Genomic DNA, 288,358 nt, shown 5'->3' with positions numbered 1-288,358 from the left:
ACCACCACCACTAATACCACCACCAGCAATACCACCACCGCCAGTACCACCACTACCACCAATACCATCACCACCAATACTAATACCACCACCTCAGCACCTCTAGCTCACTAGTAATAGCAGGGGCACTGTACGAGGCTGGAGCTGCAGCCAAGACCATCCCTCCCTCTCTCCATGCCTGCCATAAAGCACAGCCCTACTACAGCTGGAGTGTTTTATATTAGGCCAAAGATAGCAATGACATGACGCAATGCCACACTGCACACACAAATCATGAAGAGGGCAGGAAATAGCCTGCCCTCCCGCTCTTCCTTCTGAGCCGCGACAGTGTAATCACAGAGCAAAAGGTGTAGGAACGCTTTGTTAATGTTTATAGCTCGGATCATATGTAACTCTCACTTCACACTTTGTATCTGTGTAATTTACAACACTTAAACATCTTCACGGCACTATTTATCACTACTTTGAAGATGCCGCAGGCCGGTCTCTTCCTCTGATATTTACAATCTAACAGGCGGTCGAGAAGGCCCTTTATTGCAATGCAATAGATCTTGCATTTGCGAGAGTTTAAGCTATTAGTATTGTAAATGACAATTCCTTTTATTTGTTTTAAAACCCAAAACATAAATAAAAGACATTGTCATTTACAATGCCAATAGCTCAAAACTCGCGTGAATGGGAGACCTATTGCATTGCAAATGCTTGTTTTATATGGGGCCTCGAAACGGGTCGCTATTGGGCTCTGTTTTGTGCCCTGGCACAGGCAGACAGTAGTGACAGAAGGCACATCGATGTGCGCTGCTCACACTGCTCACTTCTTACTAGTGGAGAAGTTACGGCCTGACGTCCTGCCAGGGGAGGGATGTAGGGGAAGGGAAATCCTTTAAAGAGAGTCATTGACATTTTCTCTCTGGATTTCCCTTCTCTTTTTGAAACTCAGGAGCAGCAACATTGTCATGGTGTCACCAGGGCTTTAACTGGAAGCTTTTTCAATATTATATACAAGCCATAGTTGCTTCTTATTTGTCTTATGCAACTAACAACCATTGACAAAGCCAATAGTCCTGACTTTGGTGAGGGTATGATGTTACTTGTTGTATCATATATCTGGATGCAATGACAGAAACAGCAAAATACAATTCGTGCAGCACACTATGATAGGCACAGATTTTTAGCTTATGTGTTTTAAGTCACGCCCTGAATTACATTGGCCACACCCTTTTAGAGACCCCCAGTTTTTTTTCCCCGGGTACCTAGGGCTTCTGTAGTTCTGTAGTGCATCACCTACAACATACTTCCAGCCTGAAGGCCGTTCATCTCTAGGGGTCATCAGCACACCTCAGCATGTGTGCACAGGCGCACCACCTACGTCACACTGGGTGTCCAGTGTATCCTACGTCCAGCCTGGGTGCCTAGTACATCTGTAGGGCACACAAGGACACCTTATTATGTTTGCACACGTGCACCACCTACATCCAGCCTTGGTGCCCAGTTCATCTGTAGGGCTCATCAGCTCAGCATGGCCCCAGACTGCCTGCTGCCAACCCACGCACAGCATGAGTGCTCAGACCACGTCACTGTGTGCGCTCAGCCACCAGCCAGAGCCAGTTTAAGTAGCACGCCCACCTTTACAGAGGTGACTCATCAACTCTTCCCTGCATGGGAGCAGCATTGTCCTGATAGATACAGGGGTTTTGTTCCAGATCCTGGGTGCATAGATAGAAAACTGTGTTTCTCCTTTTACACTTCTTAATCTTCTGTTTCATGGCTGACGGTGACTCGGCTGAGGCGGTGAGGACAGCACCCAAATCTTGTCCACAAGATAAGTCAGTGTGCTGGTCAGGATGGCCAGTAGTACTTCACAAATTGACAAGGATGCCCACACACAGCCTATGCTTCCTGTAGAGCTCTTCAGATCAGTATGGATGCCCACATATGCCAACTAAGGCTCCCAGTCCATGTAACTCACAGCTAGGCACTGCTACCCACACACATCCTGCTCCTAGGCCACATGTAGGCATGGCTGCCCACACACATCCTGCTCCAAGGCCACAGGTAGGCACTGCTACCCACACACATCCTGCTCCTAGGCCACAGGTAGACATGGCTACCCACACACATCCCACTCCTAGACCACACCTAGCCACGACTACCCAAACACATCCTTCTCCTAGGCCACAGATAGGCATGGCTACCCACACACATCCTGCTCCTAGACCATGGCTAGGCATGGCTACCCACACACATCCTGCTCCTAGACCACAGCTAGGCATGGCTTCACATGCATATCCTGCTCCTAGACCACAACTAGGCATGGCTACTCACACATATCCTGCTCCTAGACCTTGGCTAGGCATGGCTACTCAAACACATCCTGCTGCTAGACCATGGCTAGGCATGGCTACCCACACACATCCTGCTCTTAGACCACAGCTAGGCATGGCTGCCCACACATATCCCGCTCCTAGACCACAGCTAGGCATGGCTACCCACACACATCCTGCTCCTAGACCACAGCTAGACATGGCTACCCACGCAAATCCTGCTCCTAGACCACGGGCTAGGCATGGCTACCCACATACATCCTGCTCCTAGACCACAGCTAGGCATGGCTACCCAAACACATCCTGCTCCTAGAACACAGCTAGGAATGCCTGCCCACACACAACTCACAATCAGTCTAGGTAACTGGTCCACATAGAGTACTTCACAGCTTGGCATGACTATCCACACACATCCTGCTTCTAGACCACAGATTGGTATGCTACCCACATACATCCTGCTTCAAGACCACAGCTAGGCATGCCTGTCCACACACATTCGTCCTGCTCCTAGACCACCAGCTAGACATGGCTACCCACTCACGTCCTGCTCTTAGACCACAGCTAGGCATAGCTACCACACACATCCTGCTCCTAGACCATGGGTAGGCATGGCTACCCACACATATCCTGCTCCTAGACCACAACTAAGCATGGCTGCCCACACATATCCTGCTCCTAGACCGCAGCTAGACATGGCTAACTACACACATCCTGCTTCTAGACCACAGCCTGGCATGCCTTTCCACACACATCCTGCTGCTTAGATCACAGCTAGGCATGGCTATCCACACACATCCTGCTCCTAGACCACAGCTAGGCATGGGCATGGCTACCCACCCACATCCTAATCCTAGACCACAGCCAGGCATGCCTATCCACACACATCCTACCGCCTAGACCACAGCTAGGCATGGCTACCTACACACATCCTCCTGCTCCTAGACCACAGCTAGACACAGCTACCCGCACACATCCTGCTCCTAGACCATAGCTAGACATGCCTACCCACACACATGCTGCTCCTAGACCACAGCTAGGCATGCCTGAGTACACACCACTCACACCCTACATAGGGAACCGGTCCACATAAAGTACATCACACCCTGGCAAGGCTGTCCACACCCAACCCACTCACAGCCTGTGCCAGGCCTTCTGTAGAGCTCCACCCATCAGTACGGAGCCCACATACACACCCATCAGTAGAGAGCCCACTTACCCACCCATCAGTACGCATGCCCACATACCCAGCGTGGGCGCCTCTTCCCTTTGCAGGGGCCATACCCAGGACACCTACCAACCCATCAGCACAGAGCCCACATACCCAACCACCAGTACGGAGCCAACATACCCACCCATCAGTATGGAGGTCCACATACCCCCACATTAGCACCGATGCCCACATATCCACCTATCAGTACGGAGCCCACATACCCACCTATCAGTACGGATGTCCACATACCCACACATTAGCATGGATGCCCACCCACCCACCCATCAGTACGGATGCCCACATACCCACCCATCAGTACGGAGCCCACATGCCCACCCATCAGTACGTATGCCCACATACCCACCCATCAGTACGGATGCCCACATACCCACCCATCAGTACGGATGCCCACTTACCCACACATTAGCATGGATGCCCACATGCCCACCCATCAGTACAGATGACCACATACCCATCCATCAGTACAGATGCCCACAGACCCACCCATCAGTACGGAGCCCACATGCCCACCCATCAGTACGTATGCCCACATACCCACCCATCAGTACAGAGCCCACATGGCCACCCATCAGTACGGTTGCCCACTTACCCACACATTAGCATGGATGCCCACATGCCCACCCATCAGTAAAGATGACCACATACCCACACATCAGTGCAGATCCACACATACCCACCCATCAGTACGGATGCCCACAGACCCACCCATATCCACCCATCAGTACGGATGCCCACATACCCACCATCAGTACGAAGCCCACATACCCACACATCTGTAAGGATGCCCAAATACCAACACATCAGTACAGACTAGAGCCCACATACCCAGCCTGTGGCCTCTTCCTTCGGCAGGGGCCACACCCAGCACACATTCCACAGGACCCAGGAGGCTTCCAATGGCACTTGTCAATCACGGGTCGAGCTCCGACCGCCCCATCCATCACCCAGTGACAGCCAGTGCGGCCCAGTCTGCCCATGTAAATGGCGGGGGCTGCCGCGGAATATTCAGAGCTGGTGGGGTGGGGGTGGGAGGGGGGCGCCGTCTGTGCTCCTGACAGGTCTGCACGTGTGGAGCTCTCCAAAGAGACAGCCTTGGACAGGGAGCAGGCCTCGGACAGCAGGGCTCTGATGGGCGGCCCGAACCGCAGGACTCTGACGGAAAGCAGGCCTCGGATATCAATGCTCTGAAAACATGGCTCTGACCACATGGCTCGGACAGCAGGGCTCTGTCAGAAAGCAGGCCACGGATATCAATGCTCTGACCACAGGGCTCTGACGGGGTTCGGGCCTCGGACAGCAGAGCTCTGACCACAGGGTTCAGACAGCAGGGCTCGGGCAGCAGGGCTCTGACGGGGTTCGGGCCACATGGCTCGGACAGCAGGGCTCGGGCAGCAGGGCTCTGGTCGCAGGGCTCGGGCAGCAGGGCTCGGGCAGCAGGGCTCTGACGGGGTTCGGGCCACATGGCTCGGACAGCAGGGCTCGGGCAGCAGGGCTCTGGTCGCAGGGCTCGGGCAGCAGGGCTCGGGCAGCAGGGTTCTGACGGGGTTCGGGCCTCAGGGCAGCAGGGCTCGGGCAGCAGGGCTCTGACGGGGTTCAGGCCCCTGAAGAGAATAATAGTCGCTGCAATGTGTTGACTAAAAATAATAATAATTAAAAAAATCAGGTGTAGGTCAAAGACCGCGAGGACGGAAAAGAGGAATAGAGTTCACGAAGATGGAGACAAGGGGCAGAGAGCAGGAGGACAGCGACTACAGACAAGGACTGGTGGCTAGGAACAGGGAACCCGAGGAAAGAAAACCTGCACAGACTCCAGGGACAGAGAGAAGGGACGAGAGAAGGGACAGAGAAGAGGAACAGAAGCCTGCTACAGGGAGCAGGGAGAGGCCAAAAGGACAGAGGGCAGGGACAGAGGGTAGAGACAGATCACAGGGACAGAGAGCAGAGACAGGCCCCGGGACAGAGAGCAGGGACAGACCCCAGGGACAGATGGGAGGGACAGGCTCCAGGGACAGAGGGCAGAGACATGCCCCAGGGACAGAGAACAGGTACAGAAGCCTGATACAGAGAGCAGAGACATGCGAATGGGACAGGCCCAAGGGACAGAGGGCAGAGACAGGTCCCATAGACAGAGAGCAGGGATAGAAACCTGCTATAGAGAGCAGGGACAGGCCAAACGGACAGAGACAGGCCCCGGGGACAGAGGGCAGAGACGGGTCCTAGGGACAGAGAGCAGGGACAGAAGCCTGATACAGAGAGCAGGGACAGACCCCAGGGACAGAGGACAGGGACAGGCTGCAGGGACAGAGGGCAGAGACAGGCCCCAGGGACAGAGAACCGGTACAGAAGCCTGCTACAGAGAGCTGGGACAGGCCAAATGGACAGAGTACAAGGATAGGCCCTGGGGACAGAGGCCAGGGACAGAAGCATGCTACATGGGGCAGTGGAAGGCCCAAGGGACAGAAGGCAGAGGCAGGCCTCAGGGACTGAAGTTTGATACAGAGGGAAGAGACATCCCCCAGGGACAGAGAACAGATACAGAAGCCTGCTACAGAGAGCAGTCACAGGGCTGGGAAAGGCCCCGGGAGAGAGGTCAGGGAAGGACTCCAGAGACAGAGAGCAGGGACTGAAGCCTGCTCCAAAGGAAAGGAGCAGAGGGCTGGGACAGAGACCAGCGACAGAAGGCAGGGAGAGAACCCTTGGATAGACCCCAGGGACAGCCGGCAGGGACAGAAGCCTGCTACAGAGGGCAGGGGCAGACCAAAGGGACAGAGGGCTGGGACAGAGGCCAGGGACAGAAGGCAGGGAGAGAACCCTTGGATAGACCCCAGGGACAGCCGGCAGGGACAGAAGCCTGCTACAGAGGGCAGGGGCAGACCAAAGGGACAGAGGGCTGGGACATGCCCCAGGGACAGAGGGCAGGGGCAGACCTCAGGGACAGAAGCCTGGCACAGAGAGCAGGGAGAAACCCAATGGACAGGGAGCAGGAACAGAAAGCAGGGACAGAAGATTGCTGCAGAGAAAAGGGACAGAGGGAAGAGATAGGGCACAAGTACAGTAGACAGGGACAGAGGACAGGGGCAGATCCCAGAGACAGACAGGTATAGGCAAGCGAGACCAGAGACAGAGAGGAGGGACAGAGACTGTGGTATCCTGTTCATGTTAATACCCAGCCATTATATCCCGCCTGCTCAGCCAGTGTGAATGTGCCGTGTGCTGCACGGAATGTTGGAGTGATGGTGTGTAATGGAATGTTGGGGGCCTGGGAGGCGGAGTCTGACAGCTGGACCATGGGCTGAGCAGCAGGCAGGCCGCTCCTGCTGGGGCTGCTACACAGGAACCTATCAACCTGCTAGACTGGAACTTATCTACATGTCTCTGGACTTAATAAATCTACATCAAACCTCATCTTGCCTTCTGGAGTCAGTTACTACAGAGACCTAAGACCGGTATCACGGAGCGAGATCAGAGAGAGAGCCAAGAGACAGGTGAGAGAGAGATCAGAGACAGAGATCAGGGAGAGTGGCCAGAGACAGAGGTGAGAGAGATATCAGAGTCAGAGATCAAGGAGAGAGACCAGAGACAGAGAGAGATCAAAGACAGAGATCAGAGAGAGACACACCAGAGACAGAGATCAGGAAGAGAAGCCAGAAACTGCTATCAGAGAGAGGTCAGGGAGAGAGACCAGAGACAGAGATCAGAGAGAGATCAAAGACAGAGATCAGAGAGAGACACACCAGAGACAGAGATCAGGAAGAGAAGCCAGAAACTGCTATCAGAGAGAGGTCAGGGAGAGAGACCAGAGACAGAGATCGGAGAGAGATCAGAGACAGAGATCAGAGAAAGACACTAGAGACAGAGACCAAGGTGAGATCAGAGACAGGGATCAGGGAGAGAGGCCAGAAACTACTATCAGAGAGAGGTCAAGGAGAGAGATCAGAGACAGGGATCAGGGAGTCATCAGGAGAGAGACCACAAATAGAGATCGGAGAGAGATTGGGGACAGTGATCAGGGATAGAGACCAGAGACAGAGATCGGGGAGAGATGTGCAGTGCAGCTACCAAGACTATGTGCAGTGCAACTGCTGAGACAATGTGCAGTGCAGCTACTGAAACTATGTGCAGTGCAGCTACCCACACTACGTGCAGTGCAGCTACTGAGACTATGTGCAGTGCAACTCCCCAGAAAATGTGCAGTGCAGCCACTAAGAGACTATGTACAGTGCAGCTAACCAGACTATATACAATGCAGCTACCGAGACTATGTGCAGTGCAGCTACCCAGACTATGTGCAGTGCAGCGACCCTGATTATAAGCAGTGCGGCTGCCGAGACTATGTGTAGTGCAGTTAACGAGTTATTATGACTAGTGCTGCTACCCAGACTATGTGCAGTGCAGCTACCCAGACTATGTGCAGTGCAACTACCCAGGGTATGTGCAGTGCAGCTTCCCAGACTATGTGCAGTGCAGCTACCAAGACAATATGCAGTGCAGCTACCCAGACTATGTGCAGTGCAGCCACCAATAGACTTTGTGCAGCGAACTAACCAGACTATGTGCAGTTCAGCTACCCAAACTATGTGCAGTGCAGCTACCCTGATTATGTGCAGTGTGCCTGCTGAGACTATGTGCAGTGCAGCTACCCAGACTATGTGCAGTGCAGCTACCCTGCTTATGTGCAATGTGGCTGCTGAGAGTATGTGCAGTGCAGCTACTGAGAGACTATGTGCAGTGCTGATACCCAGATTATGTGCTGTGAAGCTACCCAGGCTCTGTGCAGTGGAGCTACCCAAACTATGTGCACTGCAGGTACCGAGAGAATATGTGCAGTGCAGGTACCAAGACTATGTGCAGTGCAGCTTCCCAGACTATGCGCAGTGCAGCTACCAAGACTATATGCAGTGCAGCTACCTATACTATGTGCAGTGCAGCTACCCAGACTATGTGTAGTTCCGGGTCTGGTGGCCCAGTGGACTAATGCATCCACTGCAGGGGCCTGTGTTCAACCTCATGGTCACAGGTTCAAATCCCGGCGGATCCACTCAGCCTTTCATTCATCTGAGGTCGATAAAATGAGTACCATTAAGTTGGGTAACAAGAAACATCTGTTATCCAGCGCCAAGATACCTACGGGTGAATGTGCGCTTTACAAATACACATGTTATGTTATGCAGCTACCCAGACTATGTGCAGTGCAGCTACCCAGACTATATGCAGTGTAGCTACAGAGACTATGTGCAGTGCAACTACCCAGAATATGTGCAGTGCAGCTACCGAGACTATATACAGTGCAGCTAAAGAGACTATGTGAAGTGCAGCTACAGAAACTATGTGCAGTGCAGCTACCAAGAGACTATGAGAAGTGCAGCTACAGAGGCTATGTGCAGTGCAGCTACCAAGAGACTATGTGTAGCACAACTACCCAGACTATGTGCAGTGCAGCTACCCAGACTATGTGCAGTGCAGCTACCAAAAGACTATGTGCAGTGCAGCTACCCAGACTATGCACACTGCAGCTACCCAGACTATGTGCAGTGCAGCTACAGAGACTATGTGCAGTGCAGCCACCGAGAGACTACTTGCAGTGCAGCTAGCAGGACTGCCCTACATCATAAAGGCCCAGAGCTCAGCTACCGAGATTATGTGCAGTGCAGCTACCAAGAGACTATGTGCAGCGCAGCTACCCAGACTATGTGCAGTGCAGCTACCCAGACTATGTGCAGTGCAGCTACCAAGACTATGTGCAGTGCAGCTACCCAGACCATGTACACTGCTGCTACCCAGACTGTGTGCAGTGCAGCTACAGAGACTATGGGCAGTGTAGCTACCCAGACTGTGTGCAGTGCAGCTACAGAGACTATGTGCAGTGCAGCTACCCAGACTGTGTGCAGTGCAGCTACAGAGACTATGTGCAGTGCAGCTACCCAGACTATGTGCAGTGCAGCTACTGAGACTATATGTAGTGCAGCTACCCAGACTATGTGCAGTGTAGCTACCCAGACTATATGCAGTGCAGCTACAGATACTATGTGCAGTGCAGCTAACCAGACTATGTGCAGTGCAACTACAGAGGCTATGTGCAGTGCAGCTTCCCAGATTATGCGCAGTGCAGCTACCAAGATTATATGCAGTGCAGCTACCTATACTATGTGCAGTGCAGCTACCCAGACTATGTGTAGTGCCGGGTCTGGTGGCCCAGTGGACTAATGCATCCACTGCAGGGGCCTGTGTTCAACTTCATGGTCACAGGTTCAAATCCCGGCGGGTCCACTCAGCCTTTCTTCCATCTGAGGTCGATAAAATGAGTACCATTAAGTTGGGTAGCAAGAAACATCTGTTATTCAGCGCCAAGATACCTACGGGTGAATGTGCGCTTTACAAATACACATGTTATGTTATGTTATGTTATGCAGCTACCCAGACTATCTGCAGTGCAGCTACCCAGACTATATGCAGTGTAGCTACAGAGACTATGTGCAGTACAGCTACCCAGACTATGTGCAGTGCAGCTACCAAGACTATATACAGTGCAGCTAAAGAGACTATGTGCAGTGCAGCTACAGAGACTATTTGCAGTGCAGCTACCAAGAGACTATGTGTAGCACAACTACCCAGACTATGTGCAGTGCAGCTACCCAGACTATGTGCAGTGCAGCTACCAAAAGACTATGTGCAGTGCAGCTACCAAGACTATGTGCAGTGCAGCTACCCAGACTATGACACTGCAGCTACCCAGACTATGTGCAGTGCAGCTACAGAGACTATGTGCAGTGCAGCCACCGAGAGACTACTTGCAGTGCAGCTAACAGGACAGCCCGATATCATAAAGGCCCAGAGCTCAGCTACCGAGATTATGTGCAGTGCAGCTACCAAGAGACTATGTGCAGCACAGCTACCCAGACTATGTGCCGTGCAGCTAACCAGACTATGTGCAGTGCAGCTACCGAGAGACTATGTGCAGTGCAGCTACCAAGACTATGTGCAGTGCAGCTACCCAGACCATGTACACTGCTGCTACCCAGACTGTGTGCAGTGCAGCTACAGAGACTATGTGCAGTGCAACTACAGAGACTATGTGCAGTGCAGCTACCCAGACTATGTGCAGTGCAGCTACAGAGACTATGTGCAGTGCAGCTACTGAGACCATACGCAGTGCAGCTACCCAGACTATGTGCAGTGCAGCTACCCAGGCTATATGCAGTGCAGCTATCCAAACTATGTGCAGTGCAGCCACCTAGAGACTATTTGCAGTGCAGTTACCCGGACTATGTGCAGTGCAGCCACCGAGATACTATTTGCAGTGCAGCTAGCAGGACTGCCCAATATCATAAAGGCCCAGAGCTCAGCACAGGGGGTGGGAGGGACTAAGAACTCACCTGTGCCCTGGAGATGGGCTCCAGGGGGTGGTATCCTGTGCCAACAGTGGTCACTGGGATGCCAGCACTAAACGCCCCTGGCAGGGAAGTAGTGTTTAAACTGGAATACATTAAGTGCCAGGGCCCAAAGTTGTCCTCTAGGGCCTATGGCTGGCGCTATTGAGGTCGTGGTGCCGAAGTCTTTATTCCGCCTCCTGCCTTTTCTGCCACCACCAAGCCCCCCTTTCCCCCCTGCCCCTTTAGCTCATTATTTCTGATTCCTTTTCCCCCTGTTGTCTTTATTTATCACCGTTTCCCGTCTTTCTCTTCCTCCTTGTGTGTTGTTCTCTATCTTGCGCTGGTGAGAGCCAGTGGGCACCACCTGCATCCACCGCCTCAAATTAAGCTTTGGGGGCTGGGGGCTTCATCGGAGGAACAGGGGTGGGAGGGGCTGTTTTCAGTGTCCGGATTTGTGCACGTGCTGCCATTTAGTAATCAGTAAGTTTGGTAAAGTGTCCTGGTGCTGAGAAAGCAGAGAGGGGGTACAATGGGGGCGTGGCCTGTAGAACAAAGGGGGGCTTTGAGGATCCAGCCCCCTGTGTAACTCACTGAGGGTGTCATTTGTTGCCGCTGTGTGCACAGTGGTTAGTGCATAAAGCCCCCTCCGCAGATACCCCCTGGCTCCTGAACCCAGCCCCCCCCGGGGGTTCCTCTCCCAGCCCCCAGTGCACTGAGCCCCGGAGCTCATTACATCTGACTGAAGTCCGGAGGAGGCTTGTTGAAACAGGTGCCGAGTGGGCGGCCTGGCCCCCGAGTGTGGGTCTGCGGGGGCGTGGGGTGGGGGGGGGAGGGCTCCCTCCACGGGTCACTCGAGACTCTCCCTTCTGGGGTCAGCGAGTGGGTCGGAGGAGAGGACGCGTCTGGCCTCACCCGTGGCAACCCCAGTGCAGCGAGGCAAAGGCGAGGGTGCCGGGGTGTATCTCAAACTCGTGCCCCCCTCTACCCCCCCTTAAAGAAATAAGCGGGGGTCGTAAGAATTACATATTTACCTATATTCGTAGATTTAGGCAAAGTTTCGCTACCCTCCAGAGCTGCAGGTGGCACGTAGAGCAGTGCACGTGCGCGTGCACTGCGTAACAAGGCCGTAAGGCCACCTTACCATATTCCACCTGGTGCTTCTCATCCCAACTTGGGGGCGAGTTCACAATAAAGTGGTGAAGCGTGTCCTTAGACCAAGGAGGCCAACAACGCGCTTCCACACGCTTCCTCGCTTTAGAATCGCAGGGCTGCATCATATTTACTAGAATACGGTGCAGCCCTGCGTTTCCCCTGCGCTGGCGCTAACTTTAGCTGCCTAGCGCCGACGCAGACACCCTTGCATCATAGCGCAAGGGTGTCTGTGGGAGCCTGTGTTGGCGGGAAGATTGTTGATGTGCAGGAAAGTCCCCCTTCCGCTACATAAGCTATCTTTCAATGGCGTTTTGTAACGTCTCTAGGGAATATTTACAATGGAATGGAGAAGCGTGGTGTTAAGCAAACATTGTTAAAGTCACTCTACTCCATTCTAAAAATGCAGGGATTTGCTGTATTCACAAGACTGCGGCGCACCCCTGCGTTTCCCCTAGCGCTGGCGCTGAGTTCAGCTGCCTAGCGCCAACGCAGGCCCCCTTGCCTGCTGCAAGGGTGTTTGCGATGGGGGGAGATAGTTTATGTGCAGGAAGGTCCCCCTTCCTGTGCACCCTTTTAGCGCCACGAGTTTTAGTTTCTTAACATAAGTACAGCTATAAGTATAACCCCAGCTGCTGGATCGCTATGGTTTGTGTGGGTAAAACCGTCACCCTAACTATGACCTCCCTGTAACCTCTGGTTTTGTCAGTGAATATATATGTATGCCTACTGGCGTTCGCCCGTGGGTAGTTATTGCTAGGACCTAACTTCTATTAACAAGCATTGGCATAGCCAATAGGTCTCACCTTTGGGACCTTATAGGTATTTAGTTATGCAGCACAATATCCTTACTGCAACAACATTAACTGTTGCATGGCTAAACACTTATAAGGTCCCAAAGGTGAGACCTATTGGCTATGCCAATGCTTGTTATATCAGTTACTTGCATTTTCTCTCATCATGCAAAGGTTTTAATTAACTGAATATAAGATTACTAAATTAACTCCAGTAAAAAATAACTCGGAGCAGTTTACCTACCAATTAATAGGCTTACTCAAAAAGAAGAAATCCCGCAGCTGATTTGGCAAATCATAATGCAGCAAAATCCCAATTACATAAATTACCAAATTCTGACAGGAAAAAGTACAAGCCTGACTCAGCGATGAGAAAACCCTGTGGAACGAGCCACAATTAAGCAACCTTAAGTCAGTTTCCCCAAACCAATCTTAGGCAAAGATTCAAAGAGGCTGCGCTCAACAAGGGAGAGAATCAGTAACGACTATATCAAAAGTATGCATTCACGTAGCATGCGAACATAGAAATGGCATATAGTACACTGCAGGGAGCAGTGGAGTCTGCCCACTACTTTCAACAGCTACGAAGCGAAACAAAAGAATACGTCATTGAGCAAAGAGAACTGCCGCCATGTTTGTGCAGCTATTGGGACAGAGAACAGCCTGCATGGATCCAAGAGACAACAATATTACAGCATCCGTAATTAGACCTTCATTCTCAAGTAAGAAAACAAGATGAAGTTGCACAGAGAGGTTGAGTCAAACCTCCTACAATACTTATCTGTATTTCTGGTGCATCGCTACTCTGTTTTGTATCTATGTAAATGTACATTGTTTTGATTTTGGAGAAGATCGTTTTGAGATGAGGCCTTTATAGCAACGACACAACTTGAAGTTTCTTTAACAATAAAGATTCGTTCTTACCAATCACAATTAAATATGCCAATGCATCCCATGGTGTTTTGACGAACCTTTCAAGAGCCACGCAGCTCTGTGGTGCTCCAAAACAAGCTTACGGCGAAGAAACGGCGTGTTGTGTTGGCTTTAAAGTTATAAACGAATTGCTTAAGTAGCTTCGGAGGTGGCTTGGACTTAACAACCTATTGTTATCTTTGCGTGCGTGCTCCCAGTGTTGCCCAGGTTGGTAGAATTTAATCAGTAGGATCGGATCGGATTGCTAAGTGGTTTGCACACTAGTACAGATGCTTTAACTGTAACCTTAAAGTCAAGGGTTCAAATCCCCACAGGAAAATCCATGGGTTTTGCGAGATCGATAAAAATAGGGACAACTGAACAGATATGCTTCTTCTGTCGAAATCTGTAGATTAAGTGTTCACACATTAAGAAAAGTCTCTGAACTGTGACGCCTACGGTCATGTGGTGTTTGTCGCGAGAGCATGTGCTGAAAATACCAAGCCCGCGAGTGGTGCGCGCGTGAGAAAGAGGGGGAGCAGGAGGTGAGCCTGGGAGTGGTGCGGGCGTGCACGCGCAGTCTGTTCTTTTTGGAAGCACACACTTGTGCTTGTGGCGCACCCCTGCACGCTCCCGCAAGGTGGGTGCCGCCACAAGCACGAGTGTGTGCGCTTCCAAAAAGAGCAGCGTGACGTCTAAAGGTCCTCCTCGCAGCGCATGAGCACTGTGTAGGCGAGACCTAAAAAGCTGTGTTTCAGGTGCTTATATCCTAGGCGCTGATTGACAAATCTTCACAAAATTTCCCCCCAAAATTTGACACTCACTTCAATTTGTGTCCGGAAAGTTTCGGGGTGGGCTGTGAAGCAGAAATCGAGAAAAAGGGGGGGGGGCGCCAAAACACGTTATTCCCATATTAATTCCCAAAGGAGTTTTGAACATGACTACAGCTCAAACCACTGGAAAGAATTACACTAAATTTGACAGAAAGGTTGATTTTGTTCCGCAGCTCACGCTTTTTGGCATTTGAAGTAAATTCATTCAGTAGTTTTAGAGATATTAACCAAAATCCAAATTTGTACATATAGGGATGCGGATTCGGCAATTTATGTACTGTAATCTGAGTGGCTGCCAACACTTCAACCAGGGAGTGTTGGCAGCCACCTTGGGACTCGGCTTGAGCCGAGTCCTGCAAAAAACATTTTTTTTTAAATGGGGGCAGTGTAGGAATACTCTGACCTCCTGGATGTGCTGGTGGGGTCACAGAGGGACCTCGCTGGGTATTAAAAACATGTTTTCCAATGTTGCTGCAACTTTGTGGGTGGATCCACAGATTCACAGCAAAATTGGGAAAAAAACAAGCACGATTTCCTGTGCTTGTTTTGAAATGAGCCCCTGGGTGGACCAGGTCCTGGGGGCATGAGGAATTTTAAAAAGTATGACTCACTCCTAGAAATAATCCCCCAAACAGTAGTGCACCAAGAAGAACCTTTGCAGAGTGGTTGAGAAAGGGGACGGGCCTCAGATGAGAACTTTAGCCCCCAACCAGTAGTGTGCCAGGAGCCCCCCTTGCAGAGTGTTTGAGAAAGGGGGGACCTCTGACAAGGTCTGAGAAATTTGTCTGTGGATGACTCACTTGTGGAAATAATAGGGTTCTTGGCCCCCAAGCGCCCTCAGCAGCCAAGGGGACACACTCACTCACAAACCCACTGAGACACTCATGGACTCACTCACACACTCACTCTCAAAGGTTACATGTTATCCTTAGGAAATAAAATTAAAAAACATTGGAAATTCACTTAAAATAACAAAGGTTACAGGGATGTTATAGTTAGGGTGTAGAATTTTTAAAAAACACAGAAATTCACTGAAAAAAGATAGGTTACACGGTCATTATAGTTAAGAAATATAATTAAAAATACCTTAGAAGTTCAGTGAAAAAACAAAGGGACTAATTTATTAGGTTTTGAGGTAGGGCAGGGTTGGAAGGGCTTCCTGCTGTGCTGCCCTACGGCAAAAGAAAAAGGCAGGAATGCACCGTATCTATCAGCTACAGCACATTCCTGTCCTTTTCCCTTGTGCCGGCGCACAATGGGAGGCTGCGTGCCAATGCAGTACCATGGATATTGCCCTCAGCCATACCCATTGTACGTCCCTTTAACACAGAAAACTGTGTTAAATGGGACAATACTTATGAGGCAGCATTAGGCCATAAAAAGTGGTTTACTGCTGCCTCGTAAATATGGTGCAGGCTCTTGCGGCACAAAAAATGATGTTATGGCAGCACAAGGGGCCTCATAAATGAGGCCCAAAGGTTACAGGGACGTTATAGTTAGGACCATATTTCACTCATACAAAACCAGTTAAAGTTACCTAAGCTAAGTACAACTTATGTCCCCGCAATGTACTGCTTATGACCTCACATATTACATCACTCATGACATGGTCAGTGATATCAATGATGACATCACTGATGATATCTCAAATAACATTACTGATGACATCAATACTAATGCAGGGTTTTAGGTTTTACGGTATGCGATGGCGCCCACAATGTATACGTAGAAGTTTGGAGCTGAAGAGTAAAACGGTGCAAATAGGACGAGGGGAAAACAAACCCTAAACCCCTCCAGTAGACCGGAGTCTAAAATAGGAAACAACATAGAATGCCCATGCACACGTTACGAGTAAGTACTGTATCAATACAGAAAGTAATGGTAAGAGCAGCAGTATAGACACAAATTACAGAAATCCAACACGTTTCTTTTTTCTTGGTTTAATATGATTCCGTTGCCCAGCCAACACGTGTTTCGTCCGGGTGTAAGACCCACGACTTCTTCAGGGCATCAGGCGCAACGTGAACAGTAAATGGATCTCTCCGCCGGTTATAATTCCGTCCCGGCTGTGCGGGAAAAAACATGCAATGGTCACTAGTTGGTTGAGTTACACAGGGGTGAGTAGCCCAAGTGAATCAGGACCTGTAAGACGAGTGCGTCAGGGAGTGTAGTTGGCGTCCGGTTTGTAAGCCTTACTGATGACATCATCCACTGAACCACTCACAACTCTATACAACCTCACATACACCCACTCCCACACAACCACTCACAAACCTATTCACAGACCCATACAAGAACTCACACACCCACCCACTCAATGACTCATAGAGCTACTCACACATCCAGTTACTCATACACCCACTCACACAACCACAAACTCACCCATACAGCCACTCATGCACCCACTCACTCACTAATACAGCCTCTCACACATCCCCTCAAACAGACATACAGCTACTTACACACTGAGTCAGTCAGACATACAGCTCCTCACACACCTACTCACTCATCCTCACAGTCAAACATGCAGCCATTCACTCATCCATACAGTTACTCACACATCCACTCACTTGCTCATTGTAGGAACCTGGCTCTCTGTGCAGTATACTAAAATGAAACTCATTATGTAGAGAGTCCGGGGAATCCTCAATGGGTATACAGAGTTATTAGTAGATAATACTAACTCTCTTTTTGTGGTAGCATGGGCGAGCAGTTAGGCTTATCAGGGGGTAGTGCTAAGCTCACAGAGGCAATAAATGAGACACACTCAAAAATAAATCAGAGACCAATTTGTAAAAATAATATCGGTTTCTATAGACTTTTTAGGACCAAGAACACAGTTCTAAGTTAAGTACTTTCAGAGATACGATTTTGCAAAGTTCGATAAATATATCACTTCTGTGCACAATTGCATGCTATAGGAAACAATGGGAAAAAGTAGAAAAATGCATTAAAATTCAGGCAATGCTTTCAGGAAGTTCACCTACTAGTTTTAGGTTGATGTTGGTACCAGGTCCAAAGTTTTAGCATGAGAAGTTCGGGAGCGTCCTGGATCGGCCAGGAGCAGAGTGCTGAGGTCCAGGAAGCTAGTGCACAAAGACGAAGGGGGCCACTTGAAAATGCACTGCACAGGGGGACTACGAGTTAGTCCGGTGGGTCTCCTTAGAGGGAGAAGTTTGCAGGGCCTGGGGATCACAGGAGCAGGGTTGGTTGGTCAGTGCTGGGGCTGGTGGGGCCGGGTGTAGAGCAAACAGGTCAACTGGGTGTTGTGAGTTTTGAGGTCCTCGCAGTCAGGAGCAGGCAATTTGGAGAGGCGATCTCGGTACAGCAGAGCCACTCAGGAGGTGGGTCTTTGGTGTATCAACATCCATCAGTGGGTGCTTGCTTCTGGTTCATTGGGAGTCCGGAGTGGACACTACTTCTTGGTGTTTGTTGTTGGGGGTACAGTACCCTGGGTGTTGGTACACCGCGGCTACGGTAGGTCCTGGTGTCTCCAAACTTGGTGGGGCGACAGATCTTACCCTTTGGAGTTGAGGTGTCTTCTGTTCCTTTGGTGATGCGTCAAGGTCATTGGGGAGCAGCAAGTCAACAAGCCTGACTTCACGGGGTCGGTGCTTGCGGTGTGCAGGGGAGTGATACCTTCACTCCAAGGGAGCTTCTCTGCAATTTGTTGAAGTCCAGAGGTGCCCCAGGGTTTTTGGAGTCCTTTCAGGTTTCAGGAAAACACAGCAGCAGCGATTGTCAAGTACTGGGAGCAACAGGCAGCGGTTGGCTCTTTTTTCTTCTGCAGCAGGGCTTCAGTTCTCAAGCAGCGGGTCTTCTTTGTCCTGGTTTTCTCTTTTCTGTTGAATCTGATGTTTAGGTCTCGGGGTACCACCTAAAAACTGAATTTAGGGGCGTTACAAGGGGAGACAGGTAGTAGCCAATGGGCTACCTATCTTTAGGTTGTCTAAACCCTCTAGTGACCACTCCCTGTGGGAAGAGGCACTGCCCTAGCGAGATGGTGGAATTTCAGGAGAGGGGTTCACATCGCCTCCCCCACCCTAGGGATGGTGTAGAATAAGTGGGGGCCATCCTCCTAATCTAACTAATGTTCTCGCCTTTCCTCTCCCCAAAAGTGGAGCAGGAAAGAGGGTTTGGCTTCCCCCACTATCTGGAAGTTCCTGGGTTTGATTCCCTCGCAGGAATGCCATCCTGTCCTGGAGGAGGTATGAAGTACCTACACCCAGAGCAGATTTTGTCTCTGTCCTCTGAGAAAGCTGGTTCTCACCCCAGAAGGTCAGAAATATGTCTGGTAGTGGCAGGATGGCAAAAACACATCAGGAACCAAACCAGTTCTTTATAGGTTTTCATGGGACCCTCTAAAAGGATATCCTGTTTGAATTTATTAATAAATCCACCACTGGCATCAGTGAGGACTTGTTAAGACAAGATGTTTGGTGCCAAACACTTTAGAAATTAGTGAAGACATCATGGAGCTCGGAAACTCGTGTTGACAAGTATCCAGCCCATGTACTGTTTATGGCTTCCCTGTTCACTTACAATATCCTAGAATGGACTGGAGACTGTAGAGGCACATCTGCCCATGCTGATATTCCCACACATAGGATATATTAGACCCTGCCTAAGGGCTAAAGGCCTGCAGTAGGAGTGAGTCGCCTATATCCCATGCAGTGTATGGGAGTGTGGGAAGTTGGCCTGGTATATGCTGTCCACTAATTAAAGTGGGCACCCTGTGCCAATCCAAACAATCCTTATGGTGATTTGAGAGGTCAAAGATAACCTTAGAAAGCTATCCAAGTGGTAGCTATGGAGAGCAGCCTTCAGGCTAAGTCTTGAAGAAATGTAAAGCAGCCTGTTTTAACAGAATGCAACCTTATAGTATTGGTTAAATGAAAGGAGAACCACACAGTAGTTATAAAAATATGTACTTATTATTATAACACTCTCTGGTATGACAAAGTATCTTCTACACGGAGATAATCACAAAACACACACAATTGTAGCACAAAAACAACCTAACATGACAGGAGAAATGTCTCTAAGCGACATTTCTCCTATCATCAAGCCCCACGCTATGAAGCATAGCGTCAGGAAAAGTAGCGATAACCCCTGTTATCGCTACTTTCCTTACGCCTGCTTCAGGACTGACTTAGCCATGATATCCTATGGAAGGTGGATATCATGGCTAAGTTTGTGAGTCCCTATCAACAAGCTAACGCCACATTGTGTGAGATTATCGCTGGGTTTCCAGCGATAATCTCACGTTAGGCAGTTAGCGTGAGGATTTTTATGGCTGAGGAGATAAGCGTTGCTAATAGCACGGTATCTCAGCGATAAAAATCCACGTTACCTGGCGATAATTATCCTCACGCTAAGAGCGCTGAGCGATAATTATCACCGGATGTTGCTGATATGCCCCATAGTATCCAATATCCAAATAATTCTACAAAGAGCTGCAGTTCAACTAGTCGTTATTAGATGTCCCTCATGAGTCAAATGCCAAAGCTTCATGAAAGGGTTTCAATGCTTTTGCATTTGACTCGTGAGGGTCATCTAGTAACGACTAGTGGAACTGCAGCTCTTTGTAGAATTATTTTGATATTGGACACTATAATATTTACTGCCCACTGCTAATCTCGTCCCATAATGCTCTGCAGGGCCTTTGGTTGGGATTATATTTTTGCCCATAACTGTGCTTGGGGTGGTCCTAGGAGGAAGGGACCACCACTGAATCATTCACCAGCATGATATGCTCTTTGTGTTCAAGGCATCTGCTTGGTCCTCCCCCTAGTTTAGGGGGGACCCCAAAATCTTGGTCCTCCCCCTAGGTTAGGGGGGACCCCAAAATCATCACCTCTCTCATTGCCTAATTTTTCAATCACAGTTTACTTTTGTGAATTGGTTATATGCTTTTTGGCACGTAAAATTGCTTTATCAAAACATTTACGGCATACTCATGCTCGAGGATAGCTGTCCCACAAAGGATGTCTGGCTTGAGAACCAACAAATCTTGGCAACGGCAACCCATGCAGATGGTCAAAGAACCAACAAGCCTTGGCAATGGCAACCCATGCAGAAGGTCAAGGCCGGAGGCACATGAGTCAGGAGAGGACATCAAGCGATTTCACAGAGCAGCAGCCCAAAGGAGCACTCGGTGCGAGGAGGCCGGAGTTCTTTGTAGGAAATGGTGCCAGAGGTTAGGGCTACTCAGAGCCCAATGCACTTGCTCTAGAAACTCCAACAAGCTTATGCACTTGTAAATGATCGCGGTGCACAGGGGTGCAGGTATTGCAGCCCCCACAATGGATTCTGGCCTGAAACTGGGTAGGAGGGCAGCTCAGACCTCAAGGGACGTAGAAACTCACCTCCTGTGTTGCTTGAGCCTTCAGGGTCCATAGGAGCTCAGGGTCAGCAGATCGGACAGCTGTGTTGTCGTGCCTGCAGTTGCAGGGGAGTGACTCCTTCACTCCAAGGGAGATATCTTCAGTTGGCCTTGATGCTTCACAGGTCCTGCACAGAGCCTGTATGGTGCAAGGGCACAGATGATGCTTCAGACTGAAAGGGAGATGAAGTCGGGTCCAAACAAAGTCCTGCGAAGTCCAGAGTGTCCAGACGGTTGAAGGTTCAAAATCTTGTCCACGTCGAATCTAGGCCAGGTAGGAACTTTTGTACCCATGGGAAAGGGTTAGACAGATTCAGGGGACGCTCCCAGGGGAGGGTCTGGACAGTGGGGATTTTACTCCCATGTCCTTTGTCCAGTTTCGCACCAGAGCAGGAGCCAACGTTTCCCAGGAATGGTTTGAACTGGACTATGCACAGGTATACCAAATGTGCCCCTCGTGCAGACTTTCAGTCAATGGCAAGCGCATCCACCCAGGCCTAAGACACTAAATCCTGCCTGGGAGGTGGTCACGCCTCCCTGTGACAGGATGCCTATTGTTCTGTCTTCCCCTGCTCGAGCTTGGCTCAGCAGCAGGAGGGCAAAAATGTGTCTCTGGTCGGCAGCAACCATTTTGTGCTGCCCGGGACTAGTAGGCTGGTGCCGGGAACACCAGGGACCTCACAAAGCTTGTTTCTGAGGGGTGAAATCATACTTCCCATACTGGTTACCGGTGTGGGGGTATGATTCCATAATGTTTGACACCAAACACGATAGGGTTACTTTCAGCCATTTTAGAGTTGGTCATCAAGTGGTCGCATAATGCCACTCTTTAAGTCCTAAATGGCTGATACACTGACAACCTGGGAGAATGGACTCCGTAGGCTGCAGGGGTTTTCTGCTCATGCAGTGGCACCCTCTAACTTAAAACCAAGCACCCTGCCTTCAGGATTGTTAAAGCCTGCTATAGGGGTGACTTATAGGTTTTAAGTGTAGTGACCCTTAGATATAGTAAACCTATATCTTAAGTAAGTGGTGCATGCATCAACTTACACAGGCTGCAATGGCAGGCCTGTAGGTTCCATTTTGCATGGTCTCTCATGGGTGGCATAATACATGCTTCAGCCCATGGAAGGCCACTGGGGTACCTATTCCCTGAGTACATGGGTACCATATACTAGGGATACTAGGGACTGACAAGGGTACCCCAGTATACAATCTGGAGTGTACCAAAGTACATAACATAACAGTTTAGGGAGAAAGCAGATAGACTGGGGTTCTTTTAGGGAGAAAGCAGATAGACTGGTGTTCTGATTAGCATGATCCAAGTCAGACTAGTCAAAAACAGTATCACATTTAGAAAAAAGTGGGGGTAACCATAAGAAGTAGATACTACTTTCCTACACAGCGGCATGGCGCACAGGGCTGTGTGCCATGTTGACTCTTCTGATTTCTTTGCTCCAAAATATGCATCCTGCAATGCCTTGGTGGGGGTTCCTGGGGTGGCGCAACTGGTGTTGTAGCCTTAGAGGACCCTCTTCAGTACCCATGACCTAGGTACGAGGGACACCACTTACTAGGTAGGGACTTACAGGGATGACTGAAGTTGTGCCAATTGTGGTATAGTTTTAGGGAAAGAATACTGGCACTCATACAGATACTAACACATGTATTCTTTCACCTTCACAGGGCCCGATTCACAGAACTAATTTAAGACAAAATCCTAAACTTGCTACTTTTGGTATTCACAGAAATTAGGATTTTGTCTTAAGTTTGTCTTAAGACAAACTTAAGACAGACTTAAGACAGACTTAAGACAGACTTAAGACAAACTTAAGACAGACTTAAGACAGACTTAAGACAAACTTAAGACAGACTTAAGACAGACTTAAGACAGACTTAAGTTAGGATTTTGTCTTAAGTTTGTCTTAAGTCAGTCTTAAGTTTGTCTTAAGTTTGTCTTAAGTCTGTCTTAAGTCTGTCTTAAGTTTGTCTTAAGTCTGTCTTAAGTCTGTCTTAAGTCTGTCTTAAGTTTGTCTTAAGACAAACTTAAGACAAAATCCTAACTTCTGTGAATACCAAAAGTAGCAAGTTTAGGATTTTGTCTTAAGTTAGTTCTGTGAATCGGGCCCCCAGTCTCCGACACAAATACACACTCACCCATATAGCAACTCATATTCATACTCACTCACCCATACAGTCACTCACACACCCACACACTCACCCATACACCACTTACACACCCACTCACTCACCCATACACCACAGACACACCCACATACTCACCCACATAGCCACACACAGTCACTTACTCACCCCTACAGGCATTCACACAGCCACTCACTCACCCATACAACCACTCAAACACCCATAGACCACTTAGACACCTACTCACACACGAATGAACACAGTCACTCACATAATAGTATCACTCTTTAGTAGTACACAAACTATACTCATTTAACTTTTGTAGTATCTTAGTATATATCTTTAACATTCAGAAACACTTAGAAAACACCCACACTCACTGGATGATGTAATCAGTGATGTCATCAGTGATGGTACCGACCATGTCATGAGTGATGTAAAATGTGAGGCATAATCAGTGCATTGCGGGGGCGCGAGCTATAGTTAGCTCAGCTAACTATAACTGCGGAATTTCTCCGGTTTAGTACAAGTGAAATCCGAGCTTAACTATAACGCCCCTGTAACCTTTGTTTTTTTCAGTGAATATGTATATATTGTAGGAAGGTAGGATCCTTCTGCATAGTTGCCCCCACTTTTTGTCTGGTGCTGTGACGGTTTCTGACTAGTCTGACTGGCATCTTGCTAATCAGGATCCCAGTCTCTGTGCTTTCTCCCCTAAATTGGTTTGGTAAGAACTTAGGTACATCACATATTGGACACTGGTGTACACTTAGCAGTCCCTAGTATATGGTACTAATGTGCCCAGGGCATAGGTACACCAGGGGTCCCCAATGGGCTGAAGCATGCGTCATGCCGCCCATGGGAGACCACCCAATTTGCAACTACAGGCCTGCCATTGCAGCCTGTGTGAGCTGGTGCTAGCACTTTTTACGAAAGATATAGGTTTACCTATATCTAGGGTCACTCTACTTAATAACTATAAGCCACTCCTATGGCAGTCCTTACAATCCTGAAGGTAGGGTGCTTGGTTCTAAGTGAGAGGGTGCCACTGCATGAGCACGACACCCCTAGAGCCCATGGAGTCCATTCTCCCTGGTTGTGAGGCAGCCATGTGACATATAGTGGGGCACCGCATCATTACACGGTGACCCTCTCGAAACTGGCTGCAACGAATCCTATCATGTTTGGTATCAAACATGTTGGATTCATACCCCCACCGTAAAGCTCCTTTGGGAGGTCTTCGGTGCTCCCGAACCAGTCTTTCAGACCCGGACAGCATGCCAGGGCTGCTGCTGGCCAGAGACACGTTTCTGCCCTCCTGCTACTGAGCCAAGCTCGAGCAGGGGAAGGCAGACCAATAGGTATCCTGTCACAAGGAGGTGTGACCACCTCCCAGACAAGGTTTAGTATATCGGGGCAGGGTGGGAGCGCTTGGCAGCGGCACATAGTCTGCGTGCAGGGCACACGTGGTGCTCTCCATGCATAGTCCAGTTCAAACCAGTTCAGGGAGCAGTTGGCTCCCGCTCTGGTGCAAACCTGGACAACGGACCTTTGGGAGGTTCCCCTGCATTGTCCCAATCCTTTCCTTAGGGTACTTAAGGGCGTCCCTGTGGGTGGGTCCCTAGATGCATCGTGGGACAAGATTCAGAGCAGACACCACTTCTTCTTCGGCCATCTGGGCACTCTGGACTTCGCTGAACTTCGCTCTTGGCATCAAGGCTGCAACCAGGAAGACTCCTGCTGCTCCTGATCTCGTTGCCCTGCTCGTCTGATGCAACGTCCGTGCCTGTGCACCATACAGGAGCCTTCCAAGGCCTGTGGGCATCCAAGACACCTGAAGGAATCTCCCTTTAAGTGAAGGAGTCACTTCTGTGCATCAACAGGCACAGCAACTAAGCTAAGTCTCAATATGTGTCCGTTATTTTAATACTATTTCCTATCGGGTATTATTTTAAGCCCCTACCTTCGTTATTTTCCATTACTTCCTGTGGGAGGTTTTTGCATTTCCAGTGGTTGGCCGTGCATGGTGCTGGTCTTACTCCAGGTCTGTGTCTTGGGTCCTTTGTGGGTGCGGTAACCTCAGAAGTGCAGTTTGTTGATTTTCAAGGAGCTTACTCTTTTGTGGGTGGGTGGGTGGTCGTCCATCCCTAACCCTTCCCTACCCTCCCTTCACCCATCTTACTCCTTCCCAATCCCCTCCCGTTTGGCAGTAAGTACTCCAGCTTTCCATCCACTCTAAACATAGTCGTACGTGTGCTGAGCTCTCCTCAGATGGGGTGTAGATTCCAGCACAGAAGAGATGGGAGAGGGGGAGGTGGAGACTTACACTCGTAGATTTGTGAGTAGTATTCTATAGTACGTGAGTAGTGTTCTATAGTACGTGAGTAGTGTTCTATAGTACGTGAGTAGTATGTGAGTAGTATTCTATAGTATGGGAGTAGTATTCTATAGTACGTGTGTAGTATTCTATAGTACGTGAGTAGTGTTCTATAGTACGTGAGTAGTGTTCTATAGTACGTGAGCAGTATTCTATAGTACGTGAGTAGTATTCTATAGTACGTGAGTAGTGTTCTATAGTACGTGAGCAGTATTCTATAGTACGTGAGTAGTATTCTATAGTATGTGAGTAGTATTCTATAGTACGTGCCTAGTATTCTATAGTACGTGAGTAGTATTCTATAGTACGTGAGCAGTGTTCTATAGTACGTGAGTAGTATTCTATAGTACGTGCCTAGCATTCTATAGTACGTGAGTAGTATTCTATAGTATGTGCGTAGTATTCTATAGTACATGCGCAGTATTCTATAGTACGTGAGCAGTGTTCTATAGTACGTGAGTAGTGTTCTATAGTACGTGAGTAGTGTTCTATAGTACGTGAGCAGTATTCTATAGTACGTGAGTAGTGTTCTATAGTACGTGCGTAGTATTCTATAGTACGTGAGTAGTATTCTATAGTACGTGAGCAGTATTCTATAGTACATGAGTAGTATTCTATAGTATGTGCGTAGTATTCTATAGTACGTGAGTAGTATTCTATACTACGTTAGCAGTATTCTATAATACGTGAGTAGTATTCTATAGTACGTGCGTAGTATTCTATAGTACGTGAGTAGTGTTCTATAGTACATGAGTAGTGTTCTATAGTACATGAGCAGTGTTCTATAGTACGTGAGTAGTATTCTATAGTACATGAGTAGTGTTCTATAGTACGTGAGCAGTATTCTATAGTACGTGAGTAGTAGTCTATAGTATGTGAGTAGTATTCTATAGTACGTGAGCAGTATTCTATAGTATGTGAGTAGTGTTGTATAGTACGTGAGTAGTATTCTATAGTACGTGAGCAGTATTCTATAGTACGTGAGTAGTATTCTACAGTACGTGAGTAGACTTCTATAGTATGTGAGTATTATTCTATAGTATGTGAGTAGTGTTCTATAGTACGTGAGTAGTATCCTATGGTACGTGCCTAGTACGTGAGCAGTGTTCTATAGTACGTGAGTAGTATTCTATAGTACGTGAGCAGTATTCTATAGTACGTGCGTAGTATTCTATAGTACATGAGTAGTGTTCTATAGTACGTGAGTAGTGTTCTATAGTACGTGAGTAGTATGTGAGTAGTATTCTATAGTACGTGAGTAGTATTCTATAGTACGTGTGTAGTATTCTATAGTACGTGAGTAGTGTTCTATAGTACGTGAGTAGTGTTCTATAGTACGTGAGCAGTATTCTATAGTACGTGAGTAGTATTCTATAGTACGTGAGTAGTGTTCTATAGTACGTGAGCAGTATTCTATAGTACGTGAGTAGTATTCTATAGTATGTGAGTAGTATTCTATAGTACGTGCCTAGTATTCTATAGTACGTGAGTAGTATTCTATAGTACGTGAGCAGTGTTCTATAGTACGTGAGTAGTATTCTATAGTACGTGCCTAGCATTCTATAGTACGTGAGTAGTATTCTATAGTATGTGCGTAGTATTCTATAGTACATGCGCAGTATTCTATAGTACGTGAGCAGTGTTCTATAGTACGTGAGTAGTGTTCTATAGTACGTGAGTAGTGTTCTATAGTACGTGAGCAGTATTCTATAGTACATGAGTAGTGTTCTATAGTACGTGCGTAGTATTCTATAGTACGTGAGTAGTATTCTATAGTACGTGAGCAGTATTCTATAGTACATGAGTAGTATTCTATAGTATGTGCGTAGTATTCTATAGTACGTGAGTAGTATTCTATACTACGTTAGCAGTATTCTATAATACGTGAGTAGTATTCTATAGTACGTGCGTAGTATTCTATAGTACGTGAGTAGTGTTCTATAGTACATGAGTAGTGTTCTATAGTACATGAGCAGTGTTCTATAGTACGTGAGTAGTATTCTATAGTACATGAGTAGTGTTCTATAGTACGTGAGCAGTATTCTATAGTACGTGAGTAGTAGTCTATAGTATGTGAGTAGTATTCTATAGTACGTGAGCAGTATTCTATAGTATGTGAGTAGTGTTGTATAGTACGTGAGTAGTATTCTATAGTACGTGAGCAGTATTCTATAGTACGTGAGTAGTATTCTACAGTACGTGAGTAGACTTCTATAGTATGTGAGTATTATTCTATAGTATGTGAGTAGTGTTCTATAGTACGTGAGTAGTATCCTATGGTACGTGCCTAGTACGTGAGCAGTGTTCTATAGTACGTGAGTAGTATTCTATAGTACGTGAGCAGTATTCTATAGTACGTGCGTAGTATTCTATAGTACATGAGTAGTGTTCTATAGTACGTGAGCAGTATTCTATAGTACGTGAGTAGTGTTCTATAGTACGTGAGCAGTGTTCTATAGTACGTGAGTAGTAGTCTATAGCATGTGAGTAGTATTCTATAGTACGTGAGCAGTATTCTACAGTATGTGAGTAGTATTCTATAGTATGTGAGTAGTGTTCTATAGTACGTGAGTAGTATCCTATAGTACGTGCCTAGTACGTGAGCAGTGTTCTATAGTACGTGAGTAGTATTCTATAGTACGTGCATAGTATTCTATAGTACGTGAGTAGTATTCTATAGTACGTGCGTAGTATTCTATACTACGAGCGTAGTGTTCTATAGTACGTGAGCAGTATTCTATAGTACGTGAGTAGTATTCTATAGTACGTGAGTAGTGTTCTATAGTACGTGAGTAGTGTTCTATAGTACGTGAGCAGTATTCTATAGTACGTGAGCAGTATTCTATAGTACGTGCGTAGTATTCTATAGTACGTGAGTAGTATTATATAGTACGTGAGCAGTATTCTATACTACGTGAATAGTATTGTATTGCTGCTAAATGTACTACAATATGCAGTCTGTGAAAAGGCCTCAATAACTTAAGAGGAGTGAAATCCTTCTGGGTTCAGGGGGGTTGTTTTAAATGTTTGTTTTAGGGCCACTGCTCCATCAGCTGAATAATTACATAACTGCATAATATGATGGTTTAGTCGACATAACCTTGAGGTTCCTGCGCTCAAATACAAGGCACAGTGGAATAGAAAGTGAAACTTTCACATAATTCATGTCTGAATTCCGTGTCATACATATGTATTTATTTGTGGTTTCCTGAGTGGCCCAGGGCTTAGGGAAGTACCTATTGGCTGAGACTGGACACCTGGTGCTGCAACCAAGGTTCACAAGTGTACACGGTTTAAGTCTTGGGCGGATCCGGGCCTGAACTCCCAGTTTCCCAGTCCTAAACCCAAAAGCCTGTGGGTCAGGAGCTGTCTCCAATTCCATGGTGCCCCGGCTACTAAAACCCTGGACTACAATTTACTATTTTAAAATGGCTGCCCTTTAAAGTTTGGTGCTTCTTAGTGAAGTACATTGGTTGCTGGCCTAACGCTGGCACCAGTGCCCCCTAAGCTGGCACCAGAGTCCCACAATGCTGGCACCATGAGGTAGTGTCACTTCACCGTGAGGCAGTGTTTCCAACATGAGGCAGTGCCTTCACCATGAGGCAGTGTCACTTCACCATGAGGCAGCGTCTTCACTATGAGGCAGTGTCAGTTCACCGTGAGGTAGTGTCTTCACCATGAGGCAGTGTCACTTCATCGTGAGACAGTGTCTTGACCATGAGGCAGTGTCACTTCACCGTGAGGCAGTGTCACTTCACTGTGAGGCAGTGTCTTCACCATGAGGCAGTGTCACTTCATCGTGAGGCAGCGTCTTGACCATGAGGCAGTGTCACTTCACCGTGAGGCAGTGTCACTTCACCGTGAGGCAGTGTCTTCACCATGAGGCAGTGTCACTTCATCGTGAGGCAGTGTCACTTCACCATGAGGCAGTGTCACTTCACCGTGAGGCAGTGTCACTTCACCGTGAGGCAGTGTTTCTTCACCATGTGACAGTGACTTCACGATGAGGCAGAGTCATTTCATCGTGAGGCAGTGTCACTTCATCGTGAGGCAGTGTCACTTCACCGTGAGGCAGTGTCTTCACCATGAGGCACTGTCACTTCACCGTGAGGCAGTGTCACTTCATCGTGAGGCAGTGTCACTTCACTGTGAGGCAGTGTCTTCACCATGAGGCACTGTCACTTCATCGTGAGGCAGTGTCAGTTCATTGTGAGGCAGTGTTTCTTCACCATGTGGCAGTGACTTCACGATGAGGCAGTGTCACTTCATCGTAAGGCAATGTCACTTCACCGTGAGGCAGCATCACTTCACTGTGAGGCAGTGTTTTTTCACATGTGGAAGGGGTTTCACTGTGAGGCACATTCATTCACCATGAGTCAGTGTCTTAACCAGTAGTCACTGTTCTCAGCTTGAAGTAGTGTCTCTGCACCTTGAGTCAAATTCATTCACTGTAAGGCAATGTCTTCACCATGAGGCAGTGTCTCTTCACTGTGAGGCAGATTCATTCACCATGAGGCAGTCTCATTATCATGGGGCAGATTGATTCAACGTGAGGCAGTGTCTTCACTGTGAGGCAGTGTCTCTTCACTGTGATGCAGATTCATTCACCATGAGGCAGTGTCTCTTCACTGTGATGCAGATTCATTCACCATGAGGCAGTGTCTTCACGGTGAGGCAATGTTGCCACTCTGAAGTAGTGTCTCTTCACTGTGAGGTACTGTCTTCACTATGATGCAGCATGTCTTCACCATGAGGCAGCATGCCTTCACCAGGAGAAAACGTGTCTTCTCAGTGATGCAGTGTCTCTTCATTGTGAGGCAGAATCATTCACCATGAGGCAGTCTCATTATCATGGGGCAGATTGATTCAACATTGAGGCAGTGTCTTCACTGTGAGGCAGCGTCTTCACTATGAAACAATGTCTCTTCACTGTGAGGCAGATTCATTCACCATGAGGCAGTGTCTTCACTATGAGGCAGTGTTTCTTCACAGTGAGGCAAATCCATTCACCGCGAGGCAGCATCTTCACTGTGAGGCAGTGTCTCTTCATCGTGAGGCAGATTCTTTCGCCATGAAGCATTCTCTTCATCGTGAGGCAGATTTATTCACCATGAGGCATTGTTTTCATCGTGAGGCAGATTTATTTACTGTGAGGCAGTGTTTTCATCGTGAGGCAGAGTCTCTTCACTGTGAGGCAGATTCAGTCACCATGAGGCAGTGTCTTCACCATGAGGCACTGCCGCCACTCTGAAGTAGTGTCTCTTCACCGTGAGGCAACATGTCTTCACCATCAGGCAGCGTTTCTTCTCCGTGAGGTAGTGTCTCTTTACCGTGAGGCAGATTCATTCAGCATGGGCAGTCTCTTCATCGTGAGGCAGATTGACTCAATATGAGGCAGTGTCTTCACCATGAGCAGTGTCTCTTCACTGTGAGGCAGATTCATTCACCATGAGGCAGTATCTTCACTATGAGGCAGAGTGTCTGCATCGTGAGGCAGTGTCTCTTCACCATGAGGAAAATGAATTCACTGTAAGGCAGATCCATTCACCGTGAGGCAGATTTATTTACCATGAGGCAGCGTCTTCACTGTGAGGTAGTGTCTCTTTACCTTGAGGCAGATTCACTCACCGTGAGGCTGATTCATTCACTGTAAGGCAGATTCATTCACCGTGAGGCAGAGTGTCTGCACCGTGAGGCAGTGTCTCTTCACCGTGAGGAAAATTAATTCACTGTAAGGCAGATCCATTCACCGTGAGGCATTTTCATTCACCGTGAGGCAGTATCTTTACCGTGAGGCGGCGTGTCTTTATCGTGAGGCAGTATCTTTACAGTGAGGCAGCGGTGGGGTGGAGGCGCTGGTCGGTGCAGGAGGTGGGGTGGAAGCGGTGGTGGGTGCCGGAGGTGGGGCGGCGGCTCTGGTGGGTGCAGGAGGTGGGGTGGAGGCTCTGGTGGGTGCAGGAGGTGAGGTTGAGGCGCTGGTGGGTGCAGGAGGTGGGATGGAAGCGGTGGTGGGTGCAGGAGGTGAGGTGGAGGCGCTGGTTGGTGCAGGAGGTGGGGTGGAAGCGGTGGTGGGTGCAGGAGGAGAGGTGGAGGCTCTGGTGGGTGCAGGAGGTGGGGTGGAGGCGCTGGTGGGTGCAGGAGGTGGGGTGGAAGCGGTGGTGGGTGCAGGAGGTGAGGTGGAGGCGCTGGTTGGTGCAGGAGGTGGGGTGGAAGCGGTGGTGGGTGCAGGAGGAGAGGTGGAGGCTCTGGTGGGTGCAGGAGGTGGGGTGGAGGCGCTGGTGGGTGCAGGAGGTGGGGTGGAGGCGCTGGTGGGTGCAGGAGGTGGGGTGGAAGCGGTGGTGGGTGCAGGAGATGAGGTGGAGGCGCTGGTTGGTGCAGGTGGTGGGGTGGAAGCGGTGGTGGGTGCAAGAGTAGAGGTGGAGGCGCTGATGGGTGCAGGCGGTTGGGTGGCAGCTCTGGTGGGTGCAGGAGGTGAGGTGGAGGCTCTGGTGGGTGCAGGAGGTGAGGTGGAGGCGCTGGTGGGTGCAGGAGGTGGGGTGGAAGCGGTGGTGGGTGCAGGAGGTGAGGTGGAGGCGCTGGTTGGTGCAGGAGGTGGGGTGGAAGCGGTGGTGGGTGCAGGAGGAGAGGTGGAAGCTCTGGTGGGTGCAGGAGGTGGGGTGGAGGCACTGGTGGGTGCAGGAGGTGGGGTGGAAGCGGTGGTGGGTGCAGGAGGTGGGGTGGAGGCGCTGGTGGGGTGCAGGAGGTGAGTTGGGGCGCTGATGGGTGCAGGAGGTGGGGTGGCGGCTCTGGTGGGTGCAGGAGGAGAGGTGGAGGCTCTGGTGGGTGCAGGAGGTGAGGTGGAGGCGCTGGTGAGTGCAGGAAGTGGGGTAGAGGCGTTGGTGGGTGCAGGAGGTGGGGGTGGAGGTGCTGGTGGGTGCCGGAGGTGGGGTGGAAGCGGTGGTGGGTGCCGGAGGTGGGGTGGCGGCTCTAGTGGGTGCAGGAGGTGAGGTGGAGGCTCTAGTGGGTGCAGGAGGTGAGGTGGAGGCGCTGGTGGGTGCAGGAGGTGGGGTAGCGGCTCTGGTGGCTGCAGGAGGTGGGGTGGCGGCTCTGGTGGGTGCAGGAGGTGGGGTGGCGGCTCTGGTGGGTGCAGGAGGTGGGGTGGCGGCTTTGGTGGGTGCAGGAGGTGGAGGCGCTGGTGGGTGCGGGAGGTGGGGTGGCGGCTCTGGTGGGTGCAGGAGGTGGGTGGAGGCCGGGGCAGGAGGGATGAATGGAGGCCAGGCTGGAGGTACACAGGAGCCCGGAGGCCCCCAGCACGGAGACGCGCCTCATTGGACCGGGTCCATCCGTGACTCACTGTCCCGACAGGCGCCTTGTGTTTGCGTCTCGGAAGAGCTGCCGGAAGCCACAACACATGGCACGTCTGGCACGAGGCGGGAAGTCGGTGCCTTTCAAGTGCCAGGCTGCCCCCTGGCACGGCTGCTGCCAACAGTAAACGGAAGGCTTCGAGGCGCAGCCCATGTGCGCGTGGCTCCTTGCCCCAGCCCCAGCTTCAAAGGCAGTTTCTGGCTTCTGGTTTGTGTCTTTCTGGGCTTCATGTGCTTTCGATGTTTATTTGGTGCTGGAGGCAGAGCGCGCGCGCATGCGCGGCTTGTGTTTTTCTTCTTATTACTCTGGCATTCCTGTCACTCTTCATAGCATCCTGCTTTTTGCCATTTTAACAGTATTTATGTGTGCACGACTCTTGTTTCCTAGTCGACAAAACAAAGTTGCAACTACTCCTTTTTAAGACTGATTTAACCAAAACAAGCATTAGCAAAGCCAATAGGTCTCTCCTATGTGAGAGCTAATGGCTTTTCCAATGTCTTTCATCCGTGTTGTGCACCAGTGTGGCTGGTGTTCAGCATGGCTGAAAGTTAATAGCATGTAGAGTAGAGTGGCATAGAGGAGAGGAGGGCAGAGAGTGTAGAGTGGAGAGACATAGAGTGGAGTGCAGTCGTCGGCGTACAGTAGCGCAGTGTGGAGTGACATACAGTAAAGTTGCAAAGTGTAAAGTGGTGTAGAGTGAAGTGGTACAGACTTGCATTGTGTGAAGTGGAGTTGTAAAGGGTAGAGTAGAGTGGCTAAAGGTAAAGCTGCATAGAGTTGGGTGACATAAAGTGGGGTGGAGTAGCGTGGCATAAAGCAGAGTGGCATATAGTAGATTCGCTTAAAGTGGCATACAGTAGAGTGGCATAGAGTGGGGTGGCATAGTGTGGGGTACAGTGGTATGGAGCTGATTGGCATAGAGTAGAGTGTCATAGAGGAAAGTGGAGTGGAGTGGGGTAGAGTGGAGGGGCGTTGAGTGGAACTGCTTGGAGTGAAGTGGCATAGAGTAAAGTGGTGTAGAGTGAAGTTATGTAGAGTAGAGGGGTGTAGAGTGGAATGGAGTGGCGTACACTGGAGTGGCATTACATGGGGGTAACGTAGAGCAAAGTACTGTTGCACAGAGTACAGTGGCATAGACGGGAGGGGCATAGAGTACAGTGGGATAATGTAGAGTGACATAGAGTGGAATGGAGTGGTGTAGAGTAGAGTGGTGTAGAGTGGCGTAGAGCAGACTGGCATAGAGCAGAGTGGCATATAGTGGAGTGGCGTAGAGTGGAGTGACATGGAGAGATGTAGGGCACAGTGGCATTGCGTAGAGTGATGTAGAATGGAATGGAGTGATGTAGAATGGAATAGAGTAGAGTGGCATAGAACAGATTGGCATAGAGCAGAGTGGCAAATAGTGAAGTGGTGTAGGGTAGAGTACACTAGCATAAAGTAGAGTGGAGTGAAGTGGCGTAGAGTACAGTGCTGTAGAGTACAGTGGCATGACACAGAGTGACGTAGAGTGGAATGGAGTGGGGTACAGTGGAGAGGTGTAGAGTAAAGTGGAGTGACATAGATTAGAGTGGTGTAAAGTAGAGTGGCATAGAGCAGAATAGCAAAGAGTGCCATAGAGTGGCATTGTGTGGAGGGGCATTGATTGGTGTAGATTGAAGTGGCATAGAGTAGAGTGGCATAAAGTAGAGTGGTGTTTAGTAGGGTGGCATAGGGTGAGATGGAGTGGAATACAGTGGCATCGAGGAGAGTGGCATAGATTTGACTGATGCATAGGAGAATGGGGTGGAATGGAGTGGTGTGGAGTGTCGTAGAATAACGTAGAGTGGTGAGGAGTAGAGTGGTGTAAAATGGGGAGGCGTACTGCAGACTGGCATATAGTGGAGTGAAGTGGCGTAAAGTGGGGTGGCATAGAGTAGAGTGGTGTAGCTTAGAATGGTATAAATTGTAGTGGTGTAGAGTCAGCGGCGGTTCCTCCGCTATGACGAAGGAGTGTCACCCCACTGCTTTTAAGTAGTGCGAAGAAGAAGCATAAAATGATAACTTTAAATGATTATCATTTTATGCTTCCTGCTGCTTTGCTGCTTTGCTGCTTTGCGGGCGGGCGGGTGGGCGGGGCTGCTCTGCTCTCGGAGCAGGGCAGGGGAGGCGTGGTTTGCCCACTCCTAAGTGAACAGTGACTATTTGGTTGGCCATCTCGGGCCGCCCAAACCAGTCAGGCGCACTTTCCCCGTTCTTCATGCAGTGCATTACAGCCTGCATGGAGAACTAGCCTATGCCCCAATTCCCAGGTTAAGCGTCCAACCAGGTCGGTCAGAACCAAACACAATACTGCATTGCAGTGTTGTGATTGGTCAGGGAAGCCTGAGTGCCTACCAATCACAAAGCTGCATTGTAGCATTGTGATTTGTCAGTGGGGCCTGGCTGTGCTTCTGTCTAAGACGGAGAAGAGCAGGAGCAGAGATGCAGGACCCAGCGCAAAGGTACGTTTATTTTTTAAAATATTTTCTTTTTAATGTGTGCGACCCCCCGTGCAACCCCCCAATGTGACCTCTGTGACCCGCCCGCCCTGCCACCTGCGAGCCCTGCGTAGAGTGGCCTGGTTGAGAGTGGAATGGCGTAGAGTGGAGTGGCATAGACTACGGTGGAGTGGCGTGGAGCAGAGTGGCATGTAGTGAAGTAGCGTAGAGTACAGTGGAGTGGCATAGAGTAGGTTGGTGTAGAGTGAGGTGACGTAGAGTGGAGCGGCATAGAGTAGACAGGCATGGTGTAGAGTGACGTAGAGTGCAATGGAGTGGTGTACACTGGAGTGGCGTAATGTGGCGTACAGTGGCTTAGACTGGAGTGGCATGGAGTAGAGTGGTGTGGCATAGAGGGGCATCGAGTATAACGGAATGGCGTAGAGTGGAGAGACATAGAGTGGAGTGGCATATAGTGGAGTGGCGTAGAGTAAAGTGCGATAAAGTTACGTACAGTAGAGTGGTGAGACGTAGAGTGGAATGGAGTGGTATGGAGTGTTGTGGCATGAAGTAGAGTGGCGTTGAGCAGAATTGCATAGAGCAAAGTGGCATATAGTTTAGTGGTGTAGAGTAGAGTGGACTGACGTGGAATAGAGTGGCATAAAGGGGCATAGAATAGAGTGATGTAGATTACAGTGGCCTGGTACAGAGCAATGTATAGTGGAATCAATGGCGTGGCATAGACTGGAGTGGTGTAGAGTAAAGTGGAGTGGCATAGAGAAGAGTGGCATAGAGTGGCGTAGTGTGACATTCTGTGGAGTGGCTTGGAGTGGTGTAGAGTGGAGTGGACTAAAGTGGCAGAGGCTGGAATGAAGTGGAGTGTAGTGACATGGAGTGGCGTAGAGTAGATTGGTATAAAGTTGAGTGGAGTAGAGTGGAGTGGTGTAGAGTGCCGCAGAGTGGCATTTTGTGGAGTGGCATAGAGTTGCATTGAGTGGAGTAGCGTAGACTGGAATGACGTGGCGTGGACTGGAGTGCAGAAGAGTGGCATAGAGGTGATTGGTATAGAGTGAAGTGGTGTACAGTGGAGTGGCATAGGATAAAGTAGAGTGGCATAGAGTAGAGTGGCAAAGATCAGAGTGGCATATAGTGGAGTAGAATATTGTAGAGTTGAGTGGTGTGGAGTAGAGCTGCATAAAGTGAAGTGGTGTAAAGCAGAATGTTGTTGAACAGAGTGGCTTGGCGTAGAGTGACATATAGTGGAATAGAGTGATGTACAGTGGAGTGGCAACAAGTAAAGTGGAGTGGCATTGAGTAGAGTGGTGTAGAGTATAGTGCAGCAAAGTGGAGTGGCATAGAGTAGAATGGTGTAGAGTGCCTTGGCGTAGAGTGATGTAGAGTGGAATGGAATGGCATACAGTGGAGTGGCATACAGTGGAGTGACATAGAGTGGAGTGGCATAGAGTAGAAACTTATAGAGCAGAGTGGCATAGAGAAGAGTAGCTATAGAGCAGAGTGGCATAGAGTGAAGTAGAGTGGCATTGTGTGGCGTGGAGTGGCGTAGAGTAGAGTGGTTTAGAGGAAGACTGGAATGCTGTGGCATGCAGTGGAGTGAAGTGGCATAAAATGGCGTAGAGCAGTGGCGTAGAGCAGATTAGTATAGAGTGGAGTGACATCGAGTAGAGTGGCATAGAGTAAAGTGACATAGAGTGGAATGAAGTGGAGTAGAGTGGCTTGGATTAGAGTGAAGTGGCATAAAGTGGCATAAGGGTGATTGGTACAGAGTGGAGTGTTGTAGAGTAGAATGGTGTAGAGTAGAGTGGTGTAGAGTGGCGTAGAGCAGATTGGCATAGAGCAGAGTGGCATATAGTAGAGTGGCGTAGAGTAGAGTGACATGGAGTGATGTAGGGTACAGTGGCATTGCGTAGAGTGATATAGAATGGAATGGAATGATATAGAATGGAATAGAGTAGAGTGGCATAGAACAGATTGGCATAGAGCAGAGTGGCAAATAGTGAAGTGGTGTAGGGTAGAGTACACTAGCATAAAGTAGAGTGGAGGGAAGTGGCGTAAAGTAGAGTGGGGTATGGTACAGTGGCATGATACAGAGTGACGTAGAGTGAAATGGAGTGGCGTACAGTGGAGAGGTGGAGAGTAAAGTGGAGTGAAATAGATTAGAGTGGTGTAAAGTAGAGTGGCATAGAGCAGAATAGCACAGAGTGGCAAAGAGTGGCATAGAATGGCATTGTGTGGAGGGGCATAGATTGGTTTAGTTTGAAGTGGCATAGAGTAGAGTGGTGTTTAATAGGGTGGCATAGGGTGAGATGGAGTGGAATACAGTAGCATCGAGGAGAGTGGCATAGATTTGGCTGATGCATAGGAGAATGGGGTAGAACGGAGTGGTGTGGAGTGCCGTAGAATAACGTAGACTGGAGTGATAAAGAGTAGAGTGGTGTAGAATGGGGAGGCGTAAATCAGAATGGCATATAGTAGAGTGAAGTGGCGTAAAGTGGAGTGGCATAGAGTAGAGTGGAGTAGCTTAGAATGGTATATATTGTAGTGGTGTAGAGTCAGCGGCGGTTCCTCCGCTATGACGAAGGAGTGTCGCCCTACTGCTTTTAAGTAGTGCGAAGAAGAAGCATAAAATGATCGAAGCAGTTTTTCCAAATACTAGCCCTTATGAGAAACACAGAATCCTAACAACCTGTTTACCAATGGGGATCACACCACAACTGGAAGACTGCACCTTTTGGGGCACAGTCTTTGCTGCAATCTATACAAAAAAACACATGGTGTTCCGTCAATTGCAGTAATACCAGATGTCCTGAAACAAATTCAAAACGAATACGGGTCAGAGCCTGCTCAGAATTTAGGAATGAAATTACTGAAAAACTTCGACCAGGTCTCAACAATAATATTAGCTAATATTAAAGGGGAGGCAGCGTCAGTGGCGAGCCACCAACACTTAAGGAAATTTGATGTAGCAGAACATCAACAAGAACTACCCAGAATAATAGAAAAATCTTATGCTGAATTAGGCAGAGACAGTTTGGGTGGAAAACCTTTGAAGCTCAACTGTCTGAAGGTCCTGAGAAGGACTCTATTGAACAAAATCCTACATCTTCTAAAAAGAAGTGGGAAACAAATAAACAAAATTCAAAAGAGAAACGTTCTCCATCCCGAGGTAGGTCTCCTTTAAAAGGAGCACTCTGAAAGGAGGTATAACCTCAGGAATAGGGATCATTTGAAAAAACCTGACAGATATCAGGATACTGATACAGTTTCCTCTCGTACCTTTCAGATATCGTCACAGACATCAGAAAGAAGAGGACGGTCAGATCACAAAGAAGAACGCGTGAAGTCCAAAGACGAAAAACACGTTCAGAAAAATACATCAAAACCTAAATTCTCAAAAAAGAAGGTAGCAGGTCTGAAGACCAGACATGCCGAGAATACTGAGAACACAGCTCAAGAATGGAGAATGGGCTCAGACAATGCTGGACAGTGCAGCAGAAGTAACAATAGCTCGCCAGAACCTGAAGGAACTTCTGGAGATAGTGGACTTGAATGAGTACCTCACAGTAGAGAATGTAGACACCAGGGTTAGTACTCCAGAAAAGTTATTTGAAATAACACTCCGGATGGAGGGAGACATACCAAGTAAAGTGAAAGCACTCTTTTGGGAGAAACTTTCAAGGGGTTATGATATACTTCTAGCAGAACAGGACTTGCCACCAAAATTTGTCAGGGAGTGCCCACATGGAGAGGACATCATTATGCCAGCCTCTCCAACCATATTCCAATTCACTTAAAATATACTTATGCCAGGAAATGGGCAGTTGCCCAGGCCCCAGCATTATACGAAAATCATGTAGGATGGGATGAGGACTCACCTCACCACAAAATACTAAAAAATCAACCTACTGCACAAAGGCAGTACCCAATAAAGCAAGAAGCTAAAAAACAGGTCAGGGAGATCTTAGATCAACTTGAATACCAAGGGGTGATTGAAACGTGCACCTCCTCAATGAACAATCCTTTGTTTCCTGTATCCAAACCAGACTTGACATATCGTCTAGTTTTGGATTACAGACACTTGAGCACTTGTTCTAAAACATTTGCAGTGCAAAATGCACATAGTACAGCATTAATGAATAAAATTGTGCGTAAAAAATATAAAACCACATTAGACATTTTAAATGGTTTCTTTTGTCAAAACATAGCACTGGAAGTAGGTACTTAACAGCTTTCTCAATAATGGGGACCCAGCGTCAATTTTGTAGACTCCCACAAGGGTTAAAAAACAGCCCGGGGTTATTCTCAGCAAGGGTAACAGAGTTACTACAAATTTATGATGACGAGGCATTGTCATATGTCGATGACATCTATCTGACAGACGATGACCTAGATAGGCACTTGAACAGGGTGAACACCATTATACTGGGCTTCGCCTCTGAGGGCTATACATTCAACTTTAAAGAATCCAGAATTGCCCATCTCAATGTCCTTTTTCAATGATATAAGCTTTTAAGTGAAGGCAAAAGCTTGGCAGCTAACTTTTTAGAAAAGTGTGCGCTGCTCCAACCTCAAAAAACACTGAAAAATGTACAGTCCATCTTGGGTTTCTTAAATTTTGGAAGAACTTACATTATAAATTACGCAGAAATGGTTAAACCTCTCTACGAATTAATCAAACCTGATTTTTCAACAAAACATTGGACACACAAACATCCTGCGTTCACTCCAAGCTAACATGTTAGCAACAAATCACTTACAAAAATGCGTACATACACGCAATTTAGTGATCCGAATAATTTTGGGTCAACACGGATTCACCTATTTAACATTCAATGAAGGTGAAAAAGTACCAATAGCATACAAATCACATTTGTATACACCAGCAGAAATGCGCTTCACTTCAACAGAAAATATACTGATAGCAGTTCAAACCGCTGTAGCAAAAGAAAGAGCACTAGCTCTGGGGAAACACATTATTGTCGTAACTCCAGTACCACCCTTAGAGGCTGTTACAAAAGCGAGCATCCCAAATGCAAAAGCTTTACATCCTAGATGGATATAATGGGTTAATTCTCTTGCTGCAACGGATGTTGAATATGTTTTTGATCCTGATTTAAAAACACAAGCGTTCCTGCAATATGAACATGAATGTCCACTGAAATTCTGCCTCTCGATCAGTACGAATTTATAATTTATACTGATGGATCAGCACAACCTGCTACATGGAGTAAGCAAGCTTACAGTGCAGCATGCGCAATCGTTGAAGGTTGCATGCGCGATGGTTAATTCCGATCAATGGTCACTAAAACTCAATCTCTAGGAGATTGTACAGCTCAGCGAGCTGAACTACAAGCATTCAAACTGGCACTTGAAAGTACAGATCGCGAATTCCCCACACTTATAGTCTGCGATTCCTTTTACTGTGTTCAGTCATATAATTAATATTTACAGAATTGGCTTCAAAACGGATTCAAAGATGCAAAAGGTGGCACAATAAAGCATAACACGCTTTGGGAACAAGTAGTTCAGTTGAGAAACGAACTACCATAAGCTCACGTGATACATACGCTGAGTCATTAACGTGATGGCGTTCACATTGCAGGGAATTAATTGGCTGATGAAGCCGCAAAGGGGGCTGTACAAACGGCTTCCGTAGTTGCGATCACTCAATCAAAAACGAGAATAGACAGTGAGATATTGTTGGCTGTCAGTGCTTCAATCAAAGGCAGTGTGCAGCGTTACCAAAGATAATTTCCACTCAAGTACTCTTATGTAATTGATGTGAACAGCGTTCCTTTTGCTCGAATCCCTGGAGTGGGGGATAGGGTAATTCCAAACAAGGATCGTAGAGCAGCTTTGATTTGTGAAGCACATCTGGGGGAGGGTTTGTCACATCAGGGAATCTCTAAAACAATATTAACATTAAAAGAGATGTAGTGGTGGCCTGGAATGAATACACTGACTCACATCTTCATCAATGACTGCAGAGACTGCAATAGACAGTGTAGTGCAGAATGCCACCAGACACCAGACTACGAAGTAGCCTGTCCAGTACAGACACCATTGCTAGACGGCATTAGACTATCTACGCGCAGGCGTCCTTTTGGACAAATGCAATCCCACAAACACTATGTCAAGGTTCCTGTGGATGTGGCCTCAGTGCTCGGCTGACGCTCGAACTGTTATAAAAGATTTGCGTGTCTTTATTGTCAAATATGCAATTGGCACACTACATTCTGACCAGGGCCCTGCGTTTAGCTCTCGGGCTTACAAAGAAGCCATGGCCAGTTTGAGCGTAGCATTACGGTACTCCTCTCCATTTCATCCTGAGGAAAATTCTGTTGTGGAACGGAAAAACCGGGACATAAAGCAGTCTAAAAAAGCTGGAATATTAGGTTCGGGTGATGGGTGAGTCAAACATCTTTATGGGGTCCAGCGCTCATTAAATAATTTGCCAAGAAGTTCTCTGGGGGGGTGTTCTGCTTGGGTTTTCGGATCAGATAGAACCCGCTCAGCAGAGCCTCTCTAACCCAAACCAGAACGTTACCCCCTCCCTAGGGCCTATTCACACCTAAATAACCACATATATGTACCACCTAAGGACAGGGAATTCCTACTATATATACCAAGACCTACAAGTCACAGCCTCGCGGTCCCAAACGGACCCAGGACTTCCTGCCCAGAAGGCAGCCACAGACTTCCTGCCCAGACGGCAGTCACAGCCTCGCGGTCCCAAATGGACCCAGGACTTCCTGCCCAGACGGCAGCCACAGCCTCGCGGTCCCAAATGGACCCAGGACTTCCTGCCCAGACGGCAGCCACAGCCTCGCGGTCCCAAACGGACCCAGGACTTCCTGCCCAGACGGCAGCCACAGACTTCCTGCCCAGACGGCAGTCACAGCCTCGCGGTCCCAAACGGACCCAGGACTTCCTGCCCAGACGGCAGCCTTAACACGAGTTCATCCTATAATTACCACGACATACAACAAGGGAATCAGTGTTACTATATATCAGATCACACAAAGACAGCTAGTTGAGCACAACTTGTTCCCCAGTTCGAAGGGCTCCTTTCTCCCTTATTCAGTTACCACCTACCTGATCAGGATTAACATCTGTCCATGTCAAGTCACAGCTGACTAGAAGAATAGGTTACCCTCTTACACAAGAACACGTAGCACATATTGCTTTACTACTTTATTTAGTTATTACATACACACTCACGGAACATAATACATATCACATAACCTGCAAAGAAAAGTGAAAGATTGAGTTGTACACTCTAATAGTAAGGGGTTGACATCACCTTGGTCGTATGTAGCCTGCACTCAATGGTCATCTAGGTTCCCTTCTCGTCTGCGCCTCGGCTTCGCCTGGAACTCACACCTCCGCAATCACGGGTTTACTCCCGTCTCCCTCTCCGAGTCACTGGGACCTCTTCCTCATCGGCTACTCTCTTCTCTTTGGAATATCTATTTCTCGGTTTTTCTCCACCTCCAAGTTTGTCATCTGTCTTCCCTGGAATAAGTAGCAGCTTTACTACTAACGGCCAGGTGCCGCCCATGGACTAGAAGCAAGTGCCAGTATCTGCCTCAAACTTTTACTAATATAGACGTGCATTTCCTCATGGAAAATTCCAGCCCGTAACCTGCCGCCCACCAAATTCTTGTACCTCCCCGTGCCAAGGACACGTTCCCAGCCGGCCGGCCTGATGTAGTGTCTTCGGCATGAAGAAAAATACAATCCTTCGATAAGGGCCGGCCTGAACCGGTTCTCTCCAAGCGAATAACACCTCCTAACTAAAACACTGCCTATGACCTAGAAACATCCCGAGCTGCCAGAGCAGGAGGAAAGATGGAGTCTCTCCCGTTTAAGGCCTACCAGGCCTGAATTCAGCACGGCTCCATGAAATACCCTCACTACAGAACAGATTACCCCTAATGCTAACGAATCTATCCCCTAGGATGTATATGCAAACCCTGATCTATGGGGAAGAACACAGGATCATGTCGAAGTGCCTAATAAATAGGCTCTATACACTACTCTAACCCTTAGACTTGAATGGGAAGAGACTGAAGTCACCTAAATCACCCTTCAACACAATAAGACCGGAAAAATCGAGCAGTACATTTCACCCTTGACTTCAGTCTATTATACATTCATTAAATGGAGCTAACATCTGTGGAAGAATAATATGAAACAAAGCTAACTGATCTATGTCTAGTACCAAGTGTGCAGAATTGAAATAATGAAGGAATACACTGAATAAAGCAACAGATAGAAATCAAAACAACAACAGCAATCAAAATACCACCTAATATTTGGCGTAGCACGTGTATATCAGGTAACCAATTAAAGAGCCAGTCAAACCAGCCCTGGTCAATGTGTTTTCTAACTTCTTCTGTTAAGTCACGCAACTTGTCGATGTGAGCACGAATGGATTGTGTATGGTCAGACAAATTAAAACAACAGAGACCTTCGAAGTCCGAGCAATCATGTCCATGTTTAAGCAAAAGATAATCAATAGCTGCTCTATTTTGCAAAATGGCCCTACGTTCACCCTGGGCGTCTAATAGCATGTCAGACAAAATTGTAGAAGTATGATTAATAGATTTCACCATCCAGCAGGCCATTTTCCCAATAGATTTGGCATTATAAACCACCAAAGCAGGAACACCAATAATTGAAACAGCTAAGCTAAGGTATTCAGACTTGGAATATAAATGCAAAGATGGGTCACAATCCTCCTGTAACATTACAGTATCTCGAAGCACACGAGAGTTGGCATTCGGATGCGATGCGAACATCAACAAACTGAGTCTCGTAATGGCACAAGGGCCTCCGGAAATGTTTGCAGGGACAAATGGCCAGGAAGTATTACCACATGAGAAAAGCCATCCGGCAGGTAGTAACATCGTGCGATAGTGACTGGGGGTAACTACCAAACTATTACAAGTCATATTGTTCTGAACTGAAACACATGTGGTCGGTGTCCTTTGAAAGCACAAAGTCCGTTCGTGAGTTGTAAACGAAGTGGCGCCTTTTAGTTTTAGGCGCAGACATTCAGAGATCGCACTAGGATTACACGTAAGAAAGAAGCACAAATCACCTTGTGTGATATTATAAGTAAGTATTTGGGACTGGATGGGGGGTTGCTAGTTCGGCAATTCAATACATAGGGGGCAATATACATGGGTAGCAAAATCACCCAGGAGAATATTGGGACGGGCCTTCGAGACATTAAAAATATGAGTTAAAGTTTCCAATGAGGCGGGGACAGCAACCAGGCAGGTCGCCAGAATATCATGTACAGATCTCATCGGTGTCAAACAGAAGTGAGGGGCGTCAGTCACCCTCTTAGCAAGTGCTGTCCAAAAGTTCGATGATGAATCCCATGCGGCGAAGGAACGCAACACTCGGGTTCCCAGTTCATCCCGGGTTGATAGGATCCCTCCTTTCTCGTCGTACCAGTCCGAAAACAGTCCGGCTCCGACACATCCTGCAGCAACAATCCAAAGAATGATCTGAAAGAGAACCAAATACAGGCATTAATCATTCTCGTAAATAACATTTATCAGCCGGGACCGCTTCCCAGCTATCTTTCCCTGGTCTCATAACCAAAATGGTATTATCCTGACCGGTGGCAATGACCTCTGCTTGTTCAGGGGGATTCTTAGGCGACTGCACCCAAACTCTGGCCCCAGGATTATCCGTGGAGCCAAAACCTTTCTGGCCACGTACAGTTAGCAACGTTGGAGCAGTGCCTTTCATTAATACACCACTGAAAACAGGCATTATGAGTAATTGAGCCACTCGGTCAGTGCGATGTATCAGTAAGTCAACCTCACTGCTATTCAGCAGGAGCACCTTAATCTCTCCCTGATAATCACTGTCGATAATTCCTCCAAGCACCTGAATGCCTTTTACAGCCAGCCCCGATCTAGGGGCGATCAATCCGAAATTTCCAGGTGGTATCTGAACACCAACACCTGTCTCTATGATGACTCGATCTCTACTTTTTATAACAATGTCATCCATAGCATGCAAGTCTAAACCTGCCGACCCTGGGGTCGCTCTACATGGAGCCAAAGCTCCGGGAGTAATTTCCCAATACATCACAGTTTCTCTGATTTCATTAGGCATAGCCTCAGCATTCGGGGGAAACAAACGCATGAGTGGAGATTCAGCATTTAAAAAAGGACGATTATTCAAAATCAATAGTGCTTGGGGCAAAAAGTCTCGCCAATTTTTATACTTGTCATCCGTTAACTTACGCAGCTGGTCCTTTAGCAGGCCATTCAATCTCTCCACCAGGCCCGAGGCCTGTGGGTAGTAGGGGATATGGAATATCCATTCAATATTGTTTTCCACACAGAACTCCTGTACCAATCTTCCACGAAAATGGGATGCATTATCAGATTGAATTTGGAATGGCACACCATAGTACATCATAATTAATTCTAATGTTTTAATGGTATTCAATTGGGTAGCTTGCTTACAGGGAAGGGCTACCAGCAGGCCACTGTATGTATCAACAATAGTGCAAACATATTGACAATTCCTACTCATGGGAAGTGGACCAATGTAATCGATCTGCCAAATTTGAGCGGGCAATTTGCCGCGATGTAAATGACCTTTAACAATTTGGGGCACCTTACGCCGTCTGATATGCTGACAAACGGGGCAGTGTAAAATAACATTTTTGATTAAATCTAAGGGAATATAAATTCCTCGATCAGCAGCCCACCTGCTAGTGGCCTTCTCTCCAAAATGTCCTGCCTTCTGGTGTGCCCATTTCGCCAATCCCGCAATATCAGAATCTTGCCTGTCCACCACTGCCTCAGCAATTTTAGACTTCTCATCTGCAATGTTATGAAAAAATTTGTCAAGAGAATCTATCGGGGTGTGAGCGTCCACATGGAAGATTGTAACAGTACTCTGTGGGAGCATCTCCCAAATTTCTTGCCATAACTCTTTTCCCCATAATTCTTTGGAATGTAACTTCCAATTATGGGAATGCCAAGTTGGCAACCAAACAGCCAGTCCATTGGCAGTAGACCAAGAATCAGTGAAAATATGACATGTACCAGGTAACTCTTGTCTCAAAACTTGGTAAACAGCGTAAAGCTCGGCAAATTGGCTGCTTTTACCTTCACCAGTTGTGCTCAACAATTTCTGTGTGATCGGATTATAGGACACCGCCTTCCAGTGCCGTGTCATCCCTATAAACCTCGCTGAACCATCAGTGAACCAAACATGGTTTCTTTCCGCTGCGGACAAATCATCAAAAGGCTTACCCCACTTGACAGGAGACTCCTGTGCTAAAGGTACGGAACATTCACTCTCAGTCTCAGTCGATGGCACTCGCGCCACCTGCTCATGTAAAGAAGCAACTCCTTTCGGGCCCACACGTGCCCTGTCTTGTATGTACCATTTCCATTTAATCACACTCGCCTCTTGAGCGTGTCCAATTCGGTGAGTTTTCGGCGAACTCAGAACCCACTGCATGATAGGAATTTCCGGACGCAGAACTATATCATGTTCCAAAGTCAATTGCTCGGTATCCACCAGAGCCCAATAACAAGCAAGTAACTGTTTCTCAAAGGGTGTGTAACGTTCACCAGCATCAGGTAACTTTTTGGTCCAAAAACCTAACGGTACTTTACTCCTGCCTTGTTTCTGCCACAAACTCCAATTTGCATAAAGGCCCTGTACAGACACATTCAAATCCACGTCACCATCACGTACAGGCCATAAATCCAGAGCATGTTGAATTGCCTCTTTTGCCAGACTAAACGCATCTTGCTGTGGTTTATCCCATTCAAATGCATTCTTTTTACGCGTGACCCGGTACAAGGGGGCCAATATTTGACTCAAATGAGGAATATGCTGGCGCCAAAAGCCAAACAGACCAATGAAGCTCTGGGCTTCTTTCCTATTTCTAGGAACTGCAAAATCAAGAATCTTCTGTTTAACCTGAGGGATCACTTCACGGTGCCCTTCATGCCAATTAATACCCAAAAATTTTACAGCCTGGGACGGACCTTGCAATTTATCTGGATTGATTTCCCAACCTTTCTCACGCAGGCACTCAATGACTCTGTCTAATTGGGTCTGAACTTCCTCTTGTGTTTCGCCTTGGATCAAAACATCATCAATATAATGACATATCTGAATTTGGGGATGAACCGGTACCTCAGCCAAATGCTCTGCCACCAGCCGGTGACATATCGTAGGACTATGCACATAGCCCTGGGGAAGACTTCTAAACGTCATCTGACGCCCGTTCCACGTAAAACTGAATTGTTCCTGACACTCTGGGGCAATCGGAATTGAAAAGAAAGCATTAGCAATATCAATGGACGCTTACCATGTACCTGGATGCTTTTGGATTCTCTCAATAAGTGTAATAACATCCGGTACTGCAACAGTCAAAGAGGGTGTGTGCTTGTTCAATTCTCGATAATCAACGGTCATGCGCCAAGAGTTATCACTCTTACGCACCGGCCAAACAGGATTATTCCAAGCAGAAGTAACTGGGGTTATGACTCCTGCATCCACTAACTCCTGAATAGTGGTACTAATCTCCTCATGACCACCTGGAATACGATACTGCTTCTGACAAACCACTTTTGTCGCATGGGGAACTTGTATGGGGGGCATTCTTAAACGACCAACCCGTATAGGTCTGGACGATATATAATGCGTTGTTCCAAATTGGTAACATCCGTCATCTAGATGCAAAGTCATTCCTCTCAAAATATCAATCCCAATTATGAATTCTAGAAGTGGCACTACTAGTACAGAATACTCTTTTCTGGGAATTCTACCTATTCTCATTTCAAGCAAAGTTTGAACTGCAGGGGTTTCTTTTCCACCTAATCCGGTAATAGTAAAAGGCTGACCTGTAAACTTCTTTGATTTTCCATGAATAAGAGTGGCCTCCGCTCCTGTATCTACCAATGCTCGGGCCCTTTGGATATTACGATGTCTCCAATAAATATCAATATCTACATAGGGTCTATTATCTCTGTGAGCCCATCTGTGTACCGGAGCTTGACCTATTTCCTAGTCATTCTTACTGCATTCTGTGTACCAGGATAAATCAGGATAAAGACTCTCACGTTTCTTAGGTATCGGTACCTCCTGTTCATATCCATTCCCAGTACGGAACGGATTCGTATCTTCTGCATTGTACTGCGGGTTACGATCGACCAAACTGTGACGATCCTCTCTCCTCCTCACCTCAGGGGATTGATCCCTATCATCTCTACGTCTGCTGTAAACATAGTCAGTTCTCCCCCTTTCTCTTTCCCCCTCTCTCTCCCTGTCTCTCTCTCGACGGGGGGACACATCACGTGCAGAACGTCGATCATCACGACGAACAGAGCGCCCACGGCGGTCGTCATCACCGCTACCGTCAGAACCACCACGATCACACTCAGTGGTCCGAACACGCCGGGCACCCTCCTTTCGATCCAAGCCACGTTTGCGAAACAACTCCCACAAACGAGCGGTAGTCTCACCATCAATGTCCTCCCTCCGCACACCATCAGCCAGAAGACCAGAAAAAATATCACGTCTAGTAAGTTTATTTTCGCCAGGAGTACGAGTGTCAGGCCGGGACTGACGTTCAGGTTTAAACCACTCACCCAACTCACCGAGTTGGCGCACCGATTCCAAAACCGTAGATAATACGTTACCAGTCTGATTAATCAATAAAGTCATCATGACCTGCTTATAGGCAACAGGGGAAGATCGAATGATACGGTTCCGCACAGAAGATGTCAATGAACCATCAAGCAACCTGTCAGCAGTACCCAGAAAAATTGCCGTTTTCATCACCTCCTCTTTGAGACGTTGAGCAGCATCACGCAAAGTATACCACGGCTTGTCATTCACAGGCCAGTCAGATTCAGTAGGATATTTTAGATTACAACCGTCAGTCGCCAATTGGAGTAAAGAAATCTGACCAACACCATTATAGTTACGAAAATGATCCTGCACAGTAGAATCCAAACTCAAGGAACAGAACTTTAAACAATCGCCAGTATCCAACATAATACCAGCAGCGCCCAGTTCATAAAGGCGCACCATCCACGTGACTCGCTGCCGAAATCGCTGCAAAATATCACTAATTTCCTGCTGAGTAAAGTCTTCTAAACAGTCCAAAGAAATACCCTGCGGAGCATTGGGAGACTGCTGCAACTTCCGACGGAAAACTGGATGCGCAGAAACCGCGGGACGAGCATCACAAGGAGCCCGATCAGTACTCGTAGAGGGACAATCAGTGTAAGAAGCATTGATCCCACTCGAAGAACGAGCGTAATCACGGGGTGCACCGTCAAAGGTGCGAGAAGCAGACTTACAATCATGGCGGGAGCGAGAAGACTCACGCTTGGCAGACTCCTCACCCGAGGAACAAGAATCAGTCGAGTTCCAGATATTACCATCCCATTCATCAGGATTCCAATCCAGCCCGGCTGTCGCCACGACCAGACGCACCTTTCGCGTCGAAACCCGACCGCGCCTGTTCTTGTATTTATAACGAGCAATTCGCACAGCCGCCCGTTCGGCAATAGTTTGGTAAGTCTCAAGTTTATCAGCAAGCAACTTATTTTGACACCGCAACAAAGTATGAGAATTCTGAATCTCAACAAAGTGCGCTTCCACATCTTTAAGAGATATCTGTAGCTTCAACAGTCTCTCATGCAGAATCCTGCATGCAGACAAAAGAATCCAACCTCTGCGCCCCAAAATGGGAATCTCCTCACCCTTCGATACGGGTGCCTTCTGCAAACAAGCAATCACATCAGCCGGCTCTGCCAGCTCCAAAGAAGAATTCCGATTCTCACTCAAACCAGTAGAATCAGCCCACTCACGGGCCAAGGCTTCATAAGGCGTTGAATCCCATCCGGGAATATCAACGGGCAACTTAAAAGTAGATTTAGACCTTCTAGAAAACATCGTGAAAAAGGAAAAAGAAGAAAAGAAGAGAAAGAAAAGAAGGAAGAAAAATAAAACCTATACACACAAATATACAAAAATAAAATGCAAACAAAACCACGCACGCGCCGAAAGCAAACACAAGACAACCACAACGCACACAGGTTTCGTAAACGGTTCGTGACGCCAAATGTTCTGCTTGGGTTTTCGGATCAGATAGAACCCGCTCAGCAGAGCCTCTCTAACCCAAACCAGAACGTTACCCCCTCCCTAGGGCCTATTCACACCTAAATAACCACATATATGTACCACCTAAGGACAGGGAATTCCTACTATATATACCAAGACCTACAAGTCACAGCCTCGCGGTCCCAAACGGACCCAGGACTTCCTGCCCAGACGGCAGCCACAGACTTCCTGCCCAGGCGGCAGTCACAGCCTCGCGGTCCCAAATGGACCCAGGACTTCCTGCCCAGACGGCAGCCACAGCCTCGCAGTCCCAAATGGACCCAGGACTTCCTGCCCAGACGGCAGCCACAGACTCGCGGTCCCAAATGGACCCAGGACTTCCTGCCCAGACGGCAGCCACAGACTTCCTGCCCAGACGGCAGTCACAGCCTCGCGGTCCCAAACGGACCCAGGACTTCCTGCCCAGACGGCAGCCTTAACACGAGTTCATCCTATAATTACCACGACATACAACAAGGGAATCAGTGTTACTATATATCAGATCACACAAAGACAGCTAGTTGAGCACAACTTGTTCCCCAGTTCGAAGGGCTCCTTTCTCCCTTATTCAGTTACCACCTACCTGATCAGGATTAACATCTGTCCATGTCAAGTCACAGCTGACTAGAAGAATAGGTTACCCTCTTACACAAGAACACGTAGCACATATTGCTTTACTACTTTATTTAGTTATTACATACACACTCACGGAACATAATACATATCACATAACCTGCAAAGAAAAGTGAAAGATTGAGTTGTACACTCTAATAGTAAGGGGTTGACATCACCTTGGTCGTATGTAGCCTGCACTCAATGGTCATCTAGGTTCCCTTCTCGTCTGCGCCTCGGCTTCGCCTGGAACTCACACCTCCGCAATCACGGGTTTACTCCCGTCTCCCTCTCCGAGTCACTGGGACCTCTTCCTCATCGGCTACTCTCTTCTCTTTGGAATATCTATTTCTCGGTTTTTCTCCACCTCCAAGTTTGTCATCTGTCTTCCCTGGAATAAGTAGCAGCTTTACTACTAACGGCCAGGTGCCGCCCATGGACTAGAAGCAAGTGCCAGTATCTGCCTCAAACTTTTACTAATATAGACGTGCATTTCCTCATGGAAAATTCCAGCCCGTAACCTGCCGCCCACCAAATTCTTGTACCTCCCCGTGCCAAGGACACGTTCCCAGCCGGCCGGCCTGATGTAGTGTCTTCGGCATGAAGAAAAATACAATCCTTCGATAAGGGCCGGCCTGAACCGGTTCTCTCCAAGCGAATAACACCTCCTAACTAAAACACTGCCTATGACCTAGAAACATCCCGAGCTGCCAGAGCAGGAGGAAAGATGGAGTCTCTCCCGTTTAAGGCCTACCAGGCCTGAATTCAGCACGGCTCCATGAAATACCCTCACTACAGAACAGATTACCCCTAATGCTAACGAATCTATCCCCTAGGATGTATATGCAAACCCTGATCTATGGGGAAGAACACAGGATCATGTCGAAGTGCCTAATAAATAGGCTCTATACACTACTCTAACCCTTAGACTTGAATGGGAAGAGACTGAAGTCACCTAAATCACCCTTCAACACAATAAGACCGGAAAAATCGAGCAGTACAGGGGGTCAGTCCATATGAGGTCCTATTTGGGACAAGAATGTGGGTTCCTGATCTCGAATGTAAAGGCACAGTGGTGGAAAATAAACCCTTTGGTATCAAAGATCGTTTGGCTGTTTTTCAGGATCTAAATGAACTAAGATCGAAACAAAGCAATGTGTTGCTGAAGCCAACCACCACTGGGGAAAAACAAGCAGTCCCAGCAAGGCCTGTCTGGATCCCGAAAGTTGGGGATCTAGTCAGAGAGAAGATTGCGGACAAGAAGGAATTTGGACCTTCTTACAGACAACCAGTACCTGTCCATGGAACAAGAACAGTACATCTGCCATCCCTTGCTGGAAAAAAGAAGAAAAGATTTGTGTCAATCGACCTCATCAAACCACACTATGTGGCCAATACTAAATAGTAGGCCTAGTGGACTCCGAGCTAGTAGCAGACGCCCTCCTCTCGCTACTATCCAAGAGGCTTACTTTTGAAACCACACAAATCATCCCATTGTGAAGCAAGAGACTTGTCAGCAGTGAACATCACAGCCGTTCCTATACAGGATGGTATAGTTTGGGACAAAACCGATTTCGACATATTCGGCCCTACGGAACTTTTGAAGATTCCACATTTATTTAAAATGTCATGAAGTGACGTTGGGCCATATGTATCAAGCAAAATTGCGATCGCAAATGCCGAAATTCGCAATTAAGGAATATGTAGGATTCACAAAATGTATTGCAAATCCTACATACATAGCGTTTTGCGATTCTCAAATAGCGATTCCCAGAAATTCGCTATTTGAGAATCGCAAAACCTAACATTGATACATATGGCCCTTTATTACCTCCAGTACCTATTCTGATGATTGTGACTTTGTGACTATTAATAACATGATGTCTGATCTAGAAAGGTCTGCTGCATTCTCTAACAATGAGAACTTAGAGAGTTCATCAGACTACGAACAGCTTCATTGTTACAACCACTATGGTAATCATTTCTTGCATAAATCTGCAACACCTAGAAATGTGTTTATGTTTAACAAATGGGAACATTGTTCTACAGCACCAAAGGGTAGTTCAAAACGTTTGCAAATAAGTTTCCATATTTTTCAGGATACAAAACATCTGATCCAGAAACCTTTTACTATTGAAATGTAAACAAAACGACAGAAAAATATCTTAACTAATACAAAACAGATTTATTCTGCAGCCTTTATTGCCCAACTGTCTAGACAAGGGTTTGACTTTTGGAAAGACACAATCAACATAAAATCTGTCTGGGGTTCTAAGGATTGGCAAGGGCAGGGGATAGAAGCTTTGTTTAGAGCCTGTATCATCCCACAGCAAATAATGTTTTTGAATGACACTGTGGAACAAACGTCTTTGTAGGAGAGTAGGGTCTGCTATCCTATGGTCACCCCAAATTTTTGCTTTTGCTTCACTGGTTTTTGACATATTGAGGCTGTGGGCCTGCTATTCCGACCCCCAGCCTGCTGTTCTCTCTACTAAATTTACACTATGCACCCTAGGTGCATAACCAATTGGAAGTGGATCACCCTGTGAGCCCCTGTACCAGTGTACACTAGGTACCCAGGGCATTGGTGTATCTAAGGCCTGCCAGGGGCTGAAGCATGTATTATGCCACCCCAGGCTTGGCCTAACAAATTTGACACAACTGGCTGATCACTCAGCTGGGGTAAGTTGGTGTAACCACCTCTTACTTAGGTGTAGTATACCTATACCTAACCTTAAATGGGACACCTGTTAACCTATAAGTCACTCCTATGGCAGGCCTTAACAATCCTGAAGGCAGAGTGCTTGGTTCCATGTGAGATGGTGCTCTGGCATGAGCTGAGCCTGTCTGCAGTGGTCGGAACAACTTCCTTCTACTGTTTCCAGATATCGTCATACCATATACTCTTAAGTGCATTATGAACCTCGCGGTTAAATGCTATCTTTGGTTTGGCTTTATCAAAACATGTCGAGTAAGGGGTCATACGAATTGGAATACTAACCCCTCGCCATTTCTGGCGACGGGGTTAGCGTTCCACCCTTCTAGAGGGACACGACATGTACAGTACCTGAAACCCGGGTAAAATCAGACATAGCCTCAGCTCCACAAAATGGACGCTGCCACCACAGACACAAGTCTGCCCTCCTGCTGCTGGGAGTCCTTCCAGCTTGGGAGGTGTGGACAAAGGGTTTCCTGCCAGGGGAGGTGCGTGCACCACCCCAGACAGGATTTTGTGTATTGGTCAGGTAGGGCTTGAAAGAAACCAGACATGCCTGAGGCTCACAAGGAGCCTCGGTGCATATGCCAGTTCAATCCGGTCCTGGGGCACACCAGTCCCGGGCCTGGGGCGAGCTGGACAAAGGATTGGGGGTGTAACCACCCCCCTTCCTGGTCCCACCCTTAGGGAGGGACCTAGCAGGTAGTCCGGCCCCTAGAATCCGCTTAAAGGTAGGAGCTGTGTCCTAAGACTTCAGACATCCTGGAATCAACTTGAAACTAAGAAGAAGACGGGAACTTCGACATTCTGCTGCACAGAAGACTGAAGGAAATCTCCCCTGTGGTCAGGGAGTGACCACCTTGCTAACGCAAGCACCATCCAGTGAATCAACGTCTGCTTTGCCGCCGCCTCCCACCGGAGCCCGAGCCCAGAGACTGACAAGACCTGGACCTCCAGACCTCTCACCGCCCGATCCACAGTCCCTGAAAAGAGGAGACCCGTGGAGGCAACGAGACATGTGGAGCCAGCCATCTTGAAACGACCACGACAAGCTGCAAGCGCAACAACCGAGGCTCCCTCCAAGTTGTGCTTTGGGATCTGAGAAGCCCAACCCTCGAGCAGCATCTGCACCAAAGGTGAGCCCTCCAGCATCTCCACAATCTGCGTGGGGCCCTTCTGCATTTTGCCACTCGACGCGCCTAACAGGTTGCTGGCCCGCTGGCTAGTGGCCATCTTGGCAATGAACTTCAAGAAATACACTGCTGGTCTGGTTGCTCCAGACTGGCCCATGCTCTCCTCCAAAGGAGCAGTCCCTCTGACCTTGCTGGTCAGAACCATCAGCTTATTTTGTTTTCCACAACAATTGCTTTTGCCAAGGCTTGTTTGCTTCGATCAAGTCACCGACAGCGCCGACAGCGAGAGCCTGCGTGGGACAGCTCGTGAACCAACTCCTGGACGTCGTCGACCTTCAGGGACCACGTGGCTGCAGAGACAAGCTACACCTTTCTTCCTGTTTGCACCCGACATTGCCTGGTACCCACCTGGTGCCACGCTGGTCACTGGCTAGTGACTGTGAACACTGTCCCCTCTGCTTACAGGTCTTCTACAACTCCGATCCACCCTTGGATCCACCGCATCTCTTCCGGACCGACCGCCTGCAGCATCTTTGTCCACAGGCTCCACTGAACAGATAGAAGAAACCCGACGCACTTCGAGGCCTATGCACCCGCTTCCTGTGGGTGAGGTAAAGCTGGCACTCCGGTGCCCAAGTGTAGAGTATCATCTCTAGTGTCTGTGTTTCCAATCTTGAGTTCATAGTCCATCCGGAAGATCCTTTTTGTAGTAACTTTGTACTTTTTACGCACCCATTGAAACCTATGGGAGCACGCGTGTGACTATTTGCTCTGCACACGCCACCCGTGGACCTCCTGGTCACTAACTGAAGTTAGCTCCTTGTAGGCCCAGCGATTCTAGAGGCCCTAGGCCTTTTCCCTTTTCTGTTCGTGGTACTTATACCACTATTTTAGTATATGGTTTGAGCGGCCACCAGGGCCTATCCATATAAAGTGCAACTTCTGTGTATTCTACTGTAATCTTGTTTGACGATTTGTGCTCCTGTGCTCATAAAGAGACTAGGGGTTACTTTGAGAAGTAAATACATATATATTTTGAATATATATCTGTGTGGTGTCCTTTCATTGGTATAAAAGGGGGTTGCATTTGGTAAAACAGCTGGCTTAACACGCTTCACGAGTTTAGCCTCAAAGACTGCTTAGCCTACGCTACCACTAGGGCAGCTAGTCCGAAAAGGTTGACTTACAACCACACCATAAGGGTTGCTTGGCATGGTACAAGGTGGTCACTTTAACTAGTGAACATCATATACCAGGCCAACTTCTCACAGTCTTGCCTTGGATTAGACAAGATCAAAGACATGAACACACCTTCTGTACCAACACCTGCAAGTAATAGCACTATACAGGGGGCGGTCACAGTAGATACAATGCTACAAAACAACAGATCAGATCCTGATTGGGAAAAATGGTTGCTCTGGCCCACAAACACAAACATCTGTCAAGAAAGATTCCTGAACAATATACAGGGCTTTACTATCTATAGGCCAGACCCACGTTACGTTCAACGAAAGCATCCGGGGTAGTAACAACAGACAGTGCAGGAAAATTGTGCCTCGACTGGTTACAAAAATCTACACGGGAGGATGTGAAACAACACTTATCTTTACTTAAAGAAGGCGCAAACCTTAGGGATTTCTTGCTAGGACCAATAAAACCGCGTCAAAAACGTTTCATAAATGCCGGCATTTATGCTGCTTATAACGAAATATAGAAGGTTTCACAGGCAGAGGCCGCAGAAAGAATACGTGAACTTGATCATATTAACTTAGAGAAATCTCTCGCTGTGATCGACAATGGGTTAACAACTTTGTCATCCAGAATATATTCACTGGGCAACATTGTATCCTCTGCTATTGACATACTGGAACAAGATTTAGCCATGTTACAACAGGGCCAATCACAGTTACGTTCTATTCTGTTATTAGCTGGACGCTGCAAAACTTGTGTGCAGGCTGTGCCTTGGCATTTTATCCACACGTCGTCTGTTTTCAGCATACAATCTCACAGATAAACAGATCAAACTGGCACAAACGGGAGCAAAGTATACAGTGCTGAGCATTGAAAAACTGAAAAAAGTACCATTTACGGTAGCAGAAAAACCAGCTACAGAATGGTTATCCATGGCAAAATAACTCTGCCTGTCACTACTTTTCATTTTCAGTATTGCCTCAGACAAATGCAAGCAGGCAAATATGAAAGGTTGGGTAAAGAATACATTAAAACATCCTGAGTTTTACCTTACGGATACAGATGTTGGAGTAGGGATCGTGAAGTGTTTCTAAGAGGTACACACTGTGAAAATGCACTGAGCGCATCTCTCATATGTCAGGACATTTCTTTACACGGGGCTTGTAATGGTTCTGTGGCAAACTTGTCCTGCCACCTGCAGGGTACACCAGCTGCTGTTATTATTCCAACGTTTGGCCAACTTTCTAACAGGAGTTACCGCATGTTGAATGATCAAGGTTGCTGTGGCATGTTGCCAGGAATCCCATATCTGGTAACGGTTAGCTCCAGGGTTACTTGTTGTATGCAAGTATTGTTCCCCCAATAGACACAGTCAGGGAGTCGCCTCTATGGCCTTCATTGAATGTTTGTTTTATACATTTTGATACTTTAAGCAGAATGAAAGCCATGTTTTTGCAACAGACCGTGCCTTTGACCTCGGCCAAAGAAACATATGATCTACAAATTGCAAGGACTTTGGCTGAGATACAGGCTCTAATTCGTACAAACTGCCCTATACATTTTGTAGAAATGATGGGACGTATCTTAAACATGTCTGATACGAGTGGGGTTGTACATGTATTTAAGACCCTATGTTCAGGACTGTTAACACCTTTTCAGGCAGTCCTCGGAATCATTTCAAACTTCGTGCATTCGGTGTTTGGTGGTCTGCCATTAGTTCTAGCACTCTTTGCAGGAATCCTGTTTTTATTCCTACTGCTACACTATGGCAAGCCTATCCACCGGCGTCTCTCCCAGCAACTTGGAGAAAGCTCTCCTAGAACGCCTACGGGAACTTAATACAACATGGTTTCTGTCATTTAGACCAATCTGGCAAGATTGCATCTTACCTGTTCTACGCTGCCTGCTTTACGGTGAAGAATGCGTGCTAGACATATGTCTAACATTCCCATCAGTCGTGCCAACGGCTATCGATACTCTGCTGGACCCAATAATGGCCCATGCTCCGTGTTGTCCCCAGAGGCTACCAATCCTGATGACGGCATTCGTTGAGATCTTACAGACGCTTCCTGCTGCTGCTGAGGTACGAGATGGATCAACAGGCACACAGGTAACAACAGACGCAAACATTGCTGTGGCATCCAATGCTGAAGGCAATGCTTCACATCTCTGTGCAGTTAACCTTCTAGGGGCCTCATGTAGGTAGCCAAATACCGGTCGGTAACGGCCGATTTTCGGTAAATATGCCGTTACCGACCGGTATTCAGACAAGTGAGATGTAGGAGTCCAAAAACGACTTTTCGGTAAATATGAGGCGGTAAATACCGAAAAATATTTACCGAATTCTAAAATACCGAATCATATTTACCGAATACATACTTAACGAATCGGTAAATATGAAGTGGTAAATATGAAGTGGTAAAAATTAAAATGACATGTAGGAGCACTCGGTAATTAAGAAATCCAAGAAAATCGGTAAATAAGAGTCGGTAATTAACACGGATTGAAAGCAGGTGGTAACCATCAACAGTGCATATAAGCAATCCCAAAATGCAACTGCGTGGACAACATGGCCGCTATGTATGTCATTGCAAGGCGCCTACGTCTACAGGCAGCAGGACTGAGGGTTTGGCGACGGGAGGAACGCATCTACAGACAGCGCATCACACTATTCCAGCTGACTGATGCAGAGATACATGAGAGGTACAGGCTACACCCCGAAACCATCATGGACTTAATCAGGGACCTTCACCCACTCCTGGACCAGCCAATAAGAAGGGCGCACGCCATACCCCCACATGTGCAGGTGCTCTGCAGCCTACATCTGCTGGCATCCAGCAGTTATCAGGTGGTGATAGCTGCGGTGGGTGGTGTATCCCAGAGTTGCCTGTCACGTTTCTTCAGGAAGTTCCTGGATGCCATGATGCAGAGAATGCACCACTACATCAGCTTCCCCAACACACAGGCTGCACTGCAGAAAACAAAAACAGACTTTTATCACATGGCACAGTTCCCCCATGTCATCGGCTGTATTGATGGTACACACATCCCAATCTGTCCACCAGCTGACACAGAGCACATCTACAGGAACAGGAAGTCCACCCACTCCATCAATGTGCATACCGATTTGAATGATTTTGTTAAGGGTCCTGTGGGTGGCAGAACCAAAAGGTGGGCGTATGCTATTAACAACGAAGTCTGGAAGTTGTCGCAGATTGAGGCGGCTTCCAGATTGAGAGCTATTGACCGAGCAAACATGGAGAAGGTTTTAGCCGTTATAGATAATAGCATTAGCACTCTCTCTTCTAGGATTTATACATTAGACAATATTGTTTCTTCGGTTGTTGATATTGTGCATGATGATATGTCTGTGTTATATCATGGTCAAAACCAGTTGCGTTCTGTTATGCAGTTTGCATGGACGTTGCAGACGTTAAAGGCAGGGAGGGTCCCTTGGGACTATCTGAACACTACATCGTTATTCCTTCCGTTTAACCTTACTGACAAGCAGCGATTTATGTCCATGAAGGATGCTACATATTCATTGTTACATATTGAAAAGTGAGAACCGTTGCCTTTCTCTGTAGCGGAGATCAATTCAGCTACGTGGTTAGTACACGGATTGATAACTCTCCCTTTCGCGCTTTTTAAGTTTACGTCTTGTATGAAACATTATGCTTTGGGTAGGTATGAACCGCTGGGCACCGCTTTCATACATGAGGTTTGGTCCCTCCCCTTTACGTATAGATGTACTAGGGACGGAACAGAGGTTTATTTGAAAGGCGAGGAATGTACCACAACACCAGACCATTCCTTGGTATGTAGGCACATTCAATTACACGGCGCATGCAATGTACAAGCCCCGAATTTGGCGTGCGTCCTACGAGGTATCCCAGTGCCTGTGATTACACCTTCTTTCACGCTGCTTGCAAACGGTAGTTATTTAATTTTGAATAATGAAGCTTGCTGCGGGATGTTAGTGGGAATCCCGTACATAGTAACTGTCTCGCAGAAAGTTGTCTGCTGCAATAATGTTCTTTTTCCACCCCCGCATGGGTGGCTGGATGTTTCCATCTGGCCTTCGATTCCAGCCTTGAAAGCAGAGTTCAACAAGTTGAGCAGAATAAGAGCGCTATTGTCCCAAAAAGAGGTGCCTTTGACTTCCTCTCGTGAAACATTTGTCCTTCACGTTGCTAATACGCGCACTGAGGTACAGGCGCTTCTGAATACTGACCTCCCCCTGCATTTCGGCTCTTTGATCCAAACTATTTGCAATGCCTCGTCCACGACCGGCCTGGCTCATTTTTTTTAAACTTGTGGGCTCGGGTCTCGTGACCTCTTTCCAAACTATTTTTGGTGTGATTCCGGCATTTTTCCATTCACTTTTCTCGAGCATCTTTGGAGGTGTCCCGCTGCTTCTGGCGCTAGTGGCAGGTGTGCTGCTTTTCCTTTCTATACTCCGGAATGGCTGCTCCTTCTGTGCCACACGAGCACCTGTCCCGTCTGCATCTTCTTCGTGATAGGATGCTTGACTTTTATGGTACTTTGCCATTGGCGACTTTGAGCCTGGCTTATGGATTATCCTTCAGGTATTCCTACTTCACCTGCGTACAACCTGTATTTCACTGCCTGGATTGTCCCTTTGAATGGCCTCTGGATTTGTGCTTGACCAACATGGTGTCTCCGGTGCCGGATTTCGATCGACTGATGAGGCCCTTAGTGTCTCACGAGTTGGCCTGTTCTGGTGTCCGGATTATGGCCTGTGGTGCGGCGCATGGTATCCTGGGTAATTGGGACATCTCTGCGGCCGCCTACGACTTCTTGGCTATGAGCTATTTGGAGGAACATTCCGGGTGCCCTCTGATTGTGCTAGAGGCTCCGATGGTTGGAGAACACGTATGTTCCTTTTCTTTACTTAATTGGATGGCTGAGACTTTTAGTGGCCCTGCAAACGATTTTTTGTTGGAAGCAGTGGCCACATATGCTGCCTATACATTCATGGATTAACTGGACTGTCGTCCATTGCGCCTGTGCTACTGGACAGCACCCTGGCGCAACGTTTATTTCTTTTATTTCTCTTTTTTCTCTTCCTGATGGTCGTTTTGAGTTTTTTTATATACTTGCATTTTTTTTTAGAATTCTATGCTGCTATTTTTTGTAGTTTCGGACTTTGGCGCAGCATTGGTTACGCCTTGTTCTGCTCTGACGAAACTGAACTCTGCGTTCTCTCTTTTCTTGCCTATTAAATAGTGCTTCGATCAAGGGGGCGTGTAGTGAGTTCTCCCTGAATACGTACATACATTGTTAAGTTAGCATAACCACGTTAAATGTTAGAAAGCCATCTTTTTGTCTTTGCACACGACACTGCGTTTACATGTTATTTCTTAAATAAACTGCTGACTCGAGACTTGCTTCACACGAGAGCAATCTGTTGTTACCATCCCAAGCTCTGCGCAGCGACCTTGGTCTGTACATGGTGTGACAAACAGTCTGGAATATTACACAATGCATGTTTTCCACTCTAGGTTGATCGACCCACTATTTAGCCATAACACACGCGCAGCTGCAAATACCTGAAAGTTGTTGCTTTTAATATCACAGACATCATGTTTATTATTCAGACCGAAGACGAGCCTTCCTGCGAGAAGACTCCTGATGCTCCTGTGATGTGATTTCACTAAGCTGATCTTTGAGGTATGGGGTCCCCTATTCAAGCCTAAGAGACCTTCTATTAGCATAATAATAATATTAGCTTCTTAGTAAAGGGAAGGTGGTAGTATCCTCGGTATTTACCGATTCGGTAAATACCACCTCGGTATTTACCGATTCGGTGACTTCCGATTCGTGATTACCGAATGTTACCGAATCGGTAACTGTTACCGAATTTTTACCTACATATAACTTACCGATTCTAATTTACCGATTCGGTACGGCTCGGTATTTAAGAAACGGTAAAATTTATTTACCTACATGAGGCCCTAAACGAGGTATTCCAACTGTCACTGACATTGGTAGACGATCTTTTGTCTACAGGAGTAGATGATTTCATGTTTACACCAGACCCGTACACTGACTTTGATTCGGCTCACAGTGTACTGGGAAAGCTATGAATTTGGCCTCCATATTTTCAAAACAGAACAAAACTTGGAACTCTCCCTAAAATTGACTTTTTTCAAAATTTGAATTTACATGGCACTTCAATCTGCTTACGGTAGAACTATTCATATAGAACGGACTTCTTTGAATACTTCCAGGGGCACATTGTCACCTTATTTACCACAATTTCATTTAGTACCATGTTATGAAATGGCTTTGGTTTTGAATAATTGTCAACCATTTTGTCATATGTATATATTTCTATTCATTCAAATTGCATTTATTTTCAATATATGCTTAGAATGATAAACTGCTTAAAAAATGTACAGTACATTTGCATTACATGTTTAGCAAAAGTTTTTTATTGAAAAAAAAAACCTTTTAGTATGCTTTTACAAATGTTTTTAGCAACACGTGGTACTCAGTGTAATGTTTAGCATTTAATGTTAAGCATTTAGTATTATTGTTCATTTGAAAGTGGAGTGGGTGTTGTATTCCGCTTTAGGTGTCCGTATATAGGTTTTCCTGAAACATGTCCTTATAGAGGTACAATTCGCATTGCCCTTATATAGGCATAAGATCCCAGTCCTTATTTAGGCATTAGCCGTGCTATCCAAATACAGGCATGGTCACCTACATCCGTCCACCCCAACGTCACAACGAGTTCTCAGAAACCAGACCCCTAAGCTCTTGGGAGTTTCCCTAGCCCAGGATTATTGATTTCTCGAAGAACTCATTTATTATGCATGAACCGTTATTCCTTAAGGGTTCATTCCTGACGTCTTCCTCTGGCCGACTTTACGTCAATGCTAACATTCCAAGGCACCTACCAGGTATAAATATACCTTCCCTTGCCCAAGCAAGTAGTAGGAGACCTCGACTTTAGAGGAGCCCGTGTCCCACCCTGACGCACTGACAAGAGACGCTGTCATCCCTGCTCGCAGAGAATTCAGCTTCCAGTGTTCTGACTCCCTTCGCGGGGTGTTAGAGTTCGAGACCCGGAAAGAGATTCCCACCTCTCTCATTCTCAAGGTATGGAGCTGACTAGAACCTAGAGGGACTCTTGGCATACCAGACTACAGCATACGATACTATAGCATACATCACCTACTTCTTACCTTGTACTACACTTAGGTTAGGTACACTGGGGTAGAACTAGTTAGAGAAGCATCTTATGAGTACTCACGATTTTAGCTTGTGTTATTTATGTATATGAATATGTCTCATAGCTAAAAGATAATGCTAACGCGGTATTATTTCTTTCTACTGCTTAAGCTGTACATAATCTATCTCGCATACTGTCTTACGATTGGAACAGCTCCTATCTTTTACACGAGAAACAAGACTGTTCAATAAATCCTTTTATTGAAACGCCCGTCTATACTTTCTGTGTAGCTCTGAAGAAACTAAGCATGCACGATTAGCTGAGTGAAACTGTTATCTGTTGTTTCCACGATTCTGAGAGCTTTCCGATTCTAAAGGGAAACAAAGTCGTCATGTTTATGCAGTTGCCAGAAACTACTCCCTTCTTGTTTACAAGGAGTTTCTAGTGGCCTCTGAGTTAGCTGGCACAAAGTAATTAAGTTTAACATACTCGATAGGGGCATACTGACCTCAGTCCTATGCCAAACCTATAGGGTAAAATATTCCAATGTGCAGATCCTATTAGGGAAATAGGCACTACAATACAGAGTGGTGTTGAGTGGTGTAGAGTGCCGCAGAGTGGCATGGTGTGGAGTGGCATGGAGTTGCATAGAGTGGAGTAGTATAGACTGGAATGAAGTGGCGTGGACTGGAGTGTAGAAGAGTGGCATAGAGTAGATTGGTATTGAGTGAAGTGGTGTACAGTGGAGTGGCATAGAGTGGCGAAGAGTAGAGTAGAGTGGTGTAGAGTAGAGTGGAAGGACTGGAGTGGTGTAGAGTAGATTAGAGCGGCGTGGCATAGTGTAACGTAAAGAAGAATCGAGTAACGTACATTGGAGTGGCATAGTATAAAGTAGAGTGGCATAGAGTCGAGTGGCAAAGATCAGAGTGGCATATAGTAGAGTAGCATAGAGTAGAGTTGAGTGGCGTTGGGTAGAGCTGCATAAAGTGAAGTGGTGTAAAGTAGAATGTTGTAGAGTAGAGTGACTTGGCATAGAGTGACATATAGTGGAATAGAGTGATGTACAGTGGAGTGGCAACGAGTAAAGTGGAGTGGCATTGAGTAGAGTGGTGTGGAGTAGAATGCGGTAAAGTGGAGTGGCATAAAGTAGAATGGTGTGGAGTAGAGTGGCTTAGCGTAGAGTGATGTAGAGTGGAATGGAGTGACGTAGAGTGGAGTGGCATACAGTAGAATCTTATAGAGCAGAGTGGCATAGAGCAGAGTAGCTATATAGCAGAGTGAAGTAGAGTGAAGTAGAGTGGCATTGTGTGGAGTGGTGTAGAGTAGAGTGGCTTAGAGGAAGACTGGAATGAAGTGGAATGGAGTGGAGTGGAGTGGCATAGAATGGCGTAGAGCAGTGGCGTAGAGCAGATTAGTATAGAGTGGAGTGACATCGAGTAGAGTGGCATAGAGTAAAGTGACATAGAGTGGAGTGGAGTAGAGTGGCTTGGATTAGAGTGGAGTGGCATAAAGTGGCATAAGGGTGAGTGGTACAGAGTGGAGTGTTGTAGAGTAGAGTGGTGTAGAGTGACATAGAGTAGAGTGTCGTAGAGTAGAATGGAGTCACATAGAGTAGAGTGGAGTGGAGTGGAGTGGTATAGAGTGGTGTATAGTAGAGTGGCATGGAGTGGAGCAGTTTAGAGTGCCATATAGTGGCATTGTGTGGAGTGAAGTGGCATAGAGTAGAGTAGAGTGGCATAGAATGGAGTGACGTAGAGTAGAGTGGCATAGAATGGAGTGGCGTAGAGTAGAGTGGCATTGTGTGGAGTGAAGTGGCGTAGGGTAGAGTGGTGTGGAATGGAGTAGCATAGAGAGGAGTGCAGTGGCATAGAAGAGAGTGGAGTGGCATAGAGTGAAGTGGTGTAGAGTGGAGTGGCATTGTGTGGAGTGAAGTGGTGTAGAGTAGAGAAGAGTAGCATAGAACGGAGTAGCGTAGAGAGGAGTGCAGTGGCATAGAACAGAGTGGAGTGGCATAGAATGGACTGGCGTAGAGTAGAGTGGCATTGTGTGGAGTGAAGTGGCGTAGGGTAGAGTAGAGTGGCTTAGAATGGAGTAGAATAGAGAGAAGTGCAGTGGCATAGAAGACAGAGGAGTGGCGTAGCGTGGGGTAGAGCTGCATAAAGTGAAGTGGTGTAAAGTAGAATGTTGTAGAGTAGAGTGGCTTGGCGTAGAGTGACATATAGTGGAATAGAGTGATGTACAGTGGAGTGGCAACGAGTAAAGTGGAGTGGCATTGAGTAGAGTGGTGTGGAGTAGAATGCGGTAAAGTGGAGTGGCATAAAGTAGAATGGTGTGGAGTAGAGTGGCTTAGCGTAGAGTGATGTAGAGTGGAATGGAGTGACGTAGAGTGGAGTGGCATACAGTAGAATCTTATAGAGAAGAGTGGCATAGAGCAGAGTAGCTATATATCAGAGTGAAGTAGAGTGAAGTAGAGTGGCATTGTGTGGCGTGGAGTGGTGTAGAGTAGAGTGGCTTAGAGGAAGACTGGAATGAAGTGGAATGGAGTGGAGTGGAGTGGCATAGAATGGCGTAGAGCAGTGGCGTAGAGCAGATTAGTATAGAGTGGAGTGACATAGAGTAGAGTGACATAGAGTAAAGTGACATAGAGTGGAATGGAGTGGAGTAGAGTGGCTTGGATTAGAGTGGAGTGGCATAAAGTGACATAAGGGTGAGTGGTACAGAGTGGAGTGTTGTAGAGTAGAGTGGTGTAGAGTGACATAGAGTAGAGTGTCATAGAGTAGAGTGGAGTCACATAGAGTAGAGTAGTGTAGAGTGGAGTGGAGTGGATTGGTATAGAGTGGTGTATAGTAGAGTGGCATGAAGTGGAGCAGTTTAGAGTGCCATATAGTGGCATTGTGTGGAGTGAAGTGGCATAGAGTAGAGTAGAGTGGCATAGAATGGAGTGACGTAGAGTGTTGTAGAGTAGAGTGGCATAGAATGGAGTGGCGTAGAGTGGCATTGTGTGGAGTGAAGTGGCGTAGGGTAGAGTGGCGTGGAATGGAGTAGCATAGAGAGGAGTGCAGTGGCATAGAAGAGAGTGGAGTGGCATAGAGTGAAGTGGTGTAGAGTGGAGTGGCATTGTGTGGAGTGAAGTGGTGTAGAGTAGAGAAGAGTAGCATAGAACGGAGTAGCGTAGAGAGGAGTGCAGTGGAATAGAACAGAGTGGAGTGGCATAGAATGGAGTGGCGTAGAGTAGAGTGGCATTGTGTGGAGTGAAGTGGCGTAGGGTAGAGTAGAGTGGCTTAGAATGGAGTAGCATAGAGAGGAGTGCAGTGGCATAGAAGACAGAGGAGTGGAGTAGCGTGGGGTAGAGCTGCATAAAGTGAAGTGGTGTAAAGTTGAATGTTGTAGAGTAGAGTGGCTTGGCGTAGAGTGACATATAGTGGAATAGAGTGATGTACAGTGGAGTGGCAACGAGTAAAGTGGAGTGGCATTGAGTAGAGTGGTGTGGAGTAGAATGCGGTAAAGTGGAGTGGCATAAAGTAGAATGGTGTGGAGTAGAGTGGCTTAGCGTAGAGTGATGTAGAGTGGAATGGAGTGACGTAGAGTGGAGTGGCATGCAGTAGAATCTTATAGAGAAGAGTGGCATAGAGCAGAGTAGCTATATATCAGAGTGAAGTAGAGTGAAGTAGAGTGGCATTGTGTGGCGTGGAGTGGTGTAGAGTAGAGTGGCTTAGAGGATCGTGATAGCTGTTCCTCAAGGATTCAAATGCTATAGACTAGATAGAACTGGTAAAAGAGGCGGTGGGATTGCCATAATTGCCCGAGACTCTTTTAAAATCCGAACTACTGCTATCCCTTCTACGACATGCGAGGCACTTCAATTTGATATCTATCTATCCCCCTCATACAACTTTAAAGGCGTACTATTATATAGAAGACCAGAAGCCCGGTCAGAATTCCTCACAGAAATCCTTACCATTCTAGAAACCTCAGTTACTGATAAATCTGTAACACTGTTAGGTGATTTCAATTTCCATTTGGATTGTAGTGAAGACAAGGACACTATATCTCTGCAATCTGAAATGGAGGTTTTTGGTCTATCGCAGTTGGTGAAAGGACCTACTCATGTTGCAGGCCATACCCTAGATGGTATTTTTTCTAACTTGGAAAATATCTTAGTAACCGATGTCTTGCCAATGACCTGGTCCGACCACCACCTGGTATTGGCTACAATACAAATTAATAAAACATCTACAGCCACAACAATCCTCCCCAAGCGAGAATTGTTCAAGGTCTGGAAAGACATCAATATTCCCTGTTTTAAGGAGGCGTTGCTTAATTCAACACCCATATGGGCTACCGACCCAGAAACTGCTACTGAGCAATATTACACATGGGTGGGCCAGGCTGCTAATAAACTGGTACCAGAAAAAATTATGTCTAAGAACAGAAGCTCCCCTACAGCACCATGGTACACTGAGGAGCTCAAGAAACTGAAACAGCAATGCAGAAATAAAGAGAGAAATTGGAGGAAAAAGTATGATAATGAAAATAGGAAAGTGTATAAGGAATTGCTAACTCAATATAAACTTTTGATCACAGAAACAAAAAAGAAGTACTATACTGAGCAAATTGAAAGCGCTAAAAATTCGAATAAAAAACTTTTCGAAATAACCAAACATCTTGCAGGATGTGTCCCAGACCTTAACCCCCCGTGCTCACAAGATTTCTGTGACTCATTGGCATCCTTTTTCTTCACCAAGGTGAATGACATATTTTCTGCATTCAACCTAGGTGATAATCAAGGCACTGACAAAACAAATATACCATCTTCAAGCAATAATTTTTCTTGCTTTGTAGAGGTCACTGAAGATCACATCCACGATATTATCAAAACTATTAAATCTGGATCTGCTCTGGATCCCTGTCCTCTAACTACCCTCCGCTCATTAATGGACATTGTTATTCCAGTTATTACTCAAATAAGCAATGTCATGTTTCGCACAGGCATCTTCCCTACCCAGTTAAAAAAGACTTTACTCAAACCCCTCCTGAAAAAACCCGGCTTAGATAAAGCAGAACTTAAAAATTACAGGCCCATTGCGAACTTACCTTTTCTTGCTAAGATAGTCGAAAAAGCCATGAACACCCAACTTGCGGAATTCATCGAGCAATATCAGCTGCTCGATGAATCACAATTCGGATTCCGCAAGTTTCATGGAACGGAAACAGCGCTCATTAAAGCGGCGGACGACATCCGATTAATCAGAGACCAAGGTGGCACAGCACTTTTGGTGCTTCTAGATTTGTCGGCTGCTTTCGACACGGTTGACCATAAGATCTTAGTCAACCGTGTCGAAAAGATGGGCGTGCAAGGCCTAGCAAAAGATCTATTGGCGTCTTTTCTCGCAGAGAGATCCCAGGCAGTTATACTGGGCCAGTTCGAATCTACCGAGTTATCACTGCCATGTGGGGTACCACAAGGTTCATCCCTTAGTCCGACACTCTTTAATATATATGTGTCGGACCTCGCAAAAACCATCAAAGCGCATGGGATGAACCTTACCTCATATGCAGATGATACACAGCTGATACTGGCTGTCAAAAATGATGGGGAAACAGTGGCGGAAAATTTCAGAACAGGTATGCTGGCCATAGGCAAATGGATGTTAGCAAACTGTTTGAAATTAAATTCCGACAAAACCGAGGTGGTCACTTTTGGCCATCTCAATCCTAGCTGGTCCCCAACGTGGTGGCCTTCCTCCTTTGGAGCGGTACCCAAACCGGTCACGAAGGTGAGAAATTTGGGAGTCATCTTTGATGACAATCTAAATTTTATGGCTCATGCCAATCAGACGGCCTCTACAGCATTCCACAAGCTGCGTCTGGTCAGGAAGATCCTTCCTTTTCTTCCAAAAAATGTGGGAAAGACATTGGTCAGCGCTCTGGTTTTGTCAGCATTGGATTACTGCAATGGCCTGTTTGGTAATGCGCAAGTCAGGATTATTAAGAAAATGCAGACAATCCAAAATGCAGCAGCCAGACTTCTCCTTAACATCCCTAAATTTAAGCCAATAGCTGAAACTTTAAGGAGTCTCCACTGGCTCCCCGTTAGGAACAGAATTAAATTTAAAACATTATGCATTGTCTACAAGTCACTACACCATCAAGCGCCTCAATTCCTGTGTGACCATCTTGTTCCATACATTCCCACTCGAACGCTCCGATCAGCAAGACTACATGACCTGGTAGTGCCACGGACTAGGCTGGTCAACTGGGGAGACAGACGTTTCCTGGTGGTCGCCCCAAGATTATGGAATACACTCCCGCAAACCATAAGATCCTGCCCAAATCTCATGTCCTTTAGGAAGAAACTGAAGACATGGTTATTTAACCTCTGATAACTCATAAGATCATTCAGGAGAGTAATTAAGTACAGCGCCGAGACGCCTGCGGGCATTTGTTCGCGCTTAATAAATGCTAAAAATAAATAAATAAATAGAGTGAAGTAGAGTGGCATTGTGTGGCGTGGAGTGGTGTAGAGTAGAGTGGCTTAGAGGAAGACTGGAATGAAGTGGAATGGAGTGGAGTGGAGTGGCATAGAATGGCGTAGAGCAGTGGCGTAGAGCAGATTAGTATAGAGTGGAGTGACATAGAGTAGAGTGACATAGAGTAAAGTGACATAGAGTGGAATGGAGTGGAGTAGAGTGGCTTGGATTAGAGTGGAGTGGCATAAAGTGACATAAGGGTGAGTGGTACAGAGTGGAGTGTTGTAGAGTAGAGTGGTGTAGAGTGACATAGAGTAGAGTGTCATAGAGTAGAGTGGAGTCACATAGAGTAGAGTAGTGTAGAGTGGAGTGGAGTGGATTGGTATAGAGTGGTGTATACTAGAGTGGCATGAAGTGGAGCAGTTTAGAGTGCCATATAGTGGCATTGTGTGGAGTGAAGTGGCATAGAGTAGAGTAGAGTGGCATAGAATGGAGTGACGTAGAGTGTTGTAGAGTAGAGTGGCATAGAATGGAGTGGCGTAGAGTGGCATTGTGTGGAGTGAAGTGGCGTAGGGTAGAGTGGCGTGGAATGGAGTAGCATAGAGAGGAGTGCAGTGGCATAGAAGAGAGTGGAGTGGCATAGAGTGAAGTGGTGTAGAGTGGAGTGGCATTGTGTGGAGTGAAGTGGTGTAGAGTAGAGAAGAGTAGCATAGAACGGAGTAGCGTAGAGAGGAGTGCAGTGGAATAGAACAGAGTGGAGTGGCATAGAATGGAGTGGCGTAGAGTAGAGTGGCATTGTGTGGAGTGAAGTGGCGTAGGGTAGAGTAGAGTGGCTTAGAATGGAGTAGCATAGAGAGGAGTGCAGTGGCATAGAAGACAGAGGAGTGGAGTAGCGTGGGGTAGAGCTGCATAAAGTGAAGTGGTGTAAAGTTGAATGTTGTAGAGTAGAGTGGCTTGGCGTAGAGTGACATATAGTGGAATAGAGTGATGTACAGTGGAGTGGCAACGAGTAAAGTGGAGTGGCATTGAGTAGAGTGGTGTGGAGTAGAATGCGGTAAAGTGGAGTGGCATAAAGTAGAATGGTGTGGAGTAGAGTGGCTTAGCGTAGAGTGATGTAGAGTGGAATGGAGTGACGTAGAGTGGAGTGGCATACAGTAAAATCTTATAGAGCAGAGTGGCATAGAGCAGAGTAGCTATATAGCAGAGTGAAGTAGAGTGAAGTAGAGTGGCATTGTGTGGCGTGGAGTGGTGTAGAGTAGAGTGGCTTAGAGGAAGACTGGAATGAAGTGGAATGGAGTGGAGTGGAGTGGCATAGAATGGCGTAGAGCAGATTAGTATAGAGTGGAGTGACATCGAGTAGAGTGACATAGAGTAAAGTGACATAGAGTGGAATGGAGTGGAGTAGAGTGGCTTGGATTAGAGTGGAGTGGCATAAAGTGGCATAAGGGTGAGTGGTACAGAGTGGAGTGTTGTAGAGTAGAGTGGTGTAGAGTGACATAGAGTAGAGTGTCATAGAGTAGAGTGGAGTCACATAGAGTAGAGTAGTGTAGAGTGGAGTGGAGTGGAGTGGTATAGAGTGGTGTATAGTAGAGTGGCATGGAGTGGAGCAGTTTAGAGTGCCATATAGTGGCATTGTGTGGAGTGAAGTGGCATAGAGTAGAGTAGAGTGGCATAGAATGGAGTGAGGTAGAGTGTTGTAGAGTAGAGTGGCATAGAATGGAGTGGCGTAGAGTAGAGTGGCATTGTGTGGAGTGAAGTGGCGTAGGGTAGAGTGGCGTGGAATGGAGTAGCATAGAGAGGAGTGCAGTGGCATAGAAGAGAGTGGAGTGGCATAGAGTGAAGTGGTGTAGAGTGGAGTGGCATTGTGTGGAGTGAAGTGGTGTAGAGTAGAGAAGAGTAGCATAGAACGGAGTAGCGTAGAGAGGAGTGCAGTGGCATAGAACAGAGTGGAATGGCATAGAATGGAGTGGCGTAGAGTAGAGTGGCATTGTGTGTAGTGAAGTGGCGTAGGGTAGAGTAGAGTGGCTTAGAATGGAGTAGCATAGAGAGGAGTGCAGTGGCATAGAAGACAGAGGAGTGGCATAGCGTGGTGTATGGTGGATTGGCGTAGAGTTGAGTGGGGTCGAGTGGCATAGAGCAGAGTGGTATTGAGTGGAGTGGCGCAGAGTGGAGTAGTGTAAAGTGGCATAGAGTAGTGCAGTTTTAGGAGTAAATAACTAAAGCATCAATAGAGACGACAGATTGGGTGAAAGCAACATAAATAAAAAGCCATATGCTTGTATTAAATGTAAAAAAGCACATTGCACGTCGAAGAATAATACTGAAATGTTTATAACATATTAAAAAACTAGTACATGGCAAAAAGATGAGGAAGAACACATGCACTTGGTCCATGCTCCAATAAGGAGCTAACACAAGAAAGGAAAGGAATCCTTTGGGAGCTAAGCAATCAAAAGATTGCAATTGATGTATTCACAGAAAATTCCCATCTTCTTACTTTGGAGTCCACACTATTCACACCCTCGCCAGTGTCTGCTGGCTTTTTTTGCAAATTTTGGGGGGATTCAAACAAAAATGGCATCTGGAGGACAAGATGCAGAACACCAGTCCAAAGAGGTACAGGAGTCCAGGAGGACCCTGGACCGCATCTCAGTCCATTGTCTGGAACCTTTCGAAAATGCCACCTGGTGAAACGAAAGTCTCTGCCATCCTGGTGACCTGCGGTACCTCTGAGATGTTAAAACATCTCAAGATATGGCACACCCAGCAGCTTAATGCTGCGAAGAAAAAGTACCAAGAGGATGGAGGAGTCTCAACATATAGGGCTGTAGGGCACCGTGTGCAACCTGGCGACACTGCTCATGCCGATGCGTCATCCACCCTGACTCACGATCGGAACCCTCTCGACAACTGGATCGCATTGTTCCTTATGGACTGCAGGTCCATGGTCCGCTAAAGATCAAAGTATCCAAGCCAAGGACAAGCTGTTAACCGTACGAAGGGACGGCGTAACACGGTTAATTTGCTGTAGCGTAATTACACGAAATTACAGCAAAATTATATGAGATTTTGCTGAATTACACAGAACCCAGATTTTAGAGCTATTTTCTGACTGCAGAATGCACCCAGAGAAGGCATATTGCACCCAGAAAAGAGAGCTAAATGCAACAGAACATGAACAGCAGCGCGAGCAGCCGCTTGCGCTCGCTAAAGGTGCGTTGTTACTTGTTTCTGTGCTCCTATAATAGGATTTTTGTGCCAAATACTCATAATTTGCGAACGGGTATAATCACGTAATTTTCTGCAATTTCACATTAAAAACGTAAACAAAATTACTGAAATTATCCCAATTTCTCCGTGTACAGGTAAAGTAAGGCCCAAGCCTCGACCTCACACAAGAAGGTGTGCATGAAGTATGTTTTTTTATTTTTTATCCATGTTTTGAGTCCTCTTTTATTCTTGCTTTTAGTTCCATTCCCCTAAAAAGGTTTAAATACAAAAAACTTTTAAAAACTGTTTAAAAACACTCCAAAATAGTTCTTGTTAGAACCACCTTTCCTTGTTAAGACATTGTAAAGAGGTTATGCTTTTTGCCATATCTTTCTATTAATGTTAATACATCCTCATAGCCCACCACACCAGGCTATACTGAGCATTAACACCCCGCTCTAGTGTTCTATGTCCAAGTTAAAAACAAACGCTTATAACACGGGACTGAGACTCTAACTGGTACAATAACCGTCTACAGCGGACTATGGTGCCGATCACGATCCGGTAAAAAATTCCCCCGTGCGACTCGTATCGGGTCTTTTTACCGTACGAATCGTCCAAGTGCCGTACGAACTGGCAATCACGATTCGCATGGTAAAAAGTCCATACGACCCGCACCGGGAATCAATCCCCACACGTCCTCGGGACGGAAAATGTGTCCGACACGTCCTCGGACGATTCACCTTACAAACGTAAAAATCCAAGTCCGACCGAGGAATCACGATCCATCCCGTGCGTCCGAGCCTACAACCGTATGGAAAAAACACCTTCCGCACCGAACACCAATAGCAACCATGGAGACATGTGCCCGCATACGCGCCCAACACTCCCCCCAGCCCCCGTACGTCCGACACGTACCCCCCGTATATGTATACCCCCACCCGTCCATGTACACCCCAGTACGTTCCAGTCGTACCCCCACCCCAGTACGTGTCGTACCACCGTCTATGTACACCCCCCACCCCTGTACGTGTCGTACCACCGTCTATGTACACCCCCCACCCCTGTACGTGTCGTACCACCGCCCATGTACACCCCAGTACGTTCCAGTCGTACCCCCACCCCAGTACGTGTCGTACCACCGTCTATGTACACCACCCACCCCTGTACGTGTCGTACCACCGTCTATGTACACCCCCCCACCCCTGTACGTGTCGTACCACCGCCCATGTACACCCCAGTACGTTCCAGTCGTACCCCCACCCCAGTACGTGTCGTACCACCGTCTATGTACACCCCCCCACCCCTGTACGTGTCGTACCACCGTCTATGTACACCCCCCCACCCCTGTACGTGTCGTACCACCGCCCATGTACACCCCAGTACGTTCCAGTCGTACCCCCACCCCAGTACGTGTCGTACCACCGTCAATGTACACCCCCCACCCCTGTACGTGTCGTACCACCGTCTATGTACACCCCCCCACCCCTGTACGTGTCGTACCACCGCCCATGTACACCCCAGTACGTTCCAGTCGTACCCCCACCCCAGTACGTGTCGTACCACCGTCTATGTACACCCCCCCACCCCTGTACGTGTCGAACCACCGCCCATGTACACCCCAGTACGTTCCAGTCGTACCCCCACCCCAGTACGTGTCGTACCACCGTCTATGTACACCCCCCACCCCTGTACGTGTCGTACCACCGCCCATGTACACCCCAGTACGTTCCAGTCGTACCCCCACCCCAGTACGTGTCGTACCACCGTCTATGTACACCACCCACCCCTGTACGTGTCGTACCACCGTCTATGTACACCCCCCCACCCCTGTACGTGTCGTACCACCGCCCATGTACACCCCAGTACGTTCCAGTCGTACCCCCACCCCAGTACGTGTCGTACCACCGTCTATGTACACCCCCCACCCCTGTACGTGTCGTACCACCGTCTATGTACACCCCCCACCCCTGTACGTGTCGTACCACCGCCCATGTACACCCCAGTACGTTCCAGTCGTACCCCCACCCCAGTACGTGTCGTACCACCGTCTATGTACACCACCCACCCCTGTACGTGTCGTACCACCGTCTATGTACACCCCCCCACCCCTGTACGTGTCGTACCACCGCCCATGTACACCCCAGTACGTTCCAGTCGTACCCCCACCCCAGTACGTGTCGTACCACCGTCTATGTACACCCCCCCACCCCTGTACGTGTCGTACCACCGTCTATGTACACCCCCCCACCCCTGTACGTGTCGTACCACCGCCCATGTACACCCCAGTACGTTCCAGTCGTACCCCCACCCCAGTACGTGTCGTACCACCGTCAATGTACACCCCCCACCCCTGTACGTGTCGTACCACCGTCTATGTACACCCCCCCACCCCTGTACGTGTCGTACCACCGCCCATGTACACCCCAGTACGTTCCAGTCGTACCCCCACCCCAGTACGTGTCGTACCACCGTCTATGTACACCCCCCCACCCCTGTACGTGTCGAACCACCGCCCATGTACACCCCAGTACGTTCCAGTCGTACCCCCACCCCAGTACGTGTCGTACCACCGTCTATGTACACCCCCCACCCCTGTACGTGTCGTACCACCGCCCATGTACACCCCAGTACGTTCCAGTCGTACCCCCACCCCAGTACGTGTCGTACCACCGTCTATGTACACCACCCACCCCTGTACGTGTCGTACCACCGTCTATGTACACCCCCCCACCCCTGTACGTGTCGTACCACCGCCCATGTACACCCCAGTACGTTCCAGTCGTACCCCCACCCCAGTACGTGTCGTACCACCGTCTATGTACACCCCCCACCCCTGTACGTGTCGTACCACCGTCTATGTACACCCCCCCACCCCTGTACGTGTCGAACCACCGCCCATGTACACCCCAGTACGTTCCAGTCGTACCCCCACCCCAGTACGTGTCGTACCACCGTCTATGTACACCCCCCACCCCTGTACGTGTCGTACCACCGCCCATGTACACCCCAGTACGTTCCAGTCGTACCCCCACCCCAGTACGTTCCTGGCGCACCCCCAACACAACCTTCTAAGTACGGAGCGCACCCCATGCCCCAACATCACAACCGCATGTACGAGTCGTACAAAGCCACACACAAGGACCAAATCGTACAACCAAATGGCCCATGTACACACCGTACACACGCTCAAAACGCACGTACACAACAAGGACAAAACAAAACAACTCAACAATACACCATTCGCAAGGCACACAGCCACTAAACATGGCCAACAACCACTAAAATAACACAATCACTGACCTGCAACTGTCAAAAACAAACAGAGGCCCAATACACCACCACTCCTTATAACACACCCACCCAAAATTCAAACACTGCCACACCCACCCATGGACCAATAAAAAGGGCCCACACACACAAACCATGAGCCTTTGCAACAGACCCACTGCTGCCAGACACCACAGAACCAGACTACAAGCTACACCACATCTTACACTTGCACACCTTCACACGACCACCCTCACAAACACCCTCTCATCACATTCACACACACACACAACCATCCACACCCCCCCCCCAACATCCACACACCCCCCACACCCACACCATCCCCACCCACACCCCTCACCATGCCCACTACCAAGAATCCAAAGTTCAGTCACCGAGAGTTGGAGGTCCTTGTTGATCAAATCCTCAGAGTCGAGCCACAGATCTTTGGAACATTGGTCAGAAGCACCAGCCAGGCAGCCAAAACAGCCATGTGGCAGACCATCGTCGATGCTGTGAATGCTGTTGCGGACACCAGGAGGACCAAGCAGGATTGCCAGAACAGGTGGTACGATCTGCGGAGGAGGGTCAGAGCCAAGAGACAGGAGGAACACGACCAGGCCAACGCCACCGGAGGAGGGCCCTCCCGCAGACCCGTACAGTACCATCCCTGGGAGGAGAGGGTGATGGCCATACTGCCGGTGGAGGCAGTTGAAGGAGTAGAAGGACTCCGAGACCCGGGTGAGTACACAAACAACGCACCTCACATGGGGGGAACTGCAACCACAACCAAAATTAATAACAGGCACGCAAACACCACAAGCCATCGCATTACTCAACCACACTCCATGAGCAGGCACATGCCACTGCTGCCACCATGCCCCATGCACCCAGCTGGACAATGTCAAGTCACAGGCCACAGAAGACAACAACACATGACACGGTAACCCGGATGGCGGGAGGCCGGGCACCAAGAATCACATAGTGCGACTCCAAAGCAGACAACAATGCCCTCTGCCCATATGGCCTAGGTCACAGCCAGACAAACACTGTGTCCCAACACAGGAATGACTTGCCAGCAAATGGCGGATGCCTTGCATCAACACATGGGGGTGAAGGCACTGTTTTGCACATGCCAGCAGCTAATGAACAGCCAACAGTGTGAAAGAGTGGCAGCACACACCACCACAGCAGCAGCGCACAGACACACAGCAGACAAAATGGGTGCCTGGAGATCAGAAACAAACTCACATCAACAGGCCAAGGGCCACTCAAAGATCTGCTAACAGTGTGTGCCCAGGAAGCTGGGCCAAGGTGACAGAGGGTGACACACGGAGGGAGGGAGAGGGGGACACAGAGGGAGGGAGAGGGGGACAGAGAGGGAGGGAGACACAGGAAGATGGACAGAGGGAGGAGGCTGACACACAGAGGGAGGGAGAGGGGGACAGAGAGGGAGGGAGAGGGGGACACAGAGGGAGGGAGAGGGGGACACAGAGGGAGGGAGAGGGGGACAGAGAGGGAGGGAGAGGGGGACAGAGAAGGAGGGAGACACAGGGAGAGCAAATCAGTCCTTTGGTGTGTGGGAATGTCTGCTCGTCAGCAGGTGGACTGCGTGCATGTAGACAAGGGTGCCCAGTGCCAGAACCCCCCCTCCTCATCATGGCAAAACGCAGGGCCATGTCACAACCTGTACACGAGCACAAGGACAGCCACCTGCATCATATGAGTGTGTGGATCCACTCCATGTGCACATGTACAGTGCTACAAGGAAGGCGCAAACGCATAGCTCGGCACACATGCACACTCCACTGCTGACTGCAGTCACACTTGACGCAGCAAGTAAGACTGTGCCACACATAGTTAAAGGGGCCAAATTGGTGCCCAAGGGACACACACATGCACAAGTGCACTGTGAGTGGAATGCAAGACAGATCCTAATTCCAAGAGGAAATGTGCCAACTTTGTAACGGATGAAACATGGATGTTGCATGGATCCAAAGTAACATTGTCTCTCTCACACACAGGTCAACGTCGTGCTGCACCCCCCAACACTGGGGGGGAACACTCACAGGACCCGGATCTGCAGGAGACCGATCCCACCGGCAGCGACCACTCTCACCACTCTGCGGACGACCCCGACCGACCTGGCCCCTCTGGTGTCCAACCACCTGCAGCACCTGCGTCAGGTACAACCGTGCCAACCACCACCCCCACTCCTGCCACATCCCAGGAGACACCCAGGATCCCTGCCCCAACACCACAATGCAGCCAGGCTCGCCAGGAGGGACACGGTGTCCCGGGCACCCAGGAGGAGGCAGGCGACAATGCCAATGCCACCCCTCAGGGGTCCCGGAGACCCCATGTGCCCACAAGTGCAGGCCAGACGCAAGTGGGCAGGGGTGGTGGGAGTGGAGAGCGGCGGAGGCGCGAGCCTGACCAGTTGGCTGGGGATCCGGTATTTTCACATGTCCGTAACATCCTGGACTCATACCGGCAGGACACCACGGGCATGGCCCAGGTTGTGTCCGTCCTCGAGGGGATCAAGGTCCAGCAGGCCCAGCAACATGCGGAGCTAATAGCCTGTCTACAGCTACACCAACGGAGGATGGAGGACAGACAGGCTGAGCAAGTGACGGCGTCCCAGGGGATTCACGCTGAACTCCGTCGGATGGCCGACACCATGGCCGACCCTCCCTGTGCCAGAAGGCGGAGAACATCACCACCCACAGGGAGGGATCATGAGGAGGAGGAGGAAACATCCGACGGAGCATCCCAGACGTCGTCACGGCCTGCTGCTGAGGTTCCCCGCAGGAAGCCGGGTCGTCCACGGAAAGGACCGTGAGGGTGGCTGCTACATCACCATCTCCCAGGACACCTGGCCTGGCACCTGGCCCACTGGAGCAACAGCATCACAGCATCAAGAGACATTCTCTGCCACATGGCCCTGCTGGTCACTGGCTGACCAATGTTGACAAAGACTGTGGCATGGACTCTGAGGATTTCCAATGGCAAGGACACCAACTCCCCTACTGAACTTTGGATTCCCTAATCCCGGAAAGGCCCTCACTTGGCCCCCCCCCCAATAATAAATCACACTATTATGAGTTGATGCCTGCTGGTAGCATTATTACCTAACATGTGTCTTGTACAGTCTAAACATGCCTGAGTCATCTGTTCACTTCAACCATCCACACCCTGGGGCCTGAGTCTGGCACAGGACACATGGGTCACAGTTTTCTAGGCAAGACAGACATGGAGCACCATACACACCCGTGATGGGCAGAACCAGCTGAGGGGGTGGCCGAACAACCGTGCTGACAGACACATTGAGTACAGCAACAGTCATGCGCAGAGGTCAGGGATCCTGGCCCGTGTCCTGGGGGGCACCCAGGTACGTGTAGACAGGTGGCAGAACCATGTCCTGCAAGCTTGAGTCCGGTGGATGCAGAGAATGGGGTCATGGACAACGTTGGATGCATGGGGATGGCACATGTCACAATACCCACACAGTCATGGACATCATGCCCATTACACAGTCTCAGCACACACACACAGCTTGCATCTTGCCACTCGACACATTGACACATAGCCACAATCAGGGAATACCATGCCAGACATGCAGGATGCACCGTGCCAACACACCAGCATTGACTGAGAAGAGGCACCTTGGAGGCATAGGGACATCTTTAATAGTCATGTGTTTGGGATTGCAGAGGCAACTTGAAGTACACATGAACACATCATGTGGAGTAACATGTGGCTCCAACACTGGCACCCCACTCTGCAGCACAAATGCGTGATAGCCATGGAACTGGCACACAAGTGTCGGATAATAGCTAAATACCCACAGCTGCTCACGGAGAGCCTGCCATACACCATACATCCGCTGATGTGGAAGTCCCACGCCAAGTCAAGACAATGTTAACCGTATGTGTCCGAGGGCAGTGTCACACACATTGATGCCTTCATCACAATCCACCATCCCATCACTGATGACTGACAACCAGGCAGCCCATCTATTCAGGTGTACCCAGCTGCATGTCGTGTCCCATGGGGATGCCACATGTCTGCAGAGGACCCAAACCCCGACCGGGGCAGTGTGCACACATCGTGAACAACTGCCACACCCAATACACCCCAGATGCATCCCTTACCCCATGGAGACTTCCAAACGTGTCCGTGCCTGTGACGCTGAGTCAGCCCACGATGCCATGTCCATGAGGAATAGCAGTGCCACAACAATGCAACCAGCAAACGGCATGCGCAGGTACCTGGGGAAGAGAGACACACAAGAAGTCAGCCACAAGAAGCACAGCCACTTGCATGTGCATGTACTCGACACATGTATGTATGACAACATGCTAGGTCACAATTATGTCTGGGGAAATACTACCATCACTGCCACCATCACTCCAGTGACACACCCACACACACCTCTGACCCACGTGCCATACATGCAGGTGGAGACACACATCACAACGCATGCCACACGTGGACCAATGCGTGCACACTCAGACCCTGGTACTCACCACTAAGCAAAGAAGTCGCGTATGAGCCGAGTCCGGATGTCCTCTTGAGGCTCCACATCCTCCACATCACTAGCCCCATTGCCAAGCCCTTCGTCCTCCACGGGTGGATGGTCCTCGTCATCTTGATCCAGGATGAGGGGCACAGCTCTTTCAACTGCCATGTTGTGCAGCATGCAGCAGACCATGAAGATCTTGCAGACCTTCGCCGGGGCATATGGGAGTGCGCCGCCGGTCTTGTGGAGGCACCGGAATCGGCTCTTCAGCATGCCAAACGTCCTCTCTATCACTCGCCTTGTCCGGCCATGGGCGGTGTTGTAGCGGAGCTGGGCCGGCGTGATGGGGTTGCGGAGAGGTGTCAGCAGCCAAGGCATGTTGGGATAGCCAGCGTCCCCTAAATGGAAAGCACATGGATATCGTTAGAACTGGCGAAGCGGTAGTGCTGCTCGGCCAAACAGAATACAGGACAGACAGACTGTACCCACCAACAACACATGCACGTTCGTTGCGCAGCTGCATCATCATATCAGGCATCCCGCTACGCCTCATGATGTAGGCATCGTGTGCTGATCCTGGAAAACGAGCACAGACATGTGAAATCACCATGTTGGACAGACACACCACAAGGGCATTGATGGAGTGGTAGTGCTTCCGATTGCGGTACGCCACCTCCCGTGCGTGTGGTGGTACCAAACCTACATGTGTCCCATCTATGGACCCAATGACATGGGGCATCCCTCCCAGGGCATAGAAACCACGTTTGACCTCAGTCATCTGTTCAGGGGTTGGGAACTTGATGAAGTCATCCAGGTGAATCAACATGGCCTCCAAGAAATCATGCAGCACACCGCTGAACATGCTCTGGGACATGCCACCAACATGGGCTATGGTATATTGGAAGGTACCCGTGGCAAGGAAATGTAGGGCAGCCATTACCTTCAGCTGGGGTGTCAGTGCCGTAGGATACCTGTGCTGCGGTTGCAGGTGTGGTGCCAGTCTCGCCGTCAGCTCCAGAATCAACGGTTGGGTGAAGCGGTAGAGCCGGATCCTGTCATTCTCCTGCATGGTGGCCAAGTCTGGAATTCTTCGGGCAACAGGAGGCGCTCTGCAGTAATTTGGAAGTGACAAGGAAGAGTGAGTGCACTACGAGAACAACTCATGTCTACTGAGCACATGTAAATCTGGCAATACACACATGCCACATAGGGAGTCAGGCATGTGCTACATGCCCAGGACACGTATGGATGCAAGGTGACACTCCTTCCAAGACCCAGCTACACACGGAGATTGAGAACCTCCCCATGCCATGCCATGGGAATAGCTGTGTCCCAGTGCAAGTGAACAGCCAGACGCAAGAGCGGAGTGACATACACACACACATCAGCAGAAGTAGGATGCCGATTGTAGAGACTGGTAGCGGAACACCGGAGCCACAGGTCACATGACATTACACTAGGCCTGCCCACACACCTTGCCATGAAGGTGCACATGTCATGACTCACCACACATTCCTTGTGAGGATGCTGACATGGCCTTGTCACGCTACTCCGTGTCCCATGCATACATGTGCAGCTCACATCAGATACCACATGTGGCATGGTGTGCGGAACAGTGTGCAATGACAATCTACACACAGCCACATGTTGGTTGCTGCAACGGCTGCAGCTTTTGAGGGTGCTACAACATCAACCTGATGTAAATCCCGGACACATGAATGACATAGTCACATTGTGCACTGTGGGTAGTGACAAGTCAGGTGTCATGACCCCTGTACCGGGCATCATGGGACACTTCCGTGTGTTGGTGTCCGTGCCATGCCAGTGACGCTCACCCCAAGTGCGCAGTACGACATGCACACATGTCAAAGGAGTCAAGGGCATGCCTGGCACACATTGCACCCTCACACAGTACACCTGTACACATCTCATCATACATCTGGTGCCTCCTCCACTCAGGAGGCATGTTCCACATCACAGCCTGTCACACCTGTGCCCCACACATGTAGTAATGCACAGACGATGCCTTGATGTCCATTCCTGGACAAGTATGTCCATCCATGGACAAGTATGTCCGCCCTATTCCTACCTGTGTGTCGACTATCACCACAGTGATGTGTACAAACCGGCGTACTGCTGCTAAGAGGGCCTGTGTATGTTCCCCAATCACTGTGGGAGTGCTGCCGTATGTGTACCCATCGTGATGGCGAGCGTACAGGCATTTGTACGGTCCGTACCACAACGAGTACGCATACGCGTGCAGACCCATAGTGATGGCGAGCGTACAGGCATTTGTACGGTCCGTACCACTACGTGTACGCATACGCGTGCAGACCCATAGTGATAGTGAGCGTAGATGCGAGTGTACGGTCCGTACCACAACGAGTACGCATACGCGTGCAGACCCATAGTGATAGTGAGCGTACATGCGAGTGTACGGCCCTCTCACTATGGGTCTGCACGCGTATGCGTACTCGTTGTGGTACGGACCGTACACTCGCATGTACGCTCACTATCACTACGGGTACACAGACCCATAGTGATAGTGAGCGTACAGGCATTTGTACGGTCCGTACCACGACGAGTACGCATACGCGTGCAGAACCATAGTGATAGTGAGCGTACAGGCATTTGTACGGTCCGTACCACTACGTGTACGCATACGCGTGCAGACCCATAGTGATAGTGAGCGTACATGCGTGTGTACGGTCCGTACCACTACGTGTACGCATACGCGTGCAGACCCATAGTGATTTTGAACGTCGGCATGCATGTACGGGCCGTTGCCATGCATTTGGGGTGCCCTAGGGCCCGGAAGCGCACCGTACCTGTGTGTGATTCTCCTAATTACATAGGGGACAAGTATTAAGGCCTACATGCATGCTGGTTGTCATGGCGACCAGGTTCAAATTTCGATTTTGTTCTGGAAGGTGCACAGCAGAAGTCAGTTGGAATTCTTCTACTTTGTTGCAATGTGTTTGTGGGGCTGACATCATGCAGGAGAATGAAACCGATAGAGAACCCACAGACTGCTAGGTTTGAAGGGATTGGTGGAAACATAGGATGCAAATGTGAGTGACCAATCACTCTGTACTCCTGTGCATGAGACTGGGCAGAAGGCCACATATAAGGCAGCCAGGTCCCATGAGGGATTACTTGCCTGCACATCTTTGCATTTGTCGACCAAGCTGCTGCTACTGATTCCCTGGAACCATGTCAAGGGCTGTGGAGAGGACACAGCCATTCACCCTGGAGGAGAACATGGCTCTGCTGGATGTGATCCTCCCACAGTACCCCATGCTGTATGGGCGACCAGGGTATCAGGTGAGTGCATAGGCCACTGCCACAGACTGTCCCTATGTTGTGACTGTGTCTTCAGGCATTGTGACCCGGTGTGACACACATGCCATGTACTGTCGGGGGGGTACCAGGGGGGGGGTGCCTGATGTCTCCCAGCAGTGCCCTGAGACAGGAGGGGTGTGTGCAGAGTCCTCCCAGCAGTGCCCTGAGACAGGAGGGGTGGGGACCTATCACTAACAGCAGTGCCCTGAGACAGGAGGGGTGGGTGTGGAGTCCTCCCAGCAGTGCCCTGAGACAGGAGGGGTGGGTGTGGAGTCCTCCCAGCAGTGCCCTGAGACAGGAGGGGTGGGGACCTATCACTAACAGCAGTGCCCTGAGACAGGAGGGGTGGGTGTGGAGTCCTCCCAGCAGTGCCCTGAGACAGGAGGGGTGGGGACCTATCACTAACAGCAGTGCCCTGAGACAGGAGGGGTGGGTGTGGAGTCCTCCCAGCAGTGCCCTGAGACAGGAGGGGTGGGTGTGGAGTCCTCCCAGCAGTGCCCTGAGACAGGAGGGGTGGGTGTGATGCACAGTGTGAGCCTTGATCATTGATTGTGACATTGCCATCATTCCACCTGAGTACCCACTATGGCACGTACTGCCTTTTCCCTCACCAGAGGATGATGTCCCTATGACAGAGGTGCAATGCGTTGTCTGCATTACATGCCATGTAGTAACCAGCTATTATGTTCACATATGTCTCTCTGTGACATGTGGCTGGTGTATTGATGTGGTGTCACTTGTACTTCCTCACAGGTAGGCGCCTCTGCCAAGGAGCAGATCTGGCTGACCGCCGTCAGTGCCGTGAGGCGTGTGGATGGTCGGAGGCGGAGCCTGTCCCAGGTGAGGAAACGCTGGCAGGATATCCGGTGCTGGACGCGGAGGATTGCACGGCTCCTGCTGGGGGACTCACCTGAGAGCCACAAGAACCGCGGCCGCCGCCGTCTGAGCCACCTCCACAGGCGTGTGCTGCCGGTGGTCTTTCCAGACCTGGAGAGGCGCTTACAGGCGATGCAGCAGGCGGAAGGGGGTAGGTACATGTGCGTTTGTTGTGTGTCACCTGCATTTGTAAGGGCACAGTGGCATTAATTCACTGGCAGGGTTTAAAGGTGCTGTGCCCATCCAGTTTGCCCAAGTGTAGCGCTGCGCCCCTGCCACCCTTCCCCTCCTTGCAATGTGTTCCCTGGTCTGTGTGTAGTCACTCCTTCACAAGGTAATGTAGGCTGGCGCTTTGTCCACGAGAACAATGACTGTAGCATCATGGGTGGTGGTGGTGGGTAACAGGTTGTGGGACCTTGCCTGTGAACTGTCAAGTTCACTGCATGTGGGTTCCATGTCAGTTGGCACTGATGCTGGCTCCAGACATGGGAGTTGGTCTCTCATGTGTCATGCCTTACAGCGCGCATGTCCTATGTAGTGGCCTGTGACATGATGTGCATGAGTGTGCGCTACGCATAGTGCAGGGATGGTGACGTGTGTAGCAGTCATTCCCATTCAGCCATTCAGTAGCATGTAGTTGCGTGCCCAATACTGTCCCCTGGGGCACCTCATCCTCAGTGTTGTTTGTGTCATCATCAACGTGGACACTCTCACTGTCTACAGCGTAGGTTGTGCTCTGTGCCATTGTCCCCTGTCACCATGTATATAGACGTGCTATTATGTACAGGTGTCCACTGTGCAGCCTGACCTGATTGTCCCTCTTCATACTCACAGTTGCCAGTGCCTGTGTGTCTTGTTATACTCATCTGAGGATGGGCACTGGTACCTCATTATTTGTACAGGCGCACCTTTGCTGTTTTGCGTCCAATCTAGCCTTTTGCCTGCCACTGTGTTTATCACCCAGACTATGAGATGTTGGTGCCACCTGTGTCTCAGCAATTAGCATCGTGTGGGGGTTGCTTGGGGCGGGCAATGCCTATGTGTCAAATCCTGATTCCTAATTGCTGGGTCTGGACAGTGTGTGATGTTACTGGACACACACGCAAGGTGCAGTGACCGAGTTATGTTGGGCATGTTTGCAGCATTACCTATGCAGCATGTGTCTCAAGTTCATGGATATTGTCCCTGGTCATAGGTATTTTCACAAACGCTGTGTGGTGCAGAGGCAGTGCAGGATTGTCCCCAGGGCCTGGGTGCTATGTCAGACTCCGTTTCCTGTCATCAGCTATTGTCTCATGCTCTCCATGGTATTTCAGTGGCATGGTGGCTCAACCAACTGTGTTTCATGCCCTACATCGGTACCTTGTTTTGCAGATGTTAGGGATCTGCCTCTTCAGGCTATGCAATGTTGACTATGTAGATTGGACTCATGTGACAGATGTGTACAGGTGTCTGATTAATTTCTGTCTCTCCACCCTGCCCACAGCATCGTCGGGGGACACAGAGGGAGACATGGACACGGACCAGGCGGAGGGACCGAGCACCAGTGGCAGCCGTGACATCGGGGCTGGCACATCGAGTGGGACAGAGGCGGAGGATAGTGTGGCCGAGGACCTGTCGACTGGCACATCAGACTACGAAGCTGACAGGTCCGAGGAGGATGTCTCAGGGTTGGCGGAGGCTGCACCAGCAGCTGACAGTGGAACAACACCTGCCACCGCCCCCTCAGTTCCCACCAACCGCCTCCCACTTGCTCGTGTCCCTTCCCAGCGTGCCCGGTCACCGCATGTCTCCTTCCTGCCAGGCACCGCACCCCCTGCCCCTGTCTCCACTGCTGCCGCCAATGCTGAGTCTATGGACATCCAGCGGCAAATGCAGGTTGGTCAGGCTGCGATCCTGAATGTCCTCCATTCCCACGGGAAAACCCTCAGCAACATCGAGGCATTCTTGGAGGGCATTCATTCTTTGCAGGCTGACCAACGCAACTTGCTGAGGTCCCTAGACTCCACACTGACTGCAGCAGTGGGTCTCCTGCAGCGCGACCTCCCCCCACCTACCCCTGCCCCATCCACACTTCCCACTTCCATGCCTGTCCCACGTACACCCAGACGTCGGCATGCACCCACCACAACAGACACAGGCACCACACCAGCAGGGAAGGTCCACCGCACTCCTCCTGACACGCACACACAGGGTGAGATAGGCACACCCACTGGGTCGGGGGGCAAACGTGTGACACGCAGCCAGAGTGGGAGTCCGCATTCCACACAATCCACTCCCTCCAAATCCCCTCCCCTCAGCTCTCCTGGCCACATCTCCCCCAAGGACTCCTTCATGGCCGCTCTGTCCCTGAGCCCCACAGTGACGCCACCACGCAAGCGGTCAAGGAAGTCCTCGGTCAGGGTGGTTGAGTCTCCCCCCCTGTCTCCACCCTCCCCCGGTGGCGCTGCAACCCATCCCTCTGAACCCCCCCCCTCCTTGGGGCCTGAGGTCACTTCGGGTGCAGGGGACTCCCTGGAGGACCTTGCTAAGGTGTGTAGTGCCATCCTGGCCTCCGCCTTTGGCCATGACACACCCCCTGTGGTTGAGTCCTCCATCCCTGCACCCACAACGCCGCCCCTTTGCCCTGATGTCCCTGCGGTGCCTGTTGCTTCCCCCCCCCCTGATGCCCTCACCAGTATGGAAGACGATGGCATTTGACTGTGCAGGCAAGGTAGGGGACACACATCCCACTGTGTCCCCCATGCAGCTGGGAATAATTGACTGCCCTATGGCCTTTGTTGACTTTGAACTGCCGTTGATCCACGGACATTGTGCTCATGCTGATTAAAGCTTATTTTTTTTTTCATTATCACACTCCTGCTATGGTGGTATTGGTGTTGGTGGGGCTGCTACATTGTTTTGGGTGGTGTTTAAGGCTTTGGGTGTGTGGGATTTGTAGTAGTGTTCTGCTCTTTGGGGCCACCCTAGGATCTGTGTGCCATCACAAGGTGTTGGCTAACTTTCTTTGTTCATGTAAGCAGTTACTGCATGGTGCACTTGTCCCAGGGTGTATTCCTTCCTCTGTGTACCCAGCTTTCTTCCCTGCAGGGTGATCCCAATGTTTAGCGCAGAGCTGTGTCTACATGAGCTGTGCGTGTGACGGAGCCCTTCTACTTTGGCCATGCATGCATGGCCATGTCTCCACCTGCAACAATCGTGGCATCCTTGGTGATCACTGTACTTGTGTGTGGAGTCAGTTGACATGAGTTCATGGGGACATGTTCCCTTGTAGGCAGTATGGATGTGGGTAATTGTGGCATCACACACATGTGTTACACCCCTCCTGGGTGTGGACACTGCTGGGAGGACTCTGCACCCACCCCTCCTGGGTCTGGACACTGCTGGGAGGACTCTGCACACACCCCTCCTGTCTCAGGGCACTGCTGGGAGGACTCTGCACCCACCCCTCCTGGGTCTGGACACTGCTGGGAGGACTCTGCACACACCCCTCCTGTCTCTGGGCACTGCTGGGAGGTGTCTGCACCCACCCCTCCTGGGTCTGGACACTGCTGGGAGGACTCTGCACCCACCCCTCCTGTCTCTGGGCACTGCTGGGAGGACTCACCACCCACCCCTCCTGGGTCTGGACACTGCTGGGAGGACTCTGCACCCACCCCTCCTGGGTCTGGACACTGCTGGGAGGACTCTGCACCCACCCCTCCTGTCTCTGGGCACTGCTGGGAGGTGTCTGCACCCACCCCTCCTGGGTCTGGACACTGCTGGGAGGACTCTGCACCCACCCCTCCTGTCTCTGGGCACTGCTGGGAGGACTCACCACCCACCCCTCCTGGGTCTGGACACTGCTGGGAGGACTCTGCACCCACCCCTCCTGTCTCAGGGCACTGCTGGGAGGTGTCTGCACCCACCCCTCCTGGGTCTGGACACTGCTGGGAGGACTCTGCACCCACCCCTCCTGTCTCTGGGCACTGCTGGGAGGTGTCTGCACCCACCCCTCCTGGGTCTGGACACTGCTGGGAGGACTCTGCACCCACCCCTCCTGTCTCTGGGCACTGCTGGGAGGACTCACCACCCACCCCTCCTGGGTCTGGACACTGCTGGGAGGACTCTGCACCCACCCCTCCTGTCTCTGGGCACTGCTGGGAGGACTCACCACCCACCCCTCCTGGGTCTGGACACTGCTGGGAGGACTCTGCACACACCCCTCCTGTCTCAGGGCACTGCTGGGAGGTCTCTGCACCCACCCCTCCTGTCTCAGGGCACTGCTGGGAGGACTCACCACCCACCCCTCCTGGGTCTGGACACTGCTGGGAGGACTCTGCACACACCCCTCCTGTCTCTGGGCACTGCTGGGAGGTGTCTGCACCCACCCCTCCTGGGTCTGGACACTGCTGGGAGGACTCTGCACCCACCCCTCCTGTCTCAGGGCACTGCTGGGTGGACTCTGCACACACACCTCCGATTTCTGGATATGTGCGCTTGGCACATACACGGTGGGGTTACGCACACTGCATTAGAGGTGAGGGTACGTGTCTACTGACACTGGTGTGGTGGGGGTACGCTCCGTACGTCCGCGGGTGTGGGTACGGGTCGTACTTACACTGTTGGGCAGGGGGGTACGCTCCTTGCATTCGTGGGTGGGGGTTCGAGTCGTACTTACACTGTTGGCATGGGGGGTACGCTCCATGCATACGCGGGTGGGGGTACGGGTCGTACTTACACTGTTGGGCTGGGGGTACGCTCCGTACGTCCGCGGGTGGGGGTACGGGTCGTACTTACACTGTTGGGCTGGGGGTACGCTCCGTACGTCCGCGGGTGGGGGTACGGGTCGTACTTACACTGTTGGGCTGGGGGTACGCTCCGTACGTCCGCGGGTGGGGGTACGGGTCGTACTTACACTGTTGGGCTGGGGGTACGCTCCTTGCATTCGTGGGTGGGGGTTCGAGTCGTACTTACACTGTTGGCATGGGGGGTACGCTCCATGCATACGCGGGTGGGGGTACGGGTCGTACTTACACTGTTGGGCTGGGGGTACGCTCCGTACGTCCGCGGGTGGGGGTACGGGTCGTACTTACACTGTTGGGCTGGGGGTACGCTCCGTACGTCCGCGGGTGGGGGTACGGGTCGTACTTACACTGTTGGGCTGGGGGTACGCTCCGTACGTCCGCGGGTGGGGGTACGGGTCGTACTTACACTGTTGGGCTGGGGGTACGCTCCTTGCATTCGTGGGTGGGGGTTCGAGTCGTACTTACACTGTTGGCATGGGGGGTACGCTCCATGCATACGCGGGTGGGGGTACGGGTCGTACTTACACTGTTGGGCAGGGGGGTACGCTCCTTGCATTCGCGGGTGGGGGTACGGGTGGTACTTACACTGTTGGGCTGGGGGTACGCTCCGTACGTCCGCGGGTGGGGGTACGGGTCGTACTTACACTGTTGGGCTGGGGGTACGCTCCTTGCATTCGTGGGTGGGGGTTCGAGTCGTACTTACACTGTTGGCATGGGGGGTACGCTCCATGCATACGCGGGTGGGGGTACGGGTCGTACTTACACTGTTGGGCAGGGGGGTACGCTCCTTGCATTCGCGGGTGGGGGTACGGGTGGTACTTACACTGTTGGGCTGGGGGTACGCTCCGTACGTCCGCGGGTGGGGGTACGGGTCGTACTTACACTGTTGGGCAGGGGGGTACGCTCCTTGCATTCGTGGGTGGGGGTTCGAGTCGTACTTACACTGTTGGCATGGGGGGTACGCTCCATGCATACGCGGGTGGGGGTACGGGTCGTACTTACACTGTTGGGCAGGGGGGTACGCTCCTTGCATACGGGGTGGGGGTAGGGTCCGTACATATCCGTCCCCACGCTATGTGATGTTTGTGCGGCCCGTACCCAGGCCTTTGCCACGTGGGTGCGATCCGTCCCGCCATTGTTGGGGTGACGTGTGTGGGCGTGGTCCGACTCGTACCCACGCTCTTCAGGCGTGGGTACGGGACGTACCTGTCTGGTTGTGTTGCCGGTTCGCGTGGTGACGGACTTCCGTTGTGGCGGTCGCTGGATTATCAGGACACGCCCCCACCCCCTCGTGGTGACCAGGGCATGGGAGTCAGGTATGTCCAGGCCATGTGTAGTGTGTCACTCATGTGGTTGTTTTGTGGCCTGCCCTGGTCGTGCCACCCCCACCCCACCCCACTTTCCCCCCTCCCTTAGTTATTCTGACCTTCTGCGGCGTCTGTGTCGTAACCTGTAGAGGAGGTGTACTGCTATGAGGGCAGGGATGACTCGTAGGTTCGGGTCCATGTCTGTCCGTCGCGTACTGGTACTCCTTGCTCGCGTCGTCCTGTCGCGTACGGGTCCTCCTTGATCGCGTCGTCCTGTCGCGTACGGGTCCTCCTTGGTGGCGTCGTCCTGTGTGTCCGTCACGTACTGGTCCTCCTTGTTCGCGTCGCCGTCTGTCCGTCGCGTACTGGTGGTCCTTGTTCGCGTCGTCCTGATTTCCCGGCAGTTTTTGGGTGCCGCAAAATATTCACCGTGCGGGGTGACGTCGGTGCGAATCGTGATTCCTGGGTCGTGAATGGCTGGCTGCGTGCGTCCCGACGTCAGGTCGGCGCTTTCCCGGATCGCATTGGTAGGTGTTTTTTGTTCGGTCGGTCTTTTTTACGATTCGTACGGTAATGGTGTACCCGTGCGAATCGTAATTCCATGTTTGTATATTTTGACGACCGGGTACGCGTCGGACGGAGAATATGCTCCGTCCGACGGTTCGTACCCGGTTTTTAACGGATCGTGATCGGCACCTTTAAAGCTAAAAGAACGCTCTGCTCTATGATGATAGACGCATAGAGCGCCATAGAGGGCTATACTTGTCATTAAAAAACGCTCCAGTGTTATGGGCCTAAGCTGAAGATGGCGATATGTAACATGGGAGCAGGCCTTGAATGGCTTTTACAGCCCGCTGCGGAAGGCTATAAGGCTATTAGAACATTCCGCCTTACAATTGCTGCAACTGGGCGAACAGTCTTAATATCGAAAAAAAAATATCGAATGGACATAATATCGAGTCTAAAATATAGAATGGACATAATATCGAATGGACATAATATAGTTGTTAAAAATATCGAATTGCAGGTAAGTAATATCAAAGTACATAATATAGGCATTAAAAAATATCGAATTTTTATTAATATCGATTTTTTTAAAGTGTTTTTCATGTCAGTATATGTGTTAAAACTGTATATTAGTTTTTGTAATGTATGTTTATTTTTTTTAAAGTAATGAATTTTATGTTATTACATTTTTGCGTAATTTAATTCCGTAGCGGGTTGTGGGTTTATAGGGGAATAGGGTGGGAAGTAATTTAATAGTAATTAAGTAAATATTTATTTTTATTTATTGGTATTGATAATTAATGTATTAATTATTATTAATTGGTAATTAAATTTTATTAAATTATTAATTCATAATTATGCTAATTGTATTAATTTATAATTTGTAGTGGGTTGTAGGTTTATTGGGGAATATGGTAGGAAGTAATTTATTTGTAATTAATTAATTATTGAAAATATTTTTGTGTATTGATAATTAATTTACTTTTAATTAATTATTAATTGGTATATTTTATTATTTATCAATTTTTGGTATTGAAAATTAGTTGGTTGTTGATTAATTATTAATTGGTAATTAATTTGTATTAATTGGTAATTAATTTTTATAAATTGTTTAATTGATAATCATGCTAATTGTATTAATTTATAATTTGTAGTGGGTTGTGGGTTTATTGGGGAATATGGTGGGTAGTAATTTAATTGTAATTAATTAATTACTGAAAATATTTTTATGTATTGATAATTAATTTACTGTTAATTAATTATTAATTGCTATTTTTTATTATTGATCAATTTTTGGTATTGAAAATTAATTGGTTGTTGATTAATTATTAATTGGTAATTAATTTGTATTAATTGGTAATTAATTTTTATTAATTGTTTAATTGATAATTATGTTAATTGTTTCAATTTATTATTTGTAGTGGGTTGTGGGTTTATAGGGGAATATGGTGGGAAGTAATTTAATTGTAAATAATTCATTATTGAAATGATTTTTGTATATTGATAATTAATTTCCTATTAATTAATTATTAATTGGTATTATTTGTATTTATTCATTTTTGGTATTGAAAATTAATTGGTTGTTAATTAATTATTAATACGTAATTCATTAAAAAAGCTATATTTATTGGTATTTATAGTTAATTGATTATTAAATATTTTGTGATTGGTAATTAATTTTAATAATTTTTGTATTGGTATTAATAATTAAATTATTTTAAAAAAAATATTAGATTATTATTGTCCCTACTACTGCACTCTTTGGTGTGTGAATAGTAATTTTTACCCCTACTCTATCCAACGCTGTCCCTACTGTTGCACTCTTTGGAGTGGGAATAGTAATTTTTACCCCTATGCTATCCAACGTTTTCCCTATTGTTGCACTCACTGGAGTGGGAATAGTACATTTTACCCTCCCGCTATCCAACGCTTTCCCTACTGTTGCACTCTTTGGAGTGGGAATAGTAATTTTTACCCCTACGCTATCCAACGCTATCCTTACTGTTGCACTCTTTGGAGTGAGAATAGTAATTTTTACCCATACGCTATCCAACGCTTTCCCTATTTTTGCACTCACTGGAGTGGAAATAGTCAATTTTACCCTCCCGCTATCCAACGCTTTCCCTACTGTTGCACTCTTTGGAGTGGGAATAGTAATTTTTACCCATACGCTATCCAACGCTTTCCCTATTGTTGCACTCACTGGAGTGGGAATAGTAAATTTTACCCTCCCGCTATCCAACGCTTTCCCTACTGTTGCATTCTTTGGAGTGGGAATAGTAATTTTTACCCCTACGCTATCCAACGTTTTCCCTACTGTTGCACTCACTGGAGTGGGAATAGTAATTTTTACCCCTACGCTATCTGACGTTTTCCCTACTGTTGCACTCATTGGAGTGGGAATAGTAAATTTTACCCTCCCGCTATCCAACGCTTTCCCTACTGTTGCACTCTCTGGAGTGGGAATAGTAATTTTTACCCCTACGCTATCCAACGCTTTCCCTACTGTTGCACTCTTTGGAGTGGGAATAGTAATTTTTACCCCTACGCTATCTGACGCTTTCCCTACTGTTGCACTCACTGGAGTGGTAATGGTACATTTTACCCTGCCGCTATCCTACGGTAAAAATATTGATTATTTTTTATTAATATTACGTTAATATATATCTATTAAAAAATTAAAATATAAGTTTATTGTTTTTTAACTTACATTAATTATTTATTATTTTTAAGGTTATTTAAGTATTTTTAAATATGTTTTAGTTAATTATATTTAATATTTTATTATTTTTACATTACTTTTAAGACATTTTTAAAAAATCGATATTTTGACTAACTATATTTTTTTACAACGATATTTTTGATTCGATATTTTTGTACTTACCTGTTTGTAGATAGGAATTCGATATTTTTGCATTCTATATTTTGTCATCGATATTTTGGTAGGTCTATATTTTGGTAGTCGATATTATGTCAGTGATCCCTACAACTGATTAGTTACGATATTGGGGAACTTAACATCTAGCAGCTTGATACATTGAGGCCTTGCATGAGCAGTTTTACTCCCCCAGGAGGGGCCACAGAGGGGTCAGTATTTTTATAGGATACAGGAAGAGGGGTGCATGCCTCTGACCCCTGTGTCCCTTGCCCAGAAGGCCCAAGGGGCTCAAAGGGGACTAGTGGTCCGGCATCGAGGGACAGTTGCCTGGGATTGGGGTGTTCCTGGGTAGTGGGGGTGCTTGAACACAGAGATGTTCCATTTCCATTCGAGGCCCTCGTTACACGGTCAGGGCTAAACTCACCTGACCAACCTACCCTGATATAACATATCCCACCCTAACCTTTCCATACTTAAACCTATGTTAATCCAACCTGACCTGACCTGACCTGACCTATTGTACCCTTTCCTAATTTACCTTAACCTAATGTATCCACCCTTACCAAATCTACTCTGCTATGGTTGCCTACTCTAACCTAATCTATTTCACCCTAATCTAAACCAGCCTGCCCTACCCTTGCAAAGTCTACACTATTCTGTTTATTCGAACGTGTTCCTGTTATACCTAACTCATCCTAACCTCAATTAAAAAAACCTTTTGCAGCCTAATTTACCCGATGTTAACCTCTAACGTGATCTAACCTATCCGACCCTAACCTACCCATACCTATCCTTAGCTAACCTTCCCTGACCTTACCTAACGTTACCTCTCCGTATCTATCCTAACCTAACCTATCCTTATCTAACCTTACCTGACCTTACCTAGCTTTACCTGTCCGTATCTAACCTAACCTAACCTATCCTTATCTAACCTAACCTGACCTTACCTAACTTTACCTGTCCGTATCTAACCTAACCTATCCTTATCTAACCTTACCTGACCTTACCTAGCTTTACCTGTCCGTATCTAACCTAACCTATCCTTATCTAACCTTACCTGACCTTACCTAGCTTTACCTGTCCGTATCTAACCTAACCTAACCTATCCTTATCTAACCTAACCTGACCTTACCTAACTTTACCTGTCCGTATCTAACCTAACCTATCCTTATCTAACCTAACCTGACCTTACCTAACTTTACCTGTCCGTATCTAACCTAACCTATCCTTATCTAACTTTACCTGACCTTACCTAGCTTTACCTGTCCGTATCTAACCTAACCTAACCTAATCTTTCCTTATCTAACCTAACCTGACCTTACCTAACTTTACCTGTCCGTATCTAACCTAACCTATCCTTATCTAACCTTACCTGACCTTACCTAACTTTACCTGTCCGTATCTAACCTAACCTACCAATACCTATCCTTAGCTAACCTTCCCTGACCTTACCTAATGTTACCTGTCCGTATCTAACCTAACCTAACCTATCCTTATCTAACCTTACCTGACCTTACCTAACTTTACCTGTCCGTATCTAACCTAACCTACCCATACCTGTCCTTAGCTAACCTTCCCTGTCCTTACCTAACTTTACCTGTCCGTATCTAACCTAACCTATCCTTATCTAACCTTACCTGACCTTACCTAGCTTTACCTGTCCGTATCTAACCTAACCTAATCTTTCCTTATCTAACCTAACCTGACCTTACCTAACTTTACCTGTCCGTATCTAACCTAACCTATCCTTATCTAACCTTACCTATCCTTACCTAACTTTACCTGTCCGTATCTAACCTAACCTAACCTACCCTTACCTATCCTTACCTAATCTATTCTACCCTAAGTAAATTGGCCAGGTTTATCGTCATTTATTTTTTCCTAACCTAATCCTATTCATCCTAATTCAGCGTACCCCGGGCTGCCCAACCTTTCCTGACATCACAGAGACACGCCCAGGTCTGAAGACCCCCGCTGACCCCCTCCACCCCGCCTTCAAGGGTCGTGGGCGCCTCTCAAAGGTGTCTCTATATTACTAGTCACTCTTCTTAGAAACGACACCAGTTCAAGCCCAAGGTGTTTGCAGACAGGTGCGTGTAAAGGACGCACTCTGACCCCAAAGCAGGGTTGGGGTGCCATAAGTAGATATGGGGGTTCAGGCAGGGCACCCCGTAAATGGCCAACGCGTGCCCAAACCTGCCTGAAACGGAGGTTTTCGTTGCTGTTTCGAAAGTTATACAGTTCCTCAGGTTGTCAGAAGAGCCCGTATTTCATCCACGTGTAAGGTTTCACGGCTGAACTTTGAAAGTTTAATTTTATTGTAATTTGGAAACAGAAATACGAGCAGCCCGCCTGGCCGACAGCCTGGGTGGCACGGGGCTGACGCGCCTGACAGTTGTGCCATGATGACACACACCCCCTGCCCTGGTGACTGCAGTTCCTGTTGTTTTATCGTGCTTCCCAGCCCGCTTTTATTTCACGTCCCTCACTGTCTCTGTCTGAGTTACAAATCCCGGCGGGTCAGACAGCTTTACTCCCGCTCTCCAGAACTCGCCTTGTGTTTCATGTCTCCTCGGGGATGCGTTCCTGCGCGCTGACGGCTCACGAGCAAAGAAGCACTTGTGGCACCACGGGAGCAGTGCATTGTGGGAAGAAATATATCGATATATTCACTTAGAAGGCTTTACTTACCGGATGTTTCGTTTCTGTAAAAAAATCAGTGAGAATCTTAAAATAGGAAAAAGATAAAACTCCTTTAAAAACGTCATTTGAGAGGACGTAGTGCACACCTGGCAATCACACGGGTCCACTGTGTGTCACACGATATCTGCTCTCTTCACACTGTCACTGGTGAAAAGCTGATTCCACACGGTACCAATGTGTGTCGCACGATATCTGCTCCCTTCACACGTCACTAGTGAAAAGATGATTCCACACGGTGCCAATGTGTGTCACACGATATCTGCTCCCTTCACACGTCACTAGTGAAAAGATGATTCCACACAGTGCCAATGTGTGTCACATGATATCTGCTCCCTTCACACTGTCACTGGTGAAAAGCCAATCCACAGTGACACTGTGCCCCACACAATAACTGCTCCATTCACACGGCCACCAGTGAAAAAGCGATCCCACACTGTGACACTGTGTGCCGCAGGATATCTGCTCCCTTAACACGGTTACCTGTGAAGAGCCAATCCCAGACGGGTTCACTGCGTGTCTCACGATATCTGCTCCCTTCACACGGTCACCGGTGAAAAACTGATCCCACACAACAGCACTGTGTGCCGCAGGATACCTCATTCCTTTACACTGTCACTGGTAAAGAGGCAATCCCACAGTGACACTGTGCACCACACATTATCTGCTTCTTTTACATGGTCAAACCGGTGTGAAGCTAATACCACATGGTGCCACCGTGTGTCACGTGATATCTCCTCCCTTCACACTGTCACCGGTGAACAGCAGATTCTAGTGGTAGAATAGACGGTGATCTGAACCCCGCTCCCCTGACATCACAACAGCATCATGAGGCTTTGGCTGTGGCCAGAGGTGAGGGTGGTGCAGGAGAGAGGCTAACGCAGTGACCAGAACAGAGCCCCCACCACAACTAGGCTCCCTGGCTCGCCCTCTGTCGAGGTACCCACACCTCTCTCAGATGAGTGAGACATTTGTAAAGGTTGTCGTATCTGGTCGTTGCTACCATTTAAAATCTAACAAGCATTGGCTAAGTCAATAGGTCTCGCCTATGTGGGAGCTATTGGCTTTGAAATGTCTTTTTACCATGTTTACATGTGAACTGGATTTATTTCTGTTTTTTTTTAAATCAATACATTATTTATTTTAAAAAGGGCCATTCTAATACACACAGCAACATTTCTGCAGCTGAAATAAACGTCAGAGAAAAAAATAAAAGAAAAAAGACAAAGAAAGATGGGGCTAGAGGAAGAAAATGGGGCAATTGGAAGTAATCACACACCGTCCAAGAGCCGGCTCGGGGACGGGAGGCTGGGAATGAGATGAGCAAATGTATTTCAACTGTTGAGTTTCATGAAATGTCCTCCAAACAGATGAGTGCGATGGCAACCTTAAGAAAAAGAAAACACCGAATTACACATACCACAAAAAATGCTTAAAAATTCAGAAGTAAAATCGTCTGGAATGAAGTGGTTTTATAGCTCCCACTTTTTTTGTTTGCTGTTCACATGTTAAGTGCACAGCACCATTCCCAGCACAGCACGCAGCGGGCGATGCCCTCAACAGTAACATGAAGCCATCAGAGCACAGCATGAAAAAGTATTAGCAACAAACAGTGCGAGAAGGAAGGCTTCAGGCGTACCTTTCCTCCATTTGGATAAAATAATACTGGTACAAATTGCACCTATAAGAGACCTGTCCTTCCGCCTTACCGAGTCATTTCACGCAGAATGTATAACCTTTCTTTTTAGGTCTCGCCTACGCAGCGCGCATGTGCTGCTTAGGAGGGCCTTTAGCCGCCGCTCTGCTCATTTTCAAGCACACACTCGTGCATGTGGCGGCATCCACCTTGCGGGAGCGAGCAGGGGCCTGCCACAAGCACGAGTGCAGTGCTTGAAAATGCGCAGACTGCACGCACACGCACGCACCACTCCCAGGCTTTTTAAAGGAGTCCTCATGCTTGCATTAGCATCGCACATTTGCTCCCACTCTTGTGTAGGTCATGTCTGTTACTTACTTACTTACAGTTGGCTCCTTTTCCTGATTGAACACTTTTTGTAGCCATTATGAGCACGTTTACACTATCGGCCACGCAGTGAAGGTTAATTAATTGATCTCACATGGGCGCAGGTCATATTGCTATTAGCACTGCACTGTTGCTTATACTCTGCATAATCCTGGTCTGTGAGTGACTTATTGACAACACGACTTTAGATCACACATTTTGCTCACTGTTTTTAAAATATTAGTTATAGTCCGCATTAATACACGAGATATTGCACAGACCGCTTGGTTTGGGTGGAGCACACCTAGAATTACTGTTCTATCAAAGATTGGTCACAATGTATCGGAGCAGACTGCGTTGACCAAGGTGCCGATCACGATCCGGTAAAAAATGTCCCCGTACGACTCGTATCGGGTCTTTTTACCGTACGAATCGTACAAATGCCGTACGAACTGGCAATCACGATTCGCATGGTAAAAAGTCCATACGAACCGCACTGGGAATATTTCCCCACACGTCCTCGGGTCGGAAAATGTGTCCGACACGTCCTCGGACGATTCACCGTACAAACGTGAAAGGTGAACTCCGACCGGGGAATCACGATCCATCCCGGGCGTCCGAATGTACAACCGTATGGTGAAAAGACCGTCCGCACCGAACTCCCATAACAACCATGGAGACGTCCAAACAGGTGCCCGGTACGTGCCGTACACCCCCCAGCCCCCGTAGGTACGCGCCGACCCCCCCCCCAGACCCCGTAGGTACGCGCCGACCCCCGCCCCAGCCCCCGTAGGTACGCGCCGACCCCCCCCCCAGCCCCCGTAGGTACGCGCCGACCCCCCCCCCAGCCCCCGTAGGTACGCGCCGACCCCCCCCCCAACCCCCGTAGGTACGTGCCGACCCCCCCCAGCCCCCGTAGGTACGCGCCGACCCCCCCCCAGCCCCCGTAGGTACGCGCCGACCCCCCCCAGCCCCCGTAGGTACGTGCCGACCCCCCCTGTGTGTACACCCGTGTACGGTGCGTACCCCCCCGTGTACGTTCGAGTCGTACCCCCACCCGTGTATGTACGGTGCGTACCCCCCGTGTACGCTCGAGTCGAACCCCCCGTGTACGCTCGAGTCGAACCCCCCCGTGTACGCTCGAGTCGGACCCCCCCGTGTACGCTCGAGTCGAACCCCCCGTGTACGCTCGAGTCGGACCCCCCCGTGTACGCTCGAGTCGAACCCCCCCGTGTACGCTCGAGTCGAACCCCCCGTGTACGCTCGAGTCGGACCCCCCCGTGTACGTTCGAGTCGTACCCCCACCCGTGTATGTACGGTGCGTACCCCCAGCGCTACACGCTGGGGGTACGCACCGTACATACACGGGTGGGGGTACGACTCGAACGTACATGGGGGGGTCCGACTCGAGCGTACACGGGGGGTTCGACTCGAGCGTACACGGGGGGGTTCGACTCGAGCGTACACGGGGGGTACGCACCGTACACGGGTGTACACACAGGGGGGGTCGGCACGTACCTACGGGGGCTGGGGGGGGGTCGGCGCGTACCTACGGGTTCTGGGGGGGGGTCGGCGCGTACCTACGGGGGCTGGGGGGGGGGTCGGCGCGTACCGGGCCACCTACTCTGGTCGATTCGCGCCGTACTTCGCTTTTGCGGCACTTTTTGGGTGCCGTGAAAATATTGCCGTCCGGACTGCTGTCGGTTCGAATCGTAATTCCTGGTTCGTGAAACGCTGCCTGAGAGCGTCCCGACGTCACGTCGCAGCATTCCCGGATCACATTCGTATGTATATTTTCGTCGGTCGGTGTTGTTTACGATTCGTACGGAAATGGTGTTTCCGTGCGAATCGTAATTCCATGTTTGTAAAGTTTTACAACCGGGTACGAGTCGGACGGGGAATTCGCTCCGACCGACGGTTCGTACGCGGTTTTTAACGGATCGTGATCGGCACCTTAGTCTTTGATCTATTCTTGCAGCCGTTGGTGTTAAGACACGGTATTGATGAAATATTCATGCGGTTACGTGCAGTCATTTGTACTGGTGCTCAAGGTGCTTTCAGTCTCGTGTATCTATGGGGCATCATTGCTTATTAGGACACAGCGGTTTTTTTTCCTTCCTCCCCTGCATTTTGAAATATGTGGATTGTAGGTTACAACCATTCAGAGTGTGCAGCATTGCCAACAATTGCTTAAGTGCCTACATATTAGTGCAGCAGCACACTTACTAGGGCCAAAAGGCGAGACCTATTGGCAATGCCAATGCGTGTTATGATTGAAACAGTTTTCTCCGCGTTGACAGATCTGGGGTCGGAGGCGCAATGTGCTGGCCCATATTACAAGGACACAAAGCCACCTTGCGTGGCTTTTTATTCCTTTTTTTTTTTTTAAATATTGTTATTGGTTTTAACATATTTTTATTCCCCCCCCCCCCCCGACAGGTAGACATTTTGTACTTTTACATCATACATTTTTATGTTTATCATAGTTACATAACTATTATAGGAAATCTTACAGGAAATGTTCCAAAGACAAAAGTAAATAAAATAAACAAAAAAAATAATTAAATAAATAAATAAATAAATAGATAAATAAAAAAAGGGAAGAAAGGGAGAGAATACAGCTAGGAGAGATAAAATAAGCATATTACAACATTGGTAATAAATCAAATTTCTAAATCTCGCCAAAGTGTAAGAGGAGTCCAGTTATTCATGCCCCTTTCCCGTCGCCTCGCTTATAAATAGCTATCTCGATATTGTGCAGCGCTAAGAGCCTAGCTAACCATTGTTGAAAGGTGGGTGGTATCGGGTCTAGCCAGGCCGATGCTAGGCATAGCCGCCAGACGGCCATGGCCACAAATACAAGATCATAGCCATCCTCAAGTTTTTCTGTATCAGCAACCCCAAGTACCATTGCCTCTGGAGGCAGAACAACCTTTCTATGAAGGACAGAAGTTAAAAACCTCTCTATGTTTTGTATCAGAGGTATTAACACTGGGCAGGTGGCAAAGATATGGATAGAGTCTGCTTTAAATAGATTACACCTCGGGCAGCAAGTCCCATTGCCAGTTCCCCATTTTGCAATCTTGTTCGGTGTATAATAAAGACAAAAGAAGGTTTTATAAAATTGTGTCTGAAGTTTGGTGGAGATAAGAAGCGTTTGCGCTAATTTATAGGAGTCTAGAGATCCTTCTTTAGAAATACTGAGTTTGTTTTGCCAATTCATTGCCATTTTCTCTAAATCATCCGGAAGTTTATCCAGCAATGACTCATACACTCCACCAATCGACTGTTTCTTGGAATGTATAATTATCTCTAGAATCATAGATTTTTCCCAGATGTTTCTTAATCCAAAATTATGAGTTAGAAAGGCTCTAATCTGAAGAAATTTAAAAAAATCCCGCCAATCTAGGCCAAATTCTCCTTTCAAGACTTCAAAAGATTTAATCCCCTGATTAGTATAAAAATCCCCTAGTTGTGTAATTCCCAAGTTGTACCATTTTTTTAACACAGTTATCTTTGAAGATAGTTGATGGAAGCATTGGGTTATTTAATACTGGGGTGTAGTATGAAAATCGTCCTAATCCTAACACTTTTTTTACAGCCTTCCATACCTTAAAGCAGCTATAGAGAGTCTTAAATTTAACCTTTTTATAGTAGCTATCATGTGTGTGTATCCAGAAATAGCCATAGCAGGATTCCCCCACCAATAACTGAAAGATTGAGGCGGTGTGTTCCTCTGTATTATTACATCCTTGGAATAATTCCTTGCTGTATAGTAGTACACAAGACCAGTAATATCTCCGTAAATTGGGGAGCGCTAACCCACATCTGTCCTTAGGAAGAGTAAGAAATTTATATGCTCGCCGGGGTTGTGCGTATGACCATATAAATCTAGAAAAGATACGTTCCATTACTTTAAACCACTGATTTGAAATTTCTAGGCAGATTGCCCTGAATACATACAAGATCTTTGGAAAGTACACCATTTTAATTGCATTAGTTCTTCCAATAATGGAAAGGTGGAGATTATTTACTCGTCGTAAATCTTTTTGTATTGTGTTGAGTAGTGGCTTCAGATTTAAATCCACCACTTCCTCTAGTTTTGAAGAGATTGTCATCCCCAGGTATGTCGCTCCCAGCACGACCCTAGGATCGTCCATCAGAATTTTTTGGTTTAAGACAATTTGTGTCTTTCCTTGGTTTAGCGCATAGCCAGAGACCAGTCCAAATTTCCTTGCCTCGGTCTCAATGGCCGGCATTGCTACCTTAGGGTCTGCAGTAACTATAGCAATATCGTCCGCATATGCTAGTGTTTTTGTTACATATCCCTGTGATACAATAGGGATTATATGATTGTTTTTCTCTAAGTAGCGGATGAAAAAATCTATATATATAGCAAAGAGCAATGGCGAACAAGGGCATCCCTGGCGAGTTCCTCTCGAAACAACGATTTCCTTAGTTAGACTTCCATTAACAGATACGACGGCTCTAGGGTTATTATACATTTTTTGTATCGCTTGAGTAAACTTGGTTCAGAATCCCATCGTCGCCATTGCTTTCCAGAGAAACGGCCAGGAGACCCTATCAAAAGCCTTCTCTGCATCCAAAAGTATCAGGGCCATAGGGTCTCCGGTAATTTCTGTTCCATCGAAAAGTGTAATAACCCTCTGAATGTGATTTATAGTTGACCTTCCCGGGACGAAACCATGTTGGCTTTTGACGATAACTTTGTGTATTATAGGCGCAATTCTATTTGCCAGAATTTTAGAGTATATTTTAGAGTCAGCGTTTATAAGGGTTATTGGGCGATATGATCCTAATTGTTCTGGGGGTTTCCCTTTTTTAGCGAAAATAACAATTCTTGCCTTGGACCAAGAGCCGGGAGGTTCCCCCCCAGAAAAGATATGTGTAATTAGATCACTAAATATATGCTTTATTTCGTCCAAAAATATACTATAAAATTCTGATGGGATGCAGTCCAGCCCTGTTGCCTTTCCTTTAGGGAGGCTCTTAACAGCTGTCAGGACCTCTTCCATGTTTGGTGTTTTCTCCAGAGCCATCTGCATGTTTACCTCGAGTTTTATGGTTTCACAATTCTCTAGGTATCTTTCTATTTCTATGGTGTCTCCATGGCTGCTGTCATTGTATAATTCTTTATAGAACCTCCAAAATGCTTGCTTGATCAGCTCTGGGTCCTTTAACAGTCCTTCCACTGGATCTACAATCTCCCTTATTAAATTAGCATTGGCCTGTTGTCGTAGTTGCATTGCCAGTTGATGTCCCACTAGCTCGTTAACTTCATAAACTAGTTCTTTTCGTGCCGTGGCTTTCCGGATTGCTTTATCTGTAAAAATATTAGTAATAGCTGCCTTGGCAACTGCTACTTGGGCTAAGGTATTAGAGATATCCCTGGTCATATCTACATTGCTAGTAGCACTAATGAGTCCTATTTCTGCTGATAAAAGTTCATCCTGTAGCCTCCTTAATTCCTCTTTCTCTCTTTTATTTGTTCGAAGCGAATATGACATAGTCTCGCCCCGTACCCCTGCTTTCAACGTATTCCACACAACCTCTATTGATGAGCTATTAATATTTTCTGTTAGGAATTTTGGTATCCAATCTTTCATGTGGGTAAGATACTGAGGATCATATAATAATGCTTTTTCAAATGACCACAGGTTAGGCTCTGATTTAGCTAAGCTAGTAGTCAATGTGCAAAAAAGGGGGTTGTGGTCAGATAATATCCGGGGCAGTTTGACAGTTTGGGAGGTCCTAATTAATGAGCTTGAGAGTAAAATGTAGTCGATTCTGGAATGTGTACGATGTGGATTTGAATAAAAGGTATATCCAGGGTCGCCAGTGTTAAAATTAGCAGTCTGCCAGCTATCCACAAGTCCATGTACAAGACATAGATCTTTAAGAGAGCGGAATACTTTGGGTTTTTGACCTTTATAGACCCAGTCATCATTTAAGGACCAATTAATTGGAAGGTTTATATTGAAGTCCCCACATACCAGGGCCGGAAGAGGCCAGTGTGTTAATTCATTGGAGACCTCATCAAAGACCGCGGGGTCATCTATATTGCTCCCATAAATAGCACAAATTGTTATTTTTTGCCCTGTTTGATGATTGCAATCGGTGATAGCCCAACGGCCAAACTTATCGGTTTTAAAATTATTAAACACCAATCCACTCCCTTTAGCCAGAATAGCCACACCACGATTTTTAACCCCTTGTGAAGTAGCGCACACCAATTTATAACCTAGTGTATTTAACAACTGTCTCTGGGATCCTTCAATATGCGTTTCCTGCATGCACACGATATTAGCTCCCCAGTTCTGTAGCCCGATAGCAACCATTTGCCTTTTTTTAAAGTCGTTTAAACCACCTATGTTCAGAGATAATACCTTTATCACAGCCATGCTGATAAAGCAAGAGTGCCGTATTTTATATCACATGTGTTCTGATTTCCTGTGATCCCTAAAACCGTTTCCTTATTCCTTTTTAACATAAATTTACTACCCTTTATGTCTAACCTGTCCGGATTTCCCCCCTCCCCTTTGCCCTCCCCCCACCCACCACCACCTTTGAAGGTTACCTGGGCCAGTCTGGTCCAGGGGTGTGACATCTGCGCAAGCAGGCCCTGTGAACTAGGCTATTTTGAGGTAAATAAAATGCTTACTTTTATGGATGATCCACATCCTAAGACATTTAGATTCCCGAGCCAATCAAGCTAAATTCCACAAGTTCCCCAACGTGTATCTACTACAAAATAAGAATTATAATAATTAATTAATCTTAGATATCTTCTTTTTTACTACAAGATATATACTTGATTTAGATTATTTCCCTGAGTGTCGGGAGGCTGTCTCTGAGATTTCCCGAAGATAATTCTCTGCCTGTATTTCACTATTAAAATTTCTTCTAACACCTTTAAATATAATTTTCAATCGTGCTGGATTTTGAAGGAATATTTTTGCTCCAGCTTTTTCAAATGGTTCAAATTGCTGGCGCATTCTCCACCTTCGCTCCACAGTGGCATGAGCGAAGTCTGGCCTAACAAAAAAATAAAACCCCTTAAGTTCTCTTTGGGTAGTAGGTCTTGCAAGATCGTAAATTTTTTCACGAAGGAGAAAGTTCCCAAAGTAGACCAACATTGCCCTTGGAAATTTATTTTGTTTGTTAGAGTTTCTTGGTAGCATTAAGGGGAAGCAATGGGCTCGCTGGACTTCCCTCTCCATGTCCCAGGCATCCAGTTCTGGAAATGATGTTTTTAGTAAGGCAACCATTGCCGCTCTGGCATCATTTCCTTCAAAATTTTCCGGGATTCCAAGAAACCTTAAATTGTTTCTTCTGGATCTGTTTTCATGATCCTCCACTTTGGCCATGAGATCTCTTATTATTCCGTCTTGTTCTGTTTCCTTTTTTTGAAGCGTCGCTGCATCAGTTTCAAGATTCTCCGTGCGAGTTTCTACCATAACCATTCTTTCCGAGATCTCAGAGCAAATACTACCCACTTTCTTAACAGCACCTTGTAGTTTTTCAATTGCTATACGATTCTTTTGACTCTCTTTTTTTACATCCTCGTGGAAGTTTTTTATTGAGCGAAGCACCTGACTCAGCGAGGGTTCGGGAGTTTTAGCTTGATATATTTCTTGATTTTCCTGCATATCTGAGTTTTGACATGGTGTTTCCTCTGCTAATTTAGTCCTTGGACTTCTTCGAGGAGGATTAGATCTATCATTAGCGTAGTCCGTATTATTCCCAGGATCTGTAGTTTCCTCGTTCAGCACGTCTCGTTCTCTTTTGTGTTTTGGCCTTTCCCCCCCCCCCCCCACTTTTTTTTTTTCCTTATGTTGATTTCGCTAAGCACTCTTGAATCATTAGGGTCAGAGATCTCCAGCGATACGGCTCCCCTTCGTGTACTTGGGCTCGATTCTCGTGATTTGCTTAGATGACTAGAGTCACTAGAGATAGACATTCCTGTTTCGTATAAATCTGAGTCGGAGTCTTCATTCGAGAGAGAATGTACTTTTTCCCCCGCTGGAGGATCTTGTAAATTAAGAGAGTTGGGAAAGGGTATTAACTCCTTCCTGTCCTGGTTCAGAAATTGCTTTTTTTGTTCCCATTGCTCCATTTCCTCTCTCCGGTTTTCTGTGTCTATCTCTATGGGTGTCGTTGTCTTTTCATGGTTTATGTTGGGGTCAGCATTCAACATTATAACACTCTGGCAATCCTTATGCAAAGGGCTAAATATGTTAGAGATTCTTGGTTGTGATGATTCTATTAGGCAGGTGTTCTTTGCAGCTGCTTTTAAGTTTTTTATAGTCTGTAGTCTCTGCGCTTTTTTAGCCATTAGTTCCAGTTTGATATCTTCCTCTGTTGTTAGCCCTTTCTCTTTAATGTTACCAACTTCTTTCTCTTTCTCTTTCTCTCTCTCCTTTCGTCTGGTCTTTTCTCTTTCTTTCTCCAATTTTCTTTCCATATTTTTATCTTTAATTTTACTTTTTTCCTGAGCCTCGTTTTTAACCAGGTCGTTAGCCGAGTCTTTTTCCAGGTCTTTCTCTTTCTCTTTCTCTTTCTCTTTTGCTTTAACTCCTCTGGTTTCCGGGCCTTTGTGTCTGCTGGTCGTATGTTGAGCAAGTGTCCGCTCAAATTCCGCGCTCTCCAGGTTAGACGCATTCGAGGTCTCCCCCCGTATGAGTTCAGCTGCCTCACCCCCTTCTTCCTTGTTAAGGGTGACATTGCTTACTACCCCTGTATGTGCTTTCTGGCTTATTTGTTCTTTCTCCAGGGTGGGCTCTTGCCCTCTGTCACCTCTGTTCCGGCTCTCTCCGATATTTTTTTCCATATTTTTTTCCATATCTGAAGGTTTATAGGCTTTATAGGATTTAGTGGGGTTAGGGGGCGTCAGAATCCGTTCATGAAAAATCTGGCAGATTCCTAGCATCGGTGTACCCCACCGATCTCGCCCCTGTAGTTGTTTCTTATTCAAGACTCCAGATAAAATTGCGGACAGAGACACCAGTATAGAGACAGTTTTGATCGCTGCCACAGTCTTGAAAAAAGCCAATGAAGCTGGTAAGGTAGATGTACGTGTAATATATATAATAGATGGGGAGTCTTGAGCATCAGTTCCCTTCTCAGTTCCCTTCTCAACTGCAGAAAGAAAAATACACAGCCTCTTCGTTCTGTGTCTATGTCTGAGGTTGTTGCTCCCAGGCAGCATCTGTGTTAACTCTCTCGGCTTTCCCCTTTATATGTATTTTTTTTTTTTTTAAGGTTAGAGGTCTGAGTGTCTCCTTGACAACAAATCACGTAGGGCGCGTTGATGCGCAGTGCATAGGGTTTGAGGATTGAAAAGACAGTCTTCACTTGTCCGCAGATGACATCCAAGAGCCGAGGGAGGCAGATCAGGGAAGAGAGCCGGAACGAGCCGGCACCAGAGAGGCAGAGGCAGAGACGGTAAGAATACGACAGGCAGGCACGTTACAGGCACGTTACAGCAGCCGATAAATCTGGCATTTACTTTCCAAATGAAGGTGTAGATTTTACACTAGCGGCAGGAAAGTTGTTATCAGGTAATCGATCAATCCTTATTATTTTTTTCTAACAGAGCTAACAGAGCTCAGAGAGCAGAGAAGCAGAGTTGTAGAGAATGGACAGTCGCTGTGCCATTATATCCAGCTAGCAACAGCTAGCAACAGCAGCGGCAACGACAGCAAGGTAATCAGAAAACAGTCAAACAGTCAAAATAGTCAAGTCAAATCAAATAGCACGGGCAATATAAGCGAGCACTCTGACTCTAACTCCAACTTACGGCTGGGTTCTTAATCCAAGTCGCGCCGAGATTCCGTGCCGCTCTATTCTTTAGCCGTCTGTTATCTGTTGTCTGTTGTCTGTTGTCTGTTGTCCGGCCCACGTCTACATAAATACCGCATAACACGACACAGTTCAGCATAGCCCTCCCAGGGCTCCGGGTTCTGCAGTTTTCCCAATGCCGCTCTCGATAGGTAGCACTGCGCCGGAGCACCAAAACATTGTAGAAAGGCACAAGTATAAATTGTAGTAGATCCTCAGATGTAGAGGCTGCAGAGGATACAGAGGCTGAAACGGAACTAGATCACTCGGTCACTCGATCATATTTATCAGTCATATATCGTGGGGCATTCTTAGAGAAGCAGCTCAGCTCACAGGACACTGCCGCTGCGACTGCTCACGCTGACGCCATCTTCCTTCTCGTGGCTTTTTATTCCCTTGTAAATATGGAGTAAGGCACTGCCTAACTCTGCATGGAAGGGGCGCTTCGTGGGTGTTTCTGTAGGTGTTCCCACACAATACCCATGGATTCTGACACTGCCCCACATTTACAACAGGCAAAAAGAACACTTGATGGACAGAATGCAGAACAATGTCATACATTCACCACAGTACAGAGATCTGGGCCTAAATCCATCGTTTTTTTGCTCACCATGCCATTCCAGTTTGGACCCAGCCATATGCAAATCAGTCTTGACCCTGTGCCTCATGGGAACAGTCCAGCCCGAACTGCCAAGCCAGGTCCTCCCTCGACTGGAAACAAGCATCCTAGGACCGGTTTCGGGCTTGCAGCCCTCATCAGCCAGGACAGCTTGACTCCAGTGGCATGGAGAGCACGGGACCCACGTCTGGGCATACCCGTCCCACTCAGGGTGATAAATGCAAACTGGAGTGGCGTACTAGGCAAAAGAACGATAGATTTAACCCAGATCTTTTGACTGGGGGAGAATGTCTGCATTGTCAGCATTCCGTCCGTCATTTGTTTGCTGTAACACTTTTCACCCTAAGTGGGATGGGTATGCCCAGACATGGGTCCCTTGCTCACTGTGCCACTGGATTCAAGCTAGCCTGGCTGATGAAGGGTGACATACCCTGAAACCGGTCCCAGGATGCTTGTTTCCCGTCCAGGGAGCACCTGACCTGGCAGTTCGGTCTGGACTGTTCCCATGGGGCACAGGGTCAAGACTGATTTGCATATGGCTGGGTCCAAACTGGGGTGGCGTAGTGGACAAAAGAACAATGGATTTAACCCAGATCTTTCGACTAGGGGAGAATGTTTGCATTGTCAGCATTCCGTCCATCATTTGTTTGCTGTACCACATCTACAACATAGCGTAAATCAGGGGCAGCACCAAAACTAATGCCTTCCCAAAGCAGGGGTAAGGAGGAGAAATGTTTACATTCCTCCTAGTTTTTTCCTCTTTCCACGGTGCTGCATTTTGCAGCACACATAGAACAAGGAAAACGCCTCCTTTGATTGTTTTTGTGCAGGGAGGTGTTATAATGTACAATGCAGCCAGGAGCCCACGCCTTCACAGAGCTTGCACAAGTGTTATATTGTGCGATGCAGCCGGGAGCCCACACCTTCACAGAGCTTGCACAAGTGTTCTATTGTGCGATGCAGCCGGGAGCCCACACCTTCACAGAGCTTGCACAAGTGTTCTATTGTACGATGCAGCCGGGAGCACACGCCTTCACAGAGCTTGCACAAGACTGAATTGTACAATGTAGCCAAGAGCATACACCTTCACAGGGCTTGCACAAGAATGTATTGTGCAATGTAGACAGGAGCCCACACCTTCACAGAGCTTGCACAAGTGTGATATTGTACAATGCAGCCGGGAGCACGCGCCTTCATAAAGCTTATACAAGTCTGGAAGTCTGGCAACGCTTGTGGGGTCAGAGGGAGCCCCCGCCCTCCCGCCATAACTTGCTACTTTCCCAGGGTCTGGCTCCGGAAGTGCTTCAAGCGTCGCTCTGAAGTGAGATCAAAGCGCTGGATGCCTGGTGTGAGGCGTGTGTCTGAAGTCCGTCCATAACTGCAGTGAAAATAAAAACACCGCGAGCTGCCAGGCCTCGTGTTTCCAGGGCCTGTGGAGGAGGCCTGTGCAGCTGCACAGTGAAGAGAGCCCTGCCCCAGAGCTGCCTGTTTACACTGCTGTGTGTGTCCAGCCTGGGGGACCGCTGAGGCTCACACCTGCTCATACAATGCCTGCTCCAGGAGGGAGAAGAGACGTGTGTCCTTGTGGCTGCGGCCTGGGCCTGTGTTTGACTCATTGTGCTGTCTGCCCCTGAGAGCTGTTTTACTGACCCTGGGGGGCATTCCCTCCTGGTATTGGGGCTTCGTTGACGTTGCTGATGATTGTGTGTTCTCACTTTCAGTGTGATGTGTTCTCTCAGTAATGTGGTCTCACTTTCAGTGTGATGCGTTCTCTCTCTCAGTGGTGTGTTCTCACTTTCAGTGTGATGCGTTCTCTCTCTCAGTGATGTGTTCTCACTTTCAGTGTGATGTGTTCTCTCAGTAATGTGTTCTGACTTTCACTGTGATGTGTTCTCTCTCTCAGTGGTGTGTTCTGACTTTCAGTGTGATGCGTTCTCTCTCTCAGTGGTGTGTTCTCACTTTCAGTGTGATGCGTTCTCTCTCACAGTGATGTGTTCCCTCTCTTAGTGATGTGTTCTCTCTCTCTGTCATGTGTTCTCACTTTCAGTGTGATGTGTTCTCTCTCTCAGTGATTGTTCTCGCTCTCATTGTGATGTGTTCTCTCTCTCAGTAGTTTGTTCTCACTTTCAGTGTGATGTGTTCTCTCTCTCAGTGATGTGTTCTCACTTTCAGTGTGATGTGTTCTCTCAGTAATGTGGTCTCACTTTCAGTGTGATGTGTTCTCTCTCTCTGTCATGTGTTCTCACTTTCAGTGTGATGTGTTCCCTCTCTCAGTCATGTGTTCTCACTTTGAGGGTGATGGGTTCTCTCTCTCAGTCATGTGTTCTGACTTTCACTGTGATGTGTCTTTGCTCTCAGTGGTGTGTTCTCACTTTCAGTGTGATGTGTTCTCTCTCTCAGTGATTGTTCTCGCTCTCATTGTGATGTGTTCTCTCTCTCAGTAGTTTGTTCTCACTTTCAGTGTGATGTGTTCTCTCTCTCAGTGGTGTGTTCTCACTTTCAGTGTGATGTGTTCTCTCTCTCAGTGATTGTTCTCGCTCTCATTGTGATGTGTTCTCTCTCTCAGTAGTTTGTTCTCACTTTCACTGTGATGTGTTTTCGCTCTCAGTGATGTGTTCTCACTTTCAGTGTGATGTGTTCTCTCTCTCAGTGATGTGTTCTCACTTTCAGTGTGATGTGTTCTCTCTCTCAGTGGTGTGTTCTCACTTTCAGTGTGATGTGTTCTCTCTCTCAGTGATGTGTTCTCACTTTCAGTGTGATGTGTTCTCTCAGTGGTGTGTTCTCACTTTCAGTGTGATGTGTTCTCTCTCTCAGTGATTGTTCTTGCTCTCATTGTGATGTGTTCTCTCTCTCAGTAGTTTGTTCTCACTTTCACTGTGATGTGTTTTCGCTCTCAGTGATGTGTTCTCACTTTCAGTGTGATGTGTTCTCTCTCTCAGTGATGTGTTCTCACTTTCAGTGTGATGTGTTCTCTCTCTCAGTGGTGTGTTCTCACTTTCAGTGTGATGTGTTCTCTCTCTCAGTGATGTGTTCTCACTTTCAGTGTGATGTGTTCTCTCAGTGGTGTGTTCTCACTTTCAGTGTGATGTGTTCTCTCTCTCAGTGATTGTTCTTGCTCTCATTGTGATGTGTTCTCTCTCTCAGTAGTTTGTTCTCACTTTCACTGTGATGTGTTTTCGCTCTCAGTGATGTGTTCTCACTTTCAGTGTGATGCGTTCTCTCTCACAGTGATGTGTTCCCTCTCTTAGTGATGGGTTCTCTCTCTCTGTCATGTGGTCTCACTTTCAGTGTGATGTGTTCTCACTCTCAGTGATTGTTCTCGCTCTCAGTGTGATATGTTCTCTCTCAGTGATTGTTCTCGCTCTCAGTGTGATATGTTCTCTCACAGTGATGTGTTCCCTCTCTCAGTCATGTGTTCTGACTTTCACTGTGATGTGTTTTCGCTCTCAGTGATGTGTTCTCACTTTCAGTGTGATGTGTTCTCTCTCTCAGTGATGTGTTCTCACTTTCAGTGTGATGTGTTCTCTCAGTAATGTGGTCTCACTTTCAGTGTGATGTGTTCTCTCTCTCAGTGATTGTTCTCGCTCTCATTGTGATGTGTTCTCTCTCTCAGTAGTTTGTTCTCACTTTCACTGTGATGTGTTCTCTCTCTCAGTGGTGTGTTCTCACTCTCAGTGATTGTTCTCGCTCTCACAGTGATGTGTTCTCTCTCACAGTGATGTGTTCTCTCTCAGTCATGTGTTCTGACTTTCACTGTGATGCGTTCTCTCTCTCAGTAGTTTGTTCTCACTTTCAGTGTGATGTGTTCTCTCTCTCAGTGATTGTTCTCACTTTCAGTGTGATGTGTTCTCTCTCTCAGTGGTGTGGTCTCACTTTCAGTGTGATGTGTTCTCTCTCTCAGTGGTGTGTTCTCACTTTCACTGTGATGTGTTCTCTCTCTCAGTGGTGTGTTCTCACTTTCAGTGTGATGTGTTCTCTCTCTCAGTGGTGTGTTCTCACTTTCAGTGTGATGCGTTCTCTCTCACAGTGATGTGTTCCCTCTCTTAGTGATGGGTTCTCTCTCTCTGTCATGTGGTCTCACTTTCAGTGTGATGTGTTCTCTCTCTCAGTGGTGTGTTCTCACTTTCAGTGTGATGTGTTCTCTCTCACAGTGATGTGTTCTCACTCTCAGTGATTGTTCTCGCTCTCAGTGTGATATGTTCTCTCTCAGTGATTGTTCTCGCTCTCAGTGTGATATGTTCTCTCTCAGTGATTGTTCTCGCTCTCACAGTGATGTGTTCTCTCTCACAGTGATGTGTTCCCTCTCTCAGTCATGTGTTCTCACTTTGAGGGTGATGGGTTCTCTCTCTCAGTCATGTGTTCTGACTTTCACTGTGATGTGTTTTCGCTCTCAGTGGTGTGTTCTCACTTTCAGTGTGATGTGTTCTCTCTCTCAGTGATTGTTCTCGCTCTCATTGTGATGTGTTCTCTCTCTCAGTAGTTTGTTCTCACTTTCACTGTGATGTGTTTTCGCTCTCAGTGGTGTGTTCTCACTTTCAGTGTGATGTGTTCTCTCAGTAATGTGGTCTCACTTTCAGTGTGATGTGTTCTCTCTCTCTGTCATGTGTTCTCACTTTCAGTGTGATGTGTTCTCTCTCTCAGTGGTGTGTTCTCACTCTCAGTGATTGTTCTCGCTCTCACAGTGATGTGTTCTCTCTCACAGTGATGTGTTCTCTCTCAGTCATGTGTTCTGACTTTCACTGTGATGCGTTCTCTCTCTCAGTAGTTTGTTCTCACTTTCAGTGTGATGTGTTCTCTCTCTCAGTGATTGTTCTCACTTTCAGTGTGATGCGTTCTCTCTCTCAGTAGTTTGTTCTCACTTTCAGTGTGATGTGTTCTCTCTCTCAGTGATGTGTTCTCACTTTCAGTGTGATGTGTTCTCTCTCTCAGTGATGTGTTCTCACTTTCAGTGTGATGTGTTCTCTCTCTCAGTGGTGTGTTCTCACTTTCATTGTGATGTGTTCTCTCTCTCAGTGATGTGTTCTCACTTTCAGTGTGATGTGTTCTCTCAGTAATGTGGTCTCACTTTCAGTGTGATGTGTTCTCTCTCTCAGTGGTGTGTTCTCACTTTCAGTGTGATGTGTTCTCTCTCTCAGTGGTGTGTTCTCACTTTCAGTGTGATGTGTTCTCTCTCTCAGTGGTGTGTTCTCACTTTCAGTGTGATGCATTCTCTCTCACAGTGATGTGTTCTCACTCTCAGTGATTGTTCTCGCTCTCAGTGTGATATGTTCTCTCTCAGTGATTGTTCTCGCTCTCACAGTGATGTGTTCTCTCTCACAGTGATGTGTTCCCTCTCTCAGTCATGTGTTCTCACTTTGAGGGTGATGGGTTCTCTCTCTCAGTCATGTGTTCTGACTTTCACTGTGATGTGTTTTCGCTCTCAGTGGTGTGTTCTCACTTTCATTGTGATGTGTTCTCTCTCTCAGTGGTGTGTTCTCACTTTCAGTGTGATGTGTTCTCTCAGTAATGTGGTCTCACTTTCAGTATGATGTGTTCTCTCTCTCAGTGGTGTGTTCTCACTTTCAGTGTGATGTGTTCTCTCTCTCAGTGGTGTGTTCTCACTTTCAGTGTGATGCGTTCTCTCTCACAGTGATGTGTTCCCTCTCTCAGTGATGGGTTCTCTCTCTCAGTCATGTGTTCTGACTTTCACTGTGATGTGTTCTCTCTCTCAGTGGTGTGTTCTCACTTTCAGTGTGATGTGTTCTCTCTCTCAGTGATGTGTTCTCACTTTCAGTGTGATGCGTTCTCTCTCTCAGTGATTGTTCTCGCTCTCATTGTGATGTGTTCTCTCTCTCAGTGATGTGTTCTCACTTTCAGTGTGATGTGTTCTCTCAGTAATGTGGTCTCACTTTCAGTGTGATGTGTTCTCTCTCTCAGTGGTGTGTTCTCACTTTCAGTGTGATGTGTTCTCTCTCTCAGTGGTGTGTTCTCACTTTCAGTGTGATGCGTTCTCTCTCACAGTGATGTGTTCCCTCTCTTAGTGATGGGTTCTCTCTCTCTGTCATGTGGTCTCACTTTCAGTGTGATGTGTTCTCTCTCTCAGTGGTGTGTTCTCACTTTCAGTGTGATGCATTCTCTCTCACAGTGATGTGTTCTCACTCTCAGTGATTGTTCTCGCTCTCAGTGTGATATGTTCTCTCTCAGTGATTGTTCTCGCTCTCACAGTGATGTGTTCTCTCTCACAGTGATGTGTTCCCTCTCTCAGTCATGTGTTCTCACTTTGAGGGTGATGGGTTCTCTCTCTCAGTCATGTGTTCTGACTTTCACTGTGATGTGTTTTCGCTCTCAGTGGTGTGTTCTCACTTTCAGTGTGATGTGTTCTCTCTCTCAGTGATTGTTCTCGCTCTCATTGTGATGTGTTCTCTCTCTCAGTAGTTTGTTCTCACTTTCAGTGTGATGTGTTCTCTCTCTCAGTGGTGTGTTCTCACTTTCAGTGTGATGTGTTCTCTCAGTAATGTGGTCTCACTTTCAGTATGATGTGTTCTCTCTCTCAGTGGTGTGTTCTCACTTTCAGTGTGATGTGTTGTTCCTCTCAGTGGTGTGTTCTCACTTTCAGTGTGATGTGTTCTCTCTCTCAGTGGTGTGTTCTCACTTTCAGTGTGATGTGTTCTCTCTCTCAGTGATGTGTTCTCACTTTCAGTGTGATGCGTTCTCTCTCTCAGTGATTGTTCTCGCTCTCATTGTGATGTGTTCTCTCTCTCAGTGATGTGTTCTCACTTTCAGTGTGATGTGTTCTCTCAGTAATGTGGTCTCACTTTCAGTGTGATGTGTTCTCTCTCTCAGTGGTGTGTTCTCACTTTCAGTGTGATGTGTTCTCTCTCTCAGTGGTGTGTTCTCACTTTCAGTGTGATGCATTCTCTCTCACAGTGATGTGTTCTCACTCTCAGTGATTGTTCTCGCTCTCAGTGTGATATGTTCTCTCTCAGTGATTGTTCTCGCTCTCACAGTGATGTGTTCTCTCTCACAGTGATGTGTTCCCTCTCTCAGTCATGTGTTCTCACTTTGAGGGTGATGGGTTCTCGCTCTCAGTGGTGTGTTCTGACTTTCAGTGTGAAGTGTTCTCTCTCTCAGTGATGTGTTCTCACTTTCAGTGTGATGTGTTCTCTCTCTCAGTGGTGTGTTCTCACTTTCAGTGTGATGTGTTCTCTCTCTCAGTGATGTGTTCTCACTTTCAGTGTGATGCGTTCTCTCTCACAGTGATTGTTCTCGCTCTCACAGTGATGTGTTCTCTCTCAGTCATGTGTTCTGACTTTCACTGTGATGTGTTTTCGCTCTCAGTGGTGTGTTCTCACTTTCAGTGTGATGTGTTCTCTCTCTCAGTGGTGTGTTCTCACTTTCAGTGTGATGTGTTCTCTCTCTCAGTGATGTGTTCTCACTTTCAGTGTGATGCGTTCTCTCTCTCAGTGATTGTTCTCGCTCTCATTGTGATGTGTTCTCTCTCTCAGTGATGTGTTCTCACTTTCAGTGTGATGTGTTCTCTCAGTAATGTGGTCTCACTTTCAGTGTGATGTGTTCTCTCTCTCAGTGGTGTGTTCTCACTTTCAGTGTGATGTGTTCTCTCTCTCAGTGGTGTGTTCTCACTTTCAGTGTGATGCGTTCTCTCTCACAGTGATGTGTTCCCTCTCTCAGTGATGGGTTCTCTCTCTCTGTCATGTGGTCTCACTTTCAGTGTGATGTGTTCTCTCTCTCAGTGGTGTGTTCTCACTTTCAGTGATTGTTCTCGCTCTCAGTGTGATATGTTCTCTCTCAGTGATTGTTCTCGCTCTCACAGTGATGTGTTCTCTCTCACAGTGATGTGTTCCCTCTCTCAGTCATGTGTTCTCACTTTGAGGGTGATGGGTTCTCTCTCTCAGTCATGTGTTCTGACTTTCACTGTGATGTGTTTTCGCTCTCAGTGGTGTGTTCTCACTTTCAGTGTGATGTGTTCTCTCTCTCAGTGATTGTTCTCGCTCTCATTGTGATGTGTTCTCTCTCTCAGTAGTTTGTTCTCACTTTCAGTGTGATGTGTTCTCTCTCTCAGTGGTGTGTTCTCACTTTCAGTGTGATGTGTTCTCTCAGTAATGTGGTCTCACTTTCAGTATGATGTGTTCTCTCTCTCAGTGGTGTGTTCTCACTTTCAGTGTGATGTGTTGTTCCTCTCAGTGGTGTGTTCTCACTTTCAGTGTGATGTGTTCTCTCTCTCAGTGATGTGTTCTCACTTTCAGTGTGATGTGTTCTCTCAGTAATGTGGTCTCACTTTCAGTGTGATGTGTTCTCTCTCTCAGTGGTGTGTTCTCACTTTCAGTGTGATGTGTTCTCTCTCTCAGTGGTGTGTTCTCACTTTCAGTGTGATGCGTTCTCTCTCACAGTGATGTGTTCCCTCTCTCAGTGATGGGTTCTCTCTCTCAGTCATGTGTTCTGACTTTCACTGTGATGTGTTTTCGCTCTCAGTGGTGTGTTCTCACTTTCAGTGTGATGTGTTCTCTCTCTCAGTGGTGTGTTCTCACTTTCAGTGTGATGTGTTCTCTCTCTCAGTGATGTGTTCTCACTTTCAGTGTGATGCGTTCTCTCTCTCAGTGATTGTTCTCGCTCTCATTGTGATGTGTTCTCTCTCTCAGTGATGTGTTCTCACTTTCAGTGTGATGTGTTCTCTCAGTAATGTGGTCTCACTTTCAGTGTGATGTGTTCTCTCTCTCAGTGGTGTGTTCTCACTTTCAGTGTGATGTGTTCTCTCTCTCAGTGGTGTGTTCTCACTTTCAGTGTGATGCGTTCTCTCTCACAGTGATGTGTTCCCTCTCTTAGTGATGGGTTCTCTCTCTCTGTCATGTGGTCTCACTTTCAGTGTGATGTGTTCTCTCTCTCAGTGGTGTGTTCTCACTTTCAGTGTGATGCATTCTCTCTCACAGTGATGTGTTCTCACTCTCAGTGATTGTTCTCGCTCTCAGTGTGATATGTTCTCTCTCAGTGATTGTTCTCACTCTCACAGTGATGTGTTCTCTCTCACAGTGATGTGTTCCCTCTCTCAGTCATGTGTTCTCACTTTGAGGGTGATGGGTTCTCTCTCTCAGTCATGTGTTCTGACTTTCACTGTGATGTGTTTTCGCTCTCAGTGGTGTGTTCTCACTTTCAGTGTGATGTGTTCTCTCTCTCAGTGATTGTTCTCGCTCTCATTGTGATGTGTTCTCTCTCTCAGTAGTTTGTTCTCACTTTCAGTGTGATGTGTTCTCTCTCTCAGTGGTGTGTTCTCACTTTCAGTGTGATGTGTTCTCTCAGTAATGTGGTCTCACTTTCAGTATGATGTGTTCTCTCTCTCAGTGGTGTGTTCTCACTTTCAGTGTGATGTGTTGTTCCTCTCAGTGGTGTGTTCTCACTTTCAGTGTGATGTGTTCTCTCTCTCAGTGGTGTGTTCTCACTTTCAGTGTGATGTGTTCTCTCTCTCAGTGGTGTGTTCTCACTTTCAGTGTGATGTGTTGTTCCTCTCAGTGGTGTGTTCTCACTTTCAGTGTGATGTGTTCTCTCTCTCAGTGGTGTGTTCTCACTTTCAGTGTGATGCGTTCTCTCTCTCAGTGGTGTGTTCTCACTTTCAGTGTGATGCGTTCTCTCTCTCAGTGATTGTTCTCGCTCTCATTGTGATGTGTTCTCTCTCTCAGTGATGTGTTCTCACTTTCAGTGTGATGTGTTCTCTCAGTAATGTGGTCTCACTTTCAGTGTGATGTGTTCTCTCTCTCAGTGGTGTGTTCTCACTTTCAGTGTGATGTGTTCTCTCTCTCAGTGGTGTGTTCTCACTTTCAGTGTGATGCGTTCTCTCTCACAGTGATGTGTTCCCTCTCTCAGTGATGGGTTCTCTCTCTCTGTCATGTGGTCTCACTTTCAGTGTGATGTGTTCTCTCTCTCAGTGGTGTGTTCTCACTTTCAGTGTGATGCATTCTCTCTCACAGTGATGTGTTCTCACTCTCAGTGATTGTTCTCGCTCTCAGTGTGATATGTTCTCTCTCAGTGATTGTTCTCGCTCTCACAGTGATGTGTTCTCTCTCACAGTGATGTGTTCCCTCTCTCAGTCATGTGTTCTCACTTTGAGGGTGATGGGTTCTCTCTCTCAGTCATGTGTTCTGACTTTCACTGTGATGTGTTTTCGCTCTCAGTGGTGTGTTCTCACTTTCAGTGTGATGTGTTCTCTCTCTCAGTGATTGTTCTCGCTCTCATTGTGATGTGTTCTCTCTCTCAGTAGTTTGTTCTCACTTTCAGTGTGATGTGTTCTCTCTCTCAGTGGTGTGTTCTCACTTTCAGTGTGATGTGTTCTCTCAGTAATGTGGTCTCACTTTCAGTATGATGTGTTCTCTCTCTCAGTGGTGTGTTCTCACTTTCAGTGTGATGTGTTGTTCCTCTCAGTGGTGTGTTCTCACTTTCAGTGTGATGTGTTCTCTCTCTCAGTGGTGTGTTCTCACTTTCAGTGTGATGTGTTCTCTCTCTCAGTGATGTGTTCTCACTTTCAGTGTGATGCGTTCTCTCTCTCAGTGATTGTTCTCGCTCTCATTGTGATGTGTTCTCTCTCTCAGTGATGTGTTCTCACTTTCAGTGTGATGTGTTCTCTCAGTAATGTGGTCTCACTTTCAGTGTGATGTGTTCTCTCTCTCAGTGGTGTGTTCTCACTTTCAGTGTGATGTGTTCTCTCTCTCAGTGGTGTGTTCTCACTTTCAGTGTGATGCGTACTCTCTCACAGTGATGTGTTCCCTCTCTCAGTGATGGGTTCTCTCTCTCTGTCATGTGTTCTCACTTTCAGTGTGATGTGTTCTCTCAGTAATGTGGTCTCACTTTCAGTGTGATGTGTTCTCTCTCTCAGTGGTGTGTTCTCACTTTCAGTGTGATGCATTCTCTCTCACAGTGATGTGTTCTCACTCTCAGTGATTGTTCTCGCTCTCAGTGTGATGTGTTCTCTCTCTCAGTGATTGTTCTCGCTCTCACAGTGATGTGTTCTCTCTCACAGTGATGTGTTCCCTCTCTCAGTCATGTGTTCTCACTTTGAGGGTGATGGGTTCTCTCTCTCAGTCATGTGTTCTGACTTTCACTGTGATGTGTCTTTGCTCTCAGTGGTGTGTTCTCACTTTCAGTGTGATGTGTTCTCTCTCTCAGTGATTGTTCTCGCTCTCATTGTGATGTGTTCTCTCTCTCAGTAGTTTGTTCTCACTTTCAGTGTGATGTGTTCTCTCTCTCAGTGGTGTGTTCTCACTTTCAGTGTGATGTGTTCTCTCAGTAATGTGGTCTCACTTTCAGTATGATGTGTTCTCTCTCTCAGTGGTGTGTTCTCACTTTCAGTGTGATGTGTTGTTCCTCTCAGTGGTGTGTTCTCACTTTCAGTGTGATGTGTTCTCTCAGTCATGTGTTCTCACTTTCAGTGTGATGCGTTCTCTCTCACAGTGATGTGTTCTCTCTCTCAGTGATTGTTCTCGCTCTCATTGTGATGTGTTCTCTCTCTCAGTGATTGTTCTCGCTCTCACAGTGATGTGTTCCCTCTCTCAGTGATGTGTTATCACTCTCAGTCATGTGTTCTCACTTTGAGGGTGATGGGTTCTCTCTCTCAGTCATGTGTTCTGACTTTCACTGTGATGTGTTTTCGCTCTCAGTGTAATGTGTTCTCTCTCTCACTGATGTGTTAGTGCTCTTACTGATACGTTGCTTGCTCTCACTGATTTGTTAGCGCTCTTAGGGGCATATCAGCAACAACCGGCGATAATTATCGCTAAGCGCACTTAGCGCTAGCATAAGTATCGCCGGCTAACGTGGATTTTTATCGCTGAGATAGCGTGCTATTAGCAACGCTTATCTCAAAAGCGATAAAAATCCTCACGCTAACTGCCTAACGTGAGATTATCGCTGGAAACACATATGGAAAACCTGACGAGACTGAGAATGTTGGGAGACACACCGATTGAAGCCCACATAAGCGAAGCGTACCGCAAAACAATAAAGAAACACAATGAAGCAGTTGATAGGAATAGACACATACTATCAAAAATCATTGATTCATGTGAGAAGTTGGCCTGATATATGCTGTCCACTAGTTCTAGTGGACACTTTCTATCAGTCCAAACAACCCCTTATGGTGATTGGTTAAAGACAACCTTTATTGAAAGCTATCCTAGTGGTAGCTATGGAGAGCCGCCTTCAGGCTAAGTCTTGAAGGAATGTAAAGCAGCTTGTTTTACCAGTCTATAATCTCTTGAATGATCAAATGAAAGGACAACCACACCAGGTATATATTCAAAATATATGTATTTAAGATAGAACACACCCCCTAGTCTCTTTATGAGACTGGAGTTCGTAGTACGTAATGTACAAGTTAGCAATCAACAGTAGATGAAACACACCCCTCTAGTCTTTATGAGACTGGAGTTCGAAGTACTTAGTTTACAAGATAGCAATCACCAGTAATAGCACAAATACACGTTTGGGCCCTTGGGGTGTACCAAACCATATACCAAAAAGTGGTATAAGAACCACGACTGGGATAGACACAAGGTCTGGAGCCTGTAGAATCGCTGGGACCAGAAGGAACCACCCAAGGTAGTGACACAGGGGACCCACGGGGACTGTGTGCAGTGTGTAAACACAAATGCGGGTTCCCGTTAGCTTCTATGGACAATGTCGCGGTTGGAAATGTAAAGATTAGGGACACTTAGAATCGAGTCAGGACCAAACCCTTTTGGACTTAAGAAGTTCTAGGGCTAGCACCCACGAGAGCACCGTAGTACTCGAGTTAGCTCACCCAGGGAAGCCGGGTGCATAGGTGTCTTTTGTTGTCGGGTCGCGTCGTCGATTACAATGGAATCTGGCGAAGAACTGCTGCTGTCGTGAAGATGAGAAGTGTCCGAAGAGATCCAAGCCTGGATCGAGGATGGAAGGAACCTGAAAGCAGAGGGGACAGAGTCTGGGTCACTTGCCAGTGACCTAGGGCAGAATGGACCAATGCCCACAGATGTTGGGTGCTTCAGGTGAGTTGATGGGTGTCTTGACTCTTCAGCCACAAGGTCCAGCAGGTGTCGATGAAGTCCACGAGACGGATTCGAGCTGTCCCACAAAGTCTGTTGAGTGCTGCGGTGTCGGCGACCGGCAACGGCAAGTCTCGTGGAAAGAGAAGAAGGACGTCGGTGCAGACCAGCAAGGTCTGAGGTACTCACTCTGCAAGGGTAAGTCAGGGAACGTTTCGAGCAACCAGGAAAGCCCAAGCAGAAGAGGAGCTGCCTTCGTGGGGACCCACTAGCCAACAGGCTAGCGATCGCGAAGGAGCCTCGACCAGTCACACTGGAACCTGGCCCACTGGTCACTCGTGGAGTGGAGGCCAGAGATCTTCGATGCAGTCTTTGCTCAAGGCTGGGGCTACTCGGAGCCCAAAGCAGAACTTTAAGGAAAAGCAGGAAGTCGATGTACTAGCAATAGTACGCGGTGCCCCGGGGTCACGGTTCCTCGTCACCCACGATAGCCACGGGCCTCAGCTTTACTGTGGACTCAGGGTAGCCTCGTGGAAGTCAGGAAAGCCACCTCTGGTGATGCAGAGACTTCGGCGTCCAACGGGAGCTTCGGAATTGCAGACCAAACAGTTACTTCTTTGGTGCCTGCCAAGCAGGGGAGTCACTCCTTGACCCCAAGGGAGTTTTCTTCCATCTTCTAGTTGAAATAGAAAGTCGAAGATCCGGGATATATGTTGCAGAGTTTCGTCCAGGGTAATCTAAATTCGCAAGGACTGGGTTCCCGTACTTATACGAAGTTTGGGGGTTGGACAAGAGGGGTGGTTACACCCATTTCCTTTGTCCAGTTTCGCGCAACCGGTTTTAACTGGGCTATGCACAGGGGCACCAAGTGTGCCCACAGTGCAGGACTTCAAAGCACCGGAGAGTGCTCCCGCCCAGCCCCAATACACATCTGCCTGTCTGGGGAGGTGGTTACACTTTCCTGGGACAGGAAACCTATTGTCCAGGCCTCCCATGCCAGAGTTTCGGTCAGCAGCAGGAGGCCAGACCCGTGTCTGTGGCAGAGGCATCCATTTTGTGATGCCAGGGCTGTAGTAAGTCCTACCGGGTAGACCAATGTGAACATGTGTCTCCCTCTAGAAGGGTGGAATGCTACCCCCGCCACCAGAACTGGTGAGGGGGGTAGTACTCCAAAGCGTTTGACACCAAACACAACATGTTTCCGTGCAGCCATCCCAAAGTTAGCATTTACCGCAAGGTTATAATGCACTTAAGAGTATATGGTCAGGCTGCACCACAAACAGCTTCAGAGGAGGTACTCCGAACGCTGCAGAGGGGCTCTGCTCATGCAGGGGCACCCTCTCACATAAAAACCAAGCACTCTGCCTTCAGGATTGTTAAGGCCTGCCATAGGAGTGACTTATAGGTTTTATATGTGTGTGCAAAGGTAGTGATATAGGTAGCCTATACCACTGTAAGGAGTGCAAGCACACCCTTACCCAGGCTGCAGTAGCAGACCTGTGATGCCATTTTGGAGTGCTTCCCAGGGGTGGCATAAAACATGCTTCAGCCCCTGGTAGGCCTCTGAGGTACCTATGCCCTAGGTACATAGTATACCATATACTTTGGGCTTATAAGGCACTCCAGAATCCAATTAGATATGTACCTAATGTACATGCAAACCATTTTAGAGAGGAAGCAGCTAGACTGGGGTCCTGATTAGCAGGGCCACAGCCAGACTAAGGTCGAAAAACAGTGGAACACCAGAAAAAAGTGGGGGTACCCATGTGAAGCAGATCCTACTCTCGTACACAACCCCCCCCCCCCCCCCCAAACGGCATGGTTACTCCCAGGTCTATGTTCCACTGTAAAGTCCATCCCCTGTAGGCAAATGGACCACCTAAGCAGTTTGGGGTTTTCACCCTTCATTTGTTTTAGCCATAAGAGGGGCTTATGGTCTGTCTGAACAAGGAAGTGAGTACAAAACAAGTATGGCTTCAACTTCTTCAGAGCCCAAACCACAGCAAAGGCCTCCCTCTCAATGGCTGACCAACGTTTCTCTCTAGGGGTCAGCCTTCTGCTTATGAAAGCTACTGGCTGATCCTGACCTTCATCATTCAATTGTGACAGTACAGCCCCTACCCCCAATTCAGATGCATCTGTTTGGACAATTAACTTATTGGAGTAGTCAGGACTCTGTAGAATGGGAGCAGTGCACATGGCCTGCTTCAGTTCATCAAATGCCTTTTCGCAGCTAGCTGTCCACTGAACCCTTGTGGGCATCTTTTTAGAAGTTAAGTCATTCAGGGGTGTCACTATTGATCCATACTCCTTGACAAATATCCTAAAGTACCCAGTCAGGCCTAAGAAGGCTCTCACCTGAGTCTGGGTAGTTGGAGCAGTCCTTTCCATTATGGTCTGGATTTTGCTCTGCAATGGTTGAACCTGGCCTCCACCTACAAGGTGGCCCAGGTACACAACCTGACTCTGCCCTATCTGGCACTTACTAGCCTTGATATTTAGGCCTGGTTTTTGCAGGGCCTCCAACACATTCCTTAGGTGAACCAGGTGATCCTCCCAGGTGGAGCTAAAGACAGCAATATCATCTAGATATGCTGCACTAAAGGCTTCCAGACCTGTGAGAACTGTATTCACCAACCTTTGGAAAGTGGCAGGTGCATTCTTCAAACCAAAGGGCATTACCACAAACTGATAGTGCCCACTAGGGGTAGAAAATGCTGTCTTTGGCTTTGCATCATCAGCTAGTCAGATCTGCCAGTAGCCAGCTGTCAGGTCAAATGTGCTTAGAAACTTGGCTGAGGCAAAAGTATCTATAAGCTCATCTGCCCTGGGGATGGGATGGGCATCGGTCCTAGTGACTGCATTGAGACCCCTGTAGTCTACACAAAACCTCATCTCTCTTTTCCCACCACTGGTGTGAGGTTTAGGTACCAGGACTACTGGACTATCCCAATGGCTAACTGAGGGTTCAATCACACCCAAATCCAACATCTTTTGGACTTCTGTACTTATACAGTCCCTGACATGGTCAGGTTGCCTGTAGATCTTATTTTTCACAGGTAGACTGTCCCCAGTGTCCACTTCATGAGTGCACCAGGTGGTTTGACTTGGAGTCAGAGAAAACATATGTCTAAACTGGCTGAGAAGGTTTCTGCAGTCAGTTTGTTGCTGGGCAGTGAGGCTGCCTGCCAAGGCTACACCATCAACTGACCCATCATCAGGGTTCTGAGAAAGCAGGTCAGGGAGTGGGTCAATCTCTTCCTCCTGTCCTTCATCAGTAGCCATGAGCAAGCCCATGTCTGCCCTGTCAACATATGGTTTAAGGCTGTTGACATGAAGTACCCTAGGGGTTCCAAGGTCTATCAAGTAGGTAACCTCCCCTTTCTGTTCAACAATTGTATGGGGGCCACTCCATTTGTCCTGGAGGGCTGCTGTGGCCACAGGTTCCAACACCCTCACCTTCTGTCCTGGCTGGTAAACAGCGATAGTTTTATAGTGCCGCCTTGTTGATATGCCCTCATAACTTTTAGAACAATCCATAAATCTTATACAGCCTTGTTTAACTCCAAAAACAGTTATGCAAGAGCTATATTTTACAGAAAAACAGTGCCAGCAACCCCCCTTCCCAGTTTGGGTGGGATCTCGGGGACATATTATCAAGGACCGGCGATAAATATCGCAAAGCGCGCTTAGTGCTTACATATTTATCGCCTGCTATCTCTCGAATTTATCGCCCGGTTGGCGCGTTATCAACAACGTGCATCGCCAAGGCGATAAAAATTCCAGAGATAGTGGGGATATCACCGTTTTCCATGGTGGAAAACGGCGATATCCTAGATGATCGGGCCTGTGGTTCTAGCCACACAATCCACCATGGATTAGCAATCCACCCCCATGTTAGGTAAGCTTTAGTCAGGAATTTAACAGACGTTAAATTCCTGCGTTAAGGCATACTTATCGTGATTTTAAATACCGCTAACCCTCCTTGTCAGTATGACGGAGCTGGGTTAGCGATATTTTTCCAAGGGAGTCTTGTCAGGCACGCCTCCTTTGCATCTCATTAGCGATGCCATGGGAGGCATGCTGACAAGGGGCGATATTGCCAGTGAACTGTCGCTAACAGCTGTTAGGGACAGCTTGCTGATATGGCGATAAAAATATCACCGCTTTAGCGGCAAAAGTGCCGCTAAAGCGGCGATATTGCCCTTGATGATATGCCCCTCAGTTTGCTCTAGGAGAGTGAGGGCCATATTCGCAACAAACTGCGATAAATATCGCAGAACGCGCCCAGCGCAAATTTTTTTATCTCTATTGCTATTGCTGGAATATATCGCCACGCTAATGCTGTATTAGCAACAATTAGGGCTATGGCGATAAATATTCCAGCGATAGCGAAGGGAAGGGCCAACATTGCGACAAAACCAGCGATGTTGCATGGGGAAGGGGGAAAACCTTGCTGATACGACCCTGTGGTCGTATCAGCATAATCCACCCCCCATGTCAGGTATGGTTAAGTCAGGAAAATAGCAGGTGTTAAAAGAACGTCGATGACCCCGATTAGCGCGACTTTTCACGTCGCTAACCGTGGCCAGGGCCTCCTTGCTAATAGGCGATAGGCCTGTTAGTGGCTGTTTACCAGGTCTGTTGGTCGGGAACGCCTACTTTGCATGTCATTAGCGATAAATATCGCTGACATGCAAAGCGGCACCCAAACCGGTCACTTTCGTCAGAAAGCTGTCGCTAACTGCTGTTAGCGACAGCTTGCTGATAGGGCGATAGAATTATCGCTGCTTTAGCAGGTGAAAGGTCCCACCAAAGCGGCGATATTGCCCTTGCTAATATGCCCCTGAGTTCTTTAGACTCAAAGGGGGTGACCCGTTAATAAGACATTCCTTGAACCCATGGCTATGGGGAAGCTAGAACAAAGCGCCGACAGATTCTAGCACTTGGAGCTGTATTGTAGCACTTTGTGAGGCATCGACCCCTCACTGCCTCGATCTGGGACCCGGAGTGTCCTGAGATGACGACAAATAGCAGAGAAATCAGTCTGCCCAGCTGTGCACTCACTTTCATGAGGGTGACATTATTCAGAGAAGCGGATGTTCACATCAATATAGCGCCTCACCGTTTAAGCACTATACATTCAGGGGTAGATATATCACTCACTCACGCAACACAGTGTAGGATCCGCAAATGCTGCGCTGTGTGAAACGGAGAGAGGAGGAGAGCGCTATATCTACAGAGATATGGCTCTCTCCTCCCTTTCCCTAGCGCCAGCGCTGAAATTAACTGCTGTGCGCCATGGAGACACCTTTGCGCCATGGTACAAGGCTGTCTGCGTGAGTCTAGCATAGGTTTTGTACTGGTGGGGTAGCCTTCCAATAAAAAATACTATGCATAGATTAACGTTAAACCTTTTCCCCTTTGTATATATGCTGTAAGGTGCAGCACACATACAAAGGGCCTAATTTGGATGTTGGTCGGTAAGTCTCTGACCGCTCGTCGGAGGCTTACCGAACAACATGTTAGGTTTACAATACGACCGCCGAATAACAATGTCAATTATTTCAACCATTGAGACCACTAAGACCATTAAGACCATTGAGAGCATTGAGACCACTGAGGCCATTGAGACCATTGAGAATATTTTAATTATTGAGACCATTACGACCGTTGAGGCCATTGAGACCACTGAGACTATTGAGATCATTGAGGCCACTGAGACCATTGAGGCCATTGAGACAATACTAACCATTGAGAGCATTGAGACCATTGAGGCCATTGCGACCATTGAGACCACTGAGACCATTAAGACCATTGAGACCATTGATACCATTGCAACCATTGAGACAGTTGAAACTATTTTACCCATTGAGACCGGCATTGAGACCATTGAGACCATTGCGACCATTGCAACCATTGAGACCATTGAGACCATTGAGACCATTGCAACCATTCAGACCATTGAGGCCATTGTGACCATTGAAACCATGGTGACCATTAAGACCATTGAGACCATTGAGACCATTGAGATAATTGAGACCACTGAGACCATTAAGACCATTGAGACCATTGATACCATTGCAACCATTGAGAACATTGCAACCATTTAGACAATTGAGGCCATTGTGACCACTTACACCATGGTGACCATTAAGACCATTGAGACCATTGAGATAATTAAGACCACTGAGACCATTGAGACCATTGATACCATTGATACCATTGAGACCATTGAGACAATTCCAACAATTGAGACCACGGAGACTACTGAGACCAATGAGACCATTGTAACCATTGCAACCATTGAAACCATTGAGACCACTGAGACCTTTCAGACTATTGAGATCATTGAGACCACTGAGACCATTGAGCCAATACTAACCATTGAGACCATTGAGACCATGGAGGCCATTGCGATCATTGAGACCACTGAGACCATTGAGACCATTGATACCATTACAACCATTGAGACCGTTGAAACTATTTTAACCATTGAGACTGGCATTGAGACCATTGAGTCCAATGCGACCATTGCAACCATTGAGACCATTACGACCATTGAGACCATTGCAACCATTGAGAACATTGAGGTCATTGCGACCATTGAAACCATGGCTACCATTAAGACCATTGAGACCATTGATACCATTGAGACCACTGAGACTATTGAGACCATTGAGACCACTGAGACCATTAAGACCATTGAGACCATTGCAACCATTGAGACCGTTGAAACTATTTTATCCATTGAGACCGGCATTGAGACCATTGAGATCATTGTGGCCATTGCAACCTTTGAGACCATTGAAACCATTGAGACCATTGAGACCATTGCAACCATTGAGACCATTACGACCATTGAGACCATTGCAACCATTCAGACCATTGAGGTCACTGTGACCATTGAAACCATGGTGACCATTAAGACCATTGAGACCATTGAGATAATGGAGACCACTGAGACTACTGAGACCATTGAGACCATTGATACCATAGAGATCATTGAGACCATTGAGACAATTCCAACAATTGAGACCACAGACACTACTGAGACCAATGAGACCATTGTAACCATTGCAACCATTGAGACCATTGAGACCACTGAGACCTTCCAGACTATTGAGATCCTTGAGACCACTGAGACCACTGAGACCATTGAGACAATACTAACCATTGAGACCATTGAGACCATTGAGGCCATTGCGATCATTGAGACCACTGAGACCATTAATACCATTGAGACCATTGATACCATTACAACCATTGAGGCCATTGAAACTATTTTAACCATTGAGACTGGCATTGAGACCATTGAGTCCAATGCAACCATTGCAACCATTGAGACCACTATGACCATTGAGACCATTGCAACCATTGAGACCATTGAGGTCATTGCGACCATTGAAACCATGGCGACCATTAATACCATTGACACCATTGAGATAATTGGGACCACTGAGACTATTGAGACCATTGAGACCATTGATACCATTGAGATCATTGAGACCAATGAGACCATTGAGGCCATTGCGACCCTTGAGACCACTGCAACCATTGAGGCCATTGAGGCCATTGCGACCATTGAGACCATTGAGACCTTTGTGAGCATTGAGACCATGGCGAGCATTGAGACCATTGAGACCATTGAGCTCATTGAGACCATTGAGACTATTGAGACCATTGAGACCATGGAGACCATTAAGACCATTGAGACCATTGACTGAGACCATTGAGATCATTGAGACCACTGAGACTATTGAGACCATTGAGATCATTGAGACCATTGCAAACTATTTTAACCATTGAGACCGGCACTGAGACCATTGCGACCTTTGATACCATTGAGACCATTGAGGCCATTGAGACCATTGAGATCATGGCGACCATTAAGACCATTGAGACCATTGACACCATTGACACCATTCAGATAATTGAGACCACTGAGACTATTGAGACCATTGATACCATTGAGATCATTGAGACCAATGAGACCATTGAGGCCATTGCGACCATTGAGACCACTGAGACCATTGAGACCATTGAGACCATTGATACCATTACAACCATTGAGACAGTTGAAACTATTTTAACCATTGAGAGTGGCATTGAGACCATTGAGTCCAATGCGACCATTGCAACCATTGAGACCATTACGACCATTGAGACCATTGCAACCATTGAGAACATTGAGGTCATTGCGACCATTGAAACCATGGCTACCATTAAGACCATTGAGACCATTGATACCATTGAGACCACTGAGACTATTGAGACCATTGAGACCACTGAGACCATTAAGACCATTGAGACCATTGAGACCATTGCAACCATTGAGACCGTTGAAACTATTTTATCTATTGAGACCGGCATTGAGACCATTGAGACCATTGTGGTCATTGCAACCTTTGAGACCATTGAAACCATTGAGACCATTGAGACCATTGCAACCATTGAGACCATTACGACCATTGAGACCATTGCAACCATTCAGACCATTGAGGTCACTGTGACCATTGAAACCATGGTGACCCTTAAGACCATTGAGACCATTGAGATAATTGAGACCACTGAGACTACTGAGACCATTGAGACCATTGATACCATAAAGATCATTGAGACCATTGAGACAATTCCAACAATTGAGACCACAGACACTACTGAGACCAATGAGACCATTGTAACCATTGCAACTATTGAGACCATTGAGACCACTGAGACCTTCCAGACTATTGAGATCATTGAGACCACTGAGACCACTGAGACCATTGAGACAATACTAACCATTGAGACCATTGAGGCCATTGCGATCATTGAGACCACTGAGACCATTAAGACCATTGAGACCATTGATACCATTACAACCATTGAGACCATCGAAACTATTTTAACCATTGAGACTGGCATTGAGACCATTGAGTCCAATGCAACCATTGCAACCATTGAGACCACTATGAACATTGAGACCATTGCAACCATTGAGACCATTGAGGTCATTGCGACCATTGAAACCATGGCGACCATTGATACCATTGACACCATTGAGATAATTGGGACCATTGAGACCGTTGAAACTATTTTAACCATTGAGACTGGCATTGAGACCATTGAGTCCAATGTGACCATTACAACCATTGAGACCATTATGACCATTGAGACCATTGCAACCATTGAGACCATTGAGGTCATTGCGACCATTGAAACCATGGCGACCATTAAGACCATTGATACCGTTGACACCATTGAGATAATTGAGACCACTGAGACTATTGAGACCATTGAAACCATTGAGGACACTGAGATCATAGCGACCATTGAGATCATTTAGGCCTTCGAGCCCGTTGAGCCCAGGCTGTTCTGTAAACCTTGAAAGTTCGCGAGGCCCAGTCTTTGCCAATGAAATTGATAATTTCTGACGTAAGTCCAGAGACCGACCAGTGACTAATGAGACTTTCTGAGCAATGAGTCGGAGATCACCAGAAAGAATGAGACTGTGGTATTGACCTGCATGGGTCTATAGATGTTGAAGACTGAATAGGAGAATGGGAGTCTGGGGACATTTGTAATATGTTGGACTGATACATCAAATTTGAGACTGCCAAAAAGGAGTAACTATGATCCCTGTAGATAGTTTTCATCTGATTTCGGAGGGACACTGGAACATCATTAGGAATCAATGAAATGTGTGAAGCTGGTGCTGTTTCCACGGTTGGAGAAATTCATCCGAGGCCGACACCAGCGGATCTGGCCTTAGCTGTAAAACTGAGGAAGATGGAATTTGAGTCTGGACGCCGAGAGGCCACTCTGAACGGACCCCGGATTGCTTGAATTTTTGGGAAGACTGGAACGTTGACTTCTCGCTGGTTGAGATGTCGGAGACACCAATCTGCAGCACTTGGGACTTTTTCTGCCCCTGACAGCTGGCACAGCCAATTGCATTTGCAGTACATTTTCATATTATCTTCACTACTAGATCAGTTTCTTTTCCATCGTTTCTTTATTCCATTTTTTTCACCGCTCTTATATTCATGAACTTTTCGATCCGCATGCACGGTATTGTGGCATTTTTCCAGATTTCGAATGCTCCTGTTGGGCCATCCGTACCTCTCATCAAGAACACGACATAAGCCAAATTCATTGATAGCAGTTTATTCAAACCCAATGCTTTTCGGGCCTTAAGGGGTCCTTCGTCAGGGGAAACTGTACATAACAATTGTTCAATAATTAAAATTCCATACCACCAATGTGTACACATACATCTAATTTTTACAGGTTTTTCTTCATGTCACAAACTCAACTGTTCATAACCTTTTAAATGTATTATAAACGTTACTCAATACTATCCTCCCTTCAGTGCCTGGGTCCTCGGCTCGGTCTCTTTACTTGACCATTAGCATTATAAAAAATGAATATCGCACAGTGATACAATACTATATTTCCCCCTACTTGTACTTCCAATCCCGTCCTTCCCTTCAGCTTTCACCCAACAAAACCTTCCTTTTCCTCTCCACCCATCAGGACGTTCCTCTTCAAACTTCCCTTTGCCCACTACACTCCGTTTCCTTACTTGTCTTGGTGATGTCAGCCTCCTGGTTTGAGCACTTTTCACTCCTCCCATCTAATCTCCGCTAACCATCTCAGAAAGTTCCCCTCATTTTTTCTTTTGCTCCCGCCTGTTATTAAACACTTTTAACTACTCACATCACATCCTTCTCCATCAGCTTTCTACCAACAAAAACTTTCCCTTTCACCTCCTCCCATCAACACGTCCCTCTTCACACTTCCCTTTATTCACTCCTCCCCACTTCCTTACATGCTTTCCTCACGTATTGTTATTGTTATTGTTATTTTGGATTTATATCGCGCCCAATCACCTGCAGGTCTCTAGGCGCTCGAAATCTCTAGTCACAACAATAAGCTTGGCAGACATTGCAAGAAAGACGCTCCCAGGTCTAACTAACACTCAGAGTCCTTCTAAACAACAGTGTTTTTAGCATCTTCCTAAACCGCAGGAGGTTCCCTTCCCGGCGCAGCATCTCAGGCAGCGTGTTCCATAGCTGAGGGACTAACACAGAGAAGGCTCTGCCTCCCTTAGTTACTAATTTGTAGCGGGGGCAGACCAGTAGCTGAGAATCTGAAGATCTGAGTGTTCTCACTGGACTGTACACAACCAAACGATCTGCAATGTAGGCTGGAGCCTGGCCGTAAATTGCCTTATGAGCCGTGCATAGGCTCTTAAATTCCACTCGCTCTTTAATGGGGAGCCAGTGCAGGCTATGTAAGTACCTGCTAACAAACGAACTTCCTTTGTTCACCATCCCGAAATATTCTCCATTTTCTTTTGCGCCCGCCTGTTTTTAAACCTTTTTCACTCCTGCCACCTAATCTCCACATGATTATCACCTGCGCCACTTTCTAAACTCCCGAGCCTCCTCAAAAACTACTGCTCCCGTTATGCAGTAACTTGGAGAAAGTATCGGATACTAAATACATGTGGCAATTTTAAAACATTTCTAAGCAACTTTAATCATTTTAAAATCATTGCCAATCGTGTACATCATGTGTCAAAAATCAAGGTTATGTTGGAAAAAATTTCCTATTCTACTGACAACCAAAAATAAACATGCTTCGTAAATGTCGATGTTCCGCCTTGCATGAGGATGAAACGCAAGATTACCAAACTGTTTCTTTTGTCCAGACACCAATCTGCCACCGTGTTCAGTTAACCGGAAGTGTATTCTACTGTCACGAGATGTGGTGTTGGAGGCAAAATTCTCAAAACAGTTTTGTTAGATTGGCTCTGAATGTGGTCCGCATGCCTTCAGGGCGACTGATGTATCTCTCTGCAGTGAGACTGGTCATTCTGAGAAGGACTGAACTTTGGACGTGATTCTCTGCTAAGGTCTGAAACGCCGAGGAGCCTGAAAGCAGTTCTGAATGATTTATGTGCATAAAGAACTCCTTCTGTGACCTTATGCCGCCAGTCAGGAATGGGGAACAACCTTTACAACGCAACTTTTACAACGCACTACCTTTACAACGCATTTTTTACAACGCATAATCCATTACAACGCATGACATTACAACGCATGAAACTACAACGCATTTTTAAAAACTACCTTTACAACGCATTCCATTACAACGCATACTACCATTACAACGCATACCATTACAACGCATAATATTACACTACACTATCCAACACTTACCCTACTGTTGCACCCCCTGGAGTTAGAATAGTAATTTTTACCCCTATACTATCCAACACTTACCCTACTGATGCACCCCCTGGAGTTAGAATAGTAATTTTTACCCCTATACTATCCAACACTTACCCTACTGATGCACCCCCTGGAGTTAGAATAGTAATTTTTACCCCTATACTATCCAACACTTACCCTACTGATGCACCCCCTGGAGTTAGAATAGTAATTTTTACCCCTATACTATCCAACACTTACCCTACTGATGCACCCCCTGGAGTTAGAATAGTAATTTTTACCCCTATACTATCCAACACTTACCCTACTGATGCACCCCCTGGAGTTAGAATAGTAATTTTTACCCCTATACTATCCAACACTTACCCTACTGATGCACCCCCTGGAGTTAGAATAGTACTTTTTACCCCTATACTATCCAACACTTACCCTACTGATGCACCCCCTGGAGTTAGAATAGTAATTTTTCCCCCTATACTATCCAACACTTACCCTACTGATGCACCCCCTGGAGTTAGAATAGTAATTTTTACCCCTATACTATCCAACACTTACCCTACTGTTGCACCCCCTGGAGTTAGAATAGTAATTTTTACCCCTATACTATCCAACACTTACCCTACTGTTGCACCCCCTGGAGTTAGAATAGTAATTTTTACCCCTATACTATCCAACACTTACCCTACTGATGCACCCCCTGGAGTTAGAATAGTAATTTTTACCCCTATACTATCCAACACTTACCCTACTGTTGCACCCCCTGGAGTTAGAATAGTAATTTTTACCCCTATACTATCTAATACTTACCTTAAATGTAATTTAATATTATGCGTTGTAATGGTATGCGTTGTAAAGGTAGTATGCGTTGTAATGGAAATGCGTTGTAAAGGTATTTTTTAAAAATGCGTTGTAGTGTCATGCGTTGTAATGTCATGCGTTGTAAAGGATTATGCGTTGTAAAAAATGCGTTGTAAGTGCATGCGTTGTAAAAGTGTGCGTTGTAACGTCATACATCCGTCAGGAACTGGCAGCAACGAGCTCCCCACCCGGACAAACTTGCATCGGAATCTAATCGAAGATCTGGGATAGAATTGAAAATTGATCTTCCATTCAATGCTTGCAGGTCTTCTACGCCAACGTGCTTCGTCTTTTGGCACTTAATCTAGAAGAAATTAGATCTGAATAATTTAAACCTGTTCTTGAATTTCACATTTTTAGTCTCTGAAGAGCACAGTGATGAAGCGGCCTGGGAATCAAGCTTGGGTTTAGAAGACCCACGCTGCGCGCTAGATGATGGACAGATATCAGGGGTGGAGAGTGAAAGCTCCCTCTTGATGGAGAGCAGGTTTGAAGTTGGAAGCTGCAGGATGCAAGACTGAGAATAAACTGAGATCCCCCAAAACTCTGCTGATTGAACTGGAGCGAGAAAGGATGGGGCTGGTTTATAAAAAATCACAAATGTTCCAGGAATTAAATTGTAATTTGTACCTAAGGTAAAAGTATATATGTTTTTCGACAGAATAAGAATATCGTCTAGAGAGATAATAAGAAGAAATCCCTAAGACTGTTAGTGAGTGACAACTGGATTCAAAATTTGGTTAAACATCTTTGGCCGACGATAACCCAAACAAAGGGATGTATATTGGAGGTAGTTCTCTTTCCGTTTGAACTGTAGGAATTAGCGATGAGGAGGAAATTTAGGCACTTAAAGATACTCGTCTTTCAAATCTAGGTGTAACATCTAGGCAGCAGGGGGTCGGCAATCTTTGAGGAGGGGAAATCTCTCCATTTTGAAATGTCTATAAATTACAAAGTGATTGTATTATCAAGATTGATTACAGGTCTACATTTATGTTTTTTACTAGAAAAAGATTGCTTAAGAGTCCAGCAGATTGTAAGTGGTGAGTTCTATGGCACTTTTTGACAGAAAATCTTTTATTACCTGAGCAACTAGCACAGTGTATTTGTAAGAAAAATGAATGTATTGGGGAAGCAAGACTTCTACTGGTTAGTCGTAAAACTCGGTTTAGTGACCAAGGACTGTTTGCAGAATCTGTTGATAGTCAAAGTCAGGATTGGTTGAACTATGTGATTTGATCCCCAATATTAGAAGGGAAGGTTTTTGCTTACCGTTGGGTCATGTAAGTTCTGGGGTATCCTCTCGGTTGGTATCTACCACCCTTTCAATGGGGGTAGAAGGTAGGACTGCCGTACCGGTACCAGTATTGGCCTCTGCTGTGATAGAAGAGTGACCACAAGTCGAATTGTCCAGGAACGGTCCAACATCCCCTGTTATGCCGCCCTTGTAAAAACATGTTGGCCAAAGACCTGTTTTTTGTACGTTGTCAATGGAGCTCAATATATTTAGATTCTCAGAAATTCCCCTTAGGAAGTTATCACCAAATAACAGGCCTTTTGCCTCTGAAGGAGGACCGTTCTGAGAGGTGGGGGCCATCCTTGAACAGTAAACCCTTCCATCTCTCACTAGAAGTGAAAGCATTCACATTTACTTGGAGACAACTAGCATGTTGTGTGTGTCACTCGCCAGTACAGACCTTGGCATAAATTAACTGCCAATCATCTGTCCCTACTGTTCGCTGAGTGGGATTGGAACAGTATGCAAGGGGATGTAGATCAACAGCTCGATCTTTTTGATTTGAGAATTAGTAATCTACTGGATAAAGTAATTCCTCTTAAACCTCTTAGATACTCACCCAAAAGCTCTGCTACTGGCTGGTATACGTCTGGCCTACGTGCTGAGAAAAGCGCTTGTAAAAAATTGGAGCGGATTTGGCGTCGCTCACATGATGAGCAGGCTAAAACTATGTACAAAGCAGCTATGGTAATCTATCATAAAAATGTCAAAGTGGCCCGTAAATCCCACATTGCAGAGATTTTGGAGCAGGCAGGTAACAATGCCAGATTGCTTTTTCAAATTGTACACGATTTTACGAACCCTAAATCTTGCCAGACTAGGGATAGTTTTCTCAGTCATTATGTGATAGTATCTCCTCCTTTTTTGTACAAAAAATTGAGAAGATTTATCAAAACATCACCCTCTCTAAGACCTTTGCTCCGATTCCTGTAGAGGTCGTGTTACACCCCACTATTAAAGGACCTCGCCTGACTACATTCCCTGCTCTTACCACCACTGAAGTGCAATCACTTTTGGAATGTACCAGATCTGGATCCCCCCTGGATACTATCCCTGCTAAAATCTCTTCTAGATTTGCGGCCCAGCTGGCCTCCCCAGTTTGCTCTATAATCAATGCCTCTTTACAATCTGCTACTCTCCCCCAAAGATGGAAACACGCCCAAATTATCCCCATCCGTAAAAATTCTAACATCTCCCCTGAGGAATTGTCAAACTATCGCCCAATTTCATTGCTCCCGCTACAGAGCAAGATCACAGGAAAATGTATCAATAAGCATTTATCTGCTTTTCTCGAGTCTTCTAGGGCTCTGGATGTCTCTCAGTCAGGCTTTCGTGCTAAACATAGCACTGAAACTGCATTGGTGGAGGTAGTGGACAATATCAGAATGGCTCTGGATCAAGGTCAAGCGGCACTCCTGGTGCTGCTTGACCTATCAGCAGCATTTGATACCATCTCCCATCAAGTCCTCCTACATAGACTTTTGGAGCTTGGCATTGACGGATCTGCATTGAGCTGGTTGTCAAACTTCTTGTCTAACCGTACTCAGGCATGGGTCCTTTTTCATCGGCCCCCACACAGGTTACCAGAGGCGTCCCGCAGGGCTCATGTCTGAGCCCTACTCTTTTTAACATCTATGTGACGCCTCTGGCTAAACTGATGAGGGATCTGGGGTTTAACCCCATTTCCTACGCAGACGATACCCAGCTCCTCCTCACCTTCGATAAAACGAGATCCGATATACAAATCATCTTTTCTCAGGGTATGATGGCTATTGCCTCCTGGATGAAAACTAACTATCTCCAGTTAAACTCTGAGAAATCTGAGATCCTGTTGTTCGGAGGTGCTGACATCTGTTGGTCACCTAGATGGTGGCCTGAGGAGCTGGGTAAAGCCCCTGCTCCGAAAGAGGTAGCTAAAAATCTAGGCATTAAGCTTGATAAGAAACTTACGATGCAAACCCATGTTAATATCACTATTGGGTCTTGCTATCACATCCTGGGTCTACTCAGAAGAGTCTTTCCACTGCTTCCACTCTCCACCAGGAAGACTCTAATTCAAGCTCTGCTCATGAGCAAGATTGATTATTGCAATGCTCTTCTTCATTCTGCTCATGCCACCTCACTGGACAAATTGCAGGTTATTCAAAATACGGCTGCTCGTCTGGTAACCGATTCTCCCGCTGGGACCCCCTCGCTGCCTTTATTGCATGAACTACATTGGCTGCCAGTCAGGAAAAGAGTGCAAATTAAAACAGGCTGCATGATTTTTAAGGCTCTAAACGAACTTAGTCCTCGCTATCTTACTAGGAAACTGGGAATGTATCATCCTATATCCTCTCTCAGATCAGGATCTAAAAAACTTCTCTCTGTTCCTAGAATAAAGAAAGCCCGTTCTGGTGGTAAGGTCTTTTCGTACTTGGCTCCTATGTTTTGGAACAGTCTTCCCCTCTACCTCCGCATGGAAATGCCCCTTTTCCGTTTCAGAAAGCTTATGAAGACATATCTTTTCTAGTTCAAGACAGCTCGCTGATGCTAGCGCAGAGATACCCCTCGGGGTGATTCAGCGCTATATAAAATTATAAATCAAATCAAATCAAATTAGAAAGTTCTGAGGGGTGTAAAGTAATAGAACCTTCCTTTACCCTTTTGCCAACTCAAAGAATTTAGGGCCATATGTAAAAGGACTGGCAATAACTACCGCAAGCCCTAGTTAGCGGCAGTTCTCTTACCGCCATGTACCGCAGAAAACTATCGCCATGTTAGCGACGTATTTACAAGACATCGCTACATGGCGATAGCTTCAGGGATCGGCGGCGAAAACAGCCGCTTACATTAGCGTGATGGCGATAGGAATTCCTGCTTTAGCAGGCGAAAATAAACAAAAGCCCCATTAGCGGCAAAAAAACATGTTAGTCAGCCCAACGTGAGTTTTTTTTGCCTCTATTGGACAAAATAGCCTATCAGTCGACATCCAATAGGAAAATAGGCAAAAAAAACAATGGAATGCAGAATGAAGCAGCCAGGGCCAAGTGCAGCACAGATCAACAACCCCCTCAAGCCACCCAACATCCAGGATGATCAGGATTAGAGCATGGATGCCTCCCTGGACCTGCGTCTGGAGCCTGGATGCCTCGCTGGACCTGCGTCTGCAGCCTGGATGCCTCGCTGGACCTGCGTCTGGAGCCTGGATGCCTCGCTGGACCTGGGTCTGGAGCCTGGATGCCTCACTGGACCTGCGTCTGGAGCCTGGATGCCTCGCTGGACCTGCGCCTGGAGCCTGGATGCCTCGCTGGGCCTGCGTCTGGAGGCTGGATGCCTCGCTGGGTCCGCATCTGGAGCCTGGATACCCCACTGGACCTGCGTCTGGAGCCTGAATGCCTCGCTGGACCTGCGTCTGGAGCCTGGATGCCTCGCTGAACCTGCGCCTGGGTCCTGTATGCATAGCTGGACCTGCATCTGGAGCCTGGATGACTTGCTGGACCTGCGTCTGGAGCCTGAAGTGGGATGCGGAGGTGCTGTGGAGTTGATGAGCTGTGGCGGTAGACATTGAGGCATGGCGATCGCCCTTACCTGGTGGTGAAGTCCGGCACGTTGCATGGAGACACATTGCTGACCTGTGTGTGAAGACCGCCTTGAGCCCCTTGGATCATTGTATGGTAGAGGCGCTCCTGTGCACCAACGTAGGGAGGTTTGCATCGCATACTACGATCCACCACTACACCGGGGTGCACAGAGGGGATTACCAACAGCGGGCGGCGCTTCTCGGCATCACGGGCCGGATGATGTTGCGGTGGCCAGACTCTGTGGAGGGTGAGGCTCCTGAGCTGTGCCAAACTTGTGTGGCCAGAGCGCTGCAACTTCACGCCTAAGGGGGCCCTACTGCATCAACTGCATTGGGAGATTCACCAGCGGACTTGGTGGCGACTGCTGTACCCAGGCTTGTGAAATCCCCCCTGGCTGAGGCTCCTGCTGGCTGAGTCACAGATTTGGAGAGAGTGCATCATATTGCGCCACTGTGTCAATGTTCAGGTAAGGAAAAGGTGGAACGCGTAGCAGAGGAGGCCCGGGGGTCAAGTCACCCAGGCCTGGCACCTGTAGATGACGCACCCCCAGTGGCGGCTCATCTGCTATGGCGGAAGAGCATCGCCCCACTGTTTTCAAGCAGTGCATGAAGAGGGAAAATCTGATGGCAGGCGTAAGGGTGACGCAGTGCCAAAGGGATAGGCTGGCCCCATGCATTGCTGGAGTTGCGTCATGCTTGTGACACGACTGCAGCAATGCGTGACTTTGGCTCAGACAGATATGTCAGGATTCCAGACGTATCTGTCATTACTTGTGTCATGGAGCACTGTGCAGTGAATACAGCGCATCCATGGTGTCGCAAGAAGGGCGTAGTGAATAGTGTTGCAACGCTGTCTTGTCACAGCACTGCAACGCTTTTCATGACTGAGGCCCAGGAATACGCACTATCTTATTGATGGTGCGCATTCCTGCCCTGTAGTTTTGTCGCAGGGCAGTGCAGCAACATTTCTTGCAGCGCTGTCCAGCACCAAAACCTGCTGAAATGAGGCCCCACGTGTTATCTCCATTTTCAAGACCAGCTATTTTCTGGTCTTAAAAAACTGCCTCTAATTGCAGTTCGTGGCAGTTTTTTCAGTGCGCCAAACTTCAGGAATCCCCTTGTAAATATTGCGAAGTGGGGTTACCAGCCGCTTTTGCACGGGAACCCCTCCCTTGCATGCCATTATCACTAACAAAAGTGGCGATCTTGAGAATGGACATTTTCGCAGTAAAACTGCCACTAACAGAGGTTAGCGACTGCTTGTACATACGGCGATAAGAATCTCACCTCAAAACCGTTGGAAAAGTGCCGCTAAGGCAGCGTTAACTCCTTGTACATAAGCCAATTAGTACTGAGGCTCATAACATTATTATCTTATCCTGAGAGAACGGTGAGATTGAGACCCACTCAAAGCTCTTCTTAGGGTCATTTCCTTCTTTAATAAAGTAAGTTAATAACTTTGGGTCTATAACTGTGCTAGAAAGAATATTACTGGCCATTATCGGCTTGGGGCGTTCAGATCTGAGTCTATTTTGGGGCACGGGTGATTCTGCAGCCTCACGCAGTAGGGGACAGGGTGCGGGGTGATCCTGCAGTAGTATGAAGAAGGGGACGGGGCACGGGGTGATGCTGCAGCCGCACGCAGTAGGGGATGGGGCACCGGTGATGCTGCAGCCGTGTGCAGTAGGGGTCGGGGCATGGGGTGATGCTGCAGCCGCACGCAGTAGGGGATGGGACGCGGGGTGATGATGCAGCTGTACGCAGTAGGGGTCGGGTGCGGGTGATACTGCAGCCGCACGCAGTAGTATGAAGAAGAGGCCTGGACGCGGGGTGATGCTGCAACAGCACGCAGTAGGGGTTGGGGCGCGGGGTGATGGTGCAGCTGTATGCAGTAGGGGACGGGGTGTGGGGTGATGCTGCAGCTGTACGCAGTAGGGGTCGGGTGCGGGTGATACTGCAGCGGCACGCAGTGGGGGCCGGGGCGCAGGATGATGCTGCAGCCGCACGCAGTAGTGGACGGGCATGGGGTGATGCTGCAGCCGCACGCAGTAGTGGACGCGGTGTAGGGTGATGCTGCAGTCGCACGCAGTAGGGCACAGGGCATAGGGTGATGCTGCAGCCGCTCGCAGTAGGGGACAGGGTGCGGGGTGATGCTGCAGCCTCATGCAGTAGGGCACAGGGCGTAGGGTGATGCTGCAGCCGCTCGCAGTAGGGGACAGGGTGATACTGCTGTAGTATGAAGAAGGGGGTGGGGCACTGGGTGATGCTGCAGCCGCATGCAGGAGGGGATGGGGCATGGGGTGATGCTGCAGCCGCATGCAGGAGGGGATGGGGCATGGGGTGATGCTGCAGCCGCATGCAGGAGGGGATGGGGCATGGGGTGATACTGCAGCTGCATGCAGTAGGGGATGGGGCACAGGGTGATGCTGCAGCTGCATGCAGTAGGGGTCGGGGCACGGGGTGATGCTGCATGCAGTAGGGGATGGGAAACAGGGTGATGCTGCAGCCGCATGCAGTAGGGCATGGGAAACGGGGTGATGCTGTTGCTGTACGCAGTAGGCGTTGGACGCGGGTGATGCTGCAGCTGTACATAGTAGGGGTCGGGGTGTGGGGTGATGCTGCAGCTGTATGCAGTAGGGGCTGGGGCGCGGGGTGATACTGCAGTAGTATGAAGAAGGGGACGGGGCGCAGGGTGATGCTGCAACAGCACGCAGTAGGGGTCGGGGCGCGGTGTGATGCTGCAGATGTACGCAGTAGGGGACGGGCACGGAGTGATGCTGCAGCAGTACGCAGTAGGGGACGGGGCGTGATATGATGCTGCAGCCTCATGCAGTAGGGGATGGGGCTCTAGGTGATACCGCGGCTGCATGCAGTAGGGGCCGGGGCGAGGGGTGATGCTGCAGTAGTAAGAACAAGGGGCTGGGGCACGGGGTGTTGCTGCAGCCGCACGCAGTAGGGGCAGGGGCGCGGGGTGATGCTGCAGCCGCACGTCGTAGTGGACGGCCATGGGGTGATGCTGCAGCCGCATGCAGTAGTGGAAGCGATGTAGGGTGATGCTGCAGTCGCACGCAGTAGGGGATGGTGCGGGGTGATGCTGCAGCCTTATGAAGTAGGGGACGGGGCACGGGGTATGCTGCAGTCGCATGCAGTAGGGGCCGGGGCGTGGGGTGATGCTGCAGCCGCACGCAGAAGGGGCCAGGGCGTGTGGTGATACTGTAGTAGTATGAAGAAGGGGACAGGGTGTGGGGTTATGCTGCAGCCGCACGCAGTAGGGGCCGGGGTGTGGGGTGATGCTGCCGCCTCATGCAGTAAGGGACAGGGCGCGGGGTGATGCTGCAGCCGCACGGAGTAGGGGCCGGGGCGATGCTGCAGCCGCATGCAGTAGGGGCCGGGGTGTGGGGTTATGCTGCAGCCGCGTGCAGTAGGGGCCGGGGTGCGGGGTAAAACTGCAGTAGTATAAAGAAGGGGACAGGGCGTGGGGTGATGCTACAGCTGCATGCAGTAGGGGCCGGGGAACGGGCTGATACTGCAGCCTCATGCAGTAGGGGATGGGGCACTAGGTGATGCCGGGGCCGCATGCAGTAGGGGCCGGGGCTGGGGGTGATGCTGCAGTAGTATGAAGAAGGGGCTGGGGCGTGGGGTGATGCTGCAGCCGCATGCAGTAGGGAATGAGGCACGGGGTGATGCTGCAGCCGCACCCAGTACAGAATGGGGCATGGGGTGATCCTGCAGCCGCACGCAGTAGGGGCAGAGCACGGGGTGATGCTGCAGCCGCACGCAGTAGGAGATGGGACTCGGGGTGATGCTGCAGTCGCACGCAGTAGGGGTCGGGGTGCTGGGTGATCCTGCAGTAGTATGAAGAAGGGGATGGGCATGGGGTGATGCTGCAGTCGCACACAGTAGGGGACGGGGCACTAGGTGATGCTGCGGCCGCATGCAGTAGGGGCTGGGGCGCGGGGTGATGCTGTAGCCGCATGCAGTAGGGCCCAGGCCCAGGGTGAGGCTGCAACTGCACACAGTAGGGGCCGGGGCACGGGGTGATACTGCAGTTGTATGAAGAAGGGGACAGGGTGCTGGGTGATGCTGCAGCTGCATGCAGTAGGGGCTGAGGCATGGGGTGATGCTGCAGCCTCGTGCAGCAGGGGACGGGGTGCTAGGTGATGCCGTGGCCGCATGCAGTAGGGGCTAGGATGTGGGGTGATGCTGCAGCCGCACGCAGTAGGGGCCGGTGCGTGGGATGATGCTTCAGCCACAGGCAGTAGGGGCTGGGGCGTGGTGTGATGCTGCAGCCACACGCAGTAGGGGCCGGGGCGCGGGGTGATACTGCAGTAGTATGAAGACGGGGACAGGGCGTGGGGTGATGCTACAGCCGCACGCAGTAAGGGCCGGGACGCAGGGTGAGGCTGCAGCCTCATGCAGTAGGGGACGGGGAGCTAGGTGATGCCGCGGCCGCATGCAGTAGGGGCCGGGGCGCGGGTTGATGCTGCAGTAGTACGAAGAAGGGGCCGGGGCATGGGGTGATGCTGCAGCCGCATGCAGTAAGGGATGGGGCATGGGGTGATGTTACAGCTGCACGCAGTAGGGGATGGGGCATGGGGTTATGCTGCAGCCACACGCAGTAGGGGCCGGGGCGCGGGGTGATGCTGCAGCCACACACACTAGGGAATGTGACGCAGGGTGATGCTGCAGTCACACGCAGTAGTGGTCGGGCGTGGGGTGATCCTGCAGACACACGCAGTAGGGAATGGAATGTGGGCTGATGCTGCAGTTGCATGCAGTAGGGGTCGGGGCACGGGGTGATGCTGCAGCCACACGCAGTAGGAGATGGGACACGGGGTGATGCTGCAGTTGTACGCAGTAGGGGTTGGGTGCGGGATGAAGTTGCAGCCGCACACAGTAGGGGCCGGAGCGCGGGGTGATTCTGCAACCACAGGCAGTAGGGGCCGTGTTGTGGGGTTATACTGCAGTAGTATGAAGAAGAGGACAGGGCGTGGGGATATGCTGCAGCTGCACGCAGTAGGGGCCGGGGCGCGGGGTGATGCTGCCGCCTCATGCAGTAGGGGACGGGGCACTAGGTGATGCCGCGGACGCATGCAGTAGGGGCCAGGGCGCGGGGTGATGCCGCAGCCGCACGCAGTTGGGGCCGGGGCGCGGGGTGATGCTGCAGCTGCACGCAGTAGGGGCCGGGGCACGGGGTGATACTGCAGTAGTATGAAGAAGGGGACAGGGCGTGGGATGATTCTGCAGCCACACGCAGTAGGGGCTGGGGCGCGGGGTGATGCTGCAGCCTCCTGCAGTAGGGGACAGGGCGCTAGGTGATGCTGTGACCGCATGCAGTAGGGGCCGGTGTGGAAATTTAGCGTGCAAACTGAACATTATCTGCGCCATCTTGCCTCTCCCCAGCGCCACGCACAGCGAATGCACGGCCGCCATTTTAGGCACCCCACTCTCTCCCCGCTCACTCTCGACCGCCAGCGCTTTCCCCTGGCGCTGCAAGCATCCCCCGCGCGCTGGCCACCCCCGCTTTCTCATACAGGCCATAAACCCTCTCCTCCTGCGCGACCCTGCTACGGAACCACTTCCGACCGACAACCCATACATGGTCATGCCTCTCCTTTGATAACCCCCTTCCTCTGCACCCCATTGTCTGAACTAGTCCCAGGCCATCACCTAGCCCTGCGGATGCAGTTTATTGCCCCTACTGTAAGGGAAACACCCCACATCAAAGGGATTACAGTAGATCAAAGCCCCTACCCTCTGAGACCCGGCCGGTTGCACACACCCCCGGGAATTAGCGGAATTCCCTGCTGCGCGATAGCCATCTCCCACTGCGGGTAGGGTGGGAACTTCTACTGTATCTATGTGTGGGATCGGATCTGAGCCGGGGCTTCAGGGGATGTTCTTTCAGGCATCAAGGGAGTCTCAAGAATATACTATGTGTAATAAAGCAATAAACCAGTGTATAAGAGACCAGGTCTCAGAGATGCAGTTAGAGCACCTCGTGACGATACCTTGCTGTCTGATCTGATGTGTTCTGCTCCGACGGAATAAAACTTTGTTTCCTGCCTTCCAGTCTCCGGCGCCTGCCTCTTTTATTGGTAAATTATCGAGTGGTATGAGAGGCGATTACCGCCGGGCAAATACTTGAAAGATTATCGACTGAAACTGCCGCTACCATTTAACAATTGGCGTCCCAAACGTGGGGCCCATCAGCGACACGTGGATCCAGTGGGAGAGGTCCCGACGACAGAGTGAACGACTGCAACGATCGGGAGAGCTCCTGCCCAATAGACCCTCGTCTGGCAGCCGATCATCCGAACTTCACTGGTTCCGAGCAGACCTCTCTCGAGTGATCTACGGTCCTGACTGGGAACCATCAGGAGTGCCGCGGCAAATACGGAGAATAGAGGACGATCGGGCGCTGGAGGCGGAAGACGAGAAACTGTCCATGCGGTCCGGGTAAGGTCGTGAAATACGACAAAAGTGCGAAATAATTGATTGATTGTTTGAATACTAGTATTGCTCATTGATTGTTCTCTTTGAGATATTCGCTGTCTACAAACGGGGAGGAGTAGAAATACTCTCTCTCTCTCTCCCTTTGCAGATAGTGAAGGGTAGGTAACGCAGACTTTTGTCCCCGTTGAAACCCGTCGTGCCTATCTTTATCTCCCCATTGATTGATTGTCCGAACATTGATTGTTTTGAAGAATAGTGCTTTTTGAGATATTCTCTGTTTGCAAATAACGTAGAATAGGAATATTCTGTCTAGTCTTTGCAAATAGTGAAGGGTAGGTAACGCAGACTTTTGTCCCCGTTGAAACCCGTCGTGCCTATCTTTATCTCCCCATTGATTGATTGATTGATTGTCCGAACACTAGTTGTTCGATATTGGTTCTTTGGAGGTATTCTCTGCTTACAAATAACGAGGAATAGAGATATTCTGTCTAGTCTTTGCAAGCAGTGAAAAGATAGGTAGTGCTGACTTTTGTCCCCGTTGAAACCCGTCATGCCTATCTTCTCCCCACTGATTGGTAGTTGGTTCTGCCCGGACCGCTTATTAGAGGTGAACCACCCGGCTCCACTGGAAGGCACCCCTAATAAGGACATGTTCACTAAATATGGACTAGTCGCCGTAGCTTATAGCAAGCTGTGGCATAAATATACCAAGAAGGACCCCGAAAGTCAGTGGCCACTGATGGGATCCTTCGACGACCGCAAGATAGAAGCGCTAGAAGTAGCTCTGCGTAACAATAAGACGACGCCTACTATGCTTGACAGTATTGGCATGTGGCGCAAAGAAGCGACACAACGGAAAAAGAGGGAAGAAGTAAAAGCAGAAAAGGAATTACGAAAGGCAGCTCACCTTGCCGCTAAAAAGTTAGAAGAAGACATAAAGGAGAGAAGGGAAACTAAACTAAGACAGGAGCCCGAAACCTCAGGCCAGTACGCTGTTAGGACCCCTTCTTTGCTCTACCCTGAGTTGTCCTCCAAGCAGCGAACGAATGACGAATTACTGTTAGGTCCCCCGATCATTTACATGCCCCCTCCGTATGCACCCTCCCAATCAGTAGTGCAACACCCACAACCCCCGAACACGAGCGAAAGCAGTACAGGGGCCTCGGCCCTCACGGCCTCCGCGCCGGCTGAGCCTCTTGTACTGAACCCGATGTCGACTACAACGCTAGATGACCATGAGATGGGAAAGAAAGAGTCCACCAGAATGAATCGATTAACTAAGGATGAAAGATCAGGAATCGATAGGATAGTAGGGACGCTGGTGGAGCGAAAAGAAAGTGAGGAGTACATAACAGACGTGTATAGCTCGTATGCCGACAGCCGCAGACGACACTTCGTCGTACGGCTCTGTTATCACGCCCTGAATGCATATGAGGACAGATACCACGATAAAGGTCCCGAAGGCTTAGCGGCCCTATATAGGAAGGTAGACATTGGGGAAGAAGGAGAGGGCGATGTAACGAACCTCTTCACTCGTACACTCGAGGTCTACCGACACCTTAAAGAACATGGACAGACCACCAAAACAGAAACCCCGATAGCAACTAAGCCCCAGGGAGGAAGGGCCGATGCCATGATGCCCATTAAAGAAGCTGCCCCCTACTGGGTCCCCCCACGGGGTCAGGGAACACACGACGACATCAACCACCAAGATGCGAAGGGAAGGGTTGTATATAACTGGGTCTACCAGCCGTGGGACCGGCAAGATATTTTGACCTTTAGAAAGACTCTACCCGACTTGAGAAAGAACCCGACTGCCTTCTACACTGAATTGGGTACAGCCTTAGGCTCAACGATAATGACGTTGGCAGATATCGACTTGTTCTTTGGGCTATGCCTGCCGGCTGATGTGTGGAAACAAATCCGGAAAGTTGACCACGCTGAGCCGTTCGGATATACCTGGATACAACTCGATACCATAGACAAGCAGCGAGAACCTGGACAGAAACCCCCGAAAGCCATCTTAGAGCTCCCAGACAAGATTGTACAAAAGCTGAAGACTCTAATCCCAGAAAGAAAGGTAGACTGGTCGATAGTGACGGCTTGCCGCCAGAAACCCCAGGAGGATGTGTCTGAATACTTCTCCCGATTCGAGACTGTGTTTTCCGATTACAGTGGCCAAGACATGACCACCGCAACCGGACACCACCTCTTTGTCCAGAATTATGTAAAGGGTCTGTCTCAAGAAGTTTCCCAGAAGCTACAGACCAGCGAGAGCAGTTGGGCAGCCTCCAAACCCGCAGCAATTCTCCAGATGGCCCAATACTACGAAAACCAGAAGAACGAGAACAATAGGGCGTCAGAGAAGAAGAAAAAGGAATTAAAGGAGAGGGTGATGATAGCACAGTTGCAAGGGGTGACCATAGGAAGGGAACCCCCAAAAGAGAATTACCAACCAACCGCCCCTAGAAAGCTACCCCCTAGAGACCATACACCTACACCCTACAACGGACGGAGAGACTTAGATGGAAATCAATGTGCGTTCTGTAGAGGGTTCGGACACTGGAAATCCCAGTGCCCGGTCCTTCTGGAAATAAACAAGAATAGGGACCCCAGAGACACAGCATATGACCCCAGAAATAGAGGACAGGGACGAGGGCACACGAACAACACCATCAACGACAGGCCAGGCAGACCAAACACCTTTGATCGCCCCCGCCAAAACCAGTGTCAGCAGTCCGACTATGAGAGCACTCATGACTTCGCATAGGACCGCCAGGGGCAAGGGAGGGATCCAGTCGAACTCCGTGTTGACCAGCAAGGTCCTTACGTCACCGCTAAGGTCTTGGGCACAAAATCTCCATTCCTGGTAGATACTGGGGCGACACGTAGTGCGTTATCTAAACGACTGATTCCTAGGGCACCCTTGTCTGGCTCACACGTAACCTCAATAGGCTTTGACGGAACGCCCTCCACTAACCCCTTATCAGCACCAATCTCCTTTGACTTAGAAGATAACACCACTGACACGACCTTTCTGCTCTCCTCCAACACCCCCGATGCTATTATGGGACTTGATTTGCTAAAACATTTTCGAGCCACTATCAGATGCTCCCCAGACGGAGTTCGAGTCATCCTACACGATAACCCAGATCTGTCCAGACCCTGTCACACACGGCGTATGCTCTCTATAACCGATGCTGATATGTCCCTACTCGACACATTACCTTCACATCTATGGGCTAAAACCGACTCAGATGTAGGGCGCATGGTGATCGACCCGGTACACATAACCGTCCGACCGGACGCAGTGCTCCCAAAGCTTCCACAGTATCGGATATCACCCGAAGGCGAGAAGGCATTGGTGGAAATCATCGAGTCCCTGGTCGAGGCAGGAGTGGTAGAAGAAGTAGTGAGTAATGTTTGCAACAGCCCTATCCTACCCATTGTAAAGAAGCAAGGCGAGGGGGATGAGAAAGCCTACCGTTTCATTGTTGACTTGCGAGAGGTTAACAAAGTAGTCATACCCCAGTACCCCGTAGTCTCAGACATCACCACCATCCTCACCCTGATTCCATCCACTGCCACCATCTTTACTGTTATTGACCTCAAGAACGCATTCTTTTCCATCCCCATCCACCCAGACAGCCGCTACCTGTTCGGCTTCACTTTAAAAGCCCGTTCGTACAGATTCTGCAGGGCACCCCAAGGCTACACTGAGAGTCCCAGTATTTACAGCCAAGCCCTCAAGAGGCAACTGGATGCAGTCCAACTACCCGATGGAGTGGTATTGATACAGTACGTCGATGACATTCTTTTGGCGGCCGACACCACTCCTCTTGCCGTCACAGCCACCATTCACCTCCTCCGCTTCCTTGCGGAGAACGGTCACAAGGTCTCCAGAAAGAAATTGCAATTCTGCCAGCCCCAGGTAACTTATCTAGGCCACCTACTATCCAAAGACGGGAGGAAACTCACCCCTGACCGAATTCAAACCATCCTAGAAACCCCTGTTCCCAAAACTCAGAAGCAAGTACGATCCCTAGTGGGCCTCACCTCCTTTTGTCGACAGTGGTTGCCAAACTTCAGTCTCACCATAAAGCCTCTGCTTTCCCTGCTGGCTAAGGATGTCCCCTTCCCCCTCCCCTGGACACCCGAATGCCAATCCTCCTTCAAAGAATTACGAGACGCCCTCTGCTCGGCCCCAGTCCTAGGAACCCCAGACTACACTAAACCTTTCTCCCTCTACACCCACGAAAGGGAGGGATGTGCGTTGTCTGTCCTAACCCAGTCCATAGGCCCTAAGCAACGCCCTTGTGCCTACTTCTCTGCCACTCTCGACCCCGTAGCCAGAGCCTTGCCCGCCTGCCTTCGAGCAGTAGCCGCCGCTGCTGTCTCTATCCGACAAAGTGAGGGGATCGTGCTCTCGAACCCCCTCACAGTATTGGTACCCCATGCTGTTGATACCCTCCTGAACCAAACCAAGACTCAACACCTGACTAGCGCACGACTGACTGGGTATGAACTGACTCTGCTTGCTCCCCATATCACATTGAAACGATGCACCACTCTGAATCCAGCTACTCTACTACCTCTCCCTGACGCTGACCCCAATGCATCCCCTATACATGACTGCGTGACCCTCACCGACGAACAAACCAAGAGTAGGGTTGACCTCCGGGATACTGCCTTCCCGGACCCTGACGGAGAACTGTGGGTGGATGGCTCATGCATCAAGCTCCCTGATGGCACCACCTCAGCTGCCTATGCAGTCACCACAGCTCGAACAGTTGTTGAGACAGCCCGCATCACACAGCGATCCGCACAGGCGGCTGAACTAATTGCCCTCACACGAGCCTGCATCCTGGCAGCAGGGACAACCGCAAACATTTACACAGACAGTCAGTATGCCTTTGGGGTAGTTCACCACTTCGGGCTCTTATGGAAAGAGAGGGGATTCTTGACTTCTCATGGCACACCCATCCTGCATGGAGATCTAGTCTCTGCCCTGACCGAAGCAGTCCTCCTCCCCACACGGATAGCTGTGATCAAATGCCAGGCACACAAGAAGGTGACAGACATTATAGGTCAGGGAAATGCACTAGCTGACATTACTGCCCGAACCACAGCCGAGAATAGGTCCACGACCCGCATGTACGTGACCAGGTCACAAACTGAGAAATGGAAGGATGCTAGGGAAACGATTAGGGATATCCAACTAGCCAGCACACCACACGAATTAACTGAATGGGCCCGGGTAGGATTGAAGGACGATGACGGTTGTTGGCGAACTAAAGACTCGAACAAATGGTTGCTACCCGACTCATACTTGATCCCCATGCTGACCATGGCACACTCCCCCGCACACATAGGGTCTGCCCCCATGATCGAACTCATCTCCAAAGTCTGGCACAACGACAGAATACCAGACTCAGCCAAACGTCTGGTCCAACATTGCCTAGTATGCCTCCAACACAACCCTGGGAAAGGAACTGCTGTACCCCGGGGAGGGTTTGGGGTCCCCAATCACCCCTTTGAAGTCCTACAAATGGACTACGTCCAGCTAGAAAGGTGCCAAGGTTTAAAGTATGTGCTTGTCGTTGTGTGTGCCTTCAGCAAGTGGGTGGAAGCCTACCCGACCCATGATAACACCGCTATGACTACCGCAAAAGCACTACTGAATGAGTTCTTCCCCCGATACGGCCTTTGTCGAATTTTGTGGAGCGACAATGGCCCCCACTTCGTAGCCGAAGTTATCCAACTCATCTTAAAAGGGTTGGGTGTAAAACAGAAGTTCCATGCGGTCTTCCATCCCCAATCTGCAGGCCTGGTTGAGCGACACAATGCCACATTGAAGCTTAAGATAGCAAAAATAGTCGCCACCACAGGGCTAAGATGGCCAGACGCTCTCCCACTAGCATTGCTATCAATGCGTTCCACCCCCACCAAACACCACTTAACCCCCTACGAGGTCGTCTTTGGGCGGCCCATGAACCTTTGGACTGCACCAAAACCATCATCCATCCACGACGTCCCGGACGTCCTCATGTCTGACTATTTGTATAACCTAACTAAGACGTTGTCTGTTATCCATCAGCAGGTGCTGCACGCCATTCCCGATGTTTCCAGGGGCCCGGGACACGACATCCAACCCGGTGACTTCGTCTTAGTGCGTAACTTCCAGCGCACCAAGAGTCTGGAGCCCCGGTGGACGGGCCCCCTGCAAGTCCTGATCACCACCCGAACAGCTCTTCGAGTGGAGGGGAAACGCAATTGGCTGCATGCACACCACTGCAAGAAGGTATCACCGACCCTGACAACCACGGACAACATCACCGCCCAAGAGGAACTACTGGACAAAGACCGACCATCCCTGAGCCGCTGCCCGGATACAGAGACACTTGAGTTGATTGAATATCCCGATCCCACTGTGCCATCCAAAGAAGGGTATAACTTGCGACGAAAGGAGAGAACTTCGGCTAAGCAGACCACAGGCTAAGTGGAAATCTCAGAACGGTAGCCTAGTCACCCCAAAGGCCACCAGGAGAGAAAACTAAAACAAAGTCTGTGGTTCTGCCCGCTACCGAGTCTCTTGAAGGTGATGGAAGCGCCCGACATGAAGATGATGGAAGCAACCGGACGTCCGAAGATCCACTTCAAAAACCCAAAGACTGACCGAATGCACAGCTTTAAGACAATAGCACTTTTCATTTCCCTTCTCTTTTGCCTTCTCCTCGTGGTTACCTTCTGGATCATGGAGGAGAGCACACCCGCTCATAAGACATTGCTGACTACCGTTCAACCTACCACCACGAAAGAACACCATCTGATCTCACTTTCACCCCAACTCCGAGAAAGGCGTAAGGAGTTCTGGAATAACTCTTTTGTGCAGTTACTCCACCAACACAATCTTGCCACCAACGCCACTAACTGCTGGATCTGTGGATTGCTACCACATGCCACTGGGCACTCAATCCCTTTCATCCCTTCACCTTTTTCTGTCCATGGTTCCTGCCTCGCCTGGCTGATCCTCCTGCAGGAGAGCTACAAGGACAATGCCACTTCCGGCAGAACCATGTCACACTTCTACCATGGGTTCTGGCTGAACAAAACTGGTAGAACTTCCGCCCTCTTCTGCCCTCTGAGATCGAACACTTCCTTTCACATGGACATCCCTGCCAAAGAACGAGTTGAAATGCAAGTGTTCAACAATCCAGCCAGACCCACCTTCTCTTACCTCCGAAAGCGGACGGCCGCCACCCTAACAGTGGCCCTGTCCGTCATCAACATCACTGGATCTGTATGCCTCGAAGGCCTGGGGGCACAGCTGGTGGGCCACAGCTCCTGCCTCATCACCCGAACATTGGACTCAGTTGACCCACCTTCCTTTGTTGCCTCCCCGAATATGTACTTCGTGTGTGGTACTAAGGCCTACACCTGGCTCCCGAAAGGTTGGGGAGGCACCTGCTACATCGCCTTTGTCCTTCCTCCGACGTATGTGGCTCCAGCAAACCATCACCGACAGAAACGTGCCAAAGACATTGTACAAACCGACTCCACCAGAGCACAGTTCATGGACGCAGTAAAGGGTCTTGTTCCGCTCTGGGGTCCGATGGCAAACAGCCGTGCCATCCGCCACTTAACCCAGGCAGTCGAAACAGCAATGAACATTACAGCTGGCGCCCTCGCCAACAACACCGCTGAGCTTCAGGCCGTCCGCCTGGTGGCTCTCCAGAACCGCCTTGTTCTAGATGTGGTTCTGGCTGACCGCGGAGGAGCATGCCGCATCATTGGGTCCAGCTGTTGTACCTACGTACCGGATAACTCACCCTCAGTCTACAAAGCAATTGAACACCTCCACAGACTGTCCACAGAGGTCCATCAAGAACAAGAGGAATGGTCACTGGGGAGTTGGTTTTGGGACGCTATTAAAGGTTGGGGATGGAGGCTGTTTTCATTCATCCTCATACCAATCATGATACTATGTGGATGTTGCTTGGGGATTCAGTGTCTGCCACCTTTATGTTCGCTTTTTATGAACTGCATCTGCCCTAAGACTTTGGACTTTGAAACTGAGCGGATGAAAGCTCTGAATGAGGTGGAGGTACGGGGTATTATGGGGATAGATCCAAACTAGGCAAGCTGGCGAGACATGTTAAAAGGGAGGACTGTGGAAATTTAGCGTGCAAACTGAACATTATCTGCGCCATCTTGCCTCTCCCCAGCGCCACGCACAGCGAATGCACGGCCGCCATTTTAGGCACCCCACTCTCTCCCCGCTCACTCTCGACCGCCAGCGCTTTCCCCTGGCGCTGCAAGCATCCCCCGCGCGCTGGCCACCCCCGCTCTCTCATACAGGCCATAAACCCTCTCCTCCTGCGCGACCCTGCTACGGAACCACTTCCGACCGACAACCCATACATGGTCATGCCTCTCCTTTGATAACCCCCTTCCTCTGCACCCCATTGTCTGAACTAGTCCCAGGCCATCACCTAGCCCTGCGGATGCAGTTTATTGCCCCTACTGTAAGGGAAACACCCCACATCAAAGGGATTACAGTAGATCAAAGCCCCTACCCTCTGAGACCCGGCCGGTTGCACACACCCCCGGGAATTAGCGGAATTCCCTGCTGCGCGATAGCCATCTCCCACTGCGGGTAGGGTGGGAACTTCTACTGTATCTATGTGTGGGATCGGATCTGAGCCGGGGCTTCAGGGGATGTTCTTTCAGGCATCAAGGGAGTCTCAAGAATATACTATGTGTAATAAAGCAATAAACCAGTGTATAAGAGACCAGGTCTCAGAGATGCAGTTAGAGCACCTCGTGACGATACCTTGCTGTCTGATCTGATGTGTTCTGCTCCGACGGAATAAAACTTTGTTTCCTGCCTTCCAGTCTCCGGCGCCTGCCTCTTTTATTGGTAAATTATCGAGTGGTATGAGAGGCGATTACCGCCGGGCAAATACTTGAAAGATTATCGACTGAAACTGCCGCTACCATTTAACACCGGGGTGCGGGGTGTTGCTGCAGTAGTATGAAGAAGGGGCCGGTGCGCGGGGTGATGCTGCAGCCGCACGCAGTAGGGGATGGGGTGATGCTGTAGCTGCATGCAGTGGGGGATGGGCCTCAGGGTGATGGTGCAGCCGCACGCAGTAGGGGTCGGGCACGGGTGATGCTGCAGCCACATGCAGTAGGGGCCAGGGCGCGGGGTGATGCTGCAGTCGCACGCAGTAGGGGTCGGGGCGCAAGGTGATCCTGCAGCCACACGCAGTAGGGGATGGGATGTGGGGTGATGCTGCAGCCGCACGCAGTAGGGGCCGGGGTGTGGGGTTATGCTGCAGCCGCATGCAGTAGGGGCCGGGGTGCGGGGTAAAACTGCAGTAGTATGAAGAAGGGGACAGGGCATGGGGTGATGCTGCAGCTGCATGCAGTAGGGGCCGGGGCACGGGCTGATACTGCAGCCTCATGCAGTAGGGGACGGGGCACTAGGTGATGCCGGGGCCGCATGCAGTAGGGGCCGGGGCTGGGGGTGATGCTGCAGTAGTATGAAGAAGGGGCTGGGGCGTGGGGTGATGCTGCAGCCGCATGCAGTAGGGAATGAGGCACGGGGTGATACTGCAGCCGCACGCAGTACAGAATGGGGCATGGGGTGATCCTGCAGCCGCACGCAGTAGGGGCCGAGCGTGGGATGATGCTGCAGCCGCACGCAGTAGGAGATGGGACTCAGGGTGATGCTGCAGTCGCACGCAGTAGGGGTCGGGGTGCTGGGTGATCCTGCAGTAGTATGAAGAAGGGGACGGGCATGGGGTGATGCTGCAGTCGCACACAGTAGGGGATGGGGCGCCAGGTGATGCTGGGGCCGCATGCAGTAGGGGCTGGGGCGCGGGGTGATGCTGCAGCCGCATGCAGTAGGGGCCGGGGCGCAGGGTGAGGCTGCAACCGCACACAGTAGGGGCCGGGGCACGGGGTGATACTGCAGTTGTATGAAGAAGGGGACAGGGTGCGGGGTGATGCTGCAGCTGCATGCAGTAGGGGCTGAGGCATGGGGTGATGCTGCAGCCTCATGCAGCAGGGGACGGGGTGCTAGGTGATGCCGTGGCCGCATGCAGTAGGGGCTAGGATGTGGGGTGATGCTGCAGCCGCCCGCAGTAGGGGCCGGTGTGTGGGAGGATGCTTCAGCCACAGGCAGTAGGGGCCGGTGCATGGGGTGATGCTGCAGCCACACGCAGTAGGGGCCGGGGCGCGGGGTGATACTGCAGTAGTATGAAGACGGGGACAGGGCGTGGGGTGATGCTACAGCCGCACGCAGTAGGGGCTGGGACGCAGGGTGAGGCTGCAGCCTCATGCAGTAGGGGACGGGGAGCTAGGTGATGCCGCGGCCACTTGCAGTAGGGCCCGGGGCGCGGGTTGATGCTGCAGTAGTACGAAGAAGGGGCCGGGGTGTGGGGTGATGCTGCAGCCGCACGCAGTAGGGGATGGGGCATGGGGTGATGTTACAGCTGCACGCAGTAGGGGATGGGGCATGGGGTTATGCTGCAGCCACACTGTTGGACAGGCCTCACAGACGGCTTGCTCCCTCCCCGCACGACAGGGCCCGAACTCCGGCCCACCTGGCATATCCCCGCGACAAGCACCCGTACTCCGTCTCCCGACGGACCCTCTGCCCTCGGACCCCTACTCATCACGGGGTCCAGCCCCACCGGCTTCCCCGGCCGGGTCAAGCCGCCCTCTTGGGCCCTGCACCACGCGGCCGCATGGCCTCACCTCGACCCTAACCCCGGGCCTGGCCGGCCCCGACATCCCGGCACCACCATCCACCCAGGAGGTGAGCGGACCACTTGGCAGGTCAATGGGAGAACGAAGTGTCAAGGGCTCTCCCCCGCCAGGTGCCGATCGCCCCCAGCTCCCCCAGGCACTGGCTCCACCCCCTGCTGGGTGTCTGGACACCTTCATCCCGGACCCTCCGACCTCCAAGTGCGAGGGTCCGGACATCAAAGGGCACCAGCCCTATAACTGAGGCAGCTCCGGAGCAGGAAGGCAGTTGTATCCTGGAGTCGAGAGACACCGAGTGAACTCAACCTTGACGGTCTACTGGCGCTGCCGTAGCCGCTCTTGTGAACCATCGTCCTGCCTGCTGGCGCTGCCGCGGCCTTCTGCAACATTCATCTTCCTGGGACCTGCTGGCGCTGCCGCGGCCCGTTGTAACGACCATCCTCACCGGGACCTGCTGGCGCTGCCGCGGCCTTCTGCAACCTTCATCTTCCTGGGACCTGCTGGCGCTGCCGCGGCCCGTTGTAACGACCATCCGCACCGGGACCTGCTGGCGCTGCCGCGGACCGTACATCTTCCGGGGACCTGCTGGCGCTGCCGCGGCCCGTTGTATCGACCACCCGCACCGGGACCTGCTGGCGCTGCCGCGGTCCGTACCACCTAACCACCAAGCTCGAGGATTGTGAGCTCATCATCATCTCATCCGAACTACCTGATTGGTAAATAGACTGTCCCGCTACCCCCTTCCCTACCTTGCGAGACTCTAATCGAGGGGACCCCTGAGTCCAGACCTCCTTGTACCATTCCACCGTATCTTACATAAGTGCTTATAAAGAACACTGAACCTTATCCGTGTGTGATATCTGTCTGTGGGGGGGAAGATACTTGTCTGTACGATCGCTGGAGACGGCTCTCCCCGGAGACCTCTCCCCCTGACCCCGGCCGGCCCTCCCGGTCCGTCTACCTTTTCTAACATTGGTGGCCAGCGGCGCGATCCGAATCAACGCGTAATCGTACAGAGAGTAGCTCACCCCGCGACATAAGCACGATGTCGACCAAAGATAGCAGCTCCACCGAGAAATTCCAAATGGAGAAATTAGAAGAATACAACCACCGCGAACTGAGACAATTTTGCATAGAACTTGGCATTGCTACCACCGGCCTGAGTACCAAGGATGATCTAAAGCGCGCTCTTGAGTCATGGACAGAAACTGGGGTCACAGGACCCTCCGACCAAAGCAGCGTCACACCAGACCAAAACAGCATCACACCAGAGGGGAACACCACGGCTCCCGAGGAGCGGGGAACGGGCCTCTCGCAAGAGGAGATCCGAGAAAGAGACAGAGTCAGATTACACGAGTTGGAGATGGCACGACTCAAGATGGATGGGGAACTCAAGTTAGCTGAACAGAAACTCAACCTCGAGCATATGCGGCTTCGAGAGGAACGAGAAGAAAAGCAGAGACAGAGAGAGCTGGAAGAGAAAAAAATAACGCTCGAGCACGAGCGCCGACTAGCGGAAATAGAACTGCGCAAACAGAATAAGGAACTGGGGGTGCCTGAGCGACCACACACCCCGGGGCCAAGTGAGAAAAAAGTTCACATCCCCAAGGATGTTGTCCGCGAATATGTCCGAGAAGACGACATACAACAGTGGTTTAAAGCCTATGAGATCGCAATGACCTCCCACCGGATCGACCGGAGTGATTGGGGAGCCGGACTTTGGGGGAGATTTATCAACGAGGGTCGCGATGCCCTGCTGCAGCTCCCCGATCACCAAATGTCGTCCTACGACCACATGAAGGCTGCCCTCCTCACCCGCTACGGCCTCACGCCCGAGATGTACCGCCAGAGGTTCAGAGATTGCACCCGGATCCCAGGTACAACTTGGGTAGAATACGTGAACTATTTCAGCCGGGCCTTCGAGGGTTGGATCAAGGGAAGTCAGGTCACCACCTACGAACAACTCTTCAACCTTATGGTATGGGAGCACCTGTCAAACAACTGTTTCGTCGAGCTCAGGCAGCACCTACTCGACAGTAAGCTGACTGACCCCCGGCAGCTCGCCGCCGAAGCTGACCGGTGGGAAAGCACCCGAGTGGGCCGGAGAGGGCCACACGACCAGAACAGAAGCAACCAAGGCCAGCACCGTCCTCGGGGAGGAGGAGGGGGCCAGGGGCGAGGGAGAGACGCCTTACCAGCAACACCCGTGGCCAGCACCCCGCCTCCGGCCGGCCGGGGCAACCCCCCGTTGCGGCCTGGGTACCGAGCCAACGTCACGTGCCACCGGTGCCAGCGACTAGGCCACTACGCCAATGACCCGAACTGCCCGCTAAACCAAACACCCAAGCCCCGCCAGGTAGCTGCCGCTGCCCTAGGGGAAGAGCAATCATCGGAGGGACCCGAAGAGTACGAGCCGGCCCAGCAAGAGTGGGAGCCGGCCGCCATGGTCCTGGCGTGCTTAGGGGGAAGAGACATGGTTCCGCGGGCTCCCCTACCCGCCAACACCAGAAAATACGGTCAGTGGGTGACCATTAATGGACAGAGAGCCGAGGCCTTGCGTGACACCGGCGCCAGCGTGACGGCCGTCCGCTGTCATCTGGTGAAGCCCGAGCAGATCCTGCCGAACATTCTCTGCCCCGTCCGCTCGGCAGATAACTCTGAGAGTATGTGTAAGATGGCCTGCGTCCCGTTTGAATGGGGAGGGGTCTCCGGCCTACTGAAGGTGACGGTCCGGGACGATGCCCCCGTGGACTGCCTCCTGGGGAATGACCTCGAGAGTTCCCCGTGGGCCACCGTCGAGAAAAGAGAGCACCTGGGGATGCTGGGCCTCCCGGACTGGGCCTGCATAACCACCCGATCCATGGCCGCCCGTGCCGCCCCCCGATCAGAAGAAACCGAATGGCCAGCACCTCCGCCCCCGGTTGCCCCCGTAGAGGACAACGGCGAGTCCGACCTCCCGGACCCGACTACCGAAGAAGACGCGCAACACCAGGACCTTCCGGATCTGGCTCAGTGGCGTCAAGAAGGGGGGCCCACCCAAGAACAGTTCCGCCAGGAACAAAAGACCTGTCCCTCCCTCGAGGGACTCCGCCAACAAGCCAGTACCCAAAACGCCGGGGACACCACCGGAACCCACTGGGTCTACTGGGATAACGACCTGCTCTACAGCGAGCAAAGAATCGCCGAGCTGGGGGCCGGTCGAGTTCTGGTGGTACCGCTCCGCTTCCGAGACTTTCTGCTCAACCTGGCCCACGATGTCCCCCTGGCTGGACACCTGGGCCAGGACAAAACGTACAGTCGCCTGGTGACCCACTTTTTCTGGCCGAAAATGAGGAATGACGTCCTGAACCACTGCCGATCTTGCCCCACATGCCAAGCCAGCGGGAAGAGTGGTCGGAAGCTGAAGGCCCCTCTGCAACCCTTCCCTGTGGTCACCACCCCGTTCGCGAGGGTGGGGATAGACATTGTGGGGCCTCTGGACCCCCGCACGGCACAAGGACACAGGTTCATCTTGGTACTAGTGGACCATGCCACCCGCTACCCCGAGGCGGTGCCCCTACGGACAGTGACAGCTCCGGTGGTTGGCCGGGCCCTGATGGGGATCTTCTCCCGGGTAGGCTTCCCCCGAGAAGTCGTCAGCGACCGAGGTACGAATTTCATATCTAAATACATGAAGTCCCTCTGGCAACAATGCGGGGTCACCTACAGATTCACGACCCCCTATCACCCCCAAGGGAACGGACTAGTGGAGCATTTTAACCGCACTCTCAAGGGGATGATTGGGGGATTGGAAGAGCCTCTCCGTCGCCAGTGGGATGTACTGCTCCCGTGCCTCCTCTTCGCCTACCGGGAAGTTCCCCAAAAGTCCCTCGGTTTTAGCCCCTTCGAACTCCTGTACGGGCACCCTGTGCGAGGGCCCCTCAGCCTAGTCAAGGAAGGTTGGGAGATGGCCCCCTTAACGACCCCTCCAGACGTCTTCAAATACATCCTGGCCTTACGAAACCAGACCCGGCGCTTCAGGGAGATGGCCAAGGCGAACCTCGAGGCCAGCCAGGAGGACATGAAGAGGTGGTATGATCACAATGCCTCCTCCGTTGAATTCGAGCCTGGGCAGCAAGTATGGGTGATGTCCCCCACCGAACCATGTGCCCTGCAAGATAAGTGGACGGGGCCCTTCAAAGTGGTCGAGCGTAAAAGCCCCGTCACTTACCTCATCGACATGGGGTCCTCCCGGAACCCCCTTCGGGTCCTCCACACCAACCGGCTCAAACCACACTTTGTGCGCTCCGAACTAAGCCTCTTGATGGCTACAGACAGTGGTACAGAAGAAGACTCCGAGCCCCTCCCGGATCTCCTGAAGACTCAGGAGAAGGACGGCTCCGTGGACGGGGTCCGGCTCTCTGACGCCCTCACTTCGGAGCAACGCCAGGACTGCCGGGACCTCCTGCTGCAGTTCGCTGCCCTGTTCTCCCTCACCCCCGGGGTCACCCCTTGGTGTTTGCACGACGTAGACACCGGGGACAGTCCCCCTGTCCGGCACCGGGCCTACCGCGTACCAGATCGGGTACGGGCCTGCATACAGGAGGAAGTGGCCAAGATGCTCACGATCGGGGTCATCGAGCCCTCGGACAGTCCCTGGGCCAGTCCGGTTGTATTAGTTCCCAAGGCCGCTACCCCCGGCACCGCACCTGAACTAAGATTCTGCGTCGACTACCGGGGCTTGAACGCTGTCACCCGGACCGACGCTCATCCCATCCCCCGAGCAGACGAGCTGATCGACCGGCTGGGGGCCGCCCGCTACCTTAGTATCTTCGACCTAACGGCGGGCTACTGGCAGATCGGCCTCACACCCAGGGCTCAGGAACGGTCAGCCTTCTCCACCCCCGATGGCCACTATCAATTTAAGGTCATGCCCTTTGGCATGAAGAATGCCCCCGCCACGTTCCAACGCCTTGTGAACCAGGTCTTGGCGGGGCTCGAAGAATTCAGCGCTGCCTACCTGGACGATATCGCTGTATACAGCCGCCACTGGTCCGACCACCTCCGTCACCTCCAAGAGGTCCTACAAGCCCTCCAGCGGGCCGGCCTCACCATTAAGGCCGGCAAGTGCCAAATTGGCCAAGGGTCTGTGACCTACCTTGGGCACCAAGTGGGAAGCGGGCTGGTGGCCCCACTACAACTTAAGATTGCGGCCATCCAGTCCTGGCAGCCCCCCGTCACCCAGACCGAGGTCCGAGCCTTCTTGGGGCTCACCGGCTACTACCGGCGGTTCGTGAAGGACTACGGCAGCATTGTGGGGCCCCTCACGGGTCTCACATCCAAGAACCAACCGAAGCGGGTCAACTGGACTCCTGATTGTCAAGCGGCCTTCGAGGAGCTGAAGGCCGCCCTGTGCACCGCCCCTGTGCTCCAGGCCCCCGATTACAGTCGGGAATTTGTGGTGCAGACCGACGCCTCCGACCACGGCATCGGAGCCGTCCTCTCTCAGTTGAACCCCGAAGGTCATGACCAGCCGGTGGCCTTCATCAGTCGACGTCTCCTGGCCCGAGAACAGCGTTGGAGCACCATCGAGAGGGAGGCATTTGCAGTAGTGTGGGCCCTCAAAAAGCTCCGACCCTACCTCTTCGGTACCCACTTCCGGGTACAAACCGACCATCGACCCCTGCAATGGCTGATGCAGATGCGGGGGGAGAACCCAAAACTCTTGCGCTGGTCCATTTCCCTGCAGGGAATGGACTTCACCGTGGAGCACCGACCAGGCCAAGACCACGCCAACGCGGATGGCCTGTCCCGCTTTTTCCGCCTCGACGAAGAGAGTCCCCAAGGAGATGGGTGACTCTCCCCGCCTTCAGCTGGGGGGGACGCATGTTGGACAGGCCTCACAGACGGCTTGCTCCCTCCCCGCACGACAGGGCCCGAACTCCGGCCCACCTGGCATATCCCCGCGACAAGCACCCGTACTCCGTCTCCCGACGGACCCTCTGCCCTCGGACCCCTACTCATCACGGGGTCCAGCCCCACCGGCTTCCCCGGCCGGGTCAAGCCGCCCTCTTGGGCCCTGCACCACGCGGCCGCATGGCCTCACCTCGACCCTAACCCCGGGCCTGGCCGGCCCCGACATCCCGGCACCACCATCCACCCAGGAGGTGAGCGGACCACTTGGCAGGTCAATGGGAGAACGAAGTGTCAAGGGCTCTCCCCCGCCAGGTGCCGATCGCCCCCAGCTCCCCCAGGCACTGGCTCCACCCCCTGCTGGGTGTCTGGACACCTTCATCCCGGACCCTCCGACCTCCAAGTGCGAGGGTCCGGACATCAAAGGGCACCAGCCCTATAACTGAGGCAGCTCCGGAGCAGGAAGGCAGTTGTATCCTGGAGTCGAGAGACACCGAGTGAACTCAACCTTGACGGTCTACTGGCGCTGCCGTAGCCGCTCTTGTGAACCATCGTCCTGCCTGCTGGCGCTGCCGCGGCCTTCTGCAACATTCATCTTCCTGGGACCTGCTGGCGCTGCCGCGGCCCGTTGTAACGACCATCCTCACCGGGACCTGCTGGCGCTGCCGCGGCCTTCTGCAACCTTCATCTTCCTGGGACCTGCTGGCGCTGCCGCGGCCCGTTGTAACGACCATCCGCACCGGGACCTGCTGGCGCTGCCGCGGACCGTACATCTTCCGGGGACCTGCTGGCGCTGCCGCGGCCCGTTGTATCGACCACCCGCACCGGGACCTGCTGGCGCTGCCGCGGTCCGTACCACCTAACCACCAAGCTCGAGGATTGTGAGCTCATCATCATCTCATCCGAACTACCTGATTGGTAAATAGACTGTCCCACTACCCCCTTCCCTACCTTGCGAGACTCTAATCGAGGGGACCCCTGAGTCCAGACCTCCTTGTACCATTCCACCGTATCTTACATAAGTGCTTATAAAGAACACTGAACCTTATCCGTGTGTGATATCTGTCTGTGGGGGGGAAGATACTTGTCTGTACGATCGCTGGAGACGGCTCTCCCCGGAGACCTCTCCCCCTGACCCCGGCCGGCCCTCCCGGTCCGTCTACCTTTTCTAACACACACGCAGTAGGGGTTGGGGCGCGGGGTGATGCTGCAGTCGCAAGCGGTAGGGGCCGGGGCGCGGGGTGATGCTGCAGCCACACACACTAGGGAATGGGACGCAGGGTGATGCTGCAGTCACACGCAGTAGGGGTCGGGCGTGGGGTGATCCTGCAGACACACGCAGTAGGGAATGGAATGTGGGCTGATGCTGCAGTCGCATGTAGTAGGGGCCGGGGCACGGGGTGATGCTGTAGCCGCACGCAGTAGGAGATGGGACGCGGGGTGATGCTGCAGTTGTACGCAGTAGGGGTTGGGTGCGGGGTGAAGTTGCAGCCGCACACAGTAGGGGCCGGGGCGCGGGGTGATTCTGCAGCCACAGGCAGTAGGGGCCGTGTCGTGGGGTTATACTGCAGTAGTATGAAGAAGAGGACAGGGCATGGGGATATGCTGCAGCTGCACGCAGTAGGGGCCGGGGCACTAGGTGATGCCGCGGACGCATGCAGTAGGGGCCAGGGCGCGGGGTGATGCTGCAGCTGCACACAGTTGGGGCCGGGGCACGGGGTGATGCTGCAGCTGCACATAGTAGGGGCCGGGGCACGGGGTGATACTGCAGTAGTATGAAGAAGGGGACAGGGCGTGGGGTGATTCTGCAGCCACATGCAGTAGGGGCCGGGGCGCGGGATGATGCTGCAACCTCATGCAGTAGGGGACAGGGCGCTAGGTGATGCTGTGACCGCATGCAGTAGGGGCCAGGGCGCGGGGTGATGCTGCAGCCGCACACAGTTGGGGCCGGGGTGATGCTGCCGCCTCATGCAGTAGGGGACGGGGCACTAGGTGATGCCGCGGACGCATGCAGTAGGGGCCAGGGCACGGGGTGATGCTGCAGCCGCACACAGTTGGGGCCGGGGCACGGGGTGATGCTGCAGCTGCACACAGTAGGGGCCGGGGCGCGGGGTGATGCTGCAGTAGTATGAAGAAGGGCCGGTGCGCGGGGTGATGCTGCAGCCGCACGCAGTAGGGGATGGGGTGATGCTGTAGCTGCATGCAGTGGGGGATGGGCCATAGGGTGATGCTGCAGCCGCACGCAGTAGGGGATGGGGTGATGCTGTAGCTGCATGCAGTGGGGGATGGGCCACAGGGTGATGCTGCAGCCACATGCAGTAGGGGCCAGGGCGCGGGGTTATTCTGCAGCCGCATGCAATAGGGGATGGGACACGGGGTGATGCTGCAGTCGCACGCAGTAGGGGTCGGGGCGCGAGGTGATCCTGCAGCCACACGCAGTAGGGGATGGGATGTGGGGTGATGCTGCAGCCGCACGCAGTAGGGGCCGGGGTGTGGGGTTATGCTGTAGCCGCATGCAGTAGGGGCCGGGGTGCGGGGTGATGCTGCAGCCGCACAGAGTAGGGGTCGGGGCACGGGGTGATGCTGCAGCCACACGCAGTAGGGGCCGGGGCGTGTGGTGATTCTGCAGCCGCACGCAGTAAGGGCCGGGGCCAGGGCGCGGGGTAATGCTGCAGCCGCATGCTGTAGGGGACGGGGTGATACTGCTGTAGTATGAAGAAGGGGACGGGCACTGGGTAATGCAGCAGCTGCACGCAGTAGGGGATGGGGCTCGGGGTGATGCTGCAGCTGCACGCAGTAGGGGGTGGGAAATGGGGTGATGCTGCAGCCACACGCAGTAGGGAATGGGGCGTGGAGAGATACTGCAGTAGTATGAAAAAGGGGACGGGGCGCGGGGTGATGCTGCAACAGCACGCAGTAGGGGTCGCGGTGCAGGGTGAAGCTGCAGCCTCATGCAGTAGGGAACAGGGTACAGGGTGATGCTGCAGCCGCACGCAGTAGTGGCTGGGGTGCGGGGTAATGCTGCAGCCGTATGCAGTAGGGGACGGGGTGATACTGCTGTAGTATGAAGAAGGGGACGGGACGCGGGGTGATGCTGCAGCCTCATGCAATAGGGGATGGGACGCGGGGTGATGCTGCAGCCGCACGCATTCGGGGCCGGGGCGCGGGGTGATGCCGCATGCAGTGGGGGCCGGGACGCTAGGTGAAGCCACATGCAGTAGGGGCCGGGGCACGGGGTGATGCTGCAGCCGCAAGCAGTAGTGGACAGGGCACAGGGTGATGCTGCAGCTTCACGCAGTAGGGGATGAGACGCGGGGTGATGCTGCAGCCGCACGCAATAGGGGCCGGGGCGTGGGGTAATGCTGCAGCCGCACGCAGTAGGGGCTGGGGTGTGGGGTGATGCTGCAGCCGCATGAAGTAGTGGACGGGCATGGGGTGATGCTGCAGCCGCACACAGTAGTGGATGCGGTGTAGGGTGATGCTGCAGTCGCTGCAGTAGGGGACAGGGTGTGTGGTGATGCTGCAGCCTCATGCACTAGGGGCCGGGGCGCAGGGTGATGCTGCAGCCGCACGCAGTAGGGGCCGGGGTGTGGGGTAATGCTGCATCCGCATGCAGTAGGGGATGGGGCACGGGGTGGTGCTGCAGCTGCACGCAGTAGGGGTCAGGGTGCAGGGTGAAGCTGCAGCTGTATGCAGTAGGGGACGGGGCGCGGGGTGATGCTGCAACTGTACGCAGTAGGGGTTGGGCGTGGGTGATGCTGCAGCTGTACACAGTAGGGGCCATGGCACGGGGTGATGCTGCAGCTGTACGCAGTAGGGGTCAGGGCGTGGGATGAGGCTGCAGCTGTATGCAGTAGGGGCTAGGACGCGGGGTGATCCTGCAGTAGTATGAAGAAGGGGACGGGCGCAGCGTGATGCTACAGCAGCACACAGTAGGGGTTGGGCGTGGGGTAATGCTGCAGCTGTATGCAGTAGGGGACGGGGCGCGGGATGATGCTGCTGCCGCACACTGTAGGGGCAGGGGGGCGGGGTGATCCTGCAGTAGTATGAAGAAGGGGAGAGGGTGCGGGGTGATGCTGCAGCAACACACAGTACAGGCTGGGGCGCGGGGTGATGCTACATGCAGTAGGGGCCGGGGCGCTAGGTGATGCTGCATGCAGTAGGAGCCCGGGCGCGGGATGATGCTGCAGCCACACGCAATAGTGGACGGGGTGCCGGGTGATGCTGCAGCCTCACGCACTAGGGGATGGTACGAGGGTCGATGCTGCAGCCGCACACAATAGGGGCCGGGGCGCGGGGTGATGCTGCAGTCACATGCAGTAAGGGCCGGGGCACGGGGTGATGCTGCAGCCGCATGCCATAGTGGACGGGCATGGGGTGATGCACACAGTAGTGGGCGCGGTGTAGGGTGATGCTGCAGTCTCTGCAGTAGGGGACAGGGTGCAGGGTGATGCTGCAGCCGCACACAGTAGGGGCCGGGGCGCGGGGTGATGCTGCAGCCACACACCATAGTGGACGGGCATGGGGTGATGCTGCAGCCGCACACAGTAGTGGGCGCGGTGTAGGGTGATGCTGCAGTCGCTGCAGTAGGGGACAGGGTGCAGGGTGATGCTGCAGCCGCACGCAGTAGGGGACGGGGCGCGGGGTGATGCTGCAGCCACACGCCGTAGTGGACAGGCATGGGGTGATGCTGAAGCCGCACACAGTAGTGGACGTGGTGTAGGGTGATGCTGCAGTCGCTGCAATAGGGGACAGGGTGCGGGGTGATGCAGCAACCTCATGCAGTAGGAGAGTGGGTCAGGGTGATGCTGCAGCCGCACGCAGTAGGGGCGGGGGCGCAGGGTGATGCTGCAGCCGCAGATAGTAGGGGCACGGAGTGATGCTGCAGTCGCACACAGTAGGGGCCTGGGCGCAGGATGATGCTGCAGCCACATGCAGTAGTGGTCGCGGTGTAGGTTGATGTTGCAGCCGCACGCAGTAGTGGATGCGGTGTAGGTTGATGCTGCAGCCTCATGCAGTAGTGGACGCTGTGTAGGTTGATGCTGTAGCCGCACACAGCAGGGGCCGGGCGTGGGGTGATGCTGCAGCCGCACACAGTAGGGGATGGGGAATGGGGTGATGCTGCAGCCGCATGCAGAAGGGGCCAGGCGCGAAGTGGTGCTGCAGCTGCAGGCAGTAGTGGACGGGGCGCGGGGTGATGCTGCAGCCTCATGCAGTAGGGGACGGGGCGTGGGGTGATGCTGCAGCCGCACGCAGTAGGGGCCAGGGCGTGGGGTGATGCTGCAGCCGCATGCAGTAGGGGACGGGGTGATATTGCTGTTGTATGAAGAAGGGGACGGGGCACTGGGTGATGCTGCAGCCGAACGCAGTAGGGGAAGGGGCGCGGAGTGATACTGCAGTAGTATGAAAAAGGGGACGGGGCGCGGGGTGATGCTGCAACAGCACTCAGTAGGGGTAGGGGTGCTGGGTAAAGCTGCAGCTGTGCGCAGTAGGGGACGGGGCGTGGGGTGATGCTGCATCTGTACACAGTAGGGGTCGGGGCACGGAGTGAATCTTCAGTTCTACGCAGTAGGGGTCAGGGCGCGAGGTGATGCTGCAGCTGTACGCAGTAGGGGCCAGGGTGCGGGGTGATGCTGCAGCTGCACGCCGTAGTGGACGGGCATGGAGTGATGCTGCAGCCGCACACAGAAGTGGACGCGGTGTAGGGTGATGCTGCAGCCTCATGCAGTAGGGGTGTGGCGCAGGGTGATGCTGCAGCCGCACGCAGTAGGGGCCAGGGCGCAGGGTGATGCTGCAGCCGCAGGCTGTAGGGGTGCAGAGTGATGCTGCAGCCACACGCAGTAGGGGCCGGGGCGCAGGATGATGCTACAACTGCATGCAGTAGTGGACGCGGTGTAGGTTGATGCTGCAGCCGCATGCAGTACTAGATGTGGTGTAGGTTGATGCTGCAGCCTCACGCAGTAGTGGACGTGGTGTAGGTTGATGCTGTAGCCGCACGCAGCAGGGGCCGGGGCGTGGGGTGATGCTGCAGCCGCACGCAGTAGGGGATGGGGTGTGGGGTGATGCTGCACCCACACGCAGTAGGGGCTGGGGCGCGGGGTGATGCTGCAGCCTCACGCAGTAGGGGATGGGACGTGGGGTGATGCTGCAGCCACATGCAGTAGGGTACAAGGCGTGGGGTGATGCTGAAGTCACACGCAGTAGGGACCGGGGCACTGGGTGATGCCGCATGCAGTAGGGGCCGGGACACTAGGTGATGCCGCATGCACTAGCGGCCGGGGCGCGGGGTGATGCTGCAGCCACGCGCAGTAGTGGACGGGGTGCGGGGTGATGCTGCAGCCTCATGCAGTAGGGGATGGGACACGGGGTGATGCTGCAGCCGCACACAATAAGGGCCGGGGCGTGGGGTGATGCTGCAGTCGCATGCAGTAGGGTCCAGGGCGCGGGGTGATGCTGCAGCTGCACACATTAGTGGATGGGCATGGGGTGATGCTGCAGCCGCACACAGTAGTGGATGCAGTGTAGGGTGATGCTGCAGTCGCTGCAGATGGGGACAGGGTGCGGGGTGATGCTGCAGCCACACGCAGTAGGGGCCGGGGCGTGGGGTGATGCTGCAGCCGCATGCAATAGGGGACGGGGTGATATTGCTGTTGTATGAAGAAGGGGACGGGGCACTGGGTGATGCTGCAGCCGCACGCAGTACGGGATGGGGCATGGGGTGATGCTGCAGCTGCATGCAGTAGGAGTGGGAAAAGGGGTGATGCTGCAGCCGCACGCAGTAGGGAATGGGGCGCGGAGTGATACTGCAGTAGTATGAAAAAGGGGACGGGGCGCGGGGTGATGCTGCAACAGCACTCAGTAGGGGTCGGGGTGCGGGGTAAAGCTGCAGCTGTGCGCAGTAGGGGACGGGGCGTGGGGTGATGCTGCAGCTGTACGGAGTAGGCGTTGGGCGCAGGTGATGCTGCAGCTGTACACAGTAGGGGTCGGGGCACGGAGTGAATCTTCAGTTCTACGCAGTAGGGGTCAGGGCGCAAGGTGATGCTGCAGCTGTACGCAGTAGGGGCTGGGGCGCGGGATGATCCTGCAGTAGTATGAAGAAGGGGACGGGGCACAGCGGGATGCTGCAGCAGCACGCAGTAGGGGTCGGGTTGTGGGGTGATGCTGCAGCTGTATGCAGTAGGGGACGGGGCGCGGGATGATGCTGCTGCCGCACGCAGTAGGGGCCGAGCGTGGAGTGATCCTGCAGTAGTATGAAGAAGGGGACAGGGCGATGCTGCAGCAACACGCAGTAGAGGCTGGGGCGCAGGGTGATGCTGCATGCAGTAGGGGCCCGGGCGCTAGGTGATGCCGCATGCTGTAGGGGCCCAGGTGCAGGGTGATGCTGCAGCCGCACGCAGTAGTGGATGGGTGCGGGTGATGCTGCAGCCTCACGCCGTAGTGGACGGGCAAGGGGTGATGCTGCAGCCGCACACAGAAGTGGACGCGGTGTAGGGTGATGCTGCAGTCGCTGCAGTAGGGGGCAGGGTGCGGAGTGATGCTGCAGCCTCATGCAGTAGGGGAGTGGCGCAGCGTGATGCTGCAGCCGCACTCAGTAGGTGCGCGGAGTGATGCTGCAGCCGCACGCAGTAGGCTGTTAGAAAAGGTAGACGGACCGGGAGGGTCGGCCGGGGTCAGGAGGAGAGGTCTCCGGGGAGAACCGTCTCCAGCGATCGTACAGACAAGTAACTTCCCCCCCACAGACAGATACCACACACGGATAAGGTTCAGTGTTCTTTATAAGCACTTCTTAAAGGTACGGTTGAATGGTACAAGGAGGTCTGGACTCAGGGGTCCCCTCGATTCGAGTCTCGCAAGGTAGGAAAGGGGGTAGCGGGACAGTCTGTTTACCAGTCAGGTAGTTCGGATGCGATGATGAGCTCACAATCCTCGAGCTTGGTGGTTAGGTGGTACGGGCCGCGGCAGCGCCAGCAGGCCCCGGTGATGATGGTCGTTACAACGGGCCGCGGCAGCGCCAGCAGGTCCCAGGAAGATGGTCGATGTACGGTCCGCGGCAGCGCCAGCAGGTCCCGGTGAAGGTGGTTGTTACAACGGGCCGCGCCAGCGCCAGCAGGTCCCAGGAAGATGGTTGAGGTACGGTCCGCGGCAGCGCCAGCAGGTCCCGGTGAAGATGGAGGTTGCAGAAGGCCGCGGCAGCGCCAGCAGGCAGAACGATGGGTCACAAGAGCGGGCTACGGCAGCGCCAGTAGGCCGTCAAGGCTGAGTTCACTCGGTGTCTCTCGACTCCAGGATACAACTGCCTTCCTGCTCCGGAGCTGCCCCAGTTATAGGGCTGGTGCCCTTTGATGTCCGGACCCTCGCACTTGGAGGTCGGGGGGTCCGGGATGAAGGTGTCCAGACACCCAGCAGGGGGTGGAGCCAGTGCCTGGGGGAGCGGGGGGCGATCGGCACCTGGCGAGGGAGAGCCTTTGACACCTCATTCTCCCATTGACCTGCCAAGTGATCCGCTCACCTCCTGGGTGGATGGTGGTGCCGGGATGTCGGGGCCGGCCAGGCCCGGGGTTGGGGTCGGGGTGAGGCCACGCGGCCACGTGGTGCAGGGCCCAAGATGGAGGCTTGACCCGGCCGGGGAAGCCGGTGGGGCTAGACCCCGTGATGAGTAGTGGTCCGAGGGCAGAAGATCCGTCGGGAGACGGGTTACCGGTGCTTGTCGCGGGGGTATGCCTGGTGGGCCGGAGCTCGGGCCCTGTCGTGCGGGGAGGGAGCAAGCCCTCTGTGTGGCCTGTCCAACATGCGTCCCCCCCAGCTGAAGGCGGGGAGAGTCACCCATCTTCTTGGGGACTCTCTCCGTCGAGGCGGAAAAAGCGGGACAGGCCATCCGCGTTGGCGTGGTCTTGGCCTGGTCGGTGCTCCACGGTGAAGTCCATTCCCTGCAGGGAAATGGACCAGCGCAAGAGTTTTGGGTTCTCCCCCCGCATCTGCATCAGCCATTGCAGGGGTCGATGGTCGGTTTGTACCCGGAAGTGGGTACCGAAGAGATAGGGTCGGAGCTTTTTGAGGGCCCACACTACTGCAAAGGCCTCCCTCTCGATGGTGCTCCAGCGCTGTTCTCGAGCCAGGAGGCGCCGACTGATGAAGGCCACCGGCTGGTCATGACCTTCGGGGTTCAACTGAGAGAGGACGGCCCCGATGCCGTGGTCGGAGGCGTCGGTCTGCACCACAAATTCCCGACTGTAATCGGGGGCCTGGAGCACAGGGGCGGTGCACAGGGCGGCCTTCAGCTTCTCGAAGGCCGCTTGACAATCAGGAGTCCATTCAATCCGCTTCGGGTGGTTCTTGGACGTGAGACCCGTGAGGGGCCCCACGATGCTGCCGTAGTTCTTCACGAACCGCCTGTAGTAGCCGGTGAGCCCCAAGAAGGCTCGGACCTCGGTCTGGGTGGCGGGGGGCTGCCAGGACTGGATGGCCGCAATCTTAAGTTGTAGGGGGGCCACCAGCCCGCTCCCCACTTGGTGCCCAAGGTAGGTCACAGACCCTTGGCCAATCTGGCACTTGCCGGCCTTAATGGTGAGGCCGGCCCGCTGGAGGGCTTGTAAGACCTCTTGGAGGTGACGGAGGTGGTCGGACCAGTGGCGGCTGTATACAGCGATATCGTCCAGGTAGGCAGCACTGAACTCTTCGAGCCCCGCCAAGACCTGGTTCACAAGGCGTTGAAACGTGGCGGGGGCATTCTTCATGCCAAAGGGCATGACCTTGAATTGATAGTGGCCATCGGGGGTAGAGAAGGCTGACCGCTCCTGAGCCCTGGGTGTGAGGCCGATCTGCCAGTAGCCGGCTGTTAGGTCGAAGATACTAAGGTAGCGGGCGGCCCCCAGCCGGTCGATCAGCTCGTCTGCTCGGGGGATGGGATGAGCGTCGGTCTGGGTGACGGCGTTCAAGCCCCGGTAGTCGACGCAGAATCTCAGTTCAGGTGCGGTGCCGGGGGCAGCGGCTTTGGGAACCAATACAACCGGACTGGCCCAGGGACTGTCCGAGGGCTCGATGACCCCGATCGTGAGCATCTTGGCCACTTCCTCTTGTATGCAGGCCCGTACCCGATCTGGTACGCGGTAGGCCCGGTGTCGGACAGGGGGACTGTCCCCGGTGTCTACGTCGTGCAAACACCAAGGGGTGACCCCGGGGGTGAGGGAGAACAGGGCAGCGAATTGCAGCAGGAGGTTCCGGCAGTCCTGGCGTTGCTCCGAAGTGAGGGCGTCAGAGAGCCGGACCCCGTCCACGGAGCCGTCGTTCTCCTGAGCCTTCAGAAGATCCGGGAGGGGTTCGGAGTCTTCCTCTGCCCCGCTGTCCGTAGCCATCAGGAGGCTGAGTTCTGAGCGCACAAAGTGTGGTTTGAGCCGGTTGGTGTGGAGGACCCGAAGGGGGTTCCGGGAGGTCCCCAGGTCGATGAGGTAAGTGACGGGGCTTTTGCGCTCGACCACTTTGAAGGGCCCCGTCCACTTATCTTGCAAGGCACATGGTTCGGTGGGGGACATCACCCATACCTGCTGACCAGGCTCGAATTCAACGGAGGAGGCGTTGTGATCATACCACCTCTTCATGTCCTCCTGGCTGGCCTCGAGGTTCGCCTTGGCCATCTCCCTGAAGCGCCGGGTCTGGTTTCGTAGGGCCAGGATGTATTTGAAGACGTCTGGAGGGGTTGTTAGGGGGGCCATCTCCCAACCTTCCTTGACTAGGCTGAGGGGCCCTCGCACAGGGTGCCCGTACAGGAGTTCGAAAGGGCTAAAACCGAGGGACTTCTGGGGAACTTCCCGGTAGGCGAAGAGGAGGCACGGGAGTAGTACATCCCACTGGCGACGGAGGGGCTCTTCCAATCCCCCAATCATCCCCTTGAGAGTGCGGTTGAAACGCTCCACTAGTCCGTTCCATTGGGGGTGATAGGGGGTCGTGAATCTGTAGGTGACCCCGCATTGTTGCCAGAGGGACTTCATGTATTTGGATATGAAATTTGTGCCTCGGTCGCTGACGACTTCTCTGGGGAAGCCTACCCGGGAGAAGATCCCCATGAGGGCCCGGCCAACCACCGGAGCTGTCACGGTCCGTAGGGGCACCGCCTCGGGGTAGCGGGTGGCATGGTCCACTAGCACTAAGATGAACCTGTGTCCTTGTGCCGTGCGGGGGTCCAGAGGCCCCACAATGTCTATCCCCACCCTCTCGAACGGGGTGGTGACCACAGGGAAGGGTTGCAGAGGGGCTTTCAGCTTCCGACCACTCTTCCCGCTGGCTTGGCATGTGGGGCAAGATCGGCAGTGGGTCAGGACGTCATTCCTCATTTTTGGCCAAAAAAAGTGAGTCACTAGGCGACTGTACGTTTTGTCCTGGCCCAGGTGTCCAGCCAGGGGGACATCGTGGGCTAAGTTGAGTAGAAAGTCTCTGAAGCGGAGAGGTACCACCAGAACCCGACCGGCCCCCAGCTCGGCGATTCGTTGCTCGCTGTAGAGCAGGTCGTTATCCCAGTAGACCCAGTGAGTTCCGGTGGCGTCCCCTGCGTTTTGGGTGCTGGCTTGTTGGCGGAGTCCCTCGAGGGAGGGACAGGTCTTTTGTTCCTGGCGGAACTGTTCTTGGGTGGGCCCCCCTTCCTGACGCCACTGAGCCAGATCCGGAAGGTCCTGGGGTTGCGCGTCCTCTTCGGTCGTCGGGTCCGGGAGGCCGGCCTCGCCGTTGCCCTCTACTGGGGCGACCGGGGGCGGCGGTGCTGGCCATTCGGGTTCTTCTGATCGGGGGGCGGCACGGGCGGCCATGGACCGGGTGGTTATGCAGGCCCAGTCTGGGAGGCCCAGCATCCCCAGGTGCTCTCTTCTCTCGACGGTGGCCCACGGGGAACTCTCGAGATCATTCCCCAGGAGGCAGTCCACGGGGGCATCGTCCCGGACCGTCACTTTCAGCAGGCCGGAGACCCCTCCCCATTCGAATGGGACGCAGGCCATTTTACACATACTCTCAGAGTTATCTGCCGAGCGGACGGGGCAGAGAATGTTCGGCAGGATCTGCTCGGGCTTCACCAGGTGACAGCGGACGGCCGTCACACTGGCGCCGGTGTCACGCAGGGCCTCGGCCCTCTGTCCATTAATGGTCACCCACTGACCGTATTTCCTGGTGTTGGCGGGTAGGGGAGCCCGCGGGACCATGTCTCTTCCCCCTAAGCACGCCAGGACCATGGCGGCCGGTTCCCACCCTTGCTGGGCCGGCTCATACTCTTCGGGTTCCTCCGATAATCGCTCTTCCCCCAGGGCGGCGGCCGCTACCTGGCGGGGCTTGGGTGTTTGGTTTAGCGGGCAGCTCGGGTCATTGGCGTAGTGGCCTAGTCGCTGGCACCGGTGGCACGTGACGTTGGCTCGGAACCCGGGCCGCAACGGGGGGTTGCCCCGGCCGGCCGGGGGCGGGGTGCTGGCCACGGGTGTTGCTGGCAAGGCGTCTCTCCCTCGACCCTGGCCCCCTCCTCCTCCCCGAGGACGGTGCTGGCCTTGGCTGCTTCTGTTCTGGTCGTGTGGCCCTTTCCGGTTCACTCGGGTGCTTTCCCATCAGTCAGCTTCGGCGGCGAGCTGCCGGGGGTCAGTCAGCTTACTGTCGAGGAGGTGCTGCCTGAGCTCGACGAAACAGTTGTTTGACAGGTGCTCCCATACCATAAGGTTGAAGAGTTGGTCGTAGGTGGTGACCTGACTCCCCTTGATCCAACCCTCGAAGGCACGGCTGAAATAGTTCACATATTCTACCCAAGTTGTACCTGGGATCCGGGTGCAATCTCTGAACCTCTGGCGGTACATCTCGGGTGTGAGGCCGTAGCGGGTGAGGAGGGCAGCCTTCATGTGGTCGTAGGACGACATTTGGTGATCTGGGAGCTGCAGTAGGGCATCGCGACCCTCGTTGATAAACCTCCCCCAAAGTCCGGCTCCCCAATCACTCCGGTCGATCCGGTGGGAGGTCATGGCGATCTCATAGGCTTTAAACCATTGCTGTATGTCGTCTTCTCGGACATATTCGCGGACAACATCCTTGGGGATATGGACTTTTTTCTCAATTGGCCCCGGGGTGTGTGGTCGCTCAGGCACCCCCAGTTCCTTATTCTGTTTTCGCAGTTCTATCTCCGCTAGTCGGCGCTCGTGCTCGAGCGTTATTTTTTTCTCCTCCAGCTCTCTCTGTCTCTGCTTCTCTTCTCGTTCATCTCGGAGCCGCATGTGCTCGAGGTTGAGTTTCTGTTCAGCTAACTTGAGTTCCCCATCCATCTTGAGTCGTGCCATCTCCAACTCGTGTAATCTGATTCTGTCTCTTTCTCGGATCTCCTCCTGTGAGAGGCCCGTTCCCCGCTCCTCGGGAGCCGTGGCGTTCCCCTCTGGTGTGATGCTGTTTTGGTCTGGTGCGACGCTGCTTTGGTCGGAGGGTCCTGCGACCCCAGTTTCTGTCCATGACTCAAGGGCGCGCTTTAGATCATCCTTGGTACTTAGGCCGGTGGTAGCAATGCCAAGTTCTATGCAAAATTGTCTCAGTTCGCGGTGGTTGTATTCCTCTAATTTCTCCATTTGGAATTTCTCGGTGGGGCTGCTATCTTTGGTCGACATCGTGTTTCTGTCGTGGGGTGAGCTACTCTCTGTACGATTACGCGTTGATTTGGATCGCGCCGCTGGCCACCAATGTTAGAAAAGGTAGACGGACCGGGAGGGTCGGCCGGGGTCAGGAGGAGAGGTCTCCGGGGAGAACCGTCTCCAGCGATCGTACAGACAAGTAACTTCCCCCCCACAGACAGATACCACACACGGATAAGGTTCAGTGTTCTTTATAAGCACTTCTTAAAGGTACGGTTGAATGGTACAAGGAGGTCTGGACTCAGGGGTCCCCTCGATTCGAGTCTCGCAAGGTAGGAAAGGGGGTAGCGGGACAGTCTGTTTACCAGTCAGGTAGTTCGGATGCGATGATGAGCTCACAATCCTCGAGCTTGGTGGTTAGGTGGTACGGGCCGCGGCAGCGCCAGCAGGCCCCGGTGATGATGGTCGTTACAACGGGCCGCGGCAGCGCCAGCAGGTCCCAGGAAGATGGTCGATGTACGGTCCGCGGCAGCGCCAGCAGGTCCCGGTGAAGGTGGTTGTTACAACGGGCCGCGGCAGCGCCAGCAGGTCCCAGGAAGATGGTTGAGGTACGGTCCGCGGCAGCGCCAGCAGGTCCCGGTGAAGATGGAGGTTGCAGAAGGCCGCGGCAGCGCCAGCAGGCAGAACGATGGGTCACAAGAGCGGGCTACGGCAGCGCCAGTAGGCCGTCAAGGCTGAGTTCACTCGGTGTCTCTCGACTCCAGGATACAACTGCCTTCCTGCTCCGGAGCTGCCCCAGTTATAGGGCTGGTGCCCTTTGATGTCCGGACCCTCGCACTTGGAGGTCGGGGGGTCCGGGTTGAAGGTGTCCAGACACCCAGCAGGGGGTGGAGCCAGTGCCTGGGGGAGCGGGGGGCGATCGGCACCTGGCGAGGGAGAGCCTTTGACACCTCGTTCTCCCATTGACCTGCCAAGTGATCCGCTCACCTCCTGGGTGGATGGTGGTGCCGGGATGTCGGGGCCGGCCAGGCCCGGGGTTGGGGTCGGGGTGAGGCCACGCGGCCGCGTGGTGCAGGGCCCAAGATGGAGGCTTGACCCGGCCGGGGAAGCCGGTGGGGCTAGACCCCGTGATGAGTAGTGGTCCGAGGGCAGAAGATCCGTCGGGAGACGGGTTACCGGTGCTTGTCGCGGGGGTATGCCTGGTGGGCCGGAGCTCGGGCCCTGTCGTGCGGGGAGGGAGCAAGCCCTCTGTGTGGCCTGTCCAACAGCGCCGGGGTGCAGGATGATGCTGTAACCGCATGTAGTAGTGGACAAATGTAGATTGATGCTGCAGCCACACGCAGTAGGGGATGTGGTGTAGGTTGATGCTTCAGCCTCACGCAATAGTGGACGCGGTGTAGGTTGATGCTTTAGCTGCACGCAACAGGGGCCGGGGCGCAGGGTGATGCTGCAGCCGCACGCAGTAGGGGATGTGGCATGGGGTGAAGCTGCTGCCATATGCAGTAAGGGCTGGGGCGCGGAGTGGTGCTCCAGCTGCACGCAGTAGTGAACGGGGTGCGGGGTGATGCTGCAGCCACACGCAGTAGGGGCTGGGGCACGGGGTGATGCTGCAGTCACGCGCAGTAGGGGCAGGGGCGCGGGGTGATGCCGTATGCAGTAGGGGCCGGGACGCTAGGTGATGCCGCATGCAGTAGGGGCTGGGGCGTGGGGTGTTGCTGCAGTAGTGGACGGGGTGAGGGGTGATGCTGCAGCCTCACGCAGTAGGGGATGAGACACGTGGTGATGCTGCAGCCGCACGCAATAGGGGCCGGGGCGCGGGGTGATGCTGCAGCCGCATGCAGTAGGGGCCGGGGCGCGGGGTGATGCTGCAGCTGCACGCATTAGTGGACGGGCTTGGGGTGATGCTGCAGCCGCACACAGTAGTGGACGCGGTGTAGGGTGATGCTGCAGTCGCTGCAGTAGGGGACAGGGTGCGGTGTGATGATGCAGCCTCATGCAGTAGGGGACGGGGCGCAGGGTGGTGCTGCAGCCGCATGCAGTAGTGGACGGGCGCGGGTGATGCTGCAGCCTCATGCAGTAGGGGATGGGATGCGGGGTGATGCTGCAGCCGCACACAATAGGGGCCGGGGCACTGGGTTGACGCTGTAGCTGCACGCATTAGGGACCGTGGCGCAGGGTGATGCTGCAGCCGCACGCATTTGTGGACGGGCATGGGGTGATACTGCAGCCACACACAGTAGTGGAAGTGGTGTAGGGTGATGCTGCAGTTGCTGCAGTAGGGGACAGGGTGCAGGGTGATGCTGCAGCCTCATGCAGTAGGGGCCGGGGCATGGGGTGATGCTGCAGCCGCATGCAGTAGGGGACGGGGTGATACTGCTGTAGTATGAAGAAGGGGATGGGGCACTGGGTGATGCTGCAGCCGCACACAGTAGGGGATGGGGCACGGGGTGATGTGGGAGCTGCATGCAGTAGGGGGTGGGAAACGGGGTGATGCTGCAGCCGCACGCAGTAGGGAATGGGGCGCGGGGTGATACTGCAGTAGTATGAAAAAGGGGACGTGGCGCAGGGTGATGCTGCAACAGCACGCAGTAGGGGTCGGGTGCGGGGTGAAGATGCAGCTGTACGCAGTAGGGGACGGGGCGCGGGGTGATGCTGCAGCTGTATTCAGTAGGGGTCGGGCGCGGGTGATGCTGCAGCTGTACACAGTAGGGGTCGGGCGCGGGGTGATGCTGCAGCTGTACGCAGTAGGGGTCAGGGTGTGGGTGATGCTGCAGCTGTATGCAGTAGGGGCTGTGGCACGGGGTGATCCTGCAGTAGTATGAAGAAGGAGACAGGGCGCGGGGTGATGCTGCAGTAACACGCAGTAGGGGCTGGGGCGTGGGGTGATGCTGCAGCTATACGCAGTAGGGGACGGGCACGGGGTGATGCTGCAGCTGTACGCAGTAGGGAACGGGACACGGGATGATGCTGCTGCCGCACGCAGTAGGGGCCAGGCACCTGGTGATCCTGCAGTAGTATGAAGAAGGGGGCGGGCGCAGGGTGATGCAGCGGCTTTACGCAGTAGGGGTCGGGCGCGGGGTGATGCTGCAGCTGTATGCAGTAGGGGACGGGGCATGAGGTGATGCTGCAGCTGTATGCAGTAGGGGACGGGGCATGAGGTGATGCTGCAGCCGCACACAGTAGTTGCCGGGCGTGGGGTGATACTTGTGAGAAAGTGCCTGGTGCAGGGAGTTTAGGACACTGTGAGTGGGACACAGGGTAACACTGGAGTCAGGGGCGCCGCTGGGACACCCATTTCAAATTATGTGTTGAGCAAAGGATGTGCTGCCGAGCGCTCATTTAGGAAGTAAAGATGTTACAGTTTCAGTGGAAAATGCAAGGCGATCATTTTCAAATACTGTCTTTGAGGGGCGGGGGTGGGCGTCCATGAGGCATATAATATATTTATCTGAATATGTGTGAATTTAAAGACCCACTGTGAGAAAGTGCCATCTTTCTTGCATGGTATGCCCCCACTTTTTGCTGAATTGCTGAATGTGCTTTGACTGAGTGTGCCCTGGACTCCTGCCAATCAGGTGCCCTGGGCCTATGTTCCTTCCCTAAAACACAAAACACAAATTGGCAAGCCCTGGCCACATGTCAGCCCCTGGTAAATGGTACCCTAGGTACCCAGGGCCTTGTGACCAGGGAAGGCCTCTAAGGGCTGCAACACGTATTGTGCCACCCTTAGAGGCCCTGTACCCTGACACACACACACTGCCCTTGCAGGCTGAGTGTCTGGGTACAAGACAAAGCAAAGAGTCGACATGGCACACAACCTACACTGCCATGGCATACATCAGCCACCCCTCTAGCTGGGTGCCCTATGCCAGTGGTGTGGGCACAGGAGCATGAGCCCTGTGTCCCTACAGTACCCAGGTCCATTCCTGGGCACTGTAAGTGCAGTGCTGCCATTTAAGAGTACATGGTGCTGAGAGCTTGTCAAACACGAACTCCACAGCACTATAATGGCAACACTGAAGACTTAGAAGTTTGGTATCAAACTTCTCAGCACATTAAACCTGCACTGATGCCAATGTGGGATTTAATGTACAAAGCACTACAGAGGGCATCTTAGAGATGCCCCTTGAAACCTAACCTACAATCCACGTCTTGTCTGAGAGGCTGCCTAGGCTGCCACACAGCAGACATGTTGCTGGACCCCTGAGTGGAGGGTCCCCGCTCGCCTGGGCCTGCAACAATGCACATCCTGGGCGAGGTGCTAGGTCTCCTCCCCCAGGATGGGCAGGGGGAAGCTTCAAAGGCATGCCGCCTGTGTGAGCTTCTCCAGGCCACTTGTTGTACCCAGCAACTGTCCCCCACTGGTTCTGACCCCCACTCTGGCGGGAAGACTGTCCGGAAACCCCAAGTAAGGACAGGGGATGTGCCAGCCTCTGCCAACCCCACCCCTCAGGTGGGGGAGGCGAGGTGAAGCACATCTCCGGGCCCGTGCCATCTTGACGATGGGAAGCCCTGCCCAATCAGGACTAGGCTACTGCCCCCCTCCCACAGGAGATTGGCAGGATAGGGGGTGTACCCACCCCAGGTCAGGGACCCAGTGGTCCCTACCCTTTACTTACCTGTAACGCCCCTAAATCTAGTATTTAGGGGCACCCTGAACCTTCCTTCCTTAGATTCCAGATTCCGAAAAAGCAAAGAAGAACAAGAAGAAGGAAGACCTGCCGTGCAGCTGCCAAGAAGAGGAAGACACCAACTGCTTTGGCCCCAGCCCTACTGGCCTGTCGACCCTCGAACCAGCTCCTGCTAAATCCCGGCACCTCCTGTGGCCAGCAACCTCACAAACCCCGGAGGACCTGGCTACCTTGTGACTCTGTGTATATGGGACTCCCATGAGCAGTGGCTCTGCTCAAAGCAAGTTTCTAACCCCTGGCATCCGCCCGGAACTGCGAACTCTGCACACTCTGCACCCGCCAAGCCTGGCCTGTGCCGGAGTGGACAAAGACCCTGAGGACGTCCCCCCGGCGACTGTGACCCCGAATATGGCACCCAAGGACCCACCTCGACGCTCCTGATGACGCCTGCAGCCTCAGAACCAGGGACCCCCCCCAACCGCGATCAACAGAGGGTAAGATTTCCCGACATCAAAAGGCACCCCTGCACAAGGCGCATTGCGGCCCCCTGTACCCGACTCCTGGGTACCTACCTATCTTCAACTACCCAACTTGCCTCTCGAAGTGGTGGTGGCACCCGAAAAATCTTCGTCCCCAAGCTTGCAGCCTTTGTTCGTCCTTGAGCTTTCCTATTGAAATCCATTGAGCGCCCGAAGGCTCAAAAGCACCCTGCACCCAGCCGCCCGAGTGGCCCTGGCAGTGCAACTTCTACTACTACCTACTTCTCCGTTTGCCCTGAGCAAGTGACCAGGAGCCCAGCTCCCACAGCCGCGTGGCCTGCTAATCAGCAGCCACCAACCAAGGGCCCCCTACCTCCCATAGGATAACATTGGGCCTAACTCACTCTGCACCCGGCCGCCCCAGGGCCGCTGAGGGTGTAACAACTGTACCAACCTGACCCTGGGACACCCCTGAGTCTGTTCCCAGAACCTTAACTCTGCCAGTCGAGTACTTGCTCAAAAGCCGATAACTCACTTTTCTTCCTTAGGGTAACATTGACTGGTTTCTGCTGAAATTTCTTCGAAGTGTGGAGTTTCTAAAACTTAAAATATTCACCTAAAATCAAACGAGTAACGAAAATGGAAATACTCACCTGCTATTAGGAGAGATCCCAGTGCTGGATCTTGGTGCCCAGCACTGACAATGAAAAGTACTCACAACTGTACTTACCATTAACCCAATTTTCTTCCATAGGAAATCATTGACTGTTTTTCTGTGAAATTTCTTTTAACCCCTTCGCTGCGGCGCAAATTCCGCCGCAGCGCTGGGGAGGTGAGGGGTGAGCGCGGCGCCGCCATGCTCATGACGGAACCACGCCGTCATGAGTCACGAGCGAGCTGTGCTCATGACGGCGTGGTTCCGTCACGACTCCGCCCACTCTCTAATTCGCCCGCACAGGCGGGGAATTAGAGCCGCGTGGGAGGAGCGGCCGCCAACGGCCGCAGCATGACGGAACCATGCCATCATGAGCACACGCTGCCCGTGGCTCATGACGGCGTGGTTCCGTCATGAGCGCACAAGGGGTTAAGTGTCGATTTTTGAAAACTACAAATTTTCCTTAAAAATTGTACCAACTGTGAAAACGTAATTACTCACCTGTTTTAGACAGAGGTCCCAGTACTGAGCCTAGGAGCCCAGCACTGGATTACAAAAGTAACGAGAACATACTTTACCCGTAACTTGAATTTTCTTCCATAGGAAACCATTGACTGTTTTTCTATGAAATTTCTTGTCGATTTTGCAAACCTATAAATATTCCTTAAAAATCGCCTGTATAACTTAAACGCAGTTTCTCAACCGCTTACAGGTGGTACACTAGTGCTGGATCCAGGATCCAACACTGACCTAGAAAAAGTAACCATTACCCCACTTACCTGCTAAGTGAATTTCCTCCCATAGGATAACATTGGTGATTTAATTAGGAAAAGTTTCTGTCAACTTTTAAAATAGCAAAATATTGTTTAAAAATCACAACAGTAACTTAACCGAATTTACTCACTTGTTTCCAAGAACTGTCCCAGGACTGAATCTAGGATCCAGTCCTGGAGTTAGAAAAGTAATCCTGAAAGTAATCAATTGCATATAACTTAAAGTTTCCATTGAGCTCAATGTATTATTGTGTTTGAAATTGTGTTGCCTATAGCAACAAACTGTAACTATTACCTACAAAAGTCAATTGCATATTGCAAAAGCATTTAACTAAAGCATCTCATTCTGAGAAAGTATATTTTGATACCTATTGTTGGTTCTAAAATAAAACAACCATATATTTTTATATACAAACCATTGGCCTAGAGTTCAGTTCTTCAGTGTGTGAGACCATTTGCTGACTGAGTGTGTACAACAAATGCTTTACACTGTCCTCTGATACAGCCTTACTGCTCGACCAAGCTACCAATTTAGAGAGTCAGGTTAAATCTAACTTTAGCCTCTGCCAAACCTCTGGGGACTGTGGACTCTGTGCACACTGTACCTATTTGGGAACAGTATATACAGAGCCACTTTCTCACAATACTGTAGTAGTATGAAGAAGGGGCCGGGGCGCGGGGTGATGCTGCAGCCGCATGCAGTAGGGGCTGGGGCACGGGGTGATGCTGCAGCCGCATGCAGTAGGGGCTGGGGCGTGGGGTGATACTGCAGTAGTATGAAGAAGGGGACAGGGCGCATGGTGATGCTGCAGCCGCTCGAAGTAGGGGTTGGGGCGCGGGGTGATGCTGCAGTCGCTGTAGTAGGAGACAGGGCGCGGGGTGATGCTGAAGCCACACGCAGTAGGGGATGGGACGCGGGGTGATGTTGCAGTTGCTGCAGTAGGGGCCGGGCACAGGGTGATGCTGCAGCCGCACGCAGTAGGCGCCGGGACGTGGGGTGATGCTGCAGCCTCACGCAGTAGAGGCCGGGGCACTGGGTGGTGCTGCAGCCGCACGCAGTAGGGTCCGGGGCGCGGGGTGATGCTTCAGCCGCACGCAGTAGGGGCCGGGGTGATGCTGCAGCCGCACGCAGTAGGGGCCGGGGCACTGGGTGGTGCTGCAGCCGCACGCAGTAGGGGCTGGGTTGCGGGGTGATGCTGCAGCCGCACGCAGTAGGGGCCGGGGCGCTGGGTGGTGCTGCAGGCGTATGCAGTAGGGGGCGGGGCGCTGGATGATGCTGCAGCCGCACGCAGTAGGGGCCGGGGCGCTGGGTGATGCTGCTGCCGCACGCAGTAGGGGCCGGGGCGCTGGGTGGTGCTGCAGCCGCATGCAGTAGGGGCCGGGGCGCGGGGTGATGCTGCAGCCACACGCAGTAGGGGATGGGACGCGGGGTGATGCTGCAGTTGCTGTAGTAGGGGCCGGGCACAGGGTGATTCTGCAGCCGCATGCAGTAGGGGCCGGGGCGCGGGGTGATGCTGCAGCCGCACGCAGTAGGGGCCGGGGCGCGGGGTGATACTGCAGCCGCACGCAGTAGGGGCCGGGGCGCGGGGTGTTGCTGCAGCCTCACGCAGTAGGGACCGGGGCACGGGGTGGTGCTGCAGGCGCATGCAGTAGGGGCCGGGGCACTGGGTGGTGCTGCAGCCGCACGCAGTAGGGGCCGGGGCACTGGGTGGTGCTGCAGCCGCACGCAGTAGGGGATGGGACGCGGGGTGATGCTGCAGTTGCTGCAGTAGGGGCCGGGCACAGGGTGATGCTGCAGCCGCATGCAGTAGGGGCCGGGGCGATGCTGCTGCCGCACGCAGTAGGGGCCGGGGCGCTGGGTGGTGCTGCAGACGCACCCAGTAGGGGTCGGGCGCAGGGTGATGCTGCAGCCGCACGCAGTAGGGGATGGGACGCGGGGTGATGCTGCAGTTGCTGCAGTAGGGGCCGGGCACAGGGTGATGCTGCAGCCGCATGCAGTAGGGGCCGGGGCGATGCTGCAGCCGCACACAGTAGGGGCCGTGGTGCTGGGTGGTGCTGGGTGGTGCTGCAGACACACGCAGTAGGGGCCGGGGGTGGTGCTGCAGCCGCATGCAGTAGGGGTCGGGCGCGGGGTGATGCTGCAGCCACTATGTTGGGAAACTCATACGAAATCGGCGGGGGGGGGGGGCAGACTGGTTTATGTCGTCATGTACACGGCTGCCTTGATTTGCTAATATTTTAAGCGGTTTATAAATATGTTTAGGACCATGAGCAAGAACATGTTTTTATGTGAACACGTCAGCACATTAAACGCGGGGGCCCCAAGCCGTGGGATTGGCTGGTTGCCCTGTGGCCCTTGCTTTAGAAGAGCTCAGACGATGCTCCATGTTGGGGGGCTCGCTGCTCCCCGAGGAGAGGTTAATGGCCGAGGGCAGGGCTCCCTTAGAGCTGCCGCTGCTCTAGTCCAGTTATCACCCCCTCCCCCCCCCATCACAGGCCCGGTCACTCCTCTCAAAGAGACAACATGCCAGACAAATTCTATCAGCAGGAGCGGGGGTGCCCTGGGGGGCGGCTGAAAGGTACCTGTAACCTCTGCGGCCCATGCTGGGGGTCCACCGGGGCCAACGCCATGTGAGGTGACCTCTGGGGGTCACTGAAGCCTTCCGGACAACTCAGCCAATCATCAGCCAGGAGGGGACCCCCACAGGTACCGTGGACGAGGGGGGACCTCACCCCCTCTTTGGAGCTTCACAAAACATCGACTCAGAGTTGCACCCCTGGTTGTGACGTCAGGCTGTTGTGCGAACGTAGCTGGATCAGGACTGTATAGATATCTATATATCACCCTCCAAGGCAGAGCGAGTGCACACACACACATATATACATACACACACATATATATATATATATATATATACATACACACACACACACATATATATGCGCACACACACATATATATACATACATACACGCACACACATATATACACACACACATATGCACACACATGTACACACACATATACACACACACACACATATATATATATACACACACACATATGCACACACATATACACACACATATATTTATATACACACACACATATATACACACACATATATGCACACACATATATATGCACACACACACACATATATATATATATATATATATATATACACACACACATTATATACACACACATATATGCACACACACACACATATATACACACACACATATATATATATGCACACACACACACACATATACATATATATACACATACATTATATACACACACACCTATATACACACACATATATATGCACACACATACATATATATGCACACACACACACATCTATATTCACACACATCTATATGCACACACATACATATATATGCACACACACACACATGTATATTCACACACATCTATATGCACACACACACATATATAGATATACACACACACATTCACGATTCATTGAAAACCAATTAGACTGCCCTTGCCGCTCGCTCTGCCTTGAATGATTCCTCTATTTAAAGCGCTTTTGTGACCGAGGCGCAGTCCAGTCCCCTCAGATTTACACGTTTGTGGCCCCGAGAGGGTCCTTTGGTGCTGAAGTGAGAGGTGAACGTGGGAGGAACAAAGACCCCTTCACAGGAAGAAAGCGGGGACAGGACCGAGAGCTGAAAGGACCCTGAGAGAGGAGGCAAAGTGCCATAAATGTGATTAATTTACCTTGTGACACTCTCAACAAAACGTGGAGGGTGCGAGCCCTGGCTGGACGCTGACCTTTCACCTGCGCCCCACTGGCCACAAAGGGGTCTTGAGCTGGTCAGCGGGACGGCCCAGCCTTTCACCGCTACCTGCTGCTCCCCACAAAAAGATTGGACACACCTTTCAACATGATGGAGGGCACCTTCAGAGGGGCGGGCGGAGGCCGCGCCCAGCACCAAGACAGGCCTTTTCAGCGCCACACAAGTCATGTGTGTAGCCGCACACAACCCCAAGATTGTATCCGCCGCCTTTGATGCGAGTGGATGTGGGCTTTGATGAACAGGGGGTTGCCATCTGTGGCACCAGCCCTGGGCCCGCCTGGCATCCCTCCTTTGAGGCGTCCCTGCAGCGGGTGAGGGGGCGCCCATGGCAGGGTGCGGGGGATTCATCCTGTGGGGCGCCCCTGCAGGGGTGAGGTGGCGCCCATGGCAGGGTGCGGGGTTTCCCATCTGTAGCACCAGCCCTGGGCCTGCCTGGCATACGCTCCTTTGAGGCGCCCCTACAGCCGGTGAGGGGGCGCCCATGGCAGGGAGGGTCACCCTTTGAGGCGCCCCTGCAGCGGGTGAATGGGGGCGCCCATGGCAGGGGGGGGGGGTCACTCTTTGAGGCGCCCCTGCAGCGGGTACATGGGGGCGCCCATGGCAGGGTGCGGGGGTTCATGGGTTCCCTGCACGCGCACACGGGTGTGTAAGAAGAGTTCTGCCCTGTGCTCCCTTAAGGACACTGGCTCAGGGTGTAAGGTAGAATCGGGGCTCAGAAAGTTCTAGAAGAATGGCGTTAACACTAGAACACCGTCTGAACCCCAAGGAAACGTATAAACAACCCTCAAAAAACGACAATAACATACGGGGACAGACAAGGACAGCGCTCAGCAGCACACTAGAGCTCACAGCAACGACACATAAGAGCACACAAGAACAAATTAACAACACACAACAAGCACCCACAAAAGCAAAACACGTGTCATCGCTCGTGAGTATCATTCAACGTCACAGAATAAAAGAAGAGCTGTCAACTACAGCACACATCATGACACAGCGACTACACAGCGAAGCATGTATGTGTGTGCATGTATGTATGTGTGCACGTATGTATGGATGTATATATATATTTATTATTTTTTTTTTCTTTTACTGAAACACCAAAGGTTAAGGGGATGTGATGGTTAGGTGAATTTATTAGTGACAACATTGAAACTTTGATCCAAAATAAAACGCCACAGAAAATCACTAGTGATAGTTAGCAGAACTGACTATAACCTGCGCCCCCATGCATTGCGTATGCCCTCACATATTACATCACTCATGCCATGTTCTATGATATAATTTGTGACATCACTGATGACATCACAAATGACATCAATTATTATGTTATTTTAACCTTTGTTTTTTTCAGTAGATGTTTATGGTTAAAATAAAAAAGATCTATTTATCACCCATAAGTACAACGTTACTTTAACCGTAAGGATTTTCTTAACGTAAACTAATATTTATATATGATATTTAAATCCAACCTACCGCCGCACTTGCCCTTTGGCCGTGAGCGTCGGGGTGTTAGCCGCAGAGCCTGCAGCAACCCCCCACATGCCCCCCCCCCCCCAGCATTAAATGTGGCGGGAGGTGCGAGTTTGGGCATTGGTTGTATTAATCGCTGCCCATACCTGTCGGATGTGAGTGGCGTGACGCGTATGAGCCAGGATCATACCTCGGCTTAAAGCTGCGGCTTTTATCAGTGAATGTTTGTTCCCGTGATTCATAGCGACGGAGCCTGCGCCAGCCGAGCGAGGCAGCGCCGGGCCTTCACTGCAGGCAGCCGGGAGTGCCCGCTCGCCCTCTGTGGCTGCCCAACCCCCGCTGTGCAGAGGCTACGACTGTGTGGTAGGAGTTTGCCACAGGTGGCAAGGACTGCCCCCAACCCTGCCCTGGCCACCCTTCTTCCAAGGCACAAGGCCACAGCAGAGGTTGACCACTGAGCGTGGCCAGCCAGGCCGTGCGTCAAACCAGCCTGACTCGCCTTGACGGCCTAAGCAAGGGGCTTCGTCCGCGTGCAGCCGGGGCGCAGGGCCGATCCTGCCGCTGGGTGGTGTTCCCAGTATGCCATGGGCACCCACTGCCCGCTGTGCATTGCTTTAGGCCATGCACAGCGGGGTTTGAGCACAAGGCCGGACCGTGGGCACATCTTGTGCCTGACACTGGAGGGGCAGAGCATCGCGGTGGCACAGGGCCTGTCCTATGAACACCTCTTGAACCCTAAAACCACAACAGCTGCTACGGTGCCACGGCTGTACACGCGATCATGGGATGTAGTCATTAAAAGTGAGACCTGGTGGCTTTGTCAGCTGGCTCTACAATAAAAGCATAAATGTGTCATGATAAATTAATTGCCATTTCATTAAAAGACCTCAGGATGGTCCCATCTGACTATGACATTCATTCATTCATGCATGCAGTGGGTCCCTGTTCATTTTAGCGTCGTCAGCAAAGGTTTGAATAGTGAATACGCTGTGTATAGGAGTCTTTAGACTTGTGCAAAACAACCTTAGAACTCAATGAGACACCCCCAGAGCAATAACTTCAAAAACTCATGGCACTCACGCGTAACGCGAGAGAACGCCTGGCATGAGCTGGGAGACCGAGGCTGCCCACCAATGTGTGAACACGGCTTCTGTGGGACTGGGAGGTGCTGGACTTGTGGCCGCCCACAAGACAGGTGCTGGCACTTTGGTGATGTCCAAGCCCTCGCTGCAGCACCACGAACAGGATGGGCAGTTCTTTCAGGCCCACACCTGGGCCTCTCCTCGCCTGATCCGGCCGGTGGCACAGCATGTGATGCGGACGGGCAGCTTATGTTTTTTATTTCTATAAAGTGTTTTTTTCAAACAACGGGTTTTGGCCGCACACGGCACCTGAATTCACGGCCCCACATCCCAGCCCCACTGTCCAGATGGCTCCTTCCTGCTCTGCCCTGCCTTGATTGGCCAGCGCGAGAGCCAGTAGCTAGCTTAATTACTACCGGTGTTCACTGCAGGCTGGGTCCCTGGCTCCCCCTAGGGACGGGGGAGGGGGAGGGGGGGGGGCGCGGGGGGGGGGGGGGTGCTCCTTGGGCTCAGGCCCTCCTGGGGGGTCTTTGTTGAGACTGGCAGAGCTGAACATGTCTTTGTCCCAGGTGTGTTGGGGTCCCCAGGTTGGCGGGGGTCCCTGGCGACACCGTAAGTGCAGCGGTTCTTATGTACGTTTTGCCCAGCGCTGGGCCTGGTGGCTGTCCCGGGGGGACTTTTTAAGACCGCAGAGGCGCTCATTCTGCCATCTTCTTTAATCCCCCAGTAATTGGGGCCCCCTGGGACCCTAAGAACTCTTGGAAGGATTTACATCTATTTATTTTGTTAGTTTGAAACTCGCAAGTTGTCCGTCAGCTTCTGTGTTTCAAAATGATGCCCAAAATGATTGTCCCCCTCAGTCCAGGGGATGGCAGGGTTCATTCCTGGAGGTATGCCTGGCAGGACTGACTGCTCCGTTAACGAATAGATGCAAAAGTGTTAACTCTTTAATTTATGTCACTTTCCTTTCTTAACAAACATTTCTCAAAAACTTCTGAATGGATTTACTCCTTAACAAACGCGCGCCTTGTGAGTGAAGTTCTGGGCTCATGCCCAGTTTGGAGTAAACCGCCCAGGTTTTTTCTCTGCCTCAGCACATTTCATGTGGCGGCTACAATAGGAAATGATGCGCGTTTCAACCCCATGAACTCTTTCAATGGACAGATCTTCACCAGACTTGGAATGCCGAATCCTAGCTGGCGCGCGCCATCTGTGTGCCCTGCCCCTCCCCAGCCCGCCCATCTCACCGCCCCGCAGCACTCCCTCGGTGAGCCGCCCCTGCCTGCCCCGTCCGGCCTGCTCTTCATGGTCAGCTCGCTGCACCTGCCAGCCGGCCTTCTTTGCTGAGCGTGTTGCCCAATCCCCCTCCTGCCTGCCCTACATGCTATATGTGCCTGCCCCTGCCCTCCTGCCCTCTGTGGCCAGCTTGCTGCCCCAGCCCCTCTCCCTTGCACCCTCCGTCCAGCCTCCATTCTTCATGTGTATGCCCCCTTTCTCCTCACCCCTGCCCTCCGTGGTCCTGCGCGCATCCCCTGACTATGCCAGCCTGCCCTCCATGTTCAGCTTGCTGCCACTGCCTCATCCTCCCAGCCCCTCATCCTCCCAGCCCCCCATTCTCCATCTGCATGACCCTCCCGCCTGCTCTCCGTGGTTAGCATGCAGCCCCCCCCCCCCAGCCCTTCGTTCTCCCTCCGCTGGCCGTCGTCCTGCCCCAACTCATGCTGGTCTGCCCGCATGATCAGCTTTGTGCCCTGCCCATGCCAGCCTCCCCTACGTGATCAGCGTACTGCCCCTGCCTCTCCTCTCACCTGCCCTCGTTTCGCCATCTCCGTGCCCCTGCCCCCTCCCACCTAACCTTCACAGGCAGCTTGCTGTCTCTTCCGGCCTGCTCTCCTTGCCAGCTTGCTGTCTCTTCCGGCCTGCTCTCCTTGCCAGCTTGCTGTCTCTTCCGCCCTGCTCTCCTTGCCAGCTTGCTGTCTCTTCCGGCCTGCTCTCCTTGCCAGCTTGCTGTCTCATACAGCCTGCTCTCCTTGCCAGCTTGCTGCCTCTTCCGGCCTGCTCTTTGTGCCAGCTTGCTGCCTCTTCCCGCCTGCTCTCCTTGCCAGCTTGCTGTCTCATACAGCCTGCTCTCCTTGCCAGCTTGCTGCCTCTTCCGGCCTGCTCTCTGTGGCAGCTTGCTGCCTCTTCCCGCCTGCTCTCCTTGCCAGCTTGCTGCCTCTTCCCGCCTGCTCTCTGTGGCAGCTTGCTGTCTCTTCCCGCCTGCTCTCTGTAGCAGCTTCATGCCTCTCCCAACCAGCTCTCTGTGCCAGCTTGCTGCCTCTTCCATCCTGCTCTCCATGGCAGCTTGCTGCCTCTTACAGCCTGCTCTCTGTGGCGGCTTGTCGCCTCTTCTGACCTGCTCTCTGTGCCAGCTTGCTGCCTCTTACAGCCTGCTCTCTGTGGCAGCTTGCTGCCTCTTCCCGCCTGCTCTCCTTGCCAGCTTGCTGCCTCTTCCATCCTGCTCTTTGTGCCAGCTTGCTGTCTCTTCCCGCCTGCTCTCTGTGCCAGCTTGCTGCCTCTTCCCGCCTGCTCTCCTTGCCAGCTTCCGGACCCTGCCACACACACATCTGCCCTCCATTCTCCGTGTGTGCCCCCCTGCGCGCTCCCTTCTGCCCTCTGTGGTCTGCTGAAAGAAAATGCTTTAAGTTTTACAGCTTTGAATCAGTCAAGATGGCTCCAGGTGTGCCACACCTCTGTCCATACAGCATGCTCTGCTGTTCATTAGGACAGTGCCACAGTTCTGTCGATACAGCATGCTCTGCGGTTCATTAGGACAGTGCCACACCTCTGTCCATACAGCATGCTCTGCTGTTCATTAGGACAGTGCCACAGTTCTGTCGATACAGCATGCTCTGCGGTTCATTAGGACAGTGCCACACCTCTGTCCATACAGCATGCTCTGCTGTTCATTAGGACAGTGCCACAGTTCTGTCGATACAGCATGCTCTGCGGTTCATTAGGACAGTGCCACACTTCTGTCCATACAGCATGCTCTGCTGTTCATTAGGACAGTGCCACACTTCTGTCGATACAGCATGCTCTGCTGGTCATTAGGACAGTGCCACACCTCTGTCCATACAGCATGCTCTGCTGTTCATTAGGACAGTGCCACACCTCTGTCCATACAGCATGCTCTGCTGTTCATTAGGACAGTGCCACACTTCTGTCCATACAGCATGCTCTGCTGTTCATTAGGACAGTGCCACACTTCTGTCGATACAGCATGCTCTGCTGTTCATTAGGACAGTGCCACACTTCTGTCCATACAGCATGCTCTGCTGTTCATTAGGACAGTGCCACACTTCTGTCGATACAGCATGCTCCGCTGTTCATTAGGACAGTGCCACACCTCTGTCGATACAGCATGCTCTGCTGTTCATTAGGACAGTGCCACACTTCTGTCGATACAGCATGCTCTGCTGTTCATTAGGACAGTGCCACACTTCTGTCCATACAGCATGCTCTGCTGTTCATTAGGACAGTGCCACACTTCTGTCGATACAGCATGCTCCGCTGTTCATTAGGACAGTGCCACACCTCTGTCCATACAACATGCTCTGCTGTTCATTAGGACAGTGCCACACCTCTGTCGATACAGCATGCTCTGCTGTTCATTAGGACAGTGCCACACTTCTGTCCATACAGCATGCTCTGCTGTTCATTAGGACAGTGCCACACTTCTGTCCATACAGCATGCTCTGCTGTTCATTAGGACAGTGCCACACTTCTGTCAATACAGCATGCTCTGCTGTTCATTAGGACAGTGCCACACTTCTGTCGATACAGCATGCTCTGCTGTTCATTAGGACAGTGCCACACCTCTGTCGATAAAGCATGCTCTGCTGTTCATTAGGACAGTGCCACACCTCTGTCGATACAGCATGCTCTGCTGTTCATTAGGACAGTGCCACACCTCTGTCGATACAGCATGCTCTGCTGTTCATTAGGACAGTGCCACCCTTCTGTCGATACAACATGCTCTGCTGTTCATTAGGACAGTGCCACACTTCTGTTCATACAGCATGCTCTGCTGTTCATTAGGACAGTGCCACACTTCTGTCCATACAGCATGCTCTGCTGTTCATTAGGACAGTGTCACACTTCTGTCGATACAGCATGCTCTGCTGTTCATTAGGACAGTGCCACACTTCTGTCCATACAGCATGCTCTGCTGTTCATTAGGACAGTGCCACACTTCTGTCCATACAGCATGCTCTGCTGTTCATTAGGACAGTGCCACACTTCTGTCGATACAGCATGCTCTGCTGTTCATTAGGACAGTGCCACACTTCTGTCGATACAGCATGCTCTGCTGTTCATTAGGACAGTGCCACACCTCTGTCGATACAGCATGCTCTGCTGTTCATTAGGACAGTGCCACAGTTCTGTCGATACAGCATGCTATGCTGTTCATTAGGACAGTACCACACTTCTGTCCATACAGTATGCTCTGCGGTTCATTAGGACAGTGCCACACTTCTGTCCATACAGCATGCTCTGCTGTTCATTAGGACAGTGCCACACTTCTGTCGATACAGCATGCTCTGCTGTTCATTAGGACAGTGCCACACCTCTGTCCATACAGCATGCTCTGCTGTTCTTTAGGACAGTGCCACACTTCTGTCGATACAGCATGCTCTGCTGTTCATTAGGACAGTGCCACACCTCTGTCGACACAGCATGCTCTGCTGTTCATTAGGACAGTGCCACACTTTTGTCCATACAGCATGCTCTGCTGTTCATTAGGACAGTGCCACACTTCTGTCCATACAGCATGCTCTGCTGTTCATTAGGACAGTGCCACACTTCTGTCGATACAGCATGCTCTGCTGTTCATTAGGACAGTGCCACACTTCTGTCGATACAGCATGCTCTGCTGTTCATTAGGACAGTGCCACACCTCTGTCCATACAGCATGCTCTGCTGTTCATTAGGACAGTGCCACACCTCTGTCCATACAACATGCTCTGCTGTTCATTAGGACAGTGCCACACTTCTGTCGATACAGCAAGCTCTGCTGTTCATTAGGACAGTGCCACACTTCTGTCGATACAGCATGCTCTGCTGTTCATTAGGACAGTGCCACACTTCTGTCGATACGGCATGCTCTGCTGTTCATTAGGACAGTGCCACACCTCTGTCGATACGGCATGCTCTGCTGTTCATTAGGACAGTGCCACACTTCTGTCGATACGGCATGCTCTGCTGTTCATTAGGACAGTGCCACACCTCTGTCGATACGGCATGCTCTGCTGTTCATTAGGACAGTGCCACACTTCTGTCCATACGGCATGCTCTGCTGTTCATTAGGACAGTGCCACACTTCTGTCCATACGGCATGCTCTGCTGTTCATTAGGACAGTGCCCCACTTCTGTCCATACGGCATGCTCTGCTGTTCATTAGGACAGTGCCACACTTCTGTCGATACAGCATGCTCTGCTGTTCATTAGGACAGTGCCACACTTCTGTCCATACAGCATGCTCTGCTGTTCATTAGGACAGTGCCACACTTCTGTCCATACAGCATGCTCTGCTGTTCATTAGGACAGTGCAACACCTCTGTCGATACAGCATGCTCTGCTGTTCATTAGGACAGTGCCACACTTCTGTCCATACAGAATGCTCTGCTGTTCATTAGGACAGTGCCACACTTCTGTGGATACAGCATGCTCTGCTGTTCATTAGGACAGTGCCACACTTCTGTGGATACAGCATGCTCTGCTGTTCATTAGGACAGTGCCACACTTCTGTGGATACAGCATGCTCTGCTGTTCATTAGGACAGTGCCACACTTCTGTCGATACGGGATGGTCTGCTGTTCATTAGGACAGTGCCACACTTCTGTCGATACGGGATGCTCTGCTGTTCATTAGGACAGTGCCACACTTCTGTCGATACAGCATGCTCTGCTGTTCATTAGGACAGTGACACACTTCTGACGATACAGGATGCTCTAGCTGTTCATTAGGACAGTGCCACACTTCTGTTTTCCTGTTCATTAGGACAGTGCCACACTTCTGTCGATACAGCATGCTCTGTTGTTCATTAGGACAGTGTCGGAAGCTGCAGTAGAACACTGGGAAGTTAACTGACAGACTACTGCTGGTGCTGAAAGTGTGCACGAGTTTTAATTTGCAAGAAAATAATGATTCATTCAGGCATGCTTCAGTTAGCATCGCTAGGCAGCACCAGGCCGCATGCACAACCTTTGGTAACATGGTGCCGAAAAGTGCACGTTTATTTTAGGTGTGTGAGCGGTACATGTGCACGTTTATTTTAGGGTGCATGTGCACGTTTATTTTAGGTGTGCGAGCGGTACATGTGCACGGGCACCTTTATCTTAGGTGTGCGAGTGGTGCATGTGCACATTCATTTTAGGTGTGCGAGCGTTGCATGTGCACGTTTATTTTAGGTGTGCGAGCGGTGCATGTGCACGTTTATTTTAGGTGTGCGAGCGGTACATGTGCATGTGCCTGTGCACGCTTATTTTAGGTGTGTGGGCGTTGCATGTGCATGTGCCTGTGCACGTTTATTTAAGGTGTGCGAGCGTTGCATGTGCATGTTCACGTTTATTTTAGGTTTGCGAGTGGTACATGTGCATGTGCCTGTGCCCGTTTATTTTAGGTGTGCGAGCGGTACATGTGCATGTGCCTGTGCACGTTTATTTTAGGTGTGTGAGCGTTGCATGTGCATGTGCCTGTGCACATTTATTTTAGGTGTGCGAGCGGTACATGTGCCTGTGCCCATTCATTTTAGGTGTGTGAGCGGTACATGTGCATGTGGCTGTGCAAGTTTATTTTAGATGTGTGAGCGTTACATGTGCCTGTGCACGTTTATTTTAGGTGTGCGAGCCGTACATGTGCATGTGCCTGTGCACGTTTATTTTAGGTGTGCGAGCGTTGCATGTGCATGTTTATTTTAGGTGTGCGAGCATTGCATGTGCATGTGCCTGTGTGCGTTTATTTTAGGTGTGCGAGCGGTACATGTGCATGTGCCTGTGCATGTTTATTTTAGGTGTGCGAGCATTGCATGTGTCTGTGCACGTTTTTTTTTTGGTGTGCGAGCGTTGCATGTGCATGTGCCTGTGCAGGTCTATTTTAGGTGTGCGAGCATTGCATGTGCATGTGCCTGTGCACGTTTATTTTAGGTGTGCGAGCGTTGCATGTGCATGTGCATGTTTATTTTAGGTGTGCGAGCGGTACATGTGCATGTGCCTGTGCACGTTTATTTTAGGTGTGCAAGCATTGCATGTGCATGTGCCTGTGCACGTTTATTTTAGGTGTGTGAGCGTTGCATGTGCATATGCATGTTGCATGTGCATGTGCCTGTGGGCGTTTATTTTAGGTGTGCGAGTGTTGCATGTGCCTGTGCACGTTTATTTTAGGTGTGCGAGCGGTACATGTGCATGTGCCTGTGCACGTTTATTTTAGGTGTGCGAGCGGTACATGTGCATGTGCACGTTTATTTTAGGTGTGCGAGTGGTACATGTGCATGTGCACGTTTAGTTTAGGTGTGGGAGCCGTGCATGTGCACATTTATTTTAGGTGTGCGAGCGTTGCATGTGCACGTTTATTTTAGGTGTGCGAGCGGTGCATGTGCATGTGCACGTTTATTTTAGGTGTGCGAGCAGTACATGTGCATGTGCCTGTGTACGTTTATTTTAGGTGTGCGAGCGTTGCATGTGCATGTGCCTTTGCACGTCTATTTTAGGTGTGCGAGCGTTGCATGTGCACGTTTATTTTAGGTGTGCGAGCGGTACATGTGCCTGTGCCCGTTTATTTTAGGTGTGCGAGCGGTACATGTGCACGTTTATTTTAGGTGTTCGAGCGGTACATGTGCATGTGCCTGTGCCCATTCATTTTAGGTGTGCGAGCGGTACATGTGCATGTGGCTGTGCACGTTTATTTTAGGTGTGTGAGCATTGCATGTGCCTGTGCACGTTTGTTTTAGGTGTGCGAGCGGTACATGTGCATGTGCCTGTGCACGTTTATTTTAGGTGTGCGAGCATTGCATGTGCATGTGCCTATGTGCGTTTATTTTAGGTGTGCGAGCGGTACATGTGCATGTGCCTGTGCACGTTTATTTTAGGTGTGCGAGCATTGCATGTGCATGTGCCTATGTGCGTTTATTTTAGGTGTTTGAGTGGTACATGTGCATGTGCCTGTGCCCATTCATTTTAGGTGTGTGAGCGGTACATGTGCATGTGGCTGTGCGCGTTTATTTTACGTGTGTGAGCATTGCATGTGCCTGTGCACGTTTATTTTAGGTGTGCGAGCGGTACATGTGCATGTGCCTGTGCACGTTTATTTTAGGTGTGCGAGCATTGCATGTGCAAGTGCCTGTGTGCGTTTATTTTAGGTGTGCGAGCGGTAGATGTGCATGTGCCTGTGCATGTTTATTTTAGGTGTGCGAGCATTGCATGTGCATGTGTCTGTGCACGTTTATTTTAGGTGTGCGAGCGTTGCATGTGCATGTGCCTATGCACGTTTGTTTTAGGTGTGCGAGCGTTGCATGTGCACGTTTATTTTAGGTGTGCGAGCGTTGCATGTGCATGTGCTCGTGCGCGTTTATTTTAGGTGTGTGAGCGGTACATGTGCATATGCATGTTGCATGTGCATGTGCCTGTGGGCGATTATTTTAGGTGTGCGAGCGTTGCATGTGCATGTGCCTGTGCACATTTATTTTAGGTGTGCGAGCGGTACATGTGCATGTGCCTGTGCATGTTTATTTTAGGTGTGCGAGCGGTACATGTGCATGTGCACGTTTATTTTAGGTGTGCGAGCGTTGCATGTGCATGTGCCTGTGCACATTCATTTTAGGTGTGCGAGCGTTGCATGCGCATATGCATGTTGCATGTGCCTGTGGGCGTTTATTTTAGGTGTGCGAGCGTTGCATGTGCATGTACACGTTTATTTTAGGTGTGCAAGCGGTACATGTGCATGTGCCTGTGCACGTTTATTTTAGGTGTGCGAGCGGTACATGTGCATGTGCCTGTGCATGTTTATTTTAGGTGTGCGAGCGGTACATGTGCATGTGCCTGTGCACGTTTATTTTAGGTGTGCGAGCGGTACATGTGCCTGTGCATGTTTATTTTAGGTGTGCGAGCGTTGCCTGTGCATGTGCCTGTGCACGTTCATTTTAGGTGTGTGAGTATTGCATGTGCATGTGCCTGTGCACATTTATTTTAGGTGTGCGAGCGTTGCATGTGCACGTTTATTTTAGGTGTGCGAGCGTTGCATGTGCACATTTATTTTAGGTGTTTTCGAGCGGTACATGTGCCTGTGCACGTTTATTTTAGGTGTGCGAGCGGTACATGTGCATGTGCATGTTTATTTTAGGTGTGCGAGCGGGACATGTGTGTTAGACGGACCGGGAGGGTCGGCCGAGGTCAGGGGGAGAGGTCTCCGGGGAGAGCCGTCTCCAGCGATCGTACAGACAAGTAACTTCCCCCCCACAGACAGACGCCACACAAGGATAAGATTTAGCGTTCTTTATATGCACTTCTTAAGGTACGATGAAATAGTACAAGGAGGTCTGGACTCAGGGGTCCCCTCGATTTAGGTCTCTTAGGATAGGGAAGGGGTAGCGGGACAGTCTGTTTACCAGTCAGGTAGTTCGGATGAGATGATGGTTAGCTCACAATCCTCGAGCTTGGTGGTGTAGCTGGTACGGGCCGCGGCAGCGCCAGCAGGTCCCGGTAGAGATGGTCGATACACGGTCCGCGGCAGCGCCAGCAGGTCCCAGTGAAGATGGTCGATGTACGGTCCGCGGCAGCGCCAGCAGGTCCCGGTGAGGATGGTCGTTACAACGGGCCGCGGCAGCGCCAGCAGGTCCCGACGAGGATGGATGTTGCAGAAGGCCGCGGCAGCGCCAGCAGGCAGGACGATAGTTCGCAAGATAGGGCTACGGCAGCGCCAGTAGTCCGTCAAGGCTGAGTTCTCTCGGTGTCTCTCGACTCCAGGATACAACTGCCATCCTGCTCCGGAGCTGCTCCAGTTATAGGGCAGGCGCCCTTTGATGTCCGGGCCCTCGCACTTGGAGGTCGGAGGGTCCGGGATGAAGGTGTCCAGACACCCAGCAGGGGGTGGAGCCAGCGCCTGGGGGAGCTGGAGGCGATCGGCACCTGGCGGGGGAAGAGCTCTTGACGCTTCGTTCTCCCATCGACCTGCCAAGTGGTCCGCTCACCTCCTGGGTGGATGGTGGTGCCGGGATGTCGGGGCCGGCCAGGCCCAGGGTTAGGGTCGGGGGGAGGCCACGCGGCCTCGTGGTGCAGGGCCCAAGATGGCGGCTTGACCCGGCCGGGGAAGCCGGTGGGGCTGGGGCCCGTGATGCATGGAGGTCCGGGGGCAGAAGTTCCGTCGGGAGACGGGGTGCAGGTGCTTTTCGTGGGTCACGCCTGGCGGGCCGGAGCTTGGGCCCTGTCGTGCGGGGAGGGAGCAAGCCCTTCGTGTGGCCTGTCCAACATGCGTCTCCCCCAGCTGAAGGCGGGGAGAGTCACCCATCTTCTTGGGGACTCTCCTCGTCGAGGCGGAAAAATCGTGACAGGCCATCCGCGTTGGCGTGGTCTTGGCCCGGTCGGTGCTCCACGGTGAAGTCCATTCCCTGCAAGGAAATGGACCAGCGCAATAGTTTTGGGTTCTCCCCCCGCATCTGCATCAGCCACTGCAGGGGTCGATGGTCGGTTTGTACCCGGAAGTGGGTACCGAAGAGATAGGGCCGGAGCTTTTTGAGGGCCCACACCACTGCGAAGGCCTCCCTCTCGATGGTGCTCCAGCGCTGTTCTCGGGCCAGGAGACGTCGACTGATGAAGGCCACCGGCTGGTCATGACCCTCGGGGTTTAATTGAGAAAGAACGGCCCCGATGCCGTGGTCGGAGGCGTCTGTCTGTACCACGAATTCCCGACTGTAATCGGGGGCCTGGAGCACAGGGACGGTGCACAGGGCGGCCTTCAGCTTCTCGAAGGCCGCTTGACAATCAGGGGTCCAGTTAATCCGCTTTGGTTGGTTCTTGGACGTGAGACCCGTGAGGGGCCCCACGATGCTGCCGTAGTCCTTCACGAACCGCCGGTAGTAGCCGGTGAGCCCCAAGAAGGCTCGGACCTCGGTCTGGGTGACGGGGGGCTGCCAGGACTGGATGGCAGCAATCTTAAGTTGCAGCGGGGCCACCAGCCCGCTTCCCACTTGGTGCCCAAGGTAGGTCACGGACCCTTGGCCAATTTGGCATTTGCCGGCCTTAATTGTGAGGCCGGCCCGCTGGAGGGCCTGTAGGACCTCTTGGAGGTGGAGGAGGTGGTCGGACCAGTGGCGGCTGTATACAGCGATATCGTCCAGGTAGGCAGCGCTGAACTCTTCGAGCCCCGCCAAGACCTGGTTCACAAGGCGTTGAAACGTGGCGGGGGCATTCTTCATGCCGAAGGGCATGACCTTGAATTGGTAGTGGCCATCGGGGGTAGAGAAGGCTGACCGTTCCTGAGCCCGGGGTGTGAGACCGATCTGCCAGTAGCCCGCTGTTAGGTCGAAGATACTGAGGTAGCGGGCGGCCCCCAGCCGGTCGATCAGTTCGTCCGCTCGGGGGATCGGATGAGCGTCGGTCCGGGTGACAGCGTTCAAGCCCCGGTAGTCGACGCAGAATCTCAGTTCAGGTGTGGTGCCGGGGGCAGCGGCTTTGGGAACCAATACAACCGGGCTGGCCCAGGGACTGTCCGAGGGCTCGATGACCCCGATCGTGAGCATTTTGGCCACTTCCTCCTGTATGCAGGCCCGTACCCGATCTGGTACGCGGTAGGCCCGGTGTCGAATAGGGGGACTGTCCCCGGTGTCCACGTCGTGCAAACACCAAGGGGTGACCCCGGGGGTGAGGGAGAACAGTGTAGCGAACCGCAGCAGGAGGTTTCGGCAGCCCTGGCGTTGCTCCGAGGTGAGGGCGTCAGAGAGCCGGACCCCGTCCACGGAGCCGTCATTCTCCTGAGTCTTCAGGAGATCCGGGAGGGGTTCGGAGTCTTCCTCTGCCCCACTGTCCGTAGCCATCAGGAGGCTGAGTTCTGAGCGCACAAAGTGTGGTTTGAGTCGGTTGGTGTGGAGGACCCGAAGGGGGTTTCGGGAGGTCCCCATGTCGATGAGGTAAGTGACGGAGCTTTTGCGCTCGACCACTTTGAAGGGCCCCGTCCACTTATCTTGCAAGGCACATGGTTCGGTGGGGGACATCACCCACACTTGTTGACCAGGCTCGAACTCAACGGAGGAGGCATTGAGATCATACCATCTCTTCATGTCCTCCTGGCTGGCCTCGAGGTTCGCCTTGGCCATCTCTCTGAAGCGCCGGGTCTGATTGCGTAGGGCCAGGAGGTATTTGAAGACGTCTGGAGGGGTCTTTAGGGGGGCCATCTCCCAACCTTCCTTGACTAGGCTGAGGGGCCCTCGCACAGGGTGCCCGTACAGGAGTTCGAAAGGGCTAAAGCCGAGGGACTTCTGGGGGACTTCTCGGTAGGCGAAGAGGAGGCACGGGAGTAGTACATCCCACTGGCGACGGAGGGGCTCTTCCAATCCCCCAATCATCCCCTTGAGAGTGCGGTTAAAACGCTCCACTAGTCCGTTCCCTTGGGGGTGATAGGGGGTCGTGAATCTGTAGGTGACCCCGCATTGTTGCCAGAGGGACTTCATGTATTTGGAGATAAAGTTCGTGCCTCGGTCGCTGACGACTTCTCGGGGGAAGCCCACCCGGGAGAAGATCCCCATTAGGGCCCGGCCAACCACCGGAGCTGTCACGGTCCGTAGGGGCACCGCCTCGGGGTAGCGGGTGGCATGGTCCACCAGTACCAGGATGAACCGGTGTCCTTGTGCCGTGCGGGGGTCCAGAGGCCCCACAATGTCTATTCCTACCCTTTCGAACGGGGTGGTGACCACAGGGAAGGGTTGCAGAGGGGCTTTCAGCTTCCGACCACTCTTCCCGCTGGCTTGGCATGTGGGGCAGGACCGGCAGTGGTTCAGGACGTCGCTCCTCATTTTCGGCCAGAAAAAGTGGGTCACTAGGCGACTGTAAGTTTTGTCCTGGCCCAGGTGTCCAGCCAGGGGGACATCGTGGGCCAGGTTGAGTAGGAAGTCTCTGAAGCGGAGAGGTACCACCAGCACTCGACCGGCCCCTAGCTCTGCGATTCTTTGTTCGCTGTATAGCAGGTCGTTATCCCAGTAGACCCAGTGAGATCCGGTGGAGTCCCCTGCGTTCTGGGCGCTGGCTTGTTGGCGGAGTCCCTCGAGGGAGGGGCAGGTCTTTTGTTCCTGGCGGAACTGTTCTTGGGTGGGCCCCCCTTCTTGACGCCACTGAGCCAGGCCGGGAAAGTCCTGGGGTTGCGCGTCCCCTTCGGTCGTTGGTTCTGGGGGGCTGGCCTCGTCGTTGTCTTCTACTGGGGCGACCGGGGGCGGAGGTGCTGGCCATTCCGGTTCTTCTGATTGGGGGACGGCATGGGCGGCCATGGACCGGGTGGTTATGCAGGCCCAGTCCGGGAGGCCCAGCATCCCCAGGTGCTCTCTTCTCTCGACGGTGGCCCACGGGGAACTTTCAAGGTCATTCCCCAGGAGGCAGTCCACGGGGGCATCGTCCCGGACCGTCACCTTCAACAGGCCGGAGACCCCTCCCCATTCGAATGGGACGCAGGCCATTTGACACATACTTTCAGAATTGTCGGCTGAGCGGACGGGGCAGAGAATGTTCGGCAGGATCTGCTCGGGCTTCACCAGGTGACAGCGGACGGCCGTCACACTGGCGCCTGTGTCTCGCAAGGCCTCGGCCCGATGTCCGTTAATGGTCACCCAATGACCGTATTTCCTGGTGTTAGCGGGTAGGGGAGCCCGCGGGACCATGTCTCTTCCCCCTAGGCACGCCAGGACCATGGCGGCCGGTTCCCACTCTTGCTGGGCCGGCTCATACTCTTCCTGTTCCTCCGATAATCGCTCTTCCCCCAGGGCGGCGGCAGCTACCTGGCGGGGCTTGGGTGTTTGGTTCTGCGGGCAGCTCGGGTCATTGGCGTAGTGGCCGACTCGCTGGCATCGGTGGCACGTGACGTTGGCTCGGAACCCAGGACGCATCGGGGGGTTGCCCCGGCCGGCCGGAGGCGGGGTGCTGGCCACGGGTGTTGCCGGCAAGGCGTCTCTCCCTCGCCCCTGGCCTCCTCCTCCTCCCCGAGGACGGTGCTGGCCTTGGTTGCTTCGGTTCTGCTCGTGTGGCCCTCTCCGGCCCACTCGGGTGCTTTCCCATCGGTCAGCTTCGGCGGCGAGCTGCCGGGGGTCAGTCAGCTTGCTGTCGAGGAGGTGCTGCCTGAGCTCGACGAAACAGTTGTTCGACAGGTGCTCCCATACCATAAGGTTAAAGAGTTGCTCGTAGGTCGTGACATGGCTCCCCTTGATCCAACCCTCGAAGGCACGGCTGAAATAGTTAACGTACTCCACCCAAGTTGTGCCCGGGATCCGGGTGCAATCTCTGAACCTCTGGCGGTATATCTCGGGTGTGAGGCCGTAGCGGGTGAGGAGGGCAGCCTTCATGTGGTCGTAGGACGATATTTGGTGATCTGGGAGCTGTAGCAGGGCATCGCGACCTTCGTTGACGAACCTCCCCCATAGTCCGGCTCCCCAATCACTCCGGTCGATCCGGTGGGAGGTCATGGCGATCTCGTAGGCTTTGAACCACTGTTGTATGTCGTCTTCTCGGACATACTCGCGGACAACATCCTTGGGGATGTGTACTTTTTTCTCGGTTGGCCCCGGGGTGTGTGGTCGCTCAGGCACCCCCGGTTCTTTATTCTGTTTCCGAAGTTCTATTTCCGCCAGTTTGCGCTCGTGTTCGAGTGTTATTCGTTTTTCCTCAAGCTCTCTCTGTCTCTGCTTTTCTTCTCGTTCTTCTCGGAGCCGCAGATGCTCTAGATTTAGTTTCTGCTCGGCTAACTTGAGTTCACCGTCCATCTTGAGCCGTGCCATTTCCAACTCGTGTAATCTGGTTCTTTCTCTTTCCTGGATCTCCTCCTGCGAGAGGCCCGTTCCCCGCTCCTCGGGAGCCGTGGCGTTCCCCTCTGGTGCGACACTGTTTCGGTCGGAGGGCCCGGCGATCCCAGTTTCTGTCCACGACTCAAGGGCGTGCTTCAAATCATCTTTGGTACTCAGGCCGGTGGTAGCAATGCCTAGTTCCATGCAGAATTGTTTCAGTTCGCGGTGGCTGTATTCTTCTAACTTATCCATTTGGAATTTTTCAGTGGAACCGCTATCTTTGGCTGACATCGTGGTTTTGTCGTGGGGTGAGCTACTCTCTGTACGATTACGCGTTGATTCGGATCGCGCCGCTGGCCACCAATGTTAGACGGACCGGGAGGGTCGGCCGAGGTCAGGGGGAGAGGTCTCCGGGGAGAGCCGTCTCCAGCGATCGTGCAGACAAGTAACTTCCCCCCCACAGACAGACGCCACACAAGGATAAGATTTAGCGTTCTTTATATGCACTTCTTAAGGTACGATGAAATAGTACAAGGAGGTCTGGACTCAGGGGTCCCCTCGATTTAGGTCTCTTAGGATAGGGAAGGGGTAGCGGGACAGTCTGTTTACCAGTCAGGTAGTTCGGATGAGATGATGGTTAGCTCACAATCCTCGAGCTTGGTGGTGTAGCTGGTACGGGCCGCGGCAGCGCCAGCAGGTCCCGGTAGAGATGGTCGATACACGGTCCGCGGCAGCGCCAGCAGGTCCCAGTGAAGATGGTCGATGTACGGTCCGCGGCAGCGCCAGCAGGTCCCGGTGAGGATGGTCGTTACAACGGGCCGCGGCAGCGCCAGCAGGTCCCGACGAGGATGGATGTTGCAGAAGGCCGCGGCAGCGCCAGCAGGCAGGACGATAGTTCGCAAGATAGGGCTACGGCAGCGCCAGTAGTCCGTCAAGGCTGAGTTCTCTCGGTGTCTCTCGACTCCAGGATACAACTGCCATCCTGCTCCGGAGCTGCTCCAGTTATAGGGCAGGCGCCCTTTGATGTCCGGGCCCTCGCACTTGGAGGTCGGAGGGTCCGGGATGAAGGTGTCCAGACACCCAGCAGGGGCTGGAGCCAGCGCCTGGGGGAGCTGGAGGCGATCGGCACCTGGCGGGGGAAGAGCTCTTGACGCTTCGTTCTCCCATCGACCTGCCAAGTGGTCCGCTCACCTCCTGGGTGGATGGTGGTGCCGGGATGTCGGGGCCGGCCAGGCCCAGGGTTATGGTCGGGGGGAGGCCACGCGGCCTCGTGGTGCAGGGCCCAAGATGGCGGCTTGACCCGGCCGGGGAAGGCGGTGGGGCTGGGGCCCGTGATGCATGGAGGTCCGGGGGCAGAAGTTCCGTCGGGAGACGGGGTGCAGGTGCTTTTCGTGGGTCACGCCTGGCGGGCCGGAGCTTGGACCCTGTCGTGCGGGGAGGGAGCAAGCCCTTCGTGTGGCCTGTCCAACAATGTGCATGTGCCTGTGCACGTTTATTTTAGGTGTGCGAGCGGTACATGTGCCTGTGCATGTTTATTTTAGGTGTGCGAGCGTTGCATGTGCATGTGCCTGTGCACGTTTATTTTAGGTGTGTGAGCATTGCATGTGCATGTTTATTTTAGGTGTGCGAGCGGTACATGTGCATGTGCCTGTGCACGTTTATTTTAGGTGTGCGAGCGGTACATGTGCCTGTGCATGTTTATTTTAGGTGTGCGAGCGTTGCATGTGCATGTGCCTGTGCACATTTATTTTAGGTGTGCGAGCGTTGCATGTGCACGTTTATTTTAGGTGTGCGAGCGTTGCATGTGCATGTGCCTGTGCACTTTTATTTTAGGTGTGCAAGCATTGCATGTGAATGTGCCTGTGCACGTTTATTTTAGGTGTGCGAGCGTTGCATGTGCACGTTTATTTTAGGTGTGCGAGCGTTGCATGTGCCCGTGCGCGTTTATTTTAGGTGTGTGAGCGGTACATGTGCATGTGCCTGTGCACGTTTATTTTAGGTGTGTGCATATGCATGTTGCATGTGCATGTGCCTGTGGGCGTTTATTTTAGGTGTGCGAGCGTTGCATGTGCCTGTGCACGTTTATTTTAGGTGTGTGAGCGGTACATGTGCATGTGCCTGTGCACGTTTATTTTAGGTGTGCGAGCGGTACATGTGCATGTGCCTGTGCATGTTTATTTTAGGTGTGCGAGCGGTACATGTGCATGTGCCTGTGGACGTTTATTTTAGGTGTGCGAGCGTTGCACGTGCATGTGCCTTTCACTATTTCAGAAACTCTATAAGAGGCAGCCTCGGCCATGGTCTATCCTAACACAAATGGATCACATCTGATATTCTTTGTTTCACAATGTATGTTTTCATCTCCCTCATTTAACATGTGAGCGTTAGACAGTAAGATGTATTTGGAAGTCGGAGTTACAAGGGGGGTTGTACCAACTAATAATTTAATTTGTTGTGATGAATGAAACATTTTCAATCCAATCCTTCCATGTAATGTCAGGCTTTGAAAATAAATGTCCCTTCTGTTCCTACAATATTAGAAACGTTGCGTTATTTTGGAGGAGACGGTGACCTATTGACCTTTGCTTTGGAGATTGACTCTGTCAGTCTGTTTTGATATTTATCATAATGCGAATTCTTTAGAATAATTAACTAACTGCTTTTTGCTTTCTGTAATGAAAATATCTTTTAATAAACCCACAGGTTGATAACTTTCAAATCTTGTCATGTTCAGGTTATATTAATAGCCTTGGACTTTGTCTGTGAGAGACCAGTCGCGGCCGGCACGACTCCGTGGGGGGGGGGGGGGGGGGGGGAGGAAGTCGCGCGGGGTGGGGGGGTTAATATAATAAAAAATATATATATATATAGAAATTAAACTTACCTTTCCCCCGGTCGGGTCCCGAGTTCCCCGTCTTCTCTGCTCTCCAGGAACAGGAAGCAGAAGCAGGCAGCCAGGCTCTCTCCCTTCCCTAAGCCAATCACAATGCTGCTCAAGCAGCGTTGTGATTGGTCGGGACGATGACCAGCCAGGGGCTAATGGGGAGGTCAATTTCTCCATGCAGGCTGCATACAGCCAACATGGAGAAGAGGCAGAGTGCGTATGACTACTTTGACTGGCGCCAGAGGGGCGGCTAAACATTCTTTATGCACTCGGGAGAGGGCCCACCACTCCTCCCCTGCCCTGCATAGAGAGCAGCCCCACCCACCCGCCCGCAATCAAACAGAAATTGGTAATAACGGAAAGTTATTACCATTTTCTGTTTCTGCTTCTCACACTGCGAGAAGCAGTGAGGCAACGCTCCTCCGCCCTAATGGAGCAGCCGCCACTGTGAGCGACTCAGATAGTCCGATTCCAGCCAAACGACCCTCTTAATTTTCTAGTTAGTGGATCAACAATTTTTGGTGGCCTGTTGAGGGAATAGCCTAATTAGACACATTGACACTAATTGACCTAATTAGTGACAAATGTTGGTTCCCGGGGAGTTGGAGCATCCAGGAGATTTTTGGGGTACTGCCAGAGTATCTGTAGATGGCAGAACATTTTATTTGGTGAGTATTAATACGGTCATTCGCAGAGTGGTTTGTAACAGGTGTTATGTTTTGGTGATTGTGTCCGTATTATCTGTTGGTATTGTGTCATGGGCAGTATGTGGTAGATTTTGTTTTTTTGGTAATAGTACATTGTTAAAAATGTATGATTTATTTGTCTTGACATTAACCATTTAAAAAATAAGTGGGAGTTATGAGATTGTTTAGCGATTCCTTTTGTGTGTGTTATCAAGTGTTTGAGTCTTTCAGGAGGAAGTGCTTCCAGTTGGAAATGCTGCACATGTAATAGTGATTAATCGTGTGTGTTATATTGGGAATCATGGAACGTACAACTGGTACTTTAAATTAACACTTGTCTTTGGTTTGAAGAATGGCACAAAGCTATTGGAATTGATAAAAAGCTCCAATATCTAGAAAAGAGTGCATGTGAAGTAAAGAAGCTTGATCATTTAGGTGTGTGTTTTTTCAGATGAAACCACAGCAAGGCCAGCCCAGTATGAAGCATCGAATGAACGGGATTCTGTACCTAACGAGAAAGCACACGAGAAAATGTTGAAAGCCCTGTGACCCGTTTCACCCGTAATCCTCTGCCTCCTATACAAAGACTGAAACAAGCATTGGCATAGCCAATAGGTCTCACCTTTGGGACCTTATAAGTGTTTAGCCATGCAACATTTGCATAACTAAATACTTCTAAGGTCCCAAAAGCAAGACCTATTGGCTATGCCAAGCGGCCGCGAAAGTGAAAGTGAAAGTGATCGCGATCGCAATCAAACATCAAAGCGGCCGTGAGGCAGCGAAAGTGAAAGTAATCGCGGTAAAGTACGGCGCGCGCGCCCGCGCACATGCACTGTAGCTCTAGGCTGGCCTGGTAGCACTTTTTGGAGCCCTCTCAATAAGTCTCGCCAGACCAGCGCATGCGCTGGGTCAGGCGAGACCTAAAATGATATAGTGGCCTGGAAGGCCTTACCACTCTCACTGTTGGGCAGAGCAACTCTGTTTAAAATGATGTCCCTGCCCCGCTTCCTTTATGCCCTCCAAAATTCGATGGAGCCAGTCCCCGCCTCATACTTTGGGGAAATAGAGAGCCCCCAGAGGGACCTTCTGTGGGGAGGTTACCCCCGGATTGCACTAGCTAAACTAACTCTGAACTGTATGGAACGTATGGAGGCCTTGGCGATCCTGGATACGCCATGGACCGATGACTCCTCCCGGGGGGGGACTATGGGAGGGCGTTATATTCCAAACCTAGTAGATACTACTTGACTGGTCCAACCTCTCACTCAACTCGTATTTGGCACACAGTACATTAGTATTTGGGGTGGAACGATAGACTTACATTAGCAACCCCCTTGTGGAATTCCCCCAAACTCGGGAACTTGTGGCAAACTAAAGGATTTGATAAATGGGATCTAATCGGCCTTTCACGAATTAAAGACCTTTGGGATTGGGGGGGGGGGCGGTCATTCCATTCGCTTCTCTTCAGAAAGAATATAGTCTTGTGGACTCGGAATATTTTAGATATCTCCAAGTTGGGCATGCTCTTCGGGCTCACCTTACCTCGGGCTCCGCCCCGCCACCTTCCTCTCCGCTAGATGATAGAATTCTTGACGGTCACTTACCCGAAAATGCTGTTTCCATGATATATAAAAAGTTAATCAATAACATGGCAGACCCGCTCCGAGCTCTTAAAACCAAATGGGAGAGGGATGGCCTTGAATTGGATGAGGAGGACTGGCAAGAAGCGATTTCCTCTCCGAGGGTGGTGGCGATCCAGGCGCGACTGCGATTGGCGCAACTTAAAATTCTACATAGGACCTACGTAACAGGTCCCAGATTGGTACATATGGGTAGAGCTGTAACCAGAGACTGTAGACGCCAGTGCGGGAGGGAAGGAACCTTCATCCGCATTCTATGGGAATGCGACTTCGTACAGGTCTACTGGACCGCCATACACCGTGAGCTGAGTGAAGTCCTCGCGATTGAATTGCGGCCTGAGGCACGGAGATGTTTATTAAATATATGGGAACCAACAGACCTCACTTCATACACCAAGCAGTTGACTACGTTGCCAGTCATGATCGCTAAGAGAAATATCGTGCAGAACTGGGGTGCACAGCAGCCGCCTCGGATTGGGAAATGGAGGGAAGATCTTGATTGGTGTATGTTCAGAGAGAAAATCAGTTTACATTGCCAGAGGTTGTCCCAGGAAGTGGAGTAGGGTCTGGGGTCCTTGGTATACATACTGGGGAGACATTTGCGCCCCGCCGGCGCCATTAAACGAGGACGACCAATTCACGCCCCCTTAAAACATTGTGCATTTGTCACTGTGTATTCAACCTTTGTGATCATGTATAACTCTTTGCTTTGTATATGATTGGCTCCCAAATACGATGTGAATTTGTGAAGCTGTCGTTGTTGTTTGATAATAAAAAAGATTTATAAAAAAAAAAAGAAAATGTTGAAAGGACATATTTTAAGTGTCGGAAGGTAGGATCCTTCTGCATGTGTACCCCCACTTTGGTTCTAAGACAGTTTTTTACTAGTCTGACTGGGATCCTGCTTTTTCCCTAAACTGTTATGTGAGTACCTAGGTACAATCCCAGATTGGATACTGGGGTACCCTTATCAGTCCCTAGTATATAGTACCCTTGTACCCAGGGTATAGGTACCCCAGAGGTCTCCCATGGGCTGCAGCATGTATTATTCCACCCATGAAAAGCCATACAAAGTGGAACTACAGGCCTGCCATTCCAGCCTGTGTAAGTTGGTGCATGCACCACTTACTTAAGATATAGGTTTATTACATCTAAGGGTCACTGCACTTAAAACCTATAAGTCACCCCTCTAGCAGGCCTTTACAATCCTGAGGGCAGGGTGCTTGGTTCTAAGTGAGAGGGTGCCCCTGCATGAGCAGGACACCCCTGCAGCCTATGGAATCCATTCTTCCGGGTTGTCAGTGAAGCAGCCATATACTAATATAGAGGGGCATTATTCAACCGTGTGATGACCATTTAAAAAACGGCTGCAACAAGCCCTATTGTCGTTGATGTCAAACATGTTGGGAATCATACCCCCACACCGGTAACCGGTAACCGGTAACCGGTAACCGGTGTGGGAGGTATGATTCCACCCATCAGAAGCGCCCTTCGTGGGGCTCCTGGTGTTCCCGGTACCAGCCTTCCAGTCCCGGACAGCACAAAAGGGTTGCTGCCAACCAGAGTCACATTTCTGCCCTCCTGCTGCTGAGCCAAGCTCGAGCAGGGGAGGGTAGGATAATAGGCATCCTGTCACAGGAAGGTGTGACCACCTCCCAGGCAGGATTTAGTGTATTAGGGCTGAGTTGATGCGATTGCAAGTGACTGGAAGTTTGCATGAGGGGCACATTTAGTGTCCCTGTCCTTAGTCCAGTTCAAACCAGTCCTGGGAGCTGTTGGCTCCTGCTCTGGCACGAAACTGGACAGAGGACACGGAGTAACCTCCCACCTGTCCAGACCCTCCCCTGGGAGGGTCACCTGAATCTTCCCAACCCTTTCCTTAGGGTACTTAAGGGCTTACCTGGCTGTAGGACTTTAGATTCGTCGTGGACAAGATTCAGAACTGAAACCCCTGCATTTCGACCGGCTGGGCACTCTGGACATCCGGAATTCGTTTGGGTCTGGCTTCGTCTCCCTCTCAGTCGGCTGTATCATCTGTGCCTGTGCACTATACAGGATCCGTGCAGGACCTGTGGAGCATCCAAGACACCTGAAGATAATCTCCCTTGGAGTGAAGGAGTCACTCCCCTGCATTCGCAGGCACAGCAACACTGCTGACCTGCTGACCTGACTGTTGATCCTGAGCTCATATGGAGTCTGAAGGGTTCAACAACACAGGCGGTGGGTTCCTACATCCTTCGAGGCCCGAGCTGCCCTTTCACTGAGTTTGAGGCCAGTATCCCTTGTGGGGGCTGTTTTACCCAAACCCCTGTGCATCTTGTACTTTTGCAAGTACATGTGCTTGTCAGCAGTTCTATGACAAATGCATTGGGCTCCCAGTAACCCCAATCTCTGGCAACTTTTTCCACAAAGATCTTCACCCAACTAGCACCATGTGCTCCGTGACCTGTTGTTTTGTGAAGCTGCTTGAGGTCCACCTTCAACTCCTGTGCCTCTGGCCTGTGGGTCCAATTGAGGGTCATCTCTGTTTTCCTTAAGCTCCCCTGATTGCTCTGGGTTTGCCTTGACTCCCCTGGTTGTGGTGAGTCTCCAGGACCTTGCTGGTCCAAACCGCACACTTCCTTGACTTCCTGCATGTGTTGCTTTTGCCAAGACTTGTTGGTGCTTCCGCTGGACACTGACCCCTCAGCACTCGATATCCTTCATGGGACAGCTCGTATCCTGTTCTTGGTTGTCCTCAGCATTGCCTGGTCCCCGCAGCTGCAGAGTCAAGATCACCGTCAACTATCCTGAAGCACCCAACATCGGTGGGCATTCGTCTACCGAGCCCCTGGTCACTCTCATGTGACCCAGACTCTGTCTCATCGGCTTTCAGGTACCCTTCAACAAAAATCCACGTTTGGATTCCAACGGACACTTTCTCCTCTTCCAGCAGCAGCACTTTCCTGAAGTCCTCCATTGGGTTAGACAGCGGTTTCCGATGCCACTTCACACCCATGCACTTGGCTCTCCTGGGATAGGTAACTTTGGTACTTTGGTAGTCACGGGTGGGGTGGCTCTCCAACCTTCTGTCTTCCACAAGATTTCTTCGAAGTCCACTGGGAAGGGTCCTTAATCTCTAAAACTCCAACCGTGACTTAACCATAGACTTGTACGGAGCACGCGGTCGTGTTCCCACACTGCACATGATCTCCGTGGAGTCCTTGTCTACTCACCTTGGGTGGTTCCTTGGGGTCACAGCAATTCTACATCCTCTCGACATTGTCCTGACTCGAGTCATGGTTCTTATACCACTTACTTAGTATATGGTTTGGTCCCCCCTCCCCCGGGGCCCATTGTGTATTTTTCTATTTACTGTCATTTCTTTGCTGAAGTATAGTGTGCTTTGTGTCTATCTCTGTGTGAGAGATACTGTAACGTACTAGATAGTGTGATATAATAAATACATATTTTTTATAACTACTGTGTGGTTCTCTTTTCATTTAATCAATACTATAAGATTGTATTCTGGTAAAACAAGCTGCGTTACACTCCTTCAAGCCTCAGCCTGAAGGCTGCTCTCTGCAGCTACCACTTGGAGAGCTTTCTAAGGTTGCCTGAGACCTCCTAAATCACCATAAGGGTTGTCTCAATGGGTCCAAGGTGCCCACTTACATTAGTGGACATCAAATACCAGGCCAGCTTCTCACAGTAAGGATGTCCATAACTGGATGAATGCAAGACTGCCTTTGCAGAAAACTCAATGGGATGAGGCATGTTTAGAAGATGTGGGGGCATTTCCCGTAATAGCTACTGACCCAATTTAAAATAAAGCAAAAAAAAAAACCTGAATAAAAATAAAGATGAGAGAAAGAGTGAGTTTGAGGAAGAAGATGAATTTATGGATGGTTTATTGATTGTGATAACTCCACCTCTTTCTAACGAGGTTCACGTACAGATGCAATAACCTGAGTTAAGTGAGTCAAGCGACAGAAAAGATTCAGGAGCTGGTGAATCTCCAAAGTCAGACAACGGCTGCAAAAAATAATGCTTCAAAAGAGAGTAGATTCGGAAGAAGGTGTCAGTTCAGACATTCATCATTGTAAACTTCTACAAATTGGCTTTTGATGAATGGGTGTTTTTGAATTTGGAAGCAGGAAAGCAAGATTGTCGAGCATATGAAAGACTTGAAAGAATGGTTGAAAAATGGTTCTGCGTCTGGCTAAAAAGAGAATTTGTGAATCGTATAAAACGAGAATGACAGAATCAGAATTACAAAAGAAAGTATTGCACAATTAAAAGCAAATTCCAGCGAACTTATAGATTTAATTAGAGAATGCGAGAAGGTGAAAACACACAAAGGTGACTGGACTGAAACACCCAGAAAAACAAAATGAAGAAAGCCTTGAGTGGTTCTGAATGGGAGGTTTTTGAAAGAGGGTTCCTAGCAAGATAAATGCCTGGAGGAGCTGATGTGAGCGTCCCTTGGAGCAGACAGGATATTTGGACTTTTACAAAGGGTTTTCCAAAACTTAGAAAGAAACTTCAAAAATGGCGCATTGAAGTGGACAGGACTGTGATTGTTTCAAAAGTGCTGTTGGAAGATTTGGATGAATTATTTTTAATGATAGTGACCAAGGATTTGTGGAACTAATGTAAACATGTGGTAAAGTAGCTGGAGGAAGAGCCTCGTAGAGAGGGCCTTAGTTACCAGCCCTCGCCAACTTGCATGCAAAGTTGATACTCAAGTAGTTGAGCTTTTGAAAGGAAATGTCCAGCAAAACAGGTTAATTGTTCAACAGTTATGGGGTTGACACAAAATGCCGATGTGCCGGTTCATGCTGTTGTGAGAGATTTATGCAGATTTACAGGCAAAACAGTGGAATGGAAGATCATTCAAAGGTAGACGCCTTGGGAGTTCTTTCAGCGTTTGTGTTGGGTCTCCATCTGGAGTTGAGTTCACAGATTCGGCAGTGTCATGTCAATGCACAGCACCTCCTCCTCAGAACCACAAAGAAAATGGCCTTCCAAGACAGAATAAATGCCAACGCACTCTGGTGAGCATGATCCCGCTCTGTCACATGTCTTTTTAGGCCTTGCCTACAGACAGCTTCTGGTTGTCCATTGAACAAGCTATTGTGGACAATGCAAATAATTACAGTGGGGTTCAAGTCAGCCCATTCCTTACCATTGGTTTCTTGTCAACCTCATTTGCTCACATCTTATTGTGGATGGCTTTCTTCTTCTTGTGTTAGTCCCGCCCTTGGAGCAGAGCTTCTATACCATGCTTTTTGCTGGTTGACCTATATCCTTCCATGGCAATACATCAGATAAGTGCTTTTTTCTTGGGAGTGCATGTGTTTTCTTGCTCTCTCCTTTTTGTGTACCTCTATTCTTTTGTTCCAAGCCCTGCATATGTTTCCTGCTTTCTGCAGTGTGACTTCCCCCTCACATCCTTGCTGCCCAATCATGCTGTGCATGTCTCTTTTTAAGCATGTCTGTTGCTTCAATGCAGAACAGGAACACGCATTTGCAATGCAATAGGTCTCGCATTAACAAGAGTTTAAGCTATTGGCAATGCAATACCTTAAACTCTTGCAAATGTGAGACCTATTGCATTGCAAAAATTTGTTTTACTAGCGCCCATTCGGCGCTTTCACATTGATGGAGGCCGCGCCTCTTCCTTTAGATAAGCCGCATCTAAAGAAAGGGGCATGTCAAACATTAAAGTGAAACCGTGGCATGGGGGCTTTGACCATAAAATAGCATCTGTTTGGTCAAGTTGACAAACAGATTTTTTTGGGTAAAAGCGCCCGTGCCATGCTCTCACTTTCATGTCGGTGGCAGACTAAACAGTCAGGGCCCACAGCATTGGGCAAGCCACTCCTCCCCGACCCGCCCAACCGGGCATACCCTTATGCTTTCACGCAGTGCGAGAAGCTGAAACATAAAACGGTATTTAAAATACCATTTTATGTTTCTGCTTCTCGCACTGCGAGAAAGCAGTGGGGCGACACTCCTCCGCCCTCGTGGAGGAGCCGCCCCTGGTTACCCTACAGTCACACCATCCCTACTTATTTTCATTTGAGATGAGGAGCAGTTTATACTCACAAAATAGCTCTCACATGACCCTCACAGACATTTCGAGCGAGCATTGCTAATTTTAAGCCATATAGTTTCTCCATTTTGGCAGCACACAATGTCCCTCATTTTGACCCTCAAAAAGTTCCATAATTTAATGTCCACAATGTCCTGATTTTGTGATGTTTTTGCAGTAGTTAACCACTCCTATGCACAGCCTCCTTTGCTTGCTTCCAATCGGCTCAACTTCTGTGTTATGAAGGTCTTGTTGCACAGAGCGAGATTGCCGGCGACATGCCTAGGGCATGCCCCACACCTCTCTCTGTTTCTCACCCTCTCTGTGGTCCCCTCCTTCTGTTGCTTTATCTCTGTCTCTTTTTCTTTGTGTCCCTCTGTCTTTCACTCTCTTCTTCTCTGCCTCTTTTTGCATGATACCTCCCACTGATGCTGCAGTTTTTTTGACTCTGAGAGTGCACTGACGCCTGCGACCCAGACCTCAGCACCAGTGCACTACCCCCTTACAACCTTGTATGTTAAATTGACAACCCCCAATTGGCATAAGTTAACTTATTAAGTCCCTTTTATATGGTACCAAGGGTACATAGGGACTGTAAGTTAACCAGTGTTATATAAAACTCTCAAATAACTTAATTAATAAATAAAGTGTCCACCTCGGGCTGCAGCACTGGTTGTGCCACCTTGTGTGTGACAAAGTACAAAGTGTCTCCCTGCCTGCCATTGCAGCCTGAAAGAGCAGTTTTCAACTGCTAGTTTGACCGCAAAGCCCCCACTTCCCTTAATAATATATAGAGGGGGCGTGATATATTAAGCAGGACATGTACTTTCATCTGTCTTAACGTTATTTTGGAGAGACCCTCACCCTATTATCAAATACAGAGTTGCACACTAAGGGTCCGATTCCGATGTCAACATCGGTCAGGATCTGTAACCGACCGACCTTCTGTCGTCGGTTACAGACCTGCAAGTACGATGCGACCGAACACTGTTCGGTCACACTCATATACTTCACAATATATGTTTATGAATATGTTTATATATATGTTTATGAATATATGCATTGTGAAATGCAGGGGTGCAGTTCATCCCTGCACCCTTTGGCAGGAACCCCAAGGTGCCTGTCACCCGGTGCAGGGATCAACAGTGCCCCCACTGTTGATTTGGCAGCCTCGCACCCATAGGGGCCCTACTGGGGGCCCCCAAAGACAGTTTCCGACTGCCTTTTCATGCTGGAAAGATCGGCACGAAAAGGCAGTGGGAAACTGCCATTGGACTCCCTCGGTCGGAAAGAGGCGTCCGGGGGAGTACTGAACGGTTTCTGGATAGCGAACAGGCTCTCCAAGCCCATCGTAAGTCATTCGGAAATCCGAGTCGGATTCCTTTCCGACCAAGCCCATTGGAATGGCTCGGTAGGAAAGGAATCCGAACTGCAGGTTCCGATGCGGGCTGAAGGGCTCCGACTAACCATCAAAATGGGTACTTCAAGGTATCAAATTAATCATGGCATTAAACCCACCCTAATGCCCAAGTCACATTTAATGTTAGTGTTAAGTAAAAGCAACTCTTAGATGGTTGCCTCTCTATTGCCCAGTTTCTCCGGTGGTCATTCAGATGCTGGCCCCCACACAGCTTTCTGCCTTCCGGGGAAGATGTACAGATGACTCCCCAGCACAGGAACAATAAAGTCCTGCTGATGAGAGACGTGTAATCTCCCGCATGTAGGAAGCCACACAAGGTGTGAGCCCAAAAGGTGAGCTTCAAAGCTGCCATTAATGGCCAAATGGCATCCACACTCATGTAGAGCTGCCCCTTTGTTCAGGTAGATGGGCTGGTGGCGGGAAACGAGAGGGGAGACCAGTGCCCAAACAATTTTATGCTTGGAAGAGTCCCCCTCAGGTAGCCACATCTCTAGGGTGGCCGACCAAGATCCACACCCCAAGAGAGGGTTTCAGACATCTTGCGAGTGGGAAGAAAAGCGCACTCTGGGATAGCTAGATGCCACACATAGCTGGAAGTAATCATAAGGCGAGAGGGAACTTAGTAGCCCATTGGCTAGTGACCACTACATCTCCTGAAGGAACTTTCTTAGATCACATCCAGACTGGGGAGAGGACCAAAGAAGGACTGTCCTGCTGACCCCTGGACCTTGCAAGAGAAGCTGTGCCAACCCCTGGATTGCACCTGCTTCTCCTTGGGCTAGCAAAGAAAGGACAGGTCCGTTGGTGCCTGGCTAATGGAAAAACCATTCCAAATCCCCTGACCCGAAAGGTGAACTCCAAAAGTCAGTAGACTGAATCCCTGTTCCTGCAGCAGGGCATTAAAAGCTGAAGTAGCCTGTCCTGGCCAGTCAGTGGCCACATTCTTCAAATCACTGCTGAGTGCCGACTTGCTGCCAAGGAGACCACTCCTCAACACTCAAAACTTGCACTTGAGTCTGCCTTTCTCAGGAGAGTCATCAAAGTGCAGATTGGACACTCAAAATAGACACTAGCCCCATGTGCATAAAGTGTGGAACTGGACTTGAGACTGCTTTTGTGACCCGGTAACCATCCCAGTATTCCCTTTTGACCCCCATGACCATCTCCCTGTCAGAATTGGTCACCCAGTCCGGGCCCGAGTAGTCAGACACAGCTCATGAACATTTTAGAAAGTTTCCAAACTTTACAGTTAGCAATGCTTGTTTGCACTTTGCAGTAAAAAGCGGGGATTTACGTTTTACTTAAAAATATATACCTCCAAAGCTCCCCTGAGGATTGTGTTCATTTAGGTGTCTAAAAATTCATTAAAATATGTTCTCTTTATAAGCTAGTGTTGGATTTCTGTCGTCTGTTATTTCTTTATTTCGTTCTTTGGTGCATCTAAAAGCGTCACACTAGTTCCTTTGTTTAAACATTGCTGCTCGAAACCACAGGTACCCGGGGTTGAGTCAGAGGTTTTACAAACGAGCCGGACAGGACCCGAGACGGTTTAGTGAGTGTATTGCGCAGGGAGGTCTCACAAACACACCATAAAATACACCACAATCCTCACACTGTGGCTGCATCTCCCTGTGGTCCCCGTGTCTTTCTCTCCATGTGTCTTTCACTCTCTATGTCTCTCTGTTTCTTTGTCTCTCTCTGTCTTATCCTGTCTTTTACTGTGTTTCTCTTTCGCTCACTCTGTCTATTTCTTGATGTATCTCTTTCTCAGTTGTTCTCTCTTTCACTCACTCTCTTTTGCTATTTTGTTCTCTCCCTTTCCCTATCTGCTATTTTGTGTTATGTTATGAGGATTTCTATAGCGTGCTGTTACCCTGGAGGTATCCCGGCACTAAGCAGGTGTGTGTAGCCTCGCCTCATGCAGCTGGTGGGATTCATTTGGATCCAGGTCTTAAACTTCTTGCGGAGCTCATAAATTGAGGAGGAAGCTCTGAAGTGTAAATGGCAGGTCCTTCCTTGCTTTAGAAGAAATGCAGAAGGCGGCGTTCCCTCGGCTCTGGTTCTGTGTATGCGTTGGATGTGTTCTGGTAAGAATTCGCCAGATTTTAGGTGTCTGGAGGGTCTGTAAATACAGATGCTGCTATCGAGGCAACCAAGAGTCAGTGTTTTGTAGACCTTTGTAAGTGTACGTAAGAAGTTTAAACTTTACTTGTTTGTGTATCGGAAGCCAGTGGAGTACCTTGAGGTGTGATGTGATGTATGTGTGGTGGGGAGGTTGGGATCGATTCTGGCAGCCGACTTCTGAATGGTTTTCAGTTTCCTGATGAGTTGTTTGCTAATTCTAGCATATAGGCTGTTCCCATAGTCCAGCTTGCTTGTGACGAGGGTGTGAGTGACAGTTTTACAGATGTTGCTTGGAAGCCATTTGAAGATTTTCCTCAGCATCTTCAGGATGTGGAAGCAGAGGGCTGTCACAGCATTGACTTTGATGTCATGTCGAGTCTGCCATTGGCGATGATATCAAGGTTCTGGTGTGGGTGGTGGGGGGGTTGTCCTAGTTCTGCCAGCCACCAGATGGAGTCCCACTGTGAGCTGCTATTGCCGAAGAACCCAACTTCTGTCTTGATGATGTTCAGTTTGGGACAAATGGTTTTCATCCCGACAGAGACTTTGGTCACAAAGGCTGTGAACTTGCTCTGGGTTGGATGTCTTGTCTGAGAGGGAGAGTATGCGCTGAGTGCTGTCGGCGTAGGAGAGGATGCCAAGCGGATATTGCTGGCCAGTAGGATCATATATGTGTTGAAGAGGGTCGGGAGAAGACAGGATTCTTGTGGAACTCCTCAGCTGAGGTTGCATGTGTCCAGTAGAAGGGGCAGGGCTGACTGAGTGTCTTCCCACTCAGCAAGGAGCGGGTCCAGCAGAGGGCGTTGGGATGCTGTGTCGAATGCTGTTGAAAGGTCCTAGAGGATGGCGGAGGCCGTGTCTCCTCTGTCCAGGATCATACATGTAGTCTGTGGAGGCAATGAGAGCTGTTTCTGTGCGGTGGTTAGGTCTGAAGCGAGACTGAATGTCACTGAGGAGTTGGTGGTCACTGAGATGATTGGTGAGGTTTCTACTGATGAGTTTCTTTGGGCACCGAGTACAATAGTAGAGAGATCGGACTGCAGTTGCCCTGCATTGATGGGTCCATGGGGGGTTCTTGAGCAGGGGGAGGACTGTGGTACATTTTGTTGTGGTCAGCAAGGTGGTTGGCGAGATGAAGATGTTCAAGATGGGGGTGAGTGCTGCGGTGATAGGATGAAGGGAATTTATAGAGAACATCGGAAATAAAAATATCTTGGGACAAAGTATTGTGTCAAGAGTATCAAGGACAAAAATATTGTGAAGGTAAGTTTCTATACGTAAGCAAGGCTTTGCTATATATAACTCCCGAATATATGCCTTGTTGATATGTATCTCTTCAAGGTACGCAGATGTGGAGTTATGAATAGCAAATCTATATGTACCTATTTGCACATATCTCCTCGATATTTTGGTCCTTGATATTTTCAACACGATATTCCTTTCACGCAATATTTTTGTTTCTGATATTCTGTCAGTGATCTGAGATTAAGTCCTCTGGTGAAGGCATGGAGGGGCAAGGGTGCGATGGGGCTCCTGAGTGAATGGACTCCATGGTGGCGGTGGGTTCAGCCATTGTGATGGTGGCCTATATGGTCATTTCTTTGGCCAAGACGGAGAGGATGTTAGTGAGATCTATCGGGTTCGGTTGTAGGTTGAAGCTGCTGTTTATGGAGGTTGTCTTGTTGCTTAACGGTTGAGAGCGCTTGTTGCAAAGGTCTTGTGTGATGCTGTTGAGGTGGCCGCTGGAGAGGTGAAATCATTCACAATTTATTTATAAAGTTTTATACAGCGCGAACAAGATCCCAAGGGATATCAGAGCGCTTTACAGTCGAACTAGAAGGATAATAATGTAAACAACAACAAATTAAAAACACAAATGATCATAAGGTACACGAAGTTAAGATAAACAGAAGTACAGGGTAAACGAAAGAGGGACACAGTATGTCAAAAAAAAAAAAAAAAAGGTGTAGTAGAAAATGTTGAAACAATGGAAGTAAGAACAATGTCAACGGGCCAGAGAGCCGGGCCCAATTACTGAAGGAATGTATTCATCAGGAATCTTTTGACTTCCAGTTTGAACACCGTTGAACTGGAGATTCTGCGTATTTCTGGAGGAAGAGAGTTCCAAATCTTTGGAGTGGGGAATGTCTCTTTGCTGCTGTTTTTTGCTGGCGTCAATACAGTGTGCCAGCATGGCGTGCTTGGTGGCCCGGATTTGTTGGTGGCAGCGTCTCAAGGCCAATTTAAAGGTGTCCTTGTCTGCATTGTCATGGCTCATTTTCCATTTGTGCTTCAGCTGTTTACAGGGGCCTTTTGTCATCCTGAGTTCCTCCATGTACTGCCTTTGGGGCACCAGGGTGTCTGTGCAGGTGATGATCCAGATGTTGAAGTTATTGATAGGTTCAAGTATATTGCTGCCGTGTTGCTGGTGTGTCGAGAGTGTGGAAGTCCAGTCTTCCTCTGTGATGTTGTTCCAGTTTCAGCAGGATGGTATGTGTTGGCATGAGACAGGAAGCTGAACTTGGCAAGGAGGTGGTCTCTCCAGGTGACTGGTGTGGGCTTGTCGACTGAACTGAAGGGTGGTGAAGATAGGATTCAGGGGTGTCTGGCAGAGTGTGTGGGTTCTTTCACTTTGTCGTGCAGCAGGTGCCAGATCTCTGTGGATTGCTTGGTGAGAGAGAGTGTTGCAGGGCATGCATGAGGGTGTAGAATGTTGTGTGGTCGGTGGGTGGTGAGTGTGGGTCTACGAGAGGCTGGGGTCTGCTGCTCTCCGTGTGAGTGTGATTGGCAGTGGGTGTTGTAGGGAACAAGTGAACTTACAGATGGAGCAGGAGAATGTCCCTTTGGTGGTGTGCGGGGTGGTGCGCCAGCAGTATGGCGAGTGGTGGTCGTGGTTTGGAGCCCTGAGTGTTGTGAGGGGAGGGTGTAACGGTAGGTGGTGGACTTTGACTCGTATTCTCTCTCTCGCTCTTTCTTTCCAAGGGGCATATCAGCAAAGGCCTGCGATAATTATCGCTCAGCGCTTTTAGCGCGAGGATAATTAGCGCTGGCTAAAGCTGGATTCTATCGCGGAGATAGCGTGCTATCAGCAACGCTTATCTCCCAAGCGATAGGAATCCATGCGTTAGCTGGAAAACAGTGTGATTATCGCTGGAAATGCAGCGATAATCGCAGTGCGACCAGTGATACCTTGCTGATAGGGCAGGGTGGTCTTAGCCATGTAATCTACCTCCCATTGGATTACATGGCTAAAACAGAATAAAAGCAGGCGTAAGGAAAGTAGCGATAACCGCGGTTAGCGCTACTTTTCGTATCGCTCTGCTTGTTTGCGTGCAGCTTGATAATTGGAGAAATGTCGCTTAGCGACATTTCTCCAGTTATTTTGGCACGGAACGCCCACTTTGCATCTCCTTAGATATGCAAAGCTGGGCGTTGTTGTAAGGGGCGCTAAATCAGCAAAACACGCGATTGCGTGTCTTTGCTGATAAGGCGATGAAATTATCGCCGCCGTGTTTCTCTCTCCCCCTCTCTGTCTCTCTAACTTTCTCTGTCTTTGTCTCTCACACACACTTTCTCTTTCACTATCTCTCTCTCTCACTCTCTATATAAGTCTCTCTCTCAGTCTCTCTCCCTTTTTGTCTTTCTGTCTCTCTTTCTTCTCCATGTCTCTTTCTTTCTCCCCCTCTCTCTTATGCATCTATTTCACTCTTCCCCCTTTCTCTCTCTCCCTCTCTTCATCTGCCTCTCTCTCCTTTTTCTCGCTTTCTTGCTCTCTCTCTCTCGCCCTCTCTATCTCCGTCTCTCTGTTTCTTTTTTTCTTCAGTTTTATTTAGCTGGAACTCGACCCAAGCACCAGTTGCATTACAGAGGGACACATTCATTTTTTTAGGCACGGGGAGATTAATTGATTTGCCCAGAATCACAGGATGCTGAGTCTCCCGCCAGACTCGAACCTGGTCTCTAACTCTCTCTCTTTCTCTGTCTCGCTCTCTCTCCCCCTCTCTGTTTGTCTCTAATTCTCTCTCTTTACAAGTCGCTCTACCAGTTTCTCTCTCTGTTTCTCTCTCTAACTCTTTCTTCTCTTTCTCTCTCTCTCGCTCTCCTGCTCCGTCTCTCTGTTTCTCTCGCCCTCTCTGCTTCTCTCTCTTTCTTTCTATTTCTCTCGCCCTCTCCGTCTCGTTGTTTCTCTCTACGTCTCTCCCTCTCTTTCTCTGTCTCTCTCTCTCCCCCTCTCCGTCTGCTTCTCCCTCTCGTTCTCTCTATTCGAGACCTTTGTCACGTGCCCAGGTCAGGTCAGTTCTGGGTGCTCAGTGTTCCTGTGAAATTCCCCAGTGACCCCTTCAATGCTGGCCAAGGGCGCCCCTAGCCAGGCCCTGCACCCTATGCCGCCCTCGTAAGACAGGTGGGGCGCCGCTCCTCGGACCCTCCAGACGGGGGCAGGAATGGAGAGAAGGGGGTCAGAGGTGGAGAGAGCGCACAGCTGCGCATGGGGCCCCACAGGGCCCTGGTCTGCCGGTGAATATATGAGTGGGGCACCCTCAGGGGTGGAGAAGTGTGGCTCAATGATTAGAGCGGCAGACCCTGATGCAGAGGTCTAGCCCGGGACCAGGGTTCAATTCCCCGCCTCGGCGGGTCTTGGGCTCAATAATTCCACGGACCTGATAATTCTCGCCTCGGCGCCATTCTAATCATGGAGTCCCACTCTGCAACTCTGGGCAATAGCTTGCTTAATCTCCACAACGGCCCCCACAACGCTAAGGATGCCTGGCCTTCACCTTGGGGGTGCCCAGGAGTGGACGCCTCACAGGGAAAAGCCAGGATGGGTTCCACAGCGGTATTCGTACAAGCGCCGAGAGACCTCCGGGTAGTCGTGCGCTATACAAGTATCCATACATACATACATACCCTCACAGCCCCTGCACCAGCCTTGCTCCGCGGGGTGGGAGTGACTGCCCAGGGGGCACAGTGTGTTACCAGAATGAGTTAGAGGCGGAGAGAGCGCACAGCTGCGCATGGGGCCCCACAGGGCCCTGGTCTGCCGGTAAATATATGAGTGGGCCTCCGTCACAGCCCCTGCACCCCCTTGCTCCGCCGGATGGGAGTGATTCCCCAGGGGCCACAGTGTGCTAACAGAATGGGTCAGGGTGGAAGTTCACCGGGATACCGGTGGACTAAAGTTCTGGGGGTCGGGTATTTTAAGTGCAGGACAGCGTTAAGATCCGTGGGTGGGGGCCGCGCGGGGGGTGGAGGGGGAGGGGGCTGTACAAGGTGCTCATGTCATAGGCCGGGGGCCCGGTGCAGCGCGAAGGGCCCTCCCGGGACAGCTGTGGGTTTCTTGGGACCTCTCTTTTAATTGGGGGGCTGAGGGGGTCAGATTTTAAGAGGGCCTGCGGGACAGAGATTGATTGGGGTCAACAGGTTACCAAGAACTGACCCCCAAATCTTATCTGTAAAACGCAGTGTCCAATCGATTATCTGTGGCCCATTACACCCCGCGCGCGGCTGCCGAGGCAATGAGGGGTGTGATTGGACATTCTGCCGCTGAAGGGGGCAAACCGCAGCCCCGATCCCCCTCTGCGTCCGGGGAGGGGACACGAAGAGAACGGGTGCCTAGCGCTGCGAAGAGCGAGGGGCGGTGCTTCTTAGCACTTCTAAGAAGAATCATTCGATTTAGAATCAGGAGGAGCGCGAGAGGAAGTGCTGCCTAGCGCTTCGAAGACCTAGCTATCCAGGGTTAGGGGTGCTCGAGGAGAGGCGCTTTGTGGAGTTAGGGAGAGCGATCTATCCAATGTCAGAAGGCGCTGCAGAGCCAATCCGTTCATTCAAGGCCGGGGGGGGGGGGGGGGGGAGGGGGGGTGGCTCCGACGCTAGAACAGCATGAGTGCTAGGAGGCGCTTCACAGGGTTGTGAAGATCGTTGTGCCCTCTAAAGGCCTTCTTAAGTAGATGAGATATAGCGCTACAAAGACTGGTGTATCCACGTCAACGCTTCCTAGCGCAGTGAAGACCTAACCATCCAGAGTCAGGGAGGCGCTATGAACAGGTGTTTTTCGAGTGCTTCCAAGACTGATCCGTCCATAGTCAGGAGGCACTTTGGGGGGCGGTGGTTACTAGTGCTACAAAGAGCAATCCATCCATCTTAACTCAGCAAGGCGCTACGGGAGATGCTATCTGGTATGGCGAACACCGAGCTGTCCAAAGGCAGGAGAGTGGATCCTAACGGAATGAAGGATCAATCGATCTGAGGTCTGAAAAGGAAGGGGTGCCTTCCGAGGGCAGCAACCAGCTGATCACCCAGGAGTCTATTTACTAAGATTCTGTGACGCAAATCGGCTCAAAATTATTTTTTCTTCTGGAATGTTGCCTGAAAGCAATGCAAAAGACACACAATGGATGGACGGAATGCAGAACAAATCAAAACATTCACCCCCAGTCAGAGGCGCAACTAGAGCCAAATTTCGGGGGGGGCTGAGCAAAACTTTCGGGGGGGGCTGAACTTTAAGCAATAGGCAGAGTGGAGCTGCAGGGGCTCTTAGAAGGGGTGAGCAATAGGCAGAGTGGGGCTGCAGGGGCTCTTAGAAGGAGTGAAACAACAGAGAGGCCTCATTAACATGCAAATGGTCTTTTAAAGACCTGTGAAGTGCTCGGGTGCGGCTGCTTTTTTGCCCGGGAAGGTGTCTCATCCCGGGCTGCCACACACGACGGGGGGGGGGGGCTGAAGCCCTGTGAGTCCAATGGGTGTTGCGCGCCTGCCCCCAGTCAAGAGAAACCGGTCCTAGGATGCTTGTTTCCGGTCCAGGGAGGACCTGGCCTGACAGTTTGGTCTGGACTGTTCCCATGAGGCACAGGGTCAAGACTGATTTGCATACGGCTGAGCTCAAACTGGAAGGGCATGGTGAGCAAAAAAACGATGGATTAAAGTCCAGATCTCTGTACTGGGGTGAATGTATGACATTGATCTGCATTCTGTCCATCAACTGCTGTTTTTGCATTTGTCACCCCGAGTGGGACGGGTATGCCCAGACGTGGGTCCTGTAAGAGGGGTGACACCTCGAAACTGGTCCTAGGAGGCTTGTTTCCAGTCCAGGGAGGACCTGGCTTGGCAGTTCGGGCTGGACTGTTACCATTGGGCGCAGGGTCAAGACTGATTTGCATATGGCTGGGTCCAAACTGGAATGTCATGGTGAGCAGAAAAAAGATGGATTTAGGCCCAGATCTATGTACTGGGGTGAATGTATGGCATTGTTCTGCATTCTGTCCATCAACTGTTGTTTTTGCATTTGTCACCCCAAGTGGGACGGGTATGCCCAGACGTGGGTCCCGTGCTCTCCATGCCACTGGAGTCAAGCTATCCTGACTGAAGAGGGGTGAAACCCCGAAACCGGTCCTAGGATGCTTGTTTCTAGTCCAGGGAGGGCCTGGCTTGGCAGTTCGGGCTGGACTGTTCCCATGAGGCACAGGGTCAAGACTGATTTGCATATGGCTGGGTTCAAACTGGAATGGCATGGTGAGCAAAAAAACGATGGATTTAGGCCCAGATCTCTGTACTGGGGTGAATGTATGACATTGTTCTGCATTCTGTCCATCAACTGTTCTTTTTAGATTTGTCACCCCGAGTGGGACGGGTATGCTCAAACGTGCATCTACCCTCCACATTGCAGAGGGATACAGAGCACCTCCAGCAAAGCACAGAAGACCACACATCAGGGATGCCGGAGAGGACCACCACACCTTCGACACCGAAGCCCTACAACGGCCCATGGACATCCCACGCAACCCACCACCAGGACCAGGGCAGCCAAGCTACTTAGAGGAGAACCCAGCCCCTGCAACAGACCACACAGCAGGAATCACCCGCAAGCACGGCAGGCTCACAACACTTCACCCACCCACCCATGGCACCCCAATGCCATGTGTCAGCACGCCAAAAGGAGGTGGCAGAACAGGTGCAGGTGTGGTCCGAACCCATGGAAGGCGAACTAGATCACATACGTGGGTGTCTATTACCCTTCAGGGACCGCCTAGACCCCACAAAGGAGACCCACACTGCCATAGAGACACATGCAGATGCACATTCCCAGTACAGAACCACACCCAGGGGCACGCACATATCAGTCACACACCCACGTTGGCTCTGCGTACGATGGCCCAGTCCACTGCCCTTCCGAATTGAGTGGGTGACGACAAAGCTACATGTCCAAGCTCTAATCCGCTGCCTGCGGTGACATGTCTGCGTCCGCTGTACACAGCACAATGTAATGTCCTAGGGCCCAGGGCCCTCATGCATACAACCAGACCACAGGGACACATGCAGATATCATGTTGGAACTGGCTACGGGCATGTGCGCCCGGCCCCTTTATTGGCAGGGCCACATGTACAGTGACGCCTGTGCTGGATGTGTGTGGGGTGAGTGTAAGCCAGCCCGCACGGACAGTGTGAAGAGTGGACACCAGTGCAATGGAAACAGAAAACACCTGCATAAGAGTCAACTGATGAGCAACATGGATGGAGCCGGAGCAAGGACAGCGGTCACCCAACATACAAACAGAAGTGTCTGTGAGTTTCAGTGCACTGAGGTTGGGGCACTAGAGCTGAGCGCGCTCATGTGAAAATGACTAGGATTGTGTCCATTCGGGATATTCCTGATGCAGATGCAGTGGGGTGTGTTACACCTGCATCAACTTCCTCATCAACGTCCCAGGTCTCCCACACTGCCTGAGGTGACATTGCTGCGCAACCTCTCCACAGCACAAAACTCCATCAGTAATGGTCCATGAGTTGCGGTGCACTGTGTCAGTGGCACCTGGAGTGCTGAGCAGGGGATCAGGCAGATGATGGCATCCACGACAGGTCTGAGCAACTCCGTTAGCCTGCCAGTACCACTGTTTTGACTCTGGCAGATGGTGGTTGGAGTTGGCCCTGGCGATGGTGGCGTGTGCCTCCTGTGGTGATGCGACGTCCGGGCCGGTCACGACTTGATTTGATGTGTGAGCCCTGGTGGTCCGCAGTTGAGGCGGGAGGCAGCGGACAGGGCAGGGCCACATGCACATGGCATCGATGACCCCAAGACCACCGTCACAGAGGTCATCAAATATTCATTCAGATGGGGTCCCTGATTTGAGCTGCAGAGAGTTAGTGGCTCCGGATGCACAGCGGCTGGCACAGGCACACCGCCACGGGACGGTGCCTTGCGGTCCACTGAGGTAGGGCCACGCAGACTGCGCGGGTCTTCGTTGATGTCGAAGGTGAATGTGGCGGAGGGTTGCGAGGGACAGTGGAATGTGTCCTCCAGGGCATGATGCAGAGGGCAGAAGCTATCCGGAAGCAGCAAATGGAGGAGTGGAAAGCAACAGCCTCGTTGCCACCACCAATTCGGTATCAGCTGCAAGAGGATGAAAACTACCCACCAGTCCATAGACTCAGACACCACCAATGTACGACCAGAGAGTGTCCATGAATGTCGGGGAACAGACTTAGTGGCACCGGGGCTGAGAGGGGATGCAGTCTGCGATGATGCCGGTACACTGATATGAACTCCAGCATTGCCAAATCAAGTCTCTGTGACCTACTGGACCTCAGTGTAGGCCGGAGGCAGCGGTCAGCAGTGGGGCACAGCCATGTGTCATAGGCTAGCGATGCACAGAGTTAGTGACACCAGGGCAGTTGTCGGTAGTGTTCGATCACCTCCGTAACGATGATCCTTTTTTCCTCCCAAATGCAACGCGTCATCCTCTTACGTCTCTCCTTGCGTGCAATGATATGTACTCAGCTTTTGAATTATTGATGTTCAGTTCCATATACTGTGACCTACTCAAGCGCAGCGTAGGCCGAGAGCAGGATTGTGGTTGGGCCCACAGAATCTTGCGGTTGTGATGCACTACTAAGACCTGGTGGCACCACATCGAAGGGTATATAGTGACATACACTCAGCCATAATTAATGTGCTGTGCCATGGTGCAATCAAGACTCAGTTCCAAATGTGTTACCTACTTGTCGATTGTGCATGCCGGGGGAGTAAGTCAACGAGAAAGGAGTATTGCGGGCCTGTGTTGCGGAAGCCGTGATGGTCTGAGGAGGCTGCCAAGGTCACAGGCCTCTGGCTTGGAGAGTGCACCGGCACATGGTGGTCCCTCTTCGACACACGCTGGTGTTGGCAGGTAGGCATTGAGGCCTGGGTGCGCAGGGGCGGGCTGGACTGGTTCGGGGACCATCGTACCGGGATGCGCCTGGCAACACCACTCGCGGCGTCGGCCTCGTGGCGGGGTGAGAGGCGCCGCCCTGGCAGAGACGTTGGGCATTCCAGAAGAGGACCACACCCAGAGTTACGTGCCTTTTATTCACACCCCCTACGCTGGCCTGGCGTATGCCGGGCCAGGCCACTCCGCTCACACTTACTGGGGGATGTAACAAGCTACATTTCTGCGATCTTCCCCACTGGCTGGGGTGACATGGTTGCGTCCACTGTCCACTAGCCTCCAAACACCAGCGGTGTGTGTCAACTTGGATATGTGTGTGGTCTGCATACTGCAGTCTGGCCAGCACATCCACGCCACACTTGGTATTGTGTGCATTCTCATTCATCGGTCACTTGCCTCCTTCGCACATGCCTGGTCCCCACCTCTTCCGACATTCTGCTATTGTGTGGCCGAGGTGCCATGCCGTTGATGGCTAATGTTCATGGCTGGGCCAGGTTCCCACAGTGAGTTGTGCTGTCGTGTCTGGTGGGTGTACATGTTGTATGTGAGCTTGTGAAGTGTGCATTTCCTGTGTTGTGTTTTGCATGATTGTGGAGTTGAGGTGTGTGGTGTGTGCATTTGGTATTGGCCAACGTGCAGTGCATTTCCGTGGGTGCCATCCTGGTGGCGCAGGTTGATGATGGACTGTCGGAAGGTGTAGGAATCATGCACACTGCTTGGGTGGTTTGCGGCGGCGTTGGCGGAGATTACCAGGTGGTCCACTATTGCCTGGGCATTGGTGGGATACTTGCGCTTTCTGCCGCGCTTATTGTGTGCAGTAGTGCCAGGGGCCACTAGTAGGACATGTGTGCAGTCAATTGCCCCCTGACACGTGCGGGAAGCCAGCTGCAGCGTACACGCCTTGCTTGGTCTCCGGCTGTTCCTGCGCAGTGTGTGGCAAGCATAGATAGTGGGGTACCAAGCTGATGGTGTCATCCATGACCGTTGTGAGGGACTTGGATTGGCCTGGCTGTGTGACTCCTCCGTCTCAGGCGGATGCTGGTTGGAGGGTTCCAGAGGCCAACACGTGCAGCACGGCCAGCAGCTTTGTCTGAGGTGGGATGTTGGTTGTCCGTTGTGTTGGTACCGTCAGCCTGTGGGAAATGGTGGTCAGGATGCGGAGGAGGGTTGTCCCTCTGAGCATGTAGTGGGCAATGACATTTTCTGGTGTTGGGTCTGTGAGGTTGGTGCATTTTCGGATGGTCGCTGTCTTTGTCTGCGCTGACTCAGTGTTGGTCTGGGGGGGGGGGGCGGAGGGTGTCCGGGGGTGGGGGTGGCCCTGGGGGTGGTGGGTGTTGTGGCCCTCTTGGGTGTCCGGCCCGCATGTTCTGTGGCTCCATGGCATCTGTTGTTCTTCAGGTGTGGGTCTGGGCTGGGCTACCTTTTGTGGTGCAGGCTGCCATCCGACTTTACACCAGGTTAGAGCAGGTGTTTATTTCCTGCTGCTAACGCGCCTTATCGCATGTTTTGTGGTCTTTTCGCCAATATGGCTGGTTGTTGAGAATGTTGCGGAGTGGCTTTTGGCATGGGAACACCTACTCTGCATCTCATTAGTGATAGTTGCCGGGGTCATCTGTGGCGATGTTTTTTGCGGCTGCTGTCGCAGGTAAACTGGTGTTATGGGCTGTTAACACCAGCTTGTGAATGGGGCGATAAATTTATTGCAACTATGGCTGCGATAAAGTGCCGTTAACTTGGCGATAGCTCCTTGAGAATATGCCCCTCTCTTTACTAAAAGAAGTAGACAAGGTTTTGCACCAAAACAGGAATAAGACACTTTTGATAAGTTGCTATTGAGGAGAAATGCCTTTATTTTGCTTTTCCTGCCAGACTCTCCACTATACAGCACACATACAAAGTAGGAACATTTTGAAAGTTAGTACAAGCACAGTATTTTGTCCTCTGCACTGTGGTGCAAAGATAGGTGCATGCATGGCGCATTGTAGCCCGATTGTGCGCCAGTGCTAGGTAGAGAGCAGGATAGTGCCATTCCCATGTGGATGTGGCGCTGACCTGCTTTCTTCCCCTCACACAACGCAGCGCAGTACTGTTGGTGCTGCACTTTGTGACTTTTTCGTAAATACACCCGTCAGTGTTATGAAGACGCCTTTGGGGAGATGCTTTCTAGTGCACTGAGGAGCAACTTAACCATTAAAAGTCAGTGAGGCGCTTTGGGAGACTCTTGCTAGTTCCGGGAAAAGTGATCCAAGGAAAATCAAGCGGTATGCTAGGGCAGATGCGTTGTAGTGCTCTAAAGAGTGGTCTGTTCAGAGTAAGGGCTTTGCCCACAATCACACAAGAGTAAGTCAAATTTAGATGCTGGGATAAGTGCCCAAGGACCATATTTAGTAACTTTTCACACAGCCTAGTGCAGTAAGTTAAGTTGCTTTGCTGTGTTGCGTGAAAGAGAGAGAGCAGAACTGTTCAATATTTTTTAAGATATGGTGCATTTCTGCTCTCTTAGAAGCAACGCAGCGCAGCGCAGCGCAGCAGCTTCCCTTGCTGTGTTTCGTTGCCTCAAGTTTTAGTAAATCTGGACGCGGGTTTATAAGATTTCATGCAATACAGCGCAGCAAGGGAAGCTGCCGCGCTGCGTTGCATGAAAGGAGAGGGCAGAAGTGCGCCACATTTGCAAAGATATGGCACAGTTCTGCTCTCTTCTTCTGCTGGTGCACACATGCTGCCTAATGCCGACGCAGGCACCCTTGTGTCATGACGCTCACTCGGCCAGCGTTGACCACGTCATAGTGTTATTTAAATATTTTATTTACTTTTAGCCGTGGTGCACAGCAGCCGCCCTGCTGTACAACATGGCAAAAAACATTGATATTGTCAATAGATCTTTCATAGGAAAGACCCATTTGCTTTGCCAATGCTTGGCTTGCTCACTCTTGGATGGGATTCTTCTCAATCTCATTTGCTTGCAGCTTCCTCGGTGTCGTCCCTTCCACTTGGTGTGTTTGTCACTTGTGCCTCTTTACCATCCTTTTGAGTCATCACTTGCAGCTTTCCACGGCTCCACCTTCGGGACGCACCTTTTTCATTTGCTCCCACCTCTCCGTGGGAGGGCATGTGTTTTCCTGCCCTCTCCCTCTTATGGTGATTGATGGTCATTGTTTTTTGTTGTTGTGCTAAACGGAAATGGCCTTCTCTGGTGACTTGATGCCCCTTCCAAGGACGTGAACCTTGAACTCTTCATGCAGGAGCCAGGAGTGGAGCAGCGGGGTGCACTGAGGGTGGTCAGGGGTCCTCTGAGAGAGCTTTGAGTCTGCAGCACTTCAACTGGGGGTGCTCTGATGGGCTGGCGTCCTGTCTAATGAGCTCAGCCTTGGAACTCATCATGCAGAAAGCCAGGTGTGCTGCAGCGTGAGCTGAGTGTACTCTGAGGACACTCTGAGGACGCCTTGGGGGGCCCTGGCGTGCTCCAGAGTGCAGTGAGGGTGTTCCAGGGGTGGTCAGAGGGTGTCCCGAGGGTGCTCCTAGGGGAAGGTAAGGCCTCAGGTGCCCTCAGGTCTTGAGATCTTCTTCCAGGAGGCCAGGTGAGCAGCAGTGTGCAGCCTGAGTGTACTCTAGGGGCACTCTGAGCATGCCTTGAGGGGCTCTGGGGTGTTCCAGAGTGCAGTGAGGGTGTTCCAGGGGTGGTTAGAGGGTGTCCTAAGGGGGCTCCTATGGGAATGGTTTTCTCCTGGTGCCCTCAGGTCTTGACCTCTTCTCCAGGAGGCCAGGTGAGCAGCAGTCTGCGCTGAGTGTACTCTAGGGGCACTCTGAGGATGCCTTGATGGCTCCCGGGGTGCTCCGGAGTGCGGAGAGGGTGTCCGAGGGGTGGTCAGAGGGTGTCTCGAGGGGGCTCCTATGGGAAGGGTTTCCTCCTGATGCCCCCAGGTCTTGAGCTCTTCGTGCAGGAGGTCAGGTGAGCAGCAGCGTCTGCTCTGAGGACGCCTTGAGGGCTCTCGGGGTGCCCCGGAGTGCAGTGGGGTGTTCCAGGGGTGGTCAGAGGGTGTCTCGAGGGGGCTCCTATGGGAAGGGTTTCCTCCTGATGCCCCCAGGTCTTGAGCTCTTCGTGCAGGAGGTCAGGTGAGCAGCAGTCTGCGCTCAGTGTACTCTGAGGACACTCTGAGGATGCCTTGAGGGCTCCCGGGGTGCTCCGGAGTGCAGTGGGGGTGTTCCAGGGGTGGTCAGAGGGTGTCTCGAGGGGGCTCCTATGTGAAGGGTTTCCTCCTGATGCCCCCAGGTCTTGAGCTCTTCGTGCAGGAGGTCAGGTGAGCAGCAGTCTGCGCTCAGTGTACTCTGAGGACACTCTGAGGATGCCTTGACGGCTCCCGGGGTGCTCCGGAGTGCAGTGAGGGTGTTCCAGGGGTGGTCAGAGGGTGTCTCGAGGGTGGTCCTAGGGGAAGGTATGGCCTCTGATGCCCCCAGGTCTTGAGCTCTTCTTCCAGGAGGCCAGGTGTGCTGCTCCAGGTGGGACTCTCCGGTGCTGTCAGAGGCAGGGCACTCACTCATACCTCCAGGCTTTCTTGGGCTGGAGGATGAAGAGGCAGCGAGTACAATCTTCAAAGTCTGTCCTCCAGGGATGGGGAACGGCCTTAGCAGCTCCAGCCTCATTAATTGGCTCTTTCAGCCACAATCCACTTCCTCTCCCGAGCTCTGAGGCAACTCGCCTTTCAACCCAGGCACAGGAGGAAAAGCAGATTATTTCGCTGCTTCGAGAACACTCGTCAGAGATTAGGGCGGATTCCAAGGAGATGTTTCAGTCACTTTGTTGCTTACAGAACAAAGTCAGAAGTCAGGCCGGGGAGGGCCCTCGTCCATGGCACAATGGTCAGGCGGGGACTTGACCTGGCGCAGAGCAGGCGGACATTCCTGGGCACAAAGGATGGCAAACAGGCCAGGTCTGGGGATTACTGGGGCTTCCAGAGGTCTTTGTCCCCAACTTGAGGGGTCTGTGAGGGTAGAGCTCCCGCTTCCTGACATGGAGGCTTCGAGGAGGTAGAAAGCTTCAAAGGGCGGCCTGGGCCCGGACCCAGAGCTCGAGGAGAAATGAACCTGCTTTCAAGTTCATTATAAAGGTGCAGACAGGTCTAATGTCACTGAACATCCATTGTAAAAAGTTTGACTTAATCATTTCCGGATTTTAGACATAATATCTGAGTTTGAAAGACTGAAAGCCACTGTTCAGTCTCCTAGCATGTACATGAACCTAGTGACTGCCTCTTCAGGCGGGGCCCTTCCACGGTTCCTTCTCCTGAGAGGCTGCTCTCTTCAGCCAGGGCCCTTCCATGGTCCCTTCTCCTGAGACGCAATGTCCATGAAGCGAGGGACCGCCTCTTCAGCCAGGGCCCTTCCACGGTCCCTTCTCCTGAGACGCAATGTCCATGGAGCGAGGGACCGTATCTTCAGCCAGGGCCCTTCCACGGTCCCTTCTCCTGAGACGCCATCTCCATGAAGCGAGTGACCGCCTCTTCCGCCAGGGCCCTTCCACTGTCCCTTCTCCCGCGACACCATGTCCATGAAGCGAGGGACCGCCTCTTCAGCCAGGGCCCTTCCACGGTTCCTTCTCCTGAGACGCCATGTCCATGAAGCGAGGGACTGCCTCTTCAGCCAGGGGCCTTCCACGGTCCCTTCTCCTGAGATGCCAAGTCCATGAAGCGAGGGACCGCATCTTCAGCCAGGGCCCTTCCACGGTCCCTTCTCCTGAGACGCCATGTCCATGAAGCGAGGGACTGCCTCTTCAGCCAGGGGCCTTCCACGGTCCCTTCTCCTGAGATGCCAAGTCCATGAAGCGAGGGACCGCATCTTCAGCCAGGGCCCTTCCACGGTCCCTTCTCCTGAGACGCCATGTACATGAAGCAAGTGACCGAATCTTCAGCCAGGGCCTTTCCACGGTTCCTTCTCCTGAGACGCCATGTCCATGAAGCGAGCGACCGCCTCTTCAGCCAGGGCCCTTCCACAGTTCCTTCTCCTGAAACGCCAAGTCCATGAAGCGAGGTACCGCCTCTTCAGCCAGGGCCCTTCCACGGTTCCTTCTCCTGAGACGCCATGTCCATGAAGCGAGGAACTGCCTCTTCAGCCAGGGGCCTTCCACGGTTCCTTCTCCTGAGACGCCATGTCCATGAAGCGAGGGACTGCCTCTTCAGCCAGGGGCCTTCCACGGTCCCTTCTCCTGAGATGCCAAGTCCATGAAGCGAGGGACCGCATCTTCAGCCAGGGCCCTTCCACGGTCCCTTCTCCTGAGACGCCATGTACATGAAGCAAGTGACCGAATCTTCAGCCAGGGCCTTTCCACGGTTCCTTCTCCTGAGACGCCATGTCCATGAAGCAAGCGACCGCCTCTTCAGCCAGGGCCCTTCCACAGTTCCTTCTCCTGAAACGCCAAGTCCATGAAGCGAGGTACCGCCTCTTCAGCCAGGGCCCTTCCACGGTTCCTTCTCCTGAGACGCCATGTCCATGAAGCGAGGGACCGCCTCTTCAGCAAGGGCCCTTCCACAGTCCCTTCTCCTGAGACGCCATGTCCATGAAGCAAGCGACCGTCTCTTCAGCCACGGCTTTTCCACGGTCCCCTTCTCCTGAGACGCGAGGTCCATGAAGCGAGTGTGAGAAGTTGGCCTGCTTCAGGTCATCAAATGCCTTTTGACAGCTAGCTGTCCGCAGAACCGTTTTGGGCATCTTTTTAGAAGTTAAGTCATTCAGGGGTGTCACTATTGATCCATGCCCCTTGACAAATCTCCTATAGTACCCAGTCTGGGTAGTTGGAGCATTCCTGTCCATTATGGTCTGGATTTTGCTCTGCAATGGTTGAACTTGGCCTCCACCTACAAGGTGGCCCAGGTGCCCAACCTGACTCTGCCCTATCTGGCACTTAGTAGCCTTGATAGTTAGGCCTGCTTTTTGCAGGGCCTCCAAAACATTCCTCAGGTGGACCAGGTGATCCTCCCAGGTGGAGCTAAAGACAGCAATATCATCTAGATATGCTGCACTAAAGTCTTCCAGGCCTGTAAGGACTTGATTCACCAACCTTTGAAAAGTGGCATGTGCATTCTTCAAACCAAAGGGCATCACCACAAATTGATAGTGCCCACTAGGGTTTAGAAAATGCTGTCTTTGGCTTTGCATGATCAGCTAGTCTGATCTGCCAGTAGCCAGCTGTCAGGTCAAATGTGCTTAGAAACTTGGATGAGGCCAAAGTATCTATTAGCTCATCTGTCCTGGGGATGGGATGGGCATCAGTCCTAGTGACTGCATTGAGACCCCTGTAGTCTACACAAAACCTCATCTCTCTTTTTCCACCACTGGTGTGAGGTTTTGGTACCAGGACTAGTGGACTAGCCCAAGGGCTAACTGAGGGTTCAATCACACCCAAATCCAACATCTGTTGGACTTCTGTCCTTATACAGTCCCTGACATGGTCAGGTTGCCTGTAGATCTTATTATTCACAGGTAGACTGTCCCCAGTGTCCACTTCATGAGTGCACCAGGTGGTCTGACTTGGAGTCAGAGAAAACATATGTCTAAACTGGCTGAGAAGGTTTCTGCAGTCTGTTTGCTGCTGGGCAGTGAGGCTGCCTGCCAAGGCTGCACCTTCAACAGACCCATCATCAGGGTTCTGAGAAAGCAGGTCAGGGAGTGGGTCACTCTCTTCCTCCTGTCCTTCCTCAGTAGCCATGAGCAAGCCCATGTCTGCCTTGTCAACATATTGTTTAAGTCTGTTGACATGAAGTACCCTATGGGACTCCTAGGGGTTCAAAGGTCTACCAAGTAGGTAACCTCCCCCTTCTGCTCAACAATTGTATGGGGGCCACTCCATTTGTCCTGGAGGGCTGCTGGGGCCACAGGCTCCAACACCCACACTTTCTGTCCTATCTGGTAAACAGTCAATACAGCCTTTTGGTCATGCCAGGCTTTTTGCAGTTCCTGGCTAGCCTCAAGGTTTTTGGTTGCCTTTTTCATGTACTCAGCCATCCTGGAGCGGAGACCAAGTACATAGTCCATGTACTCAGCCATCCTAGAGTGGAGACCAAGTACATAGTCCAATATGTCTTGCTTTGGGGGCTTGAGAGGTAACTCCCATCCTTCCTTCACCAAACACAATGGACCCCTGACAGGGTGACCAAACAAAAGTTCAAAAGGGCTGTAGCCAACCCCCTTTTGAGGCACCTCCCTGTATGCAAATAAAAGGCAGGGCAAGAGTATGTCCCATCTTCGCCTAAGCTTTTCTGGGAGTCCTTTAATCATGCCCTTTAAGGTTTTGTTGAACCTTTCAACTAAACCATTGCATTGTGTGTGATAGGGTGTGGTGAACTTATAGTTCACTCCACACTCCTTCCACATAGCAGTCAAGTAACTAGACATGTAGTTTGCACCCCTGTCAGATATTACCTCCTTAGGAAAGCCTACTCTTGAGAACACACTCAAGAAAGCTGTTGCCACCACAGGTGCTGTAGTGGTCCTTAGGGGAATTGCCTCTGGGTACCTGGTGGCATGATCCACCACCACCAGTATAATTATGTGACCAGATGCTGTTTGAGGATACATGGGACCAACACTGTCAATACCAACCCTCTCAAAGGGCACCCCAACCACAGGAAGTGGTATCAGGGGGGCCTTTGTAGTGCCACCTGCTTTGCCACTGGCTTGGCAGGTTACACAGGAGCGACAAAACTCCTTAGTGTCTTCAGACATGTGGGGCCAGTGAAAGTGAGGGACAATTCTGTCCCAAGTCTTGTTCTGGCCCAGTTGTCCTGCTAGAGGAATATCACGGGCTTATGTCAACAGGAAGCCCCTAAACTTCAGAGGTATAACCAACCTCCTGGATGCACCAGGCTTGGGGTCTCTACTCTCTGAGTAAAAGAGTCCATCATCCCAATAAACGTTATGGGTGCCACTAGCATCCCCAGCAGCCTCATCAACAGCTTACTTTCTGAGGGGTTCAAGAGAGGGGCAGGTTTTCTGCTCCTGGCTCAGATCAGACCTGGAAGGGCCCCCTGTCCCCCAGAACTCAACCTGGTCAGGTTCAAGCTCCTCTGGGACAGTTCCTTCTTCAGGCTCAAGATCATCTCCCTGAGGAGACTGATCAGCATTCTGAGTCAGGTGGGAAGGCTCTGCCTTAACCCTACTGCTGCTCCTTTTATGAGGCACCTGGTCCATCTTTCCAGAATCCAGGGCCTGTCCAGCTTTAGACATTTTGGCCTGTGACCTAGTCACAGCAAAGACATGAGCAAGGATCCCTAAGATTTCTGCATGTGTCCTGAGCTCCACTTCAGCCCAAGCTATCATTGCCAAGCAAGCACTGTACTGGTAGGTCTGCACTTACCACAACCTTCTTAAGGCCATTTACCCCTCCCCAGGAGAAGTTAACAACTGCCAGAGAATGGTCTGTTCTGACATTGCTGACATTGGTCACTTGGTACATTTCACCAAGTATAATCTGCCCAGGATCCACAAGATCTTTTGTCACCATTGTGACACTTGCTCCTGTGTCCCTGAATGCCCAGGCCTCTACTCCATTTATCAAAGGGTGTTGTCTGTATTTGCCCAGGTTACTGGGACTCACAAAGGGGGATATGTCCATGCCCCCATCACAGACAAGCACAGCCTGAGTTGGAACTCTGACTAGGCCAGAGTCCATCTCAGAACCCAAGGTCAACCCTACTACACCCTTATTCTGAACATTGCCACCACCTATTGTAGCTGTACTAGGGGGAACAGTTGCCTTAGGGGCAATGGTGGCTGGAGTAGATTCTTTGGACTTGGTGCAGTCACTGGTCCAGTGAGTTTTCTGTTTACTGATTTTGCACCAAGGTTTCTTTTGGCCTTTTCCCTTGTTAGACTGTGACTCCCTATTAGAAGAAGATTTTTGGGGGGCCCTTGAGAAGACTTCTAGTCTTTACCCTTGTACCCACCCTTGTCAGAGTTTTTGGAATCTTGCTTCTTTGGGTCACCACCTTGGTTCTGTACCTTCTGCCTCACCCTGGTTCTGACCCATTTGTTTGCCTTCTTTCCCAATTCTTGGGGAGAGGTCAGATCAGAGTCTACCAGGTACTGGTGCAACAGATGATTTTGACAGTTATTAAGAATCTGCTCCCTCATTATCAGATTGTACAATCCTATGAAGTCACACTCTTTACTGCCCAATAACCAACCTTCCAGAGCCTTAGCAGCACAGTCAACAAAGTCGACCCAGTCTTGGTTTTGTGCTTTTTGGGTATCTCTGAACTTTAACCTGTATTGTTCAGTGGTTAGGCCAAACCTATCTATCAGTGCACTTTTCAAGACCTGGTAATCATCAGCATCCTCTTCTCTTACAGTGAGGAGCTTATCTCTACCTTTGTCTGCAAAGGAGAGTCATAAGATTGCTGCCCACTGACCTTGAGGGACCTTCTGTACATTACAGACCCTCTCCAAGGCAGTTATCCATTTGTGGATGTCATCCCCACTCTGGTAGGGAGGGACAATCTTACTTAGGTTTCTATGGTCATAAGACCTCTCCCTATCTCTAGGGAAATTGCTGCCACCAAGGGACTCTAGTCCCTCCTTTTTACTAGCTCTGTAGAGCTCCAGGGCTTCCCTATCTAGGGCCATCTGCTGCTTTCTGAGGTTGAACCTTTCTTGCTCATACTTCAGCAGTCTCTCTCTGCTCTCCTGGGAGGTTTCCCTCCCTCTGTGAGAAGAAACAGAGGTCCCTACAGATGAGTTAGACTGGACAGATCCCCTTGAGAGAGATCTATCCCTTCTAGTCCTACTTTCAACTCTCCCTGGAGGAGTAAAGAGGGGAGCATTGTTGTCATCTTCCTCATCCTCATCCAGGGGAGCTGGGTTCATCAGAGCCTGATCATTGTCATCAGTCTGGTCAGCCTTAGAGGTGGGATCAGGGGAGTTTCCACCCCTAGGCACACCCTCAGCTGCTGCCCCACCCACTCTGCCTACCCCACCAGAACCACTAGGTCCTGGGAGATTATCCAGCTTGAGTATCTTTATGTGTCAGGATCCCTAATGTGAGTCCCAAAGCGAAGCGCAAGGAACTTAGTTCAATAGGCGTTTCGTTTTCGAATGGGCTTCAATGGTCGAGTTTGTGGCATGCCCGCAATTCCAAGATGGCCGCTCAGGCGCTGGGGTCTGCGGTCTAGTTGTTTACAAATCCAGAGAGACGATGTGACGCGCGCACGCCTGAAGTAATGCGCACTTCACCAAGACATTTCCTCAGAGAAGACGTGTTCGAGTGTGTTCCCAGTTCTGAAGTTAATTTTTTGAGTAAGAAGCTTTCCAGAGTAACGCTTGAGAGTAGTTCCGAGTCAAGAAACCGATACTTACCGAAGAGGTCAGAAAAGCCGCTAGAGTCCATAGTGGGCTATTTACCGGGAGTCGAGTACGGAGTCACCTCGTCTCTACAGGGAAAACGAGTGAAGACTTCAGCCGCACCTGAAAAGAAAACCGAAGAAAGCTAAGTGAATTACTGATAGATTATTTGTTCACATTAAAATGTAAGCAGTGTTTGGTGACGCAATAAGTATAACACTTACCAAGGTCAGCAGAGATCAGCATACAGAGTCCTGTAACAGAAAATGAAGAACATTATAGGATTTACTGAGAAACGGTTCCTAAGGAAAAATTAATAGACAATACCAACAGTTAACTAGGAAAGTAAGAGAAAGACTTACCAGAGATATAGCAGCTCCGCAGTAACCTAAGGAGAGGAAGCAAACAGGAAAAGTTAAAAGCACAAAAGGCTTAATTTAGAAGACGACAGTTTTTAGAATAGCAAGAGGCAAGAAAAGAAAGAAGAGAAATCACGAGAAGAAAGAGAAGGCCACACACAGAAACATTAATGGTAGGTTTAAAAGAGAAAGAGTTAGAAGATGTTTAAAAACAAAGAATAAATAGGTATAATAAAAAGATATATGTTTTACAGATAATTAGTGACATCAATAACAAGAAAGAAGAAAAGGCAGAGTTGAACAGGAAGAGAGGCACAGAGTTCAGGATTCTGGGTAGGTAGAAAAATCATAAGAGAAGAGAAGAAAAGAGACAGAACAGAGTAGAGAAGGAATAATAATTTGTTGTGTGCTTAGTTACCCTTAGGAGTCTTCAGAAGGCAGAGTGATAGCTGAAGAAGAATTCCAGATAGGAAAAACCAGAAGGTCCAGAACCAGTCTCTTCTATCGTTTATTATTTTATCCAATTTCCCCGTTCCCCCTTGCTGATCAGTTAGAGCCAAAGACATTTCTTGGGGCTGAGTGATTAGTAGTGGGAGTCGGGAAGCTAGCGACTTCTGTTCCTGTGCAAGACAACGGTAACCAGCGAGAAGCTGAAGGTGAGCTCTGACAGAGTGAAGTGCCCACGTATTAATCTTGCACCCGAACAGAAAAGAAATGGTTGAGGGAATAAATTTACAGACCTTAGGGTCAGTCCTCGAGGCGATACAAAAGGAATTGGTAGGAGTTAAGGAAGAGAATCAAAGTCTAAGGCAGGAGGTCATGAATTCTAGGAAAGAGACGGCAGAATTAGCACAGAGGATAAGACAATCGTATTCAACTGGAAGGGAGGGTCCAACCACATCAATGGGAGACGCAAATAAGCTAACAACACAAGTAAGCCATTCCTTATCACCAGTGATACCGTTGGCAACGCCAGAGAGATTTAGTGGGGACCCACAAAAGGCGCAGGTGTTTATTACACAATGTTCACTTCATTTCTTGGGTCGCCCTTCTATCTTTCCTGATGCGCAGTCTAAGGTAGCCTTCATTTTGTCATATTTAAGTGGAGATGCAGCGGCATGGTCGATGCCGATAGTCTCATGAGATGATCCATTATTGCAGAATTTTGATGTGTTCAAGAAAGAATTTCTGAGAATCTTTGACCGAAGACGGATCTCTCAAGCAGTAGATAATGAACTCTTGGAATTGAAGCAGGGAAATAGAGACTTAGTGGCTTATCTAGCTCAATTCAACAAACTTGTAATGGAGACTGATTGGCCAGAGAACAAGAGGACAGCAATATTTTATCGAGGCCTGCGAGATGAACTAAAAGATGGTTTGGCTCAAATACAGAATCGTCCAACTGAAATTTCCGCCCTGATAGACCTAGTGCTAGAACTGGATTTCCGGCAGGGAGAGTGAAGGGGAGAGAGAAGACGAGAGTACAGAAGTACGGTTTCACGATTCGACCGAGCTAAGGCTGAAACAGGAAGGAGTACAGAAGGAACCACAGGATCTGAACCTATGCAAATAGGAACAATTCGGGGACCGCTCACAAAGGAGGAGAAGGAAAAAAGACGAGCCAACAACTTATGTATGTATTGTGGATCTAATGGACATTTTGTGCGAAATTGTCCAAGAAAGCCAAAGGGTCCATTTAAGCCAAAGGAAAACTCGCAGCACCACCTGTAGAAGGAGTTGTGCAGGTGGATGCGAATCAGAAATCAACTCCTCAGGAACATCGGCTGGCGAATACATTACAGTCGTCTTCGCCCCATTTGATTTTATCTTTGACAATCGGATTTCGTGAAAAAATAATGAAAGGAGTGACTGTTATGGTGCACTCAGGAGCCACAGGTAATTTCTGCGATCTGAAATTCGCGGCTAAGATTGGGCAGCAAGCAATTGTCAAGGCTAGAAGTGAACCAGTTCGAGCAATCGATGGTACCAATCTATCCTCAGGGCCAATCACGAGTCACACAGAGTTAGTAGAGCTGATTCGAGAAGATGGGCATAGAGAAGCTATACACTTTAATTTAATTGATGCCCCCCAATTTCAACTCATATTGGGACTTACTTGGCTCACAGAGCACAATCCTTCAATCAATTGGAACAACAGAACAATTGAAATGAACTCAGCATATTGTATAGAGAACTGTTTTGGGGCTTACGAGGCAATGAGTAAACAGAACCCGGCTCACGCCTTATGTTCAGCTGGAGTCTCCGTGTGCGTAATAAATACGCAAACAATTCCACAAGAATATCAAGATTTTGAGGACATTTTCAACGAACAGGAAGCTGAGCAACTGCCGCCTCATCGAGTTTACGGTTGCAAAATAGACTTGGAGCCAGGGGCAAATTTGCCTTGCAGTCGAGTGTACGCCTTGACGGAACAAGAGAATCATCACCTGAGGGAGTATATTGACAAGTACCTGGCCAATGGATTTATATGTCCTTCCCAATCGCCAGTGTCCTCGCCACTATTTTTTGTGCCTAAGAAGGAGCAGGGCGAGTTGAGAACGTGCATTGATTATAGAGCCATAAATCGAATAACAAAGAAGAACAGGTATCCTCATCCCCTTATCTCCGTCTTGTTGGACCAGATCAAAGGAGCACAGATGTTCACGAAGTTGGATTTAAGGGGAGCTTATCACCTTATTCGAGTGAGAGAGGGAGACGAGTGGAAGACGGCCTTCAGGACACGCTTGGGCCTATTTGAATACCAGGTGATGCCCTATGGGTTGTGTAATGCACCTGCAGCGTTTCAACACTTCATAAATTATATGCTCAGTGAATTCATTGATCAATGTGCAATTGTGTATATTGATGATATACTAATCTACTCAAAGGATACACAGGAGCATCAAACACAGGTTCGAGGAGTTTTACAAAAACTGCAAGAGAACAAACTATTTGTCAAGATGGAGAAATGTGCTTTTGGAGTTTCACAGGTAGAGTTCTTGGGCTTTGTAATCTCGCCAGCAGGAATTCATATGGACAAACGGAAGATTCAAGCCGTACAAGAATGGAAGTCACCCACTTGTGTGAATGAAGTCCAAGCGTTTATTGGGTTCGCAAATTTCTATCGGAGATTTATTGGAGAATTTTCCCGACGAATACTACCCTTGACACGACTACTGAAGAAAGGGACACGATTCGAATGGTCGGAGGAAGCAGAGCAAGCCTTTAAAGATTTGAAGATAGAGTTCACCACTGCGCCTATCCTCCTTCATGCCGATCCGATGGAGCCCTTTTATGTCGAGACAGATGCCTCGGACCTTGCGATTGGTGGAGTTCTTCCTCAAAGGAATAAGGTAACGGGCTAGTTACACCCGGTGGCTTATCGATCCAGGAAATTGACACCAGCGGAAATCAATCATACGATTACGGAAAAAGAGTTGCTGGCAATAAAAGACGCCTTCAAGGAGTGGAGACATTATCTAATGGGGGCCCACCACGTGGTAACAGTCTACACGGACCATCGAAAATTAAAATTCCTGAAGTCAGCCAGAACCTTGACACCTCGCCAACTCCGTTGGTCACTGTACTTTGCCGATTACGATTTCGTGAAAACTTATCGGCCGGGTGCACAGAATGGAAAGGCGGATGCTTTGTCTAGGTTGGGAACCGGAGAAGAAAGAAGTCCACTAAGCGCTCAAGTGATCATACCGGATACCAAGATTATAGGCGCCACAGATATATTGAACTTTAAGGAAAAAGTAATCCAAGCTCTAACCCCAGAAGAAATGCAGAAATGGGCGCAACTAGAACCTGGAAGAGAAATTCGTGATGAATTACCATTTAAAAAAGGTGCATTGTATCTGCCGACTACAGCATTGCAGAAGCAAGCCTTGCAGGAATGCCATGATCACCTGTTGGCTGGCCACAAGGGAGAGTTCAAGACAGCAGATCTAATTAAAAGAAAATATTGGTGGCCACAGATGAGTAAAGACATAGAACAATATGTAAAGACTTGTGAGATATGCGCTCAGGGAAAATCAGAACGGCACGCTCCTCAAGGGCTGTTGCAACCCCTGCCCATTCCTCCTCATCCTTGGCATACAAACACCCTAGACTTAATTACAGACTTACCATCCTGTCAAGGGACAAATACAATACTAGTAATAGTAGATGCATACACGAAAATGACACACTTCTTGGCCTTAAAGGGAATCCCTACAGCAAAACAGTTAGCAAGGCACTTTAGTACCCAGATTGTCAGATTACATGGAATACCCAAGATCGTAATATCAGACCGGGGTACCCAATTTGTTTCGCATTTCTGGAAGGCTTTTATGAAAGGGTTAGGAGTAGAAACTCGTTTTTCCACCAGTTTCCATCCGGAGACGGATGGACAAACGGAAAGGGTGAACCAGGAATTGGAGCAATATTTACGGTTGTTCTTGTTGAAACAGGAGGGAGAATGGCCGGACTACTTGTGGACAGCAGAATTCGCTCATAATAACGCGAAGAATGTGTCCACTGGATATTCCACGTTCTACTTAAACTATGGTAGACATCCAAATTCAGCAGTACAAGATGTAGAGCTCACAGTCCCAGCAGTCAAGGATTTGGTAGCTCATTTAAATTCAGTACATGAAATAGCATCAAAGAATCTAGTACAGGCTAAGGAAAAGTATAAGAAGTACGCAGATAAGAAAAGAAAGAAACCTCCTCCACTAGGAATAGGAGATAAAGTCTGGTTGAATACAAAAAATTTAAGGCTAAAAGGGAACCGAAAATTTCAGCCACGATTTATCGGCCCTTACCCAATTGCAGAGCAGATCGGTCCAGTGACCTATAAATTGACTTTACCCTCTCAATTCAAAATTCACCCAGTGTTTCATGTTTCCCTTTTGAAGAAGGCAGTTCCTAATTTGAGAAAAGAATCGATTCCAAACCCAATTCAGCTAGATACAGGAGTGGAGTTTGAGGTGAAAGAAATTCTGGACTCAAAATTAGTCAGAGGTAAACTGTATTATTTGGTAGATTGGAAAGGCTACGGTCCTGAGGAGCGGTCTTGGAAATTAGATTCAGATGTTCATGCTCCTAGGCTAATAAAACATTTTTATCAGCGCAATCCAACCAAGCCCAGAGTGGAAGGACTACCCTTGGAGGGGGGTACTGTCAGGATCCCTAATGTGAGTCCCAAAGCGAAGCGCAAGGAACTTAGTTCAATAGGCGTTTCGTTTTCGAATGGGCTTCAATGGTCGAGTTTGTGGCATGCCCGGAATTAAAAGATGGCCGCTCAGGCGCTGGGGTCTGCGGTCTAGTTGTTTACAAATCCAGAGAGACGATGTGACGCGCGCACGCCTGAAGTAATGCGCACTTCACCAAGACATTTCCTCAGAGAAGACGTGTTTGAGTGTGTTCCCAGTTCTGAAGTGAATTTTTTGAGTAAGAAGCTTTCCAGAGTAACGCTTGAGAGTAGTTCCGAGTCAAGAAACCGATACTTACCGAAGAGGTCAGAAAAGCCGCTAGAATCCGTAGTGGGCTATTTACCGGGAGTCGAGTACGGAGTCACCTCGTCTCTACAGGGAAAAAACGAGTGAAGACTTCAGCCGCACCTGAAAAGAAAACCGAAGAAAGCTAAGTGAATTACTGATAGATTATTTGTTCACATTAAAATGTAAGCAGTGTTTGGTGACGCAATAAGTATAACACTTACCAAGGTCAACAGAGATCAGCATACAGAGTCCTGTAACAGAAAATGAAGAACATTATAGGATTTACTGAGAAACGGTTCCTAATGAAAAATTAATAGACAATACCAACAGTTAACTAGGAAAGTAAGGAGAAAGACTTACCAGAGTTATAGCAGCTCCGCAGTAACCTAAGGAGAGGAAGCAAACAGGAAAAGTTAAAAGCACAAAAGGCTCAATTTAGAAGACGACAGTTTTAAGAATAGCAAGAGGCAAGAAAAGAAAGAAGAGAAATCACGAGAAGAAAGAGAAGGCCACACACAGAAACATTAATGGTAGGATTAAAAGAGAAAGAGTTAGAAGATGTTTAAAAACAAAGAATAAATAGGTATAATAAAAAGATATATGTTTTACAGATAATTAGTGACATCAATAACAAGAAAGAAGAAAAGGCAGAGTTGAACAGGAAGAGAGGCACAGAGATCAGGATTCTGGGTAGGTAGAAAAATCATAAGAGAAGAGAAGAAAAGAGACAGAACAGAGTAGAGAAGGAATAATAATTTGTTGTGTGTTTAGTTACCCTTAGGAGTCTTCAGAAGGCAGAGTGATACCTGAAGAAGAATTCCAGATATGAAAAACCAGAAGGTCCAGAACCAGTCTCTTCTATCGTTTATTATTTTATCCAATTTCCCTCTTCCCCCTTGCTGATCAGTTAGAGCCAAATACATTTCTTGGGGCTGAGTGATTAGTAGTGGGAGTCAGGAAGCTAGCGACTTCTGTTCCGGTGCAAGACAACGGTAACCAGCGAGAAGCTGAAGGTGAGCTTTGACAGAGGGAAGTGCCCACATATTAATCTTGCACCTGAACAGAAAAGAAATGGTTGAGGGAATAAATTTACAGACCTTAGGGTCAGTCCTAGAGGCGATACAAAAGGAATTGGTAGGAGTTAAGGAAGAGAATCAAAGTCTAAGGCAGGAGGTCATGAATTCTAGGAAAGAGACGGCAGAATTAGCACAGAGGATAAGACAACCATATTCAACTGGAAGGGAGGGTCCCACCACATCAATGGGAGACGCAAATAACCTAACAACACAAGTAATCCATTCCTTATCGCCAGTGATACCGTTGGCAGCGCCAGAGAGATTTAGTGGGGACCCACAAAAGGCTCAGGTGTTTATTACACAATGTTCACTTCATTTCTTGTGTCGCCCTTCTATCTTTCCTGATGCGCAGTCTAAGGTAGCCTTCATTTTGTCATATTTAAGTGGAGATGCAGCGGCATGGTCGATGCCGATAGTCTCACGAGATGATCAATTATTGCAGAATTTTGATGAGTTCAAGAAAGAATTTCTGAGAATCTTTGACCGAAGACGGATCTCTCAAGCAGTAGATAACGAACTCTTGGAATTGAAGCAGGGAAATAGAGACTTAGTGGCTTATCTAGCTCAATTCAACACATTTGTAACGGAGACTGATTGGCCAGAGAACAAGAGGACAGCAATATTTTATCGAGGCCTGCGTGATGAACTAAACGATGGTTTGGCTCAAATACCGAATCGTCCAACTGAAATTTCCGCCCTGATAGACCTAGTGCTAGAACTGGATTTCCGGCAGGGAGAGCGAAGGGGAGAGAGAAGACGAGAGTACAGAAGTACGGTTCCGCGATTCGACCGATCTAAGACTGAAACAGGAAGGAGTACAGAAGGAACCACAGGATCTGAACCTATGCAAATAGGAACGATTCGGGGACCGCTCACAAAGGAGGAGAAGGAAAAAAGACGAGCCAACAACTTATGTATGTATTGTGGATCTAATGGACATTTTGTGCGAAATTGTCCAAGAAAGCCAAAGGGTCCATTTAAGCCGAAGGAAAACTCGCAGCACCACCTGTAGAAGGAGTTGTGCAGGTGGATGCGAATCAGAAATCAACTCCTCAGGAACATCGGCTGGCGAATACATTACAGTCGTCTTCTCCCCATTTGATTTTATCTTTGACAATCCGATTTCGTGAAAAAATAATGAAAAGAGTGACTGTGATGGTGGACTCAGGAACCACAGGTAATTTCTGCGATCTGAAATTCGCGGCTAAGATTGGGCTGCAAGCAATTGCCAAGGCTAGAAGTGAACCAGTTCGAGCAATCGATGGTACCAATCTATCCTCAGGGCCAATCACGAGTCACACAGAGTTAGTAGAGCTGATTCGAGAAGATGGGTATAGAGAAGCTATACACTTTAATTTAATTGATGCCCCCCAATTTCAACTCATATTGGGACTTCCTTGGCTCACAGAGCACAATCCTTCAATCAATTGGAACAACAGAACAATTGAAATGAACTCAGCATATTGTAGAGAGAACTGTTTTGGGGCTTACGAGGCAATGAGTAAACAGAACCCGGCTCACGCCTTATGTTCAGCTGGAGTCTCCGTGTGCGTAATAAATACGCAAACAATTCCACAAGAATATCAAGATTTTGAGGACGTTTTCAACGAACAGGAAGCTGAGCAACTGCCGCCTCATCGAGTTTACGATTGCAAAATAGACTTGGAGCCAGGGGCGAATTTGCCTTGCAGTCGAGTGTACGCCTTGACGGAACAAGAGAATCATCACCTGAGGGAGTATATTGACAAGTACCTGGCCAATGGATTTATATGTCCTTCCCAATCACCAGTGTCCTCGCCACTATTTTTTGTGCCTAAGAAGGAGCAGGGCGAGTTGAGAATGTGCATTGATTATAGAGCCATAAATCGAATAACAAAGAAGAACAGGTATCCTCATCCCCTTATCTCCGTCTTGTTGGACCAGATCAAAGGAGCACAGATGTTCACGAAGTTGGATTTAAGGGGAGCTTATCACCTTATTCGAGTGAGAGAGGGAGACGAGTGGAAGACGGCCTTCAGGACACGCTTGGGCCTATTTGAATACCAGGTGATGCCCTATGGGTTGTGTAATGCACCTGCAGCGTTTCAACACTTCATAAATTATGTGCTCAGTGAATTCATTGATCAATGTGCAATTGTGTATATTGATGATATACTAATCTACTCAAAGGATACACAGGAGCATCAAACACAGGTTCGAGGAGTTTTACAAAAACTGCAAGAGAACAAACTATTTGTCAAGATGGAGAAATGTGCTTTTGGAGTTTCACAGGTAGAGTTCTTGGGCTTTGTAATCTCGCCAGCAGGAATTCATATGGACAAACGGAAGATTCAAGCTGTACAAGAATGGAAGTCACCCACTTGTGTGAAAGAAGTCCAAGCGTTTATTGGGTTCGCAAATTTCTATCGGAGATTTATTGGAGAATTTTCCCGACGAATACTACCCTTGACACGACTACTGAAGAAAGGGACACGATTCGAATGGTCGGAGGAAGCAGAGCAAGCCTTTAAAGATTTGAAGATAGAGTTCACCACTGCGCCTATCCTCCTTCATGCCGATCCGATGGAGCCCTTTTATGTCGAGACAGATGCCTCGGACCTTGCGATTGGTGGAGTTCTTCCTCAAAGGAATAAGGTAACGGGCCAGTTACACCCGGTGGCTTATCAATCCAGGAAATTGACACCAGCGGAAATCAATCATACGATTACGGAAAAAGAGTTGCTGGCAATAAAAGACGCCTTCAAGGAGTGGAGACATTATCTAATGGGGGCCCACCATGTGGTAACAGTCTACACGGACCATCGAAACTTAAAATTCCTGAAGTAAGCCAGAACCTTGACACCTCGCCAACTCCGTTGGTCACTGTACTTTGCCGATTACGATTTCGTGATAACTTATCGGCCGGGTGCACAGAATGGAAAGGCGGATGCTTTGTCTAGGTTGGGAACCGGAGAAGAAAGAAGTCCACTAAGCGCTCAAGTGATCATACCGGATACCAAGATTATAGGCGCCACAGATATATTGAACTTTAAGGAAAAAGTAATCCAAGCTCTAACCCCAGAAGAAATGCAGAAATGGGCGCAACTAGAACCTGGAAGAGAAATTCGTGATGAATTACCATTTAAAAAAGGTGCATTGTATCTGCCGACTACAGCATTGCAGAAGCAAGCCTTGCAGGAATGCCATGATCACCTGTTGGCTGGCCACAAGGGAGAGTTCAAGACAGCAGATCTAATTAAAAGAAAATATTGGTGGCCACAGATGAGTAAAGACATAGAACAATATGTAAAGACTTGTGAGATATGCGCTCAGGGAAAATCAGAACGGCACGCTCCTCAAGGGCTGTTGCAACCCCTGCCCATTCCTCCTCATCCTTGGCATACAAACACCCTAGACTTAATTACAGACTTACCATCCTGTCAAGGGACAAATACAATACTAGTAATAGTAGATGCATACACAAAAATGACACACTTCTTGGCCTTAAAGGGAATCCCTACAGCAAAACAGTTAGCAAGGCACTTTAGTACCCAGATTGTCAGATTACATGGAATACCCAAGATCGTAATATCAGACCGGGGAACCCAATTTGTTTCGCATTTCTGGAAGGCTTTTATGAAAGGGTTAGGAGTAGAAACTCGTTTTTCCACCAGTTTCCATCCGGAGACGGATGGACAAACGGAAAGGGTGAACCAGGAATTGGAGCAATATTTACGGTTGTTCTTGTTGAAACAGGAGGGAGAATGGCCGGACTACTTGTGGACAGCAGAATTCGCTCATAATAACGCGAAGAATGTGTCCACTGGATATTCCCCGTTCTACTTAAACTATGGTAGACATCCAAATTCAGCAGTACAAGATGTAGAGCTCACAGTCCCAGCAGTCAAGGATTTGGTAGCTCATTTAAATTCAGTACATGAAATAGCATCAAAGAATCTAGTACAAGCTAAGGAAAAGTATAAGAAGTACGCAGATAAGAAAAGAAAGAAACCTCCTCCACTAGGAATAGGAGATAAAGTCTGGTTGAATACAAAAAATTTAAGGCTAAAAGGGAACCGAAAATTTCAGCCACGATTTATCGGCCCTTACCCAATTGCAGAGCAGATCGGTCCAGTGACCTATAAATTGACTTTACCCTCTCAATTCAAAATTCACCCAGTGTTTCATGTTTCCCTTTTGAAGAAGGCAGTTCCTAATTTGAGAAAAGAATCGATTCCAAACCCAATTCAGCTAGATACAGGAGTGGAGTTTGAGGTGAAAGAAATTCTGGACTCAAAATTAGTCAGAGGTAAACTGTATTATTTGGTAGATTGGAAAGGCTACGGTCCTGAGGAGCGGTCTTGGAAATTAGATTCAGATGTTCATGCTCCTAGGCTAATAAAACATTTTTATCAGCGCAATCCAACCAAGCCCAGAGTGGAAGGACTACCCTTGGAGGGGGGTACTGTCAGGATCCCTAATGTGAGTCCCAAAGCGAAGCGCAAGGAACTTAGTTCAATAGGCGTTTCGTTTTCGAATGGGCTTCAATGGTCGAGTTTGTGGCATGCCCGGAATTAAAAGATGGCCGCTCAGGCGCTGGGGTCTGCGGTCTAGTTGTTTACAAATCCAGAGAGACGATGTGACGCGCGCACGCCTGAAGTAATGCGCACTTCACCAAGACATTTCCTCAGAGAAGACGTGTTTGAGTGTGTTCCCAGTTCTGAAGTGAATTTTTTGAGTAAGAAGCTTTCCAGAGTAACGCTTGAGAGTAGTTCCGAGTCAAGAAACCGATACTTACCGAAGAGGTCAGAAAAGCCGCTAGAATCCGTAGTGGGCTATTTACCGGGAGTCGAGTACGGAGTCACCTCGTCTCTACAGGGAAAAAACGAGTGAAGACTTCAGCCGCACCTGAAAAGAAAACCGAAGAAAGCTAAGTGAATTACTGATAGATTATTTGTTCACATTAAAATGTAAGCAGTGTTTGGTGACGCAATAAGTATAACACTTACCAAGGTCAACAGAGATCAGCATACAGAGTCCTGTAACAGAAAATGAAGAACATTATAGGATTTACTGAGAAACGGTTCCTAATGAAAAATTAATAGACAATACCAACAGTTAACTAGGAAAGTAAGGAGAAAGACTTACCAGAGTTATAGCAGCTCCGCAGTAACCTAAGGAGAGGAAGCAAACAGGAAAAGTTAAAAGCACAAAAGGCTCAATTTAGAAGACGACAGTTTTAAGAATAGCAAGAGGCAAGAAAAGAAAGAAGAGAAATCACGAGAAGAAAGAGAAGGCCACACACAGAAACATTAATGGTAGGTTTAAAAGAGAAAGAGTTAGAAGATGTTTAAAAACAAAGAATAAATAGGTATAATAAAAAGATATATGTTTTACAGATAATTAGTGACATCAATAACAAGAAAGAAGAAAAGGCAGAGTTGAACAGGAAGAGAGGCACAGAGATCAGGATTCTGGGTAGGTAGAAAAATCATAAGAGAAGAGAAGAAAAGAGACAGAACAGAGTAGAGAAGGAATAATAATTTGTTGTGTGTTTAGTTACCCTTAGGAGTCTTCAGAAGGCAGAGTGATACCTGAAGAAGAATTCCAGATATGAAAAACCAGAAGGTCCAGAACCAGTCTCTTCTATCGTTTATTATTTTATCCAATTTCCCTCTTCCCCCTTGCTGATCAGTTAGAGCCAAAGACATTTCTTGGGGCTGAGTGATTAGTAGTGGGAGTCAGGAAGCTAGCGACTTCTGTTCCGGTGCAAGACAACGGTAACCAGCGAGAAGCTGAAGGTGAGCTTTGACAGAGGGAAGTGCCCACATATTAATCTTGCACCTGAACAGAAAAGAAATGGTTGAGGGAATAAATTTACAGACCTTAGGGTCAGTCCTAGAGGCGATACAAAAGGAATTGGTAGGAGTTAAGGAAGAGAATCAAAGTCTAAGGCAGGAGGTCATGAATTCTAGGAAAGAGACGGCAGAATTAGCACAGAGGATAAGACAACCATATTCAACTGGAAGCGAGGGTCCCACCACATCAATGGGAGACGCAAATAACCTAACAACACAAGTAATCCATTCCTTATCGCCAGTGATACCGTTGGCAGCGCCAGAGAGATTTAGTGGGGACCCACAAAAGGCCCAGGTGTTTATTACACAATGTTCACTTCATTTCTTGTGTCGCCCTTCTATCTTTCCTGATGCGCAGTCTAAGGTAGCCTTCATTTTGTCATATTTAAGTGGAGATGCAGCGGCATGGTCGATGCCGATAGTCTCACGAGATGATCAATTATTGCAGAATTTTGATGAGTTCAAGAAAGAATTTCTGAGAATCTTTGACCGAAGACGGATCTCTCAAGCAGTAGATAACGAACTCTTGGAATTGAAGAAGGGAAATAGAGACTTAGTGGCTTATCTAGCTCAATTCAACAAATTTGTAACGGAGACTGATTGGCCAGAGAACAAGAGGACAGCAATATTTTATCGAGGCCTGCGTGATGAACTAAACGATGGTTTGGCTCAAATACCGAATCGTCCAACTGAAATTTCCGCCCTGATAGACCTAGTGCTAGAACTGGATTTCCGGCAGGGAGAGCGAAGGGGAGAGAGAAGACGAGAGTACAGAAGTACGGTTCCGCGATTCGACCGATCTAAGGCTGAAACAGGAAGGAGTACAGAAGGAACCACAGGATCTGAACCTATGCAAATAGGAACGATTCGGGGACCGCTCACAAAGGAGGAGAAGGAAAAAAGACGAGCCAACAACTTATGTATGTATTGTGGATCTAATGGACATTTTGTGCGAAATTGTCCAAGAAAGCCAAAGGGTCCATTTAAGCCGAAGGAAAACTCGCAGCACCACCTGTAGAAGGAGTTGTGCAGGTGGATGCGAATCAGAAATCAACTCCTCAGGAACATCGGCTGGCGAATACATTACAGTCGTCTGCTCCCCATTTGATTTTATCTTTGACAATCCGATTTCGTGAAAAAATAATGAAAGGAGTGACTGTGATGGTGGACTCAGGAACCACAGGTAATTTCTGCGATCTGAAATTCGCGGCTAAGATTGGGCTGCAAGCAATTGCCAAGGCTAGAAGTGAACCAGTTCGAGCAATCGATGGTACCAATCTATCCTCAGGGCCAATCACGAGTCACACAGAGTTAGTAGAGCTGATTCGAGAAGATGGGTATAGAGAAGCTATACACTTTAATTTAATTGATGCCCCCCAATTTCAACTCATATTGGGACTTCCTTGGCTCACAGAGCACAATCCTTCAATCAATTGGAACAACAGAACAATTGAAATGAACTCAGCATATTGTAGAGAGAACTGTTTTGGGGCTTACGAGGCAATGAGTAAACAGAACCTGGCTCACGCCTTATGTTCAGCTGGAGTCTCCGTGTGCGTAATAAATACGCAAACAATTCCACAAGAATATCAAGATTTTGAGGACGTTTTCAACGAACAGGAAGCTGAGCAACTGCCGCCTCATCGAGTTTACGATTGCAAAATAGACTTGGAGCCAGGGGCGAATTTGCCTTGCAGTCGAGTGTACGCCTTGACGGAACAAGAGAATCATCACCTGAGGGAGTATATTGACAAGTACCTGGCCAATGGATTTATATGTCCTTCCCAATCGCCAGTGTCCTCGCCACTATTTTTTGTGCCTAAGAAGGAGCAGGGCGAGTTGAGAATGTGCATTGATTATAGAGCCATAAATCGAATAACAAAGAAGAACAGGTATCCTCATCCCCTTATCTCCGTCTTGTTGGACCAGATCAAAGGAGCACAGATGTTCACGAAGTTGGATTTAAGGGGAGCTTATCACCTTATTCGAGTGAGAGAGGGAGACGAGTGGAAGACGGCCTTCAGGACACGCTTGGGCCTATTTGAATACCAGGTGATGCCCTATGGGTTGTGTAATGCACCTGCAGCGTTTCAACACTTCATAAATTATGTGCTCAGTGAATTCATTGATCAATGTGCAATTGTGTATATTGATGATATACTAATCTACTCAAAGGATACACAGGAGCATCAAACACAGGTTCGAGGAGTTTTACAAAAACTGCAAGAGAACAAACTATTTGTCAAGATGGAGAAATGTGCTTTTGGAGTTTCACAGGTAGAGTTCTTGGGCTTTGTAATCTCGCCAGCAGGAATTCATATGGACAAACGGAAGATTCAAGCCGTACAAGAATGGAAGTCACCCACTTGTGTGAAAGAAGTCCAAGCGTTTATTGGGTTCGCAAATTTCTATCGGAGATTTATTGGAGAATTTTCCCGACGAATACTACCCTTGACACGACTACTGAAGAAAGGGACACGATTCGAATGGTCGGAGGAAGCAGAGCAAGCCTTTAAAGATTTGAAGATAGAGTTCACCACTGCGCCTATCCTCCTTCATGCCGATCCGATGGAGCCCTTTTATGTCGAGACAGATGCCTCGGACCTTGCGATTGGTGGAGTTCTTCCTCAAAGGAATAAGGTAACGGGCCAGTTACACCCGGTGGCTTATCAATCCAGGAAATTGACACCAGCGGAAATCAATCATACGATTACGGAAAAAGAGTTGCTGGCAATAAAAGACGCCTTCAAGGAGTGGAGACATTATCTAATGGGGGCCCACCACGTGGTAACAGTCTACACGGACCATCGAAACTTAAAATTCCTGAAGTAAGCCAGAACCTTGACACCTCGCCAACTCCGTTGGTCACTGTACTTTGCCGATTACGATTTCGTGATAACTTATCGGCCGGGTGCACAGAATGGAAAGGCGGATGCTTTGTCTAGGTTGGGAACCGGAGAAGAAAGAAGTCCACTAAGCGCTCAAGTGATCATACCGGATACCAAGATTATAGGCGCCACAGATATATTGAACTTTAAGGAAAAAGTAATCCAAGCTCTAACCCCAGAAGAAATGCAGAAATGGGCGCAACTAGAACCTGGAAGAGAAATTCGTGATGAATTACCATTTAAAAAAGGTGCATTGTATCTGCCGACTACAGCATTGCAGAAGCAAGCCTTGCAGGAATGCCATGATCACCTGTTGGCTGGCCACAAGGGAGAGTTCAAGACAGCAGATCTAATTAAAAGAAAATATTGGTGGCCACAGATGAGTAAAGACATAGAACAATATGTAAAGACTTGTGAGATATGCGCTCAGGGAAAATCAGAACGGCACGCTCCTCAAGGGCTGTTGCAACCCCTGCCCATTCCTCCTCATCCTTGGCATACAAACACCCTAGACTTAATTACAGACTTACCATCCTGTCAAGGGACAAATACAATACTAGTAATAGTAGATGCATACACGAAAATGACACACTTCTTAGCCTTAAAGGGAATCCCTACAGCAAAACAGTTAGCAAGGCACTTTAGTACCCAGATTGTCAGATTACATGGAATACCCAAGATCGTAATATCAGACCGGGGAACCCAATTTGTTTCGCATTTCTGGAAGGCTTTTATGAAAGGGTTAGGAGTAGAAACTCGTTTTTCCACCAGTTTCCATCCGGAGACGGATGGACAAACGGAAAGGGTGAACCAGGAATTGGAGCAATATTTACGGTTGTTCTTGTTGAAACAGGAGGGAGAATGGCCGGACTACTTGTGGACAGCAGAATTCGCTCATAATAACGCGAAGAATGTGTCCACTGGATATTCCCCGTTCTACTTAAACTATGGTAGACATCCAAATTCAGCAGTACAAGATGTAGAGCTCACAGTCCCAGCAGTCAAGGATTTGGTAGCTCATTTAAATTCAGTACATGAAATAGCATCAAAGAATCTAGTACAGGCTAAGGAAAAGTATAAGAAGTACGCAGATAAGAAAAGAAAGAAACCTCCTCCACTAGGAATAGGAGATAAAGTCTGGTTGAATACAAAAAATTTAAGGCTAAAAGGGAACCGAAAATTTCAGCCACGATTTATCGGCCCTTACCCAATTGCAGAGCAGATCGGTCCAGTGACCTATAAATTGACTTTACCCTCTCAATTCAAAATTCACCCAGTGTTTCATGTTTCCCTTTTGAAGAAGGCAGTTCCTAATTTGAGAAAAGAATCGATTCCAAACCCAATTCAGCTAGATACAGGAGTGGAGTTTGAGGTGAAAGAAATTCTGGACTCAAAATTAGTCAGAGGTAAACTGTATTATTTGGTAGATTGGAAAGGCTACGGTCCTGAGGAGCGGTCTTGGAAATTAGATTCAGATGTTCATGCTCCTAGGCTAATAAAACATTATTATCAGCGCAATCCAACCAAGCCCAGAGTGGAAGGACTACCCTTGGAGGGGGGTACTGTCAGGATCCCTAATGTGAGTCCCAAAGCGAAGCGCAAGGAACTTAGTTCAATAGGCGTTTTGTTTTCGAATGGGCTTCAATGGTCGAGTTTGTTGCATGCCCGCAATTAAAAGATGGCCGCTCAGGCGCTGGGGTCTGCGGTCTAGTTGTTTACAAATCCAGAGAGACGATGTGACGTGCGCACGCCTAAAGTAATGCGCACTTCACCAAGACATTTCCTCAGAGAAGACGTGTTTGAGTGTGTTCCCAGTTCTGAAGTGAATTTTTTGAGTAAGAAGCTTTCCAGAGTAACGCTTGAGAGTAGTTCCGAGTCAAGAAACCGATACTTACCGAAGAGGTCAGAATAGCCGCTAGAATCCGTAGTGGGCTATTTACCGGGAGTCGAGTACGGAGTCACCTCGTCTCTACAGGGAAAAAACGAGTGAAGACTTCAGCCGCACCTGAAAAGAAAACCGAAGAAAGCTAAGTGAATTACTGATAGATTATTTGTTCACATTAAAATGTAAGCAGTGTTTGGTGACGCAATAAGTATAACACTTACCAAGGTCAACAGAGATCAGCATACAGAGTCCTGTAACAGAAAATGAAGAACATTATAGGATTTACTGAGAAACGGTTCCTAATGAAAAATTAATAGACAATACCAACAGTTAACTAGGAAAGTAAGGAGAAAGACTTACCAGAGTTATAGCAGCTCCGCAGTAACCTAAGGAGAGGAAGCAAACAGGAAAAGTTAAAAGCACAAAAGGCTCAATTTAGAAGACGACAGTTTTTAGAATAGCAAGAGGCAAGAAAAGAAAGAAGAGAAATCACAAGAAGAAAGAGAAGGCCACACACAGAAACATTAATGGTAGGTTTAAAAGAGAAAGAGTTAGAAGATGTTTAAAAACAAAGAATAAATAGGTATAATAAAAAGATATATGTTTTACAGATAATTAGTGACATCAATAACAAGAAAGAAGAAAAGGCAGAGTTGAACAGGAAGAGAGGCACAGAGATCAGGATTCTGGGTAGGTAGAAAAATCATAAGAGAAGAGAAGAAAAGAGACAGAACAGAGTAGAGAAGGAATAATAATTTGTTGTGTGTTTAGTTACCCTTAGGAGTCTTCAGAAGGCAGAGTGATACCTGAAGAAGAATTCCAGATATGAAAAACCAGAAGGTCCAGAACCAGTCTCTTCTATCGTTTATTATTTTATCCAATTTCCCTCTTCCCCCTTGCTGATCAGTTAGAGCCAAAGACATTTCTTGGGGCTGAGTGATTAGTAGTGGGAGTCAGGAAGCTAGCGACTTCTGTTCCGGTGCAAGACAACGGTAACCAGCGAGAAGCTGAAGGTGAGCTTTGACAGAGGGAAATGCCCACATAATAATCTTGCACCTGAACAGAAAAGAAATGGTTGAGGGAATAAATTTACAGACCTTAGGGTCAGTCCTAGAGGCGATACAAAAGGAATTGGTAGGAGTTAAGGAAGAGAATCAAAGTCTAAGGCAGGAGGTCATGAATTCTAGGAAAGAGACGGCAGAATTAGCACAGAGGATAAGACAACCATATTCAACTGGAAGGGAGGGTCCCACCACATCAATGGGAGACGCAAATAACCTAACAACACAAGTAATCCATTCCTTATCGCCAGTGATACCGTTGGCAGCGCCAGAGAGATTTAGTGGGGACCCACAAAAGGCTCAGGTGTTTATTACACAATGTTCACTTCATTTCTTGTGTCGCCCTTCTATCTTTCCTGATGCGCAGTCTAAGGTAGCCTTCATTTTGTCATATTTAAGTGGAGATGCAGCGGCATGGTCGATGCCGATAGTCTCACGAGATGATCCATTATTGCAGAATTTTGATGAGTTCAAGAAAGAATTTCTGAGAATCTTTGTCCGAAGACGGATCTCTCAAGCAATAGATAACGAACTCTTGGAATTGAAGCAGGGAAATAGAGACTTAGTGGCTTATCTAGCTCAATTCAACAAATTTGTAACGGAGACTGATTGGCCAGAGAACAAGAGGACAGCAATATTTTATCGAGGCCTGCGTGATGAACTAAACGATGGTTTGGCTCAAATACCGAATCGTCCAACTGAAATTTCCGCCCTGATAGACCTAGTGCTAGAACTGGATTTCCGGCAGGGAGAGAGAAGGGGAGAGAGAGGACGAGAGTACAGAAGTACGGTTCCGCGATTCGACCGATCTAAGGCTGAAACAGGAAGGAGTACAGAAGGAACCACAGGATCTGAACCTATGCAAATAGGAACGATTCGGGGACCGCTCACAAAGGAGGAGAAGGAAAAAAGACGAGCCAACAACTTATGCATGTATTGTGGATCTAATGGACATTTTGTGCGAAATTGTCCAAGAAAGCCAAAGGGTCCATTTAAGCCGAAGGAAAACTCGCAGCACCACCTGTAGAAGGAGTTGTGCAGGTGGATGCGAATCAGAAATCAACTCCTCAGGAACATCGGCTGGCGAATACATTACAGTCGTCTTCTCCCCATTTGATTTTATCTTTGACAATCCGATTTCGTGAAAAAATAATGAAAGGAGTGACTGTGATGGTGGACTCAGGAGCCACAGGTAATTTCTGCGATCTGAAATTCGCGGCTAAGATTGGGCTGCAAGCAATTGCCAAGGCTAGAAGTGAACCAGTTCGAGTAATCGATGGTACCAATCTATCCTCAGGGCCAATCACGAGTCACACAGAGTTAGTAGAGCTGATTCGAGAAGATGGGTATAGAGAAGCTATACACTTTAATTTAATTGATGCCCCCCAATTTCAACTCATATTGGGACTTCCTTGGCTCACAGAGCACAATCCTTCAATCAATTGGAACAACAGAACAATTGAAATGAACTCAGCATATTGTAGAGAGAACTGTTTTGGGGCTTACGAGGCAATGAGTAAACAGAACCCGGCTCACGCCTTATGTTCAGCTGGAGTCTCCGTGTGCGTAATAAATACGCAAACAATTCCACAAGAATATCAAGATTTTGAGGACGTTTTCAACGAACAGGAAGCTGAGCAACTGCCGCCTCATCGAGTTTACGATTGCAAAATAGACTTGGAGCCAGGGGCGAATTTGCCTTGCAGTCGAGTGTACGCCTTGACGGAACAAGAGAATCATCACCTGAGGGAGTATATTGACAAGTACCTGGCCAATGGATGTATATGTCCTTCCCAATCGCCAGTGTCCTCGCCACTATTTTTTGTGCCTAAGAAGGAGCAGGGCGAGTTGAGAATGTGCATTGATTATAGAGCCATAAATCGAATAACAAAGAAGAACAGGTATCCTCTTCCCCTTATCTCCGTCTTGTTGGACCAGATCAAAGGAGCACAGATGTTCACGAAGTTGGATTTAAGGGGAGCTTATCACCTTATTCGAGTGAGAGAGGGAGACGAGTGGAAGACGGCCTTCAGGACACGCTTGGGCCTATTTGAATACCAGGTGATGCCCTATGGGTTGTGTAATGCGCCTGCAGCGTTTCAACACTTCATAAATGATGTGCTCAGTGAATTCATTGATCAATGTGCAATTGTGTATATTGATGATATACTAATCTACTCAAAGGATACGCAGGAGCATCAAACACAGGTTCGAGGAGTTTTACAAAAACTGCGAGAGAACAAACTATTTGTCAAGTTGGAGAAATGTGCTTTTGGAGTTTCACAGGTAGAGTTCTTGGGCTTTGTAATCTCACCAGCAGGAATTCATATGGACAAACGGAAGATTCAAGCCGTACAAGAATGGAAGTCGCCCACTTGTGTGAAAGAAGTCCAAGCGTTTATTGGGTTCGCAAATTTCTATCGGAGATTTATTGGAGAATTTTCCTGACGAATACTACCCTTGACACGACTACTGAAGAAAGGGACACGATTCGAATGGTCGGAGGAAGCAGAACAAGCCTTTAGAGATTTGAAGATAGAGTTCACCACTGCGCCTATCCTCCTTCATGCCGATCCGATGGAGCCCTTTTATGTCGAGACAGATGCCTCGGACCTTGCGATTGGTGGAGTTCTTCCTCAAAGGAATAAGGTAACGGGCCAGTTACACCCGGTGGCTTATCGATCCAGGAAATTGACACCAGCGGAAATCAATCATACGATTACGGAAAAAGAGTTGCTGGCAATAAAAGACGCCTTCAAGGAGTGGAGACATTATCTAATGGGGGCCCACCACGTGGTAACAGTCTACACGGACCATCGAAAATTAAAATTCCTGAAGTCAGCCAGAACCTTGACACCTCGCCAACTCCGTTGGTCACTGTACTTTGCCGATTACGATTTCGTGAAAACTTATCGGCCGGGTGCACAGAATGTAAAGGCGGATGCTTTGTCTAGGTTGGGAACCGGAGAAGAAAGATGTCCACTAAGCGCTCAAGTGATCATACCGGATACCAAGATTATAGGCGCCACAGATATATTGAACTTTAAGGAAAAAGTAATCCAAGCTCTAACCCCAGAAGAAATGCAGAAATGGGCGCAACTAGAACCTGGAAGAGAAATTCGTGATGAATTACCATTTAAAAAAGGTGCATTGTATCTGCCGACTACAGCATTGCAGAAGCAAGCCTTGCGGGAATGCCATGATCACCTGTTGGCTGGCCACAAGGGAGAGTTCAAGACAGCAGATCTAATTAAAAGAAAATATTGGTGGCCACAGATGAGTAAAGACATAGAACAATATGTAAAGACTTGTGAGATATGCGCTCAGGAAAAATCAGAACGGCACGCTCCTCAAGGGCTGTTGCAACCCCTGCCCATTCCTCCTCATCCTTGGCATACAAACACCCTAGACTTAATTACAGACTTACCATCCTGTCAAGGGACAAATACAATACTAGTAATAGTAGATGCATACACGAAAATGACACACTTCTTGGCCTTAAAGGGAATCCCTACAGCAAAACAGTTAGCAAGGCACTTTAGTACCCAGATTGTCAGATTACATGGAATACCCAAGATCGTAATATCAGACCGGGGAACCCAATTTGTTTCGCATTTCTGGAAGGCTTTTATGAAAGGGTTAGGAGTAGAAACTCGTTTTTCCACCAGTTTCCATCCGGAGACGGATGGACAAACGGAAAGGGTGAACCAGGAATTGGAGCAATATTTACGGTTGTTCTTGTTGAAACAGGAGGGAGAATGGCCGGACTACTTGTGGACAGCAGAATTCGCTCATAATAACGCGAAGAATGTGTCCACTGGATATTCCCCGTTCTACTTAAACTATGGTAGACATCCAAATTCAGCAGTACAAGATGTAGAGCTCACAGTCCGAGCAGTCAAGGATTTGGTAGCTCATTTAAATTCAGTACATGAAATAGCATCAAAGAATCTAGTACAGGCTAAGGAAAAGTATAAGAAGTACGCAGATAAGAAAAGAAAGAAACCTCCTCCACTAGGAATAGGAGATAAAGTCTGGTTGAATACAAAAAATTTAAGGCTAAAAGGGAACCGAAAATTTCAGCCACGATTTATCGGCCCTTACCCAATTGCAGAGCAGATCGGTCCAGTGACCTATAAATTGACTTTACCCTCTCAATTCAAAATTCACCCAGTGTTTCATGTTTCCCTTTTGAAGAAGGCAGTTCCTAATTTGAGAAAAGAATCGATTCCAAACCCAATTCAGCTAGATACAGGAGTGGAGTTTGAGGTGAAAGAAATTCTGGACTCAAAATTAGTCAGAGGTAAACTGTATTATTTGGTAGATTGGAAAGGCTACGGTCCTGAGGAGCGGTCTTGGAAATTAGATTCAGATGTTCATGCTCCTAGGCTAATAAAACATTTTTATCAGCGCAATCCAACCAAGCCCAGAGTGGAAGGACTACCCTTGGAGGGGGGTACTGTCAGGATCCCTAATGTGAGTCCCAAAGCGAAGCGCAAGGAACTTAGTTCAATAGGCGTTTCGTTTTCGAATGGGCTTCAATGGTCGAGTTTGTGGCATGCCCGCAATTAAAAGATGGCCGCTCAGGCGCTGGGGTCTGCGGTCTAGTTGTTTACAAATCCAGAGAGACGATGTGACGCGCGCACGCCTGAAGTAATGCGCACTTCACCAAGACATTTCCTCAGAGAAGACGTGTTTGAGTGTGTTCCCAGTTCTGAAGTGAATTTTTTGAGTAAGAAGCTATCCAGAGTAACGCTTGAGAGTAGTTCCGAGTCAAGAAACCGATACTTACCGAAGAGGTCAGAAAAGCCGCTAGAATCCGTAGTGGGCTATTTACCGGGAGTCGAGTACGGAGTCACCTCGTCTCTACAGGGAAAAAACGAGTGAAGACTTCAGCCGCACCTGAAAAGAAAACCGAAGAAAGCTAAGTGAATTACTGATAGATTATTTGTTCACATTAAAATGTAAGCAGTGTTTGGTGACGCAATAAGTATAACACTTACCAAGGTCAACAGAGATCAGCATACAGAGTCCTGTAACAGAAAATGAAGAACATTATAGGATTTACTGAGAAACGGTTCCTAATGAAAAATTAATAGACAATACCAACAGTTAACTAGGAAAGTAAGGAGAAAGACTTACCAGAGTTATAGCAGCTCCGCAGTAACCTAAGGAGAGGAAGCAAACAGGAAAAGTTAAAAGCACAAAAGGCTCAATTTAGAAGACAACAGTTTTAAGAATAGCAAGAGGCAAGAAAAGAAAGAAGAGAAATCACGAGAAGAAAGAGAAGGCCACACACAGAAACATTAATGGTAGGTTTAAAAGAGAAAGAGTTAGAAGATGTTTAAAAACAAAGAATAAATAGGTATAATAAAAAGATATATGTTTTACAGATAATTAGTGACATCAATAACAAGAAAGAAGAAAAGGCAGAGTTGAACAGGAAGAGAGGCACAGAGATCAGGATTCTGGGTAGGTAGAAAAATCATAAGAGAAGAGAAGAAAAGAGACAGAACAGAGTAGAGAAGGAATAATAATTTGTTGTGTGTTTAGTTACCCTTAGGAGTCTTCAGAAGGCAGAGTGATACCTGAAGAAGAATTCCAGATATGAAAAACCAGAAGGTCCAGAACCAGTCTCTTCTATCGTTTATTATTTTATCCAATTTCCCTCTTCCCCCTTGCTGATCAGTTAGAGCCAAAGACATTTCTTGGGGCTGAGTGATTAGTAGTGGGAGTCAGGAAGATAGCGACTTCTGTTCCGGTGCAAGACAACGGTAACCAGCGAGAAGCTGAAGGTGAGCTTTGACAGAGGGAAGTGCCCACATATTAATCTTGCACCTGAACAGAAAAGAAATGGTTGAGGGAATAAATTTACAGACCTTAGGGTCAGTCCTAGAGGCGATACAAAAGGAATTGGTAGGAGTTAAGGAAGAGAATCAAAGTCTAAGGCAGGAGGTCATGAATTCTAGGAAAGAGACGGCAGAATTAGCACAGAGGATAAGACAACCATATTCAACTGGAAGGGAGGGTCCCACCACATCAATGGGAGACGCAAATAACCTAACAACACAAGTAATCCATTCCTTATCGCCAGTGATACCGTTGGCAGCGCCAGAGAGATTTAGTGGGGACCCACAAAAGGCTCAGGTGTTTATTACACAATGTTCACTTCATTTCTTGTGTCGCCCTTCTATCTTTCCTGATGCGCAGTCTAAGGTAGCCTTCATTTTGTCATATTTAAGTGGAGATGCAGCGGCATGGTCGATGCCGATAGTCTCACGAGATGATCAATTATTGCAGAATTTTGATGAGTTCAAGAAAGAATTTCTGAGAATCTTTGACCGAAGACGGATCTCTCAAGCAGTAGATAACGAACTCTTGGAATTGAAGCAGGGAAATAGAGACTTAGTGGCTTATCTAGCTCAATTCAACAAATTTGTAACGGAGACTGATTGGCCAGAGAACAAGAGGACAGCAATATTTTATCGAGGCCTGCGTGATGAACTAAACGATGGTTTGGCTCAAATACCGAATCGTCCAACTGAAATTTCCGCCCTGATAGACCTAGTGCTAGAACTGGATTTCCGGCAGGGAGAGCGAAGGGGAGAGAGAAGACGAGAGTACAGAAGTACGGTTCCGCGATTCGACCGATCTAAGGCTGAAACAGGAAGGAGTACAGAAGGAACCACAGGATCTGAACCTATGCAAATAGGAACGATTCGGGGACCGCTCACAAAGGAGGAGAAGGAAAAAAGACGAGCCAACAACTTATGTATGTATTGTGGATCTAATGGACATTTTGTGCGAAATTGTCCAAGAAAGCCAAAGGGTCCATTTAAGCCGAAGGAAAACTCGCAGCACCACCTGTAGAAGGAGTTGTGCAGGTGGATGCGAATCAGAAATCAACTCCTCAGGAACATCGGCTGGCGAATACATTACAGTCGTCTTCTCCCCATTTGATTTTATCTTTGACAATCCGATTTCGTGAAAAAATAATGAAAGGAGTGACTGTGATGGTGGACTCAGGAGCCACAGGTAATTTCTGCGATCTGAAATTCGCGGCTAAGATTGGGCTGCAAGCAATTGCCAAGGCTAGAAGTGAACCAGTTCGAGCAATCAATGGTACCAATCTATCCTCAGGGCCAATCACGAGTCACACAGAGTTAGTAGAGCTGATTCGAGAAGATGGGTATAGAGAAGCTATACACTTTAATTTAATTGATGCCCCCCAATTTCAACTCATATTGGGACTTCCTTGGCTCACAGAGCACAATCCTTCAATCAATTGGAACAACAGAACAATTGAAATGAACTCAGCATATTGTAGAGAGAACTGTTTTGGGGCTTACGAGGCAATGAGTAAACAGAACCCGGCTCACGACTTATGTTCATCTGGAGTCTCCGTTTGCGTAATAAATACGCAAACAATTCCACAAGAATATCAAGATTTTGAGGACGTTTTCAACGAACAGGAAGCTGAGCAACTGCCGCCTCATCGAGTTTACGATTGCAAAATAGACTTGGAGCCAGGGGCGAATTTGCCTTGCAGTCGAGTGTACGCCTTGACGGAACAAGAGAATCATCACCTGAGGGAGTATATTGACAAGTACCTGGCCAATGGATGTATATGTCCTTCCCAATCGCCAGTGTCCTCGCCACTATTTTTTGTGCCTAAGAAGGAGCAGGGCGAGTTGAGAATGTGCATTGATTATAGAGCCATAAATCGAATAACAAAGAAGAACAGGTATCCTCTTCCCCTTATCTCCGTCTTGTTGGACCAGATCAAAGGAGCACAGATGTTCACGAAGTTGGATTTAAGGGGAGCTTATCACCTTATTCGAGTGAGAGAGGGAGACGAGTGGAAGACGGCCTTCAGGACACGCTTGGGCCTATTTGAATACCAGGTGATGCCCTATGGGTTGTGTAATGCGCCTGCAGCGTTTCAACACTTCATAAATGATGTGCTCAGTGAATTCATTGATCAATGTGCAATTGTGTATATTGATGATATACTAATCTACTCAAAGGATACGCAGGAGCATCAAACACAGGTTCGAGGAGTTTTACAAAAACTGCGAGAGAACAAACTATTTGTCAAGTTGGAGAAATGTGCTTTTGGAGTTTCACAGGTAGAGTTCTTGGGCTTTGTAATCTCACCAGCAGGAATTCATATGGACAAACGGAAGATTCAAGCCGTACAAGAATGGAAGTCGCCCACTTGTGTGAAAGAAGTCCAAGCGTTTATTGGGTTCGCAAATTTCTATCGGAGATTTATTGGAGAATTTTCCTGACGAATACTACCCTTGACACGACTACTGAAGAAAGGGACACGATTCGAATGGTCGGAGGAAGCAGAACAAGCCTTTAGAGATTTGAAGATAGAGTTCACCACTGCGCCTATCCTCCTTCATGCCGATCCGATGGAGCCCTTTTATGTCGAGACAGATGCCTCGGACCTTGCGATTGGTGGAGTTCTTCCTCAAAGGAATAAGGTAACGGGCCAGTTACACCCGGTGGCTTATCGATCCAGGAAATTGACACCAGCGGAAATCAATCATACGATTATGGAAAAAGAGTTGCTGGCAATAAAAGACGCCTTCAAGGAGTGGAGACATTATCTAATGGGGGCCCACCACGTGGTAACAGTCTACACGGACCATCGAAAATTAAAATTCCTGAAGTCAGCCAGAACCTTGACACCTCGCCAACTCCGTTGGTCACTGTACTTTGCCGATTACGATTTCGTGAAAACTTATCGGCCGGGTGCACAGAATGGAAAGGCGGATGCTTTGTCTAGGTTGGGAACCGGAGAAGAAAGATGTCCACTAAGCGCTCAAGTGATCATACCGGATACCAAGATTATAGGCGCCACAGATATATTGAACTTTAAGGAAAAAGTAATCCAAGCTCTAACCCCAGAAGAAATGCAGAAATGGGCGCAACTAGAACCTGGAAGAGAAATTCGTGATGAATTACCATTTAAAAAAGGTGCATTGTATCTGCCGACTACAGCATTGCAGAAGCAAGCCTTGCAGGAATGCCATGATCACCTGTTGGCTGGCCACAAGGGAGAGTTCAAGACAGCAGATCTAATTAAAAGAAAATATTGGTGGCCACAGATGAGTAAAGACATAGAACAATATGTAAAGACTTGTGAGATATGCGCTCAGGGAAAATCAGAACGGCACGCTCCTCAAGGGCTGTTGCAACCCCTGCCCATTCCTCCTCATCCTTGGCATACAAACACCCTAGACTTAATTACAGACTTACCATCCTGTCAAGGGACAAATACAATACTAGTAATAGTAGATGCATACACGAAAATGACACACTTCTTGGCCTTAAAGGGAATCCCTACAGCAAAACAGTTAGCAAGGCACTTTAGTACCCAGATTGTCAGATTACATGGAATACCCAAGATCGTAATATCAGACCGGGGAACCCAATTTGTTTCGCATTTCTGGAAGGCTTTTATGAAAGGGTTAGGAGTAGAAACTCGTTTTTCCACCAGTTTCCATCCGGAGACGGATGGACAAACGGAAAGGGTGAACCAGGAATTGGAGCAATATTTACGGTTGTTCTTGTTGAAACAGGAGGGAGAATGGCCGGACTACTTGTGGACAGCAGAATTCGCTCATAATAACGCGAAGAATGTGTCCACTGGATATTCCCCGTTCTACTTAAACTATGGTAGACATCCAAATTCAGCAGTACAAGATGTAGAGCTCACAGTCCCAGCAGTCAAGGATTTGGTAGCTCATTTAAATTCAGTACATGAAATAGCATCAAAGAATCTAGTACAGGCTTAGGAAAAGTATAAGAAGTACGCAGATAAGAAAAGAAAGAAACCTCCTCCACTAGGAATAGGAGATAAAGTCTGGTTGAATACAAAAAATTTAAGGCTAAAAGGGAACCGAAAATTTCAGCCACGATTTATCGGCCCTTACCCAATTGCAGAGCAGATTGGTCCAGTGACCTATAAATTGACTTTACCCTCTCAATTCAAAATTCACCCAGTGTTTCATGTTTCCCTTTTGAAGAAGGCAGTTCCTAATTTGAGAAAAGAATCGATTCCAAACCCAATTCAGCTAGATACAGGAGTGGAGTTTGAGGTGAAAGAAATTCTGGACTCAAAATTAGTCAGAGGTAAACTGTATTATTTGGTAGATTGGAAAGGCTACGGTCCTGAGGAGCGGTCTTGGAAATTAGATTCAGATGTTCATGCTCCTAGGCTAATAAAACATTTTTATCAGCGCAATCCAACCAAGCCCAGAGTGGAAGGACTACCCTTGGAGGGGGGTACTGTCAGGATCCCTAATGTGAGTCCCAAAGCGAAGCGCAAGGAACTTAGTTCAATAGGCGTTTCGTTTTCGAATGGGCTTCAATGGTCGAGTTTGTGGCATGCCCGCAATTAAAAGATGGCCGCTCAGGCGCTGGGGTCTGCGGTCTAGTTGTTTACAAATCCAGAGAGACGATGTGACGCGCGCACGCCTGAAGTAATGCGCACTTCACCAAGACATTTCCTCAGAGAAGACGTGTTTGAGTGTGTTCCCAGTTCTGAAGTGAATTTTTTGAGTAAGAAGCTTTCCAGAATAACGCTTGAGAGTAGTTCCGAGTCAAGAAACCGATACTTACCGAAGAGGTCAGAAAAGCCGCTAGAATCCGTAGTGGGCTATTTACCGGGAGTCGAGTACGGAGTCACCTCGTCTCTACAGGGAAAAAACGAGTGAAGACTTCAGCCGCACCTGAAAAGAAAACCGAAGAAAGCTAAGTGAATTACTGATAGATTATTTGTTCACATTAAAATGTAAGCAGTGTTTGGTGACGCAATAAGTATAACACTTACCAAGGTCAACAGAGATCAGCATACAGAGTCCTGTAACAGAAAATGAAGAACATTATAGGATTTACTGAGAAACGGTTCCTAATGAAAAATTAATAGACAATACCAACAGTTAACTAGGAAAGTAAGGAGAAAGACTTACCAGAGTTATAGCAGCTCCGCAGTAACCTAAGGAGAGGAAGCAAACAGGAAAAGTTAAAAGCACAAAAGGCTCAATTTAAAAGACGACAGTTTTTAGAATAGCAAGAGGCAAGAAAAGAAAGAAGAGAAATCACAAGAAGAAAGAGAAGGCCACACACAGAAACATTAATGGTAGGTTTAAAAGAGAAAGAGTTAGAAGATGTTTAAAAACAAAGAATAAATAGGTATAATAAAAAGATATATGTTTTACAGATAATTAGTGACATCAATAACAAGAAAGAAGAAAAGGCAGAGTTGAACAGGAAGAGAGGCACAGAGATCAGGATTCTGGGTAGGTAGAAAAATCATAAGAGAAGAGAAGAAAAGAGACAGAACAGAGTAGAGAAGGAATAATAATTTGTTGTGTGTTTAGTTACCCTTAGGAGTCTTCAGAAGGCAGAGTGATACCTGAAGAAGAATTCCAGATATGAAAAACCAGAAGGTCCAGAACCAGTCTCTTCTATCGTTTATTATTTTATCCAATTTCCCTCTTCCCCCTTGCTGATCAGTTAGAGCCAAAGACATTTCTTGGGGCTGAGTGATTAGTAGTGGGAGTCAGGAAGCTAGCGACTTCTGTTCCGGTGCAAGACAACGGTAACCAGCGAGAAGCTGAAGGTGAGCTTTGACAGAGGGAAGTGCCCACATATTAATCTTGCACCTGAACAGAAAAGAAATGGTTGAGGGAATAAATTTACAGACCTTAGGGTCAGTCCTAGAGGCGATACAAAAGGAATTGGTAGGAGTTAAGGAAGAGAATCAAAGTCTAAGGCAGGAGGTCATGAATTCTAGGAAAGAGACGGCAGAATTAGCACAGAGGATAAGACAACCATATTCAACTGGAAGGGAGGGTCCCACCACATCAATGGGAGACGCAAATAACCTAACAACACAAGTAATCCATTCCTTATCGCCAGTGATACCGTTGGCAGCGCCAGAGAGATTTAGTGGGGACCCACAAAAGGCTCAGGTGTTTATTACACAATGTTCACTTCATTTCTTGTGTCGCCCTTCTATCTTTCCTGATGCGCAGTCTAAGGTAGCCTTCATTTTGTCATATTTAAGTGGAGATGCAGCGGCATGGTCGATGCCGATAGTCTCACGAGATGATCCATTATTGCAGAATTTTGATGAGTTCAAGAAAGAATTTCTGAGAATCTTTGTCCGAAGACGGATCTCTCAAGCAATAGATAACGAACTCTTGGAATTGAAGCAGGGAAATAGAGACTTAGTGGCTTATCTAGCTCAATTCAACAAATTTGTAACGGAGACTGATTGGCCAGAGAACAAGAGGACAGCAATATTTTATCGAGGCCTGCGTGATGAACTAAACGATGGTTTGGCTCAAATACCGAATCGTCCAACTGAAATTTCCGCCCTGATAGACCTAGTGCTAGAACTGGATTTCCGGCAGGGAGAGAGAAGGGGAGAGAGAGGACGAGAGTACAGAAGTACGGTTCCGCGATTCGACCGATCTAAGGCTGAAACAGGAAGGAGTACAGAAGGAACCACAGGATCTGAACCTATGCAAATAGGAACGATTCGGGGACCGCTCACAAAGGAGGAGAAGGAAAAAAGACGAGCCAACAACTTATGTATGTATTGTGGATCTAATGGACATTTTGTGCGAAATTGTCCAAGAAAGCCAAAGGGTCCATTTAAGCCGAAGGAAAACTCGCAGCACCACCTGTAGAAGGAGTTGTGCAGGTGGATGCGAATCAGAAATCAACTCCTCAGGAACATCGGCTGGCGAATACATTACAGTCGTCTTCTCCCCATTTGATTTTATCTTTGACAATCCGATTTCGTGAAAAAATAATGAAAGGAGTGACTGTGATGGTAGACTCAGGAGCCACAGGTAATTTCTGCGATCTGAAATTCGCGGCTAAGATTGGGCTGCAAGCAATTGCCAAGGCTAGAAGTGAACCAGTTCGAGCAATCGATGGTACCAATCTATCCTCAGGGCCAATCACGAGTCACACAGAGTTAGTAGAGCTGATTCGAGAAGATGGGTATAGAGAAGCTATACACTTTAATTTAATTGATGCCCCCCAATTTCAACTCATATTGGGACTTCCTTGGCTCACAGAGCACAATCCTTCAATCAATTGGAACAACAGAACAATTGAAATGAACTCAGCATATTGTAGAGAGAACTGTTTTGGGGCTTACGAGGCAATGAGTAAACAGAACCCGGCTCACGCCTTATGTTCAGCTGGAGTCTCCGTGTGCGTAATAAATACGCAAACAATTCCACAAGAATATCAAGATTTTGAGGACGTTTTCAACGAACAGGAAGCTGAGCAACTGCCGCCTCATCGAGTTTACGATTGCAAAATAGACTTGGAGCCAGGGGCGAATTTGCCTTGCAGTCGAGTGTACGCCTTGACGGAACAAGAGAATCATCACCTGAGGGAGTATATTGACAAGTACCTGGCCAATGGATGTATATGTCCTTCCCAATCGCCAGTGTCCTTGCCACTATTTTTTGTGCCTAAGAAGGAGCAGGGCGAGTTGAGAATGTGCATTGATTATAGAGCCATAAATCGAATAACAAAGAAGAACAGGTATCCTCTTCCCCTTATCTCCGTCTTGTTGGACCAGATCAAAGGAGCACAGATGTTCACGAAGTTGGATTTAAGGGGAGCTTATCACCTTATTCGAGTGAGAGAGGGAGACGAGTGGAAGACGGCCTTCAGGACACGCTTGGGCCTATTTGAATACCAGGTGATGCCCTATGGGTTGTGTAATGCGCCTGCAGCGTTTCAGCACTTCATAAATGATGTGCTCAGTGAATTCATTGATCAATGTGCAATTGTGTATATTGATGATATACTAATCTACTCAAAGGATACGCAGGAGCATCAAACACAGGTTCGAGGAGTTTTACAAAAACTGCGAGAGAACAAACTATTTGTCAAGTTGGAGAAATGTGCTTTTGGAGTTTCACAGGTAGAGTTCTTGGGCTTTGTAATCTCACCAGCAGGAATTCATATGGACAAACGGAAGATTCAAGCCGTACAAGAATGGAAGTCGCCCACTTGTGTGAAAGAAGTCCAAGCGTATATTGGGTTCGCAAATTTCTATCGGAGATTTATTGGAGAATTTTCCTGACGAATACTACCCTTGACACGACTACTGAAGAAAGGGACACGATTCGAATGGTCGGAGGAAGCAGAACAAGCCTTTAGAGATTTGAAGATAGAGTTCACCACTGCGCCTATCCTCCTTCATGCCGATCCGATGGAGCCCTTTTATGTCGAGACAGATGCCTCGGACCTTGCGATTGGTGGAGTTCTTCCTCAAAGGAATAAGGTAACGGGCCAGTTACACCCGGTGGCTTATCGATCCAGGAAATTGACACCAGCGGAAACCAATTATACGATTACGGAAAAAGAGTTGCTGGCAATAAAAGACGCCTTCAAGGAGTGGAGACATTATCTAATGGGGGCCCACCACGTGGTAACAGTCTACACGGACCATCGAAACTTAAAATTCCTGAAGTCAGCCAGAACCTTGACACCTCGCCAACTCCGTTGGTCACTGTACTTTGCCGATTACGATTTCGTGATAACTTATCGGCCGGGTGCACAGAATGGAAAGGCGGATGCTTTGTCTAGGTTGGGAACCGGAGAAGAACGAAGTCCACTAAGCGCTCAAGTGATCATACCGGATACCAAGAATATAGGCGCCACAGATATATTGAACTTTAAGGAAAAAGTAATCCAAGCTCTAACCCCAGAAGAAATGCAGAAATGGGCGCAACTAGAACCTGGAAGAGAAATTCGTGATGAATTACCATTTAAAGAAGGTGCATTGTATCTGCCGACTACAGCATTGCAGAAGCAAGTCTTGCAGGAATGCCATGATCACCTGTTGGCTGGCCACAAGGGAGAGTTCAAGACAGCAGATCTAATTAAAAGAAAATATTGGTGGCCACGGATGAGTAAAGACATATAACAATATGTAAAGACTTGTGAGATATGCGCTCAGGGAAAATCAGAACGGCACGCTCCTCAAGGGCTGTTGCAACCCCTGCCCATTCCTCCTCATCCTTGGCATACAATCACCCTAGACTTAATTACAGACTTACCATCCTGTCAAGGGACAAATACAATACTAGTAATAGTAGATGCATACACGAAAATGACACACTTCTTGGCCTTAAAGGGAATCCCTACAGCAAAACAGTTAGCAAGGCACTTTAGTACCCAGATTGTCAGATTACATGGAATACCCAAGATCGTAATATCAGACCGGGTAACCCAATTTGTTTCGCATTTCTGGAAGGCTTTTATGAAAGGGTTAGGAGTAGAAACTCGTTTTTCCACCAGTTTCCATCCGGAGACGGATGGACAAACGGAAAGGGTGAACCAGGAATTGGAGCAATATTTACGTTGTTCTTGTTGAAACAGGAGGGAGAATGGCCGGACTTCTTGTGGACAGCAGAATTCGCTCATAATAACGTGAAGAATGTGTCCACTGGATATTCCCCGTTCTACTTAAACTATGGTAGACATCCAAATTCAGCAGTACAAGATGTAGAGCTCACAGTCCCAGCAGTCAAGGATTTGGTAGCTCATTTAAATTCAGTACATGAAATAGCATCAAAGAATCTAGTACAGGCTAAGGAAAAGTATAAGAAGTACGCAGATAAGAAAAGAAAGAAACCTCCTCCACTAGGAATAGGAGATAAAGTCTGGTTGAAAACAAAAAATTTAAGGCTAAAAGGGAACCGAATATTTCAGCCACGATTTATCGGCCCTTACCCAATTGCAGAGCAGATCGGTCCAGTGACCTATAAATTGACTTTACCCTCCCAATTCAAAATTCACCCAGTGTTTCATGTTTCCCTTTTGAAGAAGGCAGTTCCTAATATGATAAAAGAATCGATTCCAAACCCAATTCAGCTAGATACAGGAGTGGAGTTTGAGGTGAAAGAAATTCTGGACTCAAAATTAGTCAGAGGTAAACTGTATTATTTGGTAGATTGGAAAGGCTACGGTCCTGAGGAGCGGTCTTGGAAATTAGATTCAGATGTTCATCCTCCTAGGCTAATAAAACTTTTTTATCAGCGCAATCCAACCAAGCCCAGAGTGGAAGGACTACCCTTGGTGGGGGGTACTGTCAGGATCCCTAATGTGAGTCCCAAAGCGAAGCGCAAGGAACTTAGTTCAATAGGCGTTTCGTTTTCGAATGGGCTTCAATGGTCGAGTTTGTGGCATGCCCGCAATTCCAAGATGGCCGCTCAGGCGCTGGGGTCTGCGGTCTAGTTGTTTACAAATCCAGAGAGACGATGTGACGCGCGCACGCCTGAAGTAATGCGCACTTCACCAAGACATTTCCTCAGAGAAGACGTGTTCGAGTGTGTTCCCAGTTCTGAAGTGAATTTTTTGAGTAAGAAGCTTTCCAGAGTAACGCTTGAGAGTAGTTCCGAGTCAAGAAACCGATACTTACCGAAGAGGTCAGAAAAGCCGCTAGAGCCGTAGTGGGCTATTTACCGGGAGTCGAGTACAGAGTCACCTCGTCTCTACAGGGAAAAAACGAGTGAAGACTTCAGCCGCACCTGAAAAGAAAACCGAAGAAGGCTAAGTGAATTACTGATAGATTATTCGTTCACATTAAAATGTAAGCAGTGTTTGGTGACGCAATAAGTATAACACTTACCAAGGTCAGCAGAGATCAGCATACAGAGTCCTGTAACAGAAAATGAAGAACATTATAGGATTTACTGAGAAACGGTTCCTAAGGAAAAATTTATAGACAATACCAACAGTTAACTAGGAAAGTAAGGAGAAAGACTTACCAGAGTTATAGCAGCTCCGCAGTAACCTAAGGAGAGGAAGCAAACAGGAAAAGTTAAAAGCACAAAAGGCTTAATTTAGAAGACTACAGTTTTTAGAATAGCAAGAGGCAAGAAAAGAAAGAAGAGAAATCACGAGAAGAAAGAGAAGGCCACACACAGAAACATTAATGGTAGGTTTAAAAGAGAAAGAGTTAGAAGATGTTTAAAAACAAAGAATAAATAGGTATAATAAAAAGATATATGTTTTACAGATAATTAGTGATATCAATAACAAGAAAGAAGAAAAGGCAGAGTTGAACAGGAAGAGAGGCACAGAGTTCAGGATTCTGGGTAGGTAGAAAAATCATAAGAGAAGAGAAGAAAAGAGACAGAACAGAGTAGAGATGGAATAATTATTTGTTGTGTGCTTACTTACCCTTAGGAGTCTTCAGAAGGCAGAGTGATAGCTGAAGAAGAATTCCAGATAGGAAAAACCAGAAGGTCCAGAACCAGTCTCTTCTATCGTTTATTATTTTATTCAATTTCCCCCTTCCCCCTTGCGGATCAGTTAGAGCCAAAGACATTTCTTGGGGCTGAGTGATTAGTAGTGGGAGGCGGGAAGCTAGCGACTTCTGTTCCTGTGCAAGACAACGGTAACCAGCGAGAAGCTGAAGGTGAGCTTTGACATTATGAGATGCTGGGTGGTTGGGTGTTTGCCTGTCTTCAGCTTCCTAATGGAATATAAGGCCCTAAGCTGTGCAAAGGAGAGATCCTCATATCTATAGGGGAGAAGCTCGCTGGCTTCTGGCAGGGACCCACTGGTTCCTGGCTGATTAGACATTACTAATGTGGTGTGGTGTATTGCACTACCTACACTAGTGTGGCCTACTAAATTGTCTTGAGTTGCAGAAAGGGTGTGCTATCCCTTAACACACAACTCTAAGTTCAGTAGAACTTACTGTATAGTAAACTTGATATTGTATGTACCTAAGGTACCTTTAGTGGTTTTCAGTTGATCAATTCAATTGAGATTATCTGGTAAAACAATAGCAAGCTGGAATCCCACACGCTGCACACCACTGTGAGAAGTTGGCCTGATATATGCTGTCCACTAGTTATAGTGGGCACCTTGTATCAGTCCAAACAATCCCTTATGGGGAATAGGTTAAAGACAACCTTTACTGAAAGCTATCCTAGTGATAGCTATGGAGAGCAGCCTTCAGGCTAAGTCTTGAAGGAATGTAAAGCAGCTTTTTTTACCAGTCTATAATCTCTTGAATGACCAAATGAAAGGAGAACCACACCAGGTATATAGTTAAAATATATGTATGTAAGATAAAACACACCCCTCTAGTCTCTTTATGAGACTGGAGTTTGAAGTACTTAATTTACAAGTTAGCAAGCAACAGTAATAGCACAAATACACGTTTGGGCCCTAGGGTCGTACCAAACCATATACCAATAAAGTGGTATAAGAACCACGGCTGAACTATACACAAGGCCTAGAGCCTGTAGAATCGCTGGGAACTCAAGGAACCATCCAAGGTAGTGACACAGGGGACCCACGGGGGCCGCGTGCAGTGTGTGAACACAGCCGCGGGTTCCCGTTAGCTTCTATGGGCAATGTCGCGGTTGGAAATTTAAAGATTAGGGACACTTAGAATCGAGACAGGACCAAACCCTTTTGGACTTAGGAAGTTCTAGGGCTAGCAACCACGGGAGCACCGGAGTACTCGTGTTACCTCACCCAGGGAAGCCGGGTGCATAGGTGTCGGGTCGCTTCGTCGATTTCAATGGGAGCTGGCGAAGAAGTGCTGCTGCTGAGGAGAAGTGTCCGAAGCGATCCAAGTCTGGATCTAGGATGGAAGGAACCTGAAAGGAGAGGGGACAGAGTCTGGGTCACTTACCAGTGACCAAGGGCAGGATGGACCAATGCCCACAGATGTCGAGTGCTTCAGGTGAGTTGGTGGGTGTCTTGACTCTTTTGCCATGAGGTCCAGGAGGTGCCGATGATTACCAGGAGCTGGATTCTGGCTGTCCCACAAAGTCTGTCGAGTACTGCGGTATTGCCGACCAGATTGGACCCAACAAGACTTGGCAACGGCAAGTTACTAGAAATCAGAGAAAGGACTGCCGTGCAGACCAGCAAGGTCTGGCGGACTCACCCAGCAAAGATAAGTCGGGGTACATCTGGAGCACCCAAGAAAGCCCAATCAGAAGAGGAGTTGCCTTCATGGGGACCTACTAGCCAATGGGCTAGCGATCGCGAAGGAGCCTCAAGCGGTCGCACTTGTAACTGGCCCACGGTTCACTCGTGGAGTGGAGGCCAGCAATCTTTGGTGCAGTAGGTGCTCAAGGCTGGGGCTACTCAGAGCCCAAAGCACAATTTTGAGGAAGACCTGGAAGATGCTGTTGCTGCAAAAGTTCACGGTGTCCAGGGGTCACGGTTCCACATCACCCACAATAGCGACGGGCCTCAGCTTTGCTGTGGACTCAGGGTAGCCTTGGGGAAGTCTGGAACTCTACCTCTGGTGATGCAAAGGCTTTGGCGTCTGGCGGGAGCTTCAGCGATGCAGACTGGTCAGTTGCTTCTTTGGTGCCTGCCAAGCAGGGCAGTCACTCCTTGACCCCAAGGGAGATTTCTTCAGTCTTCTAAGCAAAGTAGAACATCGAAGGCCCAGGATATATATTGCAGAGTTTCGTCCAGGGTAATCTAAAGTCGCAAGGACTGGGTTCCCATACTTACACTAAGTTTGGGTGGTGGACATACTCTAGGGACCCACCTATGGGAGGGTTTGGAAAGAGGGGTGGTTACACCCATTTCCTTTGTCCAGTTTCGCACCAGAGCAGGGGCAGGTAGCCCCTGCAACCGGTTTGAACTGGACTATGCACAGGGACACCAGTGCAGGACTTCAAAGCACCAGAGAGTGCTCCCGCCCAGCCCCAATATACATCTGCCTGTCTGGGGAGGTGGTTACACCTCCCTGGGACAGGAAACCTATTGTCCAGGCTTCCCCTGCCAGAGTTTCGGTCAGCAGCAGGAGGCCAGACCCATTTCTGTGGCAGAGGCACCCATGCCAGGGCTGTAGAAAGTTCTACCGGGTTAGACCAGTGTGAACATGTCTCTCCCTCTAGAAGGGTGGAATGCTACCCCCGTCAGCAGAACTGGTGAGGGGGTAGTATTCCAAAACGTTTGACACCAAACACAACATGTTTCCGTGCAACCATCACAAAGTTAACATTTACCGCGAGGTTATAATGCACTTAAGAGTATATGGTCAGGCTGCACCACAAACAGCATCAGAGGAGGTACTCCGAACGCTGCAGAGGGATCTGCTCATGCAGGGGCACCCTCTCACATAAAAGCCAAGCACTCTGCCTTCAGGATTGTTAAGGCCTGCCATAGGAGTGACTTATAGGTTTTATATGTGTGTGCAATGGTAGTGATATAGGTAGCCTATACCACTGTTAGGGGTGCAAGCACACCCTTAACCAGGCTGCAGTAGCAGACCTGTGGTGCCATTTTGGAGTGCTTCCCAAGGGTGGCATACTACATGCTTAAGCCCCTGATAGGCCTCTAAGGTACCTATGCCCTAGGTACATAGTATACCATATACTAGGGGCTTATAAGGCACTCCAGAATACAATTAAATATGTACCTAATGTACATGGAAACAATTTTAGAGAGGAAGCAGCTAGGCTGGGGTCCTGATTAGCAGGGCCACAGCCAGACTAAGGTCGAAAAACAGTGAAACACCAGCAAAAAGTGGGGGTACCCATGTGAAGCAGATCCTACTCTCCTACAGCGAGCAACTGCCTCTTCAGCCAGGGCCCTTCCACGGTTTCTTCTCCTGAGACGCCATGTCCATGAAGCGAGGGACCGCCTCTTCAGCCAGGGGCCTCCCACGGTCCCTTCTCCTGAGACACCATGTCCATGAAGCGAGGGACCGCATCTTCAGCCAGGGCCCTTTTACGTTCCCAAAACCTGAGACGCCATGTCCATGAAGCGAGCGACCGCCTCTTCAGCAAGGACCCTTCCACGGTCCCTTCTCCTGAGACACCATGTCCATGAAGCATGTGACCGCCTCTTCAGCAAGGGCCCTTCCACGGTCCCTTCTCCTGAGACGCCATGTCCATGAAGTGAGCGACCACCTCTTCAGCCAGGGCCCTTCTACGGTCCCTTCTCCTGAGAGGCCGCTCTCTTCAGCCAGGGCCCTTCCATGGTCCCTTCTCCTGAGACGCCATGTCCATGAAGCAAGCGGCCTTCTCTTCAGCCATTTCTTTTCCACGGTCCCCTTCTCTTGAGACGCGATTTACATGAAGCGAGCGACTGCCTCTTCAGCCAGGGCGCTTCCATGGTCCCCTTCTCCTGAGACGCGATGTCCATTAAGCGAGCGACTGCCTCTTCAGCCAGGGCTCTTCCACAGTCCCCTTCTCCTGAGATGCGATGTCCATGAAGCGAGCGACTGCCTCTTCAGTCAGGGCGCTTCCACGGTCCCCTTCTCCTGAGACGCAATGTCCATGAAGCGAGCGAATGCCTCTTCAGCCAGGGCACTTCCACGGTCCCCTTCTCCTGAGACGCGAGGTCGATGAAGCGAGCGACTGCCTCTTCAGCCAGGGCCCTTCCACGGTCCCCTTCTACTGAGATGCGAGGTCCATGAAGCGAGCAACTACCTCTTCTGCCAGGGCCCTTCCACGGTTCCTTCTCCTGAGACGCCATGTCCATGAAGCGAGAGACCGCATCTTCAGCCAGGGCCCTTTTACGTTCCCGTACCCTGAGACGCCATGTCCATGAAGCGAGCGGCCGCCTCTTCAGCAAGGACCCTTCCACGGTCCCTTCTCCTGAGACACCATGTCCATGAAGCATGTGACCGCCTCTTCAGCAAGGGCCCTTCCACGGTCCCTTCTCCTGAGACGCCATGTCCATGAAGTGAGCGACCGCCTCTTCAGCCAGGGCCCTTCTACGGTCCCTTCTCCTGAGAGGCCGCTCTTTTCAGCCAGGGCCCTTCCATGGTCCCTTCTCCTGAGACGCCATGTCCATGAAGCAAGCGACCTTCTCTTCAGCCATTTCTTTTCCACGGTCCCCTTCTCTTGTGACGCGATTTACATGAAGCGAGCGACTGCCTCTTCAGCCAGGGCGCTTCCATGGTCCCCTTCTCCTGAGACGCGATGTCCATTAAGCGAGCGACTGCCTCTTTAGCCAGGGCCCTTCCACAGTCCCCTTCTCCTGAGACGCGATGTCCATGAAGCGAGCGACTGCCTCTTCAGTCAGGGCGCTTCCACGGTCCCCTTCTCCTGAGACGCGATGTCCATGAAGCGAGCGACTGCCTCTTCAGCCAGGGCCCTTCCACGGTCCCCTTCTCCTGAGACGCGAGGTCGATGAAGCGAGCGACTGCCTCTTCAGCCAGGGCCCTTCCACGGTCCCCTTCTATTGAGATGCGAGGTCCATGAAGCGAGCAACTACCTCTTCTGCCAGGGCCCTTCCACGGTTCCTTCTCCTGAGACGCCATGTCCATGAAGCGAGGGACCGCCTCTTCAGCCAGGACCCTTTCACGTTTCCTTCTCCTGAGACGCCATGTCCATGAAGCGAGCGACTGCCTCTTCAGCCAGGGCGCTTCCACAGTCCCCTTCTCCTGAGACGCCATGTCCATGAAGCGAACGACTGCCTCTTCAGACAGGGCCCTTCCACGGTCCCCTTCTCCTGAGACGTGATGTCAGTGAAGCGAGTGACTGCCTCTTCAGCCAGGGCCCTACCACGGTCCCCTTCTCCTGAGACAAGATATCCGTGAAGCGAGCGACTGCCTCTTCAGCCAGGGCCCTTCCACGGTCTCCTTCTCCTGAGACGCGATGCCCATGAAGTGAGCGACTGCCTCTTCAGCCAGGGCCCTTTCACGGTCCCCTTCTCCTGAGACGAGACGTCCATGAAGCAAGCTACTGCCTCTTCAGCCAGGGCCTTTCCACGATCCTCTTCTCCCGAGACGTGATGTCCATGAAGCGAGCGACTGCCTCTTCAGCCAGGGCCCTTCCACTGTCCCTTCTCCTGAGACGCCATGTCCATGAAGCGAGGGACCGCATCTTCAGCCAGGGCCCTTTTACGTTCCCGTACCCTGAGACGTCATGTCCATGAAGCGAGCGACCGCCTCTTCAGCAAGGACCCTTCCACGGTCCCTTCTCCTGAGACACCATGTCCATGAAGCATGTGACCGCCTCTTCAGCAAGGGCCCTTCCACGGTCCCTTCTCCTGAGACGCCATGTCCATGAAGTGAGCGACCGCCTCTTCAGCCAGGGCCCTTCTACGGTCCTTTCTCCTGAGAGGCCGCTCTCTTCAGCCAGGGCCCTTCCATGGTCCCTTCTCCTGAGACGCCATGTCCATGAAGCAAGCGACCTTCTCTTCAGCCATTTCTTTTCCACGGTCCCCTTCTCTTGTGACGCGATTTACATGAAGCGAGCGACTGCCTCTTCAGCCAGGGCGCTTCCATGGTCCCCTTCTCCTGAGACGCGATGTCCATTAAGCGAGCGACTGCCTCTTTAGCCAGGGCCCTTCCACAGTCCCCTTCTCCTGAGACGCGATGTCCATGAAGCGAGCGACTGCCTCTTCAGTCAGGGCGCTTCCACGGTCCCCTTCTCCTGAGACGCGATGTCCATGAAGCGAGCGACTGCCTCTTCAGCCAGGGCCCTTCCACGGTCCCCTTCTCCTGAGACGCGAGGTCGATGAAGCGAGCGACTGCCTCTTCAGCCAGGGCCCTTCCACGGTCCCCTTCTATTGAGATGCGAGGTCCATGAAGCGAGCAACTACCTCTTCTGCCAGGGCCCTTCCACGGTTCCTTCTCCTGAGACGCCATGTCCATGAAGCGAGGGACCGCCTCTTCAGCCAGGACCCTTTCACGTTTCCTTCTCCTGAGACGCCATGTCCATGAAGCGAGCGACTGCCTCTTCAGCCAGGGCGCTTCCACAGTCCCCTTCTCCTGAGACGCCATGTCCATGAAGCGAACGACTGCCTCTTCAGACAGGGCCCTTCCACGGTCCCCTTCTCCTGAGACGTGATGTCAGTGAAGCGAGTGACTGCCTCTTCAGCCAGGGCCCTACCACGGTCCCCTTCTCCTGAGACAAGATATCCGTGAAGCGAGCGACTGCCTCTTCAGCCAGGGCCCTTCCACGGTCTCCTTCTCCTGAGACGCGATGCCCATGAAGTGAGCGACTGCCTCTTCAGCCAGGGCCCTTTCACGGTCCCCTTCTCCTGAGACGAGACGTCCATGAAGCAAGCTACTGCCTCTTCAGCCAGGGCCTTTCCACGATCCTCTTCTCCCGAGACGTGATGTCCATGAAGCGAGCGACTGCCTCTTCAGCCAGGGCCCTTCCACTGTCCCTTCTCCTGAGACGCCATGTCCATGAAGCGAGGGACCGCATCTTCAGCCAGGGCCCTTTTACGTTCCCGTACCCTGAGACGCCATGTCCATGAAGCGAGCGACCGCCTCTTCAGCAAGGACCCTTCCACGGTCCCTTCTCCTGAGACACCATGTCCATGAAGCATGTGACCGCCTCTTCAGCAAGGGCCCTTCCACGGTCCCTTCTCCTGAGACGCCATGTCCATGAAGTGAGCGACCGCCTCTTCAGCCAGGGCCCTTCTACGGTCCCTTCTCCTGAGAGGCCGCTCTCTTCAGCCAGGGCCCTTCCATGGTCCCTTCTCCTGAGACGCCATGTCCATGAAGCAAGCGACCTTCTCTTCAGCCATTTCTTTTCCACGGTCCCCTTCTCTTGAGACGTGATTTACATGAAGCGAGCGACTGCCTCTTCAGCCAGGGCGCTTCCATGGTCCCCTTCTCCTGAGACGCGATATCCATTAAGCGAGCGACTGCCTCTTTAGCCAGGGCCCTTCCACAGTCCCCTTCTCCTGAGACGCGATGTCCATGAAGCGAGCGACTGCCTCTTCAGTCAGGGCGCTTCCACGGTCCCCTTCTCCTGAGACGCGATGTCCATGAAGCGTGCGACTGCCTCTTCAGCCAGGGCCCTTCCACGGTCCCCTTCTCCTGAGACGTGAGGTCGATGAAGCGAGCGACTGCCTCTTCAGCCAGGGCCCTTCCACGGTCCCCTTCTACTGAGATGCGAGGTCCATGAAGCGAGCAACTACCTCTTCTGCCAGGGCCCTTCCACGGTTCCTTCTACTGAGACGCCATGTCCATGAAGCGAGGGACCGCCTCTTCAGCCAGGGCCCTTTCACGTTCCCTTCTCCTGAGACGCCATGTCCATGAAGCGAACGACTGCCTCTTCAGACAGGGCCCTTCCACGGTCCCCTTCTCCTGAGACGTGATGTCAGTGAAGCGAGTGACTGCCTCTTCAGCCAGGGCCCTACCACGGTCCCCTTCTCCTGAGACAAGATATCCGTGAAGCGAGCGACTGCCTCTTCAGCCAGGGCCCTTTCACGTTCCCTTCTCCTGAGACGCCATGTCCATGAAGCGAACGACTGCCTCTTCAGACAGGGCCCTTCCACGGTCCCCTTCTCCTGAGACGTGATGTCAGTGAAGCGAGTGACTGCCTCTTCAGCCAGGGCCCTACCACGGTCCCCTTCTCCTGAGACAAGATATCCGTGAAGCGAGCGACTGCCTCTTCAGCCAGGGCCCTTCAACGGTCCCCTTTTCCTGAGACGCGATGCCCATGAAGCGAGCGACTGCCTCTTCAGCCAGGGCCCTTCCACGGTCCCCTTCTACCGAGACGCGATGTCCATGGAGCAAGCGACTGCCTCTTCAGCCAGGGCCCTTCCACTGTCCCTTCTCCTGAGACGCTCCCAGTGTGACTAGGACAGGTCTGCGCCCAGGAGCTGCAGAGATGAACCCACTCTTGGAATGGGTCCCTCACAGAGTCCAATTCAGGATTTCTCTTCCATTTCAGAACTGTGGAAAGGCTGCGTTGGTGTTTCCACCACGTCTTGACGGAGTATTCCCTCAGACAGGACTCTAAGTAAGGTGCTTAGTTCATTTGCCATCCATGAGGAGTGATCAGCAGTGTTACAGAGGAACCAGGTGGAAAGAGAGTTTTTTGCTTTTAAATGTTAGTTTTTATATTGCTACACTGCCTAACAATGACATCACCTTAAACTTTGTATTTTTTTTAAAGTAAATATATATATATTTTTTTACTGAAAACAACAAATATCTTAAACTGAAATTCACCAGTTATACTTAACTGCGGAGTCTATAACTGGCGCCCCCGCATGCACTGCTTATTACCTCACCTATGACATCGCCGTTTAGAAAATGTTCCGTGACATCATTGACAACATCAATGATGAGATCTAGCACTATATCATTGATGGCGTCACTGTCCATGGCGGGGGCGCCACTTATCGTTTCATCAGTGAACTATAACTCGTGAATTTCAGTGGTTTTTTGTACTTTTAAATGTTATGTTTTAACTGAAATTTTCACCTAACTATAGCATCACACTAGCTCTTGTTTTTTCGGTGAATATATACATTTGGGTAGTGTCGTTATGATTAGGTCAGAGTTTCCACAGGAAAGGTATTTTTGTTCTCTTAATAACTCTGTTAGACGAATCTGCACAGACTTTTCCATAAACTATTTTTGCCAATCTGTTAAGGGGGGGCCAAGAAAAAGGAGACCCCAAAAGTGCCTTTTCCCATTTTAATTGCAATAGGATTCCTTTCTCTTTGATACAGAAAACACACTACCGAATGGAATTTGGCGTGAATCAATCAATCAATCAATCATAACGTTTGTATAGCGCGCTACTCACCCGGAGGGGTCTCAAGGCGCTGGGGGAGAGGGGAACGTTACTGCTCGAAAAGCCAGGTCTTGAGTTGCTTCCTGAAGGAGAGATGGTCCTGGGTTAGCCGGAGGTGGATGGGGAGGGAGTTCCATGTCTTGGCTGCCAGGTAGGAGAAGGATCTTCCTCCGGTGGTGGCTCTGCGGATACGTGGAACGTCGGCGAGGGCGAGGCTGGTTGATCGTAGCTGGCGGGCGGGAGTGTAGAAGTTCAGGCAGTTGTTGAGGTACTTGGGGCCCAGGTCGTGGAGGGCCTCGTGTGCGTGGGTGAGGAGTCTGAACGTGATCCTCTTGCTGACAGGGAGCCAGTGCAGGTCTCTCAGGTGGCCGGAGATGTGGCTGTGACGGGGGCAAAACTTTATTCGAGGAAGTGCTTTGGCTTGGATTGGTGTAAATCCGTTCAGTAGTTTTGGAACATTCATCGTTTGAAAAGGTGCTCGGACATGAAGTGGTGAAATCTTAGGAAGTGCAATGGACAGGGCGCCGCCATCCACCCGCATGGGGGGTGGTGCTGTGCTTAGGTCACGGGGCCTCCGTGGCCCGGGCCCCTTGCGATCCGGCAATGTGCTGGCTAAGGGATGCTCTGGCCAGTTCTGTGGCTTCCGGTCGCAGCGTACCGCAATAAGGGGTTCGGGCAGCCGGAAGCGCGTCAGTGCTTGTCAATTCCTTGCGTCGTCACCGAGGTGGTAAGGGGGTATAAAGACCCCTTGCCCTTTGGCCTTGGCCTCTCTCCTGACCTGATCATCGCGACGGCAGCATGCGGATCGGCGATAATTTACCCTCCCACTGACCCTTTCATTAGGCCTGAGGTCTAGAGTGGGGGGGTTTAGAATCCTAGAGTCACCCCTAGTTAGCAGGGGGAGGCGCTTCAGAAGCAGTCCCACCCCGCAGGACAGCACTAAGGGGTAAGGTTCTGCAGTCCTGAGCCAACCACAGGATGTACACCAGCTTGTGGGCTAGGACACACAGATAGATTATTGGTGGTTGGCACGGGGTGCGCTGCTCCTACCCACCTTGTCGCAGCCCCTGGGGAGCTTGGTATTTGGGGGACGGTGCCTATAGTGAGTGTTCCCATGAGGCACAGGGTCAGACTGATTTGCATATGGCCATGTCTGAATTGGGGTGGCGGAGTGGGCTAAAGAACGGTGATGGATTAAACCCAGATCAGTTGACTGGGGGTGAGTGCTTGCAATGTTCAACACTCCGTCCATCATTTCCTTTGGTTTTTGCTTTGTTCGCCATAAGTTGGCAGAGTATGCTCAGACGTGAGTCCCTTGCTCACTTTGCCACTGGATTCAAGCAAGCCTGGCTGAAGACGGCTGAAATGCCAGAAACCGGTCCTAGGAAGCTTGTTTCCGGTCCAGGGAAGGCATGGCTTGGCAGTTCGGGCTAGACTGTTCCCATGAGGCACAGGGTCAGACTGATTTGCATATGGCCATGTCTGAACTGGGGTGGCAGAGTGGGCTAAAGAACGGTGATGGATTAAACCCAGATCAGTTGACTGGGGGTGAGTGCTTGCAATGTTCAACACTCCATCC

Source organism: Triturus cristatus, chromosome 11, assembly GCF_964204655.1.
Source record: "Triturus cristatus chromosome 11, aTriCri1.1, whole genome shotgun sequence".
In the NCBI taxonomy this organism is placed as follows: Eukaryota; Metazoa; Chordata; class Amphibia; order Caudata; family Salamandridae; genus Triturus; species Triturus cristatus.
Note: the sequence above shows the minus strand (reverse complement) of the source record.